This window comes from Martes martes (assembly GCF_963455335.1).
Source record: "Martes martes genome assembly, chromosome: 17".
In the NCBI taxonomy this organism is placed as follows: Eukaryota; Metazoa; Chordata; class Mammalia; order Carnivora; family Mustelidae; genus Martes; species Martes martes.
The window spans coordinates 51,696,712-51,945,952 of NC_137905.1; the positions used below are offsets into that span (position 1 = coordinate 51,696,712).

Consider the following 249,241-nt stretch of genomic DNA (forward strand, 5'->3'; position numbering starts at 1 on the left):
GTGCTGCCTGGTTCTGAGCCACAGGGGTCTTGACTTCAGCCTGGGCTTTTCTGTCTCTCCCCGACAGTGGAGGAGTGAAGCACGGAGGCCAGGCAGCTCCCCCCTCCAGCCCCAGGTCCCGCTGCCCCTTCCTGAGCAAGCACCGTACCCCTTTGCGGATGAGCAGACTCATCTGTCGGGACAGGTTCTCCCCTGGGTGAGCAGCTCAGCTCCAGGTCTCACTCAGGTTCTAGAAACTTCCTTTGCCTGAAAGTCCAAGGAAACTGTCTTTGAAGGCCCCTCTCCTAGTGAGGCAAGCTGGGGCCAGCCTGGGACCCACCTCAGCAGCACCCGCTTGCAGGCTGCTAGACGTGGCTTAGGAAGGCCCTGGAAGGGAGACTGACCAGGTCGGGGTGGCCTTGAGGGAGGAGAGAAATGGGGACAGGGTCAGGGAAAGAGCCTTCTGACATGGCCAGATGGTGATCCGGAGTGTCAGGAAAATGGGGGGGAAGGGGGAGAGGTTGACCCTAACAGTGGAAGGCAGTCTGTTAGGGAAATGCTGAGGAAAGAGGGACCTTGAGGATCAGTTAGAGACCCGGACAGGGGCTCAGCTGGGTTCTGAGCAAGGTCGGAGCCCACAGGTAGTGACAGACTCAGATTTCAGAACAAGACCAGGCAGACCTTGAGCAGGGAATCAGGTTCAAGATGATAGACCTTGGGGGGGCAGCAAGGTGGTGGGATTGAGGAGGGGGAGTGGCTTTTAGAAGCTGTAGAGAGACCCTCACCGGAGTTGAAGCTGGCAGCCAGGGGAGGAGGCACCTGATGGCTTCAGCCCTCGGGGCCTGGTGCTGCTGGGATCCCCAGGTCCCTGCCCCCCATGCCTGTACCAGGGACTGAGGCACAGCACTGGTACAAGGGTTGGGAGACAGGGCCAAGAGGAGAGAGGAGCTGCTACCTCCAGGGACACCGCCTCTGGACTGGCTCCGCGGCTCCTTTTTACCCAGACCCAGTGAGGGCGGGGGTTCCTGCTAGAGGAAGTGGGGCCGCATCAAAGGGGGCAGGAAGGGGCAGGGACAGGTCAGAAGGGGGCACCGCCCCGGAGTTGCAGCCTGCAAGCCTGCCCCACCCCACCCGTGCTGGAGGGCAGAGACCCTGCGGGAGGGGACTGGGACCCAGAAGGGCTCTGAGGTGGCCCCAGGAGCACCCCCCTCGCCACAGGTGTTTCCGTTTGGGGTGGGGCTGCGCTGTTGACAGCAGCAGCCCGGCTACCTTGTTCCCTCCCAGTGGTCTTGGGGTGTCTCCTTGGCACCCCACTGTGTTAGGGTACATAGTCACGGGTGGGGTGCCTGCCTGGTGTGTGCTGGGAGACACCTATGCTGGGTCTGGTGGGTCATGTGGCAAAAACCAAGGAGAGACGCCCTGGGGCCATGCCACTTGTGCCTGGAGGAAGGTGACCACCGTGTCTACCCTTTTTAGAGTCAGGTGACAGCCAGAGACCATTCCTGGGTCCGGACTGTCACAGCCTCTTGCCCTCTGCGCTCCGCACTGCTTAGCTGGGTAGCGCCCAGCAGACCGGCTCCCTCCTCTGAGCTTTCGCACTGGCTGTGCCCACTGCCTGGCAGCTCTCCGCCCGGGTGTCCGCCCGGCTCCCTCCTTCGTTGCCCCCGGCTGTAGTGCTCCCCAGCCTCTTGCCATCCCGCCAAACCGCCAAGCTGCCCAACCACCCTTCCCGGATTGATTGCCCTGCAGAGACGGATGAAGCCCATTTCTTGTGTATTTGTATGTTTATTGCACAAACCCCGTGTGACGGGGCATGTTTGTTTACCTGTTACCCGCTGGAACGTGAGCTCCGCATCCCCAGGACGCGGACAAGTTGGAAGCACCTGTACATGTCCAGGGGAGTAAACAGTTAAATCCCGCACCCCACAAGGCAGGCCTGTCCTTGGAGCTCAGCGGAAGCAGCGACCATGAAGAGATACCTCCAAGTGACAGCATGGTGATCACAGGCTCTGTTCTGATTTCCAGCTCTGCTGCTCATTAGCAGTTGACGATGAACACTCCCCCCACCCCCAGCAACCACAGAGCCTTGGGTTCCTAATCTGTAAAATGGGTTCTGGCCTCTCTGCTATGGGAGGATGAACTATGGTTACGTGTGTTAATGGAGTAGAACTAATCTAGTATATGATACTTCTGATGGAGTAATTTTTCCAGCCCCAGGCCCCAAGGTAGTTTGGTGTGGCAGGCCCTGAGTCCCCTCAGGAAGGCCCAAGGACAAGAGTCCTTGCCAGAGGGCCCCAGAGGTGACAGCAGCAGCCCGGCTACCTTGTTCCCTCCCAGTGGTCTTGGGGTGTCTCCTTGGCAATGAATACCCCAGAGGTATTCATTACATGGTTGTGGAACCTGTGTCTATTATAGAAAGCCCTGGTGGGACTGGCATGGGACCTTGAGTCTATTTTATCTTATTTTTTTTAATCTTTTTTTTTTTTAAGATTTTATTTATTTGACAGATCACAAGTAGGCAGAGAGGCAGGCAGAGAGAGAAGGGAGGAAGCAGGCTCCCCGCTGAGCAGAGAGCCCGATGCGGGGCTCGATCCCAGGACGCTGGGATCATGACCCGAACTGAAGGCAGTGGCTTTAACCCACTGAGCCACCCAGGTGCCCCTTGAGTCTATTTTAGCATGCTTCTAGAATCTTCTGTTGCATGCCTCTATAGGAGATCCCAGTGGCATTGCACTTTTCTCAGGGAAATTAGCTGCAGGCATAGTTTCATAGCAGGGTCCTAGATATACGATGTCAGCAGCGGTCAGGCCTATCACAGGAAAGCCGGGCAGGTCTGGGTGGTATCACAGTGTACCATGGCCCTGAACCTATCACAGTAGGCTTCTGGAATATTCTATGATCACTACCCTGGCAATCATTGTTGCAGCCTCCGTGGTATTCTACTGTAGCAGGACTTCTGGGAGCAGGCACCTGAAATCATTTGGCTGGTCCAGTCTGGTCCTGAGGTCTGTGAGTGGAGTCTGGGGAACTTGAAGTAGCTTCTGTATGTGTCTGAGCCATCCTGCTGCCCCATTTGGGGGCATTTTGCCCAACATCCTGGAGCCCATCATGGCAATCCCTACATTCTGGTAGGTCCCAGCTCTGTTATATGTTATCACAGGGGGCTACAGCAGAGATTCTGCTAGAATGTTCTAGCAGGACATCAAAGCCATTCTAGAAGAGTTTTAGGGGCTTATCAAACCAGCCCAAGGTCCTTCGTGGTTGCCATCATTCATTCTACCAATATTTACTGTGCTGGCCCCTGCGGATGCAAGAGGGAGCAAGACATCTGGGGCGTGGAGTCTCAGATCCCTGGGACCCTAACAGCAGCTGGGAGTCGGGGGTTGGGAGGGGTGCACATTAAAGGAAACAAATGTTACTGTTATGCCCTACATTTGCCCCATGCCCAACGCTTGACTCCCTGAAGCCTCTCTCCTGAGGTTGGCAGAATCGTTATCCCCACTTTATAGTTAAAAAACAGGGCTCAGAGATGGGGCACCTGGGTGGCTCAGTGGGTTAAGGCCTCTGCCTTCGGCTCAGGTCGTGATCCCAGGGTTCTGGCACCGAGCCCCATGTCGGGCTCTCTGCTCAGCGGGGAGCCTGCTTTCTCCCTTCTCTCTCTGCCTGCCTCTCTTCCTACTTGTGATCTCTGCCTGTCAAAATAATTAAATTAAAAAAAAAAATCTTAAAAAAAAAAAAAAAAAACAGGGCTCAGAGAAGCCCACGTGGAAGAGGGAGGATTTGGTTTTGAACTCAGGCGAGATTACCTCCCGGGGTCAGTAGGGGGCACTACTGGTGCAGGTGCAGAGGGCGCGATCACAGTGCACAGTCCCCAGGGCCAAGGCAGCTTCAGACGTCGTTCAGAAGGGACCCACCCTGGGTTCAATGGTTCAGTGCTCTGCTCGAACCGTCTTGAAGTTGGAACGAGGGGCCCCACATTTTCATTTGCCCCAAGTCCTGCAAATTACGTAACTGGTCCTGCCACGGGCCTCCTCTTCTTTATAGTGGGCCCCTGAGGAACAGCAGGAGCCCAGGGGCTCTGGAGGGCACAGTCAGGATCGTTAGAGACGGACTCTGGGAATATGAGAAGGGACACCCAGCAGTTGCTATAAATAAACAGGACCCCAGAACGCCTAGAAGGGACTCCCAGTGCGTCCTAAGCGACCCTGAAGGCTTTCTCTGTTGTGGCAGGAAGGAGGGATGTTATGGGGAATGTTCTGGCAGACTGAGAACCCTCACTGCCCAGCCCTGGCAGAGGATGTCAGAAGGGGGTTATTCTAAGAGGGGCAAAGAAGAGCGTCCTTCCTGACTGCGGTAGGCTGACATTCCCCCAAAGACGAATGCCGTAATCCCCTGAAACCTGGGAATCTGTTACTTCATATGATAAGCCGGACTTCGCAGATGCAATTAAATTCAGGGTTTTGAGATGAGGAGATGATCTGGGATTATCCAGGGGACCAATGTAATCCCTAGAGTACCTGTAAGAGGAAGGTGGGGGCCAAGTGGCTGGCTGGTTAGTTCAGCTGGGTAGAATATGACACTAACAACACCACCGTTGTGGGCTTGCTCCCCACACAGGCTGAGAAAAGTACCAGTTCTTATGTTTAATAAGAATTAATTTAGGGGTGCCTGGGTGGCTCAGTGGGTTAAAGCCTCTGCCTTCGGCTCAGGTCATGATCCCAGGGTCCTGGGATCGAGCCCCGCATCGGCCTCTCTGCTCAGCAGGGAGCCTGCTTCCTCCCTTCTCTCTCTGCCTGCCTCTCTGCCTACTTGTGATCTCTCTCTGTCTAATAAATGAATAAAATCTTTTAAAAAAATAATAAATTTAAAAAATTAAGAGGGAGGTGGGAAGATCAGAGTCAAAGAGAGATTTGAGGCTGGAGGGCCGCACGCACACAGAGGTCAGAACGGAGAGAAGCAGCTGTGTTGCTGCCTTTGAAGCCGGAGGAAGGGGCCATGACAATGCAGGCAGCTTCCAGAAGCCAGAAAAGGCAAGGGAACGGATTCTCCCCTCGAGCCTTAAGAAAGAACCAGAGCTGTGGACCATTTTAGATGTCTGTCTTCCAGGAGTGTAGGAACAAAAATCTGTGTGGTTTCGAGCTGCTGAGTTTGTGGTTGAATTACAGCAGCAGTGGGAAATGAATGAGTGATCCGGGGCCACGGGGGACGGCCGCCGAAGCAGGACCCCGGGACACGTGGGGAAAACCCTGCGGGAATTTTCCCAGAGCCCGGAGGACACAGACTAGCTGGCCTTGGAGTGTTTAAGCAGGACTACATGGTAGAGCTAGGAGACATTCTTATTTTTTCTTTTTTAAGATCTTATTCATTCATTAGAGAGAGAGAGAGTGAGAGCCAAAAGAGCACAGGCAGGGGGAGAGGGAGAGGGAGAAGCAGACTCCCCGATGAGCTGGGAGCCCAGTGTGGGTCTTGATCTCAAGACCCTGAGATCATGACCTGAGCTGAAGGCAGACGCTTAACCAAATGAGCCATCCAGCAACCCCCGCCCCAGCCTCCACCATCAAGGACTTTTTGGCAGGACCCAGTGAATATTAGAGCAGTGTCCTGACAGATGTGGCAGTGACAGTTGATGGGACATTGTATCAGGACCGAGGACACCCAGAGGAGACAGATACCCGGAGAGGGGTAAAGCAGGAGCTGAAGGACAGGCAGGCAAAACGTGAGTGTTATGGAAGCCCCAGGGACAATGCCCTAGCGTCCCGGGAGCACTGTGGCAGGAACCCAAGGGCTTGTCCCCAGGGTTATCATGGCATTATTTAGGGATCTAGACTATAGAGAAGATCCCTTTTGTGGGGGTGGTGGGGGGAGGTTTCTTAACCAGTAGAGTAGGACTCGGGGACCTAAAGAGGAGACACATAGCAAGACCTCAGGGCCCCTTTTCAGTGGGGTCCCCAGTCCCTTGAGGGTGGTTCCCTCTTGGGCGAGGGAACAACAGTCTAGCTGACGAGGAGGTATGGGAAAGGCCTGATGGCAAGAAATGTGGGAGGGTTGCTGCTGGTAGGAATGTTGTAGCAGGAGACAAGGGCCTGGGGCTGAGGCCCCTGTGGGGTGACACCAGGAGGAAGGTTCAGGACTGGCTTAGCAGGATCCCAGGGGTGGGGTGGCCGATTCCAAGAGTGAGATTAGCAGAAGCTGTTGCAGACGTTATGTCTGGGCCTCAGGATTCTATCAGGGGACCCAAAGGGCATGGGGGTGGAGATCTGAGATATCAGAGACCCGGGGCCAAGTAGAGGCCTCTGGCCAGGGTCCTACAGGCCACGTGGGCGATGGTTTCCAGGCTCCAAGGGAAAGTAAAGCAGGGTCCTGGGGCGCACTGTCACAAGACATTGGCCCTTTTATACCAGGGTCCAAGGAACATCACAAGAAGGACCTGGAGCCTTTATTTCATTATTCACTTTGCTTGTTTTTGGTCTTGAGGTCTCTAAAATGAGAGCCCCAGGGCTGCTGGAGACATAGCCAGATCCCTAGGGACGCAGGGGGACAGCTGGGCCTGGCAGGTTCCTCGGAGGCTTTGAGGAGAGAACAGAGGATCCTGTAACAGGATTTGTGGGGGGTGAACACAGGATCCTTCAGCACCATTAGAAGCCCCGAGGGTGGATCTTAGTGGATATTCTAACAGGACCAAGGAGAGGAACGGAAAGAAATCCAGCGCTTAGTCGAATACAGATGGACCACGTGTCACGGTTAATTTCATGTGTCAACTTGGCGGGGTCCAGGCCCCAGCTGTTGGATCAAACATTACTCTGGAGGTTTCTATGAGGATGTTTTGGGATGAGACTTCCACTAAAGTCCGGGCACTTGGAGGAAAGCAGACCGCCCTTCCAGAACATGGGTGGGCTGCAGCCCATCGGCTGGAGGCCTGAACAGAAGGACAAAACGGACCTCCCCCAGGCGGGGAGACTGCCCTCAGACTTTCCCGAGCAAGGTCCGCTCTCCCAGTTTCTCCAGCCTGCTGCTGTGGGACCTGACCCACAACTCCTTCCCGAGTCCCCAGGCTGCCAGCCACCCCCTATCATATTTTAGACTTGCTAAGCCGGCACCGTCACATGAGCCAATCCCTTAAAATAAGTCTCTTTCTATGTATGCACAACATTCCAGTGTAATGGAGGCATGGCGGCCGCGGTGTGGGCAGAGGGTGGGGGACTGGAGGGGCCCCCGACAGACGGCAATATATCTTGGGACTATGTTATTGAGGCCAAATCCAGAAGATACTAAAGAAGTGTAAAGGCATTTTAAGGGGACGCTTAGGGGACGGGTTCCAAGGAGGAAATGTAGAAGGGGTCTGGGGAACAGTCAGTAGCAAGAGCTGGTGAAGGGGTGGGAGGTGGGGGCGGTTGGACAAGGAGGTAAGAAGGGGACCCCCTGAAACTCCCAAGCCTGGACTCCGACAGCGTCGGGCTCTCGACTTTGTCATGAATTTGCTGGGTGGCTCACGCCACAAAATAACAAATAGGGAGCAACAGAGAAAGACCAAAAGAAAAAAAAAACAAAGAAAAAAGTTTTCAAGAGCGAGGCAGAGACAATACTCAGAGGCTGGGCGCCGGGCCTGGGGTGTGCCCTGCAGCTGGGGGGCGGGGTTGGATATTCCCGAAGTCAGGGAGCAGTCTCCGGACAGGATGTGAGAGAGGAACTGGGGTCTCCAGTCACGGGAGCCAGCTCGGGCCGCAGGCTGCTGGCTGGAAGGGAACTTCGCTGCTGTGAGCAGAGCTGGGGCCCAGCCGAGGGAGGACGGGCGGCGGTCGGGACTCATGGATCTGAGGGAGAAGTGGTTTGGGGTCCTGTACTCGGGGTCTGAGGGAGGAGGGGGCCAGGGGCTGGCGCGCGCGGTGGGAGGGGGCCTGAACTCCTCCGTCCCAGAGAGGAGAGGACTGGGGACTTGGACTTCCGGGTCTGGGGAAGCAGGGGCTGGGGGGCCTGGACTCCTGGGTCTGAGGGAGGAGGGGGCTGGGGGTGAGGACTCCTGGGTCTGGGGAAGGACGCGGCTGGGGGTCTGGACTCCCGGGTCTGAGGGAGGAGGGTCTGGAGGTCCTGGACTCCTTGGCCTGAAGGAGGAGGGGGCTGAGGGCTATGGACTCCTGGGTCTGGGGAACGAGGGGTTGAGGGGCCTAGACCCCTGGTTCTCAGAAAGGAGGGTGCTAGGGGTGGGGACTCCTGGGTCTGGGGAAGGAGGTGGCTGAGAGTCTGAACTCCTGGGTCTGAGGGAGGAGGGGGGCTGGAGGCCCTGGACTCCTTGGCCTGATGGAGGAGGGGGCTGGGGGTTTGGACTCCTGGGTCTGGGGAAGGAGAGGCCCTGGGACAGGGGCTCTCGGGTCTGAGGGAAGAGTGGTGCGGGAGTGGAGGCACCCTGGACCCCTGGGTCTGAGGGAGGAGGGGGCTGGGGACTCAGACTTCTGGGTCTGGGGAAGGAGAGGCTGGAAGCCGGGACCCCTGGGTCTCAGAAAGGAGGGATCTGGGGGTGAGGACTCCTGGGTCTGAGGGAGGAGGCGGCTGGAGGCCCTGGACCCCTGGGTCTGAGGGAGGAGGGGCTGGGGGCCCGGACCCCTGGGTCTCAGAAAAGAAGGAGCTGGGGGGCCTGAACTCCCAGGTCTGAGGGAGGAGGGGCCGAGGGCCCGCGCTCTCCGTCTGAGGAGGAGGAGCTGGGGCTCGGATTCCAGGGTCTGAGGGAGGAGGAAGAGGCGGGGCCGAGCTCTGAGACAGAACTCTCAGCCTATCCAAGCTCTGTAATTAATTAACCCAAAAAGATCAAATGAAGGGGTGAAAGTTCGCCGGGGTGGAGGGCAGGGTGGCCAGCCGCGGTCGCGGAGCCCCGGGGCCCCCAGGCGCGGGTGCGCGTGCTGGCCGAGCCCCTCGGGAGCTGGGGGAGGAGGGGGCGGGGCGGGGGTCGGAGCAGTCACGCGCCCCCTCCCGCCCCAGGTCTCCCGCTCAGGATGGGGGTCCCCCGGGCTCGGCCCTGGGGGCTCGGGTTCCTGCTGTTCCTGCTGCCGACGGTGCGCGCAGGTGAGGGGCGGCGGCCGCGGGGTTGGAGGGAGGCGCCGGCGGCCGGGAAGGGACTAGGGAAGCGAAGGGAAATGCGAGGTTTCCCTCGGACTGGCCCGACCTTCACCGAGAGTCACTTTATCGCTGTTCTTCCTCCGTGGCCGCGTCTGCGGGCCACCTGGTCGCTTCTCGCTGAGTCTGTCACCCCGTCTCTCTGGGTCTGTTCCCGTCCTTTTTGCGTCGTCCCCTTCCACTCTGTCCCCTCCGCCCCAAGTCTGTCCTCCACCTCCTGGATCTGTCCTTCTCCTCCGGGAGTCTGTCCCCCACCAAGCCTGTCCTCTCTCTCTGAATGTGGCCGCAGCCCCTCTCTCTGGGCCTGTCCCTTTCCTCTCTGCGTCTGTCCCATGTCCCCGTCGCCCCCAGGCTGTCTCCCACTATCTGGGCCTGTCCTTCCTCTTTGGGGTTGAGTCTTTTCTCTTTCAGGGTATCCGTCCTGCGCCCAGTCTAGGTCCTCCCCGCATCTGCTCTCTTGGCCTCTGTCTCCCTCCCGCAGAGAGCCATCTCTCGCTCCTGTACCACCTCACCGCCGTGTCCTCTCCTGCCCCTGGGGCCCCTGCCTTCTGGGTGTCCGGCTGGCTGGGTCCCCAGCAGTACCTGAGCTACAATAACCTGCGGGCTGAGGCCGAGCCGTGTGGGGCTTGGGTCTGGGAAAACCAGGTCTCCTGGTATTGGGAGAAAGAGACGACCGACCTGCGGAGCAAGCAGGAGCTGTTTCTTGAAGGTCTCAAAGCCTTGGGGAAAGGAGGTAAGAGCCGGATCCCCGGGGTCTGAGCGTGGAGGGGCCGGGCCCCCTGCTCCTGGGTCCTGCTTACCTGTATGTGGGCACCCCAGGACCCTACACCCTGCAGGGCCTGCTGGGCTGTGAGTTGGGCCCCGACAACGCCTCGGTGCCTGTGGCCAAGTTTGCTCTGAACGGCGAGGATTTCATGACTTTCGACCCTAAGCTGGGCACCTGGGATGGGGACTGGCCCGAGACTGAGACCATCCAGAAAACGTGGATGCAGCACGCCGGAGCGGTCAGCAAGGAGAAGACCTTCCTGCTCAACTCCTGCCCGCAGCGGCTGCTGGGCCATCTGGAGAGGGGCCGTGGGAACCTGGAGTGGAAGGGTGAGCAACCTCCAGAGGGGTCCCTGGTCCCCACGGAGCTCTCCGCCCCCGCACCCCCATCCTCAGCCTCCTCCTCTTCCCCCAGCCTCTTCCCTGGCCTCCTGGCCTCCACTCTTCCCCAGTGCAGCGCCTCCCCGACGTGTCCCAGTGGGTCTTTCCACACCCAGAGCTGCCCCCGTTGCTCTCCCACACACAGCCCTCCCCTGGAGCTCAGAGCCTTCTGGACAGAGCCAAATTCCTCAGCCTGGCCTGGAGGCCCCGAGGGGCGGTGGCCTCTGTCCCTCCCCTCAGCCTGCACCTGCTTGGCTCAGGCAGACAGGCTCCCCCAGAGTTTCTCGAGCCTACGTCAGCCCTCACCTCTGCCCTTCTCTATCCGTTCCTCTGGTGTCACAGCCGGGGAGGTTTTCCTGTGGCCCATGAGGCTTTCCGCTTGCCTCTTTTGGACCCCCACGATGCCTTGCCTGGCCCCCCCTTAAACACAGAAACAGCCCAGCTGTACTTCCGTGCATGGCCGGGGGATTCTCAGGGGCTCTTTTGTCCTCAGTGTCCCCATCTTGCAATCCCAGCTTCCATCCTGGCCCTCCGGACAGGCCATGCTCTGCCTAGCAGCCAGAGGAATGTTTTGAAACATAAATGAGCTCCTAGCCCACCACTGCTTAAAACTATTAGCTTTTCTCTAGCCTCACAGTATAATGCTGCCTCTACTCTGTGACCCACCAGTCCCCATCAGTGGCTGGGCCTGGCTGCTTTCAATCACTATAATTCCACAACACCCAGCCATGCTGGCTTTCTCTTTTCCCTTTCTCCAACTGGCAGGTTCTTGCCCTCCTCAGGCCCTTTGCACCTGCTGTCCTGTCTGCTTACAATTCTCTTCCTTGGGGTCCTGCCATGACTGGGTCCTCCCTGATCAGCCTGGTTAAAGTGTGTCCCCATACCACCCCCATTACTGTCTCCCGTGCCACTGTTTTGTCCATTCATTCACTATAGTGTCTTTGTTTTTTCTTTTTCATTGAGGTGTAATTCACCTACCTAAAGTACATTGCTTATGTTTTGTTTTGTTTTGTTTTGTTTTTACATTGCTTATGTTTAATGGACGCCTGTGTACCAAGATCTAGAACATTTTCAGCACCTTACAAGACTTCCTTGTGTCCCCTCCCATTCCATACCTCCCAAGGGGAACAGCTGACTCAATTTTTATCACCATGGCGTTGACTGATTTTGAACTTCAGATGACCGTAAGCGTGAGCCCGTTTGCGTGTGGTGGTGTAGGCCCCAGATTAGCTATAGCAGGTAGAGCTAAACACTTCGCTCAAAGGGGTTGAGCCCGTTTCAGAGTCCCACCGGCTGTGTTTGAGAAGTCGAGTTGCTCCACAGGCTTGTCAGAACTTGATATCGTCTGTCTTGAGTTTGAAGCATTCCAGTGGGTGTGTGGTGGTGTCTTACTGTGAAGCATTTTACATTTCTGTGATGATAAATGAGCATCGTATACATGATTTGGCAAAATCTGACAAAATCAGATCAGTGAGGAGGCGCCTGGGTGGCTCAGTTGGTGAAGCCTCTGGCTCTCAGTTTCAGCTCGGGTTGTGATCTCGGGGTCATGGGATCGAGCCCCGCACTGGGCTCCATGCTCAGCAGGGAGTCTGCTTGGGATTCTCTCTCTCTCTCTCTCTCTCCCTCTCCCTCTTCCCCCTTCAAATAAATAAATCTTTTAAAAAATTCAGGTCAGCAAGTTGATGACCAGTGACAGGGAACTTCTTCACGTTATTGACAGTTGAGTGTCCACTCTTTTGGAGTGGCTGTGTGAGAGTTTTTGCCCATTGTTAAATTGGAATTTTTATCTCTTTTTCTTATTAGAGTTCCTGATATATTCTGGATATGAATCTTTTGGCTAGGTCAGATGGTTCTATTGGAAATAACTTCTCCTGGTGTGCAGCTTATCTTTTCACCCTCTTGATGAAACATTTTTTTTTTAAGATTTTATTTATTGATTTGACAGGCAGAGATCACAAGTAGGCAGAGAGGCAGGCAGCGAGAGAGAGTGGGGGGAGGAGCAGTCTCCCCGCGGAGCAGAGAGCCCAATGTGGGGCTCGATCCCAGGACCCTGGGATCATGACCTGAGCTGAAGGCAGAGGCTTTAACCCACTGAGCCACCCAGGTGCCCTTGATGAAACATTTTAATGAACAAAAGTTCTTAATTTTTTTTTTAAAGATTTTGTTTTTATTTATTTGACACACACACACACAGAGATCACAAGTAGGCAGAGCAGTGGGCAGAGGGTGGGGGGGAAGCAGGCTCCCTGCTGAGTAGAGAGCCCGATGCAGGGCTTGATCCCAGGACCCTGAGATCATGACCCGAGCTGAAGGCAGAGGCTTTAACCCACTGAGCCACCCAGGCGCCCCAAAAGTTCTTAATTTTAATGAAGATCAACCCATCCATCTTTTCTCTGTAGCTTTTGTGTGTGTTCTCTTTAAGGAAATCTTTCCTCTCCCAAAACTATGAAGGTTTTCTTCTAGGTCTTCTAGAAGCTTGGTTGATAAGTAACTTTTTCATGTAACTGTGATCCGTCTTGAGGTAATTGCGTGTGATGGTGTGAGGTAAGGGGTCAAGGTTCATTTGTCCCTCGAGGATCTCCAGTTGACCCAGCATCATTTGTTGCAAGACCACCTTCCTGTCTCCTCCACGGAGTTATAGGGGAGCCTTTTTCCTAAATTAAGTGTAGATGTGCTACTTGTTTTTGTTCGTTTATTTGTTTGTTTGTTTTAAGAATTCACCAATGACGTCACCTGGGCCTGGACTTTTATTGTTGGAAAGTTTTTAAGTTATGGGTTAAAATTATTCAATCATTGTAGGACTACTCAAGTTTTTTATTTCTTCTTGTGTCAGTTTTGGAAGGTTGCATTTCCTAGGAATTTGTCCAGTTCATTTCAATTTCAAATGCACTGGTATGACGGTTTTCATAACATCTGCTTACTATCTTTTTTTTTTTTTAAGATTTTATTTATTTACTCGACAGACAGAGATCACAAGCAGGCAGAGAGGCAGGCAGAGAGAGAGAGGGGGAAGCAGTCTCCCTGCTGACAGAGATCCGGATGTGGGGCTCGATCCCAGAACCCTGAGATCATGACCTGAGCTGAAGGCAGAGGCTTAACCCACTGAGCCACGCAGGTGTCCCCCTTCTTACTATCTTTTAATGACAGTAGGGTCTGTTTTATTTTCTCTCATCACAACACTTTCACGGTCTGTTTCCTTTTCATTTATTTGCACACAAATATTTATCTCTCTTCCCTCATTAGAACATAAGCTCCACGAAGACAGGGACTTTTTTTTTTTTTTTTAAGATTTTATTTATTTATTTCACAGACAGAGATCACAACTAAGCAGAGAGGCAGGCAGAGAGATGAGGAAGCAGGCTCACCACTGAGCAGAGAGCCTGATGCAGGGCTCGATCCCTGGACCCTGAGATCATGACCTGAACTGAAGGCAGAGGCTTTAACCCACTGAACCACCCAGGCGCCCCAAGACACGGACTTTTGCTTAAAAAGATTTTATTTATTTTTTTGAGACTGACACAGAGAGAGAAAGAGAGAGAGCACTAATGGGGGAGAGAGAGAGAGGGAGAAGCAGATTCCCTGCCAAACAGGGAGCTGGACACAGGACTCAGTCCCAGGACCCTGGGATCATGACCTGAACTGAAGGCAGATGCTAAACCAACTGAGCCACCCAGGCGCCCCAAGACAGGGACCTTTGTCTTCATTGCTGTGTCCTGGGTGCGTAGAAGAGTGTCTGGCACATGGATGATGTTCAGTGTGTGTCTGTTGTAGGAAGGAATGGATGAGTGGTGGATATCCTTACTGTGGATAGGTGGGGGTCCCCAGCCCCTCAGGAATGTCCCTTTACCTTTGCCACTCTATCCTCCAGGCTCAGCACAGTGCAGGGGACAGGGCGGGGCCTGCTGGCTATGGTGGAAGGAATGGAGGCTTCTGTACGTCCTTCCCAGGCCCTCACCGGGTCTGGCCCTAGGGGTTCATGGGCTTGGGGCTTAGGTCTGTCTGCCTGTTTGTCCGCAGAGCCGCCCTCCATGCGCCTGAAGGCCCGACCTGGGAGCCCCGGCTTTTCTGTGCTCACCTGCAGTGCCTTCTCCTTCTATCCCCCGGAGCTACAACTGCGGTTCCTCCGGAACGGGCTGGCTGCGGGCTCCGGAGAAGGTGACTTTGGCCCCAATGGCGATGGCTCCTTCCATGCCTGGTCTTCATTGACGGTCAAAAGTGGCGATGAGCACCACTACCGCTGCGTGGTGCAGCACGCCGGGCTGCCGCAGCCCCTGACCGTGGAGCTGGGTAAGGTCCCGCGGAGGCATGGTACTCCCCGTCTCTGGCTGCCTTGCGACCGCCTTCCGCCCGGCGGCTGCCGGTCTGCCTTCCCTCCTGCTGCTGCTGCTGCTGCTGGCCTCACTGGGTCTGTCCACCCATTCACCGCTCTGGACAGCCGCCCGATGTTCTACTGCCTTCCCTCCTGCTGCTGCTAGTCTGACCATTCGTTGTCTGCTGCTGCCAGTCGTCCCTCAGCCACGGCCAGTCCTCTGTGAATCTGACGGGCTACTGCTCTGTGCCCACCCTTGCTCTCCGTGTCAGACTACCATGCACCCTGCTGCTACGGGTCGCTTGGCCAGTGGGACTGGGACTCATCTTGGCTCTTCTATGCGAAGCAGGGGCGTCCTGCACAGACCTAGAACATCAGCTGACCGGCGTTCCCTCTGTCCACACCCACTCCCCAAAACCTGATGCTGCGATCTCTGTGGTTGGGAGGGACTGAGAATCCCCAGGCTCTGGCCCTGGCTCAGATGGGCCGGAGGGTTCCCTTTGCATCTCACGTCATTCTCTGGCTGCAGAATCACCAGGCAGATCCTCGGTGCCCGTGGTCGGGATCGTCGTTGGCTTCTTACTGCTCATGGCAGTGGCTGTAGGAGGAGCTCTGCTGTGGAGGAGGATGAGAAACGGGCTTCCAGGTGGGGAGCGGGAAGAGGGAAAGAACTTGGAGAGGGACAGACCTGGAGTGGGGGCGGAAGGGCGGGGATCTAGACAGAAAGGAACAGAGACATGGGAGGTGGTGGGACAGGAGGGAGGAAACAGAGGCTCCGAGGGGGGACAGAAACCTGTGGAGGAGGACAGAGACTGGGAAAGACAGACAGACACACACGTGGGGGAGGGGCAGGCAGGAACCCCTGGGGGATTTCAGAGATTGTCTTGACCTCCCCCACCCACTTCCTCTTCCCTCAGCCCCTTGGATGTCTCTCCGTGGGGAGGACGATGTAGGAGCCCTCCTGCCTGCTCCTGGCGTGCCCAAGGATGCCGACTCGTAGCACCTAAATGCATTCTCAGCCGCTGATATCGCCCTCCATCCTGGCTACCACCAGCTAACGTAGTCAGGCCTCCTTCATGCTGTGAGACCTCCTGGAATCCTGGTATTTCTGAGCCTCCAGAAAGAGTCCTGGGCCCAATGATCTTCTGGATTTCTCCTCTTGTGTGATCTGCCTCAGTTTCCCCTCCTGATGATCATGGCTCTTTTCCACCTCCACATATAAACACGAGTTTGGGCCCGAATCATTGTGTTCTTATCATTTCGACTTTCAGGCCGGGGAGGTAGGAGAACACGTGTGTGTGTCGTAGGTGGGGTGCAGGGATAAAGAACATAAGCCCTGGGCTTCAGATCTCTCCGGAGGCAGTTCCCAGTTGTGGAATATGCCAATTTTATATACCAAGTCACGTCTCTTTCACTCATAAGTTTCACCGATATTTACCGAATGCCGACACTGCCACACATTTTGAGGAATTCTTGGCTGGAGTCGGACCTGTCTCCTTGGGTGGAGCGGAAGAGAAGCATTGTTCCCTCTTTGAGGGAAGGGGATGCCTCCTCTGGCCCCTTGGTTCCCTTCTTTCTTAAACCATGCTGACAAAGGGAAAGATAAAAATACACCTCCCGGGGCGCCGGGCCTCAGTCGGAAGAGGATGCGACTCTTGATCTTGGGGTGGTGACCTCCAGCTTTGCGTCGGTGTGGAGAGTACTTAAGTAAATAAATAAAACAAAACAACCCCAAACTCCAAAAAACCCCAAACCACCTCCCAAGAGGCTTGGGGAAATAGTTCGGCGGGACCTGGTCGGTGGTCTGGCAGGGCGCTGCGATGGCTGCCGGGAGTTGTAGTTCTGGGCATCCGCGTCTCTCCCGAGCCGCCCACCCGCCTGCCCAGGGAAGGGGGGCGGAACCTCTGGGGCCGCGCTCTTCTCTGTGGACGTGGCGTCGGGGCCCGCGGCCTTCACGGAGCTCACCGGCCCCGCCCCTTGGGGTCCTTCTGAGCGCTCATTGGTCGGGGGCGGGGCCTCTGCGCTGCTGGGGGCGGGGCCTGGCTGGAGAGCCGCTAAATTGGGCATCTTTTCAGAGAAAGCAGAGCCCACTGTGTAGAGCGAAGTGAAGCTGGCTAAACTGGTAAAGGGAGGTGAGGGAGGGGGGTGGCTTCCCAGGGAGGACGGTGCGGGTTCTTTCGAGCCGGGAAAGTGGGTCCGGGCTGCAAATAACGCCTGGGGGCCTGCATGATTGCTCTCTGGACACGACCCCGCCCCGCAGTGTGCGTGGGAAGTGCGCCACGTCTAGCGTTTGAAACCCCCACCAGCGGCTCTGGGACCGGTCTGGGACTCCCTCAGAAGATTCAGTCCCTACCTCTGCTTTTACCTCTGAGAACCCCGCCCCCTTTTTTCCCACCCCCGGCCCTTCTTGAGCCCTAAACTTTGTGGCCAGCTGCCATCTCTCTGTCTTGTCTTCGGTTTCTCCGCCCCCACCCCCATTCTCCTGTCCTATCTCTGTTGTTTTTCCTGTGACCCCTGACTTTTAGCCTCCACTGCTCCCTAGGGACTGATGATGTGGCGACCATCACTTCTGCTGCTGCTGCTGCTGCTGAGGCGCGGGGCCCAGGGCAAGCCATCCCCCGATGCAGGCCCTCATGGGCAGGGGAGGGTACACCAGGCGGCCCCCCTGAGCGAGGCCCCTCATGATGACGCCCACGGGAATTTCCAGTACGACCATGAGGCTTTCCTGGGACGGGAAGTGGCCAAGGAATTCGACCAGCTCAGCCCAGAGGAAAGCCGAGCGCGTCTTGGGTAGGAGAGAGACGGAGGGGAAGATTCAGGGTTGTAATTTTTAACAGGGAAGTGAAGGGAGGCTTCAGTGAGAAGGTAATATTTGAGCCGTGTGGATATATGGGGGAATAGCACTCCAAGCAGAGGGAACTGTAAGTGCAAAGGCCCTGAGGCAGGATCGGGCCTGATATTTGCAGAACGGTGAAGCCCATGTGGCTGGAACCCAGTGATGGAAGAGGAGAATGTGGAAGGTGATGGCAGAGGAGGGAAAAAGAGGTCAGGGCCTTCAGGCCACAGTGAAGATTTCAGCGTTTCTCTGAGGGAGATGAAAGCCATGGGAGGGCTCTAAGCAGAGGGAGGGTGTGAGCTGACTTAGGTTTCAACAGAATCCTTCTGGTTGCCTTTTGGGGAACAGACTATAGGTGAGGAAGCGTCTGCAGCAGTGCAGTTGGAAGACAGGAGGGGATGATGACTAGATCAGGATGGAGAGAGTGGTACTGACTGCTGGCTGGGAGACTGTGCATGGATGGGACTGGGTGAAGGAGGGAGGGAGGAAGAAAGGCAGCGTAATAGGCTTTACATTTGGCGTAGCATTACTGCAATTCCTGGCACTGTTCTAAGTGCTCTACAAGGGTTAACTTCTTTAATCCCCACAACCAGACTTCAGGGTAGGTTCTATCATTTTCCTCCATTTTATAGAGGGGTAAACTGAGGCACAGAGAGGTTTCAGTGGCTTGCCCACGGTCACACAGCCAGCAAGAGGAGGTGATAGGATTTGAACCTAAAATATCTTGCGGTGGAGCCCACGGTCTTGACAACAGCTTGAACCTCAGGGTAGCGTGGGAATCCCGGGACTCCAGCTCCAGACTGATCAGAGCAGACACAGCCTGACGCGCGGGGGTTGCAGGGGCCGGCGATCTGGGCACAGCCGTGTCGGAGTCGACCCTGGGAACTGGGTTGCGGGGTTTAAGGACGGTGACCAAGAGGAGCGCTCCTTGTGGGCTCTGTGAGCGGTTGGGTAAGGACCCAAACCGGTGGCGGGAGTGGCCGGGGGACGGGGGAGGAGGCCTGGGAGCAGATCCGAGCGGCCCGGGAGAAGGTGCGCGAGGAACGGCCTTCAGCGGCTTCATAGACCGCACGGTGCCCATGATCCGGCCGAAGCATGAGGAAGGAACTGATGGTGGCCAAGCCCGCGGGGTTGCGGGTGATGGTCCTCGGGCGAAGCCTGAGACGGTCTGGAGGAAGTAGGGGGAAGGGGCGGGGCGCAGCACCAGGTCGGGCGGGAGGGAGAGGGGCCTGAAATAGGCCCGCGCAGCCAGGCGGGCGGGGCAGCGGGCGGGGTTGGAAGGGATGACCTGAGGACCCGCCGCGCCTGAAAGGGCGAGGGGTCAGGTGCGTGCGTGGCCGTGGGCATCAAGAGTTCAGAGAGAGTCTTGGCCCAGGGGACCAGCGGACGGGGGGTGCGATGTGACACCTCCTCCTTGCCCCCACCCCAACTCGGACAAATGGGAGAGGGGAGCAAGTAGGGCCCAGGGGCAGAGTCGGAGTGACGGGTGTGGCCCTGGATTGCTTTAGGTCCCTTCCCCCAACCAGGGCGTGTGGAGGACCGCAGCGCCAGCGGTAGACCCGCAGCGCCTGGATTGAGGGGGCGGAGCTCTGCCCTGGGCGTGGCCCGGGATTGACCGGTTTCTCCCCTCGGTGCGCGGGGCGGCTCTGGGACCGTTTTATCAACCCTATATGGGGGTGGGGGGGGGTGGGGGGAGTGTTTCAAGTGGGGGCGTGGCTCCGTGTGAGGGGCGGAGCCTGGGCGAAGGCGGGTCTCCTGGTGGGCGGAGTCTGCGACTGATGTGTGCCCCGCCCCGACTCGCAGGCGCATCGTGGACCGCATGGACCGTGCAGGGGACGGGGACGGCTGGGTGTCGCTGGCCGAGCTCCGTGCTTGGATCGCGCACACGCAGCAGCGGCACATACGGGACTCGGTGACCGCGGCCTGGAACACGTACGACACGGACCGCGACGGGCGCGTGGGTTGGGAGGAGCTGCGCAACGCCACCTATGGCCACTACGAGCCGGGTACGCGGCGAGATCCCGACTCTTGCTCCCCCGAAAACACACACACTGTGACCTTGACCTTTTTGACAGCCTTATTCTGAGAACCTTTAGCCTAGGAAACAGAATCCCTAACCTTTGCTTCCAACCCTTGATCAAGTTCTACGCACTTCCAGTACTCCATCACCGGAAACTCCCAATCCCTGATCTCTGGCTTCTCACTCGTGATGGCATCCACGACCTCTGTTACCGTGACTGGGGGATCCTTGCCTAGGGACATCGACCTCCCATGTCCTGTCATCCTGACCGTTGATCTCTGACAGAACCCCAAATCTTGGGGCTCCTGGGTGGCTCAGTAGGTTAAGCATCTGCCTTCCGCTCAGGTCATGATCCTGGGGTCCTGGGATCAGTCCTGCATCAGGCTCATTGCTCAGCAGGGAGCCCGCTTCTCCTTTTTCATCTGCTGCTCCTCCTGCTTGTGCTTTCTTGCTCTCTATCAAATGAATAATATCTTAAAAACAAAAAACAAAAAACCTCAAATCCATTTACCCCGTCCCCTGACTGCGTTCCCTCTTGTCTGTCCCCATGCCCCAGCCCGGCGACCCCCACTGCTCTTGTTCTCTCCCTCCTGGACCCTCCCTCCACACTCCTCCTCCAGTCTGTCCCTCCTGTATCGCAGAGGGGTCTTCCCACCCCTGGAGTCGATCCTAATTCTCCCCTGCTCGCAGCCCTTCATGGCTCCTCAGGGTCTCCAGAAGAGACACCCAGCTCCTCAGCCCAGCCTGGCCCACCCCTCTGGCTGTGTTTTCCTGCATTTTCTGGCCAGCCAAGTGGACCCTCTGTAGTTTCCCTGAACTCAGGAGCTCTTCAAACCTCCACATTCCGCTCATACCCTTTCCTTTCTCGAAAACGCCCTTCTCCTATTCTCTGTCCTATAACCTGTGCCTGTATAACTTAAAGCAACAGTGGGTGACCTTGGGGCCCAAAGGGCCAGTGTCAACTCAGAGCTCCTTTCCTGGCTGCATGACTTCGGGCTGGTGATTTCCTCTCTGTGGAAATCCATTTTCTCCTTCATAAAGTGAGAATAGATGAAAAGACTCTCTTGACTTGCTTTTTGTGAGAATCAAATGCAATTTTGTAGGGAAAGAGCTTTGCATATAATAAGCTTTCATGACAACGTTGCTAATATAAGTAAACAATGAATATATATTCATTATTACAGGTTGGGGGGGGGTGTCTTCCTGCTCTGATTCTACTGAGCTGAATCCTTTGTCTTTTCCCTCAACCTGCCTGGCGTTCCTTCCAGTAAAACACAGCTGAGGGGCGCCTGGGTGGCTCAGTGGGTTAAGCCCCTGCCTTCGGCTCAGGTCATGATCTCAGGGTCCTGGGATTTAGCCCGGCATCGGGCTCTCTGCTCAGCGGGGAGCCTGCTTCCCTTCCTCTCTCTCTGCCTGCCTCTCTGCCTACTTGTGATTTCTCTCTCTGTCAAATAAATAAACAAAATCTTTAAAAAAAAAAAAAAAAGCTGAAAGAGATTGTCCCCTTCCCCAGGTGAGGAATTTCACGACGTGGAGGACGCCGAGACCTACAAGAAAATGCTGGCTCGGGACGAGCGGCGTTTCCGGGTGGCGGACCAGGACGGGGACTCGATGGCCACGCGGGAGGAGCTGACAGCCTTCTTGCACCCCGAAGAGTTCCCTCACATGCGGGACATCGTGATTGCTGTGAGTGGGGGCCCGAGGAGGCTGCTCGCCACTTCCCACCCACCTCCTGGGATCCGGGCTTCTGAGGTCAGGCCCCTCCCACCAGTGTTTCCCTGGGGGGAAACCTGGTTTTGCAGCACCTTCCCCAGGGAACCTAGCCTGCAAACAGACCCGCGGAGGGCGACCTCTTCCCTGCCCGTCGCCTGACCTCCGAGTGTCTGATCTCTCCTGGGTCTGCCTTCCCCTTCTTGTCCTCACCTTTGGAGTCCAGGCCCCCGGCCTGAAAACACATTCCCCAGAAGTGCCTCGGGGAGCCCCAATCCTGGCTGAACCCCTGAAAAACCCCAACCCCACACATGGAGTGTCTACTCTGAGGCCATTTCTGCTGACCCCTGTTGTTTTCTTATTCCTTTATAATTTTTTTTAAAAGATTTTATTTATTTATTTGACCGACAGAGATCACAAGTAGGCAGAGAGGCAGGCAGAGAGAGAGGAAGGGAAGCAGGATCCACGCTGAGCAGAGAGCCCTATGTGGGGCTCGATCCCAGGACCCTGGGATCATGACCTGAGCTGAAGGCAGAGGCTTAACCCACTGAGCCACCCAGGCGCCCCTCCTTTATAATTTTTGTGCCAATCCCAATTCCTTCTCCATTTTATAGTGGCAGGTTTTGTTTTTGTTTTTTTAGAGAGAAAGGGGGGAGGGGCAGAGAGAGAGGGAGAGAGAATCTTGAGCAGGCTCCATGCCCAATGTGGACCTTGACTTGGGGCTTGATCTCATGACTCGGAGATCATAACCTGAGCCAAAATCAAGAACTGGACACTTAGCTAACTGAGCCGCCCAGCTTCCCAAGTAGTGGAAGGATTTTTTTCTCCTTCATTTTTTCCCCCAACAGTTTTATTTTTATTTTATTTTAAAATATTTTATTTTATTTAAAGATTTTATTTACTTATTTGAGAGAGAGAGAGTGAGAGAGCACACACACAGGGAGAGGGAGAAGCAGGCTCCCCGCTGAGCCGGGGGGCCTGATGGGGGACTTGATCCCGGGACCCTGGGATCATGACCCGAGCTGAAGGCAGATGCTTAACTGAGCCATTCAGGCACCCTAAGATTTTATTTTTAAATAATCTCCAGATCCGATCTGAAGCTTAAAGCCACAACCCCAAGATCAAGAGTCACATTTTCTACCAACTGAGCCAGCCCCATGCCCCTGACCTTAATTTTTAGAGCAGGTTTAGTTTCAGGGCCATATTGAGCAAGGGGGGGGTCCACAGATTTCCCACACTGCCCCTGCCCCCACATGCACACCCTCCCCCCATCAACATCGTGCACCAGAGTGGGACACTCGATACAGTGGACAGACCAAAACCCACACGTCACCACCCAAAGTCCATAGTTCACATGAGGGTTCACTCTTTGTGGAAGGATTTACACCCATTTCTACCATGCCTAAATTTTCACTAATTGTTATTATTATTATTATTATTTTAAATTTTATTTATTTACTTGACAGAGAGCGAGAGAGCGCTTAAGCAGGGGGAATGGCAGGCAGAGGGAGAGGGAGAAGCAGGCTTCCCACTGAGCAGGGATTCCAAAGCATGACTCGATCCATGACCTGAGCTGAAGACAGACATTTAACCAACTGAGCCGCCCAGGCATCCCCACAAATTATTATTTTAAAAATTATTTTTAAAATGTAGTTTTGGGGCACCTGGGTGTCTCAGTTGGTTAAGCATCTGCCTTTGGCTTGGATCATGACCCCGGGGTCCTGGGATCAAGCCCCGTGTCAGGCTCCCTGCTCAGCAGGGAGTCTGCTTCTCCCTCTCCCTCTGCTCTCTCTCTCTCTCTCTCAAATAAATAAATAACATCTTTAAAAAAATAAAAAATGAAAAAATAATGTAGTTGAATGTCTAAAATAGCTAACATACTAATGTGTTTAAATGCCCAAAGGACCCCAGAAAACTGGATAACCCTCTACCTTTCCCATCTTCTCGACCCTATCCCCCAACCCCTCTCCTGTGGCTCCATTTCCACAGCTAGTGTGAGGGTCTGTGGCAAGCCTGTTAGGATCAAGGGCTCTGAGGCCAGGAGGCCTGGGTTCAAGTCCCAGCCCTGCAGCTTCCTGGCTGTGTGACCTTGGGCAAGTTACTTAACCTCTCTGGGCCCGTTCTTCATCTATAAAATTGTGGTACTGATAACTGTTCCTACATCAGGGCCGGTTGTAGGGACTAGATGAGTTAATACACGTAAACCTACAAAATTGGTGATAAATGCTCCTTACGTCACATTGCACGCACGCGTCAGTATAGCTACGGGAGAAAACTTCCAGCAGTAGAATCCCTGCTCCCACTGGGATGTGTGTTTGCAGTTGCTTCCGATATTTCTCAGGCATTTTACTGACCTGATGTGTGCACCGTTGAGGTGGGCCTTCCGGCCCATTCCAGAGGTGACTACGATCCGGAGAGGAGAGAGGTCATTAACCCAGCCTTCTCGAACCCACTAGACTCCCCACCCTCCAAGACCCAAAGTCCTTTTTTTATAGCAGATAATGTCGAAATACCTTTTACGCCCCTGAGTCGAGGTTTTTTTCTTTTAAGATTTTGTTTTTTAAGTAATCTCTACCTCCAACGTGGAACTTGAACTTACAACCCCAAGACCAAGAGCCACGCGCTCTACTGACTGAGTCAGCCGGGGGCCCCCTGAATTGAGATTATTTAACAGACCCTGACAGCGTGTGCTGTGTACCAGGAGGACTGTGGTAACACCTTGACCTAAATATTAGCCTGAGTGAATCCTCATGGCATGGGGGTGGGCTAACATCTTCATTTTATTATATTATTTTTTTAAGATCTCATTTATTAGAGAGAGAGAGAATATGAGTGGGGGAGGGGCAGAGGGAGACGAAGAAGCAGAATCCCCACTGAACAGGGACCCCAATGTGGGGTTCGATCCCAGCTCCCCAGGGTTATGACCCAAGCCAAAGGCAGACGCCTAACCAACTGAGCCACCCAGGCGCCCTACCATCTTCATTTTATAGATGAGGACACCTAGGCACAGAGAGATGGGGAGACTTGCCTGAGATCACCCAGACCAGAATTGCCCCAGCTCGGATTTGAACCCCGGCAGTTGAATCCATGATCCACACCAACGGTCAACAAACTGCCCAACCCGCAGCAGAATCCAGCCCACAACTTGTTTTCACAAATAAAGTTTTATTGGAACATAGCCACGATCCTAGGCTTCCATGTGCCACAACCAGAGAGCTGTGCTGTGTCATTTCGACAGAGACCATACAGCACAAAAACCCAGAACTATTTCCTCTCTGGCCCTTTTTGGGAAAAGTTTGCTGAGCCCTTGTCTAAACTCTTTTACATTCGTTTATATCGAGTGTCACTTAGAGGGCCCTCTGGCTGGCTCAGTCAGACTATGTGACTCCTGATCTCAGAGGCACGAGTTCAAGAGGCACACTGGGCATGGAGCCTACTTGAAAAAAAAAAATAATAACAAAAGTCACTTATAAGAAATAACAAGAATTTCAATATATAAGTGCTACAGAGTTACCACCTTTACCAAATAACAAAGGGCATTCAATTATACTTGAATTTGTAACAAGTCATATAAACCATTTTTTAAGTATAAGTATGTCCCACACAACATTTGGGATATACTTATGTTTTAAAAAAAATACCTGAAATTCAGATGTAACTGTGTCCGGTAGTATAAGTATGTTCCAGATATTGTGTGGGGCATCCTTATTCTAAAGAATTCTAAATTCTAAATTTAGAATTCTAAATTCTAAGGAATTCTAAATTCTAAAGAATCCTTATTCTAAAGAATTATTGGGGCGCCTGGGTGGCTCAGTGGGTTGAGCCTCTGCCTTCAGTTCAGGTCATGATCTTGGGGTCCTGGGATCAAGCCCCACATCAGGCTCTTTGCTCGGGGGGAGCCTGCTCCGCCCACCCCACACCGCCCGCCTCTGCCTACTTGTGATCTCTGTCAAATAAATAAATAAAATCTTTTAAAAAAATAAAGAATTATTATTTGTTCATAATTGACGTTGAAAGTTGGATGTAAGTGAGCATCCTGCATTTTTTTCTGGCAACCCTAAAATGTTGGAGCTTTCTTTGTGAGGAAGGCATAGTGGCGTGTCAGACCCTACCCCATCCTACCGTGAGTTTGAATATAAAAGTGGGAAACAGGGGCACCTGGGTGGCTCAGTCAGTTAAGTCTCTGACTCTTGATTGTGGCTCAGGTCAAGGTCACAGGGCTGTGAGATCGAGCCCCCCCCTCAGGCTCCCAGCTCAGTGGGGAGTCTGTTTCCCCTCTCCCTCTGTCCTTCACTGCCTCTCCCAAATAATAAACAAACACATCTTAAAAAGTGGGGAACAGAAGCTGTTTGCTCAAGAAGTGGAGAGAAAACCGAGAGCAGAGGTACTGAGCCTGGGTCACAGTGGGCCACCAAGTGTGTCTTGCTCTGTTGTAAAATGGAGCTGGGGTCTGGGCTCTGCTAAACAGGAAGGGGCTCCTGCCCTTGGAGAGCATTTGCTGTTGGGTGTGAGAAAAGCGTGAGGGAGGCAGGACAGGTCTTCTTGGGTGGAAGCAAGGATATCTAGGTTCTCTGACCCCCACCCACTAAAGGCAGGTAGAACCCGCGTCATTATACACCCCAGAAAGCCACCCAACCTCTACCCCTACCCGGGACAGGTTGACCCTATTGAGACTTCTCTGATGCCTGCCCATACAACCGAGCCCGAGCCAGATTCCCCGAGAAAACTTCACATCCCAGCCCCAGGGGCCCAGCCCTCCTCAGGAGCCAGCCCCAATGCCTCTCTTTCCCCCAGGAAACCCTGGAGGATCTGGACAAGAACAAGGATGGCTACGTCCAAGTGGATGAGTATATCGGTGAGTGGAAGCCGATCCCTCCCTGAGGACACCTGTCCTCCCCCAGGCAGCCCAGAGTATACCACCCATAGCAGAGCAGGGGCCCTCTGAAGTGGGGGCAGGGACGCTGCTTCAGTTCTGGTAGCCACCAAACATTAATTGAGCACCTACTGTGTGCTGGGCCCTAAAAGTATTTATTGATCACCCACTGTGTGTGGGGCCCAGCTAACATTGATTGAATACGTATATTTGTTGGGCCCAGCAAATCTTTACCAAGCACCTACTCTGTGTCAGGCCCAGGAAGCATTTATCCAGGACCTTCTGTGGGCCAGACCAAAAAAGCACCTATTAAGCACCCACTGTGTGCCAGAACCAGAAAACATTATTGAGCTCCTACTGCAGGTTTGTGGTTGAGGACACAGCAGAGAATGTCACAGACCGGCTTTCTTCCTTGAAGAGTCTGGATTATCTGCAGAATTAGGCCTCAGAGGCTACATTGGTTGGGGTTGGGGAGATTGTCTTGAGTCTGCATTTGCACAGCAAAGACTGTGTCTCCTGTAAACTCAGGATTGGAGGGCCCCTCGCGACACCCCCAGATTTCCCCTGGGCCCTGCCTCTACCCCCCTGCCCTCTGGGAGGCAAAGAATTTGGTTGAGGGGAAAGCTGTTAAACATGGATATTTGTACGAGCTGGAAAACACTTTTCTGTGGCCTGTTTTTATGGAACAAACCCTCAGGCAGAACATTTTTATTTAAGCATAATTTATCTTCCTTACATCTGTGAGAAAGATAGAAGTCTTTTTTTTTTTTTTTTTGGTCAGAAAAAATTCAGGGGTCATCACTGAGTCACACACCTTGTTGCCACAGGCGAGGCTCTGTTCTAAGTGGCGAGCAGCTTGAAAATGGGCTTCATCCCCGTGGCAACTGACAAGAGGGGTGTTATCGCCCCTTTTCACGGATGAGGAAGCTGAGGCCCGAGGGGTAGATACCTGGCTGACGTGGAGCCGGATGGCAGTCCCGGCAGACCGAGCTTGAGGTCCCACCCCTGCCCCCTAGGCCTCTCCTTTCCCTGTGGGGTTCTGGGGAGACAGACATGGGCTGCACCCCAGGACTCCCCAGGGGAATGTAATTTCTCAACTGTTGGATGGTAGAGGGAAGAATATGAGCCAGGAGGGTGGAGGGGGCGTCCCGGGCTCTGACCCAGGCTGGGAGGGCAGGTGGGTGGCATGTCTGGGAAGGTGGGAGAGGTGGGGGTGCACCGTGCTCAAGGGTGTAGGTTCTAGAACAAGTGTTCTGTGTCTCCCACCTGCCACCTGCCAGCCATGGGACCGGAAATGAGTTCCTCAACCTGTACTTACCTGTACTTACCTGTAGAGGCCGCAGTAGAGGGGGCACCCGGGTGGCTCAGTAGGTTAAGCGTCTGCTTTTGGCTCAGGTCATGATCCCACGGTCCAGGGATCGAGCCCTGCATCAGGCTCTCTGCTTGGTGGGGGAGTCTGCTGCTCCCCCTGCTTGTGCTCTTTCTCTCTCTCTGACAAATAAATAAATAAAAATTTTAAAAACGGTGGGAGTAGAGTACCCAGCTCCTACAATGACATCTGGTCAACCCAGACGCCCCTGGGGGATGAATGCAGAGTGGAAGGCGGGCGAGCTATACAATGGGATGTTGTTCAGCCATAAAAGGGGAGGAAGTGGGCGCCTGGGTGGCTCGGTGGGTTAAGCCACTGCGTTCAGCTCGCGTCGCGATCTCGGGGTCTTGGGATCGAGTCCCGCATCGGGCTCTCTGCTCGGCGGGGAGCCTGCTTCCCTCTCTCTCTCTCTCTGCCTGCCTCTCTGTCTACTGTGATCTCTCTCTGTCAAATAAAATAAAATAAAATAAAATAAAATAAAATAAAATAAAAAAGGGGGGGAGGAAGTACTCATCCGCTACAGTGTGGGTAAGTCTAGTCACCTAGGTCTCACACCCCAAACCTATGTCTGACACCCCAAACTAATGTAACACTGTGTGTCAGCTACACTTAAATACAAAATTAAAACACTGTGCCAAGTGAAAGAAGCCAGACACAGAGGGGCCACACTGTTATTGTATGGAGACAGGAATTAGATTATCCATGGCCTGGGGCTGGGGTGGGGGTGGCCGGTGTAGGGGGGGTCACTTCTTAATGGGAAAGGGGTCTCCTTTTGGGAGGATGAAAATGTTTTGGATGGATGTGCTCTCTCTGTCTCTCTGTCAAATAAATAAGTCTTTTTTTTTTAAATAAAGATTTTATTTATTTGAGAGAGGGCACAAGCAGGGGGAAGGGCAGAGGGAGAGGGACAGGGAGAGAGGGAAGCAGGCTTTTATAGAACAGGGAGCCGGTTGTGGGGCTCAATCCCAGGACTCTGGGATCATGACCTGAGCAGAAGGCCGCCGATTTTTTTTTTTTTTTAAGATTTTATTTATTTATTTGACAGGGAGAGAGAGCACAGGTAGGCAGAGCGGCAGGCAGAGGGTGAGGGAGAAGCATGTTCTGCGCAGAGCAGGGAGCCCAATGCAGAACTCGATCACAGGACCCTGAGATCATGACCCCGGCCGAAGGCAGCCGCTTAACTGACTGAGCCACCCAGGTGTCCCAAGGGAGCTTCTTAAAGTGGGGTGAGCGGTTCTAAAGGTGGCTTTTTAGTATCTCCTCACCAGGCGTGCGCCCCTGTCCCAGGCAAACAGATTGACAGCCGGTCAAGGAAATGATCAACCCGTCCAGTCCCTTTCCCCCTAGCAGGGGGAGCCCCGGCTGGTCCCGCGTCGCTGTTAGCCCCATTCCGGCAGAGGAGGAGCCCGAGGCGGGAGAGCAGGGGCACTGGGCTGCGGGGGGTGCCCGCGGTCCGGAGGCGGCGGACCGGGGACAGAGCCCTGGGGTGCCCGCCAGCCCCGAACCCGACCTGACACCGCCCTTGTCGCCCGGCGCAGCGGATCTGTACTCGGCGGAGCCCGGGGAGGAGGAGCCGGCCTGGGTGCAGACGGAGCGGGAGCAGTTCCGGGACTTCCGCGATCTGAACAAGGACGGGCGGCTGGACGGCAGCGAGGTGGGCCACTGGGTGCTGCCCCCCGCCCAGGACCAGCCGCTGGTGGAGGCCAACCACCTGCTGCACGAGAGCGACACGGACAAGGTGCGCGCAGGGGGCTGCTGTGCCGGCGAGGTGGGACCGGCCAGGAGCTGCCCCGGGGCCCTGCTGGGCCTGGGACAATGAGGAATGGGGGGCGGGAGGGGGTGGTGGAAAGGGGGGGACAGACTAAGGCTCAGAGAGGAGTCTCCCAGGCAGGGCCCCTCGTCACCCCGGCTGCCCTCTGACCCTCCCTCCAGGATGGGCGTTTGAGCAAGGCGGAGATCCTCAGTAACTGGAACATGTTCGTGGGCAGCCAGGCCACCAACTACGGCGAGGACCTGACACGTCACCACGATGAGCTCTGAGCCCGCCCCCCACGTGGGCGCTACAGCCTTGTAGCCCCAGGGGATGACCTGAGGAGGGCCCCCCCCCCCGTGACCAGGCCGCCCCTCCCCATCTGGACCTGCGGGGGTGTGGACACCCGCATCCAAGTCCCTCTGCCTCTGAGCTCTCAGGGACCCACCAGGTCAACTTCTCCGAGACACTGCAGCCCCTCCCAGCCCTTCCCATGCTGCCCCCGGGGGTCTCGTAGACCCCAAGGGCGAGTGAACAATCCATTTCTCGCTGGCAGAATCACCCAGCCCAGACCAGGGAGGGGCTCCCAAACCAAGCTCAGCCTCCAGGAGCCTCCACCGGCCACCCCAGTGCCCCATCCCAGCCTCACACCACACAGCAGAGAAACACCCGCCCCCCCCCCTTTGACTCGCCTGCGGGCACTGCCCCCAGAATGCCTCCTCTCTGCCACGGAGGCAATAAACTCCAGTGCTGGGGCCTTGTCTGTGTGTCTCTTAGAGGGGGACAGGGGCCTCAGGGAGGAATCGGGGGCTGTGGCTGGGCGTTGTGGGGACTGCAGTGCTGAAGGAGAGATCGGGCATTTGGAAAGGGGGCTCGGGGCGTTAGCAGGCTTTGAGGGCACTCCTGGAGACGGAAAGTAAAACTGGCAGGCTGGACCCAGCAGTGAGCAAGCCAGACAGAAGGTTCTGGATGGTGCAGGAAGGCAATGCTCTGTTGAGTGCCCTGGAGGGGCTGTGCTGGTGAACAGAGGTTGAAGCCCTGGGGAGATCCAGAGAGAGAGAGCCGGCAGGGCAGAGGGAACAGAAAGGGCCCTGAAGCCAGTGTGTGTGTGTGTGTGTGTGTGTGTGTGGACCAGCCAGCAGGCCAGTGTGGCTGGAATGGAGTCAGCAAGTGGAACCGGTGGGGAGGTGACTGAGAGCAGGTCATACAAGGTCTTGGGGACAGGTCCTCAGGTCCCTTTGTGGTGGGACAAGATCGCTAGAGGCAGAGACCCAGAGAGACAGAGACAGAGTTTACTCTCAGGGAGCTGGGAGTTCCTGGGGGGTCCTGGGGAGAGGAGTAGATGTGACCCATGAGCCGTCTTGGGTTATAGCAGAGTCTCTTTACTGCTGAGTTGAGGTGGGGACAGAAGGACGGATATTATTCCTCCTGCAGCCCCATGAGACCCACTTGTCAAATTCCCCTCTAGAGGGGCGTCCGATGGCTCGGTTGGTTTCATGTCTGACTCTTGATTTTGCGCAGGTCATGATCTCAGGGTTGTGAGATCGAGCCCAGAGTTGGGCTCCACGCTCAGTGGGGAGTCCGCTTGAGGTTCTCTCCCTCCCCCTGCCCCTCCCCCACTTGCATGTGCTTGCGTGTTCTCTCTCGCTCTCTCTTTTTCTCAAATAAATAAGGGGCATCTGGGTGGCTCAGTGGGTTAAGAGTATGACTCTTGATTTTGGCTCAGGTCATGATTTGGGGGTCATGAGCTGGAACCCCAGGTCCAGCTGTGTGCTGGGCATGGAGCCTGCTTGAGATTCTCTCCCTCTCCCTCTCCCCTGCCTCACCTCTCTCCCTCTCTCTAGAGGGAAAAAAAAGTATCAATGTTGGCTTACCAGTTATAACAAAGTACCACACTAAAGCACTATGCTAATAAGAAGGGAAACTGGGGGTAGGGGGTAGGGGGTACACCTGGGAAGTCTCTGTTCTTTTCTCTCATTTTCTGTAAACCCCAAACTGCTCTTAAAAATAAAGCCTGTTTGGGATGCCTGAGTGGCTCAGTTGGATAAGGATCTGCCTTCTGCTCAGGTCATGATCCTAGAGTCCTGGGATTGAGTCCCATTTCGGGCTCCCTGCTCAGTGAGGAGTCTGCTTCTCCCCCTGCCTGCCACTCCCCCTGCTTATGCTCTCTCTCTGACAAATAAATTAAAAATTAAAAAAATAAAGCCTATTGGTTAAAAAAAATCATAAGTAACTAAAATAGAAAAGAAAATATAAGTCAAATAATAAATCTCCCTTGTTTGATGTTTTTTATTTTCCTTCTTGGGGAAAGAGATGGGAACAAGCCAGGATGAGACTGTAAACATATAGATCAATGTGGGGAGAATTGGCATCTTAACAGTATTATATTTTCCAATCCATGAACATAGTATATTTTTTCTGGAGATACAAATGTTGGCATTCTCTCAGCAGTGTTTTGTAGTTGTCAGAGTAAAGGTGTTAAATCTTTTATTAAATTTATTCCTAAGTATTTTCTGGGTTTTAGGGTATGGCAAATGAAGTTATTTTTAAATTTCATGTTCCAATTTCTTGCCTCTACAATATACAATACCATTATTTTTTTTTTAAAGATTTATTTATTTATTTGTCAGAGAGAGAGAGGAGCGAGAGTGAGCACAAGCAGACAGAGTGGCAGGCAGAGGGAGAAGCAGGCTCCCTGCTGAGCAAGGAGCCCGATGCGGGACTCGATCCCAGGACGCTGGGATCATGACCCGAGCCGAAGGCAGCTGCTTAACCAACTGAGCCACCCAGGCGTCCCACAATACCATTATTTTTGTATAAAAACCTTGTAACCTGTGAACTTGCCAAAATCGTTCATTCATAACTTGTCATTATTCATTCTAGAATTTCTATTCTATTTTTTTAAAGATTTTATTTATTTATTTGACATAGAGAGAGCGCAAGCAGGGGGAGCAGCAGAGGGAGGGAGAGAATCAAGTTCCCTGCTTGGGGCTCGATCCTAGGACCCTGGGATCATGACCTGAGCTGAGGGCAGATGCTTAACCGACTGAGCCAGCCCGCTGCCCTTATTCTGTTATTTTTCATTGTTTTATTTCTATACCAAGATTTCTTCTTATTCAGTAGAAACATACTTTCTTTTAGGTTCTTGAGCATAGTTATAACAACTATTTTTTATATCTATTTTTTTTTCTTGTTCCAAATTATATGGGTCATTTTGGTGTTGGTCTCAGTTAACTGATTGCCTTTTCTCTTGAGAATGGGTCATATTTTCCTACTTTTTTTTTTATTGCAATGTTAGAGTGTATCCTGGATACACTGTAAAAAACTCTGGAGTCTGTTATGTTTCTCTGAAGAGCATCAATTATTTTTTTTCTTGAGCAACCCATTAACTTGGTAAATTCCAACTGTAATCTGCAAAACTCCCTCCTTTAAAATTTATTCCTCAAATGTTAGTTGACATTTTTTAAGCTTAGCTGGGCTGTTTGGAGGGTACCCCATGTGGGTGTGGCTCTGGAGGTCAGCTGGATATTTGAGCAGAGTTTATATAAAAATATTTGGAGTGTCCCCGTGCTGGATCTCTTTTCTAGATTTATACCTTTCCTGTTGCTCTGCTATTTCACGCCAGGAAGACTGGATCTTTCCCTGGTGTTTTAGTTTTAGCTGCCCCTCTCAGCAGGGGCTAGAACCTGCCCCCTCTTTCTTCTTAAGCAGGCTCCACTCCCAGCGGGGAGCCCGATGCCCTGCTAGATCTCAAGACCCTGAGATCTTGGCCTGAGCTGAAATCAAGAGTCGGGTGCTCAACTGACTGAGCCGCCCAAGCGACCCATTTCTTTTTTTATCGAGTGTCAGTTTCCCTCCAGTTTCTGGTTGCTTCCCCCTCCTCAACTTTCCAGGGCCTTTAGGTAATTGTTTTCTGTTTTATCCACAGTTTATAATTGCTATCTACGATAGGGTTGGAATGTGAATCCCTGTGTGTCTGAATCCAAGCTTTTAATTATGGTAATGTACTGCCCCCTAGTGGCTGGAGGTGGAGAACTGGTTTATGAAAGCCTGGGATAAATTTGTAGATCTCTGGGGCCGCGTGTTTGAAAACATTTCGGGTTTTAACTTTTTTTTCTCTTTTCAAATTTTCATTTAAATTCTAGTGAAAAACATTTTTCTAAATTCAAAATAATCAACAAATTACTTGTGCGGAACAGCTTATGACGGAAAGCCGAACAGCACCCTGTCACCCTTAGTGCCTCTCCCCAGTTTTTTGGTTGGGTTTTGGGGGTGTTTTTTTTGTGTTTTTTTTTGTCTTTTACACATTTTGCTTATTTTTAAGTTTTGGCAATAAACCTATAGGATACAAAATTCTAAATGTACAAGATGTTATATGCTAAACATGAGTTTCTTCCACCAAGTTCGCCTCCTCACAGGCAGCCTGTATTTCTTTCCAGGGAGAAATTTACATAGATTTAGGCAAATATGTACAAACTGTTTTTCTTTTTAATAGAAAGGATAGCAGATGACTAACAATATTTTTTTAACCTTTCTTGTTTCACATAACAATTTTTTTTTTTTAAAGATTTTATTTATTTATTTGACAGAGATCACAAGTAGGCAGAGAGGCAGGCAGAGAGAGGAGGGAAGCAGGCTCCCCGCCGAGCAGAGAGCCCAATGCGGGGCTCGATCCCAGGACCCTGAGATCATGACCCGAGCTAAAGGCAGAGGCTTAATCCACTGAGCCACCCAGGCGCCCCACACATAACAATTTTTTAAAAATCAGAATCCTCTGATTTTTAACTTTCATAATTTATTTTTTATTGAGATAATAAAGACTATATATTTAAATGTATTTATTTAAGTAATCTCTACACCCAATGTGGGACTCAAACTAATCGCCACGAGGTCAAGAGTCACATGCTTCCCAAACTGAACCAGTCGGCAGGGGGGAGGGTGCCCTGGGAATATATTTTGAAGACTATTTCAATTCAACCCATAAAGAACTCACTAGTTCTCCAATGACCACCACTGAGGCCGTTTCCAGTCTTTTTAATTTTGTTTAAAGATTTTACTTATTTATTTGACAGAGAGGGACACAGTGAGAGAGGGAACACAAGCAGGGGGAGTGGGAGAGGGAGAAGCAGGCTCCCCCCTGAGCAGGGAGCCTGATGCAGGACTTGATCCCAGGACCCCAGGATCATGACCTGAGCCAAAGGCAGACACCTAACTGAGCCACCCAGGCGCCCTGTTTCCAGTCTTTTCTAAACGATGTTGCACAGAAGACTCTAGCATATCTGGAATTTTCCATGAGTTTAATTGCAGATAAGTTCCTAGAAGTGGAATTTATGAATTTGGTGGACGTTGCCAAATTGCCAAGCACATCTCTTTGTTATTGCTGTGAATTTCAGTAAGTTTTTATGGGAGTATAATATACTTGATGTCCGCAACTCAAAGTGTTGGGTGAAATGAACTTTTACAAACCGTGCACACGCACTTGTAGCTAGTATTCGGTCAAGAAGCAGAATATCATCTCTCAGTCCCTAGCAGGGCCCAGACAGGGCTTCCGCAAAGATAACCACTATCTTGATGTCAAACAGCACAGTTTTGCTTACTTACTTTAGAGAAGCGGAATCACGCTGCCTGGACTCGTCCTAGGGAGATGATTCCTTCCTTTTCACTCCACTGTGTGTGGCCCACAATTCATCTAGTCTGTTCATAAGCTTTTCAGTTATTCCCAGATACAGGGATTGCAAACAGAGCTGCTGTGAACTTTCTTCCTTCCTTCCCTCCCTCCTTCCTCTTTCTTTTTCTTACTTTCTTTCTTCCTTCTTTTCTGTTCTCTCTTTCTCTCTCTCTTTTCTTTTCTTAGGAAAGTAAAGCTACCAAACCCAGGCTTTATATATATATATATATGTGTGTGTATATATATATATCATATATATGATATATATGATATATAATATATTATTATATTATATTATATATAATATATACAATATATAATATATATGATATATATTATATATATTATAAATTATAGATATATATAATTTTTTAAAGATTTTATTTATTGGGCGCCTGGGTGGCTCAGTGGGTTAAAGCCTCTGCCTTCAGCTCAGGTCATGATCCCAGGGTCCAGGGATCGGAGCCCCGCATCAGGCTCTCTGCTCAGCAGGGAGCCTGCTTCTCCCTCTCCCTCTGCCTGCCGCTCCCCCTGCTTGTACAGACACACTCTCTGTGTCAAATAAATAAATAAAATCTTAAAAAAAAAAAAAAGGATTTTACCTTTAAGTAATCTCTAAAACCCAACATGGGGCTCAAACTCAAGAGATCAAGAGTCACACGCTCTTCTAACTTGAGGCAGCCGGGCGCCCCATACTGTGAACATTCTAGTTCGTGTTTTCTTGGGCATGTGTGTGCGTCTGTTGAGTGCGTATGTCAGCAGAGTGAGATCGCGGGGCCACGGGATCCACGTATGTTAAGCTTTGGTGCGTTTGGCCAAATCCCTGCTCCAGTTTTCATGCCTGCCAGCGGGGTCAAAAAAAAGTCCTGTTTTCTCCAGAAGGAAATTCTGAACTGTTTCTGTTTTCGGTTCTTTCTTCGGTGGCCCCCACATGTCTAGATCAGGGTGGTTTGAATCCGCGTGATTTTGAAAGCAGCCAGGGAGAAGCAACTAGTGTTGGGCCTCTAATGGTGTCAGATCTTCCTTTTTTTTTTTTTTAAGGCTTTATGTATTTATTTGATAGAGAGATCACAAGTAGGCAGAGCACCATGCGGCAGAGGGAGAGGGAGAAGCAGGCTCCCCACAGAGTAGGCAGTGAGCCGGGGGGCTGGATCCCAAGACCCAGGATCATGACCTGACCTGAAGGCAGATGCTTAACCAACAGAGCTTCCCAGGCACCCCAGATCTTCTATTAAAAAAAAAAAAAATCGTAGCGGTGCCTGGGTGGTTCCCTCAGTTTAAGCGTCTGATTCTTAATTTCGGCTCAGGTCATGATCTCAGGGTTGTGAGATCGAGCCCCGCATGGTGCCCTGAGTTGGAACTTAAGATTCTCTCTCTCCCTTCCCCTCTGCTCTTTCCCCTGTCACCCGTCTCTTCCTCTCAAGAAAAAAAAAAAAAAAGAAAGAAAAAAGAAAAAGAAAAGAATTTCAGTTTTCTGTGCCCTCCGTGAGCCGGTTGAGGCTGGGGCCCCTGTAGGAACGCGCTGCCGGGGGTAAGCCCTGCCTCCCCTTTCTTGCTCTCAGCTTTAGACCAGTGTCTCTGGAGCCTCTGCTGAGAAGAGGCATCCTTTTTCCCCACTTCTCTCCCTCCTGCTGCTGTAGCTGAAGCTGTGGTCAGACTCTTGCTTCCTCTCCTTGTCACCTTCGAAACCTCAAAGGAAACTGCTTTCTTGGAGCGAGGACTTGGGCACATACCCCATCGCCTCCTCCCCACAGGGGGTGTCTCGAAGGGCCCGTGAATCAGTGGGATTTGGGTTCCTCGTGGAAACAAAGTTGCAAGACTGGGAATCCTTGAAGCTTTTATTTTTTTTTTTTAAGATTTTATTTATTTGACAGAGAGAGAGAGAGAGATCACAAGTAGGCAGAGAGGCAGGCAGAGAGAGGGGGGAAGCAGGCTCCCCACCGAGCAGAGAGCCTGACGTGGGGCTCTATCCCAGGACCCTGAGATCATGACCTGAGCCAAAGGCAGAGGCTTTAACCCACTGAGCCACCCAGGTGCCCCAATCACTCCTTGAAGCTTTTATCCGGGGTATGGTCTGAACACACATGAGCAAGATGGGAGTCCCTGAGGGGGCTGAGAGAACCAGAGGGACCCAGGGGTGGTTGTGGCTCTTGAGAAAGAGATTGAGGATTGGGGGCATTTAGGGACCAAGGGGATGACTTTATAAATACTCTGGGTAGAAACCGTTAGGTGGGAGTTTGTTAAGGGGGAGAGGTTTCTGGGGTACCAGTGTGGGATTACCTCGGGGAGGAAGGGCTGGGGTGGGGAGGTCTCTGCAGGTGGCTGACTTCTAACTGAACTTGGCTTCTGCTACAGCTTTGGGCAGTGTGACTTTGGGCAGACTGCTGACTCCGTGGGCTCTTCTGTGAAATGGGTACAAACGTCCCTCTTCCAGGACTGTGGCCAGGACTCAAGAGAACTGTAGTTTGACAGGCCCTTGAAGGAGCTCCTTGAACGGCAGCTGCAACCAGTTTCCAGGGATTGGGGTCCCAAGAGTAGGGTGTGAGGCCCCTTAGGGACAAAAGGAAGGTTCTAGAAGTGTTTGAGAGCAAATTCTGGGTGTGGGGGGGCTCCCCAGGGTGCAAGGACGACACCGCCCACCCTCCCGCTCCAGCCTTCCTCCACCGCCAGAGGGGCTTCAGCAAAGGGCAGTGAAGGATACTTCCTGGCCCCCTGAATTGGGTCTGGGCAATTAGATGAGACCTTTTACTTTTACAGAAGTGAAAAGGTCGAGCTTGCTCGCTGAACAGAATGGTATGTGCACTGAGAGGTCACGTTGGTTGAAAACACTGAGGTGTGTACCTACGTGGAGAAAGATCTGGAAGGATCTGCTCAGGGAGGCAGGAATGTGAAGGCTTGATCTTTCTGATCTCTGCCTGACTCTATGCTCTGCCTCGCACACTGCCCGGGGTTGCTTTTGGGAGCCAAGGGTCACTAAAAGCAAAGCTCTGAGCGCCGCCCCTGTGCTCCCAGCCAAGCCCACTGCAGCTTCCTCGCCCTTGCAGGCTGTGCTCCTCACCCCTGCCAGGTCCCGTGCCCCCTGCAGCCTATGCAAGGCTCGGGAGGAGGGCTTTCTTCTTGCTCTTGGCCTCTGCAGTCGTGTCAGAGAGGTGGGCTCCCGACTGCCTTCTCTAGACTGGGTCCCAGGTGCTTGCTCTCAGCGCACGGCTTTCAGAGAGGCTATCCGGGAGGTCTCACCGGCTTCCAGTGTGGCATAACGCAGAGAGATGCAAGGGAATTTCTACTTAGCCTGTTCAAGTGACGCCCTCGTGCGCTCGCGCTGAAGACTGGGACTTCGGGCCACTCTTACTCGATGTTGATGCTGCACGTGTGCATTCACTCCAGGTTTTACTCCTAACATCAGACCACCTTTAACATAATTAGCCCGCACCTTCAGATTCCGGTCCCTGCAGCAGGCACAGGCCGGAGGGCTGCCCAGGGCGGGCCCTAGGGCTCCAGCGCGGCCAAGGAAGGCACCACGAGGCCAATGAGTCCCAGCCCGTTTATTTGGTCTCCCGTGCACTCAGGCCTGCATCACCGGCCTCGACTTCTCAGCCTGCAGCTTCACTCCGGAGCCCGCGAAGCCTGTACCGCCCTGGGGAGGTGGGGACAAGGCCAAGTTGGGGGCAGGTCGGGCTGCAGGGGGGTGGGAGAGTCCTAAACCCTATAAGGTAAGGCAGAACCCGGGTGGAAGGGCGCGGGCGGGGCTGTGGAGGAGGCTGGCCTCCCGGGAGGGGCGTGGTCCCGGGGAGGTGGGGGCGGGGGGCGGGGCCTCGGCGAGCGCGGCCGGGGAGGTGGGTCGCGGCTCACCCGCTGCAGCACGATAATGTCGCGGTCCGTCAGCTTCTCCCCATTCACGGGGTCTACCATGTCTTTCCGAATCAGCTTCTCCACGCACTCCAGGGTGACCACAGCCCCACTACGGTGAGCGTGAGGGTCGGGGACACCGGTCAGAGGCCCCGCCCCGACGGAGTGCCACACCCCCGAGCCCCGCCCCGCCCCCGCCCCGCCAGTCCCAGGATCCTCCCCCGGGTGACTCGCGGGACTCACGAGGGCCGCAGCACGGCGCAAGGCGTGGCGTTGCTCAGGCTATCGCGGGTCACAGCGCACACGTAGCGCTCACTGCGTGTGATGAGCCCCACGCGGTCCACGGAGCTGTCGAGCGGCGTGAAGCGCACGGGGGTCAGGTCCGACATGCGCAGCGGCTTCCCGGACATAGGGCAGGTTACGATGCGCGACTGCGCAGGACAGAAGGGAGGCAGGGTCAGCGGGCAGGGCTGGGGCCAGGTGTAGTGAAGGACTGCGGGGTGGGGGGAGATGCCAGGCAGGGAAGGGACCCTGGGGGCTTCTGGCCCTCTGGGCCCAAGTGGGCACAGGGCGCTGGGGATGCTCACAGGCTTCTCCAGCTTGGTGGCCTTGGCCTCGGGGGTCAGCGAGGGGATCCAGAAGCTGGGCAGCGCTTTGTCCTTGTCCTTGCTTGTGGGGCCTGCACTGGACCCAGGTCGGGCATCATCTGCAGGGGGAAACGGGTTGACCTGCCACACCTGGGGAGGCACCCGGCCCCGCGGGACCCCCACTCACTTGCAAGTCTCCACCTCACCTGGGCTGTTCCCAGAGGCTGCCTTGGGCGTGAAGGGGTTGAGGGGCCGGCTCACGATGGCTGCCTCCTTCTCCAGGAAGCCCCGCACCTGGTCCTGGGCCGCAGCCCGCTGCAGCTCTTTCTGCTCTTCCCGCCGGGCCCCCCGCTGCTTCTCGTAGGCCTGTGGACAGCCAGAAAAAAGTGGACTGTGCGTCTCCCTGTGGGTTGTGAGTCTGACGGTGGCTCTTCCCATTTCACAGGTGGGTAAACTGAGGCCAACAAAGGGGACAATCCTGGTGCTGTTCCCAGAGGCTGGTGACTGCCAGGGTGTGAACCTTTATTATGCTGTGATCTACGGTGTGGCTCTGCTGCCCTTGCTCGTCCTTTCCCCTCCTGCTGGGCACAGAGGTCATCTCCCATTTAGCTGGTTTTGGGACTCAGTGGCTTCTCTGTTCCTGGGCAGCAGAGCAGTCAGCTGCTTGGCAGGAGACAGATGGCCAGACTTAAACCTCGCCTCTGTCACTGATGAGCTCTGTGACTTCCAGTAAGCGCTGTGACTTCTCCTGGTCTCAGTTTCATCTGTCAAACAGTCTAACAACCGCGACCTACCTCGCAGGCTCACCGGGTTATGCAGGATGATTTTTGGAAACGCTTAAAACCTTGCCTGACACATAGCAAGCGCTCCATAAATGTACCTGTGGGCCACATTCTACTTTAGAGTGTAGGTACCACAGACCCCGTCCTGCCCTGGAGATGAGTTCCAGGAGAGTGAGGAGCAATTAACATTGGCGGAGCCTGGGCTGTGCAGATGGTGTGGGTGTGCGCGTGCGCCGACGCAGGGACACGGGGCTGAGATCTGAGACTGGCCTGCGTCCGCAACCCCGGGGGAGGGGGGGGGAGGAGAACACCGCAGGTGACTGCTGCTGGCGGGGGAGGGGTGTCTGGCGTGGTCACCGTGATGAGGGAGCACCCAGGCAGCCACTAGACCATGCGGGGGCTCACGGGCGCCGGGGAAGCCACTCGCTCAAGACAGATGGCTCAACAAAAATCAGCCCTCGGTGTTTCCGGAGGTCCGGGAAGCCTGGCCGGGAAAGGAGGGCGGCAGGCCAGCTGTGCCTCAAACACGGTGATAAACGGGGTCCTTCCTATCCACGAAAATAGTTCACCCATGGGAAGTGGGCGTGGCTCCAAGTAAAGGCCCTTTAAATTCTGATCTGTGCGCGCATCTCCCGCCTGCCCTGCGCTGCCCGATTTGGCCCCATCGGCCCATTTTGGAGCCACTGAAATGAAGGCCCAGAGAGATGAGGTGACATCAATTCTCTCAACAAGCATCCCGGAGAACCTAGGGCCAGGGCGCGGGCAAGAGATCTGTGGGGAAATGGGCACGTGTTGGCCCACAACCCAACACGTGTCAAGAGAAGCGGCGGCAAGGGCAGACCCTGGGGGGCTCTGCACTAGCAGGTCAGAGGAGGCAACTCCTGGGCTGACACCTGCGGTAGAAGGATTTAAGCGGAAGTGGGAGGGGGTGGTGCACGGGGCAGCAGGAAGAGCGAGGGAAGGCTCAGAGGGAAAAGGAACTCAGAAAGGAAGCCCAGGGTGGTTCTGCTTGTGAGCTCAGCATCAGATCCGCCTGCCCCTCCCCCGTCCTTCCCCCACCCCCATCACCTTCATCTGCCTGGCGATCTCCTTCTTCTGGTGCAAGATGTACTCCAGGATTGCCTCCCGCTCATACAGGTAGCCATCCGGGCTGTGAGGACAGGACAGGGTGAGAAGTGTCGGCTCCCTGCCCTGGGCACCCATTAACACCTCTTACAGGGAGCAGGTCACTGGGTGCTTGGCGCGGCTCCCTAACCCTAACCCTAAGGTATTCTTTTTTTTTTAAGATTTTATTTATTTATTTGTCAGAGAGAGTGAGCACAGGCAGACAGAGTGGCAGGCAGAGGCAGAGGGAGAAGCAGGCTCTGCACTGAGCAAGGAGCCCGATGTGGGACTCGATCCCAGGACGCTGGGATCATGACCTGAGCCGAAGGCAGCTGCTTAACCAACTGAGCCACCCAGGTGTCCCACCCTAAGGTATTCTTTTCCACACCCCGTGGAACACATTAGGATCACGCCTGGGTCTCGGATGAGCACACTGAGGCTCTGAGAGGTGAAGGGGCTTGCCCAGGGTGCCCCGGCTATGCAGACCCACGCATGCGGCCCCCTCCATGCAGGTCCCCAGCTCACGTGACAACAGGGTCATGGCAGGGCTGCAGAGACAGGCAGCAGCAGTCAAAGTCCTTGACGGCATCCCGGCTCAGTCGAATGTTCTGGGTCCCGTAGCCCGAGGCCGCTGGGGACAGAGACAGAGAGGATGGGGTGCCAAGAAAGGGGGAGGTGGGAGGGGGAACCTCTGAGAAACAGGCAGTCTGTGTGTCTCTGTGTTGGGACAGGGGCACAACCCACAGGAAGGTGTTCATCGGGAGGGTAAGTGACAGACAGGCAGGCTCTGTCACTGAGGTAGCCTGGTAGAGAGGCTCACCGCTGACTCCCCTCGCCCCTCTGCCCCTCTTAGGTGAGGTCACGTACAGAAGTGCCCATTACAGGGGTGGGGGGAAGGGCGTACAGGATCACACGCAGGCTCTTCCTCCTAAGTCATGACCATCCGTGGAGGGCAGGGGCAGACGTGCCCCGAAAGGTACAACCAGAGAGGTAGAGCGGGGATGGTGACTTCAAGAGACGTTTGTCCCCCTCCCAAACCCCATACCTGTGTCCTTCTTCTTCTCGTGGTAGGTGTAGACGGCTCCTGCTGTGCAGTTCTTGCCATGCCGTGTCATCCTGAGGGACGGAGGGGACAGTTGCGAGGCTGTGGTGGAGGGAGGAGGGGGCCCTCATAGCTCATCTGCCCCTGCCCCCGCCAGATGGGAAAACAGGGCATGGGTCAGGGGAGGACGTTATTTATTTATTTGTTTTAAACAAACTGCCGGACGGGTCGCAGAACAAGACTTAATGGGCTGTTTCTTCTCTGATCTGCATTTTATTTCTTTAATTATTTTTAAGATTTTATTTACTTATTTGATGGAGAGCACGCGCACGAGTAGGGGTAGGAGCAGAGGGAGAAGCGGGCTCCCTGCCTGCCGCAGGGCTCGATCCCAGCTCCCTGCCTGCCGCAGGGCTCAATCCCAGCACCCTGAGATCATGAGTCAGGCACCCCCAGGGGAGGACAGTGCTTACAAGGCATCTTTACACCCCAGAAAGGAAGACGGCATTTGACTTTGAAAAAGACCCATACTCTGCTTGCGGAAGCAGGCATTAGAGGGGGTGCGCGTGTGAGTTACTCCGAGGAGGTAGAAGGAGGATGATCTGAAATCCAAAAAAGTTCTAGCGGCAGATGAGGCTGAGTGTGTCTCCTGACACACATGGGGGAAGCGAGGGGCCTCAGAGAAGCTCCGGGCCTCAGAGAAGCTCCGTTCAGGGGTGGGGAGTATGTGTGTGCGTGCGCTTTGTGGATGCCCACAGGCTCACACAACTGAGTGCTGTCCTCTTTCTCCGGGGTGGGCGAGAGCCTCTGTAAGCAGAGGTGAAATCCACATTCTGCTCAAACAGTTGCCTAACGTTACCAATTGCACCGGAAAAAATTCACATCACTGAAACGACCCTCCTAGCAGGGCTGACTGCACACTGTGGCGGGGACAGTGGACAGGGTCAGCCGCCCAGAACACAGGCTGGTGTTTGGAACATTAGCAAAGGAAGCACGGGCGACTCTGCACTTGGGTGACGTGCCCCCAAAGACATCGTCAGAGACATCTGCACAGGAGCATGCCCACAGACGTCCACAGCGGTGTCATTTACATCGGAGGGGACTCAAAGGCAAATGGGCCTCCCTCCCTGGGAGAATGGGTGCTGACGGGCCCTGCCTGGAGCCCACCGAGCTGGTAGGATGCAACCCGCTGGACGTGTGCGAGGCATCGTGGGTGGATGTTAGGGCAATATTGGGTATGAAAAGTAAGGGGAAAAAGTAAGAAATGAAACAGGATCGCTGCCTTTTTTTTTTTTTTTTAATTCATTTGACACAGAGAGAATGAGAGAGAGCACAAGCGGGGGAAACTGCAGGAGAGGGAGAAGCAGAGTCCCTGCTGAGCATGGAGCCCAACAAGGGGCTCGATCCCAGGACCCTGGGATCATGACCTGAGCTGAAGGCAGATGTTAACCGACTGGGCCACCCAGGCGCCCCAAGACAGTACATTTTAAAGAAGACCATACAAAGGAGGGTACACACTGTGCAGATGGGGTAGGGACCGACCAGGGGCTTCAGGTTATAGGGATCAAGGACTGGGCAAGATGACCTTGAGTCCAGGGTTGGCCACCTGGCTTAAGCCTTGGCTTAATTTGGCAAAAAGTGGGAATAACTGCGGGATCTAGCTGACGGGACCGGACTGCTGTGAGAACTGCATGAGTTGCTCGGAACCCGGCACACAGCGGGTGTTGGGGAAATATTTTCTCCAGCTCTCTGGCTGCCAAGAAAGATCCAGAAGGCCGGCGTGGGGGTGGGGGTGGGGGTGGGGGCGGAACCGAGGGCTCCCAGAATGCAAAAAGCAGTTCTGTCTTTATGCCCCTCTTCTGGTTGCCTTCGGAAACTTGGCTTCCACATTCAGAACTTGAACCGCAAACCTCTCTCTGAGCCGTGGATCTCGCTCTCCCCCTACCGGCTGGCGTCTGCCCTCAGGAGCTAATTTCTGGTCTTCGGTATAGGGACAGAATAGACGCACTGACCTTAAGGATGCAGTCTGATGCGTTCTGACAAATGCATCTGTCCTCGTGGCCACCACCCCAGCGGCGGTCACAGTGCTGCCTGCAGGAGTTAACCTTGGTGAAACACGCCAACGTGACCCACAGAACCTCCTCTGACTTTCCCTCTTCCCCCAAGCTTTTGAGCAAGTGTCCAGCACCTGCTGTCTCCCCTGGCTCACCTGCCACCCGCTCCTCCCCGGGGCCCTCCTGCTTCCGCCCCAGCCCCCCACCCCCCACTGCCACTCCCGAAGGTCGCGCTGACCTCCTCCTGGACAAATTCTCCGCTCTATTCTTAGTTGTCAACTGCCTTGACCCTCTGCAGTATTTGGCACCGGGATGCTTGTCTTGTGGCCAAACAACTGGGGTTTCTACGCTCTTCGGCTTCATGGTCAGGGACACTTCCCCTCCAAAAGTGAGAGGAGCAGTTACGGGGGGAGCATCTTTTTTTTTTTTTTTTTTTAATTCGCCAGGCAATGATGGCAACAGTCTCCGACTGTTGGTCCGGGGACCCTGGTGGGGGGTTCCCTAGGATGGTTTCAGGGCATCCACAAACTATTTCCGTAATAATACTAAAATGTGTTTGTCTTTGTTTCTCTTATTCTCTCACAAGGGTACCGTGGAGTTTTCTGGAGACTGTGTGACATGAGGATGTCACTGCTGTGACCACTAACTGAATGTATGCTTTCGTGTCCTTGGGTTTTAAATTTTTTTAAAAAAGATTTTATTTATTTATTTGACAGAGAGACAGAGAGAGAGGGAACACAAGCAGGGGGAGTGGGAGAGGGAGAAGCAGGCTTCCCACAGAGCAGGGAGCCTGACGCGGGGCTGGATCCCAGGACCCTGGGATCATGAGCAGAGCTGAAGGCAGAGGCTTAACTGACTGAGCCACCCAGGCGCCCCCTAAAAGATTTTTATTTTTAAGGACTCTCAGTGTGGGGCTTAGACCCACAACCCCGAGATCAAGAGTCATATGCTCTACCATCTGAGCAAGCCAGGTGCCCCATGAATATACTACTTTCAATGGATGAATTTTGTGTTACGGGAATTGTAACTCAATAATGAAAAAAATTTTAGCATCAGTTTTAATTTCTGACACAGCAAATATTGATAGGTAGAGCTCACAAAAACGGAAGTTCTTGGGAGTCCTCAATGACTTTTAAGACATTGAGACCAAAGAGTTTAAGAACCGCTGGCCAAGGGTTGAAAGGTTGCCAGGCGGCAGGGCCAGGATTTCTCTGGAAGTTGAGCTCTCCACCCACCGCTCTGTACTGTCTCCTCATTAAGGCCAATTCCAAAATAGAAAATGGAACTACTGCCATCTGCTGTCGCTGGTGTTTCAGAGAGGAACTATCCAAAACGACAGCCACTCATCAGCGTGCCCGCTTTCCTGGGCAGAAGACAGGCTCCCGGGATCCCCCAGCTAGGAACCCACAGAGCCAGGATTCGAACCCAGGCAAGCAGGCTGTGGGGCCGCCTTCTTGACCACGTGGCAGCTGTCAGTCCTCCCAGGAAGGGAGTACAGGCCAACCCGTTCCCTTTCTGTACGGAGGCTTCACACTCCAGAGTGCATTTCTGTCTTTCAGGCCGTTTCAATTCAGACATGAATTTTCACCGGAAACCTGTGACCTCCATTTAGGCTTTGGGATTTCCCGCTGCAAAGGTACATTTGTATACCCCTTTGTTCCAAGCACACTTAAAAGCTTTCCAATAACTGAACCAAATGTTGGTGCTACGATTTAAATTAATGAACATGAGGGGCCCCTGGGTGGCTCAGTCGGTTGGGCAGCTGCCTTCGGCTCTGGTCACGATCCCATGGATCCTGGGATGGATGCCCGTGTCAGGCTTCCGAATGCTCAGCGGGGAGTCTGCTTCTCCTTCTTCCTGCCCCACCCCCAGTCCTCAGATGAATAAATAAAATCTTAAAAAACTTTAACTGAAATAAAAGAACTAGAAAATCCAGTCCCTCAGTCAAACTAGCCACTGATCCAAGTACTTTCCAGGCTCCCGCTCGAACAGCACCGTGCTGAGATGGGACTTTAAAAAAACCGTGGCCACAGTACCACTGACCCACTGACGATTCCATAATATCATCTACTATCTGTCTGGTGTTCAAATCACTGCTTCTCTCCCAGCTATCTTTTTCTGCAGTTGGTTTGCTTGAATTCTGAGCCAGGGGTCCTTAACCTTTTTGGTGGGGCCAGTGATCCCTTTGAGAACCTAGAGAATGCTTCACATCCGCTCCCGAAAATGGCATGTGTCTGGCCATTCCAGAGGTATGGAGGCTTCTGTGTTAAAGGAAAACCAAGGGTGCCTGGGTGGCTCAGTGGGTTAAGCCTCTGCCTTCTTCGGCTCGGGTCATGATCTCAGGGTCCTGGGATCGAGTCCTGCATCGGGTTCTCTGCTCAGCCGGGAGCCCGCTTCCCCTTCTCTCTCTACCTGCCTCTCTGCCTATTTGTGATCTCTGTCAGTGTCAAATAAAGAAATAAAATCTTTATTTAAAAAAAAATAAATAAATAAAGGAAAACCAAGAGGCTAATTACACTCAAGGAAATTGAAGACAGAAATAGGACACGACGTAAGCAGTACAGAGAGAGTTCCCTAAGGGCAAAAGTGAGCATGTGAGACTCTCTATTAATAATGGCTAATGTTTAGGGGCGCCTGGGGGGGCTCAGTCGGTTAAGCATCTGCCTTGGGCTCGGGTCTTGATCCTAGGGTCCTGGAATCAAGCCCCACATCGGACCCCCCTGCTCAGCGAGGAGCCTACTTCTCCCTCTCCCCACTGCTCGTGCTCTGTCTCTCTCTCTCTAACAAATAAAATCTTTTTAAAAAATAATGGCTGATGTTTAAAAAAACAAACAAGGTTGATGTTTATTTAAGAGGTTCGGTGAACCTGGCCCTGTTCTAAGCATCTTACGCATATTAACCTCACCGAATCCCACAACCACACAAACGGCTGCTGCCAGCAAGGACAAGGCTCAGAGAAGGTGTTCAACCCGCACCTGATGTTTGACCCAGGCAGCTGAGTCTGTGGCCTTGACCATCAGCCTGAGGCACTGGGCCTGACTCTCAGTGTGGAGTGGGACAGCTAGCTTATGCCTCGTTGCTCCCCTGGAAATTCTGTCCCCTTTTTCCTCCTAGACTCCACTGAGCAGCCCGCTCCTATGGGAAGCTTGTCTCTCCGGGCTGAACTAGGTGATCCTTGTGCTCTGATAATGCCCGGAGTTACCTCCAATAGAGCGGCTATCTCTTGGTATTTCTTCCTCCAGACTAGGAGCCCCTGGGAAGGATGGGCCCGGAAAGGACTCTCGTCTGGGTCCCAGCACTGTCTGGCACCTGGGAGGGCTCACACAGGTTGTGATAGGATCCGTTAGCTGCTGCCAACTCTTGATCTCAGGGTCATGGGTTTGGGCCCTGTGTTGGGCTCTGTGCTGGGCATGAAGCCTACTTAAAAAAAAAAAAAAAAAACAAAAACAGAGGGGCGACGGTGGCTCAGTCGGTTAAGCGTCTGCCTTTGGCTCAGGTCATGATCCCAGGATTCCCTGCTCAGTGGGGAGCCTGCTTCTCCCTCCCCCTCTGCCATTCCCCCTGCTTGTGCTCGCTTTCTCTCCCTCTCTATCTGTCAAATAAATAAATAAAATCTTTTTTAAAAAATTATTTATTTGAGAGAGAGAGAGAGGAGGAGGAGGAGGAGTAGAGGGAGAGGGAGAAGCAGACTTCCTGCTGAGCAGGGAGCCCAACGTAGGCGGGGCTCGATCCCAGGACCCTGGGATCATGACCTGAGCCAAAGGCAGACACTCAACCGACTGACTGAGCCACCCAGGCGTCCCTAAAAAGAAAATCTTTAAAAACAAATAAATAAGGGACGTCTGGGTGGCTCAGTCAGTAAGTGGCTGCCTTCGGCTCAGGTCACGATCCCAGCGCCCTGGGATGGAGCCCCGCATCGGGCTCCTTGCTCTGGGGGAGCCTGCTTCTCCCTCTGCCTCTGCCTGCCTCTCTGCCTGCCTGTGCTCTTGCGCTCTCTCTCTCTCTGACAAATAAATAAAGAAAATATTTTTAAAAAATAAAATAAAAACAAATAAGTAAATAAAATAAAACTGGGTAAAGGACCAGAATAAACATTTTCTCCAATGAAGACAGACAAATGGCCAATAAGCACATGAAAAAAAACACATTCCATCTCATTACTTATTAAGGGAACGCAACAGAAAAACCATAATGAGACACCAGTTCATGCCCAGTAGCGGAATTTCAAACAAAAGGTCAGAGAACCACAAGTGTAGAGAGACTGGAACCCTCATGCACCAACAGTGGGAATGGAAGCTGGGGCAGCCACTCTGGAAAAGTCTGGAGGTTCCTCGAAAGCTGAAACATATACCGTTTCATGCAGCATTTCCACTTCCAAGGGAAATGAAAACATGTCCACCCAAAAACTTGGACACAGATGTTTGTAGTATTCAGAGGAGCCAAAAAGTGGAAACAACGCAAGTGTCCATCAACTGACGAATGAATGAACTATGGTATACCTTAGACTAAGGAACAGTATTCCGCCATAAAAAGAAAGTATTGGTACATGCTACAGAATTAACCTTGAATTTAACCTTGAACCCGCATTAACCTTGAAAACATGATGCTGAATGCAGTAAAAACAAAAACAAACAAACAAAAAAAGAAGTAAAAAAAAATCCATTTATGTAACCTGTCCAGATTGGGTATATCCACAGAGAGAGGAAATAGAGTAGGAGATATTAGTGCTGGGTGGAGGGGAGAGTCGGGGGGGGGGGGGATGACAGATCATGGGTACTGGGTTTCTTTTTGGAGTGATGAAAATGTTCTAGAACTGACTGTGGTGATGGCTGTACAGCTCTCTGTATACACTAAAGACCACTGAGGGGCATCTGGCTGGCTTAGTCAGTAGAGCATGGCGACTCTTGATGCCTGCATCATGAGTTCAAACCCTACCTCGGATGTGGAATTTACTTAAAAAGCAAATGACCAAACAAACAAAACCACCAAAAAACCCCCACCACCCCACTGAATTGTATAGTTTGTTTGTTTATTTAAAGATTTTATTTGTTTATTTGACAGAGATCACAAGTAGGCAGAGAGACAGGCAGAGAGAGAGGAGGAAGCAGGCTCCCCGCAGAGCAGAGAGCCTGATGCGGGGCTCGATGCCATGACCCTGGGACCATGACCTGAGCCGAAGGCAGAGGCCTTAACCCACTGAGCCACCCAGGCACCCCTACTTTTTTTTTTTAAGATTTTATTTTAAAGTAATCTCTACACCCAAGGTGGGGCTAGAACTTACGGCCTCGAGATCGAGTTGCACACTCCTCCAACTGAGCCAGCCAGGAACCCATGAATTGTAGACTTTAAACGGGTGAACTATATAAATAAATCTGATTTTTGTTTAAAAAAAAAAAAAAGTCAGCAGAATTTGGGTTTAGCCTGTTGACCCCTGGCATGGAGATCATAAGTAAAATGAGATTACAAGGAAAAAGACAAATTCATATCCGGAAGGGGTGATCAAGAGAGTAAGTGATCCAGTTTCTTTTATAAATCAATTATGCCAAGAAGAAAAAAGGTTGGGATGGAGGGGACTGTTCTAAATTAAGAGGAATCTGAGAAACATAACAGCAATAACTTGACTAGATTTTGATTCAAACAAATGAAACTTTTTTAAAAGGCATTTTTGGCCCATGAAATTTGATTATCGACCAAGTAATAGGTCATATTCTAGAATTTTTGCTTTTGGAAAGTGTGATGATGGTATCGCGGTCATGTCAATGTCCCCTGTTTTTACACATGCATCCTTAAAGTTTTAAGGATGATATGTCACGATGGGTAGGATTTGACTTACATATTTAATTAAAACAGTATGTCAAGCCAGTATGGCAAAAAGATTACTAATCGGTAAATCCGGTGGTACGGATACTTATCATATCATACTTACCATACTTATCATTCCTTCACTTTTATGTAAGTTTGAGCAGTTTCTTTTTTAAAAATTTATTTAACAGAAAGGGGGGGGCGCACAAGCAGGTGCAGTGGCAGGCAGAGGGAGGGGGAGACGCAGACTCCCCGCTAAGCGGGGAGCACTACCCGGAGCTGGATCTCAGGACCCTGAGATCATGACCTGGGCCGAAGACAGAGGTTTAAACGACTGAGCCACTCAGGCGCCCCAAGTTTGAACATTTTCATAACAGAACGTTAAAGTAAAACGCTTTGAGGTCCAAGTTCACACCGACTCAACAGCACCGTCGGGTGAGAGCCCAGCTCGGCCGGACCCCAGAACTCCACGGACGAAGAGGTTTAAATCCTACACTAAGTAAGAGAAGGCACAGGCTGTCGAAAAGGTGCAAAGGCGGCGGCCCGCGGGGGCACAATCTTCTCGCCCTCCCTGTCACAGTCTGGGAAACTGAGGCAGGTAAGGGGTCCGTCTTCCTCAACTCCCACTCCTTAGGAACCCCCCCCCCTCCATACAACCAAGAGTCCCAGTCTCCCCTTCCTCTGGGACCCCCGGCCCACCGCCGTCTACCGTGGAATACCGACTCTCAGCAGAACTGGCGGATGGAGGCTTGGCTACCTCCAGGGGTTCCTGGGAGATGTAGTTCAGTTTCAAACTTGGAGGCCTGGAGGGCTCTATTCATGATTGACAGGGAGTCCGGAATTCGAAATCCTATCCCTGTCTCCCTCAGGACCTCAGAAGTCCAGCCCGCGGGACGGCGATCGCAGCAACACTATCCCGCCACCGCCTGAAACTCACCTTACAAATGACTCCTCGTTCCTTCGTTGCTTCTTCAACCGTGCCCCTACACCGGAAAGGAGGGCTGTTTTCCCCGCTCCGCTTCGCCCACTTCCTCCCGGCAAAAAAGACCGGAAGTACAGCTGCCCCGAGTTACCTCGTCTGACTTGGTAAATCCTCCGTTCTTCTTTCCCTCCCTCCGGAAACGGGAGTAGCAACCTGAAGGTTCCGGTTAGTGCAACTGGCGTGAATATGGGGCGCGCTTAGTATACACTAGGCATTTCCCCGGGCGGGCGGTTATCCTGCTTAGGCCCAGGCTTTGCGTCTCTCCAAGTCCGAATTTAAGGATTAACCACTTCGTCCAGAGATCGGGAAGTTTATTCCCCCAACCGTATCAATCACTTGCGACATGTTGAGAGACAATTGAGAAGGGACAATTCCTCTGTTCCCCGTTTATAAGCAGAGCAGTTGAGAAATCAGAAGTCAAACCCTTCAAATCACCTCAGGAAATAGGAACTGACTACAGCATCGCCCACCTACCCCCCAGGAACCATTTCCCGCCAGTTTTTAGCTATCTAGCTATCTGGGGACCTCGATATTTATTTCCCTAGCTCACCCAGGGAAACTTCCATCTCAGAGAGACCGAAAAGGGAAGAGGTACATATCCAATCCCCTAAGTGCCTGTACGGCGTCAGAGACCCTGGCTTCCCTCAGGACTCTCTGGACCTTGGGCCCTTCCTCCCAAGGTCCCTTTAAATACTTTGTCCCTTACCTGAGTCCCGCCCAGGGCAGGTAATCACAAACCCCGCCCCTCTGCCAGAAACCGGGATCTTGTGGATTCCCGGGAGAGGGGCACCCCTCCTGCCTCTCCCCTTCCCTCTCCCCTTTCCCCCATTCACAGCTGGCCGCAGCTGGCAGGGGAAGCCCCGATTAAAAAGGAAGGGAAAGCGCTCACAAGTCTGGGCAGGTAAGTGAATGTCCCCTGGAGGCAGAGCCTGGCTTGGGGACTCTGGCCTCTTGGCTCCCTGCCCGGCTGGGACTCAGAAGTTCCCGTCCCCCAGCCCCAGGAGTCCAGGACCTCCACTCCCTTCTCCCCCTGGACCCAAGAATATAGGCTCTTTGCCTCTCCTGCTCTTGTCTCTCCTGTAATCTTTCACCTTTTTGGGGTGGATGTGGCAATGGGCACAGGGAGAGGCAAGTGTAGGTGGAAATTACTAGGAAGAAAGGAATCCTGATCACCGATGGACGTGTTTATGGGCACCTACTATGTGCCAAGATTCATGCTGGGTGCTGCAGACATGGTAGAGGAAAAATACGAGCTCCCTGCCCCAGTCTCGGGAGGCACCCTTCTTTCGCTCAAATCCTGCTTCTGAATCTGGCAAAATCATATGACCTTGGGCAATTCTTTTACCCCTCTGTGCCTCATGTTCCTCATCTGTAAAATGGGGATAATAATAGCATGGCTGTGAAAATTAAACTGAGTTGCTACAGGGAGGCCACCTTGAACAGTAGCTCAGTGACCTGGCCCAGAATACAGGCTACATGAATGTCTGCTATGACTTTTATCACGGACCATAGCGTCCAGTCGGGGAGACCTTGCCTCATTCCCCAGGGGCTGAGGCACTTGATACTAGCTCCTGGTTTCAGGTGTTCATAAAATATGAGGGGCTACCCCTCTCTGCTACTGCTGTACCTGGGACTGACCACCTGCTCGGACACCTCACCCGGTGGGGAGCAAGACCAAGGTGAGTGTTTGTGGGATGAGCTGGTGTCCAGGCACAGACCCCCCATCCACCTTCCCCGGGCTCAGGAACCCTTGCCTCTAGTCCTCTCCCCTCCCAGGACTCCACAGTTCTCAGTCCCCTTAGGCCCGGGTTCCTCCATGTCCCCAGTCTTAGGAACACTCCATTTTTCTGTCCTTCGTGTCCTTTGGGCCCAGGAGTCTTCCTGGACTCCCCAGAGGCCCAGAGCTTTCTAGGAAGCCGTAGACGGATTCCACGAGCCAATCACTGGGACCTGGAGCTGCTCACGCCAGGGAACCTGGAACGGGAGTGTTATGAGGAGCGATGTTCCTGGGAGGAGGCGAGGGAGTGTTTTGAGGACAATACTCTGACGGTGAGAGCCTCTCCAAGCCCTGGGATGTTCTGGCCCACAATTCCCTCTACCTGGGGTCTCAGAAATCAGGGTGGGCTGGTGTCGGGGGTACGGAAGCTCCCATTGACATGCTGTCTTTCCATCTGCTCGACTTCCATCCTTTCAAGGAGCGCTTTTGGGAGAGCTACATCTACAATGGCAAAGGAGGTGAGTGGAAGGGAGGGAGGGGTGGGGGGGGGCGGCTCTCGTTCTGGGCAGCTAAGGCAGCCCTTTCTCCTGGAGGTTGATCCAACATCCCTTACCCCAAATTTGCCTCCTCCAAATCCCATGCTCCCTGAGTATGCTGGAGGTGGTTATTAGAAGAGTCCCCTCCTTTGAGACTAGAGTCCCTGCCCGAGGAGCCCACCACACCTCATTTGGAGGGAGTCTCCTGTCTCTAGGAAGAAGGAAGTACAGGTGGAGAGGGGTTACAGCTCTGGGGCCTGTGAGGCCTTGGGCTCAGAGGCGCTGACCCACCTGAGCCCAGCTTTGGGATCCAGAGCCCCAGCCCCTTCCGCAGCTTGGTTGCTAGGGGGACTGCTCCCTAGCAACGGGGCCTGGCCAGGCCAGGCCAGGTGGTGGAAGCCTGTGCTTCCTCACCTGCCCAGGCTGCCCACCCCCACCCCTTCCTGTGAGTTCTAAGGCCCCACCATGGCCGCAGTCTTGTTGCTAAGGGGGGACTGCTCCTTAGCAACCAGGCCTGGCCAGGCCGGACCAAGGAAGCCCGAAGCACTCACTACCTGGCTGGCTTCCCCTCCCCCACAGCCCCATCCCAGCCTTGGCCTGGTTACCAAAGAGGCCTCCCTAGCAACCACACCTAGCCAGGCTCAGGACCCAAGACCCACTGTCCAGGGAGGAACCCCCTGCCTGTAGCAGACGCACGCCCCCCACTTCTGGCGGCCTGGTTGCTAGGGGTGGATGCCCCTTAGCAACAAGCCCTAGGTCTGGGCGGGAGTCCTCACGCTGGAGCCTGGTTGCTAGGGGAGGTGACTACCTCACTGCAGGCCTAGCGAGGCCTGGTGGCTCCTTGAATCCACCTGGAACGTGTCAGAATCTGGAGGGCCTGCCTTCTCAGTGTAGCTCTTTGCTAAGGGGGCTAAAATCCTGGGGTTTACCATTTGACCAAAGCTCCCGACCCAGTGCTAAAGGAAGTGTCCCCAGCTGCAGACCCCGGAGGGCCTCACCAAGCTGGAGTTCTCCCTGTGTCTGCTTCCCCTCAGACAAGTGGCCTGGGATGGCCAAAGCCTCGGGTCCTAGCAAACGGTTCATCTGACTTCTAGACACCCCCAAATCTATTATTGGGGTGGGGGAAGGTCCCGAAATTCCTCCACTGATAAATGAATTTTTCATAGCTTCTGGTCAGTTCAGAAACCTTCTGTGATTCCGCCCTTTCTTCGGTGTTGAGGTCTTGGCCCTCTGTGGCCTGGGTGTGGTAAAGGGAGTATGTTCCTGAGGGAGGAGGGGTGCCAGATAAAACACAGCCCCCTACCCCCCACCCCCGCCATCGGTTAAATTTGAATTTCAAATACACACAAATGAATTATTTTAGTATAAGTATATTCTAAATACTCCAAGGGACATACACTAAAAAAAAAAATTCATTTTATATCTAAAATGAATGTTTAATTGGGTATCGTATATTATTATTTGCTAAATCTGGTGATGCTCAGAGTGGGCATTTGCTAAATCTGGTAATCTCCAGTTGCCTGCCTGAGCTGCCCACCCCCACCTTCAGTGTGTCCATTGCCCTCTTAGCAGATGGATTTTGTTTGGGGGGACTTGAGCCACGCTGTGTCCAGGGAGGGGCCTCTGTCACCATGGGGATCCTGCTGCCATATTTTTTTAGCTGTAGATGGAGTTATCCTAGATCCTTTATGTGTTTGAGCTCAATGAATTTCCACAACGCATGGGGGAGGAGTTATTGTTCCCATTTTACAGAGCAGCAAACCGAGGCTTAGAGAACCAAAAGCATTGAGTTGCTTGGAGTCACACACCTAGGAAGTGGCCCCGGTTCTGCGTTGCTTCTTGGTCTGTACTCCTCCCTCAGGGGAAAGTATTGGGTTATCGCGGTAAGTGATAGCCCCTGACACAGTGTCCCCCCCCTCCCCACTGCAGGGCGTGGACGAGTGGACGTAGCAGGCCTGGTGGTCGGGCTGACGTCTGGGATCCTGCTCATTGTCCTGGCCAGCTTGGGAGCCTTTTGGTATCTGCATTGCCGTCCGGGAAGAGGCCAGCAGACCTGTCCCCAAGAGTAAGGGGAATTCAGAGAGAAGGGGCCCAAGGGCTGGAAAGCAGGGTGAACAGAGGAAGGAGGAAGGGTGGACCTCAGGAGACAAGTCAGGGATTGGGACAGGTGGGCGCTGAGGAAGGATCTGAGGAGACCATCAGGTGGAGAGTCAGACCGTGAGACTGTGCGTGGACGGGTATTGCCGTTTGTCTGTCTGACTATATCCTCAGTACCTGGTACACAGTAGGAGCTCAATCAGTATTTGCTGCCTGGATCCATGGTACTGGGTTTTGTGTGATTATAACTGTGTGTATTGTATCTGGGGAGGCTGCAGCGTGGGGTCTCTGGGTGTCCGTGACATGTCAGTTTCTGTGGTGACAGGCTGTAGCACACGTGTGTGTGTGTGTGTGTGTGCACCTTATGAGTTGTCTAGGTATGGTTCTCAGTGGCAGGGTCCAAGAAAGTGCTCGAGTGTCAGTCTGGAAAGTATGGCCGGTCTGGGGTTTTTTCAGAAGAGTTTATTGTTAAGAGTGGCACTGGGAAATTTGTGAGCGGGTGTCTCTGTGTTGTGTGGGCTTCTGTGTGTGTCTGCCTGTCTCTCTGAGGGGCTGTCTTTTTCTGCATTGCTCTCCCTGTAGCTGCAACGCATGTGTGTCTGTGAATGAGAGTGTGTCTCAGCAGTTGATTTCTGTCTCTGCCTGTCTCTGTTCGTCTGCCTGTCATTCTGAGTGGAGGGTCAGGCTGAAGGTGACCCTCTTTCTCCCTGCTCTTTCTCCCTTCCACTTGTGTCCCCCTGCCACCCTCAGAGTCTCTATGTCCCTAGGTCTTCCCACCTGCCCTCTCCCAAGTCCATCCTGTAGGTTTCCCCTGCTAACGGTGTACTTTCTGTCCGCAGAGCTGAGCTCATTAATCCCCTGAGCCCCCTGGGCGACCTAGGCCCGCCGACGCCCCTGCCTCCACCCCCTCCCCCAGGCCTCCCCACCTACGAGCAGGCGCTGGCGGCCTCTGGGGTGCATGATGCACCTCCGCCCCCCTACACCAGGTACTGGGCTGGGCTTCTACCCGGGGGTGGGGCGCGGAGGGGAGGATGCTGCGGGAGGAGGGGCGTGGGCTCAGGGGCGGGACTTGGAATTTTGAGCTTATTATCCGGGGCGAGGCTTGGAGCGTGGGGGCGGGGTCCTAGGCGATTGTCTGGGGGCGTGGTCCAGTGTTGTCTGTGTGGAGCTTTACGGGAGGGTGGGTCTTGTGCCCAGAGGGTCTGCGATTGGTTGAGACGCCCGCGGGCGGGTCGGAGTGGTCTTGGTTCAGGGGGGAAAAAACAGCCGGGTCTTTGACTCCCTGTTGTGCCCCTCCCCTTGCAGCCTCCGGAGGCCGCGGTGAGGAGCTGCTTCGGAGCCGAGGTTCCCCAGATTCACAGCGGATTTCAGAGCCCCCAGGCCTCTTAAACTACGTAGCTGAGATCGGGGAGTGGTGGGAGTAGGGGTCGTCCGGCCCCAGGCCTACCCTGGCACACGTGTTTCCGCCGAGTACGGATACGCGCATATCCCCGGCCAACGTGTTCCCTCGTCCCGGCTACTCGCGGGCCCCCAGGCTTTTCTGACTGGGAGGGGGGGTACCGCCAGTCCTACCCCCAGGGTAGGCGTGCGTGGAAACTCGGACCCCGGCGCGTAGGCCGGGTATACCCACTCGCGTGAGTGAGCAGGTGTGACAAGGCCATCGCATTACAGTGTTATGGGCCACGCACGCGCAGGGCCCTGCTTATGCACATGCATGTTTTCGTGTGCTCCCCGTGCACGCTCGCGGGCGCTCTACAACCCAGGGAAAGGGTGGGGGGCAAATATGCAAGAGTGCTTTTGGGGGGAGGGCTCGCATTGCACCGGGAGACTGGAATTGAGCTCCTCTCTTAAATGAAGAACCTTTGTAAAAGACAAAAAGTGAAACAAGGCAAAAAAAAATAAAAACTAAATAAACTGAATCGCATTCCCGGGCGCGTCTGCGCGCGGCGGAGTTGGCTTTCTGTACAAACGCTGCGCCCTACACCCCCAGGCCCTGCTAGCGCTTAGTATCTAGCTCGCTCGCTCGCTCTCTCTCTCTCTTTTTTTTTTTTGCATTTGCACGGGATTGTGGGAGGAAGCGGAGCGCAGCCAGACACCCCGCCGCCCGCCCCCCCTTCCCCTCCCCCCTCCCCCAGCCGCCTTGTGCAAAGATGGCTGCACCGTGAGCGCAGAGGAGGAGGAGGCGGCGGCGGCGGCGGCGAGAGAGCGAGCACCCAGCGCCCGCACCCACCCCGGGGCCGCCCGGGACGCCCCCTCCTGAGCGCGCGCCCTCCCTTCTCTCTTGCAAGCGCCGGGGCAAAGGCGGAGACAGCGGGGTCCCTCCTACCCCCCTTTCCCTCCAGGGGGAACCCCCCTTCCCCCCTCCTTGGCTCGGCGGCTGCACCCCCTCCCTTGCCCGCCCCTCCGCCCCTGCCCCCTCCCTCCCCAGCCCGGGGCCTTCCCGGGCCTTCGGCGGCTGCAAAGAAAAAGAGAGAGAGAGAGAGAGAGAGAGGAAAAAAAAAAGCAGCAGCGGAGGGAGCGGCGGCGGAGGAGAGCGCGCGCGCGCCCCCTCCCTCCCTCCCTCCCTCCCCCTCCCCCCAATTTCCACCGCGGCCAATTCATGGACAGGAACTACCCCAGCGCCGGCTTCGGGGACCCGCTCGGCGCCGGGGCGGGATGGAGTTACGAGAGGTCAGCGAAAGCTAGGTAAGGAGCCGAGGGTGGCCTGGAGGAAGGGGCCAAGGGGTGGGGGCCCAGCCGGGCCGGGCCTGGCCCGCCTGGCGACGCGTGCATCGCAAACTCCCCTCCGGCTTGCAAGGGAGCGGCCTTCCTCGGTTTGCAACAACGCCGCCGCCCCAGTTTGCAAATTGCAAACTCCGCCAAAGCCAGCTCCGGCATGCAAAGGGAGAGATGCAGCGGGAAAATGGGGGTGCAAAACAATTTCGGACGGAAAGGCCCCGGGAAGGTGGGAGGGACTGGCGAAGCAAGGCCTGGATTTCCCCCCATCCTTGGATTCCCGGCTTGCTGATTCCTACCCCCTGCGCCCCAGGCTCTGCTCTTGCTAAGGTGGGATGGAAAGGAGAATTAGAACGCAGACCTGGGGGGCGCCCCCCCTCCCGTCCTATTGTTCCGGGACTGCGCGAGGCCGCGCCACTCGGCCTCCCCCCACCGAAATTCCGCGCGCAGAGTGGGCACAGGGCCCCGCCCCCTTTCCAAGCTGGGGTTCTGTGTGTGTAAGGGGGGGTCCTGGAATCTGAGACACGCCCCCTTTAGCTCCCCCACCCCCAAAGGCAGAGATTCCTAGTTGATGGCGAGTAGAGTATTTGACCTCTCGAGTCCGAGCCATGAATCGGGGCCGTTGCATGGGAAGATTCAGATGTTTCCGTGGTGTGTGGTTGTGTGTGTGAGCGTGGGCCCTGTTCGTGCTTAGTTGGTAGCCTGCTCACCTGCGAATCAACCCCTTTCCTGATGTGTATGATCTGCCCTCACTCTTCACCTGTCCCCAGCCCCCCGCCCCCTGGGTTACCCAGCGTGGTTGGGCATGATCCCACATGTGTTAGGATTTTCCATTTGGGACTTAGCGCTCTGTATGTTTCCTTTCCCACGAGTGAGCTGGATCGTCGTTTGCACACATACCTGGGTTTGCAAGGGGCCATACATTTGAACCTCAACCCCAGGGGATGGACGTTGTTCTTGTTCGCACTTGTACCTGGTACTTTCCCCTAGTCCTATCCCTTCCCCACCCCGCACCCCAGCCGTTTGGGGAACAATCTGCCTTCTCCCAACTCTGTTTGCATCACCCCATGAAGTTCAGGGCCATGTGTTCCCACGTGTGTGCAATAGAGTGGGCGTCCTTAAGCACCTCTCAGGTTGGCCCCAGGGCCTTGTGTCATTCAGGGGGTGGTGGGCTCGGTAGGAGGTCCATGCCTTTCACATTCTCAACTTGAGGTGCTTCCTCTGACTCTTCACCCTCTTCTGTTTGTCTCGTCTCTGTGCATGGCTGTGTTTGTAAACGTGAGACTATCTGGGCTGTATTTATTGGGGAATGTTTCATGGCTCTTTTCGTTGGGTACCCCGATTCCCTAGTCTTCTTTCCTTTAGGGCCCAAGGTTCCTTAGGATAACCCCCAGTCAGCTGGAAGATTTCCCCCCCTCACCTCGGGGGATTTGCTGAGTTCCCTTCTAGGGCAGCTTTGGAGGACACCCTAACATCTCTCCCTTCCTCCCAGCTTGGTCTATGGCAGCTCCAGGACCTCGCACCCCGAGACCGACATCTTACACCGTCAGGCCTACGCGGCCCCCCACCCACTGCAAAGCTATGCCACCAACCACCACCCGGCAGGTACGGCCCCCGTCCTGCCCCGCCTGGGCTGGCCCTCCCTCCGAGGCAGCTGGTTGGCTGCTGAAAGTTCCACCCCTCCTAATTGGCCGTGCCCTGTGTCCCGGCCCGCCCCTTGCTACCTCTTCTCTGATTGGTTGCCTCTGAGGCTGCTGGTCCCTGCTCAATTTCACGCTGGATTCGTCCACCCTTGTCTCTGGCCCCGCCTCTTTCGCTCCAATTGGCCCCGTCCCCTCAGCCCCCAAATCCCACCTTCTCTTCCAGGCTTTTCCTCCTCTCTATCCCACCCCAGTCCTTTCCCTCTGGGTTTGCCCATCCTTTTGGCTCCTTGGTCCCATGAATTCGTTCTTCCTGATTCCTTTTCTTCCTGAATGGCTCTAAGTCTTTGGACCTTCCCTTTTTTTCCTGGGTTTGCCCACCACCTTATTCTTCCCTGTGTAGACCAACCTCTAGGGCTTCTGATTGGTTCCCTCCTTCCTGGCTGAACCAACAAGGAGGTTATATTGTCCGATTTGATCCTTAACTTTCCTGGTTGGTTCCTTCCCTTTATTCTTGCCCCCCCCCCCTTTTTCTGGGATCCTTCCACTTTTGGCCTGTCCTCCCAGTGCTTCTAAGTGGCCTTGGTTACCCCATACCTTCCCTTTCCTTGCTAGAATTGCCCAAATCCTTTTGTGTCTCCCCTGCCCCCCTCCTTTGCCTACCTTTCCTCTCCTGGGCTCCCTGCCCTAATGACTGGGGTATACTTCATCCTGCTGATCGGCTCCCTTTTCCCCTTCGTTGTCCTCAGCCCTGTCTCCTTAGTTTGGCTGTGTTCACTTGATCCTCTTTGAATCTCCCTCTTTGCTTTCTCCAGCCCGTTTCCCTGACCCAACTTGCTTTTGGCCTTTTGCTTTTCCCTTTCAACTCTGCCACTTAGCTGACTTTGCCTCCTTGTCCTTGGCCAGGCCTCTCTGGACTCTTTGACACTGGCCTCCACCACGCGGGCTCAGCAGGGCCCGACGCCTCCGTCATGAACCTCATCTCGGCCCTGGAGTCCCGGGGCCCCCAGCCTGGCCCCTCTGCCTCCTCTCTCCTCTCCCAGTTCCGCAGTCCTTCCTGGCAAACAGGTAAGCCTAGCGCCGGCCCAGGAGTGCCAGGGTGGGGCTGGCATGTGGTCTGCCCTGACCTGTGGTCTTCTCCATCGTCCCTAGCCATGCACACGCCGGGCCCCACGGAGCTCTTCATTTCAGGCGCCCTGCCGGGTTCCAGCACCTTTCCATCCTCCTCTGCCCTGTCGGCCTACCAGCACCCAGCTTCCTTCGGCAGCCGCCCCTTCCCAGTGCCCTCATCCCTCAGCCTCCAGGACCCCCCATTCAGCCCCCCAGCTAATGGGCTCCTGTCCCCTCATGACGTGTTGCACCTGAAGCCCTCGCAGGCACCCACAGTGCCATCCTCGCTGGGCTTCGAGCGCCTGGCGGGGGGTGGTGTCCTGGGGCCTGCTGGTCTCGGCCCGGCCCAGACCCCTCCGTACCGCCCCGGCCCCCCAGACCCCCCGCCACCTCCCCGCCACCTCCCGACTCAGTTCAACCTGCTGGCTTCCTCTTCTGCTGCCGCCGCCGCCGCCGCTGAGCAGTCCTCCCCACAGCTGTACAACTTCTCGGGTGCTGCCCCAGGCCCCCCACCACCGGAGCGGGCCCTGCCCCGCCAGGACACCGTCATCAAGCACTACCAGCGGCCAGCCAGTGCCCAGCCCCCGCCGCCCCCGCCCCCAGCCCACGCCCTCCAGCACTATCTGAGCTGTGGAGGCAGCTATCCCTCCATGGGCCACAGGGCTAACCTGGCCTGCAGCCCCCTGGGCGGTGGGGAGCCCTCCCCTGGTGCTGGCGAGCCTAGCAAGGCTGGGCCCAGTGGAGCGGCAGCTGGGGCATCGGGCCGGGCTGCGGGCCCCGAGACCGCTGGGGGAGGTGGGGCAGGGGGTGGCGGTGGAGGTTACCGCCCCATCATTCAGTCGCCCGGTTACAAGACAGGCAAAGGCGGCTATGGAGCGGCTGCGGGCGGTGCCAACAGACCCCCACCACCCCGTTCGACGGCCACACCCAAATGCCAGAGTCTGGGTGGGCCAGCAGCGGCCTATGCCACCGGGAAGGCCTCTGGGGCTGGTGGGGCAGGTGGCCAAGCCTATTCCCCTGGTCAGCCTCAAGGGCTTCTAGGACCCCAGGCCTATGGGCAGGGGTTTGGAGGGGGTCAAGCCCAGGACTTGAGCAAAGGCCCGAGCTACTCAGGGGGGCCCCCGCAGCCTCCCAGTGGCCCCCCACCTCCCGGCCTAGCCACGTGCCAGAGCTACTCCCCAGATCAGCTGCAGGGGCAGCTCTATGGGGTTCAGGGTGAGCCATACCCAGGGCCAGCTGCCCACTCCCAGGGGCTGCCCACGGCCAGCCCCTCGCTCAGTTACAGCACTGGCCATTCCCCCGCGCTCTCGGGTCACGGAGGTGGCTGGGGGCCCAGCTCTCTGGGGGGTGGTGGGGAGGCCAGCCCTTCTCACATCATCCGCCCGCTGCAGTCGCCACCCGCCCCCGGCCGCCCACCTGGAGTCGGCTCTCCAGGGGCCCCCGGCAAATACCTGAGTTCCGTCCTGGCGTCAGCCCCGTTCCTGGCACCCCCAGGAGCCGGCAGCTATGCAGCCGGAGCAGGGGGCTACAAAGGCAAGGGGGATGGCTCAGAGCTGCTGGCGGGGCCTGGCGGCCCTCCTGCCGAGCGCACGGAAGATGAGGAATTCCTCATCCAGCATCTCCTGCAGGCTCCTAGCCCCCCGCGGACCTCAGGGGCAGACGGCTTGGTGGGGGAAGATGGGGCGGCAGATGCCTCCAAGGGACTTGGGGGTAGTGGTGGGGCCGGGGGCCCACCAGGCACACCCTACGAGCTGGCTAAGGAAGACCCCCAGAGGTATCATCTACAGAGCGTTATCCGCAGCAGTGGCAGCCTTGATGAGGGTACCACGGCAGCCCTGGAGCTGGGCCTGGGGAGGCTGAAGGAGAAGAAGAAAGGGCCGGAACGGGGCGGCGAGACCCCGGAGGGGCTGGCCACCTCAGTTGTCCACTATGGGGCAGGTGCCAAGGAGCTGGGGGCCTTCCTCCAAAAGAGCCCACCACCCCCACCTCCCACAGCTCAGCCTGCCCAGCCCACACCCCACGGCCTTCTCCTGGAGGCCGGGGGCCCTGACCTCCCACTGGTGCTGCCCCCACCTCCACCCCCACAGCTGCTCCCCTCAGTCCTCAGCCATGCCCCCAGCCCCTCTCCCAGCGCCCCCAAAGTTGGTGTTCATCTCCTGGAGTCAGCCACCCGCGACGGAGCACCCCAGCCGCCGCCGCCACCGCCCCCGCCTCCACCACCCATGCCCCTCCAGCTCGAGGCCCACCTCCGCAGCCACGGCCTGGAGCCCGGTGCCCCCAGCCCTCGCCTGCGACCCGAGGAGAGTCTGGAGCCGCCGGGCACCATGCAGGAATTGCTGGGGGCCCTGGAGCCACTGCCCCCGGGGCCCGGTGACACTGGCGTGGGCCCACCTAATACCGAGGGCAAGGATCCCTCCGGTGCCTACCGCAGCCCCAGCCCGCAGGGCACCAAGGCCCCCCGCTTTGTGCCACTCACGTCCATCTGTTTTCCTGACTCCTTGCTCCAAGATGAGGAGCGCAGCTTCTTCCCCACCATGGAGGAGATGTTCGGTGGAGGGGCAGCGGACGACTATGGCAAGGCCGGGCCGCCCGAGGACGAGGGTGATCCCAAGGCGGGGACTGGGCCGCCTCCAGGCCCCCCAGCCTATGATCCTTATGGGCCCTACTGCCCTGGTCGGGCATCTGGAGCCGGGCCCGAGACGCCAGGCCTGGGCCTGGACCCCAGCAAGCCGCCTGAGCTGCCCTCCACGGTCAACGCCGAGCCTCTGGGCCTGATCCAGAGCGGGCCCCACCAGGCGGCCCCGCCGCCGCCGCCGCCACCACCACCACCGCCGCCGCCTGCCTCAGAGCCCAAGGGAGGCCTCACCTCGCCCATCTTCTGCTCTACCAAGCCAAAGAAGCTGCTCAAGACGTCCTCCTTCCACCTGCTGCGGCGCCGTGACCCGCCCTTCCAGACGCCCAAGAAGCTGTACGCCCAGGAGTACGAGTTTGAGGCGGATGAGGACAAGGCCGATGTGCCCGCTGACATCCGTCTGAACCCTCGGCGCTTGCCCGACCTGGTGTCCAGCTGCCGCTCCCGCCCAGCCCTCTCACCCCTGGGCGACATCGACTTCTGTCCACCCAACCCAGGCCCGGATGGCCCCAGGCGCCGTGGCCGCAAGCCCACAAAGGCTAAGCGCGATGGCCCACCCCGGCCCCGGGGGAGGCCCCGGATCCGCCCGCTGGAGGTCCCCGCCACTGCTGGGCCGGCCTCAGCCTCCACGCCCACTGATGGGGCCAAGAAACCTCGGGGCCGGGGCCGCGGTCGGGGCAGGAAGGCCGAGGAGGTGGGGGGCACGCGGCTGGAGCCCCTGAAGCCACTTAAGGTGAGAAGGACTGGGGTCCAGATGGCTAAGGTTGGGAGAAGGCAAAGGCTTGGGACCACAGTTGTGGGGCGTGGTAGGGGCTGTGGTTTATATTCCTGGGCCTCGGAGGCAATGAACCTGAGGGTTGGGATTCTAGGCTTCCACCATCAGAGAAATCTGAGAATTGAGACTTCAGGGTCTAAAGGGAAACATAGGGGATTAAAGCTTGGGTTCTTAGGTTCTGGGTCTTGAAGGAGCCATGATTGGGGGTTTCTGGATTCCTGGGTCTCGTGGGAGGAGGGTCTCGAGGCTGGATTCCTGGGCTGAAGGCTAAGAGGGGTCAGTGAATGCTGAGGGAGGAACGCCAGTCCTGTCATTCTGGAACCTGAGAGAAGGTGTCTGGGGGCTTTGATTCTAGGGTTCTACAGGCTGAAAGTGGGAAAGTGATCTAGGCCTTAAGGAAGTGTTGGGGGCCTGCACCTTGGCCTCTGAGCAGGGAGGGGACTTGGGGCCCCAGACTTGTGGACCCTGACTCCCCACTGCCCTGATACCTAGATCAAGCTGTCTGTGCCCAAGGCCGGCGAGGGTCTGGGAGCCTCCTCAGGCGACGCTGTATCCGCCGCTGACCACAACAGCCTGGATTCCAGCCTGACCCGGGAGAAGATTGAGGCCAAGATCAAGGAGGTGGAGGAGAAGCAGCCAGAAATGAAGTCCGGATTCATGGCCTCCTTCCTGGACTTCCTCAAGTCCGGCAAGCGTCATCCGCCGCTCTACCAGGCCGGCCTGACACCCCCGCTCAGCCCCCCCAAGAGCGTGCCGCCCTCCGTGCCCGCCCGTGGCCTGCAGCCTCAGCCTCCTACCGCCCCCACTGTGCCACACCCCCCGCCCGCCAGTGCCTTCGGGCTGGGGGGCGCACTGGAGGCAGCCGAGAGTGAGGGGCTGGGGCTGGGCTGCCCTTCACCCTGTAAGCGGCTAGACGAGGAGCTGAAGCGGAACCTGGAGACGCTGCCCTCCTTCTCCTCCGATGAAGAAGACTCGGTGGCCAAGAACAGGGACCTGCAGGAGAGCATCTCCTCGGCCATCTCTGCGCTCGACGACCCACCCCTCGCTGGGCCTAAGGACACTTCCACCCCAGATGTGCCCTCCTTGGCAGCTGAGGCTGCGGTGCCAGGACCCCCCCCACTCCCGGGGCTCCCCAGTGCCAGCAGCAATGGCACACCCGGTGAGCTCTGGGAAGATGGTTTGGGGGTGGGTTGTGCAGGTCGCGCACTGTGTAAGAGGCATCAGTCACGCTGTAGATGAAGTAGATTTGAGAGTTCACAAATTGAGGGCAAACAGCTGGTGCGAGAAAGGATTCTTTCTGACCTGTCCGCAGATGCTAAGTGGGCTTTAGGCGCCCCAAGGTGGGCACTGGAGTATGCTGGGAAACAGCAGGTTTTAAGTGATGGGGACAGGGAGGTGAAAAGGTACTGAGAGAGTTCTGAAGACTGCCAGGGCATTTGGGGCCTGAGAAGGAGCTAGGATTTAGAGACGTATGGTAAAAGACAGACGAACGTCCGTGGGAGCGGTAGGGAGAGACTGGAACATGGATTAATTGGGTCTTAGGGGGTGGTGAGAGGAAAACGCTGGGGGTGTGCTAGGTCTGGATGGTGGTCTGTCCTGAGAGAGGCTTTGGACAAATTTTAAGGTGCTTTGGTTGGGGGGAAATGGAGGCATTGATTTGGAGAAAGACATTTGGGAAGGTTAATGAGGCTTGAGGGCCCAGAGGCATCCTAGGGAGCGGGGGGGACTTCTCAGGGGTTGTAGGAAGGTGGGAAACGGGGAGCAAGGGAACGAGACGATGCGAGGCTGAAGCAGAGATGAGAAATACTGGGGCCTTCTGAACAGTGTCAGAATTTGCTGAAATGGCAGCGAGCCCTGGGGGGTGAGAACCTTGGAAGGGTCAGAAAGGCTCCTAGCTAAGGACACAGCGATAGAAAAGAAGCAGTTTCAGGGAGGGATTTTAAGGTGTCAGAGGGTGACGTTCGAAAAACCCATGGGGAGTCAGGGCAGTAATGATCCGGAGTAGAGAGCAGTCCGAGGAAAGGGCAGGGAAGATGGTGGAGGAGGGGACAAGACTCCTGAGCAGGAAATGAGGAGGTAGAGGCACAGAAGGAATGATTGGGAAAGGTAAAAAAATGGGAGGTGAGAGCCAGCAAGGGCTTTGAGGCACCTAAGAGGTGTTTCAGGACTAAAACGGGCAACAGGATGAAAATTCAGGGACCCCGAATTAGCGCTGGAGCTGCGAAGGGAGTCTCAGGGAGGGACAGAGTGGAAATGCTTTTGGGGAGTTGAGGAGCTGTTGGCTTAGGAAGGGACATTCAGGGACAAGAGGAGAGGTGCTAGGGATGGTGAATGGCATTCAGGAACTAGGAGCAGTGTGCAGGGCAAGGAGCTTTGTAGGGACTCGGGGAGACAAGGGGGAGATGGATTGGGGTGGGAGACAGTTGAGGGGTGAGGAAGGGTTGGTGGTCAGACAAAGGACGACTGATTTTGATGGAGGGATATTGGGTAATGGTATTAACTACCCAAAGGGACAGAAGCGGGGAGTATGTGGAAGCCAGGAAAAGATGGGGAGGGACAGAGCCCCATTTACAGGTGGGAAGGCTTAGTAGGATGTTGGAGAAAGAAGGGAACTGGGCTTCCTGTGTCTATCTGGGGGCAGAAGTGGGTATGAAAAGTCGGGGAGGGGAGGGCTATGGTGCCTGGCTGGCTCAGTCGGTGGAACATGCTGTTCTTGATCTTGGGGTCGTGGGTTCGAGTCCATGTTGGGTGTACAGATTACTTAAAAGCAAAATCTTTAAAAAAAAAAATAAAAGGGAGGGACAGATACAATCTTTGACCAGGCAAAGGGCAACAGCAGAAGAGTAAGAAGTGGAGATGAGTGGGATTTGGGGTGTCAGGTGAAGAACTCGGGTTGATCAGAAGGGGTATGGGAGCGCACAGCAGGAAGAGGGCTGCTGGGACCCTGGGGAAGAGAGGAGCCTGAAAGGGCTGAGCGCAGATACTGATTGACATTGACCGGCACTGACCTCAGACCTGAGGGACCCGTGCATGCAATGGGGGTGGCGGGGGCATCCCCGCGCCCGGGGGTTTGCCCTGATGCCCCTCTCGCCCACAGAGCCCCCGCTGCTGGAGGAGAAGCCCCCGCCCTCGCCGCCTCCTGCCCCGACGCCGCAGCCGCCTCCACCGCCCCCGCCGCCCCCGCCGCCAGCCCTGCCCTCGCCGCCCCCCCTGGTGGCCCCCGTGCCCAGCTCCCCGCCCCTGCCGCCCCTGCCATCGCCGCCCGCCCCACCGCCGCCCCCGCCGGCCGTCGCGCCCGAGGAGCCTGCCGCCCCGTCCCCCGAGGAGCCGGAGCCACCGGACGCACGGCCTCTGCACTTGGCCAAGAAGCAGGAGACGGCGGCCGTGTGCGGGGAGACGGACGAGGAGGCCGGCGAGAGCGGCGGGGAGGGCATCTTCCGGGAGCGCGACGAGTTTGTCATCCGCGCGGAGGACATCCCTTCTCTCAAGGTGAGTGTGTCTGAAAGCTGGGCCCGCGGGATTTGGCCCCAGAGCGGTGACAGAGCGCCTGCTGGATGACAGGCTCAGCGGGGGGCCGTCCTGAATTCCCAGGCTGATAGGGTCTGGAACATGCAGCAGCTGCGCGGGGCTGAGATTGGGGAGGGGAGGCTTGGAAATGGGAGAAAGCGACTGTTAACGTTTATTGCAGACATTCTGGGCGCTGGGGTTCCAATAAGGAGCAAGGCGGCAGGTGCTGGTCCCAGTGAAGGTTCTAATTTAATTGCACAAGCCAAGAGAGCCAGTGTGCTTTGCAGCGCGTAGCATAATGGTGGAAACGTGAGGCAGTAACAAAATGTTCCTACGATTACACACATACATAGCCAACGATTTGGGACGGTGAGGCCACATCTTAAGACACTCTTTGCAGATCGGCCCATTTCCTGCTTGCATTGACTCTGCTTCAGGGTTTGGCCAACTGTGGCCTCCAGGAGCGGAATCCAAGCCCCTGCCTGTTATGAATAAAGTTTTATTGGCGTACAACCCACGCCCATGCATTTAAAATCCCCTAAGGCTGCTTTCCCCATACAATGGCAGAATGAGGTAGTTGAGGCAGAGCTTAGCTGACCCACCAAGCCAAAAATCTTTATCTGCTCCATTATGGAAAAAGTTTGCTGACCGCTGCTGTACTCGGTTCATTGGACAGGGAGATTTTGGATCAGAGGATTCATAGCATGGGTGCTTGACAAGGGTGGGTGACATGAGATGCTCATGTAAGGCTTCTCCTGGGACATGAGGCTGAACAAGTCCTTGGTGGGTCAACAAGCTGTCATCACCTTAATGGTGACACCAGAGACGACGGTCTTTCTTCTTGTTAGTGTCACAGACAGTATTGACAACGGGGACCAGGAACATGTTTGGCCCTTGATGTACATTATCAAGTTTAATTTATTCTCTGGTGTGGCTTCTTTTTTTTTTTTTTTTTAAAGATTTTATTTATTTATTTGACAGAGATCACAAGTAGGCAGAGAGGCAGGCAGAGAGAGAGAGAAAGCAGGCTCCTTGCTGAGCAGAGAGCCCAATGCGGGGCTCGATCCCAGGACCCTGGGATCATGACCTGAGCCGAAGGCAGAGGCTTTAACCCACTGAGCCACCCAGGGTCCCTGGTGTGGCTTCTTAAGACGGAGGTATTGTGGGACGAATTCATTATCAGGTTAACAGTTGAGATGCTTTGCTGCTTCGTATGTTCTGTGAGGTGAACTTAATATGTCTTCTGCTGTATGATTTTTATGCCGTCTTCTTGTAGAAGAAGTAGAGCCACTAGAGTAACGGGACTGTATGTACCCATCCCTCAGCTTCCAGCATCGTCCCCTCCTGGCTAGTCCTTCTCTCTCTCTGTTCTGGCACATTCTGCCCCTTGGCCTACCCCACCAATTCCAGATGTCATGTTCTGTTTTCCATACCTTGTCTTTTTTTTTTTTTTTTTTTTTTAGCATGGTAGTTGCTTCACCCAAAAGAGCATTGATGAAAGGTATATTAGGGAATTACAAAGCAAAATGCCAGAGTGATTGGTCACGTTTCCCAAACCAGCCAGCAATCCCAGAATTCCCTGCTCCTTCCTCTTGCATCCCTCGTGGTCCTTCTCACAATGCCGTTATGTCTTGTGTACATTATTTCATTTTGGGGGGAAACAATGTATTTATTAGTTTTTTTTAAATTTTTATTTATTTGTTTGACAGACAGAGATCACAAGTAGGCAGAGAGGCAGGCAGAGAGAGAGAGGGAAGCAGGCTCCCTCCTGAGTAGAGAGCCTGATGTGGGACTTGATCCCAGGACCCTGAGATCATGACCCAAGCTAAAGGCAGAGACTTAACCCACTGAGCCACCCAGGTGCCCCTATTTATTTGTTTTAGAGAGAGAAGGAGACAGAGTGCACAGAGGGAGAGGTAGACGGAGAAAGAGAATCTCAAGCAGACTCTGTTCTGAGTGTGGAGCCCTACGCCGGCCTCGTGCTTTCCACCCTGAGATTGTCTTGACCTGAGACAAAACCAAGAGTCAGACGCTCAACCAGCTGAGCCCCCCAGGTGCCACCCATTGCTTCATGTTAACTTCATGACTTCTGAAGCTGACTTGACCTTCAGCTGGGACAAGCGAGGGAGATAATGAACAGCAGGGAGAGGGACAGCGGCCAACTCCTTAGGACAGGGTTTGAGACAGATCACAGTCAGAACTAGGAATTTAGTGTGTTTTTTTTTTCTTTTTTTGTTCTTAATTTTCTTTTAAGACATTTTATGTACTTATTTGACAGAGTGCACAAGCAGAGGGAGAGGGAGAGGCAGGCTCCCCACTGAGCAGGGCGCCTGAGGCTGGGCTCAATCCCAGGACTCCAGGACCATGACCTGAGCTGAAGGCAGAGGCTTAACCCACTGAGCCTCCCAGGCTCCCCTTGTTCTTCATATTTTTAACTTAGTTAAAAAAATTTTTTTTAAAGATTTTATTTATTTGACACAGAGAGAGAGATCACAAGTAGGCAGAGAGGCAGGCAGAGAGAGAGCAGGAAGCAGGCTCTCTGCTGTGCAGAGAGCCCGATGTGGGGCTCGATCCCAGAACCGTGAGATCATGACCCGAGCCGAAGGCAGAGGCTTAACCCACTGAGCCATCTAGGTGCCCCAACTTAGTTAAAATTTTTTAAAAAACCAAGCTTAATGCCCAACGTGGGGCTAGAACTCATGACCCTTAGTCAAGAGTCACGTGCCCTGGGGCGCCTGGGTGGCTCAGTGGGTTAATGCCTCTGCCTTCAGCTCAGGTCATGATCCCAAGGTCCTGGGATCGAGCCCCGTGTTGGGCTCTCCGCTTGGTGGGGAGCCTGCTTCCCTCTCTCTCTGCCTGCCTCTCTGCCTACTTGTGATCTGTCTGTCAAATAAATAAATAAAATCTTAAAAAAAAAAAGAGTCATGTGCCGTAAGGACTGAGCCAGCCAGGTACCCCTCCTTTTTTTTTTCTTTAATTGTGGTAACCTTTACATATCATGAAACTTATCATTCTAACCATGTTTAAGCGGTACCATTCAGTGCCATTAAGTGTATTCACATTGTTGCGCGATGTTCACTGCTGTCTCCAGGTTTTTTCTTTCTTTCTTTCTTATTATTATTATTTTTAAAGATTTTATTTATTTATTTGTCAGAGAGAGTAAGCACAGGCAGACAGAGAGGCAGGCAGAGGCAGAGGGAGAAGCAGGCTCCCTGCCGAGCAAGGAGCCCGATGCGGGACTCGATCCCAGGACCCCGGGATCATGACCTGAGCCAAAGGCAGCCGCTTAACCAACTGAGCCACCCAGGCGTCCCTATTTATTATTATTTTTTAAGATTTTATTTATTTATTTGGGAGAGAGGGCGCAAGCATGAGCAGGGGGAGGGGCTGAGTGAGAGGGAGAAGCAGACTTCCCACTGAGCAGGGAGCCTGATGTGGGGCTCGATCCCAGGACTCTGGGATCACGACCTGGGCGGAAGGCAGATGCCTAATCACCAAGGCACCCCCAAGTTTTATCTTTATAATCACCTCCCATGATAGGGATTACTCTTGCCATTTTACAGGGAAGGAAACTGAGGCGCAGAGTGCCACAGTAGCCTTCCTAGTCTTCTTTCCTTTCATGGCCTGGGATCCACACTGGTTCTGTTGGCCCCAGGAGCCTGGGCTCTCAGCACCAGACTCAACCTTTTTCTGTGTACATTCTGGCCAACATTAACAATGGCAGTGGCACATGCGACAGGGAGCCCAGCACTGGGCCAAAAGAACAGGGCTTTTACAGATGAGGAAGTTCACGTTCAGAGAGGGATTCAGTCGGCTGGTGGGTGCCGAGCTGGGATTGGAGCCACAGCCATCCGACACCACCTCCCAGCTGGCATGAGGCCGGGCAAGGACTCAGATGCTTAAAATACAACACGAGTGTGCATTACAATGGGGGGACACACAGCCCCAGGACTGAATCACTTCTGTAGACATCGGAGACCCGTTGGTGTGCTTGGAGTCAGGGCAGGCTGGCGGCATCGTTGCTGAGAGCCCAGCTTTGGCCTTAACCTGACTGGTTCATTCTCTGCCACTTTTGGGCTGGGCTGGTGTCGACCCTCCCTGAGTATGGATTTGGTGATAGAGGTGATCTCGTTAGTACCTCCCTCAGGTAACTGGAGAATCCAGGCCTTAAAGCTCCATGGAACCGTGGGTGGCACCCAGTAGGTGTCCCTTTGCTTACTTCTCTCTGTAAAGCTGGGCACATTTTTTCTGTAAAGGGCCAGCTAGTAAATATTTTAGGCTTTGCAGGGAGCAGGATCTCTGCTACGTCTTCTTGTTCTGTTTTTATGATCCTTTATTTTTTTTCTTAAGATTTTTTATTTATTTATTTGAGAGAGAGAGAGCATGAGAGGAGAGAGGTCAGTTGGAGAAGCAGATTCCCTGCGGAGCTGGGAGCCTGATGTGGGACTCGATCCCAGGACTCCAGGATCATGACCTGAGCTAAGGCAGTTGCTTAACCAACTCAGCCACCCAGGCGCCCCTGATCCATCAAAAATTAGGAACCATTCTTATTTTATAGATCTCTGAAAATGAGCAACGGGCCGAAGTTTTTTCCAGAACGGTGGTAGTCTAATAGAAATGTCATGGGCTGTATACATCGTTTTATTTTTATTTTTTTAAAAGATTTTCTTTATTTATTTGAAAGAGAGCACAAGCAGGGTAAGGAGCAGAGGGAGAAGCAGGTGCCCCACCGAGCAGGGAGCCCAACTCGGGGCTCGATCCTGGGACTGACTCCAGGATCGTGACCTGAGCTGAAGGCAGACGCCCAACTGACTGAGTCGCCCAGGCGCCCGTGAATACGTCATTTTAAACTTTTTGTCTCATGCTTTAAAAAAAGTGAGGGATGCCTGGCTGGCTCAGTCGGTAGAGCACGTGACTCTTGATCTCAGGGTCCTGCGTTCAAGCCCCACATTGGGCGTGGAGCCTTCCTTTTTTTTTTTTTTTTTTTTTTTAAAGATTTTAGTTATTTATTTGACAGACAGATCACAAGTAGGCAGAGAGGCAGGCAGAGAGAGAAGGGAGGAAGCAGGCTCCCCGCTGAGCAGAGAGCCCGATGCGGGGCTCGATCCCAGGACGCTGGGATCATGACCTGAGCCGAAGGCAGCGGCTTTAACCCACTGAGCCACCCAGGCGCCCGGGCGTGGAGCCTTCCTAAAAGAAAAAGAATTAAAAAGTTTAAAAATCGGTGAGATTAGCCACAGGAGTGTATTTTCTCTAACACAGCTTATTTAGAACAATCATTTTAGCATGTAATCAACGTAGAAAAAGCTAACGAGATGTTTTACATTTTCTGCATATCAACCCTTTGAAATCTTGGGTATATTTTTTACTCATGGAACATAATATGGGCCAGCCAAATTAGCACAAGGCTGGCCCTCTTCTCTGCTTCAGCTTCCCCAGCTATAAAGTGGGACTGATAACATTAACTTCCAGTTCTTGGAGATGTTGAAGATTTAAGAGGGTGAAAACGCTGAGCTTGTAAGAGTTTGTTGGATGGAGAAAAGTAGGGGACAGGCAGTCCTGATGGAGGGAGCAGAGTGCAAAGGTTGTGTTGTGAGCAAAAACATGGTGTTCAAGGGGTTGAGTGACTGCGTTGTGAGTGCTGAACCCGGGAAGGTGAGCAGCTACCCAGGTCATGCCGGAGTGAGATCAATGGGCACCTGCTGGAGAGTCCACTTTTGGGTTTTCCAGCAGCTGCTAGGGCCCCTGGCTAGCAGGGCGGTGGCTGGGGAGGTGTCTAGGCCTGATGGCAGTCTGTCTGCCACCTCAGTCCTGTGACACCGATTCCCCTGTTAATGGAGCATGAAGCTTTTCTTTCTTTCTTTCTTTCTTTTTCTTTTAAGTAGGCTCCACACCCGGCGTGGAGCCCCCTGTAAGGCTTGAACTCATAACCCTGAGATCAAGACCTTAGCTGAGATGAAGAGTCAGATGCTTAATGACTGAGCCACCCAGGCGCCCCAAAGCTTTTTTACTATCATCCTGCTGGGTGCTTCTGGCTCATTCCAGTTCTGCTGCTTACTGCCCTTGTCTTTTGCTTCTCAAGAGTTCACATTCCCAGAAGAGAATCTGATTGGTCCAGCTCAGCATTTGGGGCCAAGATAGGATTCGTGATTTGCCTGTTGATTGGCTGCCTGGTCAGGTCTCTTCCAATCAGCTGTGGCTTCCGTGGGGGCAGGGGCAGGAGAAGTGGGTGTGGTCAGTGATAGGCTTGATACCAGGAGAGGTGGGAAGGACGGCCTGAGGGCTGACTGGCTCTGATTGGGGTACAGCAGATGCCAGGGGTTGAGTGTGATGACCACAGAGAGGAAGAGTGGTTCTGGGAAAGCCACCAAGCTCAGTTGAGGTGTGGTGAGCCCAGGGGCCTGAATCCAGGTAGAGAATCAGTCAGTGCCTTTGAGGAGGCCAATTGGGGAGTGGGAAGAGACAGGGTGGTCTTCCCTGGCTGGGAGGGATGCTCTGATGCCTTTCTCGCCGGCTTCTGAGAACTAGAATGGGGACGATCATGTTAACACTGAGAGGCAAAAGGCACCCGTTTGTGGGGGTGGGAAAGCACTGCATATGCAAAAACCTGGAGAATCCAAAAGTCTGGGGTTCATCTGCTGAATTTGGAGAATCTGGATGGCCTGTGGGGCAGGGGCAAGAGAAGAGAAAGAAAACTGAGGCAAAGCCTCACTGTGCCAGACTGTGGAGCCTGCACTAGGGGCCCTAGAAGGCTTTGGAGCACAGCAGCCTGTGGCCCAACCCTTGGGCCTCTGACCTGACTACCCAAGGTGACCAGGAGGGAGGACTGAGAACCATAGGGTAGCTGGAGGAAAGGACTTGGGGCCAGGGCACCTGCATTCCTGTCTCATCCTGCCTCTTGTGACTTAAGCCAAGAGCCCTCCTATCTGTCTATCTATCTACCTATCTGTTTGTTTATTTGAGAAGTTTTGGTGTATTTTTTTCTTTAAGACTTTATTTATTTGACAGAGAGAGACACAGCGAGAGAGGGAACATAAGCAGGGGGAGTGGGAGAGGGAGAAGCAGGCTTCCTGCCAAGCAGGGAGCCTGATGTGGGGTTCGATCCCAGGAGCCTGGAATCATGACCTAAGCTGAAGGCAGATGCTTAACGACTGAGCCACCCAGGCGCCCCCAAGAGCCCTTTTAGACCTCATTCTCATCAGGTTATTGTCATCTCTTCTTGTCATTCCCCAAGTTGATCTGAGGGACACACAAAATCACGGACACACACACAAAAATGGATGTGAAAACCACTGACCCAAACTAGGAGGAGGCAGTGGATAGCTGACAAACAGACCTCAGTGTTACGGCTCCTGCCAGGGGCAGACATCATCAGTTCATCGCAGCACTTATGCTGGGACTGGTTCTCAGCCATGACCAATCAATTGAAATTGTCATCTGAATCCTGGTATCACTTGGGTGTGATTTCTTTGAATACAGGGACTAACTTCTGTTCATCTGTGGGTTATCACAATACCCAGTGTGCATTTCCTGCTGCATCTTTTTTTTTTTTTTAAAGGTTGTATTTATTTAGGAGAGAGAGAAAGTGAGCAGGGGGAGGAGCGGAGGGAGAAGGAGAAGCAGACCTGCACTAAGTGGATTCCCCGCTCGGGGCTGGATCCCGCAACCCTGAGATCACGACCTGAGCTGAAACCCAGAGTCAGACACTCAACAGACTGAGCTATCCAGGCGTCCCGTCCCACAGTTTCCCACGCTGTGCCATGTCGTTGCTCAGCCTGCTCACAGAAGACATTGTCCTTCCAGGACTCACTTAGGTGTCACCTTTTCCAGGAAGCATTATTGGAGTCAGATTGCATTTGAGGTCCTTCCTTTAGGCTTCCACAGTGTTGGGCGGGGGGGGGAGGGGGGGGAGCAGGGGCGTCTGCCATTCATGTGCTTATTACTTGTGCTGTCATTTTTTGGTGCCGTGTGTGGCTCTCCTGCTACACCCCTTGCTCTCCCCAGATTATACACGTTGGGTCTGACCCATAGCCTTCGGTTTCCAGCGTCCAGCTGGGGGGTCACACAAGTCTCGGGGTGGGGAATTCATCTGAGTGTAGGTGGAGTGGAGATGGGGGAGCCTCATATCACTGTGTCTTGCCCTGTCGTGGAGAGGGGGATGAATTAAGTGGCCACAGGTCACCTGTCACCTGTCCGTTCTTGGCACAAGCCGCAACCTTACCCTGTTTTATTTGCTTGTCTGCCTTGTTGTCTCTGTGGCGAAGACCCCATCAAAGGCGCAGTCAGTCTCATTCCTCACTGTACCCCAGGGCCAGCTCGGCGTCTAGAAGGTGGTGGCTGGGTGCACAGGCATTGACATTACTTTAAGTCACTTTATAAAGGCCATCTTCCTGTAACATTGTAACAGTTAAAACTTTGTAGCACAGGAAGGAATACCTTGTTTGAGAGTCTTGGGTAAGCCGCAGCTTGGGGTGGTGGGGAGGACGTGGCCAGCCTCGAGCTGCCTCCCCAGGGCTGAGACCATCCTAGGGCCAAGATACCTTCCGGCCAGTGTGCGGTGATACCTGTTGACGACAGTGCTGTTTCTCGAAGGGGTTATCGAGGGAGAATGTAGGGCCCAGGAATTGGGGGCAGGGAGGGCAGGAACGAGGGCTGACCTAGCTGGCCTCTTGGCACCCCTCCTCAGCTGGCATTGCAGACGGGGCGGGAGCCCCCCCCAATCTGGCGAGTGCAGAAGGCCCTGCTGCAGAAATTCACTCCAGAGATCAAGGACGGGCAGCGGCAGTTTTGTGCCACCAGTAATGTAAGCCTGGAGGGGTCAATGAGGACTCAGGGAGGCCCGGGAGGTGGGGGGGGGACAGCCCCCCCATGCATGGCTGGGATTCACCACTTCTCTAGGGGGTGGCCCAAAGGGAGGCCCCACCTCGGAGGCTGAGAGGCTGTTGTGGGGGGGCAGGAGGGGTGGGAGTCTCGGAGATCAGGTTGCCAGGCTGCCTGGCTGCTGTGGATTTAAGGATTTCCTCACGTGCCTCTTTCCCTCCATAGTATTTGGGATATTTTGGGGACGCGAAAAACCGGTATCAGCGCCTTTACGTCAAGTTCCTGGAAAATGTCAACAAGAAGGACTATGTGAGGGTCTGTGCCCGAAAACCCTGGCACCGGCCCCCGGTGCCCGTCAGGTACCCTGGTGGGCGGTGGTGATGGGCATGGGGATGGAACGTTCAAGAAAAGAGGTAGAGGCAGGGAGAGTGGACACAGGCCCAGAGAGAGAAAGAGAGAAAGGCACCCAGGTCTGGGGTTGGGGAACAGACAGAGGCGGGGGGGAGCTGGTTCTGTGCTGGTTCTGTGGGCTAGACGGGGATCTCAAGAGAAGCATTGGGGTCTCTTAGGGTCTGCCGACTGCATCTAGTCCCTTCCGCGTTCCCTTCCAGACGCTCCGGGCAGGCCAAGGGCCCCGGGTCTGCTGGGGGCAGCTCGGCACCGCCTCCCAAGGCCCCGGCACCACCTCCTAAGCCTGAGACCGCTGATAAGACGGCATGTGAGAAGCCCCCAGAGCAGACGCCTGAGACACCCGTGCCCGAGCCCCCTGCTCCTGAGAAGCCGTCCCCGCCGCGGCCCCTCGAGAAGGAAAAGGAGAAGGAGCGGGTGACACGCGGGGAGCGGCCGGTCCGGGGAGAGCGGAGCGCAGGCGGGCGGCAGACTCGGCCCGAGCGGAGCCTCACGGCGGGACAGCCCGCCACCTCCCGGCTGCCCAAGGCCCGGCCCACCAAGGTGAAGGCCGAGCCGCCCCCCAAGAAGAGGAAGAAGTGGCTGAAGGAGGCGGCGGGCAACGCCTCTGCGGGCGGGGGTCCCCCAGGCAGCTCCTCGGACTCCGAGTCATCCCCGGGAGCACCCAGCGAGGACGGTGAGGCCCTCGGGAGCCACGAGGCGGGTCGGGAGGCCTGAGGAAGTGAATCCCCGGCATTGGGAGGAGGCGTGCGCCAGTGCGGGCCACAGGGTTCCAGCAGCGAGAATTCGTAAATTAAAATAATAGTGGTATTTGTCAGTCCTGTGACACCTAACTGGGATGGCAGTCTTCTCTAAATTCTGTACCCGGATTAACTTGTGCGATGTTCATAGCAGGGCTACAAAGTAGATACTGTTATTTTTAAACCTTTTAACTTTTTTTTTTTAGATTTTGTTTATTCATTTGAGGGGGGAGAGAGCAGGAACAGGGGGAGGGGCAGAGGGAAGAGGGAGAAGCAGGCCCCCCGCTGAGCTGGGGCTTAATCTCACGCCCTGAGATCGCCACCCCAGCCAAACCGCGCCCAACCGACTGAGCCACCCAGGTGCTCCAAGGGTAGCTGTTGTAACAGAGACTAAAGCGTGCAGGCAGTCAAATGAGTGAGGTTTCTTTCCATCAAAGCCCGACTTAGGTGTTGGTTTCTTGGAAAATAAGAGGCTCTTAAGTTGTCCAGGGTCTGTGTTTCTTTTCCTCTTGTTGCTCTGCCTTGCGCCTGTCTCCTGTCCTCAAGCACGGGATCAGAGGCACCCCAGCAGCCCCAAAGCCGCAGGCCTGTCAGTGTGAAGGGAGTCGGGGTCAGGGAATGGGGGCAGGGGCGGGACCTTTCTTTTAAGTTGCCAGATCTGGGCGTGGCACATATGCTGTCTCTCCTGTCCCGTTGGGCAGAACTGGGTCACATGGCCACACCTAGCTGCAAGGGAGCCTGGGAAATGTAGTCTTTTAATTGGGCATGGCGATGCCAGATCATGCCAGGTGGAAGCAGTTAAAGGGGATGTCATGAGGGTGCCATAAGGGAGGACATTTAGCAAAGGCCCAGATTTGCAGGTCTGGGCCTGCAAATTTCCCTTCCCTTTCCTTCTCTGGCCTTCAATTTCCCTTTCCTTTTTCTTCAACGATTTACAAATTTAAGTTGAATTAACACACCATATAGTTCACCTACTTAAAAACATAAAATGCGGTGTTTTTTAGCACAATCCTAGGCATCCATCTTGGCAGTCGATTTTAGAACACTTTCAATACCCCAAAAAGAACCCCTGTATCGATTGGTTATCACTCCCTTCCTGGACATTATGCATAAGGAAGTCCTGTAACGTGTAGGTTTTTGTGATTGGCGTCTTTCACTTGGCGTTAATATTTGGGGTTCCTCCGCGTGGTAGCTGTGTCAGGACCTTATTCTTTTTTGCGACTGAGTACGATCCCACTGCGTGGATGGATAGACCACCCTGTATCGCCAGGCACTAGTTGATGGACTTCCAGGTTGTTTCTACTCCTTAGTGGTTGTGAGTAATCCCAGTATGGAGATGCATGGACAGCTCTGAGTTTCCTGAGTGCTCGAAAGGGGAGGAGCTGAACTCCACCCTCTTATGGGAGCGGCTCCCCTGCCAAGGGTCACTGTGGGTCTGGGTCTGGGTCTGCCTCGCCTCAGCCTATTGGACCAGGAGCAAGTGAGTGTGACTCATGCTTCATTCAGCCCAGAAGCCCGCAGAACTAACCTCCTTGCTTGTCTGAGAGCAGGGATCCTCCGTGCACCCCAAGCTGATACTCTTTCCTACCTTAAACTAATCATAGATGTTCTAGAAGGACAGTGCAGTGACTGTCTTCTCTCACCTCCTCTAGTCCACTCCCGTTTGGCTTCCTGAGCCCTGTTCTACATTTCTTTATCGAGTACCTACTTCATGCCATGGAGGAGGTTCTAGCAGTGAACAGAATAAGCAAAAACATGTATCCTCATGGGAGCTTGCAGTCTTAGCTGGGGGAGTCCATCAGATAAACACGTTATGTAACAGAGCACAAAACAATGAGAAAAATGGTCAGGGTAAGACTGGCCAGGCTTAAAGGCAGTTCAGAAAAGCGTTTCCAGTCCAGAAGATCCAGGTGGTATAGAGGGGGCTGTTTTCAGGGGATGAGGGAGTTGGGGAAGGCTTCTGGAAATGACATTGGAGCAGAGATCCGAGTGCAACAGGGTTGGGGTTGGGTGACTGGGAGAGCGAACATTCCAGGCTGGGTGTGTCTGGGGATCAGGAAGGAGGCCAGTGGCTGGAGCGAGTGAGTAAGAGGAGGGGGTGAGAAGTGAGGGCAGAGAAGGGACAGGACCAGATCTTGGATGGACAGGAGTCCTGGAGCTTTGTGGTCCCACTGGAAGGACTTTACCCTGAGCGACACAAGAGCCATGGGAGGATTTAGGCCATGGCCTGGTGGAGTTTGACAACCACTGCCAGGGTTTCACTCTGGCCCCTGAAACGGCTGTCACCAAGGACCCTCCACGTGGATGAGTCAAATGGACACTTCTCACGCCTCTTCCTGAGGGACATTTTAGGGCTGTTCAGGGCCATCTGCTTCACTTTTCTCCCCGATGTTCCTTCTTGGGTTTCATGTGAGTGTCCCTCACTCCTGACCGTGGCCTTGTTGCTTTACCTCTCACTTGGCAGGCTCAGCTTCCCAGTGAGCCTTGCTAGTTTCTTCCCCCTGGCCCCCCTCCAGGCCTCCCCCAAACCCCCTCCCTCCGGATCCCACTGAGTTCCTTGTCCCAATTTCTCTATCTCAGGGACAGCCCCACTGGCTACTCAGTCAGCAGGCCAGATCTCCTGGCACACAAGCCTTTGCTCCCTCACCTCCACAGCTGGGAAGTCCCCAGCTGTGGCCCTCCTGTCCTCCTGTCCTCCATCTCTGGATTTTGTCCTTACAGCCCTTCTACGTCTTCATCCTTTCTTATGTGGTCCATTATCCTGGCCTCTGGTCTCTGGTCTCATCCCTTTGATCCCGTCCCCTACATGGCCTCCAGGGGTCTTTCTACACTTAACCCTTGCCTCTCCCCTGCTCACAGCTTTCCCATAGCTCCCTAGCACCCACCACGAAAAGCCCCTATTCACTTCCCACCTCCTCCCACAGCCTTGCCCTTTGTGATCTGATCTCTGAGTGGCTTCGCTGGTTTGGAAACCGATTATGCTGCTTCTTTAGACTTTATTGAAGCCACACGGAACTAGCCACACATGAAGTTCACTGGCCTGGAATGCTTCTTTCCCCATCAGTCAAGATTTAGCTTCTGGCTGACCTTGAACCGACCTTCCCTGGCTGACCAGGCCGAACTGGTTACCATCCATGCCTATGACTCCCACCCTTAGAGCATGTTGCACTGGGACTCAGGGCTTCCTGAAAACAGGGGTTTCTCTCTGGCCCTGGTACGTAGAACATTGCCACCCAGGTGGCCTCAGATGAAGGCTGAATCGTGAGCTCAGGTCCCATTCTCACCCCCCTCTCCCCCAGAGCGGGCAGTCCCTGGGCGTCTGCTGAAGACGCGGGCAATGCGGGAGATGTACCGCAGCTACGTGGAGATGTTGGTGAGCACAGCCCTCGACCCAGACATGATCCAGGCCCTGGAGGACACGCACGGTGAGCCGAGGCCTCGGGAAGAAGGTTCCGGCACTCCCGCTCTGCCCCACCCCCTCAGATCCCCTGATGCCACCTCCTGATCTTGCAGACGAGCTGTACTTGCCGCCCATGCGGAAGATCGATGGTCTCCTCAATGAGCACAAGAAGAAAGTCCTGAAGCGGCTGTCACTGAGCCCAGCGCTGCAGGTGCCTGTGGGGCCTGGGTGGGAGGGGTCTGGAGCCCAGCGGTGGGGATCGTGGGGATCGGGAGAGATGGGTATGAGTGAGCCACGGCGTCCCCAGAGCGTCAGGCCCTGGAGGGAATAGTCACTAGAAGGTTCTGGCTTGGCCAGGGGCAGAGCTGAGGGCGGGGCTCCAGCTGGAGGTGGTCTCTGCCCCCCCCCCCATGGAGGGGGCTTGGTCGGTGGGGAGAGATCTAGAGACTTGCGAAGGTTGGGGGTGCGCAGCTGGGAAAGCCCAGCAGAGTTTATGGAGGGAAGGTTTGGGGACAACAGGTGGGCGAGGCCTTGCTGGGGGACAGTGGTAAGTGGATTCCGATGGCTTCTCTTGTCATGTGGGATTCTTAGCGTCTCAGGCCTCACTGTTAAGTCACCTGTATGATTTTCTTTCTGGAACGGCCTCAGATTCAGGGTACAATATACAGGCCGCTCTGAAAATTCTGATGGGGGAAGTATTATGTGGGGCTGAGAACTTGGAGGTACAATGTTAGCGCAACAGAATTCTGGGATGGAGTGTTAGTCTGGCCTTAAAATGTCCGGATGGGTCCCGGTCTGGATCCGGGAATTCTGGTGTGGAGTTTCGGTTGGCTTAGAAAATTCTTGGTGGGATGTTAGTCTCCCAGATGATATGGGATAAAAATAATGAATCTGATTCTGGCAGTCCGGGTGGGATGTCAGGGTGACTGAGGGTTCTGGGATGGAGAGTGAGTCCGGCTCTGACAGGTCTGGGTAGGGTGTTATCCCAGGGTTAACATTTCTGTGGTGGAATATTAGGATAAGTCTGGGATTGGTGGGATGGACTCTTCGTCTGGTTTTAACATTCTGGGATGGAGTGTCCGCTTGGCACTGGGGATTCTGGATTTTAGGCCATGTCTCAAAATTCTGAGTAGGATGTTAGGCTGGGGCTGAGAATTCTGAGTAGAATTTTTTTTTTTTTTTAAGATTTTATTTATTTACTTGACAGAGATCATAAGTAGGCAGAGAGGCAGGCAGAGCAGAGAGCCCGACACGGGGCTCGATCCCAGAACCCTGAGATTATGACCTGAGTCAAAGGCAGAGGCCTTAACCCACTGAGCCACCCAGGCGCCCCCCTGAGTGGGATATTAGCGGTCTCCGAGAAGCTGGGCTCGGCCCCAAAGCGCAGTACAAGGGTCACCAGACAGGCCTAAGCTCCCTCTGTCCTTTGAGACACCCAGGATTCCCGAGGGTCCCCTGATCTGCGGCCCGAGGGAAACGGAGGCAGCTGAGAACTGAGCGGTGCATTTGGAGAGTATGGGTCCAGGGGGACGTCCCACTGACCGCTCGGCTTCCCACAGGACGCCCTGCACACGTTCCCCCAGCTGCAAGTGGAGCAGAGCGGGGAGGGCTCCCCGGAGGAGGGGGCCGTGCGGCTGCGGCCGGCGGGGGAGCCGTACAACCGCAAGACGCTCAGCAAACTCAAGAGGAGCGTGGTCCGAGCCCAGGTGCGGCCGGGGGTGGGTGGGTGGGCGGGTGGCGCGGGCGCCTGGGGTCAGGAGCTGCCCCGCACTGGGCAGTGGCGTGAGGCTTCTCCGCTCCGTCTGTCCAGGAGTTCAAGGTGGAGTTGGACAAGTCGGGATACTACACGCTCTACCACTCCCTCCACCACTATAAGTACCATACTTTCCTGCGCTGCCGGGACCAGGTAAGCCCACCTGCTGCACACAGTGCCCTGGGGATCTGCCCCACAGGCTCTGCTCTGGATCCAGGGGTCCAGACCCCAGCCCGCTCCTCCCTCAGACCCAGGAGTCCAGGCCCCCAGCCCCTCCTCCACCCCCAGACCCAGGAGTCCAGGCCCCAGCCCCCTCCTCCCTCAGACCCAGGAGTCCAGGCCCCCAGCCCCTCCTCCACCCCCAGACCCAGGAGTCCAGACCCCAGCCCCCTCCTCCCTCAGACCCAGGAGTCCAGGCCCCCAGCCCCTCCTCCACCCCCAGACCCAGGAGTCCAGGCCCCCAGCCCCTCCTCCTTCAGACCCAGCCAGAGGTCTCGCTCCCAGCCCCCGTTTCCCTGGAACATTGATCGCTAGACCTCCAGGCCCCGGTGGCCACCCGCTGCAGCTCCCTGTCTAACCCCCTGCAGACCCTGGCCATCGAGGGCGGCGCTGAGGACCTGGGCCAGGAGGAGGTGGTCCAGCAGTGCATGCGGAACCAGCCGTGGCTGGAACAGCTCTTCGACTCCTTCAGCGACCTGCTGGCCCAAGCACAGGCGCACAGCCGCTGTGGGTGACCCCCGCCCAACCTGGGGGAGCCACCTCTTCCACGAACGGAGAATTGGGACAGAACTGTGTCCTCAGGAGCTAACCCCCTGGGCCCTGTCGCCAGGGAAGGGGGGGGGTCATTGGTCAGGGTGTGTCCATGCTGCCCCCACAGGGCAGGGTTCAAAGTTCGACTCCTCCCCTCTCCCACACCCCCTCCATTCCCCCCCCCAGCCCTCCCACTGTCCGGTGTACAGAGAAATTATTTATATATATGTATAAATGTCTATTTAGTAACGGTTTCCCTCCCCACCTTGCCCCAATCCTCTCTCCATGGCCATAGCCCCGCCCCCTCCACCTTGTACATAATGTATAGGAAAAGTCTATGTATGGTTGAGGGGGGCGGGGTGGCTTCAGAGAGCTGGGGGACCCCCCTCCCCCCCACCCCCCCCCATAGGCCAAGATCTTTGCTAAAGGCCATTCCCTCCCCAGGGCATTCGGCATTGGGTGGGAGGGGGAAAACGCATCTTGTTAATTATTTTTAATCTTATTTATTGTACATACCTGGGGTGGGGGGGCTGGGGAGGTGGAGGGGGGAGAAGGGTCCCCTCCCTTTGGCCCTCCTGCTCCTTTTCTACTGCGATTGTCTGTGTCTGCCCCTCCCCCACCGCCCCATCCCCTTGTTGTCTGGATGTGGTTCTATTTTTTATCCGTCTCCTCTCCCCTCCCGCCCCCCCCCCCCGCAACCCCTCTGCTCCTACCTCCCGACCACCCTTTGTCTCTTGCTCTTTCTTGGGCTTCTGTACAACTCAACTTGTATACACTGTGTACACACAACCAGCCAAACGAAAACCCAACAGCAAACACTTTATCAGCCGGCTGGAGTGCCTCTGTCCTGCGGCGTCTGGGCGGGCCCGGGGGTGGCAGAGGCAGAAAGGGTCTGGAGCTGCAACGTGGCTTCTCTGGAAGCCCCCGGACGTGGCCAGGCCGGGGTCGTTGTGTGCCTTACATCTCGCTGTGTAAAATCAGCCCCCACCGCCCCACCCCGAAATTTAGTGACCCAAAACAAGAAATGTGCAGGTCCACTGGGTGGTCCCCTCCCAGGGTCTGCTGTGAGGGTCCAGTCAAGTCAGCTGGGACAGCGGCCCTCCGGGAAGTGACTGGGGTCATGGGATCTGCTTTCAAGGTAGCTCACGTTGACTTTCCTAAATACTCATTTGAGAGCGAGCGAGCAAGAGAGGGGGGTGAGGGGCAGAGGGAGAAGCAGACTCCAGAGCAGGGAACCCGATGCAGGACTCGATCCCAGGACTCGAGGATCGTGACTCTAGCTGAAGGCAGAGGCTCAACCGCTCAACTGACAGCCACCCCGGTGCCTCGAGGCGGCTCCTTTTTAAGGTGTGTGGATCCACTGCGGGCTGGAGGCTGCATTTCTGTGCCGTGGGGACCTCGCCATGGGCACCTTGAGTGTCCCCACAACATGGCAGCTGGCTTCCCCCAGAGCAGGGCATCCCAGAGAGAGAGCAGGAAAGAAGCCAGCAGAGTTTTCTGTCCTAACACAGCATTGGCTCCTGCATACTGCTCATGGACGGGGGGGTCCTTGAACCCAGTACCCACTTGAAGGGGGTTTCAGCTGTGCTTTGAGAAGGGAAAAGCGTAGGTACTTTTGGATGTGTTTTCAGACCAGTGTAGGCTGTGGCAGGTGTCGGGAGTTGACCAGCTTTTTTCTTGGCTGCCTAGTGTGTGGATCTCTTGGATTCTTGAACCCCGGAACTGCAGGGTCACGAGCAGGCCGGCAGTTGAGATGTGGATGGATTCCTGTGTTCTGGAGACTTGCTGCTCGAAGTGTGATTGGCCGCCCTTGGGAGTTCTGTCCATCCGTCCCCACCCTCAGTAGCCCCCCACCCCCTGCAAGAGCTTGTAGAAATGTAGACTCTGGGGCTGATTCTCAGATCAGCTGAGTCAGAACCCACTTTTCAGTAATATCCCGGGAGGATTCTAATACTCAAGTTTGAGGAGCAGCGTTCTAGAATAAGAGTTAACAATCTGGAGGTCAGCTGGAACCCAGCGTGGAGCAGTGAGTAAGCCGTTGGCATTTGAGAGCCGGGACCATTGTCAAGAAGGGACTCTAGGTATTGTAGAACTCTGGCTTCAGCACCAATGATGGCTGGTCAGTGGGTACTGACCCGGTGTAAGATTTAAGGGTAGACCATCTGTGTTCTAGATAGATTCCCTTCTTGGTGAAATTGAGAAGGAGCCCTGAGTGTTCTATGACCTTGGATATTGTCTAGACTATCACCAAGGTGAATGACTCCAGAGCCCTGGTTTTACAGTAACATTTAAGGGTCTTAATGGGAGAGTCAGTGATGGACCATGGTCTTTTTAGAATTAATGGGGTTGGGAGAGGTGAGGATGGACCTTGGTGTCCTTGAACCATGGCCTGTAGCACAAGGCTCTGGGCTAGTACCTCCGATTGGAGCCAAAATTTCCACGATCAGCGTTGCCTTGGATCAGAGCTCTGCTATCAAAAGTGGGTGGGTCGTTCAGAAGGCAGACAGCAGGGCCCTATCATCCCCTTGGTGGCAGGATAACCTTGTGGTTGGATTTTGGAATCCGGCTGCCCAGACTCGAATCTCAGCTCCAGCACTAACCAGGTGAGTTGGATACCGGCCTGTTTCCCCAGCTTTGTCATTTGTAGAATGGGCTTTTGTCAAGGTGAAGGAAACCCAAATGTTTGAAGCACTTAGTGCCCATTAAACTGTAACAAGAGGCCCCAAGAGGTTTGTTGGAGGTCCAAGAGATGGCAGCAGGGGGAGAGGGTGGCAAAGATGTTTGAAGAGGGACATCAGAACCATGAGAGGCTTTGAATCATGGGCAGGGCCTGCCGGAGCATTGGGGAGGACAGGAACGGGAGAGGCACGCGCACACCTAGGGAGATGCCAACTAGGGCCACACCAGCCTCTTCACTGCTCCCTGAGGAGCTCGGGATAGCTGGCGCTCGCGAGCCATCCAGAAATGGCCTGCCAGTTGTGTGGGTTTGTATGTGTGCCTTTTTCTGGGGGTGAGCAGTAGCTTCCGTCACCTCTGCAAAGCTCATTGTCGTCTTTAAAGAAGCAGGGTGTCCCAGGCAAGAACTTGGCACCGATGGACGGTGCAAAAAAAGACTAAGGCCCTCTGCCAAGGTGGCGGTGATGGGGGGGGGGTGTGGCCGGGGAGGGAGACCTTGGCATAGGACTCCCCTGACTCCCCAGAGTGCCTCACCTCTCTGGCTGGGGTTAGGGGGAGAGGTCAGAGCTCATCTGGAAAGTGATAGAACCCGTTCCCCCACCCCCATCCCTGTTCTGCAGGGGTTGGGCCCCTGGCAAGCAGAGGTCCTGGGGCTAGAGGGAGTGAACGTGCAACACAATACGTGGGAGCCACGCTTATTCCCAGGGCGGAAGGTTGAACACAGGCCAAGGATTCTGTGATAATGAAACCCGGAAGGGGATATTGAGCTAATCATTGTTCTGATCTGGAGTACAGAGGGACATTCATGGTTCTGGGGCAGGAGGAGAACAGTGGGGCCTCCGTCGCTGATACAGAGCACTTAGTATACTCCAAACGCTGTTCGTCTTCTCGGTCCAGATGGGTTCCTAAAGGCCTCCCGGAAGTAGTTCTGTGATCTCCCCTGTTCGACAGCTGAGAAGTCAGAGGGGCTGCCCAGGCCATCCTCTACCCTTGAACCAGGAAGTGGGTTCTGGGGTGGGTGTGAGGGTTGCTGTTTGGAACCAAGGATCCAGGGATTGTGTCCAAGCATGGCAGACGTGGGGGTAGGAGGAGTAGATCGTGGATTGGTGACAGTTACGAGTGGCGATCAAAGTTCCAAGGCATGGGGACTAAGGGTGAGGTTTCTGGCCTGCAGTGTTGACTCGGTGTTGGAGTTTAGGGACACGTGTCACACTTGGGAGGTGGGTGAGGGGTGGTCTCCCTGTGGTACCAGCCTTCCAGGTTAGCAAATAGACTGTAGAATTAGGGGTCCTGGGTGGAATTTGGAGGAATCCAAGGGTTCCCAGACAAGCTCGTTAGCAACTTTGGGGGAGGCCTGAAGATGACCCACACTTAAGCCCTTTCCAGGAGAGAGGCTCAGATGGAATGTGTGTCTACACCGGCCACAAGTTGGATTAAGGGTATGGACTCAGATGTCAGCCCAATTGGGGACTTTCTGGAAATGAGAACTTGCCAGCCAGCTGCTTGGACACCATTCTGCCCACCTGTCCCTGCTCCCTCCTGTAGCCAAAAGGTCTTTCTCAATATATATTGGAGGTGGGAGGGGACAGGCAGGGATTAGAGCAGAGGCCAGTTTCCAAGATCCTGGAGCCTTCTGGGACACCACTACCCAGTAAATTTATATAGCCACGTGTAGTTTCTGGCTAGCTTACCGAACAGTGCAGTTCTAGAACTTTCCAGGAAAGAAAAAAAAATTTTTTTTGAGATGTTAATCCCCATCCCAGCAAAATGCCCACCCAAACACCAAAGGGCAGAATGGCCTTCACTGAAGGCGATGCAGAGGTCCAGCCACCTGGCTTGCCTTGGCTCGTTCTCTGTCCCCGCCCCCCACTAGCCAAGCAAAGGGTTCTAGATCCGATGGTGGTAGGTGGAGTGAGACTTTCACCTTTGTGCGCCATGAGTTCACTCACCACCCCTTTTCCCTTTCCAAAAAGCACTTTCCGACATTGGCAGTGAAGTTTATTTCCCTGGGGGTGGAGAGGGGAGTTATATACAGCAGTGACCCGGATGCCCGGGAGCCCCTCACCCCAACAAGGGGCTTGGGTGGGGAAGGGAGGCATTGGCAGAAGGCACACAGTGGCGATGTCCCGGAGGAGGCCAGGAATTCCGGGTGAGGGTGTAGTGTATCCTGGGAAACCCAGATGGGGAAACAGGCTCGGTGAAGGCAGCTGGTCCCAAGTGTTGGTCGCTCCTCTCACACCCCTGGGGCTACAGAAGGACGCAGGGACAGCCTCCATCTTTCTTCCTGGGGGCGCTGGGTGGGCTGGGCGGGAGCTCTTGTTCCTGGTACTTCCTGTGGGAAGAAGCTGGTGAGTCTGGGTCGCAGGGACTGGGGACAGGGACAACAGGAAAGGCGCTCTGCTCACCGGACAGCCCGCACCAGCTGCTCGAAGGCTTCGTCCACATTGAGGCGCAGCTTGGCGGAGGCCTCGAAGTAGGCCACGTGGTGGGAGGCACCAAAGGCAGAGGCTTCAGATCGGGGGACCTGGGAGGGGGACAGCAGGAGGAGTCAGGTGTCTGCACTCAGGGTGGGGCCCAACTGTGGGAGGGAGGCAGAAAGACACACTACATGCTCTAAGGGGGCCCCAGAGTGTGGGGGTCAAGGGAAGAGGAAAAGTTTCAAGGAGATCATGGGGAACGTGCTGAGAGGGCTCGGGTCCATTAAGTAAGGAGTCCGGGAAGGCTCCATAGACGTTTGCCCTTCTGAACATCAGGTGACAGAGTTCCTCCTGCGGAGAAGTCAGGGTGTCCCCTGCAGAGGCCGAGCAAAGCTCGGAAGCCTGGAAACCCCCCAAGGCTTAATCGGAAAGTTGAGTTCGGTGTGGAAATCACAGTCTCTGTGTGTAGGAAGTGGTGAGAGCAGAGAAAGGAAGGGACAAGACATGGTGGGAATCAACTGCCAAGTCCAAGAGTTGGAGTTCTCTCTGGGGGGAGCAGGGGGTGCCAAGGGAGGGCTATGAGCAGGGAAGGGGCAGGGGCAGTGGGGGGCCTGGAGGGAGGCTGACTGAGGTGGGGACGGAGCAGAGTTGGGGCAGGTCGACCTGGGGGTCGGTGCAGGTGCCCTTGGTCCCATCCAGAAGTCTTCTGGGAAGTCTTACGTGCAACACTGGGAATGCAGAAGGTCCAATTTGGGGGCAACTCATGTAGTGATGTGTGTGACACCAGAGGGAGTGGGATCAGGGGAGCCAGAGGAGGATGCCCAAAGGAGCCTCCCCGGGTGAGATGGGGGACGGGGGTTGGAGGCGGTGGGGAGTGTCCCAGACCTGGCGCTGTGTCTCCAGATCTGCCTTGTTCCCAACCAACACGATGGGGAAATCGTCTCGGTCCTTGACTCGGAGGATCTGCGTGAAAAGCTTGCCCACCTCGTTGAAACTGCAGATGAAGCCAGAGGCGTGAGGTCTGGCCAGCTGCTGGGCCCCCGGCCCGCCTTGCTCCGCCACCCGCAACTCCCCTCACCTCTGCCGGTCGTTAATGGCAAACACCAGCAGGAAGCCGTGTCCGGCGCGCATGTACTGCTCCCGCATGGCACCAAACTCCTCCTGGCCCGCTGTGTCCAGGACTGCAGACAGAGGGAGAGGGGCCGCCGTGGAGATGAGGCTCCCGGGAGACCTCAGCCCCACCACCAGCCCCCCGACCCACTCCCCGCCGCCCTCACTGTCCAGCCGGGCTGGAACACCATCCACAGCGCAGATCTTCGTATAGGAGTCTTCGATGGTTGGGTCATAGTCAGACACAAAGTAGGACTGGGGGGACAGGGAGAAGACATCATTACTCCGGTTCCTGCAGTACCCCAGGAGAGATGACTTAACCCTATCGCTGGGTTCTGCCTCCCCCGCCCCTTCTTGTTGGATCCCTGCTCCCCTCTCTGTGGGTCTCTGTCCCTTCCTCCCACCCTACCTAGTCTCCTTTCTCCGAGTCTCTCCCGGTCCTCTCTCTCTGGTATAAAGTACATCTCCCACATGGTGATTACGTCCTGGCTGTGCGGTATTGATCAAATCACTTCCCCTCTCTGAACCTCATTTGGAAAATAAGGATAAAAATAAGACTACACTTAATCCAGCATTTGTGAGATTCGGGGGAAATCCCTGCTAAGCATTTCACGTATGGCTTGGATCTAGTAGGTGCTCAGTTATTGGGAGCTATTATTGCCCAGAATGTCTGCCTGTTTCTATCTCTCCCTCCTCCTCCTCTTCCCTCTTTTTTTTCTCCTTCTTCCTCCTCCTCCCTCTCCCCCTCCTTCTCAGGCAGCTTCTAGTGTCTCCTCCCAGGGGAAGGTCCCAGTTCCAATCCAGCAGCGGAGAAGCTGCCCCGCCCGGAGGCTGGGCCCCTCCCTTCCTGCCTGGGTCAGGCCAGTCTCCAGCCAGGCCTTTGGCCAGCTTTGGGTCCGCCCCTGGGTGCAAGGGGCTGGGGCCTTCTTCTATATAGGCAGGGGCTCCCATGCAGGGCCTGGCTGGGGTCTCTTGAGGAGTCTGAGGTCCAGGACCCTCTGCAGTAGCATCTCAGAAAGGAGACACCTTTCTAAGGTTTCTCTAAGGTGGGAGGGTTTCCCTTGGGAATGGGCTGGAGGTTTCCTGGGCAGTGGTGGGTTTTCAGGAGAGAGGGGGTGATCTGGTAGCTGGGGGTCTGGTAGCTGCCTCCTGTCTGTTAGGGGAGGGGTGCTTGGTGAGGGCTTGGCCTGAAGGGCGGGTGCAGGGACCATGCCATGGGGGGATTACGAGTGTGTCCTCAGAACACATCTGGAGAAGTCTGGGATGAGAGCTGGGGAGAGCCCCAAGGTGCAAATACATTTGGGAGGTTTGTCACAGAATACAGGTACACGTCTAGAGAATCTGAGACATCCCAAAATGCATTTACAGGGTCAGAGAAACTCCTAAGAAGTGAGTCTCTCTGGGGGTGTCAAAAATCTGGAGGTTTCTTCAAGGAGGTGATTTGGGGGCTAGCCAAGGTTTCTGAGAGATGCTCAAGGAGTTAGAGTGGAAGAAAACTCAACATGGAGGAATGGGTGGTTTTCCCTGGGGGAGGGTGGAGGTCTGGGTCTGGAGGGGTGGGGGATCCCCAGAACAGGACGTGTAGTCTTAAGAATTCTCTGGAATGGCCCAGGGGCAGGATCTTTCTGAAATCTCTTGGGTCTGAGGGTGCCTCTTCTCAGGACAAGATGGTACCGGATGGGCCCCAGGCAAAGTCTGGGCACAATTTCTAGATTCTGGGGGAGCTTAGTAGCTAGAGGAAGGTAATCTCCCAGTTAGGCTTTGGGTGGCTCAGACGGGAAGCTGGGACCTGGGATCTGGGGGAGATGGAGCTCAGGGTAGGGGGAAGTGACACCCAGGGGTGGGGGCCTATGGGAATGCTTAGGGTCTATATGGGGTGAGTTTTGGATTTAGGATGCTCCCAGGTGCTCAGGGTCAAGTCATCAGGGAAGCGGGGTCTTGGGTGTTGGAAGGAGGGATGAGGGGGAGTCTCAGGATGTGAGTATAAGCCCCTTGTGTAGAGGGTGGAGGCCCTGGAGCTGGGGGGCTCAGGGTCACCATCTGAGGGGATTTTTTAAGATTAGAAGGTCTCATAGGAGGGTCTCAGTGATGGATCGAGGGGAAATCGGGGTGTCAGGGATCTCCCAAAGGGCTCAGTTCTAGGTCCCGGGGGCACCCCCCCGGGTGAGGGCCCACTACCTGGATGAACTGGATGGTCAGCGCGCTCTTGCCCACGCCGCCGCCGCCCACGACCACCAGCTTGTGTGTCTCGCTGGGTGGGGGGTCCCCGGGCCCCGGCCCCCCGCCCCGGGGCCGCCCCCGCCCTGTCCCGGACGCCGCCCCGCTGCTCATGTCGCCACCGCTGCTGCCGCCGCCGCTACCGCCTTGGGGGGAGCCGGGCGGGGCCTAGGGGCGGGCCCCGCTAATAAGGCTACTGCATAATCATGAGCTCCGGAGAGAAGGACTGGAGCCTCGGGACACTTAGGAGGTAAGGCCAGGGAAAAGGAGGAGCTATGCTAATAAGGGAGGGGGAAAAGGCTTTCCTTGTGAAGGGGAATTCCGAATGGGGCGGGGATATGCTAACGTTAGGGCTAAACTCACACGGAGCAGCGCCACGCGCTCTCTGCGGGCGGGCCGTCTATGGGCGGGGCTATGCTAATACGAGCCCTCACACTTTCGGCGGACGGGTCGGGAAAATCATTCGGGGAGGTGCTATGCAAATGAGGATCCCGGAGGCATCGCTTTTCAGGGCACCGTCCCCGAGGCCTCGCTTTTAGTAGGCGGGGCTCGTCGGCTCGCGCGCGGCCGTATATAGGCGCGCTCGAAGGAAGGAGCCGGTCTTGAAGGGAAGCTCCACCTCCGTCCTGGGATCCTAGCCAAACTTCCGACCCGGGCGTCTAAGCTGGACGCCGGAGTCTCCGCCCGCTAAGGGACCCAGGCTTCCGGTTCCCGGAGTCCCAGCCAAGCGGAAGACAGACTGGGAGGGGAGATGGGGCCCTGGAGGGGGACAGCGGGGTAACGGGACAGGGAGGGGCCGTGAGATCACTGCATTCCTAATCCCTGAGCCAGCTCTCCCAAACTGGGGTGGCTGGGTCATTGAAGGGCCTAGGGCCAGGATTTCTGAGTCCTGAAGGAGGAAGATGAGGGCCCAGACTCCGGGGTCTCTCGGGGAGAATGAGACTGGAGTTCTGGACTCCTGGGTCCTGGGGAGAAGGGGATCAGGGAGTCTTTACTACTAGGTTCCGCAAAGGAGAGAGCTGGGGGCGTGGACTCTTGGGTCCAGGGGTTGGTGGGGCCGGGTATTCAGATATCTGGATCTGAGGGAATCCGGATTGGGAACCCGAATACCTGTGTCTGTGTGAAGTACGAGTTTGAGACCAGGAATGGAAGGACGGAGGAAGGATAGGCATGAGGACCCGACTTCTGGTTGTGAGGAAGGAGAGGTCGAACTCCCCAGTCCCAGGAAGGAGGAAAATGGGAGTCCGGACTCCTGATGAGTGAGAGGAAATCGGAATTTGGACTTTTCCATCTTGAATGAGGAGGAGGTTGTAGGGTCGGGCTCCTCGGCTCTAAATTTAGAGGGGACTTAGGAGACCGGGATATTCTGGGATCCCCAGAAGGTGGGCGGTGCAACTCCCAGCCAGCACCGCTTTTTTTCTACCGTCCACTTTTCGGAACTACAATTCCCTTGCAGCAACCCGGCTCAGGGCTCCACGTCACTTCCTGTTCCGCAGCTCTTTCCGCGCGCGCGCAGGGCACCGTGGGGCCTTGTCGCGGGCTACCGCAACCCCGCCCCCTTCACCTCTCACTTCCTTGCTGTCCCCGCGCGACGGGGGCGACGCGCGGACTACGCCTCCCGGCGTCCGTCGCGCGCGCCCCTGCCTGTGTGCCCCATTGACTTCTGGGAAACTGAGTCCGGAGTCTTCCCACCAGCCTTCACGGCACCGTGCTCGGTACTTGAAGTCCCGGCAAGCTCGGCGGCGTTTTAGCTCCGCCCCTCTCCTCCCTCTGCTCGCGAGCCCCCCCAGCCCGCCCCGCCCCGCGCCGGGGCCGGAGCCGCAGCCCGAGCGGCGGGGTAAGATGGCGGCGGCAGTCTGGGCCGCGGGGCTCGGGCCTATCGGGGTGGGCGGGGCGGAGTCGGGTCGCTAGTTGTCCTGGGGTCCTCCCCACACGCCGCGGGGCCTGGAGGACTTAGCGGGGCGGCCTCGGGCCCGGCAGCGGCGGCGGAACCTGGTGCCGAGCGGGGGGCCTTCTCAAGGCCCCGGGACGCGTCTGTGGGTTCCGGGGGGCATCTACGGGGCGTCCCCGTGAGGACTGGGGACGTCCACCGGGCTGGACCGGGACTGAAGCCTGCTCTCCATCACCTAGCTGGCGTGGGTCATTTCTGTAGGCACTGCTGATCGTCTTTATGGGCTGACCAGAGGTTAGGGTCTGTTTATAGGGTTCTGGGGCCATCTTGAGATCTTGAGATATGTCCCAGGGTGAAGGAGGGCTGCAAGAGCTGAGGAGTATCTGCAGAGCCATCTATAGCGCCCGGGGTATGTCTGTTAGGGCTGGGAGTGTCTGCATGAGCTGACTTGAGGATGCGGCTCACCTACATGGGTCTGGGGCCATTTAGCGGGCCTGAGAGAACTGTTGGAGGGCCAGGAAGTCTTTTAGGGCCACCCAGATGGGTGGGGTATGCCCACCAAGGGAGGGAGGCAAATACTGAGGTGTGCTGTGAGGCCTGGATGGGTCTCTAACCTCTGAAGAGTGTCTAATCTGGGTGACAGGAGGCTGGGGGCAGTTAGAAGGACCTGGAACCATCTAGTTGGCTTTCAGTGTGACTGCAAGAGTGCAGTCTTTATGCCTGGAGCAAATTCGAATGCCTTTTGAGGCTGTATAATCGCGTGGAGAACAAGACAAAGGAGAGTATTGGAAAATTTGCCCAGCTCAAATGTACTTGCACTTTATAATGTAATTCAAATGAAAAAATGTTTTTAAATTCTGCATTGCCCTGGAGCTATAGAGATTAGAATTAGTCCACATTAGTGTGGGGAAATCTGTAGGATCACCTAGATTCATTCAGTGCAATGCTTTTCAAACTCTTTTGACCTTGATCTACAGTAAGAAGTACATTTTTTGTTGAGACCCATTGCATATTTCCCTATGTATTGAATACCAAAGTCCCATTAATTCATATTTCCACTTACGCCCTGCGATGTACTGTGAAGATTTTTCTCCTGCGTTCAATTTATTTATTTTTTTATAACAATCGATTTGTGAACCACTATACTCCTATCATACTGTTTGGGAAACACTGACCTAGAGGGACTTAGCAATGTCTGCAGAATGTGTTTTCATGTTGAAAAGATCTAAAGAGCCCTGGGTGTGTCTGCAAAGCCCAGGGCACGTCCACATGGGCAAGGGATCATCTTCATACGCCGCAGAGGCCTTGGAGATCTGTGTGTCTGTACTCAGCAGGTCTCAATTAGGCTTCTGTTATGTGACAGTCACTGTTCGGCGTAGCAGGTGCTTCCCCCAGAGGTGCTGGAGAGCAGCTCCAGGGCTGGGAACCGTCCATAGGGGTTTATAGGCAGGACATGTTAGTGGGAGTTAGGGAAGGAGCTCCAGGCTCATTGCTGGGAGCTTTGGCTTAGCTTGGAAATCTGTGGTAGGAGAGAGACCTGGACCTGGGTGTTTGCTTGGCAGGTATGCGGCTGGGAGAGTGGTGGAGATAAACCTGGGCCTCTGGAGGCTAATAATGCTAATTATTGTTACTTTGTATTGAACGCTTGGGCTGTGCTGACTCTGTGGCAGAAGTCAGTCCACTTTGAATTCTCACAGCCCTTCTTGGACGTAGATACTCCTGTTGTGCCCATTTCCAGATAAGCACAATGAGTTGGGGTGGGGGGCAGATTACGGGTTTCAAAGCTTTCTGGGAACTCAGAGTGGGTATTGTTTTCAAAGTAGCAGATGTGATGGTTACAGGGAAGCCAGCAGCTGAAATAGTCATGCTTTCTGAAGTCCTAATCCAGACACCCACCAGTGCGAGGGATCATCTCTCTGCTTTAGTATAATCTAAGAATTTCTGTGACGTCACGAAAGCTTGAGCCATGGTTTCAGTCAGTGGGCACATAGACCTTAGGTGGATGCCCTCTGTGGGGTCAGGTGGACAGCCTGCCTTTCTGAAAGCAGTGTTTTCAGTTCAGTACCGGTTTTGTACATTGCTCTATTGCAGTTCCATCTTTTGCATATAAATACAATTTTTTGGTTCTGCGCCATCGAGGAGAGTTGATGCTGTAGGAAGTGGTGTGGTATTTGAGGTATACCCAGCCCACTGGTGCATGTCTCAGTTTGGGAAAGGAGGGTTTAGGAGACTATGGGACATGGTATTTGAAATCACAACTCAACCAAAAAAAAAGCTTGGCGTTGGGTTGGGTCTTAGGAGGGTGGGCAGTGAGGTCTTAAAGCTTGGCCATGGGGGGAAGCTGTGGGCACTTGGGAGTGCCGTGTTGAAACGGGAGGCTGGGAAGGCCTCCCTTCCACGAAGTGGGGCAGCTGGGATCCAAGGCAAGGGAAGAGAGCCCGCTCTGGTCCCTCCGATGGCTGCACTGGGTGTGGTGCTCGCCCAAGGACTGGGGTACAGCGGTAGAGGGGAGGGATGCCAGAGAGGTTGCTGAGCAAAGCAACGTTGGAGGCCCTTGAGGTCCTTGCATCCATTTCCTGCTTCTCCCGGAAGACCCCCCCTGCGCCCTGGTCTCCACTCCAAACTGTCACCCTCTCAACCACCAGGTGACCATGGAGGAAGAAGATGAGTCCCGAGGGAAGACAGAGGAGTCGGGCGAGGATCGGGGCGATAGTCCACCGGACAGAGACCCCACACTTTCTCCTTCTGCCTTTATCCTGGTAAGGCTGTTAGACACCCGGGGCCAAGGCAGGCAGGGATGGGCTGCAAGTTCAGATTTCGGGGCCCAACACCTGGGCCCTGGTGGGGAGGAGGGGCTGGGGGCCTGGACTCTTGGCTCCTCTGAAGGGTTCGGATTTGGTTATAGGGGTGTCTGGAATGGCTGTCTCCCAGGAGCAGAGCTTGTGATCATTTGCACGAGTCCCCTGACTGCCCTTTCTTTCCATCCCCTTCACCCTCCACCTTTTCTCTAGCGGGCCATTCAGCAGGCTGTGGGAAGTTCCCTGCAGGGGGATCTGCCAAATGATAAAGGTATGATGGGCTCTGGTTCCTCTTAGCCTCCTGTCCCATCTCTGTGTTCTTTACCCTAATTTCATTCATAACCACTCTTCTGAGGCCTCCTGGGTACCACTCTCATGCTGGCACAGGGAGCCAAAAGATGGGTCAGACTCCACGGCTGCCTCGGAGGGGCTGCCAGTCTGATGGAGGGGAGACACCATCACGGCGCAGAAGTAGCCCGAGGCACTGTGGGAGGGCAGGAGGAGGCCCGGTTCAGGGAGTGTGTGGGGGAGGAGATGGGGTCTGGGAAGGCTTCCTAGAGGGGGGAAACAGGGGAATTGGGTCTCTAAGAATGTATTAGAGTGGTCCAGTAAAGAGGAAAGCCTGGTAGGCAGAGGCAGCCAGCAGGCGCACAGCACTGGGCCACCTTGCAGGACTGCGTCGTCGTTTTCTGGGGCTGGTGGGCGCGGGGGTGTGAGCAGGAGGCAAGGCAGGGGAGCTCCTTGGGGACTGGGCCCTAGCAAGGCTCTAAAGGCACGGTGCCTTGTCTGGACATCATCCTGAGGGCAGCCAGGAGGACAGAAGGGTGAGAGTATTGGCGCCTCAGAATGGTGTTGGGGATGTCCTTCCGGGACCTGAGCTGGGGCGTGGTGGAAGGAGGCAGGGAGAGCCGGCAGGTCCTTGGTTCCCTTGGCGAGAGCTAGGGCAGGCTCCCCTTTCCTCTGCCCCACAGAGTCTCTGTATCTAGTCCCGTTTCCAATCCCCCATGCAAATCTCTCTCCAGATGGCTCCCGGTGTCATGGCCTTCGATGGAGGCGCTGCCGGAGCCCACGGTCAGAGCCCCGTTCCCAGGAGTCAGGAGGGACTGACACGGCTACTGTGAGTAAGAACAGGGGGCTGGGGGCCCAGACTTGGGGACGGTTGTGGGGGCTAGGTCACTGGGGTCTGGATCCTGGCATTGGGTTTGGGGACCCAGACTCCTAGGACTGGAGTCGATCGGTGGTGTTGGAGGGGCTGGGGACGTCATCTGTGGGGGTGAGCCTTGGGTCCCGGAGGCAAGTCAGGGTGAGGGAATTGGTTGGATGCCAGCATTTTCTTGGAGTTTCAGATGTTTGGGTTCCTGAGAATTTAGGGGCTGGGGAAAGGGGGTTTGTGGGTCCTCACATGAGCAGATACAGGACGGAGCCCCTCCTGGCCTATTCCAGGTGTTGGACATGGCCGCAGACAGCTTCCTCGCGGGGCTGGTGAGTGTTCTGGATCCCCCAGATACCTGGGTTCCCAGCCACCTGGACCTGCGGCCTGGCGAGTGAGTAGTTGGGCAGCTGGAGTGGGAGAGGCCTTTGGCGTGGGAGCTGGAAGCTTCGCTTGGGCTCACTCACCCCCTTCTGCCCTGCAGAAGCGAGGACATGCTGGAGCTGGTGGCCGAGGTCCGAATCGGGGACAGGGATCCGATCCCTCTGCCCGTGCCTAGCCTGCTGCCCCGTCTCAGGGCCTGGAGGACAGGCAAAACGGGTATGTGGGGCCAGGGCGGAGCTGAGGAGGAGGCCTCAGAGTTGTGCGGGAGTCTGCTGTCATTGGTAGTAATAGTAGTGATCGTGTCACTTGGACAAAACCTTTAAGCCTTTGCCTGTTAGACCAAAATAAAGGTTGTGCGTGCGGACAGACACACAGAAAGCAATCGCTGATGTGATCCCTAGCATGTAGGAGTCGTTAGCACGTGTGAGGTGCTCAGCGTCCCAGGCTCCACGAGGCAGTGGAGCTGCAGTGAGAATTCATCTCCCTGGGAGCGGGAGGCCCTTCGCTCTTAGTTTCTGATTCAGTGGTTTTGGGGTGGGGCCTGGGAGTTTGCATTTCTAACTAGTTCTTCAGGGATGCTGCTGTGCTACTGCTGCTGGCCCCCGGGGCCCTGGTGGGAAGCCCAGGTTTAGACTTCCCTTCTGCATGGATGTCCGTAGTTGGGAGGGGTGGAGAAGAGAGGAAGGCTCGGTCAGCTCAGGTGCAGCACGAGGGCAGCTCGGGCTGCTGTTCGGCAGCTGACCCTGGGCCCCCACCCTGGCCCAGTTTACGTTTCCTTTCATCTTTTTTTTACAGCTGTGGGTTGACTTGTCTATTAGGCTCAGGGAACATGATACCTAGGGCCCACCACACTCTTGGGGGCCCACAAGAATATGTTCATTTCTTTTCAAATTAGAAACCATAGAGGATAAACAAAGGGGCATGGCAGTGTCCTAATAAAACTTTATTGACAAAAGCAGATGGCCTTGGGATTTGGCCCCAGGCGTTCAGTGATGTAGATGTATCTGGAACCTGAGAGCTGTTTTGCCGGGGGGTGGGGATGCTGGGGTTATGATTTATTTTCTTGTTAGGGGTGGTTTTCTTCCTCCATTTGGAAACTATTAAGAATTTAGGGGGGAAAAAACTCGCCCTTAATCCTGCGTCATATAAAAATTATATAAAGAAGCGGCTGTCTTGCAGTTCCAGACTGCTCCAGCCTGTGGATTCCTCTATACCTCTGGGGGTGATAATAATTCGTAAGCAGGGTAGCAAGAGCTCATGCTCACCGGGTCCTCGCGGGCCAGGCACAGTCTGGTTCGGTCCCCATAGCTGCTCGTCTGGTCCCCTCGTCCTCGTGAGGTGTGAATGCTATCATCACCATCTTCTGCTTTCGTTTCTTTCCTTTTTTCCTTTTTCTCTTTCTTTCTTAGATTTATTTATGTATTTTAGATGGTTGGGGAGGGCAGAGGGAGAGAGAGAATCTCAAGCAGGCTCCCCGCCAAGCGCGTAGCCTGACAAGGGGCTTGATCTCATGATCCTGAGATCATGACCTGAGCCGAAATCAAGAGTTGGAGGCTGAACTGCGCCACCCGGGCGTCCGCTCTTGCTTTATCTTCTTCCTCAGCCCTCAGCAGCTGGCGGGCTTTCTCCGTGGCTCCTTGAGATTTCTCTCCCTGCTCGATGTGAGCTCCTTGAAGTCAGGACCTTTGTCTCTTGTGCTCACTCTTCTATTCCTAGTACCCCAGACCGCCCTGGGCACAAGATAGGCGATCAGTAAAAGTGTCCTGAGTGAGTGAACCCCAGTGTAGAGATGAGGAAACCGAGGTAGGCAGCAGTTGAGGTCCTTGTCCTTGGTCATGTCATGGGTGAGGGCTTAGAGCCTGGGATCAGGTTGAGAGGCGGCTCTGGGACTGCCCTCTCGAGCCCTGCCTGTCCTGGCACTGTCCACCTGACCATGCTGGCATCCTGGCCGTTGCAGCGTCCCCGTAGTATGTGGTTGAGAGGGGAGCCTCGGCACCCCAGTATGTGTGTCCGGAGGTGCAGCCCTGGTCCATTGTCTCCATGTGGGATTTATGGCCCCGAGACCCTGTCCTCAGAAAGCACGGCCTCTGGAGGCAGTGAGGGTGGCTCCGGAAAGCACGATGCCGGTCGGTAGGAGGGGCGGACACTGGTTGTTCCTGTCGCTTGTCAGCCCCTTGGATGGGGCTCGTCACAGAGTGACATGCATGGGGCGAGGACTCCAGCGGCCAGGGCTCCCCAGCTCTGCCCTTTCCTGGCTCTTGAGAGGGAGTTATCACCTTTGCAGCTGCAGGCGATTCCCTCCATGAAGCAGGATAAATTTCCCCCCGAGGCAGCCGGAGTGGCGGGCCAGAGCTCGGCTCGCAGGTGGTTTTAGGTTCAAATCCCGGCTGCCCCGCTCTGGCCCTTGTCTTCTGTGGTAACACTGGTCACGGGCTTCTTGGGCTGCAGACCAGGGGACATCTCAGGATATGGGAGTGCAGGCTCGGTGGCCTCACTGACCGAGTCCACACCCAGCTTCTCCCCACTGTGGGCCCTTCGGGAAGATACTGCAGCTCCCTGAGCCTCAGTGTCCTCCAGTAAGGACATAGTCCCCGTGGCGTGGAGTTGTGGGAACGTGCTGTGAGTCAGGCCGAGTAAAGCGCTGAGAGCTGAGTCTGCTGGCGCCCTGAGGGCCGCTGGAGGAGGGCAGTGGCTGGGGTGCCGTCCTGCCCATGGGCGCTGTGCAGGACACCGGGAGGAGGGTGTGCACCTGACCGTGGTTCTCCGTCTCCACCGTTTCTTTGCAGTTTCTCCACAGCCCCACTCTTCTCGACCCTCCTGTGCCCGCCACCTCCTCACCTTGGGCACCGGAGATGGGGGCCCGGCCCCTCCCCCTGCCCCCTCCTCTGCGTCCTCCTCACCCTCCCCTTCCCCTTCATCTTCCTCCCCCTCCCCTCCCCCACCTCCCCCACCCCCAGCACCCCCGGCCCCACCTGCCCCCCGATTTGACATCTATGACCCCTTCCACCCCACCGATGAGGCCTATTCCCCACCGCCTGCTCCGGAGCAGAAGTATGACCCCTTTGAGCCCACTGGCTCCAACCCCAGCTCATCCGCGGGGACCCCCTCGCCTGAGGAAGAGGAGGAGGAGGAGGAGGAAGAGGAGGAGGAAGAGGAAGAAGAGGAAGAGGAGGAGGAGGAAGGCTTGTCTCAGAGCATCAGCCGCATCTCGGAGACCCTGGCGGGCATCTATGATGACAACAGCCTGAGCCAGGACTTCCCAGGTGACGAGAGCCCCCGCCCGGACCCCCAGCCCCCACAGCCAACGCCGGCCCCCGGAACGCCGCCCCAGGTAGACTCCACCCGGGTGGACGGAGCCAGCCGCCGGCGCGTCTTTGTGGTGGGGACCGAGGCAGAGGCCTGTCGGGAAGGCAAGGTCTCCGTGGAGGTGGTGACAGCCGGTGGAGCCGTCATCCCGCCAACCCTGCTGCCACCCGGCGACTCAGAGATTGAGGAGGGCGAGATCGTCCAGCCTGAGGAGGAGCCCCGGGTGGCGGTGTCCCTGTTTCGGCCCAGCGGCGGCCGGGCAGCACGCCCCACTCCCGCGGCCGCGGCACCCCCCGCGGCCCAGCCCCCGCCCCCGCCCCCCGCTCCTCGGGCCCCGGAGGGGGACGACTTCTTGTCTCTGCACGCCGAGTCGGACGGCGAGGGCGCCCTGCAGGTGGACCTAGGGGAGCCCGCCCCCGCCCCGCCGGCCGCCGACACGCGCTGGGGCGGCCTGGACCTGCGCCGCAAGATCCTGACGCAGCGGCGGGAGCGCTACCGCCAGCGCTCGCCCTCCCCCGCCGCCGCCACTGCGGCCGCCGCCGCCCCCGCGGGGCCCCCCACCCGCAAGAAGTCGCGGCGGGAGCGAAAGCGGAGCGGCGGCGAGGCCAAGGAGGCCGCCTCGTCCTCGTCGGGCGCGCCGCCCGCCCCACCGGCCCCGGCCTCCCCCTGGGACTCCAAGAAGCACCGCTCCCGGGACCGCAAGCCGGGCTCGCACGCCTCGTCGTCCGCCCGCCGCCGCTCCCGTTCCCGCTCCGCCCGCCGCCGCTCGCGCAGCACCGATCGCCGCCGCGGGGGCAGCCGCAGGTCTCGGTCCCGGGAAAAGCGGCGGCGGCGGCGGCGCTCGGCCTCCCCGCCCCCGGCCACCTCCTCCTCCTCGTCGTCCAGGCGCGAGCGGCACCGCGGCAAGCACCGAGACGGCGGCGGCAGCAAGAAGAAGAAGAAGCGCTCGCGGTCCCGGGGCGAGAAGCGCTCTGGGGACAGCGAGAAGGCCCCGGTGCCCACCCAGCCGACCTCCGGCTCCAGCTCCTTGGGCGGAGAGCGCGACAGCCGCCGCCGGGGGGCCGTGCCACCCTCCATCCAGGACCTCACGGACCACGATCTCTTCGCCATCAAGCGGACCATCACCGTGGGCCGGCCTGACAAGCCCGACCCCCGCGGCCCCTCACCAGCCCCGGCCTTGTCGCCCAAGCGAGAGGTCCTGTACGACTCCGAGGGACTGAGCGCCGAGGAGCGGGGTGGCAAGAGCAGCGAGAAGGACCGGCGCCGCTCCGGGGCTGCCTCCTCCTCCTCTTCCTCCCGGGAGAAGGGATCACGGCGGAAGGCGCTGGATGGGGGGGATCGGGACCGGGACAGGGACAGAGATAGGGACAGGGACAGGTCATCCAAGAAGGTTCGGCCTCCCAAGGAGTCAGCACCCTCCTCGGGGCCCCCACCAAAGCCACCGGTCAGCAGTGGCTCGGGCTCATCCTCCTCCTCGTGCTCCTCTTCCTCCCGGAAGGTGAAGCTACAGTCCAAGGTGGCAGTGCTGATCCGAGAAGGCGTCAGCAGTACCACGCCTGCCAAGGAGGCCGCGTCAGCCGGCCTGGGCTCCATCGGGGTCAAGTTCAGCCGAGACCGGGAGAGCCGCTCCCCCTTCCTCAAGCCCGATGAGCGGGCCCCCGCCGAGGTGGCCAAAGCAGCTCCGGGCAGCACCAAGCCCAAAAAGACCAAGGTCAAGGCCAAGGCTGGGGCCAAGAAAGCCAAGGGGACCAAGGGAAAGACCAAGCCATCCAAGACCAGGAAAAAGATCCGCAGCGGGGGCAGCAGCGGGGGCAGCGGTGGCCCTGTGATGCTAAAGAAGTCCAAGGCGGACAGCTGCAGCCAGGCAGCGGGGGCCAAGGGGGTGGAGGAGACCTCCTGGTCCGGGGAAGAACGGGCAGCCAAGGCCCCCAGCACCCCGCCCCCTAAGGCAGCCCCTCCGCCCCCCGCGCTCACACCGGACTCGCAGACCGTGGATAGCAGCTGCAAGACGCCCGAGGTCTCCTTCCTTCCCGAAGAGGCCGCCGAGGAGGCTGGAGTCCGAGGTGGGGCTGAGGAGGAGGAGGAGGAGGAAGAGGAGGAGGAGGAAGAGGAGGAGGAGGAGGAGCAGCAGCCTGCCACCACCACAGCCACCAGCACGGCTGCAGCTGCCCCAAGCACTGCCCCTAGCGCGGGGTCCACGGCCGGTGACTCGGGGGCGGAGGACGGGCCAGCCACCCGTGTCTCCCAGCTGCCCACGCTGCCCCCGCCCATGCCCTGGAACCTGCCTGCTGGTGTGGACTGCACCACCAGCGGCGTCCTGGCCTGTGAGTGTGCCCTGGGGCTGGGGGGTGCAGACAGGACTGAGAGGTGGAGGTTCTAGGGGGTCAGACTTGGAGGCAGTGGGGATGCCCTGGGAGGGGTCGGTGTGCAGTGTCCCAGACAGTGAGGGGCTGGGGTGGGTGAGGGCTCGATCAGGTCTGTTTGGGAGGCTCACTGATGTCTGGGTATGCCGGAAGAGAGCAGGCGGGTGATCGCGGGGCGGCCAGCCTGGCGCAGACTGGGGGCCACCTGCAGGCGGACTGGGATAGGTGTGGAGGGACCAGAGAGAAGACGGTGGGGGGGCAGGCAGCAGTGTCCCTTGGGGGAGGGCGATAGGCCACAGGGGGCTTGAGACGGAATCTCGCCTCTGCCACCACCTTGTCCCCAAGTAACCTGGCCATATTGCCCCGACCACACGCATACCTTAAGTCCTAAGTAAGAACGGGGTGGGGGGGTGCGGAGTGGCTCTCTTAGGGGCCGAGGCCCCCTTTTCCCAGCTCTGAGCCTGAGACCCATGGCCTCTCTAGGGGTCCGGGTGGGAGGGGGCAGCAGGTGGCCAGGTGTCACTCACCGGCCCCTCTTGTGTCAACTCCTGATGTCCTTGTCCTCGACTGTCTGCCTCTTGCAGTGACTGCACTTCTCTTCAAGATGGAAGAAGCCAATCTGGCGAGCCGAGCAAAGGCCCAGGAACTGATCCAGGCCACCAACCAGGTGGGCTCCCCTGGGGAAGAGTCCCCACAGTCCCTTCTCTTGTGCCCTGACTCTGGTCAGGAGAGGAACTGCACTTCCCAGCGGGCATTTGGACAAGGAAGGGATTGGTCAGAGGAGGAGCCTCTGGCCCCTGGGACTATTGGGAAACCAGGGTGGGAATGATGGGGGTGCGTGGTCCCTCTTCCCCTCCCCCTCCCTTTGTTCATGTTCTCTCCAACCTCTTTCCACAGATCCTCAGCCACCGAAAGCCGCCCTCTAGTCTGGGGGTGACCCCAGCTCCTGTGCCCACCTCTCTGGGGCTGCCCCCTGGTCCCTCTAGCTACCTGCTCCCTGGCAGCCTCCCCCTGGGGGGCTGCGGCTCGACCCCTCCCACCCCCACCGGGCTGGCTGCAGCGTCTGACAAGCGAGAGGGCAGCAGCAGCTCCGAGGGACGGGGAGACACAGACAAGGTGAGCTGGGCTTGGAGGCGGTGGGTGGCTGGTGGCAGCTTTGCAGAGCACGGGAACGGATGCTGAGACACAGGGGCCCAAGGAGGACGGGAGACTGATGCCCACAGGCGGGAACTTAGATCAAACCAAAGTCATTAAAATGTAAGGAGCTCAGCTTTCTCTCACGTTGATGACTGGGAGATGGGCGCTGGGTAGATTTTTCCCCCATTACGTGCGCACAAGAGAGGGTGAGGGAGGTACAAAAGCACGACGACGTAAACACACCCACGTGCCGACACGCGTCCGGACGACTCTGTACTTTGTGGTCACTCGTGTTCCTCCTTCCCTCCCCATCCTTTAGTGTGAGAGGGAGGATGGTTTAAGAAAGGAAAGTCAGGCATCTGTTGGAGGGCAGGAGTGGGTGCCGGGCAGATTTGGACAGGTTTTTCCTCAGCTGCACTTGGCTCCTGCTCGGAGGCCTCAGGGCGGTTTTCCTTTCGGTCATGTCTGCATGTTTTCCGTCCTGGTCCGACAGCCCGTGGCCCACCTCTCATTTCATGTACATTTTGTGCGGGCAGTGGACGTGTGGGTCCTGGTCCAGGGCCACCGGGAGGGCCGGGCTCCGGCGTGGCGGAGGCCCAGCCTGGCCTGCGGTCGGGGGTGACGGCAACGAGGGGAGTGCAGGGCTGAGGCTGAGCCGGCAGGCAGGGGAGGGGAGGCCGGGGCTTCCGCAGGAACTCATCTGGCCTCTGCTGTCCCTTCTTCCTGCTCTGTCCCCGCCTCTGCCAGTATTTGAAGAAGCTGCACACGCAGGAGCGGGCGGTGGAGGAGGTGAAGCTGGCCATCAAGCCGTACTATCAGAAGAAGGACATCACCAAGGAGGAGTACAAGGACATCCTGCGGAAGGCTGTCCACAAGGTGGGGCCCGGAGGCGAACAGGTACACCGAGGTGGGGAGAGGAGGAGAAGGAGAGGTGGACACGCGCAGACAGATGTTACCCAGACGGGGAGCTGGGAGGGGTGCGTCTGTCTGGAAGGTGAGGAGCGGGATGGGATTTGCTCAAGCCCGCCGGGGCCTGGCCTGCTGGTGGCAGGGCTACAGGTAGGGGTGTTAGCCTGGAACTGGGGGGAGCAGCTCCCATCCTAGTTGCCAGCTGTGCTCAGCAGTCCAGGTGGCAGGGACCCCGGGGGTCTGGCAGTGACCGCAGCTGCCCCTTACTGCCTAGATCTGCCACAGCAAAAGCGGGGAGATCAACCCGGTGAAGGTGAGCAACTTGGTGCGGGCCTACGTCCAGCGCTACCGCTACTTTCGCAAGCACGGCCGCAAGCCAGGCGACCCCCCCGGGCCCCCGCGGCCGCCCAAGGAGCCCGGGCCCCCTGACAAGGGTGGCCCAGGCCTGCCCTTGCCCCCTCTCTGAGACCCTCAGCCACCCCTTCCCTCCTTCGCCTCTTTGGAATTCTGGACGTATTTATGGCTCCACCTCCCCACTTCCCTCCCCCCATCAGTGGGATGACTGGGGGAGGGTTGCTGCAGGGAAGAGGAGAGCCCCCTGCCCTGCCCTGCCCTGTGCCCCTTGCCCCCAAGCCTGTCCCCATCGCCCCTCCCTTCTGTTTGTGTCCCTCCCCCCAATTTCATTAAAGATTTCATGAAATGTTAGCCCCGAGCCCCATGATTTCAGCCCTTTCTTTTCAGAGACCAGTCTGGGAAAGGGCTGGGAAAAGATACACAGGTGGTCTGGCCTGTGCCCGAGGGTGGCTAGACGGGTGCGACTCGGGTGGAGTGCATTCGCCTCTCTGGGCCTCAGTGTCCTGATCTTTGACGTGGGTGTTGGAAGGATGAAGACCCAGGCAAATGAAGCACTTCTCGCACCCCTGGTACATAGTCAGCCGCTGCTCTTTTTTTTCTTTTTTTTTTTTTTAATTTTATTTATTTGACAGAAAGAGATATCACAAGTAGGCAGAGAGGCAGGCAGGGAGGGAAGCAGGCTCCCTGCTGAGCAGAGAGCCCGATGCAGGGCTGATCCCAGGACCCCGAGATCATGACCTGAGCCGAAGGTAGAAGCTTGACCACTGAGCCACCCAGGCGCCCCTCAGCCGCTGCTCTTGACAGAAAGTGGCAGTGGGTGGGAGGTTGGGGTCCCAGGTCCCACCTGCTCGGTGTCTTCCAAGCTTGGGGTACCTGGGTGCTATCGGTCTGCCCTGGAATTGCCCCAGCAACAGGACCTTTGTCCCCCATTGAGTTGGATTCTCTTTTTACCAGTTCTCCAAGGCTGAAGTGATCTTATCCATTCTCCTGCAGTAGAGAGGGAAACTGAGGCACAGAGCAGCAGGGGCCACACAGTGAGTCAGGGCCACACTGGCCTCCATCAGTCCCCGCTGGGGTGGGCAGGCTTTAAGGCTGGAGCCCAGGACTTCCCTACAACTGCCTGTTCCAGCCCAGTGCAGAGCGGGACTCAGGGCCTAGAAGGGAGGACTTGCCTGAGGTCGCCCAGGATGAGCTGCGAGGGGACCTCAGGCCCCCGCCCCCAACTGACAGGCTGATCCAGGTGAAAGGTTCTTTGCTAACTGGACAGTGACCTGAACTGTTCATAGACAAGACAGGGCTTCTCGATTCTGCCCCAGGGCCCCCCCTTGGAGAGCAGCACCCCTGGAGTCAGACCGGATTCTAACCCATCTTGTGTTTCCTGCTTTGTGACCCTTGCTTTTCTCCAAGCATCAGTGTCTTGGTCTGTAAAATGGGGGTGACTGCCCCTCCTCACCAGGTCCAGGGAAGAGGTAAGGAGGTGACAGGTATCAGCTGCCCCCTGCACAGTGTCTGTCCTCATGCAGGGAGCACCTGGGGTGGGAGTTGCTTGCACAGATGGGTACGCTGAGGCCCTAAGAAGGAATAACGCCCAGTCTAGGTCAGGGCTACCCTGGACCTAGCTGACATCCAACACCAGGTACACAAGTGGTGACAGTGGCAAGAAATAGTTTATTGGCCGAGGTGAAGGCACGAGGGGGCAGCACCCGTGAGGAGTGAGGGATCAGACCTCCCCCGTGGCCTAGAAATCCATGTCTTCGACCAGGTCCTGGAGGTAGGCCTTGTACTGCTCTGATGTGAGAGAGAGTGGGTAGCTGTTGGAAATGTGCAGGTCCACAGTGTTCTCCAGTGAGGAAGCGCCCTCTGATCGTGCCATGTCCAGCAGGGCCCTCAGGCATGTGGGAACAACCTGCAGGAGGTGGGGGGAGAAATAGGAGTCAGGGGAAACACTCGTTTACTGTCAAGGGTGGGGTTGGAAAACTACAACTCCCAGCAGCACCCACTGTCATCCAGGATGACTCAATAGGCCCAGGGCTGCTGGGAGTTGTAGTTTCCCCCCATAACCACAACCACCAGTGGTCTGAGAAGTTTCCTAGGGCGGAAATGCTGGAGGGGTTCCCAGAAGCTAGGGCGGGGCAGCTTGTGGTCAGGACTCCTAGGCACTGTAGTTCTTCACAGAGGCTGCTAGGACCGACTTCCACATGGTTTTCAGAGTTCAAAACAGGTTCTGGGGGTGAGGCCAGGAGAGGGACACCCAGAAGCTCCTGAGGATGAGGAACTGGTGGTTGCAGGGACTCTTGGAAGTTGTAGTTCCTCAGAGGGCTTCTGGGAGTTGTAGTTCCTCCTCCCTTCATTAAGATCCACCCCTTAGCTCCAGAAGCCCGGGACTGCAGCACCTTGACCATCACGAGCTTCTTGGTCCACGGCTGGTCCTGGGGCCATGGCTCCCCCATGCAGAACCAGAGGGCGTAGCGTGGTGAGTGTCGGCTTCCTTCGAGGAAGGCAATCAGATCTGGGGGCCCGAGATCCTAGTCAGGCATGGGAGGAGGACCCTCCACCAACTGCCCCTCCCTGCCCCTCCCCCAGACCTATCAGCCTCACCTTCTCCCCTGACCCAAAGCCTGACATACCTACAGCATGACCAGGCGGCTGCTAATCTAGGAAAAATTCCAGTACAATCTTAAGTTTTTTTTTTCCTCCCATCGGGGTGGGGCTGGAAGCTCTGCACTGACCCCCCACCCCTGCCCTCATCTGGGATAGGAAGGAGTACACTCTCCGCAAGGACTTCCCTGATTCTGGAGTACAAGGAGGCTGGCAGTTTCTGCTCTTTAACCCCCTAACGCCACATTCTCCTGGTAGTAGCCACTAGCCACTGTGGCTATTTCCGTTTAAGTAGTAACTAATTAAAAGCAAACAGAGGAGGAGCTGGGTGGCTCAGTCATTAAGCAGCTGCCTTCAGCTCAGGTCATGATCCTGGGGTCCTGGGATCGAGCCCTGCATCAGGCTGTCTGCTCTGTGGCAAGCCTGCTTCCCCCTCCCACTCCCCCTACTTGTGTTCCCTCTCTCGCTGTTTCCCTGTCAAATGAATGAATAAAATCTTTAAAATAAAACTCCCTTCCTCAGTTGCACTGGCCTAAGTACTCAACAGGCACCCATGGCTGGTGGATACCAGATGGGACAGTGCAAATCCAGACCATTTCCTTCACTGCACACATATCTACCTGGTAACAAAGCCCTAAAGATTTGTCTCTCCTGCGTCTGTCTATGTCTGGGAACAATGAGGACTATGGCAGCTAATTCCTCGAGCACCTTCTGCACACTGGGCCCTGTGCCTCCAGCAGCAGAGACAGTCCTCAGGCAGACGCAGAGCAGCCCCATAGTTTGCCCCAGGTTATAGCAGAAGCAAAGCAGCTGGGCCTGAACTGGAACTTGGAAGTCTGGAGATTTGAAATCTATTTTTTTTTTTTTTTTAAAGAGAGGGACAGAGTGTGGTGGGGAAAGGCAGAGAGAGAGGAAGAGAGAGAGAATCTTCAACAGGCCCCAAGCTGAGTGCAGAGCCCGACTCAGTGGCTTGATCTCACAACCGTGAGATCACGACCTGAGCCGAAATCAAGAGTCACTTAACTGACGGAGCCATCCAGGCACCCCCAGAACCCAGAGTTCTTAACCATCGTGACCTAGTCTTTCCACAGCAGAGTCAGAAGGCCTTGCCTCACTCACCTGACACGAAAGGCCGTAGGTCGAACACGTCTCCTTCCTCATCCTTGGGGACCTCACCACTGGGCCCGTGACTGCTGTCAGGGAGGAGCTCCTCGCCCAAGGCCCAGTACGTGTGGCAGTGGCCCAGCCTCCGGGCCCAGAGCCGCTGTCCTGCCCTGCACAGAGCTAGTCCCCCGCCCAGGCAGCTCAGCACACGCCTCACGTAGCCCAACACACCCCTGTCTGTCAGCCACACCCCAGGGTCTGGCAGTATGATGGGCTGTCCAGGCAGCGTCCCGTCCCCTGCTTCTGACGCCACCAGCCGCAGGCCCCTCGGGCAGAAGACAGTCTGCTGGAAGACTTGGCGGCCCCGGTAGAAGGCAGTCACCTCGAACTCCCACTCTGAGTGGTGGCAGAAGTGACATGAAGGGGAAGTGAGACAGAGAGAATATAAGGGGGCGTGGCGCCCTAGCCCCTTCCACCCCATACTTGGTACTCACCTTCCTCAGGCACCAAGAGCCGCCTCAGTGGGTTTTCCGGGGGCTCTGGGTTTGGGCAGGGAGGAGGGACGTCTACGGTGGGGCTCAGCAAGAATGGGGGGGTCTGCTCAGGTACCACAGCCAAGCTCGAGGGCCCCCCATCTGGGAATGGGGCCAAGACCATGTCATTGAGTAATTCCTCTAGTATGTCTTCCTGGAGAGAAGAAAAAAGAAAAGGGTCTGGCATTTCCATAGCCCTTTCAAGAGACTTCATATGGACCAGGCTTTGGGATCAGGAGAGAAGTCAGACCTGAGCTTTGCCCTCGAGGGGCTTCCTGTGAGGAGGGTTGGGGGGAGGCAGGGAGACAACCATGAGCACACAGCAAAATATATGCTCTGGTATATGCTGGGTGCTACTGGGGCCCAAGGGGAGCAGCTAATTCCAGCCCAAGGTTCTGGCCCTGTGCAAGCAAAACCTGGGCAGAGAAGGCTGGACAGAATTTCAGAGGGAACTTGCCCTGGCACAGACATCAGCAAGGTCAAGGGTAGGGTGGTTCTGGGTTCCTAGGAGGCTGAGGGTACTCTAGCAACAGAAGCTATGAAATTCCGGGTAGGTGTCTGAGGGCCCTAGATGCCTGGGGAAAGCTCTGAACTTTGTCCTGAGGGTGCTGGAAGCCATGGAAGGGCTCTGGGCAGGGGGACAGGGTCAGCTCGGGATCAGACTCGGGACAGCCCACAGGGCAGAGGATGGATGCTCAGGAGGAAGACTGGGGTGATGGTCTGGGGGAGAAGAGGACGCCTGAACAAGGCCGTGGGGAGACAGACAGTAGACGGGTCAGACGGGGCGGGAGGGCTGGGGTGCATTCTCACCTGGGTAGTCAAGGTACCGAATCCGCCATTGGTCCCTGGTAAAGTGTCCGACTTAGGAAAGTTCCCAGCTCCTGACGAGGAAGGTGGTGAGTAGAGCAGAGTGTTGGGGACACTCAAAATCCCACCCTCTCCATGTGAAACCCCACTTCTGGCACACCTGAGATCTCAAACTCATAGACCTTGTGCGGGTCGTGGGGGTCCTTGCTCCGATCCTCGGCTAAACGCAGCCCCTCCTTCCGGTTCAGGGCGGATCTGAAATTCCTCTTCCAGGTGGGCAGATCAGGTTTATCCTTTCCGGGAGTGTAGGCACCGCTGGCCTCGGCCCACGCCTGTGGAGGATAGTGAGGGGGATGACCAAGACCCCGCCCCAAGGGTTCTCTCCCCTGGCACGTTCTAACTCGGCAAGGATCCAACCCCAAATTCTCGGATTCTCTGCATCCTAAGGCCCCCTATCTTCACCTTTTGAAAAGCTTTGCTTTCTAAGCCAGCCTTCCAGGTCCTACTGGGTGTCTAAACTCTGCCACCAACCTGCCCTAGAACACCTTCTGTAATAACCCCGCCCCCTCGCACTCCAACTCGGGTTACCACCACTGGTGTATCCTAATTTGGTGAGAAATCACCTCATCTTCCGGGCCAAGTCTTGCCTCTAAGGTTCCGAGACCCGTCCCCAGAATTCTACAACCAAGAGCCCCGCCCTCTGCGAGCCCTGAATGCTCCGTTTGCATTCCTTTCGAGTTCTAACCCTGTTTTTCTGGTTCTTTTTCCGGAACCCGGCCCCTCCAACCTTGCCAGTCCGCTGATCCTACTAACCCTGCCCAGTCTCGTCCTAACTCCACCCACCTCCACCTGCCCGCGTCAGCGCCTGCCAGCTGCAAGCGTGCTAACCCCACTTCCTCGGCTCCGCCCCCTGCGAGTCCCCCCTCCTCCCCGCGGTTAGCTCAGGGTTCCAGGTGTCCGGGAAGCTCACGCACCTGGAAGATGCCGAAGTCTTCTTGCTGGGCATCCTGCCGCAAGCCGTGCTTCCAAGGGATGCGGAAGCGTGTGCGGCTCTCGTCCAGCCAGGCCACCCCCTCCAGCTGCCCCAGGTCCAGCTGCGACACCAGCCAGGGCAGGATCCGCGGCTTTGGGGTTCCCATGGTCCGGCCTGCGCTTAGAGGGCAGTTCGTGGGCGCGGACGGCCCCCCTCTTCTTTCCCCACCTTCTTCTGTGCAGGCCCCCTACCTCCCCAATTCCGCCAGTGCAGATCCCTCCCTCTTCCGCGGTAAACCCTTTTCTCCTTTCCCCTCCCCCACATCACCCAATGCAGTTACCCCCACTTCCAAGTTAGAGAACCTCCCCTAGTTATTCCAGGGCAGACGTTATTCACTTGTAGATCTCTACCTCCTGCACTTAACCGTGTTGTAGACCCCTTCTACAAACTGCCCCACAGAAGAGCCGCTCACCCATTTCCACCCTAGACCCTCCATCCACCCCACCCCAAACAGCCTGACTCCTCTAGGGCGCGCGCGCGCGCACACACACACACACACACACACACTTTATAGAGTGGACTGCCTCCTATTTTCAGGGTCCACTCTTCTCTCCCTTAGATTCCCCCAGTGCGGACGCCTGCCCTTCCCACCCTCGCCTTCACTTTTTCCTGTTGTTGTTACGTTGTTTTTACAGCCGACCTCCAGCACCGGCCATTGTTTCACTTTCTCCCCTGGCTGCTTCACTTTCCCGAGTACACAGTGCCTCCTCTAGACTCTCAGGGCAGACCCGTTTTTTCTCGCGCTTCTCGGTCCGGACGCCACCGATTTCCCAGATCCGCCGTTACCTACGTAAAAAGTCGGGGGCGCAAAGCGCTAGGACCCGGCCCTGCTTTTGGGAGTCCGATAGCGCTCGAACTTGTGGCTGCACACCCTCCTTTCTGTCAGCTGAGCTTCAGAGCAATGCGGTTTTCTTTCTATCGATTTCACGAAATAAAAACTTCAAGGGCGGTGGGTCGACAGACTCCAGAACCAAAGAGGCGGCACCAAGAGCGGGGACGGCCCCCCTGCCCCCCCGTCAATGCCCTTTTTTAGGCCTTTTGGCCAACTGCATGCTGGGAACGTCACATGCAAATGAGATGGGCCCCAGCGCTCCGCCTCTCCTACAATAGGGCCGTCGCCAACCCGGCCCAGTGCGCAGGCGCGGGAAAGTTGAACTAAGAGAAGTTTATGCAAGTTCGGTGAAGGAGGAGGGGGCGGCGGCTCCCGCCCCAGGTAAGCCGGGCTTTTGGGAGGGCTGGGGTGAGAAGGGAAGAGGCCGGGATCTCGAAGCCGGCACCTCAGTCGCCCTTCTCCGACATCCATGCGCCCCGAGACCCCGAGATTCCAGCCTGGGTCGGATAAGGGAACTACACCTCCCAAGGAGGCTGCGCGGCGAGTCAAGTGCGGACGGAGGGGAAGGTTTGTCATGAAGCCTGCTGGGATTCGTAGTTCCGGATTCTCTAAGAGCTCGAGCCCCTTGGCATATACCTTCAGAATCCAGAAGTCGGAGTCCCGAGTCCCCTTTCCCATCAGACTCAAGAATTCAGATCCCCCAGCCCCCTTTTCCGAAAACTCGAGTCCAGCCCCCGTCCCTTTCTCCCTTAGACCCAAGAATCCGGGTCCCCAGCCTCTTCCTCTCCAAGGATCAAGAAGTCTTCGTCCTCCTCCCTCTTCTCCCTCCGAGGACTCTAGAGTCTCGGTCCCCAGACTCTAACTCCCCTAAAGGACTTAGGAGTTAAAGCTCTCAGCCCTTTCTTCCCTTGGGGACTCACGGGTCCCGGCCTCCTCCTTATTCAGGGACGAGGCATTTGGGCCCCAATCCTCCACCTCAGGTCAACCCTGGAGACCATCCCCCAGCTCCCTCTTTCACAGGTGCCCCCATGGCAGGCTCAGAAGAGCTGGGCCTCCGGGAGGACACGGTGAGAGTCCTAGCTGCCTTCTTTAGGCGAGGTGAGGCTGCCGGGTCCCCCATTCCAACCCCACCCAGGTAAGAGGAGTTGCCCTCCTCCCTCAGGGGCCTGCATCTGGGGTGGGGCCCTCTTGACTCTTGTGCCTTGTCTCTGTGGTCCCCTCTATATCTGGCTCTTTTCCTTGTCCCTGGGGTTGCAGCGAGAGGCCCTCAGTGGGAGGAAAAAGGGACTGCTTGCAAAGGGGCCTCTGGGGTCACTCTCTGAGGTCCCCTTTCCCAGGAGTCCTGCCCAGGAGGAGCCAACAGATTTCCTGAGCCGCCTTCGACGATGTCTTCCCTGTCCCCTGGGTCGAGGAGCAGTTCCCCCTGAATCCCCTCGGCCTTGCTCCCTGCCCCTCCGCCCATGCTATGTTTCAGAGCCTGGTAAGAGATTTCCCTAGATCACCCATGAACTGGCAGGGCCAGAAGCTTTGATTTTTTTTTTTTTTTTTTTAAAGAAGCTTTGATTCTTTTAAGCATAGAAAGGATAAGGAACTAGCCCAAAATCACTCAGCTAAGAGGGGAGCTGAGTGGGAACTACTCTCACATTCTCTGCTCCCCCACCCACTGTTACATTCTGTGAACTGGCTTCCCAAGGGGGCTTTTGGTCCCTTTCTGTTTGTCATCTCTCTCCTCCCATGCATCCTTCCCTACCCCTGGGACTTTGTAGCTTCCAGTACCCGCAGTAGGGAGGAAGGAGACCTGGTTTTCAGTCACAACTCCCTGGCTGTTTGGCTACATGACTCTGGGAAATTCCTTTTGTTTCTTGCTCCTGTATTTCTCCAGAAGCAAAGTAGGAATGTGTGCATGTGTGTGGAGGGGTGTCCTTGGTCATGGTCAAGAGTAACCATGTGGGTTACTCATGTGGGAGCCTTGATAGACTGGTAATGTCTACCAGCAGTGCTTACTTGAAAGGGATTTCACAGCTAGGGAAGAAGAGTTCTGTGATCAGTTGATGGCGCCTGAAACCAGCAAGGGGTAGGTAGGGTGGTGATCGCTGGAGTGCCCTGCGTTTGCCTGTCTTGGATAGGATCATCTTCAAGGTCTAGTTCGGCCGTAACATTCTAAGTCTAGTTTGGGGGACACAGTAAAATGGGAAGTACCAAGGCCTTTTACCAAATGTGCTCAGTGGGCCTCAGTTTACCCCACTAGGAAATGGAAATCATTGCAGCCTGGCAAGATGGTTGGGACAAGGAGAGAATCCATAACTTCTCGATGTCCCAGAGACCCATCATTGGCTCTTTTGACGCCAGGCCCAGCAACTCCAGATTTCTATGCTCTGGTGGCCCAGCGGCTGGAACAACTGGTTCAAGAGCAACTGAGATCCCCACCTAGCCCAGGTGAGGGGCCAAGGGGCCCCGGAGAAGGATGAGGGCAGAAGGGTGGGCAGGGTTCTGCCCCCAGCTGATTCTCTTTTGCCCTCCACACACCCCCCCACAGAGTTACAGGGAGCCCCACCCACAGAGAAGGAAGCCCTACTGCGGAAGCTGGTGGCCTTGCTGGAGGAAGAGGCCGAAGTCATCAATCAGAAGGTGACAAGGCTGACTGTTCCATCCCTTAGCTGGGATGGGGATTGCGGGATGGCTGGGCACTGGGATCAGAACCTGGATCTGCATTCTCATTAGATGGTCAGGTGAGGAGAGGGTGGGTCTCGGCTTCTACGAAGGGCTTGTAATGGGGTCCAAGCCCATTCTGCTCCCAGGACCACAAGCCAGTGAGCCGAGAGCTAAGATGTTAGGGTAAGGAAAGAGACTTTATTTGGAAAGGCAGCACACCGAGGAGATGGCATACAACCGTCTCAAAGAACTGTCTCCCCCAGCCTGAGATCTGAGCTGCTTTTATGTTAGGAAGGGGAAGGGGTTGGGGATTGGAGTCAAAAAGTGGCTGCCGTCTGTAGACAACAGAGGAGGGTTGTGGAACTTCTTTTGTCCTTGGTCAGTTTTTTCTTTCAAGAGGTTTTGTTTATTAGAGATTTTATTTCTTTATTTGAGAGAGAGAGAGCATGAGCAGGGTGGGGGTGGGGAGGGCAGAGGGAGAGTGAGAAGCCGACTCCCGGCTCAGCGGGGAGCCCGACATGGGGCTGCATTCCAGGACCCTGGGATCATGACCTGAGCGGAAGGCAGACCCTTAACCGACTGAGCCACCCCGGCGCCCTGTCCTTGGTCAGTTGATCTTTGTGTACAGGTCATGTCGTTCCTATAAATCTTACATAGAGCGTCGTCATTTCTGTAAGGACTTCCTTATCTCCTCCGGTGAGGTAGATTTCCGGTAAAAGAGACGTTTTTGTGAATCTTAGCTGTAACATGCCTACGTGCAGGGCTAAGCAGAAGTTTCTAAACTATAGGTCCCAGCAGTAAGGGAAATAGAAGCATTATGGGGTCAGACGTGCTAAGCTTCTCCGTTACTGGTTGAATAAGGTCAGGGTAGTAGTACCTTACGCTGCAAAGTTTTGGATTCACAGTGAGAGGGATGTGGCCTTTAGACAAGGGTTGTGGCCACCTGAAACGTGATCTGGGAAACTGGGACCAGTTGAGGAATTAGGGACTATATGGTGGTGGGAGGGGAGTTGGTTCGGAGAGGGCTGCCTAAAATATGAAACCCTGGTTAGCTGCATAGGGGTATGCCTTAGAATGTGGGGGGAAATAGCAGCCAGAGGAGGTCTGGCTTATGATTCGCTCCTGGAACTTGATTGGCTCAGGAGCTTGGGGAAAGTGTATGATCCTATAATATTAATTGTACGGTGGAAGGCAGGGTTGTCGTAGGGACCGGCGTGGTCCCGGGGACTCTCAGGGAACCTCTAGGGGGCGTGGCTATAAGATCTGTATTCTAGAACTCAGCTAATTAGGGCTTTGGTCCTTATTGGCTGTCGGCCACGAGACCTCAGATTCTAGTTTATGATTGGCTGGTGTGAGGGATGGGGCGTGGCTTTGAGCTTCAGTGTCGGGACTGTTTTAACCAGGAAGTCACGCCTCGTAGCCTCCTATTGGCTGGCTACGGAGGCGCGGCGGAGGCCGACCCAGTCTCTTCTCTTCCCCGCCCCACAGCTGGCCTCGGACCCGGCCCTGCGTGGAAAGCTGGCCCGCCTCTCCTCGGGCTCCTTCGCCCGCCTAGTGGAGCTGTTCTCCAACCGGGAGGACAGCCCTCTGCCTAACCGCCCACGCCCCAACTTGCCCTGCCCTGGGCCTCCGCCGCCTTCCCCGGAGCCCCTGGCCCGTCTGGCCCTGGCCATGGAGCTGAGCCGCCGCGTGGCCCGGCTTGGGGGCACCCTGGCCGGACTCAGTGTGGAGCACGTGCACAGCTTCGGGCCCTGGATCCAGGCACACGGGGGCTGGGTGAGCTGCCAGAGCTTCTCTGGCCCCCCTTTACCCAACTGTAACTTGTGTCTGTGTGGTGGGGTGGGGGGGTGGCTTCTTTTCAGACATGACAGGTGTTCTCCCAGCCAAATCATTCAATTGTTTTGTGTTTATTTGAGCACCAGCTGTACACCAGTAGGTAATCAGTGCGGACCCTGTGCCCAGCTGAAACCATTCTGATACACACTGACAGTTATGAGTGGGAAACATGGGAGACCCCTTCCTGGGCCTCGGTTTCCTTATCCGTCAGGTAGGGCAAGTAGAAGTACCCATCTCAAAGGGTTATTGTAAAGATTAAAATGGAACGATTGTAAGATCTTGGCACCCTGTGAGCATTTGCGTGATTATCTGGTGACTGTCTGCTCTGACACTGCCTGCCAGAATGCGCTTGCCCAGGTATCCCCCTGTGTCACTTCCTCTGCTCCATTCGGGTGTCACCCTTCCGTGAGGCCTCCCCTGGTCCCCGTTTGAAACCAGAGCCACCTCCATCCCCTCTTACCCGCTCCCTTTGCCTCTTCATTGCTTTACTTCCTTCATAACACCCTGCACCTTCTAAAGCACAGCTTCTACCAGATGGTAGGATTGACTTGCTTTACGTATTATTTCTTCCTGCTTTTTGTTTTCTCTTGCCCCCGACCTATCAGCTTGAGAAGACCGGGGAGTCCTACCTAGCTTGCTCACTGCTTTACATTCAAGGCCAGGCTCAGAGCTGGATCGGGCTCCAGGGTACTGATGAAACTATTGCTTCACAGAGTGGCAGGAGCTGGCCAGGGGTGTTTGAGGAGCAGAGAGGCCGGTAGGGCTGAAGCAGGGTGAGCGAAAGGGAGAGGGCGAGAGATGAGAGCAGGAGGGGGCGAGGCTTGTGAAGGTAAGAACTTGGGCACCGAGTGAGCTCTCTGAGCGGAGGGCGACGTGAGCTGATTTAGGTGTTAACTTGCGCCCTCTAGCGGCCGCACGGGGCAACCCTGTAGAGGGCGAGGCGGAAGTAGGGAGTTGGGAGGTGTTTGCGGGTTCAGGGAGGAGACGAGGTTGCCTCGGACCGCAGTGGGGACAGTGGAGGAGTCTCCCAGTTAATTCAGAGGTAGAACTGACAGATTTTGCTTATGAGTGGATTACGAGTGCTATTTAGGAGTGCTAATGAGTGGAAAACGGAAATCAAGGATGCCGGCCTGATGCAGTAGGGCTGCTTCGGATGCTCCCTGAGACAGGGAGGAGCAGGGGGGAGGAGCAGGTTGGAAGAAGAGTCAGAGATGATTGGAAGTGGTCCAGGTAGGGGAGAGACGTCCTTCAGACCTCAAAGGGAGATGAGAGGACAGTAGATATACGTGTCTGGAGCTCAGTGCAGAAGCTTATTTGTGAAATTGTTCTTTTGTTTTGTTTTGTTTTGGGGTTTTTTGGGGGGTGATTGTTTTGTTTTTTGTTTCTGTTTTTGTTTGGCCACGTGCACAGCCAAGGACTTTTAGTGGAATGATTCCGTTTAAACCCCACGACCACCTTCTGGGATTGGATGTTATCCCGATTTTATGGAGATTGTCCCTCATGCAGAGGAATGGACTCAGGACTTTGACGCAAAGCCAGCGCTCTTGATCGTTACAGTCCCAGGACCCTGCTCCCCCTCTCTGAGTCTCTGGTCCCTGTCTCTCTGTCTCCACAACACTGGTGCTCTGCCCTCCGCCCTGGGGCTTTGTCTCTCCTCCCTTTTTCCAGGACTCTGTCCCTATCCACCCCTGGGTCTCTGATTCTTCGGATCTTCCTCCTCCCACCCATGTCCCTGTCTCTGCTGTCATTGGGCTGGCAGGGATGCCACTGTGAATGGAGGACAGACTCTACCTGTGAATGCTCACGAGCTGTTCCACTTCTCCCCTCCAGGAGGGCATCCTCGCCATTTCACCCGTGGACTTGAACTTACCCCTGGACTGAGATCTTCCTCAGAAGCTGCTACAAGATTAGACCTCCTGTCTCTGTGCTCTCTGTGTGCTTGTCCAAGCCTTCCTAGTCCACTCAGGGTTGTGGGGTGGTGGCTGCCCCCCCTGTTTTTGCCAAAAGGAAATTAAGATTTTTTTCGTATTAAAAACTTTGTCAGGTATTGAACTGTTTGTCCTTTCTCTCAAAAACTTAAGTTCTAAGTAGGAGATTTGGGTAAGAGATCTGTCTCTCTCTCTGGTTTATGAATTGAGGAAAGAGCCAGTTCGTTCATTCTAGAAATACTTATTTGGAGCACCTTCAAGTGCCTGTCACTTGAACGTACAGCCTGCTTGAAGATATCTGTGGATATAGTTCCAGCTAATTCCATTTTTTTTTTCTTATCCTGTGTTGATGGTCATGCAGTCTTTCTAGCTAGTTCCAGAAGAAAGCTATGGCCTTCCTACACAGGACCTCCAGAACACCACCCTCTTCTCATTTTTCTCCTCCCACTGCTCCTTCTGAACATTTTTGGCTGGTTACTCCCCATCTGTATTTAGACCAGGGGTATCACCTTTTCAGGGCTGTCACCCCCCCCTTCACAAAATTATGTCTATAAGTGCATAAAATGAGATGCACGTAATCACAAAGGAAACCACTTAGCCATGGATCCTCATTATTCACGGATTCCATATTTGCGAATTTGCCTACTCGCTAAAATTTATTTGTAGCCCCCAAGTTAACACTCACTGAGTTTTTGTGGTTGTTGGTTGGCATGCAAATGCCCAGAGCAGCAAGATTTGACTCACCCAGCGTGGACCTTTTTGGCTAAGGTTGAGCAGGAGGACACCCTGCCTTCCTCCTTCCACTCTCACTCTGCAAATAAGCATCCTTTCCTCGAACTATGTGGTGCCACGTTTCTTGGCATATTTGTACTTTTAGGGGTGATTTCTTGTATTTTAGAGAGCACGTGAGTTGGGGGGAGGAGCAGAGGGTGAGGGAAAAAATCCTCCCCCGTCACCATGCAGGGTTAGATCCCAAGAGCCTGCGATCCTGACCCGAGTGGAGACCAGGAGTCAGATGTTTAACCAACTGAGCCACCCAGACATGCCCCATTTCATTGTTTAAAATGAACCCAGGAGGCATCCTAAGGGCGAGAAGGCTGGGATGTGCCTTGTTAGGATAAGCTTGGCCCAGGCGTGCATCCTAGCGCTGTGGGCTATGACTTCAGTGTGAACGAATCACTATATATTCAATAAGGTGTATTTGAACAGAAAGCACATAAAATAAGGTTATGTATTGATGGGTTGGCGCAAGTTGTAACGAGAGGCCGGCAGGAAGCTGCCCCTGTATTTCCTCCAGGAACAAAGGGTCTGCATCCACTCAGTGTCCACAGTGACTTTATAGAACAAAACTCCTGCAACTTGGAATTGGCTGTATTTTGAACTAAAGATTTCCTTTTTCTTTTTTTAAAGATTTTATTTATTTGACAGAGAGATCACAAGTAGGCAGAGCAGCAGGCAGAGAGAGAGGGGGAAGCAGGCTCTCCGCTGAGCAGAGAGCCTGATGTGGGGCTTGATCCCAGGATCCTGAGATCATGACCTGAGCCGAAGGCAGAGGCTTTAACCCACTGGCTACCCAGTGGGTACCCAGGCACCCCCAGAAATAAAGATTTCAATATTCACATAAAAGTTCCTGGTATTGTAACACGGGTGCTGCTTCATTAACATACTAATTTAAAAGGGGGGGTAGGGGTGGGGGCTGCAGCTGGGTGTCTCAGTGGCTCAGTCCTTGAGTGTCTTTGGCTCAGGTCGTGATCTCAGGGTCCTGGGATCAAGGCCCCCATGGGGCTCTCTGCTCAGCAGGAGGCCTGCTTCTCCCTCTCCCACTCCCCCTGCTTGTGTTCCCTTTCTCGCTCTCTGTCAAATAAATAAATGAAAATCTTAAAACAAACAAACAAACAAAAACTATGGTGGTCCCATAACTGTGTTTTCTAAGTAGAGCAGGAATGACACTTTAAAAAAAAAAAATTATTTATTTGACAGATCACAAGTAGGCAGAGAGGGTGGGGGAGGGGGGAGGGGGAAGCAGGCTCCCTGCTGAGCAGAGAGACCCACTTGGGGCTCAATTCCAGGACCCTGGGATCAGGACCCGAGCAGAAGGCAGAGGCTTTAACCCACTGAGCCACCCAGGCGCCCCTGGAGTTTACTTTAAAAAAATAATAAACTATGGGATGCCTGGGTGGCTCAGTTGCTTAAGGGACTGCCTTCGGTTCAGGTTGTAATCCGGGGGTCCCGGGATCGAGTCCTGCATCGGGCCCCCTGCTCGGTGGGGAGCCTGCTTCTCCCTCTGATCTCTCCCCTTCATGCTCTTTCTCTCTCTCTCAGATAAATAAATAAAATCATAAAAAAATAAACAAGTAAATAAATAAATAAAGTGCTTCCAACTGATTAAGTTGACCCTTTTTAATTAAGATTAATGGATATGGGGTCTTTATTACGTCTGCAAAATCTCTTCACCCTTGCCATTAAGGTAGCCTAGTCAGAGTGACATCCGTCTCTTTTGTCATATAGGTCAAGCCTACTCCTTGGTAAATCACGCTAGGGGCAGAGATCCTGGAGGCTGTCTTATGCTTCTGCCCATCGGGGCGCCTGGCAGGCTCAGTCAGTTAAGCGTCTGCCTTCAGCTCAGGTCATGATCCCAGGGTCCTGGGATGGAGCCCCACATCGGGCTCCCTGCTCAGCGGGGAGTTGGCTTCTCTCTCTCCCTCTGCTGCTCTCCCGCTTGTGCTCTCTCTCTCTGTCTGACAAATAAGTAAATAAGATCTTAAAAAAAAAAAAAAAAGAATTCACATGAATATCGGCGACAATTCATGTGACATGCAAGCATCTGTGATTGATGTCGGGGACCAGGCCACAGCAACTAATTCTACTTTGATGTGTTGTCCACATTTGTAATCATAGAAAGGCCTGAGTTCAAGTTTAGGGAGAGGTGTCAGTTTGTCCCATCCCAGTTCATGACCCCTTGAATTTTCTTTTCTCTTTTCTTTTGTTTCTTAAAGATTTTATTTATTTATTTGACAGAGAGAGACACAGCGAGAGAGGGAACACAAGCAGGGGGCGTGGGAGAGGAAGAAGCAGGCTTCCTGCTGAGTAGGAGCCCAACATGGGGCTCGATCCCAGGGCAGATGTTTAACCAACTGAGCCAGCCAGATGCCCCTACAAGTCTTCACCACTTGGAGCCCATCTCATTCCGACTTGCCACAGTCCAATGTTCATTAGCCCCACATGGGGAGTGGCCACCACCTTGGAAGATGCATAATTCCACAGGGACACCTCCCCCATCTCTGACTTCAGCTCAGACCACTTTCCTGGACTCTGTACCTGTGTATCCCCCTGCCCAATGCAACCTCCTTTTCAATGACATTAGGTTATTTCCTAGTGTTAAAAAGCTAGATTGTTCGGCACCTAGGTGGCTCAGTCGGAAGAAAATAGGACCCTTGATCTCAGGATTGTGAGTTTGAGCCCCACTTGGGGTGCAGAGACGACTAAAAAAAAATAATAATAAGGGGCGCCTGGGTGGCTCAGTGGGTTAAGCCTCTGCCTTCAGCTCAGGTCATGATCTCAGGGTCCTGGGATTGAGCCCCGCTCTGGGGTTTCTGCTCAGCAGGGAGCCTGCTTCCCTTCCTCTCTCTGCCTGCCCCTCTGCCTACTTGTGATCTCTGTCTGTCAAGTAAATAAATAAAATCCTTAAAAATAATAATAATAATAATAAACTTAAAAAAAAAAAAACACCTTAACATGCCTGCTCTTCAAAAGACAACATTTGAAAACCGAAACTGAAAAGACAGGTCACAGATTGGGAGAAAATATTCAAAGTAGGTATGCCTGACAGACACCTGCATCTCTGTCTCTATAAAAAATGTTTACAATTCATCAGAAAGAAAACAACACCATGTGTAAAACTAGGCAAAAGACTTGAATGGATTTAATAAAAGAAGATCTACAGAGCTCCTGAATGGGTCAGTTAAACATCTGCCTTCAGCTCAGGTCGTGATCCTGGGGTGCTGGGATTGAGTCCCACATCAGGCCCCCAGGGAGCCCGCTTCTCTCTCTGCCTCTGCCTCTCTCTGTCTCTGTCTCTCATGAATAAATAAAATAAAATCTTAAAAAAAAAAAGATATAACGATGGCCAATAAGCACATGAGAAAACGCTCAACGTTAGGATCAGGACAGTGCCAATGACAACCGTAACGAGATGCCTTTTCACTCCCACCAGAATCGTTAACATTAAAGCCTGCTCATGACAAGTGCTGGAGAGGATGTGGAGCATGTGGGGTCATGCATCGCTGAGGGGGTGCAAAATGGTAGAATGTACTGGAAAACCTTTTGGGAGTTTCTCATAAAATTTAACATACACCTAGCGTCCAACTCAGCCCTCTTCTCCTAGGTTTACCTGAAACAAAAAAGTACATCCACAGAAAGATTCCCACATGAGCATGGGATACCCACTTTATTCATAATAACCCCCCAAAAGCCCAGAGTGTCCGTCAACAGGGAAATGGATAAACTGTGACTACATCCCTACAATGGAATTCTCAGGAATAAAAAGAATCACACGGGGGGTGCCTCGGTGGCTCGGTGGGTTAAGCCTCTGCCTTTGGCTCAGGTCATGATCTCAGGGTCCTGGGATTCAGTCCCGGATCAGGCTCTCTGCTCAGTGGGGAGCCTGCTTCCCTTCCTCTCTCTCTGCCTGCTTGTGATCTCTGTCTGTCAAATAATAAATAAAATCTTAAAAAAAAAAAAAGATCACACCAACATTATATGCAACAACTTGGAATGAATCTCAAAAGCATTATATTGAGTGAAAGAAGAAAGGCACAAAAGAGAACATACTGTAGAATTTTTCATGAAATTTTATTTATTTATTTGTTTATTTATTTATTTACTTATTTGAGATGGGGGGAGAGAGAGAATCTCAAGCAGGCTCCATGCCCAGCACGGAGCTCTCAAGACAGAGGCTCAGTCTCAGGACCCTGAGACGGTACCCTGACCCAATATGAAGAGTTAGACGCTTAACTGACTGAGCCACCCAGGTGCCCCCCTGTGAAATCTTAGAAAAGAAAAAGCAGGAGCCCTTGGGTGGCTCAGTCCTTTAAGTGTCTGATTCTTGACCTCAGCTCAGGTCTTGATCTTGAGGTGGTGAGTTTACCCCACGCTGGGCTTCGTGCTGAAAAAAAAGAAAAAGCTACATCGGAGAGACAGAAAACAAAGTGATTGCTTCTGGGGTAGGTGAGAGAGGTACTGCCTGGGAAGAGTCATGAAGGGTGATGGATATAGTCTACCAGTTGCGTTCATCCTCATTTAATGACACATGTCCTCGACTCCAGATGCTTCATCTTGCAATTTTTGGTGTGAAGCTCTACACTTTCTGTAGAAATCATACTTTGAATTCGAATTTGGATATTTTCCTGGGCTCCTGATATGCTGTATGATACTCTCTCTTGATGTTAGGCCACAGCTCACAGCCAAGCAATTACAAGGGCAAACAACGGATACACCTACATCCGTTCCGTACCCATACGACCATGCCACGGTATTCATGAGTTACACGAGCTGCTCAGCACTTGTGTTGGCCCCAAGTGTTCCAAGCATGGCCAAGCTCTGCTTCTCGGCTGGCTAAGTGGATTAAATTTTCAATTTATGATATTTTCAACTTAGGGCGGGTTTATCGGGGGCCGGAGGTAACCCCATCATAACTCAGGAAGATCCGTAGCGACTTTTTCTGCAAGAGAAGGAAAGCTACCCGGTGGAGGCGACATCTAAGGCTGATACATAGGAGTCTGCAGGCAAAGGGAGATGAGTGTTCCCAGCAGGGGCAGGACCTGGCAAAGGCCAAGTGGCTTGAGTGGGGTTGTTGGATTTTAAAAACTCGGAACAGTTAGGTAGAGGGCAAGATAGTTATATGTCTTGAGGCCTGAGGCCTGTTTCTGACTTGTGTCGGACCCCAGACAAGCCCTCTTTTCTTTGGGGCTCTCACTTCTCCAGTCCGTCCCTCAGGTAAACGGGTACAAGCTCCCTCATTCCTTCAGAACTCCCCTCCGGCTGGGAGAATCCACCGAATGGCTGAGGAGTGACAGTTCTTTGAGCCAGTCGCTGGAGCCTAGAGGCCGGCCTTCCTCCCTCCTCGTGGGCCAATCACCGCATTCTCCTTGAGACAAGCCGCTAGACGAGGGCGGTCTAAAGGCTTCGTGACGTCACATCCAGGCTAAACCAATAACAGCTACTAAGAGGCGGGTTGTTTTGGTGATGGACAGCTCTTTTTCAAGATGTCCGCTTAGCGCGGGGCCCGTCGGGAAGCTTTGAGGCGGTGCTTGGGGGATGGGGGCGGGAACTTCTGGTAGATTTTGCCCAATCATCAGTCGCGGTTCTTGCGATAGACGGGCAGTCTTTCCCATCCCCGTCGACTTAAGGGGGCGGGGCTCTGCACAGCAGACTGGGCGGGGCCCTCAACTTTGATGGGCGTCTTCTTTGCCCAATTGGTAAACGACATTCTCAGACGGGCCGCCTCCATTGCCAATGAAATCTCCTGGCGGGGTCGTTGTGGGCGGGCCGTGGACCCTCCGGTATAAGGCGGTCCCGGGGGAGTGCGGAGAAAGGGGGGGGTCTCGGCGGCAGGAGGAGGAGTAGGTGCGGGTGAAGATGGCGGCAGCCGAGGCCGCGAACTGCATCATGGAGGTGAGCGCCTGGAGCGCCGTCGGGGGTGGGGGGCAGCTTGGTGGTCGGTGTTTTATGCCTCCGTCGTGGGGAAGGGGCTCCGAATGGGCGGATTGGGGCTGAGGGCTCTCAGCCGTGCGGAGGGGACGCCGCATGCTCCGGATCCCGGAGGTGCGGGTTTCCTGGCTTTCGAGGTCGAGCAGCGGGTCGAGCCGAGGGTGTCGTGCCCCCTCCCACGTGGAGGAGGGCTGGGGGCGCTTCCGGCCTGGCCCCCACGTGGCCGAGGCACGGTGGGTGGGGAGGGGGTGTGCCGTGCCCGGTGGCCCGGCGGGCTCCACGTGCGGGACAAAGGCCCCGCCCCCGGCCGGGGGAGGGGCGCCCCGGGGGGGGGGCGGAGAGGAGCCTCCGACCCTGCCTAGGAGGCCCCCTGCCCTCTCCCCCGGGACCGCGATGTACCCTTCGGGGAGGGCTTGCTTCGGTCCCTACGAGAAGTAAAGAGTCTTTCGGGAGGCGCAGTGTATCTCGATTCTCCAAAACCCCGTTTCTGATACCGAGGCATCTGCTTAGGCTTCGGTCCAGGTTTCGTGCACTCCTGGGTTGGGATTGGAGGAAGAGGGAAAATTGGTTCCCTCCGGGCCCCCGTTTTCCTGTCCCTGGATTCTCCCCTGCTCGGGGCTTTGGGAGCTGGGGGGGATGGGGCATGCCCCTGTGACCTCCCCCTGGGTGGTGGGGGGGCCTCTAGTTGAAGGAGATCCTTCCCGATAAGGTGTCGTGCACCCCCTTGTGGCCATTTCTGGGTGTGTGGGAGGGACATCTTTTTCATGGGGCGTGTCCCAAAGCCCATCTCCCCTTTGGAGCCCTCCCGGGCGAGGGGAGGGAGAGTCTCTGCTGGGAAGAGGATGTGGGGAATATGAGCTACTAGCTTTACCACCTATTGGAGATCTGTCTCTCCTGGGCGCATATGCGAAGGTGGGAGGTGACCTCCCCCTTCCTGAAGCTCTGTTTGAGGGTCCTGAGCCTGGAGGCTTGAAATGGTTTCCTGAGCGGTTTGGTTCTTGTGCAGCCATGTGGGGTTGGCTCTGGTGCTCTTTCAAGACCTCTTGGGACTTGCCTTGTCGTGGTATTAGTGGTATTGAGAAATGTGTCCCAGTGGGAAATCCCCTTACCAGTCATCCTTTTTTATAGGTGTCCTCGCTGGCTTGAGAGAATAGGGGCGGGGCTTGGAGCTCTGTGGGCCGTGTCTGTGACTTTGTGCTTCTTGGGGCCTGGAGGGTGGGCACATCTGGAAGAGATGTAATCTGATGGGGCCTGCGGACTCCCTCCTTTGCCTTGTAGTGTTGTGGGGCAGGCAGCTCCTAGGGGTCACTCCAATGACTCCCACCCACCTTGACTCTCTCCTGGACCAGGGTCCCTATGGGTGGAGGAAATATCTTTCTTAGAGGTTGTCTCAGGACTTGGCCCCACACCCCAAGGTGTCGAGGGGTTTGAGGGTCCAGAGTCTGGCCTCCTCCTCCGTGTGATTCTACCTTCCTGGGAAGAGGGTGCTAAGCTAGGAGAGTGGCTCCAGGTGGTTTTGTTTGGGGCTTGGTGAGTCCAAGGCAGGAGCTAGGGCTCAGGGTGCCAACTCTGGTGCGGGTGCCTGAGTGCCACACCTCCTTTCTGGAATCCTCTCAGACAAGAGACTTGTTTGCAGAGGTGGCAGATGCCCAGTGGGCACATCCTGCCAGTGCCCCCCTCCCCCAGCTACTCATGGCACCCCAGGATGGGGGGTGTGTGTCAGGAAATGTCACCTAATCTGGGGGGATTAGATGATGAGGGGGAGCGACAGCTGGCAGTGCCTGTGTGCCTGCCGGGTGCCAGTTCCTCTGGCCTGGTTGGGGGAGGTGTGTATGGTCAGGTGTCTGGCCAGAGAGGGACAGCGTGGGGGCGGGCCACCATCTCTCCAGCCATAGCTGGGACAGAACCCCATCTCTTCTCCCCCCACTTCTCCCATCCCTTTTAAAAACGTCCCTGCCTCTTTACTTGCTCCCTCTGCTGCCTCTTCCTGCCATGCCAAGGAAAAGGAAACTTGCAGGAAGCACCCCCTCCCCTGTGAGCTGGGGTCCCCTGGCCTGGCCCTCCCCTAGCCGCTCCCAGTAGCTAATCCTGTCTCCCTGTTACTCTCTCCTAGAATTTTGTAGCCACCTTGGCTAATGGGATGAGCCTCCAGCCGCCTCTTGAAGAAGTAAATATCCTTTTGTGAGACCCTTCCCCACATAAATATATCTTGCCACATCCCAGGCCCTTTCAGGCAGTCTAACCATGATTCCTCTTGCTTCAAATCAGTTGACCCTGTGCCCCCAAACTGTTAGTACAAACCCCCTCCAGGTTTGTGGCTCCCATCTGGCCTCCCCAAATACTGTGGCTACTTCCTTAACTCCATTTCCAGCCCCCCCTTTCCCCTTCCCGTGTCTGCCCCAATTCTGCCTTCCCCTCCCCTCCCCAGCTGTGGGCTGAGCTAGAGACGGGGGCAGAGAGACTGGAGAGATGGTAGGCGTGGCTGAGGTATCGGGGTACTCCCCTGGATGGTGCTCTGGGGGGGGGAGGTCCTGGAAGAGGAGAGTGGGGTTGTAGGGTTTGGGGTTTGGGGGAGGCAAGATGGCAGACGGGGGCCGTAGGATTGCCATGGTATGATTTGGGGGGGGGTGTCTGTTCTCCAGAGAGAAGTAGGGACCTGGAGGTTTAAGAGGCCTTAGAGAGCCTTCAGATTTGACCCATGCTCCTGTCCACCCCCTCCCAGGTCTCCTGCGGCCAGGCAGAAAGCAGCGAGAAGCCCAATGCTGAGGACATGACGTCCAAAGATTACTACTTCGATTCCTATGCTCACTTCGGCATTCACGAGGTGAGTGTGAGCAGCTTCTAAAGCTGCTGGATCTTGAGGGGGTTAATGTTTGGGAGGGCTGGAACTCAGTTCCTCACGCATGCGCACTGCCTCCCCTGGCAGCGGGCCCGGCCGCCCCTCTGGGTGTGAGGCACACACCCCGGGGTCGCCTCTCCCAGCCGTTGCCTTGGAGACGGAGCTTCGCCAGGAGCTCTCTGGAGGCCGGGGTGGGAGCGCGGGCGAGCCTGCCTGCGACTTCAGCAGGAGGTCAGGGCCTGCCGGTCTCCGCCGCCCTCTAGTGGCTCGCGGTGGGACTGTCCCCCCCCGCGGCCCCCGCCTGCTGTACCCCCTGCTTCTGGACCCTGTCTCACGGAGGTCCCGTCCCAGAAAGCGGTGGGAATGGGATTCTGAACATTTTTTTCTTTCTCTTTCTCTTTTTCTTTTTTTCCTTCTGCTGAAACTTCTTCTTTTCTACGTAACAAAATTTTCCGTAATGCGTACAGTTGAGTGGCACTAAATGCTGGGAAAAGCCAATGACCACTGGAACTTGGGAGGCAGTGGTAGAATCAGGCCAAGGCAGTAGGGAGTTTAGCCTATCCAGTCTGGTTTTACAAATAGGGAAACTGAGGCACGTGGGAAGGAAACGATTTGTTTTCCAAGGGGACTGAGGAAGTGGGAGGACTGAGCTCTGGCTTTCCAAACTGCCAGTGTGTCAGAGGCCAGCGCACCCCGTTTTCCAGCTGGGAACGCGGGCCCCCTCATGGCATGTTTGTACCTTGTGCCCCCACGTCCCCGTCCAGGAGATGCTGAAAGATGAGGTACGCACCCTCACGTACCGGAACTCCATGTTTCACAACCGGCACCTCTTCAAGGACAAGGTGGTGCTGGACGTGGGCTCCGGCACGGGGATCCTCTGTATGTTTGCTGCCAAGGCTGGAGCCCGCAAAGTCATTGGGGTGAGTGTCGCATGTAGGCGGGTGGGTCAGGGCCTGGGGACGGAGAGGGGCCCCTCAGGGCTCAGGGATTGGATGGAGGGGACTGGGGGTGGAGGGTGGGAGTGGGGGGGGTCTCACCCTCCCTTCTTCCTGGGCCCCCAGATCGAGTGTTCCAGTATCTCTGATTATGCGGTGAAGATCGTCAAAGCCAACAAGTTAGACCATGGTGAGCCCAGGAAGAGAATGGGTTTGTGGGGATGGAGTGGGTGATTTCCCGCTTCCCTGGGACCCTTGGCAGTGGGGTAGGGATCGTCACTGAACAGATTCAGCTGTTCTCCCGCCACGGGCTCTAAGAATCCCCCCTTCTCAGTACCCACAACAACGGGTAGTGACAAGGAGCGGGCTCTGCCGGTTTAGAAACTGAGTGGCAAGGTCGCGAGCTAGGTGCCTGGCCCTGGGGCAGGGAGCACTCTGTAGCTCACAGAGGCGTGGGGGGTCCGTGGTGAGGAGTCTCTTGGCCGCCCCTCTAAGTTCAGCCCACATTCCCTTCCAGAGAAGTCTGCACCCACAGGCTTGTACACGCGTAAATGTTTTCACGCCCACGTGCTCGTCTTGTACATAAGTAGCATTTCACGCGAGGCTTTTGCCCTCACTTCCTCCACCTGCTCACCGTGTAGTTGCACACGTTGCCAGACGGGAGAGGCTCTTGCTCTTTCCGATGACCGCTGTGGCCCGCGCGTCCCGCAGCTCCCTTCCTCAGGCCCCTCCCCTGGGGCCGGGCATTCCAGCAGCCCCTGCGACGCTCATCCCCTCGCCCACAGTGTCCACTCAAGCAGGAACTCGTGCATCTGGGAGACCGGGTTATTAAAGGAGGGTAGCTCGGGCCAGAAAGGCCGGTGGCGCGGATGTTGCCACGTGGCCTTTGAGTTCCCACCTGCCAGGTTCCTGGGGCAGCGCACATGGGAAGATGGTGGGTTTTCTGCGTGTGGAGGCGCCTAGCATTCTCGAAACTGAAGTTTTTTTTTGTTTTTGTTTTAAGATTTTATTGACTGATTGAGTGAGTGCAGGGAGGGGGAGAGGGAGAGAATCTCAAGCAGACTCCACACCAAGCACAGAGTCCAACACAGGGTCACATCCTCCGACCCTGAGATCGTGACCTGAGTCAAAACCGAGAGTGGAATGCTTACCCGACTGAGCCACCCAGGGGCCCCTGCAGTGACTTTTTTTTTCTTTTAAGATTTTATTTATTTATTTGACAGAGATCACAAGTAGGCAGAGAGGCAGGCAGAGGGAGAGGGAGAAGCAGGCTCCCCGCCGAGCAGAGAGCCCGATGCGGGGCTCCATCCCAGGACTCTAGGATCATGACCTGAGCCGAAGGCAGAGGCTTAACCCACTTAACCAACTGAGCCACCCAGGCGCCCTGTGAAGTGATTTTTTTTAAAGAGATTATATATATTTATATATGTACATATATAGAGAGAGAGATTAGTATAGTGAGCCCCCAGATATGTACCACTGAGCTTTAAATATCTCCTCTTGAAGCAAGTTTCAACCATGATGTCATTTCTCCTATAAATCCTGTCGTGTGTGTGTGTGCGTCCTTCCCTGATAGACCCTTTTAAAGAACATGACCGTGCTCTTAACGACGCAATCTTACCATCCCGTGCCTAATCCGTGCATTTCTGCTTCTGCCTTGAAAACATCTAGAGATGGGGCGCCTGGGTGGCTCAGTGGGTTAGAGCCAACGAAACATCTAGAGAGATGAATGAATTTTATTTATTTATTTATTTTTAAAAGATTTTATTTATTTATTTGACAGACAGAGATCACAAGTAGGCAGAGAGGCAGGCAGAGAGAGAGGAGGAAGCAGGCTCCCCACGGAGCAGAGAGCCCGATGCGGGTCTCGATCCCAGGACCCTGGGATCATGACCTGAGCTGAAGGCAGAGGCTTTAACCCACTGAGCCACCCAGGCGCCCCAAGATGAATGAATTTTAAAACTGAGTTAACAGGGAGGCACCTGCCTGGCTCGGTCCATAGAGTGTGTGATTCTTGATCTTGGGGTGGTGAGTTCGAGCCCCACGTTGGGCATAGAGATTACTTAGAAAAAAAAAAAACCCAAACCAGAAAACGCTGAGTTCAGAGAGTATGGCTTCAGCCGGCAGAGTTCTTTGAAGATGTCCACCTGCAGCTCCCATCCTTTCCTTGAGGAGACGGGGGCGGCTCCAGTGTGGTCCCCAGGCCCCGGCCCCGCAGGGGAGGCGAGCGAATGGGTCTCCTTGGGGCCGGCTGCATGTGGCTGTCTCTGCCCCCGCAGTGGTGACCATCATCAAGGGGAAGGTGGAGGAGGTGGAGCTTCCGGTGGAGAAGGTGGACATCATTATCAGCGAGTGGATGGGCTACTGCCTCTTCTACGAGTCAATGCTCAACACCGTGCTCTATGCCCGAGACAAGTGGCTGGTGAGGCCCATGCTGGGGTGGGAGCAGCTCACACAGGTTGAGCGCCTATCATTTGGGGTCTGGGCAGAAAACCAAAAGCTGGGCTAGATATTTCCCCCAGCGGGGACTTCATCTAGGGGATATACGGCCAGATGTTGCAGGGCCCAGAGCCAGAATGGGAGGTCACAGGCACCAGAGCTAGACAGTAACAGGCAGACAGTGTCAGAGGTGGGTGGTGCTGGGAAGACCACAGCAGGGCAGAAGGATGGGGGAGAGGCTGGAGGGCCATGGTGCCAGGTGCTCAGATCCGAGCAGGCCTCCCAGGGAGAGGTGACTAAGACCTGAACAGGGGGTAGGAGCTACAGGAGATCTGCGGCGAAGAACGTCTGGGCAGAAGAACTGGTGCAAAGGTCCTGGGGCAGGAGTGTTCTTATTGGGTGTTGAGGAACAGCAGGGAGTGGGCTGGGGGGTCAGGAAGAACAGTAGAAGGGAAGGGGGTGGAGGGGCCTGCGCACCCCCGTGAGACTTGAGTTTTCCTCTCAGAGGAGCCGGGGAGGGTGCTGCAGATCTTTTACAACCTGTGAAGGACAGGTCTGAGACTTAGGTGCTCCTGGATGCCTCCCGGCAGCCATGTGGGGAGTAGAGGCGGGTGTGAGGGCAGAAGCCAGGAACCAGTGAGGAGGCCATTGTAGGAGTCCGGGTGGCTCAGACCAGGGTGGAGATAGTGTGTGTGGATAGAGACCCAAACTGTTAAGATTTGGGGGCAGGGTTCCAAGGCCCCCCACATCCTTCACACCGCCTCCCCCTTGGCAGGCCCCCGATGGCCTCATCTTCCCGGACCGAGCCACGCTGTATGTGACAGCCATCGAAGACCGGCAGTACAAAGACTACAAGATTCACTGTGAGCTCGGGGGAGGCCCCCTGGGAACTCGGGGGGGCAGGGCAGGCTCAGGCTGGGCGCCCCTGGTGGACTCACCCCTCCTCCTGCCTGCCTGCCTGCCTCCCCAGGGTGGGAGAACGTATATGGCTTTGACATGTCCTGCATCAAAGACGTGGCCATCAAGGAGCCCCTGGTGGATGTGGTGGACCCCAAGCAGCTGGTCACCAACGCGTGCCTCATAAAGGTGAGGGCGGGGTATGGCCGGTGTCCCCAGGGGCGGAACCAAGGAAGGGCCACCAGCTGATGCTAAGCCTGAGCAAGACAGGAGGTCTCCCAGTGTTTGCCCGAGGCCTGGGAGTCTGGCCAGTAAGCCAGAGGTGGCGGTAGAGGCCCAGAGAAGCCACTAGATCCCTTTAAAAAGCTTATGAGCCAAGCCGGGGTGGGGTTCCAGGCGCCAGGGTGAGCAGGACCCAACCGGCATAGACTGCTCTGGGGGGCGCGGTCCACAGGGGCACCCCTGAGCCAGGCGGCTAAGCCCCTTGGCTGTGCCCCAGATGCAAGAAGCCCAAGGCCCCGAGTGAGCTGATGAGCGCCTGAGCTGATGAGGTCTGCCGGGCCAGTGATCGGTTCTGAGCCCCGCAGTGTGCGCACGCCGAGCCGGACACCGGGGTGAACCCTAGAATTGGTGCTGGGCCGCGAGAGGTGGCCCAAAGCTGGTAGAGGAGGACGAAGTCTGGAGCGAGTGAAGACGGCAGCTGGGAGGGTGGGCGCTGGGGAGCTGGTGGAGGGATTTGGAGCAGGAGTTTGACGTGATCTGATGGACAGTGTTCAGAATCATCACATTGCCTGATGGGTCGAGTAAGGGGCTGTGGGGGGGGGCGGGGGGCAGAAGTAGGGAGCCCCGTGAAGAGGCCCCTGGCAGCGGTCAGGTGCTGGTGGTGGCCCCGGACAGGGCAGAGGCCGTGGGGAAGGGACAACGGGCGATTCTCCAAAGCGGCTGTAGTGGCTCCGGGAAGCGGACCCGTCTGGTGTGGGCTCTGGCCGCGGGAGAGAAGGGGACAGGATGGCAGTGTGGCGGCCTAGGCTTTCCTGCCACCTGCTGGGCCAGGTGCTGGGGCGCGGGGCTCACGGGGCCTGTCCCGCAGGAGGTGGACATCTACACCGTCAAGGTGGAGGACCTGACCTTCACGTCCCCCTTCTGCCTGCAAGTGAAGCGCAACGACTACGTGCACGCGCTCGTGGCCTACTTCAACATCGAGTTCACGCGCTGCCACAAGAGGACGGGCTTCTCCACCAGTGAGCGTGGGGCGGGGCCGGGGTGTGGGACAGGGGCAGCCGAGGGAGCCAGGGGGCCTGTCGTGCCTCAGTTTCCCCACCCCTTAAACCATACCCAACAGTCCCTTTCCAGGGCTTGATGAGGGTGAAGGGACTCGGGTCGTGGAGGGGCCTGACAGAGGGAAGGGCCAGGCCGAGGCCTAGGGTGGGGGCCAGGCAGGAGGCCCCGGGGACTGGCCGCAGCCCGGCTGACCCGACTGCTCCCCCAGGCCCCGAGTCCCCCTACACGCACTGGAAGCAGACCGTGTTCTACATGGAGGACTACCTGACTGTGAAGACGGGCGAGGAGATTTTTGGCACCATCGGCATGCGGCCCAATGCCAAGAATAATGTGAGACGCTGCCGGGGTGGGGGCAGTGCTCGGGAGGGGCTCCGCTGCCTGCTCCGGGGTCCCAGCAGCCCTCCGCTCGGTTGAGTCTGCGACCCCTGGGGAGACCCCGAGTGGATGGGAGGACAGAGGGTCTGGAGCCTGGAGTCCGGGGCCTGGGCTAGATGTGTGGATCTGTGGGTACGGGGCTGGGTAATGCTCAGGGGTTGTGGCCAGAGGGGGTGTCCCAAGGGCACACCCTTTTCAGAGGACATTTGTTCCTGTCTGGAGACATTTTGAGCTCTCATACCTGGAGAAAGATGCTGGTGGCCTCTAGCACAGGACTGTGGAGAAGGCTCGTTTCCAGCCCCAGATGTCAGTAGTACAGAGCTTGGGACGGCCCGGCTAAAGAGACCAAAGGAGAGGCAGAGAAGCCAGGAGGAAGCCCGAAGCCTGGAGCCTGGGCCAAGGTGGTGGGACTAAGGGCAGAAGTCTTCACGGTTACTGGCGACCTTGGCCCAAGCTTTTCCAGAGAGTACTGGGGGGTGGGGAGCACAGATGGAGGCCTGGCTTTCGGGAAGCCAGGGAGCCGAGAACTTGCAGACAGTCGGGTTGGGACCAGTGAGTGGGGAAGCATGCTGGAAGAGAGCTTTGCTTCTTAGAAAAGAAGGAAGGAGTAACTGCTTTACTGGTGGGAATGGTTCTGATGCGGGAACAATCGTTATGCAAGAGACAGCCTCCGAGCTCTGGCCTGGAGGGGAGGGCTTGGCTGGGATCCCAGAGCCTCTGAGGGTGTCATGGGAGCCGAGGCCCGAGTCAGGGTTGTGGGCAGATGCTGAGGGTGCGACCAGCAAAGAGGCGTCTCCCAGCCAGGACGTGGGGTCTCTGGGGAGCGTGGGAGGAGGCTGGGGGCACACCCCCTGCCGCAGCCTCCCGACTCAGACCATTCCAGACCTCTGCCTGTCCCATGTCCAGTCCCCCTCACATCTGCCCTCTCCCCACAGCGCGACCTGGACTTCACCATTGACCTGGACTTCAAGGGCCAGCTGTGCGAGCTGTCCTGCTCTACTGACTACCGGATGCGCTGAGGCGGCACCCGGCTTCTCCCACCCCGGCCGGGCCGGCCCTGCACGGGCCCAGGGGCTGCGGCGTTCTTAGGCAGTTTGGGGGCTCCCCCTTCCTCTCCTTCCCTCCCTCAGAAGGGGGTTTTAGGGGTCTGGGCTGGGGCGGGGCACATCGTGACTGTGTTTTTCATAACTTATGTTTTTATATGGTTGCATTTACGCCAATAAATCCTCAGCTGGGACGGCTCGGCTTCCTGGGGAGCGGAGTGGGGTTGGGGTTCCGCATGCAGGTTGTGCTATGACGGCCTGAGCAGCCGGCGGTCCTGGGATGGGCGCCTGATGGTCACTGTAGGTCTCTGTCCCCCCTGCCATGTCTCCAGGTCTCGATCCCTGGCTCTGGCCTCTTGTGGTCTCTGTCATCCATGGCCCCCTGCCAGGGTCTGCTCCCCTGTCCCCCTCCTCGGGTCCATGTCTCTCCCCCGCTCCCCCAGTCCCCCTCATACCCCCTGAGGCCCTGTTCCCTCTTGTCCCCATTGGGCAGGGCTCCTGCCCTTGGTTGCCCCTGGTTGCCCGGCCGGGCTGGGGGAGGGTTGGGGTGTGGGTTCCCAGCATAGCTGGGCCCTTAAGTTTCCCAGAAAGCCATCTTCCCCCCCCCTCCTCCCCCAGCGCACACATTGTTCCAGTGTCTGGCTGTTTTTTCCTGTCCAGGACCCTCCAAGGCCAGGCCAGGGCTGACTGGCAGTGACTACTGTCCTGCCCTCTGCAGCTGGGGAAACTGAGTCATGGGGGGGTTATGTTAAGGGGAGAGAATTCCTTGTGTGTCGGCTTCCTTCCCTAGCCTAGCTGGAGACTTAGAGGTGGGGGATGGGGGGGTGTCCCACGTCAGGGCAGCAGGGCCTCCCTGTTTCCCTTCTTTAGAGATGGACTCAGGCCCCACTGACAGCTCCCCAGGGACTGTGTTCACCCTCTACTGCAGGCGTGGCATCTACACTTGACCCTTGCCCATGGCCTTGTGCAGAGTCCTTGGTCCCCCAGGATGCTGTCCACAGGATCCAGGTCACCTAAGCCACCATGACTTTCCTGTCCGCGGTCCTGGCTACACCTGCTTCAGTGCAGCTGGAGCCCTAGGCCCGGTGGCTTTTTATACCCGTCTACACCAAGTCCTCTTATGGGATGACATCTGCTGACTGTGCTAGGCCCCAGACTCCCTTTGTCCACCGCTCAAGAGGGCTCCGCATGTGCCCGGCATCGCCCAACCCACAAAGGAGCCTGGCCCAGGAGACCTCATGGTCCCCGATGGGTTGGGTTGAGGTTGAGGTCGCAAGAGCCCAGCGCCTCCCTTTCCTGGAAGCCCTAAGCTGTGTCACCACTAGCAGGTGTCAGCTGCCCCGCCCCTCTCCCTCCGCCTTAAAGGGGTCCCTCTACCGAGGCCTCCTAGGGTTATAGCTCCGCTGTGTAACCGCGCCCGCCGGGGCTCGGAGGCCGAGTAGGACGTGGGAATCCGGGTTCTAAGCTTGCCCTTCTGGTGTGGTGTGGCCTCCTCGACTCGGCCTCATTTTTTCCCGCGTGGGCAGTGGGGACTGGCCGTGATTCCTGGAGCCCAAGGGGGCCTCCAGGGAACTCTCCGACTCGGGAAGAGGGCGGAGCCGCACCCCGGAGGGGCCGCTTCGCGCTTGGGTTTCAAGGACCACTCCCGGCCCCACCCCACGATGACCCCCCACATCCTCCTGTTGCTTCTCGCCTCCTCGGTCCTGGGGGACCGGGACCCCGTGGGCAGGTGAGCAAGGCGGGCCGGCCGCGGGGACAGGGCGGGAAGGAGACTGCGATGAGCGTGCGCCCCCTTCAGGCCACTGCTTTCTGCGTGGGGGGAATGATGAGCTGTAAGCACGCCTCTGCGGTCGCGGAGTTCTGGGGGCCCGGACCCCACCGACACCCCTTCCTCGAGAAGATTCTGTTTGAACGCGGCCTTCTCTCCTGCTCCCTCCCCAGGCAGCCCCAGCAGCAGGTCGCCCAGCACCGCAGGCGCTTCTGTTCCCTGGGCACATGCCAGACCCACCGCCTGCCAGAGATGATCTACTGGCTCAGCTCCGCCTCCACCAAGGAGCTCTCAGGGAAGGCCGGCCGCGAGCCCCAGGACCCCCACAGCTACGGGCGCCGCCGTCGGCGCGAGGCCAGAGCCTTGCTCCGTCTCCGGGACCCTGGCCTGGAGAAAAGAGGCCAGCGCAGTGCCCAGCTTGCTGCGTGACGTTGGGCACGTCCCTGGCCCTCCCTTGGCCTCGGCTTACCCATCTCGGTATTGGGGCCACGACCCCAGGTTTCTTTTTCCCCTAACTCCATCTCCTGGCCTCACTCAAAAACTCTCCCCGCGCTGTGACTGGGCTGGACCCAGGGACACACCGGGACTAGCATGTACAAAGAATACCTATAGAGTCCGGAGCCTAATAAAACGAGTTTCCTCGTTCCGCCTCTGCTTGTCTGTGCCCATTCCGGCCTCCCAGTCAGAGCCCAGTCTCTAACATATTCTTTCCCTTTATCCATGCACCTTTTCCCACACGGAAGTCCCTCTGTCTGTCTAACTTGAATCCAGCCCGCTGTAGCTTCTCCTTCGCACCACTAAGTCCGCGCAGCTGCATTTTCTGTGGGCGGTCTCGGTGGGCTGACCCAACCCACAAAACAGCCCTCCCTCCTCGGGTTGGTAGAACTTTGATTCGTTCTGGCTCGATACCCACGCGCGTGACTTTACGTGTGCCCAAATGTGGGCTGTGAGTCCCAAGCTGAGCCTCGTTTTGCAGAGAGGATAGGAGAGTGAGACAAGGCGAAGTGGGAAGCCCCAGAACCTGGGGTTTGGAGGAGAAGAGCTTAGAACCCGGGAAGCAACGGTGGAGAAATCCGGCGGAGTAGAAAACGACTGAGGACTAGGGCTCGAACGGAGCGAGAGGATTGGACGCTGGGATTCGAGGGGGCGGGGATAGAACGCAGAGGGTTAGAAGGGGGCGGGGATAAAGCCAGAGACTGGAATACCCGGCAAGGCACACGCGAGGCAGAAACCCGGGTTCCTGGATGTTGGATAATTGGGGGCGACCAGAAGCTCCGGAGGCCCGACGACCAAGTCGTGGACTAGTCGCACTGGGATTGGACATATGCAAGTGGGAGACTGGGGTCTGGCACTCTAAATCGAGGGTGGGGGGGCTGTGCTCGGGCTGGGTCTCCGGGATCGGATCGGCGGACCTCTGACTCAGCGTGGTAAGTGTCGGAGGGGCCCGAGCTCCTGCGGGGCCTGGAGGCCTGTGGCTTGTGTTGGGCGTGCGGGCGTCTCCATCACCCGTGCTCGAAGCTCGCTTAGCCGCTCACAGCCTCAGCATCCCTGGCTGTGAGGCATGCGCAGTAGGGTGCTCCCTACCCCATCCCCTCCGGTCCCCAGCGCGGGGGGAGGGGGACGCCCTAGAGCGGAAGAGTTTATAGTCATTCCCCACCCGCCACCCGCCCCCGCTCCTCCCCCGTCACTCCCCACCCGCCCCATCCCCCCTTCCTCGCCCGGGCATGGGAAGCGGAAATGGGGCGGACGGTGCCAACGTCTGGCAGGTGTTTATTTCAAATGGGTCTCGGACTGATGTTTTTCTCTAGACCCAGCAACTCAACCCTGGACCGGTTTCCCGCCCCCAACCCTGAATCTTGAAAGTCCTTCATGGGGAGGGGCGCTCTGCCTTGCACCTCGTTCTCAGCAGAACCGCAAAAAGGATTAACGCGAGTTGTTCCTCCTGCCTCTCTATGCGTTCACAGAGGTCCCCAGTTGACGTCCCTCCAACACCGGAGGTGTCTGGCCAAGTCCTTCAAGACCCCTTAGGTGGTTAGGGAAGGGTGAGCCGCTGTCCTGTATTCCTGGGTCTGTAAGGAGGAGGGGGTTGGGGACCCGGACTCCTGGGTCTGAGGCGGGGGACATGGAGAATGACCCTCTGTCCACCTCCCAGGGCTCTAGCAGGACATGGCTGAAGCGCACCAGGCTGTGGGCTTCCGACCCTCGATGACCTCGGACGGGGCCGAAGTGGAGCTCAGTGCCCCGGTGTTGCAGGAGATCTACCTCTCCGGACTGCGCTCCTGGAAAAGGCACCTCGCCCGTTTCTGGGTGAGGAGGGCCACGGCTTGGTTTCCTTCCAGGAATCCAGTTAGGTTCTGGGGTGGGCGAGGCCCACCTCCAGCATCTTGGTGGTTCCCCTAATGGGATCCTATCTCACCCTTCTGGGAATTCTGCTCTCGACCTTTAGAACCCCTTAAATAGCCATTTCTGGGTTCTCTAAGGCTCACTTGGGAACCCTCAAACTCACCTACTGGGAACCTCTCTTCACCTCTTAACACCACTTCCTGGACCACTTCCCTTTTTCCTCACACCCCCCAACTCAACTTCCACCCAATTTCTAGAATTCATACCCCATGGTGCTCCCCTCAGCTTCCCCTCATCTCCAGGTTCTAAACTGGGTGCTCATTTCTGAACACTGTGACCTGATCAAGGTCTTGGTCAGCCCACAGCCCAGCCCAGAAGGGCATTTCTTCCCCCTAACTCATGCCCGTGGGTCTGGGGGCCACCTCCTTGCCCTTGCTTCTGAATCCCCAGTACACGTCTCCAGTATGCGGTGCATCTTCCCTATGGTTCTGAGACGTGAACCTCCAAATGTCTATATCCACACTTCTCCATCACTACAGACCCTGCTGTCCTGGTCTGGGCTCGTTGCCCTTGCTTTAGAATGCCCATGCCCAACATCTAACCAGAGCCCCTGCCTGCCCCCAGGGTCCCCAGTTCTAGAGCATCCAGAGTCCCCCTGGTGGTCATGTTCTATCTGTGAACACGAGTCTTAAACACCTGTGGGGTTGGCCAAGCCTGACTTTGCATCACGGCTCAGCTACTTACCAGCTGTGTGACCTTGGGCAAGGGTACCGCTCCAAGCCTCAGTTTCCCCACGTGTCAAAAGGGGGCGATGATAACACCCCCCCCACCCAGGACAGTCGCAAGATTTAAGTGAATTCTTACACATAAGCACCTGGCCTGTGTCAAGTGTTAGCTTTTGATAATATTGTTCTCAATTCATTAATCAGATATCTATGGAGCATTTATTAACGGTCTGCCACTGCTTGGGACACTGGGGACATGACAGGGAGCAAGACAGAATCCTGCCCTCGTGGAACTCTAGAGTTAGTTGGAGGAGAAGGCAATAAGGGGACAAATAAGCAAGATGGGGTGTATGTCAGATCACGTGACCTGTGCGCCGGAAGAACAGTAGAGCCAGGCTGGAAGAGGGAGGCTGGGGGCGTTGTCACTAAATGAGGGGGTGGCCGGGGCCTGGAGGATCTCCTGAAGCAGAGACGTTTGGGCAGGCTGGATGGGACCTCTATAGCCTTATGAGTTGTTAAAATAGAGAGATATATGTTCCAGTGGATTAAAAAGCCCCTACCCCAGAACTCCAAAGAGCTTTTGTTGTTGTTGTTAAGATTTTATTTAAGATTTTATTTATTTATTTGACAGACAGAGATCACAAGTAGGCAGAGAGGCAGGCAGAGAGAGAGGGGGAAGCAGGCTCCCTGCTGAGCAGAGAGCCCCGATGCAGGGCTCAATCCCAGGACACTGGGATCACAACCCAAGCTGAAGGCAGAGGCATAACCCACTGAGCCACCCAGGCACCCCACAGCCCTTGAATTTTGACAACAGCTGTGTAACCAACTTCCTAGCAAGACAGGCCATTCTAGAATGTTCCTTTGAGCCCTTTCTCGGTGCGCGCCCCCCACTCAAGGCAAACACTGTTCCGATTTCTAGGCTTGTGGGTGGATTTTGACTGGTGCTGCATTGTTGACTATTCAGACCCTTAGTTTTGTGTCCCCCCAGACTCTCTCATTAGTATTAATTGATAATTGTAATAATGACCTGTGCCACAGGGCTGTCGTGCATTATGTGCAGTGGGTCATTTGGGCCAAGCATGTGGGACAGCATCCGTGTGGGTTGTTCATCAGCAGGAGATCAGAGTGACTCCCGAGATGGTTTCCCAAAGCACGTGGGACGTGACACCTTGCTTTATATCTGTTGCATTAGGCTCCCGAGACCCTCTGGATGATTTGAGGGGATTCACAGTGGCCCCTCCATGGCTTTGGACAAGTTCTTCAAACCTCTTGTCTTCTCAGTTTTTTTCCTTTTTTTTTTTTTTTAAGATTTTATTTATTTATTTATTTGACAGACACAAGTAGGCAGAGAGGCAGGCAGAGAGAGAGGAGGAAGCAGGCTCCCTGCCGAGCAGAGAGCCGGATGATGCAGGGCTTGATCCCAGGACCATGGGATCATGACCTGAGCCAAAGGCAGAGGCTTTAACCCACTGAGCCACCCAGGCTCCCCTTCTCAGTTTTTTTTCACCTGTGCAATGGGCATAGTGATATTTACTGCTACCTTACTGAGCAGCGGGGCAATGAGATGATTTATTGATGCCCCTGGTCCTTGGGAAGTGCTCGGGAGACATTTCCCATTATTACGACGCCCCTGTCCTACCACAATTCAGAGCAGCAGATAAAGGAAACTATAGCTGCTCTTAAAAAGGAATCATAGGGGCACCTTTGTGGCTCAGTAGGTTAAAGCCTCTGCCTTTGGCTCAGGTCATGATCCCAGGCTCCTGGGATCGAGCCCCATATCGGGCTCTCTGCTCAGCAGGGAGCCTGCTTCTCCCTCTCTGCCTACTTGTGATCTCTGTCTGTCAAATAAATAAATTAAAATAAGAAATCTTAAAAAAAAAAAAAGAATCATAAACAATGAAATCACCACATTTGCCTATAAGCTTTTCTGGCCGAACCAAAGAAAGATCGTCAAGTGAATAAATCCCCTATGAGAGGCAGAGTAGCAACAGAACGGGTCATGGTAATCATGTTTATTGAGTACCTACTGTGTGCCTGGCTCTGAGCTATGCAGTTTCCCCCCGCCCCCCGCAGCCCCCTTGGCTTTATTTTTCTCCATATTCTCTACTGCCTTTTGTCACACTACCCTAAATCCTTTTCTTGGGTAGCTGTTGTCTCTGTCCCCCAGGACAGCAGGACTCTTTTTTTTTTTTTTTTTAAAGATTTTATTTATTTATTTGACAGACAAGAGATTACAAGTAGACAGAGAGGCAGGCAGAGAGAGAGGGGGGAAGCAGGCTCCCTGCTGAGCAGAGAGCCTGATGCGGGGCTCAATCCCAGGACCCTGAGATCATGACCTGAGCCAAAGGCAGTGGCTTAACCCACTGAGCCACCCAGGCGCCCCAGCAGGACTCTTGCTGTCTCATCACTGCTGTAGGACTGCGATCAGCATTTGCCGAAGGACGTTTTCTCATTCCACGCTCGTGACAGCCCTGTGAGCCCCCTACTGGGATTGTTCCCATTCTAGAGATGAGAAAACTGAGACAGAGAGGGAAAGCCACTTGCTTGTGGTCACTTGGCTTGTTAGTGACAGAGCCCAAGCTCTCATCCATGAACACTGAGGCTTTTCTGTTAGCTAAATGTGGGGAAAAGAGAGAACTCGGTTTCTTGAGCCCTGATGCCGGTACCCCCACTAACAGTAGCTCTTATCATACTCTCTGTGTGCCCTTGGACCTAAGTGTTTTCTTTTGTAAAATGAGGTCACTTAAGTACCACCTCATAGGGTTGCTGGGGGGATTTTCAGAGTTCATTCTTTTTTTTTTTTTTTAAGATTTTATTTATTTATTTGACAGACAGAGATCACAAGTAGGCAGAGAGGCAGGCAGAGAGAGAGAGAGGAGGAAGCAGGCTCCCCGCCGAGCAGAGAGCCCGATGTGGGGCTCGGTCCCAGGACTCTGGGACCATGACCTGAGCTGAAGGCAGAGGCTTAACCCACTGAGCTACCCAGGCGCCCCCAGAGTTCATTCTTGTAGGTGGTGCTTAGAACAATGATGGTGCTTGGTCGTCAGACTTGGTTAAGTGTTAGTTATCTCCATGACACTTCCCTGGGAGTCTGGTTAGTACCCCAGGACTTTCATTCATCCCATGGTCATGTAGTTCTAGAAGGCCTACCGAGCTCCAGACCCTGTGGCATATGGGGGATCATTTTGGCTGAGAGTAACCTCCTCCAGGGAGCCCTCCCTGATTTCTTCAATTTGAGCAACTCGCCTCCTCAGGGCTCCTGTGCCTTATGTCCATTAGCACTCGCTTCATTCCTGACTCACTTCCCTGAGGGCAGGACCCAGATCTGTCTGGTCTCCCCTGGGTCTTGAACACCCAGCTCGGGGCTCAGCACACGCTGGGTGCTCTGACAGTATCTAAGAATGGTGCTCAGAGGAGGGATCATTGAATGGGTGCCCTTTCCTTCCCACAGAATGACTTTCTCACGGGTGTGTTCCCTGCCAGCCCCCTCAGCTGGCTCTTCCTCTTCAGTGCAATCCAGCTCGCCTGGTTCCTCCAGCTGGATCCTTCTCTAGGACTGATGGAAAAGATCAAAGAGTTGCTGCCAGATTGGTAAGCTCCCCCATCTGAGCCTAGTATCCCTAATTCTTCTCCCTCCACCCAGTGAGTTTCTCTCTCAGCGTGGAATGCCTGCTAAAGAAAAGTAACCTCAAAAGCAAATAAACAAATACATAAATAAAAAGAAAAGTAACCTCTGAGATTTACTTTGGGTCAGATTAATAAAGGTACGGCACGAGTAAAATGGAGGTGATTTCCTCCCTTTCTTGCTAAGAGGGACACTGACAAGCTAGAAAATGTCCAGATATGGTTATTTATGTACTGACAAAAGTAGGAGCTCTGCGGTGCTCCAGTTTTGTAGTCTTAGGCATTTTGTCAGTCTTCATTTATAAAATGCAGGTAATAATAACTGGTTCCCATGGTGGTGGGAGAATGAAACAAAAGCATGCCCATTTTGAGGGGGCACCCGGCTGGCTCAATCAGTGGAGCATGAGACACTTGATCTGAGGGTCGTGAGTTCAAGCCCCACGTTGAGCATGGAGCCTACATACATAAATAAACAAATAAATTCCTTTAAAAAAAAGCATGCACGTGATCCATTCAGTACAGTGCCAGGAGGTTACTAAATGGGAATGGTTGTGTTATTGTAATTGTCATTTTGGGGAAAGATTTGGAACCCAGGTGCAGGGAAAGTGACAGGTTCTAATGGTTCTAATTCTTGGCTTAGTCCTATTGGGGAAGAAGGTTCCGGTTTTGTACAGACAGTCCCAAAGGGCAGACCCAGGATCAGTAGGAATTTCCAGGAAGTCTAGATTTACCCAGTCCACAGAGGGGAAGTAAGGGCCCCAAGTTCTCCAGGTGGGCCTTTCACACGCGTCTGATGCCACTTCGCAAACTTGCTGATCTACGATAGTTTCTGATCCGCGGATCAGCATTTCCTGAGTGTGCGTTGGAACCACCTGGGAGGCTTGTTCAAACACTGATGGCGGGGGCACCCCCAGAGAGTCTGTCCTAGTAGGTCTGGGTGGGGTCCGGGGATTTGCATTTCCAACCATCTTCCAGGCCCTGCAGATGCTGCTTGGCCAAGGGCCACACTTTGAGAACCATTGCTTTAGCGTATAATTTGATGCTGGGAGAGAGAAGTGTGTCCCTTTTTCTTCTTCTCCTCCTCCTCTCCTCTCCCTCTTCTTCCCCCCTCTTCCTCTCCCTCCCCCTCCTCCTCCTCCTCCTTCTTCTTCTCCTTCTTCTTTGAAGATTTTATTTATTTGAGAGAGGGGGGAAAGAGAGAGCATGTAAGTGGGAGGCAGACCAGAGGGAGAGGGAGAAGCAGACTTCCCACTGAGCAGGGAGCCTGAGGTGGGGCTCCATCCCAAGACCCTGGGATCATGGCGGGAGCTGAAGGCAGCCGCTTAACTGACTGAGCCACCCAGGCACCCCAAGTGTGTGTCCCTCCAAAAAACAAAAAAACCCAGCTCCCACTTATTAAGTACCTATCAGTTTCCATGGGAAGTGATTTTAAGAGCTTTGGTGTCATTGTTCGGGAAAGCACGGGCTGGTGGGGGGGGGGGGTTGGAGGGGAGGAGCAGTCTGAGGCCGAGGCTGGGAAACCCAGGCCCCTTCTCTCTCTCACTCCCCCAGGGGTGGGCAGCACCACAGGCTTCGGGGAGTCCTGGCAGCTGCGCTGTTTGCTTCGTGTCTGTGGGGAGCCCTGATCTTTACGCTTCACGTGGCCCTGAGGCTGCTTCTGTCCTACCATGGCTGGCTCCTTGAACCCCATGGAGCCATGTCCTCACCCACTAAGACCTGGCTGGTATGTGAGGGGCAGAGCCCTCCCTGCTTAGGCCCTCTGGGGACCCACTTCTCTGTCTCCTTCTCTGTGGTCTCTGTCCCCACCTTTCTGGGACCCTGTCCACCTCTCTCTGGTCTCTATTCCTCCTCCTGAGCTTCTGTCCCCCCACTTCCTCTGGGTCTCTATCCGATTCTCTCTGTAGGTTGCCACACCACCCCCAAACCTAGTCCCCCCCCCTAGTGAGGGGTGTAATGACCCACTAATTCCCGTTTCCCTCCAGGCCCTGGTCCGCATCTTCTCTGGCCGCAAAACAATGCTCTTCAGTTACCAGCGCTCCCTGCCACGCCAGCCCGTGCCCTCCGTGCAGGACACTGTACGCAAGGTGGGTCTGCCTGGGGGACCTCCACCTGGGATGGGCTGGGGCGGGCGGGGGCGGGCGGGGGCTTGACCTACCCTCTCCTTGCCGCTCAGTACCTGGAATCGGTCCGGCCCATCCTCTCCGACGAGGATTTCGACTGGACGTCCGTCCTTGCGCAGGAATTCTTGCGGCTGCAGGCGTCGCTGCTGCAGTGGTACCTGCAGCTCAAGTCCTGGTGGGCGTCTAATTACGTGAGTCCCACACTCGGATCCGCAGGGTTCTGAGGGCTCTTTAAGCGCCTGTAGGTCTAGGCCCCTCCCCTCCAACGCCCCGCCCACTCCCCCCGCCCACACCCCCGCCCCATGCTCTATACTCTGAGCCCCGCCCCCCTACTCCTATAGTTTAAACCCAGCCCCAGATGCTCCACCAGGCTGCTCTTACTCTCCAAAATTCTGAACCCCATCCGTCATGGGCCAGCATTTTTTTTTTTTTAAGATTTTTATTTATTTATTTATTTGACAGACAGAGATCACAAGTAGGCAGAAAGGCAGGCAGAGAGAGGAGGAAGCAGGCTCCCCGAGGAGCAGAGAGCCCGATGCGGGGCTCGATCCCAGGACCCTGGGATCATGACCTGAGCCGAAGGCAGAGGCTTAACCCACTGAGCCACCCAGGCGCCCCATGGGCCAGCATTTTGAGCCTCCCCACCCCATGCTCCGACGTTCTGAGTCTGACTTCAATAATCTCAGCCCCGCCTCCAGAGCCTGCCCACATCCACAGCCCCGCCCCCAACCCTCCAGGACTGGAACCACAATTCCAGGACTTACCCAACATTTCAGCTCTCCCTTGGCAGGAGGCAAAAACCATTTTGAGCCCCCGCCCCCAGAGATGTTCTTGTTTTACCCGCTCCTTCTGCGCGAGGGCACCTCCCCCAGATGGGTTTCTATTCTGAGTTGAGGAGCTAGTAGGCTTTTGGTAGTACTCTGACTTGAGTTTCTTGGGAAACTGAGGCACGGAACAAGACAGCAGTTCACCCAAATCAGGGGTTATGGGCCTCCTTTTCTGTAGGAAGTCATAAAGAGCCGCGGGCAGCGTAGGATGAGGTGGAGGTAGCAGTGAAGGGACACACTGGGTGGTGTGAGTGTCTGAGGGATGGGGTGGTCTGGGGACACCACCGCTGGAAGAGAGGATCAGGGTTCCAGGAGGAGAAGTTCTTAGGGCTGAGCCCTGAGGACTGGACAGAACTTGAATCTGTCGAGTTGGTCGGTAGGAGGGAAAGGGCTGAGCAGAGAGAGGTGAGGAAGTAAGGAGATTGCAGGGCAAGGGCTGGGAACCAGGAGAGCTTTCCTCTGGTTGGAACAAAGGGTTGAAGGATGATCCTCACCAGAGGCGACGGCGGGGTGGTGGGGAGAGGCCTGAACTCCAGCTGAGGACCTGGGACTTTTTCTAGGGGGTGCCAAGGAGCCATGGGAGGGTTCTGCACAGGAGTGGGTCGGGATCACCTCTGCTGTCGGGGAAGGACTGGAGGGAAGACACTGGAACATGGGAGGCTGGAGAGGGTGTTAGGGGGAGAGGACAAGGCCTGAGAGGGGGATGAGGCAGAGTCGAAGGCAGGAGGGTGGGGCCCTGGGACTGCCAGGCTGGGGGTGGGGAGATGGCGAGGATGGCACCCACGGGCCTCCCCTGGGGGGCTCTCCCTGAGATGGGGAGAAGGGGAGCAGCTTTGGGGTGAAGCCACTGAAGCCATTCCATGGGAGTGCCTGGGGGGTGGTGGGGAGATGCCCTGGGGCAGCCCGACCCCTGAGTGAGGGCTCGGGAAAGAGGCCTGGGTGACAGCAAACGGAACCTTCATGGGCGGAAGGAAATTGAAACATTGTCCCCCAAGGGGCAGCGGCTTGGAAAGGTCAGTCAGACAAGCTCCATGGAGGGGACTGAGTCGTGTCTGGAGGGCTAGGAGGAAAGCCAGACCTTAATTTTTATACTTTTTTCCCTTCAAGCTGTTTGGGCCAGGTTCTGTGCCAGTGCATATGCTCATGTGTGTTCAGATGGACACACACACATACACACACACAGACGCTGTATATATTTCATTGTATCTCTAAGGCACGGCCCATTATAACATACCCCATTATTTTAAATACAACAAAGAAAACAAAAAAAAAACAAGGCCAACTAAAGTCTGACACAGTGCTATCTTATCAGACTTTTATCTATTTTTTAACTTATGTTTTATAAATTTTATTTATATAATATGTGTATTGTATATATAATGTGTATTTATATATAGTATAAATTTTATTTCTATAATTATGTATAATTATTTGTTTATTTATTTATTTTTTAAAAAGATTTTATTCATTTTTTTTTGACAGAGAGAGAGATCACAAGTAGGCAGAGAGGCAGGCAGAGAGAGAGGGGGAAGCAGGCTACCCACTGAGCAGAGCCCGATGTGGGGCTCGATCCCAGGACCCTGAGATCATGACCTGAGCTGAAGGCAGAGGCTTAACCCACTGAGCCACCCAGGCGCCCCAATTATGTATAATTTTTTATTTTTATTTTTATTTATTTTTTTTAAAGATTTTATTTATTTATTTGACAGATAGAGATCACAGGAGGCAGAGAGGCAGGCAGAGAAAGAGGAGGAAGCAGACTCCCTGCTGAGCAGAGAGCCCGATGTGGGGCTCGATCCCAGGACCCTGGGATCATGACCTGAGCCGAAGGCAGAGGCTTTAACCCACTGAGCCATCCAGGCGCCCCTATGTATAATTTTTTAAAAGATTTTATGTATTTATTTGACAGACATAGATCACAAGGAGGCAGAGAGGCAGGCAGAGAGAGAGGAGGAAGCAGTCTCCCTGCTGAGCAGAGAGCCCAATGCGGGGCTCGATCCCAGGACCCTGAGATCATGACCTGAACCAATGGCAGAGGCTTAACCCACTGAGCCACCCAGGTGCCCCTAATTATGTGTAATTTTAAGTTATATAATATATAAGTTATATAATATATAATGTAGTTATATAATATATAATCACATATACAATGTGATTATATATTATATAACTTACAGAAACATATTTAATATATGATATAAAATATATGTAATGTATATAATTTTTATTGTGGTAAAATGGACAAAATACAAAATTTACCATTTTAACCATTTTTAAGTATGCAGTTCGGTGGTATTAAGTACATCTGCAATGTCGTGGAAACATCACGACAATCTATTTCCAGAACATTTTCAACATCCGAAGGAGAAACCCTGTATACATCCCCATTCCCACTTCCCCGGAGTGCCAGGTAAACTCTAGTCTACTTACTACCTCTAGGAATCTGTCTGTTTTAGAGTTTTTGTGTAAGTAGGATCATACATGATTTGTCCTTTTGTGTCTGATTCATTTCACCTGGACTGATGTTTTCAGGGTCCACCCATGTCATAGTGCACATCAGGTTTCCATTCCTTTTTATTTATTTTTATTTAAGATTGTTATTTATTTATTTGAGAGAGAGAGAGAGAACAAGTGGGTAGGAGAAGTGGGTGGGAGCGTCAGAGGGAGAAGCAGACTTTCCGCTGAGCAGGGAGCCCGACGTGGGACTCGATTCAAGGACCCTGAGATCATGGCCTGAGGCACAGGCAGACACATAACCATCTGAGCCACCCAGGAGCCCCATTGTCATTCCTTTTTTTTTTTTTTTTTTAAGATTTTATTTATTTATTTGACAGAGAGAGATCACAAGTAGGCAGAGAGGCAGGCAGAGAGAGAGGAGGAAGCAGGCTCCCTGCCGAGCAGAGAGCCCGATGCGGGACTCGATCCTAGGACCCTGAGATCATGACCTGAGCTGATGGCAGAGGCTTAACCCACTGAGCCACCCAGGCGCCCCTGTCATTCCTTTTTATATGAACATTCCATCGCAGGGGTGCCTGGCTGGCTCAGTCGGTGGACCATATGACTCTTGATCTCAGGGTTGTGAGTTTGGGTCCCAGATTGGGTGTAGAAAGGACTTTAAAAAAAAACCCATTCTAGGGCACCTGGGTGGCTCAGTGGGTTAAGCCTCTGCCTTTGGCTCAGGTCATGATCTCAGGGATGGAGGCCCACATCGGGCTCTCCACTCAGCAGGGAGCCTGCTTCCGCTGTCTCTGTCTGCCTACTTGTAACCTCTCTCTCTGTCAAATAAATAAATAAAATATTTTTAAAAAACCCAAACAACCCATTCTATGTATGGATTGACCACACTCGTTATCCATTCATCTGTTGATGGATACTTCGGTCTCGGTGGTATTTTTTAAAAATCTCATATGTGGGGCGTCTGGCTGGCTCAGTCAGTTAAGTATCTGCCTTTGGCTCAGGTCATGATCCTGGGGTCCTGGAATCGAGCCCTGGGTCATACTCTCTGCCCAGTGGGGAGCCTGCTTCTTCCTCGCCCTCTGCCTGCCGGCTGCCACTGCTTGTGCACACTCTTTCTCTGTCAAATAACTAAATTTTTAAAATCTTTTTTAAAAAAAGTAAAATCTTTTTTTTTTTTTAAGATTATTTATTTATGTATTTGACAGAGAGAGAGATCACAAGTAGCAGAGAGGCAGGCAGAGAGAGACGGAGAAGCAGGCTCCCCGCTGAGCAGAGAGCCCCATGTGGGACTCGATCCCAGGACCCTGGGATCATGACCTGAGCCGAAGGCAGAGGCTTTAACCCATTGAGCCAATCAGGCGCCCAAAAAAAGTAAAATCTTATATGAGATCATTTCACATATCTTATTGTGCACCTAGCTTTTTTTAGTCGGCAGCTATTTCAGTGCTCGCTCATTCCGTGGCGGTCAGATAGGTGCACCTTGATCTGTTTGAAGAGCTTGATGATATTCTAGGACGTGAGTGTAGCACGGCTTAGCTAACAGATTCCCCAACTGTTGGACTGATAGGTTACTGCTAGTTACAGATCATGATGGCCTCCTTCATTGAGCTCTACCCCCCTGTTTGACAAGGCAAAGTCTGGGGCATCTTGCCACTCCCACTGACCCCCCCCCCCCCCCCGATCTTGGCCACAGCTGCCCCAGCCTTGCCTCTCTCTGCCCCACTCCTAGGTCAGTGACTGGTGGGAAGAATTCGTGTACCTGCGCTCCCGGCATTCGCTGATGGTGAACAGTAACTATTATATGATGGTGAGAGGGGGAGAACAGGATTAGGAGCCGGGAAGGGGCTGGGTTCTTAGCTCCCCAGGTCTAGGGTTGGGATGTCTCTGTAAAAAGTGGGGTTTAGGGTCAGTGACCCCAATCAGAGTCTAATTCACCATCTTGCCACCTGTTGGGGTCGGCATCTGTGTTTGGGGTCCGTGTCCCGAGCAGGGGCCCGACCTGATCCCAGGTGTTTTGCCGTCCCCTCGGCTGGCCCCCAGGACTTCCTGTACGTCACTCCCACACCAGTGCAGGCCGCTCGTGCTGGGAACGCCGTCCATGCCCTCCTCCTCTACCGCCACCGGCTGAACCGCCAGGAGATCCTGCCTGTGAGAGCCCCCTCTCCCCGACCCATGGGCTGGGGTCAGAGGCTGTGGTCCTGTAGCTGTGTGGCCATGTGGGTCCTGGCAGGCCGCATCCTCCTGAGCCCATGGTCTCTTACAGACTCTACTGATGGGAATGCGGCCCTTGTGCTCCGCCCAGTACGAGAAGATATTCAATACCACGCGCATTCCCGGCCTCCAAAAAGGTGAGTTTCCTCTGGCGTTCTCGCTGACCGAGGCATCACAGTATAGGGTTGAGCACATGTTCTCCTGGGTTCGAATCCCAGCTCCGTTGCTCCCTAGCTGTGTGATCTCGGGTAGGTTATAGCCCTCTCTGAGACTCAGTTTTCTTATCTTTAAAATGGGATGATAAGGGTACATAGGATCGGGAGGATTCAATGAGTGTTTAGAACAGTACGAGCCATACAGGACGTGCTTAATAAATGGTTCTTATTCTTTTTTAAAATTTATTTTAGAGAGAGTGTGTGCATGTGCGGGGTGGCACGGGGAAGAGCAGAGGAGGAGGGGGAGGGGCGGGGAACGGATCCCAAGCAGACTCCCTGCTGAACGGGGAGCCTGGAACAGCTGGATCCCGCCACCCCGAGATCATGCCCGGAGCCAAAACCAAGAGTCAGACACTCAACCGCCTGAGCCACCCAGGCACCCTAAATGGTTCTTATTCTTGCAATGTATCTGACCTTCCTGCCCTCCGCCCTTCTGTCCCCCCCACGCCCCCCAGATCATATCCGCCACCTCCGGGACAGCCGACATGTGGCTGTCTTCCACCGTGGCCGGTTCTTCCGCGTGGGGACCCACTCCCCAAGTGGCCTGCTCTCCCCACGGGCCTTGGAGCAGCAGTTCCAGCGCATCCTGGACGACCCCTCCCCCGCCTGCCCCCAGGAGGAGCATCTGGCGGCCTTGACCGCCGCACCCAGGTGAGAGTAAGAGGTCAGAGGACCTGGAGGCCCAGGCAGCCTCTGGAGGTTGGGGAAAGGCAAGGTGGGGGGGCTGGGCGGAAGCTGGGCGGGCTGCAGGGGTGGCCGGGGCTCAGGCACATGTCTCCCCCCCCCCCCTCCAGGGATATGTGGGCCCAGGTTCGGAGTTCCCTGAAGATCCAGGCCGAGGACGCGTTGGAGGCCGTGGAAGGAGCTGCCTTCTTTGTATCACTGGACTCGGAGCCTGCGGGGCTCACCAGGGAGGACCCCGCAGCCTCACTGGACGCCTATGCCCGTGCCCTCTTGGCTGGCAGGGGCCATGACCGGTGAGTCAGCCCCTGGACTTGAACCTCACCCCAACCAGTGACCCCAGAACCTGATATCCGGACCTAGGATTCTGGACACTAGACAAGCAAACCCTGGACCCCAGATCTGAGGACCACTGAACCCCAGACCTGGACCTGCAGACCTAGAGACCCCCAAAGCCAGAACCCCGAGCCCGGGGACCTCAGGCTCAGAACCACAGAATCCTTCGATTTTCCTCCATGCATCCCAGACCCAGGACCTCAGTCGTGGGACTTCCTACCTAGAGATCCTCAGACAACAACCTAGACGCACCCCAGGCATCACTCTGATTTCTGAGGTCCCCAGAAGAGGCCCCCTAACCTCTCAGCAGCTCGGGAGCCTTGACCCTTTCTTGGCACGTTTGCCCCAAATCTTCCAATTTAACAACCCTTAGACATGCCCAGAAACCATCTAGACCCCCTGGTGGAGACCCCACACTCTCCGAGAGCCCCGCATCAGCCCTGGTTCCAGAAAAATCCATCCACCCTCACACTCCTACGTCCCACAGATCTCGAGCACCTGAGCTCCCTCTTGGGTCCCTGGTGACCACTTTGAGTTCTCCCCCTGCAGCTGGTTTGACAAATCCTTCACTCTCATTGTCTTCTCCAATGGGAAGCTGGGCCTCAGCGTGGAGCACTCGTGGGCAGACTGCCCCATCTCGGGACACATGTGGGAGGTAGGAGAGCCAGCCCCCTGCCCCGGGGACCATCGGCCCCACTTCCAAAGACCTTCCTCTCCAGGGCTTTACACTCAGAGGGAAGACAGAGGCTCAGACGGGACTAGGAGCCTCGGCTCTTCCTTCATCAGGTTGAAAGGGTTGGATTTTCTTTGATCTATAAGTTCCCATCCAATCCTGAGAACCTTAGCATCTCTATTTTATGTACTCCCTAAATCTTAGGGGGTGGTGTCTGTGCCCTATCAGGTTCCTGCTGTTCCGTAGTGTTACACGGGGTATTGGATGGGGCCCAGGTTGGGATCTGGCATGTATGAGGGGAAGGGAGGCCCTTTTCAGCTTGTAAGAGCAGCCCCCAGTAAGCACTGTTTTTCACAAATGAGAATTTCCCCCTTTGGTGGTACTGGTAAATGAAACTGCCAATTCAGTTGAACCTCAGATGCCTCAGACCCTTCCTTTTTTTTTTTTTTTAAAGATTTTATTTATTTACTTGACAGACAGAGATCACAAGTAGGCAGAGAGGCAGGCAGAGAGAGAGAGGAGGAAGCAGGCTCCCTGCTAAGCAGAGAGCCCGACACGAGGCTCGATCCCAGGACCCTGGGATCATGACCTGAGCCGAAGGCAGAGGCTTTAACCCACTGAGCCACCCAGGCGCCCCTCCTCAGACCCTTCTTGTCAACATTATGGTCTCAGCCCATCGACTCTGAAAGAAGAGATGTCACATAGAATATGGTATAGATCATTGGAAACTCCAAGGCCCCAAGTGAGCTGTTCTTCTCCTGATATTTCTAACGTTGCAATGGGGATGTGAATCCTTTCTTCCTAAGTTACCGTGAGAATTAAGTGGAAGGCTGGCGGGTGGTGGGTGCTCCTGGTTTATAATATTGAAACAAGGGGGGGCCCCTGGGTGGCTCAGTTGGTTAAGCATCTGCATTCAGTTCAGGTCATGATCTCAGGATTCTGGGATCGAGCCCTGCATCGGCTCCCTACTCTGAGGGGAGTCTGCTTCTCCCTCTGCCCCTGCTCATGCTCTCTCTCTCTGTCTCAAATAAATAAATAAAACCTTAAATATATATATATATATGTGTGTGTGTGTGTGTGTGTATATATATATATATATATATATATATATATATTTAACAATCAGAATGGAGGCGGACCCCTCTGGAGGTCCATGCTGCGCTGGGCTCTCCCTCTCCTGTTTCAGGATCCTGGTGGGATTAGTGGGGGTGGTGGGGGTGGGGTGTCTTGGGAGGTCTGGGGCAGCTGTTGATGGCTCTTTGTCTACCAGTCAGAAGCAAAGGGTCAGTAAGCCCCCTCTGAGTGTTAGTATCAGTCCTGCTCTCAATGAACTTGACGCTGAGAACCCACCTGTGAACATCGGAGGTTTCTGATTCCCAAGGACTGCCTCCCGCCCCCCCAACCCCCAGAGCGACTTATGAAAAGAAGTCCCTGGTTAGATGGCCCTCAGTCCAGAGGGAGGAAGGGACTCTGACAGCCTCTGTTTGTACACAGTTCACTCTGGCCACGGAATGTTTTCAGCTGGGCTACTCAGCAGACGGCCACTGCAAGGGCCATCCTGAGCCCTCACTGCCCCAGCCCCAGCGGCTGCACTGGGACCTTCCAGAAAAGGTGAGACCGGGCTTCGGGGGCTCTCCTCCAAGTCCCCTAGCCCCCCTGGCTTTGACTCAAAGCTCATCCCCACCCCCAAACTCAACCCCAACCCCGACCCCAGTCCCACCCTGACCCCCATCCTTAATCCAGCCCTTCAGTGACATGTTCGTCTCTGTCCTCATTTCTGCGTTCCACCCCTACTCTGACTCCATTCCCACCTCCACTTCCAGCCCCACTCCCAGCTCTAACCCTACCCCATCTGTAACCCCAGCCATCCCTCCCTCCCTCCTCCTCTGGCAGATCCGTCTGTCCATCTCTCTAGCCCTGAGGGGAGCCAAGACCTTGTCTGGAAACATTGACTGCCACGTCTTCCCCTTCTCCCACTTTGGCAAGAGCTTCATCAAACGCTGCCATCTCTCTTCAGACAGCTTCACCCAGGTGGCCTTGCAGCTGGCCCACTTCCGGGTCAGTTGGGGCCCTCGACCTCAGCCCCTTGCCAGGACTTTGGTTCCCCTGGGCCTGCCTTGTCAGTCCCTTTAATGACTCTTCTCGGTCATTGCCCTTGGGGGTCCGCCATCTTGATTTCTCTCTCTCAACCACATATTCCCTGAGTGGGAGGAGGCGGGAGGCCTACACAGAGGCGGGTCAAGTCTGTGAAGATTTCCAGAGACCAGCTGACAGGCTCCTCCCTTGTCCCCCAGGACAGGGGTGAATTCTGCCTGACTTATGAGTCGACTATGACTCGCTTGTTCCTGGAAGGTCGGACAGAGACGGTGCGGTCTTGTACGAGGGAGGCCTGCAACTTCGTGAGAGCCATGGAGGACAAAGAGAAAACAGTGGGTGAAGGCCTCGTTTGAGGCTTTGGTCATTTCCATACACTCATTCCTACATTTACAAATATTTCTGGGGTACCTTTGGAGGACCAGACCCCATGATGGGCATTAAGGACAAAAGAGGAACCAGACCTGGTCTCTGACCTCCAAAAACTCACTGGTGGGGAGAGACAGAGATATTTCAGCAGAGTGTGATATATGCTTTCATGGGGGTCACACAGGGCACTGGAGGTGTACCCAACAGGATTCTGGGTTCCACGATGTAGCTCTCTTTGATTATTTAACCTCTAGGTGACTTGTGGCTTCCGTCGGTACCCTTCCATGTAGTCCGTATGTAACCTTTTTACTCAGAACCCCCCTGGGTACCTCTGTTCCCTCTCCCCCTACCTATTTTGGATCAGTGGAAGGAGTTGGGGCCCTAGATCAGACAGACCTGGGAACCTACCTGATTCTGCTTTGCTGTGTGACCCTGGGCAAGTGACGTCCCCTCTCTGGGGTAAAGTAGAATTGATATCTCTGCCTTGCAGGGATTTTGCAGGCTGGGTTGAGGCCAGGGGTATGTGACAAGCCCCAGCAGTAAGCCCACTATCTGTCTTTCCATGGCCTGTCACCTCCCCCCCCCCCGGGGACCCCAGGAACCCCAGCGCCGTGCTCTGTTCCGCCTGGCGGTGGAAAAGCACCAGGCTCTGCTGAAGGCAGCGATGAGCGGACAGGGAGTTGACCGCCACCTCTTCGCGCTCTACATCGTGTCCCAATTTCTCCACTTGCGCTCGCCCTTTCTGGACCAGGTTGGGGTGCAGGGAAAGGGTTAGAGATGGAAGAGGGGAACCGTGGGAGGAGAAGGGTACTTCAGGACAAGGAGGGTGAGGCGGGGAAAGGGGGGTATTAGAGGAGAGAGTCGGTAGGGGGCGCGGGGCGCAGAGAGGGAAAAGGGGAAAAGAGAAGGGGAGGGGACGGGGTCAGGGAGAGGAAGAGGCGTGGCCAGCGGGGGCGGGGCGGGGTGAAAGGAGGTGTGGTCCAGAAGACCTGAGAAAAGGGCGGGATCAGGCCGAAGCCGAGAGGTGTGGTCCTAAAGGAGTGGAAGGGCAGGTGTCAGGGAGGGGAAGGGCGGAGAAACTTGATTTAGAGGTGAGAAAGGGCCAGAGCGGCGTGGAGCTGAGCCAAGGGGGCGTGGACTGGTGGGTCTGTCCGTCTTTATCGCAGGCTTGCCCATCTTCTGTCCCTCAGGTTCACTCGGAGCAGTGGCAGCTGGCCACCAGCCAGATCCCTGTTCAGCAAATCCACCTGTTTGACGTCCACAATTACCCTGACTACGTTTCCTCTGGTGGTGGATTCGGGCCTGTGAGTGGAACTGGGCCTGATCCCACCTCCCTGGACCCTAGGCCCTGAAGGAGAAGGGCACTGGGGGTCTGCACTCCGGCCTAGTGGGGGAGGAGGAGTTCGGAGGCTAGTTGGTTCCCCTCCCTCTGTCCCTCTCCAGGCCGATGACCACGGTTATGGCGTTTCGTACATCTTCATGGGGGATGACACCATCACCTTCCACATCTCCAGCAAAAAATCTAGCACAAAAACGGTGAGACAGACTTGAACACACACCCCTGGACCCTCCTCCCTCAGGACCCAGGGGTCTGGACTCCTAACTTCCTCCGCTCTTACAACCAACCGGTCTAGAATCCCAGCTCCCTGCCGCCCCTATGATCCAGGAAGCCCAGCCCTCTCCTCTGTCCGACCGGGGCATGGGGGATACCAGCCCTCCTGTTTTCCATCACCGAGGAGCCCCTCTCCCAACTTCTCCTGGACATGATGTATTTCTCCTTCCAGGACTCCCACCGACTGGGACAGCACATTGAGGATGCCTTGTTGGACGTAGCCTCCCTCTTCCAGGAGGGACAGCGTCCTAAGCCCAGATGCAGAGGGTTACCGGAGGAGGACTCGGGGCACGGGGGTAGCTCTCTCCCCTGCCACAGGAAGGGCTCCAAGGCAACCACAAAGTCCACCAACTTTTGACCCCTCCCTGCAGGGAGCTGGTCTCCCCAAGAACTAGGGAGAGGGTCTCTACAACTGGGCTGGTGCAGGACAGAGGTGGCCTGTTTGGGTTTGGAAAATCCCACATCTGGTCCAATAAAGATCCATAAGCTGGGCTTGTGGTGTTTGCCGTGCTGTTGGGCTGGGCAGGGGTGGGGGAGGTGAGGATCAGAGTGGAGAAGAAGAGTTCCCCTCCATCCCCAGGCCCAACCTGAATTCTCAGTTACAATCAGTTTCAGCTACAGCCCCCACCCTGCCCATTCCACTGCACACCAAAGCCAAGCATCCAAGGCCCACCCCAGCCAAACAATCCCCCAAACTCTCATTAGTCCAGTTCCTGCAGCCCCAGTACCACTGCCTGCCCCAAACATAAAAATCGACACCATTCCACTCACTCTAGTTGACACCCCTCAAATGAACCCCTCAAGATTCTTTTTTTTTTTTTAAGATTTTATTTATTTATTTGACAGACAGAGACCACAAGTAGGCAGAGAGGCAGGCAGAGAAGCGGGGGGGGAAGCAGACTCCCCACCGAGCAGAGATCCCGAGGCAGGACTCGATCCCAGGACCCTGAGATCATGACCTGAGCCAAAGGCTGAGGCTTAACCCACTGAGCCACCCAGGCACCCCAACCACTCAAGATTCTTATTCCTCAACCCCAACCCCAGCCATTTCAACCTCTACCTTGATGAGGGATTCAGCTCCCATAACCAGGAAATGCACTACCTAATGTTCCCCCCGCACTACTGTCAATTCCAACAACCAACAACTCCAAAACACCACACCCCACTACATCCAAAAACTCAACCACAATTCAGAGCATACGACCAACATGAAAATGTCCAACCCCAAACTCCCATCACCCCACTAAAACTCCCATCCCATCCCCATCATAACCCAAACTTGAACCTGACCCATAGTTATGACTTTAAACAGCACACTCCTTGATCGCACCTCCACTCTACCCCCCATTACCCCTATAACCCCCACCAGCTCAGCCACAGTCATATCAGCACCAACCCCATCTAACCACACCAAATCCCCAATGATCCAACCCACCACTGCCATAATTCCCATACTCTATGATCCCAAGCCCCATTTTTTCCGTTAAGTCGAGCATAATAACCCAAGCCCCACAACACATTAAAATCCTGAACACCTTAACTGCCACCATCCCAACCTCCACATCTAACCCACTAACTCTAGTGATTCTGAAAAATGTCGACAAGTAGGGCGCCTGGCCCGCTCAGTCGTAGAGTTTGCAACTCTTGATCTGAGGGGCGTGATTTCAAGCCCTGTGCTGGAGATCAAGTTTACTTAATTAAAAAAGTTTTTTTGACAAGTGCTGTGACCCTCTTCCCTTCACAAGGTGGACCTTCATCCTCCCCCCCGCACCCTTGGGTGTGCGCTGGAACTAGTGACTCTTTTCCCCCAAGTAAAAGAATATGGTAGAAGTAACTGTGACATGAAAGACTTCTGGTTCCTTCTCACTCTTTCTCGGAATCACTTGCTCTGTTGGAAGCCATCTGCCGTGTCGTGGGAACACTCAAGCAGCCTGTGGGGAGGCCCACGTGGTGAGGCACTGAGGCCTCCTGCCAACCACCAGTGAGGGAACCATCCTGAAAGCAGATCTCGCACCCCAGTCAACCCTGCAGATGACAGCAACCCAACTGACTTCTTTGCTGTAACTTCATGTAAGATCCTGAGCCAGACTCCTGACTTGCAGAAACTGTGAGATAATTAATGTTTGTTGTTTTCAGTTGTTATGTCTTGGGTTTTCTTTGTATGCAACAGGAGAAAAAGTAATGCAGACTTCTAATACACCAGCTTCAACGCCTTTCCAAATCCCCTTTCCAAATTCATCCCCTTTCCAAATCCCATTTCCAAATCCATCCCTGTGGGAGACAGACCCTTAGGTGACCCCCAACGATCTCCTACCTCTTCATGTCCACACCTTTGTGTCAGCCCCTTGAGTGTGGGCAGATCCATGGCTTACTTCCAACCAACAGTATATGGCAAAAGGAATGGCATGTCACCCCCTTAATCTCTCCATGGGGTGAGAGATTCTCTTTGCTGGCTTGCAACCATGTTGAGAAAGCTTCTTTTCCAAAGAACTGTGGGTGGCCTCTACTTGAGGCCGCCACCAGCCAATACCCGGGAAGGCTCTGGAGGCCTCAGCTATACAGTCAAAAGAAAACGGATTCCACCAACAATCTAAGAAAGCTTGGAAGTGGCTCTCCTCCCAGTAGAGTCTCTGATGAGACCACAGCCCTGGACAGCACGTGAATTCTACCCTGGGGAGACCCTGAAATGGAGAATCTTTTTTTTTTTTAATTTATTTAAGATTTTATTTTTAAGTAATCTCTATACCCAAAGACAGGCTCAAACTCATAATCCTGAGGTCAAGAGTCACACGCTCCACCGACTGAGCCAGTCAGGTGCCCCCTAAGTGGAGAAGCAAACTGAACTCCGTCTGCACTTCTGATCTATGGAAATTGTGAGATAATCAATGTGTGTTTTAAGCCTCTAAGTTTGGGCTAATTTGTCATGCAGCAACAGACAACACAATCCCGTTTCATCTCCCACCAAGCCATACCCACTTCCTGTGAGAGAATTCATTCTGTTGTCTAAGCCACTGTGTTTATGGTACTTTGTGATGGCCACCCAAGAAACTGATATAAAGGTCATTATTCAGCCCACTGTACCGAGTTTTGATCACTGTACCATGGTTAGGCAAGAGGTTAACATTAGAAGGTGAGTAAAGGGTGTGCAGGAACCATCTGTATTTTTTTTTTTCTTTTGAAGTAGGCTCCACATGCGAGATGGAACTGAACCCATGACCCCAAGATCACAAGTCCCACGTTCTACTGACTGAGACAGCCAGGTGTCCCTGTACTACTTTTTAAAAATAGACTTTATTGGGGTGCCTGGGTGCCTCAGTCGGTTGAACATCTGACTCTTGGTTTTGACTGGGGTCATGATCTCAGGTTTGTGAGACTGAGCCCTGCACTGAGCCCCGCACCAGAGTCGGTGGCTCAGCACAGAGTCAGCTTGAGATTCTCTCCCTCTCCTTCTCCCTCCCTCTCTGCCCCTCCCCCCACTTGGGCTCATGCTCTCTCTAATCTACACTAAAAATAATAATAAAGTAGACTTCACTTTTTAGAGCAGTTTTAGGTTCACAGAAAAATTGATGAAAGGCACAGAGAGTTCCCATATACCCCCTCCCCCCTTGCTCCCCTCCCCCATTATCTCCACCCACCCACCCCCACCCCCAGAGGGGGACATTTGGTACAATTCAGGAACCAACACTGACACGTCATCATCACTTTTGCGACTTTCTCTAATCCAAATTTATTTCAATGTTTTCTTAAGAGAAGGCTGTGCCTTTATTGGCCAAACAGGCTACTTGGGAGGGATGAAGCGGCAGGAATGGGTGGCCCGATACCAGGCCTGCTGGGTTTCACAGGCTTGTAGGTGATGGAGAACTTGCCCAGGTGGTGGCCAGTCATCTTGGGCTTGATTCCCACCCGGGGAAGGTCTTGCCCTGGGAGACACCCGCCAGGCTGCCCACCACCTCGGGCAGGTTGATCACATCCCACAGGTACGACTCAACCATCCGGGGTTTCTCCAAGGCACAGCCCCGCTCTTGGCCCTGCGCAGGCGCTTTAGCAGTGAGCGCCACTTCCCGCGCAAACGTGGGGCGCTGGGCAGGTGCGTCAGGTGCGTCTGGTGCGTCGTATGCGTCAGGAGCGTCAGACGCTCGTGGGCGGCACCAGCCGCTGGTGGAGGACCGCGCTCCTCTAGGTGGATTCACATAAGGCCGCGCTTTCACTGCTCTGCTTCCTCCGTGTTTTCAGCTCTTTGGAAAGGTGAAGTGACCATTTATTCTTTGTATTTTAATTTTTTACAAGTTTATTTGAGGGGGGAGGGGGAGAATCCTCAAGCAGACTCCCCGCTGGGGGCAGAGCCCAAGGAGGGCTTGTCCCAGGACCCTGAGGTCATGACCTGAGTGGAAACCAAGAGTCCTCTGCTCAACCGACTGAGCCACCCGGGGGCTCCTAAAATAACCATTTTTAAGGTTATTGGACATATGTGCTAAGGGCGTCTCAAGACGAGGCTAACAAGTGTGGACAAGAGACTCGTGCGACTAGCTTAAATTTTGTCAAAGACCAGGTCGTTCGTGTATTCATTCAACAAACAGTATTAAGAGTCAAATATAGGGGCGCCTGGGTGGCTCAGTGGGTTAAAGCCTCTGCCTTTGGCTCAGGTCATGATCTCAGGGTCCTGGGATGGAGCCCCACATCGGCTCTCTGCTCAGCGGGGAACTTGCTTCCCTTCCTCTCTCTCTGCCTGACTCTCTGCCTACTTGTGATCTCTCTGTCAAATAAATAAATAAAATCTTTCAAAAAAAAAAAAAAGGCTGGGTTTAAAAAAAAAAAGAGTCAAATATATTTATATAATTGTTTTTAAAGTTCCATCCTTGACTGGGTATTTGCTATTAGGAAATTACATTAATTCTTTATGGGTGATAGTGGTCTTGTGGTCATGTTAAAAAGAACCCTTATCTTGAAGGAAATGCACACTGAAGTATTTAGGGATGGAATAAGACTGTATGGGTGAGCTTCCCAGGGATCCCGTGGAGAGGCATTACATTGCTGTCTATTTGTGGCTGTAACTAGTTGCCTCAAATTCAGCACTTTAAGTAACGCTAACTTACTATCTTACACTCTGGAGCCCAGAAGTACATAATGGGTCTCACTGGGCTGAAAGCAGGGCGTCAGCAGGGTTGAGTTCCTTCCTGCAGGCTCCAGGGAAGAATCCACTTCGTTGTCCTTTAGAAAGTCTCTAGAAGCCACCCACACTCTTGGGGTCTGGGCTGCTTCTTCCCTCTTCCTTGCCAGCATTGCTGTCCCCGCTGAGCTTTTCTTTTCTATATCTTCCTGTGACTGATGCCTTGCCATCATCTTGCACTTATAAGGACCCTTGTGACTATTGTGGGACCACTTGGAAAATCCAGGAATAGCTCCCTATCCTAAAACCAGGTGTTGAGAAACCTTAATTCCTTCTGCAACCTAATTCCCTTTTGCCGTGTAGCAGAACATGGTCACAGGTTCCAGGAATCAGGACATGGACATCTTTGGGGGGGCCATTCTTCTGCCCACCACAGGGGCATGAGTGAAACAAGCTTGGACACAAGTTGATAAGTAGTAAAGCTAGGGGATGGTCATGGGGGGTGGGGACTTCATTATCATCATATTATTTTTAAAGTATGTATCCATTTTTGTTCCTTTTTTTAAAAGATTTTGTTTGTTAGAGCATGCGCATGAGAGCACAAGCAGGGGGAGCAGGAGAGGCAAAGGAAGAAGCAGATTCTGCTGAGCAGGGAGCCCAATATGGGGCTTAACCCCAGGAATCTGGGATTATTTTTTTTTAAGAGATTTTATTTATTTATTTGACAGAGAGAGAGAGAGAGAGAGATCACAAGCAGGCAGAGAGGCAGGCAGAGAGAGGGAGGGGGAAGCAGGCTCCCTGCTCAGCCCAGAGCCTAATGCGGGGCTCAATCCCAGGACCCTGACATCATGACCGGACCCGAAAGCAGAGGCTTAACCCACTGAGCCACCCAGGCGCCCCAACCCTGGGATTATGACCCAAGCTGAAGGCAGATGCTTAATGACTGAACCACCCAGGTGTCCCGACTTCATCATATTATTTTACTTTTGTATATGCTTCGAATTTCTGTAACAAAGAGTTAAATGAATAAAAATATTGCCCAGACTTTGTCTACCTCTGTCAGCTGATTTTAGGGAACTCCTCCTCACTTCAGCCCTGCTCAGTGTAGTCTTAAGTGTCGACTCAAGGACCGGGGCTCGTGCAACAGGGGTCTAGCCCACCTGCTTATGCAGTTTATTTGTGTCCACAGGCTCTGCGTGTCTGACCACAGGTCCATCTGCTGATCTACCCAACCTAAAATGCTTGAGGGGGTCCAGCAGAAGGAGCTCGTGATTACAAAGCTCAGTAATCGTAGTAGCATGGTACTGGCATAAAGGAAGGTATGGGAACCAATGGAAAAGAAGAGAGAAGTCAGAAATAAACCTTCTTACAGGTAGTCAAATGATCTTTGACAAGTGTGTGCCAAGACCACTCAATGGGAAAAGGACAGTCTTTTCTTTTTTTTAAAAAACATTTTATTTATTTATTTATATTTATGATTTTATTTATTTGACAGACAGATCACAAGTAGGCAGAGAGGCAGGCCGAGAGAGAGGAGGAAGCAGGCTCCCTGCTGAGCAGAGAGCCGGATGCGGGGCTCGATCCCAGGACCTTAGGATCATAACCCGAGCTGAAGGCAGAGGCTTAACCCACTGAGCCACCCAGGTGCCCCAAGAACAGTCTTTTCAAAATGGTATTAGGAGAAAGGGATATCCATATGCAAAAGAACAAAATTAGACCTTTACCTTATGCCATGTACAAAAATTAACTAAAAATGGACCAAAGGCCAAAAATGTAAGAAATAAAACTATTAAAACTCTTTTTAAAAAATATTTATTTATTTTTTGAAGTTATCTCCACACCCAACACAGGGCTTGAACTCACAACCCCAAGATCAAGAGTCTCATTCTCCACCCATGGAGGCAGCCAGGTGTCCCTATTAAATTCTTTTTTTTTAATTTTAATAAACATATAATGTATTTTTATCCCCAGGGGTACAGGTCTGTGAATCGCCAGGTTTACCCATTTCACAGCACTCATCATAGCACATACCCTCCCCAATGTCCATTTCCCCACCCCTATTAAATTCTTAAAACACAGGGCAACAGCTTCATGACGTTGGATTTGGCAGTGACTTCCTGGATGTGACAGCAAAAGCACAGACAACAAAATTAAACATAAAGTTAAAAAATAAATAAAATAAATGCATTTAAAAAAGAACACAAAGAAACTTCAATGCATTCAAGGACACAGCCAACAGAGTGGAAAAGCAGCCCACATACTAGAAGGCTATATTTGCATGTCATCTATCTGATAAGGAGTTAATATCCAGAACTCCTCCAACTCCATAAAAACAAAAAACAAATGACCCCATTCAAAAATGGGCCAAGGACTTGAATAGACATTTCTCCAGAGAAGATACACAAACGGCCAATAAGCACATGAAAAGATGTTCCTGGTGGTTGCCAGGAGCTGGGAGGAGGGAGCAATGGGGAATGAGGCGGTTTTGTTTAATGGGCACAGAGTTTCTGTTGGAGATAATGAAAAGTTCTGGCAATAGAATAGACAGTGGCGATGGTTAGACAACATTGGGAGAGTAATTAATGCCACTAAATTGTAAACGTAAAGATGGTTAAAATGGGAACTTTTATGCTATGCTTGTTTTAGCCACAATTTGAAAAGCCGACAGTTCCATTTGGTCACGTTCCTGCGACCTTGTTTGGGTTGGTCTCGTCTGTCTTGCAGCGGTCCCCAGAGTAGCTGCATAGCTCCGCTGGGACGTGGCCAGGACCCTCCCCCTTCATGGGATCTCTTCAAGAGATCTCCCCAGCCAGGCAGCCTGACCTATTTTATGGTAGCCCAGGGCTGCCCAGGGGTGCAAAAACAGACCTGCTGGCCCTCTAATGCTTTAATCTAGAATAGGCAGAACCTCACTTCTGTCTTGTCCAACTGGTGAAAGGAAGTCACGGGGCCAGATTGAAGGGGCGGGGCCTACACAGGGTGTGACCCCTGGGATTTAGGGCTAGCTGGGCCTCTGATGAGACGGACTACCATAGCGGCGAACTGTGTGTGTTCCTGCAGCGGCCTGCTCCCTAGTTACCACCTTCAGGATAGTCGGGGTACCAGCTCCCCTGGAGGGGATGCTTCAGCAGTGTCCTTCTGGGAGGCTTTCCTGAACGTGTAGCCCACTCCTCCAACCCTTCCTGACATTTCCCGTGTTTATTTTCTTATATTAAATCCTTCCTGTTTATGGGGCGCCTGGGTGGCGCAGTTGGTTAAGCCTCTGATTCCTGGTTTCGGCTCAGGTAATGATCTCGTGGTAGTGAGATCGAGCCCCGAGTCGGGCTTCACACTCAGTGCAGTCTGCTTGAGATCCTCTCTCCCTCTGCCCCTCCAGCTCACTTGAACACTCTCTCTCAAGTAAATAAATCTTTCAAACGATTGGGGCTTAAAACAAGGAAAGCAGCCTCTCTTACCTTCAGCTGAATTTTGACTAGTAGGCAAACATTGCCACGAGGGCTTATCCTGGTGGCGAGGGATATATTAGTGTTCTGGGGGTTTTGTAACAAAGTACCACTGCTGGGTGACTTCAGTAACAAACCTTGTCTGACGGGTGGTGAGACTAGAAGTCTCAGGTCGGAGTGTCTGAAGGGGTGGGTTCCTTCCGAGGCTGGGAGGGTGGCTCTATTCCCTGCCTCTCTGAGCTGAAGGCAGACACTTAACTGATGGAGCCAGCCAGGGGTGTCCCCCCAACACTTCTATACCTTTTAACAAGGAATGATAAACTCTGAAGAAGCCACGGGACCAAAGAAAAAGGGTTTTAGGCTGGGGGTGGTTAAGTTGTGGGGAAGTGACTGAGAAATATGCAGAGGGAACTAGCGGGAGATATGGATTATCTTAGAAACGCTCGTTTGAAGAACCCTCTGGGTGCCAACTTCGCCTCTTCTCCACAGCCTTAATCTCCCCCCTGGGGTATTTACAGAAGTCCTCATTTCTTAGGAATTTCTGCCTGTGGTCAGATAGAAGAAACTCTGAGAAGGCTTCTTTCTGCCTCTGTTGATACTCATTTGCCTCCAGCTCAAAAAAGTCCTTATGCCCAAGTAGTGTATTTTGGGGTGGCATATTCTGATCCCCTTCATTGATGCAGAACTCCTAAAAATCCCTTTAAGAGCGAGGGATGCGGGGCACCTGGGTGGCTCAGTGGGTTAAAGCCTCTGCCTTCGGCTCAGGTCATGATCCCAGGGTCCTGGGATCGAGCCCCGCACGCATCAGGCTCTCCGTTCAGCAGGGAGCCTGCTTCCTCCTCTCTCTGCCTGCATGCCTCTCTGCATAGTTGTGATCTCTTTCTGTCGAATAAATAAATAAAACCTTTAAAAAAAAAAAAAAGAACGAGGGATGCTTGGGTGGCTCAGTCGGTTGGGCGTCTGCCTTTGACTCCGCTCATGATCCCAGGGGGCTGGGATCGAGTCCCACATCCGGCTCCTGCTCAACGAGAGCCTGCTTCTCCCTCTGCCTGCCATTCTTCCTGCTTGTGCGCATGCTCTCTCTCTCCCTGACAAATAAAATCTTAAAAAGAAAGGGAAGGAAGGAAGAAAAAGAAGGAGATTACTTGGAATCTTCTGAATGACAAAAACGTTTGGGCAGGGCGCCTGGGTGGCTCAGTTGGTTAAGAGTCTGCGTTTGGCTCAGGTCATGATCCCAGGGTCCTGGGATCGAGCCCCACCTTGGGCTCCCTGCTCAGCGGAGAGTCTGCTTGAAGATTCTCTTCCTCTGTCCCTCCCCTTACTTGGGCCACACACACTCTCTCAAATAAATTTTTAAAATCTTAAAAAAAAAAAAAAAGGCCTAAACATCAGGTCCAGTGATTTTCCTAGTTGACAAAAACATCAAGGTGCTGTCGGGGGGGGGGGGGGGTGTGCCTGGAGAGGGCGCAGAAGCTCCAAACCTCTTCCCCACCCTTAGCCTCACACCTCTTTTCGTTTGGGAGTTCCTGAGCTGTATCCTTTATAATAAACCAGTAATAGTAACTAAAGTGCTTTCCTGAGTTTTGTGAGTTGTTCTGGTAAATGGATTTAACCCTGAGAGGCAGGTGTCATGGGATCCCCTGAATTTGCCGTTGGCTGGGCAGAGATGTGTGTGGCCTGGGCACGCTATTTGCCGCCAGCATCCGAAGCGGGCGGTCTTGTGGGACTGAGCCCTTAACCTTCGGGGTCTGGGTTAACTCTGGATCACTAGTGTGGACATTGAACTGACCTGTCGGACATTTAGTTGGTGGCAGAGAATCCGAGAATTAGTTGGTGTGGAAAAACACGATGTGTTTGATGTCACGGGAGGAAAAGAAACCTTTCAACCCTCAAAATAAGATTTTGAAGAATTTCGCTATTCTCGATTGCTTTTTGATAACATATTTGTCAACTTCTATTATTTATGAAGTTTCAATGTTTCTCATTCTTCTAATCTTTGAGGACCATGCTGATAAGTGTTACAGTATAGTTTAATATATTGGTTTTAGACCCATCTTATTACTCTTCTGTAGAAAATAGAATCTTTGCTTCTCTCATCTGTTTCTTCAGGAGACCTTAAGAGGAATTGGGTCAGATCCTTTAAAAAATAATCTCACTGGAATTTTGATTGAACTTGTACTAAAACCATGATATAATTTGGATAGAATTCACATCACTATAGCGTTCAGACTAGCTCTCCAGGAAAACAATTAGTCCGTCGTGCACTCAAGTACTCTTTTGAAAGTATATTTGGGCCTTAGGGGTATAGACAGGATTACTCATAGTCACTGGCCCTTGGCACACACTGCTGTTTGGTGTGCCAGTTACTAAGCTATTACCTCTTGGCTCCAGATCCATTCCTGGGTTCTGAGCTTCCTGTACCTGGGATAGACGCCCTGCTAACCCCGCAGCCACTTTGCCCACGGGCTGCTTTGGACTCTGCCAACAGGGGGCGCCAGAGAGACTGTGGAAGCCTGGAGGAAGCAGTAGGGACCGTGCTCCTTCCTGTTTGCTCTCTGCTTCTTTCCTGTCCCTTGCTTTTTCCCATCAGCATCAGCATTACCCAGCACAGCTATTTTGCCCCGGGGTGAGGCAGTTCCTTCCTGTAGCAGCTGCTGGATAGAATTTGCAGTTTTCCCAAATCTTGGACGCCCCCAGAGACCAACACCATTTCACAGCGTGCTTCCAGAGAGGGCCCCAACTGCTAGTGGTCCCCTGAGCTCGGACGCGCTTGCATCAGCTGAGCAGTGTCCCCTCCTGTTACCTGAGCTTCGTCCGCTGCGGACCCCTCATCCAAATCTTTAGTTTCAGTAATTCTAAATTTTCTCCTTTGATTTTTCTGTCGCAGGGGTAGTAGCTACTTCCTGTACTTACCACTACCCCGATACCATTGGGTTCTCTTTTTGCCTTTCTGTTACCTGCTTCACCAATCCTTTATACCTAAGTAACATTTATTTGTATGCAGTCAGCTCTGTGATGATCACTGGTGTGATTTCTGTCTCCCGATACGCCTTGACTGGCACCAGTATTCGCAACAGAAAGCCGATTCTCAAAGGCAGCGTTTGAGGGCTGGACCCAGTGATGAGCTCCTTGCCAAATGAGAAATGAGATGCTGGTGATCCGTGGTGTGCGGTGGCATCAAGGTTAATCATATATTATCCCCTGGGTTGACTTTGATGAAGTTCCAACTGGAGCGAGTGACTTGGGAGATCAAATGGCTGCTTCAGTTGATCATTACATCATGATGATGGCCACAGGCTATCAGTACTCGGTGGCTTCTGAGTGCCCGACATGCTTATTGAACAAACATTTTAAGCTCAGCTCTTTAGACTCTCAGCTCCAATCACACTCGGAGAACCAGCTAGCTTCTCTGGAAGCCCCAATAAAATTTTATATTTCTTATAAATACAAGGTTAGCAGTACCGAAAATCCAACAGAAATTGTGGCTGTGTGGGTTGCAGAATGACGTAGCCCATTGAACTTAAAGCCTCTCCAGGTCTCTAATATAAAGGTTTGGGCACTGAATGGGAAAGAGTGGGATCCTGAGACTTACAGTGGGGGTGTCTAGTGGGACACAGATAAACCTAAGAATCTTGAACTTTCTCTGTCCTACTTTTCCACACTGGCTACCAGTTCATTTCTGCACTCCCCTTTGTGACCAAGGTCATCAAAAGAGTGATCTAGACCTACCATCTCTAATTCATTGCCCCTCCATCCTTTTTTTTTTTTTTTAAGACTTTATTTATTTATTTGACAGAGAGAGAGCACAAGCAGGGGAAGCAGCAGGCAGAGGGAGAGGGAGAAGCGGGCTCTATGCAGAGCAGGGAGCCCCAGGTGGGGCTCGATCCCAGGACTCCAGGATCATGACCTGAGCTGAAGGCAGCTGCCTAACCCACTGAGCCACCCAGGAGGCCCCCCCCTTTTAAAGATTTTATGCCACCCATCCTTTCTTAAGCACAGATTTCCTGGGACACCTGACTGGCTCAGTTGGTAGAGTGTGCAATTCTTGATCTCAGAGTCGTGAGTTTGAACCCCACATTGGGTGTACAGGTTACTTAAAAATAAAATCTTCAAAACAAAACAAAACAAAAACACAGCCCCACCCCCACTATCCAAAATTTCATTTTACACAACTTCATTTTTACCAAGGACCCACATTGGCACCTATTGACGCGAATCAAAAGACATCCAAAGAGGGTTTTCGCTCTTACGAATTGCAGACTGCTTCTCTGCTTTATGCCATTTCTGCTCATGAAAGCTTTCACGTGAACGCTCTACTTTCAGATACCGGGGGGAATCTGTACACTCCTCCAGGCTTTCCCCTCCACCACTCCACTGAAACTACTTTTTAAAAAAAATTTTTTTAAGATCTTATTTATTTGAGAGAGAGAGAGAGAGATCACGAGCATGGGGGAAGGGTAGAGGGAGAAACAGACTCTCCACCAAGCAGGGAGCCTGATGCAGGACTTGATCCCAGGACCCGGAGATCATGACCTGAGTCGAAGGCAGACACTTAACAACTGAGCCACCTAGACAACCCTGTTGTCTTTCTTAAAAAAAAAAAAAAAAAAAGTAGGTTGCTTTTTTTTTTCAATAATTTTCTTTAACTACTACCTCTATGTCAATGGTTTCCAGATTTATATATCCCAGCCTCTCTCCTTAACTCAAGATCCAACACAGGGTACCTGGGGTGGCTCAGTCAGTTAAGTGTCTGCCTTTGGCTTGGGTCGTGATCCCGGGTTCCTGGTTGGTCTCCCTGCTTAGTGGGGAGCCTGCTTCTCTCTCCCCCTTTGCCTCTGCCCCTTCTCCGTTTATGCTCTCTCTCTCAAGTAAATAAATAAAATCTTCAAAAAAAAAAAAAAAGACACAGTAGCCCACTCAGTATCTCCTTTTGGGCGTCTAGTAAGCATCTCCAACAACATTCACACACCAGGTCTTGTCTGACATCCGATCTGTTTCTTTACGGTTTTCAGTACCTGCCCTGTACCTTGGAGGGGGCCCTCAGAGGCTCTGTTCCCCAGCCCTCCACACCGTCCAGCCCCTGCAGGAGAGAGAGGCCCTGGCAGGAGACAGACTGATGTGATGGAGAGATGACAGGACCTTTCTTCTACCCCCTCCCTGCCTCAGGGAGCTTCTCTGGCCGTGGCTGCAGCTCTCGCTAGACAGACCCGCTGTGGTTCCTCTTCCATCAGGTGACCGCAGTCCCTGGACATCACCACTTCCTCCGTTTGTCCTTCAAGCCCAGGAGCGCTTGTGGCTTCCTCCTGATGCTGATCTCTGGCTTCCCTCACCGTCCCCTTTTGGCCTCTCAGGTCTCCCATCACCCAGGCAACCACACGTTCAACCCTACCTCACCCCTACCTCACCCGTTCCAAGTAGTGGCTGTTTGTTGGTTCGGTCTTGATTGCTACAGTTGTTCTCGGTGTCAAGAGTGGCTTCAGGCGACAGATCCCCCAGCTGGGGTTCTGGGGTTAGCGGGTTCACCCGTGTGCGCTTTAACGAGATGATATCTTCGCAGGTGGAAAAGGGGAGTCGAGTTCTCTCTAGAATCCGTTGTCTCTCGGAGGAATGTAGAGGAGGCTTGGGGGTCGACAAATGTGTCGCAATGAGAATAGTTCTTGGACTCTTAACGACCACGTCCTTATGTATATAACATCCCCTCTGGACTCTCTTCTTTATAATATTATTGAAAGATTTTACTTTTAAGTAATCTCTACCCACACAACGTAGGGCTCACACATACAACCAAGAGATCAAAAGTCACATGCTCCAGTGACTGCACCAGCCAGGAACCCCTTTGGCCTTATTTCTTCCTCTGTATCTCAGTCAGTTCTGGTTGAGATAACAAAATGCCGGAGGCCAGGCGGCTTAAATAACAAACATTTATTTCTCACAGTTCTGGGGGCTGGGAAGTCCAAGATCAAACTGCTGGCAGATTTGGTGTCGCTTCCTGGTTTGCAGATGGTTGCCTTCTTACTGTGTCCTCACACGCTACAGGGGGAGGGAGGGAGAGAGAGAGGGAGGGAGAGAGAGGGAGAGAGGAGAGATTGTGTCTCTTCTGGAAATGGCAGTAATCCCCGGGCACCTGGCTGTCTCATTTGGAGGAACATGTGACTCTTGATCTCAGGGTTGTGGGTTTGAGCCCCAACTTGGGTATAGAGATTGCTTAAAATTAGAATCTTTAACAAATAAAAAAAAATAAATTTAAAAATAATAAATAAATAAATAAGTAAAGGTACTAATCCCGTCATGGGGTTTCACCTTTAGGGCCTCATCTAAATCTCCCAGTGGGCCCATCTCCAAAGGTCATCACAGTGAGGATTAGGGCATAAACATATGAATTTTGGTGGATACAAACATATAGTCTGTAGCACTCTGTAAAATAAGGATAATTATTCACTTTCTGAAGGTTTCAGAACCCCCAGTTCCCATCATGTTGTGGGTACAAATGAAGCCACATTAATAAACCTCAAACTTTCGAGCATTTAATCTATAAATCAACTGGGAAGAAGTAACGTCTTCATAGTAATATCTTTTTTTTTTTTAAAGAATTTGACAGGGAGAATGCACATAAGCAGGAGGAGCAGCAGCCAGAGGGAAAAGCAGTCTCCCTGCTGAGCAAGGAGCCTGATGCAGGATTCGATCCCAAGATCCTGGGATCATGATCTGAGGGGAAGGCAGACACTTAACAACGCCACCCAGGCTCCCCTTTATAGTAATATCTTATAAGCCATGAATATAATGCCCCATCTATTGAGGTTAACCTTTTTCAGTTACGTGTTTTCTGTAGAGATCATGACATATCTTTTGTTAGATTCCTAGAATTTTTTTAGCTTTATGTTACCTAGAAAGAGTACCTTTAAAAAAAAATTTTTTCGGGGCAACTGGGTGGCTCAGTGGGTTAAGCCCCTGCCTTCGGCTTAGGTCATGATCCTAGGGTCCTGGGGTTGAGCCCCACATCGGGCTCTCTGCTCAGCGGGGAGCCTGCTTCCTCCTCTCTCTCTGCCTGCTTCTCTACTTGTGATCTCTGTCTGTCAAATAAATAAATAAAATCTTAAAAAATTTTTTTTTTCATTTTCTAACTTTTTATCACTGGCATACAGAAATAAGTTGATTTTTTTATGTTCGCCTTTAAAAAAAACATTTTATTTATTTATGACAGAGACAGTGAGAGATGGAACACAAACATGGGGGAGCTGGAGAGGGAGAAGCAGGCTCCCCACTGAGCAGGGAGCCTGATGCGGGGCTCGATCTCAGGACCCGGGGATCATGACCTGAGCTGAAGGCAGGTACTTAACAACTGAGCCACCCAGGCATCCCGTTATGTTGGCCTTAAAAAAAAAAAAAAAAAGATTTATTTTAGAGAGAGAGTGGGAGAAGGGTAGAGGAAATGGGAGAGAATCTCAAGCAGACTCCCCACTGAGTGTGGAGCCAGGCACAGGGCTCAATCCCATGACCCTGAGATCCTAACCTGAGCTGAAGGCAGATTTCACCCCACCACCCAGGGAGCCACCCAGGCACCCTATTTCATTATAATTCATTATGCACTTTTAATTTGTGAACTTTTCTGTTTATGTTATACTTCAACTACAAGTTTAAAAATAGTATTACTGAGTGGGGTGCCTGGGTGGCTCCGTGGGTTAAGCTGCTGCTTTCGGCTCAGGTCATGCTCTCAGGGTCCTGGAATCAAGCCCCGCATCCGGCTCCCTGCTCAGCAGGGAGTCTGCTTCCCTCTCTCTCTGCCTGCCTCTCTGCCTACTTGTGATCTCTGTCAGATAAATAAATAAAATCTTAAAAAAAATCTTAAAAAAAATAGTATTACTGTGGTGGTTTAAACAATGTCCACAAACTGACATGCTCTCCAGAATATGTCTGCAGGGGCACCTGGCTGGCTCAGTCTGTGGAGGGTGGGATTCTTGATCTTGGGGTTGTAAGTTTGAGCCCCACATTGGTGAGGGTTTGCTTTAAAAAATAAAATAAAATCTTTAAAAAAAAATATTTGAGGGACGCCTGGGTGGCTCAGTGGGTAAAGCCTCTGCCTTCAGCTCAGGTCATGATCTCAGGGTCCTGGGATCGAGCCCTGCATTGGGCTCTCTGCTCAGCAGGGAGCCTGCTTCCCCCCTCTCTCTTTCTGCCTGCCTCTCTGCCCACTTGTGATCTTTGTCAGATAAATAAATAAAAATCTTTTAAAAAATAAAAATAAAAAATATTTATTTGAGAGAGAGTGCTTGAGGGAGAGCGCACGGGTGGGGGGAGGGGCAGAGGGAGAGGGAGGAGCAGACTCCCACTGAGCAGGAAGCCCAGTGCAGGGCTTGATCCCGGGACGCCATGATCCACCTGAGCCAAATGCAGGTGCTTAACTGACTGAGCCACGCAGGCGCCCCATACAATAAAATCTTTTAAGTGTCTGCGGATTCTTTGACAAGTTCCTTGAGTATGATGAGGACTTAGTGACTCAATTCTAATGAATATGAATAGGGGAAATGGTAGTACGCAACTACAGAAACTAGGTCATCAAAGGCAATGTAGCTTCCTGCTTGTTCTCTGACTGCTTGCTCTCGGGGCATTAGCTGCCGTGAGAAACTGAGGCCTCCAGGCAAGAGCCCCATGAGGTACCATCTTGAAAGTACCACTTCCAGCCACAGTCAAGTCTCCACATGACTGCAGCCCCAGCTGAGCTACTGCCTGCCTTGTAAGGAGCCTGGGCCCAAACCGTCCAGCTAAGCTGCTCCCAGATTCCTGACCCTCAGAAATTGTGTGAGATAATATGTTTATTGTCTTTGCCGCTAAGTTTGGGGAGGGATAATTTTTTACGCAGCAATAGACAATATAATCATCTGGTTAAAAAAAAAATCACTCTAGGGGCATCTGACTGGCTCAGTCAGTAGAGCATGTGACTTTTTAAAAAAAAAAAGATTTATTTTAGAGAGAGAGAGAGAGAGCATGAGTAGGAGGGGCAGCGGGAGAGGGAGAGAGGATCTCAAGCAGACTGTGCTGAGCGTGAAGCCTGGCATGGGCCTCGATCCCATGACCCTGAGATCATGAACTGAGCTGAAACCAAGAGTTGGACGCTTAACTGAGTGCACCACCCAGGGGTCCCGAAAGCATGTGCCTCTTGATCTTGGGGTCGTGAGTTTAAGCCCCATGTTGGGTATAGAGGTTACTTAAATATTAAACTTAATGGGACACCTGGGTGGCTCAGTTGGTTAAGCAGCTGCCTTCAGTTCAGGTCATGATCCCGGTGTCCCGGGATCGAGTCCCACATCCAGCTCCTTGCTCGGCGGGGAGCCTGCTTCTCCCTCTGCCTCTGCCTGCCTCTCTGTCTGCCTGTGTTCTCTCTCTCTCTCTCACACAAAAAAAAAACTTAATATATATCACTTATAAATTTAATAATTTATAACTTAACACATAATATATATGAATAGTATATATGTAATAATGTATTTATAGATTTATAAATGTATATAATTATACAATTATATAAATTTATATTTATAAAATTATAAATATAAAAAATCACTCTAAAAACATTTAGATTGACGGACCCAAACTCTACCGTAGAACTTTATTTCTTCCCCCGTCTTGACTCGTCAAAGAACTGTACCGCCACCAGCTCCTCTGTAGAAACGAGGACACCCCACTGGCCGAGGATCAAGTCATAGTGAGCAGAGGCCAGTGCTTGGGGTGTGCACACTTTCCCAGCCCCCTTCTGGTGCCAAAAACGAGACAGAATTCATGCCGGCATGAGAGGCCATTTATTGTTCTGGGGTTGGGCCCCCACGTTTTGGGGGGGTTGTCCCCCCACTTCCTCCCCCCATTGTCCCCGTGGACCCCTCAAGTGGCAGGTTGCTGAGTTGATCGTGGAGGGAGCACATCTTCAAGTGTAGATAGTCTAGAGTGGCCACCTTCTCCCTGTAATGACAGAGGGTGGGGAGCTGGTGCTGTCAAGGCCAGATGCCACAGGACTGCAGTGAGGAGGGTGATTCAGGCCCGTTCCCCAAGACCTCACCCTCCTCCCATGCCCTCAGCCTCCTTCCTCACTCCGGCTTCATCTTGTCCGTCAGCAGCAGGTTCTTGGCCCGCAAGGCTTCGTCTTGGGCCAGCCGAAGGGTGGAGCTCAGGGCCTCTGCCCTGACGTGTTTGGCCAAGGCCTGGCGCTCCAGCTCCTGGGGAGAGGAGTGTAGGCGCGGCTGGGCTTGCCGGACTGGGCTGGGGGTGGAGGGGGAGCTGGATCGTGGAGGGCAGGGGGCATGGGGCCCAGGGGCCCATGTTCCTCCCGCAGGGCATCCCATCATACTCCGGCCCTGAGACTGACCCGAGCATCCCACAGTGTGCTGGGCTTTCCAAATTCCCATTGCGTGCTAAGCCAACTGTCTGTGCCTTAGTGTACTGGCTCCCCATGTCCTGGCAAGCACTAACTGAGCACCTAACATACTGTCCCCTAATGCCCAGGAACTGTAATGCACTGGATATGTGTCTGGGCCCCAGTATCCCATCATGTGGCAAACTTCTGCATCCCCTAATTCAGAAGACCCCACCTCTCTTTATCTATTTGACCAGCATTTCAGTTACACTCATAATCCTCAGAGCCCTGGTTCCTTATATTCCCCAATGTCCCAGGTGCCATGTCCCATCGTGGATCAGTCCTACAGCTCTGCCACATCGATGTCTGTCTCACTCACTGCAGACCTGTACCCCATCAGACATGAGGCCAGTATCCCATAATTCATTAGATATCTAGATTTCAGAATGTACACAGGCCTCAAGTCCCATCAGTTCCTGGGTGCGAGCTCTAGTTCCACTTCTCATAATGCATTCGCTTCCAGTAACCTCTGTTCGCTGGGTCCCCTGTCTACCTAACCTCAGTGAGCCCGTATTGCCTCTCTTAAGGTCTGTAGAAAATCAGGCTTGTATTTTATGAAGCCACAGTCTGGTGTCTGTCTCCTGCACCCCACATCCAGCATGTCATCGTGCTTTGGGTTCCATAGTGACTGACCTATGACTTACCACCAGACTGCCTCCCCCTCCCCCGACCCCATGCATCAGAGCCAAGTGTTTCCCCAACACCTACTGCCCATAGCTTACTGCTTCCTGTCCTGCCACACACCAACAGTATCCTTGTGTCCAGGGCTCCCCTCCCGCTCCCCTGACAGAAAAGTGGGCCATGATGGCCTATGGTTCCTGGTACCAGAATCTTCTTGTGTAGCCTCTGGCAGCTGGGGCAGGCGGGAGCCAGGCCCCTCTGCTTCACCTCATCCACTAGTGGTGTCAGTGCTCGCTCCAGCAGCTGCTGCAGGGACTCTGACGACAGCTGCGACCCCTGGCTGAGGGAGGGCCAGTCACCAGGTGTAAGAAGCCTAGTACCAGCTCCGGTCCCAGATGCCCCCTGCCCAGCCACCCTGCCTCCACCCAGATCCTGCCAACACTAGGCACCCATGCGACCTTCCCACCATGCACTGGAGCCAACCTACAGTGCATCAGGTCTCCTTTGTTTTCACAGTATGAGTAGTTCCTACAATGCCTGGGGATTCCCACTCCCAAAGGGTACCAGACAGCCCTTGGTTCATGAAAACAAAAAACAAAACAAAACCACCACATTTCCCACAATGCACTAGTTACATGTGATCCCACATTGTGCAGGAAGTCCATCACTTCACAATACCGACCAAGCAGGGTATCCTTGGTACTGCAGTACACCAAGGTCTCACCTTTCCCACAATGCTCGAGAAACCCTGCCTCCCACCAAGTAACACATCCCAACCTTCCCACAATGCACTGGAAATCCAGGATCCTCGAAAGGTATCAAAACTTGTGTTCCACAAGACACTGACTTCACTTTGTAGGGAGGGGGAAAAAGTCTGGCTGCCGCAACGCAGCAGGACTACCTGTCCTAAAATGCATGGGATATCCTATCTCCTAAAGTGAACTCCGCCCCCCTCTCCCTTGGCCAGAGCCCCATCTCCTTCAATGTTCCGCCCTCAGCATGACCCAGAATGTACCAGGCCCCGCCAGGCCCCATCCCCTTACCTGGCACAGCGGGCACAGGAGCCTTGGGGCGGCCGATCCAGGCTCATGGAGAGGTCAGACCCTCTTCGAGAGCTCTGAAATTGCCGCCCCAGCTCCTCCAGAATAGGTTTCACTGGGCCCAGCCCCTCCAGGTCGCTCCTCAGCGAAGCCACAGACACTGCTGATCGCTCCACCCTGAGGTGTGAGAGTAACCAGCGCTGCGAGGTCGAGGTCGCCTCTCCAACAGCCCTGTCCTCTCCGCCGTCCACCCATTATCAGCCCGGCTCCTCTGTTCCGGTCTAGTCTGCAGTACCCCTGCCGCGCCAGCCCTTCTTGGCTCTGATTGGCCCTTCCTTTGTGTTTTAAGTTCTGGAATGTCCCTCCCTGTTCTCTAATTGGCTTTCCCCTTTCAGGCGTAGCTCCTCCCCTCATCCTTTTTAGGTATGGAACTGGACCCTCCTCTAATTAGCCCCGCCCTTCTGTCCTTATTGGGTATAACACGCCCCACCCCCCTATCTTCTAATTAGAACTTCCTCCTGCCAGTCCACGGTCTCTACCGCTAGGCCCCAGCTGATTGGCTCATCCCTTTCAGTTAAGGCCGGGTCCCTAACCTCTACCGCCCGGGGCCCGGACGCTCACTCGCCTTGGTTCTTACATGGTGCACAGTTCGTCCGCCCTGCCTCGCAGCTCCTGCAGGCCCCGCGCAGCCTGCGCCTGCTCGCGCTGCGCCCGTTCCCACTGGCCCAGGAAGCCGTCGAGCCTGCCGCCCAGGCCCCCAAGCAACCGCAGGGCCTCCTGCACCGCCCCCTCCTCCTGATGCCAGCGGGCAGTCAGTGAGGACACCTCCCTCCTGCAGAGGCAGAGGTAAGGATCAGGTCAAGGCTCAGGTTTAGACGCGTGCCCAGCAGCGCTGCCCCGCCCCAGGCTCTGAACCCATCCAGCCCCCAAATTCTCCTGTCCTGTTCCTTTCTTGTAATCCTCCCATGTCCTACAGGACCCTGCCTCTATCACCCCATCCGGCACCCTGGCCCTTCCCTGGTCTTGCCCCCTACCCCACATCAGTTCCAGCAGACATTGCTTCGTTAAGGCACCGCTCACCCCAACTTCGTCCGGTTGAAGTTGGAGCCTCCGAGGACTTGTCCCCTACCCAAACCCGCCCACCCTAGCTTCACCAGACGCGGACCTCGCTTCTGCCAACTCTAGGCTCAAACTCAGCTCTTTGAAGTCCGGCCTTTCCAGGTCACCGTTCCCAATGCACTCCCTCCTGCCCGGGCCCTGTCCCCTAAGATCTTCGAGGTTCCACCCTCGGGCCCACCCATTTTAGCTCCTTGAGGATTCACACCAACCCCCCTTTCCCACTCGCCTCAGCTCCTCAAGGCCGGCAGAAACCTTCTGCAGCTCCTGCTCGCTTATGATGGGGCCCTCCCCTGCCCGGGGCCCCATACCCCAGCCGCCTGGGGCCATGCTGCGCGGTCGTGGGGGTTCATCGGGGCTCCCTGGGGGGCCAGAGCAGCCAGGGGACGGGGCGACGGGGCCCAGGCCGTGCCGAGAGAGGCCGGCGTCCAGCTTCTGCTCCAGCGCCTGCAGCTCGGCCTCCTGCCTCCGCGGTGTCTCATCCTGCAGCTGCTGCTGGAGGAAGCGCAGCTTCTCCTGGGCGGGGAAGGCGGGCAGGGTTACCGCGTCCCGCCGCTTGCCTCCCACGGCCACCTCCACCCGCAAAGCAGCCCACGGAACCCCCGAGATTGGAAAGTAAATGCATGTGGAATAGAATATCCAGAAGTCCCGCTTCAAGTCTAAGTGGACTTTCCACCAGGGAGGCTTGTGCCATGTGCAGCCTAGCCGGAGTCCAGCTCCCTTTAACCCCCGACTGCCTGCCTCCCTGTCTCCATCCAGCCCTCCACCCCCACTCCGGGTCTCGGTGGTGTCAAATTCCAGTCCCTCTTGTTTAGGAAGGACAGTTGAAGCTTTTCCAACATTTTGCTGGGAAGGGAGTGGGAATCTGGGCCGGACAGGCATTCCTCCTCTCTAGAGTCCCACACGAATCCCTGCGGAATGTGACTGTGCATGGACGAATATGACCGTGAACATGAAGGAGCGAGTGTGGTGGGACTGGCGGGAGTGGGGGGAAGTCCCACCTGAAGTCTACCTCAAGTACCTCACGCATCTGCTCCTCTTCCCCATGGCCCCCTCACCTCCAGCAGGGCAGAGTTCTGCTTCAGGACGTTGGTTTTTATTTCAGCATCTTCCACCGACCGGGTCACCTTCCGGCAGTTCTCCTGGGTCAGGACACCAGGGCGGGAGCCCTGCCTTCCCATTCCAGTTCCGCCTCCCAACCCCTACCCTCGCTAGTCTCATATAGGCTCCAGCCCCTCCGACAAGACACACCTGCTTCTTCCCAGAGGCCTGCTTTCTGCTCCTTGGTCTGTCCCTTACCCCTGGTGCCCTTGACCTAAGGGATGGCTTCCTCCTTAGACCTCCCTCCCAGGCTACTTGTCCACTTCCACCTCGCTCCTGGCCATGGCTCCACATCTCCTTACATTTCTTCCCGCCCTCACTCTTCCTACTTCCCCTCCCTCCTCCCCACCCTGCGCTGGCCCCCCAGCCGCTCACCTTGAGTTGACTACAGTACCCTTCCAGTTCTTCGGCTTCTTGCCGCCTTCTTTCTAGATTCTCACTCAGCACAGAACACTCACTCTGGCACACAGAAGGGAGCAGAGGTTAGCCAGGGCCACAGGGATATCTCCTGGGGAGGAGAGGCTGGGCCCCGCGGAAGGTCCCTTTCCCTTCTGAGCCTCAACCATCCCAACCCGGGCAGTGGGTACACTGGGTTGGAGGAGAGCAGTAAGAGGGGAACGTGGCTGTGGAGGAAGAAGAGGTGTTGGGGGGGTCCCCCCACCTGCAGCGTCTGCACATGCTGGTTGACCCTGGTGGTCTTTTCCTTCAAGCTGGTAATGGAGTCTTTGGCACGGACCAACCCGCTGTTGACCCCACTCTGGGGAAAGAAGTCAAGAAGACAGCTCAGTGGGTGTGTTGGAGCAAACCACAACCCCAAGAAAAAGGTCCAGAACTGGGAGGAGGCTGGGTTTACACCTCGATTCTGCCCTGGAGTGGCTGTGTGATCTTGGGCCAGGGCTGCCCCTCTTTGATTCTTGGTATTCCTGCTCTGTAAAACCAGGGGGTGGACTCGTTTTCTGCTTGGTGGGATGGAAGGGAAATAAGTAGAATCCAGGAGGGAGTGGGGGGTAGGGGGTGCGCTCGGAAGTTGTTGAGAAGGATGGTCTCAACCAGAGACAAATGCCCCTGGGATCCACAGACATATATAAGACAAACTGTTTAAAGACATGCGCTTTCTCTCCGGGCACTGGAAAAACATTTTAAGAGAACCCACTTTCCAGATATACGCACTCACTGTGCACCAGACCACACACACACACTTTCCCCTTTTATCCCTCAAAGCCACACATCTTGAGGTTATTTGGTCCATTTCGCAAGTGAGGAAAATGAGGCTTAGAGAAGCAATGCCCCTTTGGAATTTAAACCCCGAGCCTTTGTTTTAAACCATGACACCACGCAGCCTCTGATCATTGCCACCTTATATCACCAGAAAGTGCTTTGTGACTCATGCCAAGCAAAACTTGGCTCAAGACTGCTGCATGTGGCAGGATCCACTCTGCTCTTTCACGTTTACAGAGGAGTTAGCCGTGCTTGGGTCTGTCCAGCCAAAGACTACATGTCCCAGACTGCCTTGCAAGTAGGTGTGGCCATATGACAAAGTTTCGGCCAATGGGATGTGAGTAGCAATGATGAGGGCAATTTCTAAGTCAGGCCTTTATTAAAAGAGACGAGGGGAAACGTCCTCCTTTCTCTCTTCTTACTGGCTGGAATGCAAAGTTGATGGCTAAAGGCTGAGCAACCATCTTGGACCAGTAGGAGGACACACAAGATAGAAGCCTGAATCCCCAGCACTGTGGAGCCCGTGTACTCAACTTATACATGAGAGATGACATTTTCCATCTTGTTTAACCGCTGATATTTAAATCACAAGCCAAACTTGTGATTTAATTTGTGAACCACCAGAACACAGGAGCCTGTAACTTGCTGCGTTTGAAGAGCAAAACTGCTATGCTTGTTGAGACTTTCATATGAGAAATAAACTATCTTACTTTAGCCAGTTACTTTGGTTTCCTTCACGGTTGCTGAATTAATAATACACGAAGAGAAAAGAGAGGACAATTTCCTCCATTGTAAGATAGGGACAACATCACGTTTCTGGAATGATTGCTCTGGAGAACAGGTGTGAAAAGAAATATGGTATTAAGGTGATGTAAGGAAAATAGTGGAACCCCAAAATTCCACTCCTCCATAAAAACAATGAAAATACTGCCCAACTCTGTAAGAGTCAAGTAATTGAGAAGATACAACCGTTATAAATTCATATGCACTGAACAGAGCTTTGAAAGGCGTGAAAAAGTGGCACCTGGGGGGCTTAAGTCAGTTAAGTGTCCAACTCTTGGTTTGGTGTCAGATCATGATCTCATGAGGGGTGAGATGGAACCCTGTTGTCAGGCTCCACACTCAATGGGGAGTCCACTTGAAGATTCTCTCCCTCTGCCTCCCTGCCAATGTGCATGCACACACACGTTCTCGTTCTCTCTCTCTCTCTCAGATAAATCTTAAAAAAAAAAAGATTCTCTCTCTCTCTCTCCCTCTTCTTCTGCTCCCCCCCCAAACAAAAGCTTAAAAAAAAAAGTCAATACATAGGAAATTTGGGGAACTAACAAATCTATAGAAACTAAACACACTCCTAAAGAACTGATGAGTAGAAAAATCAAAGAAAAAATAGAAAACACTTTGGGATGAAAGAAAGTGAAAACACAACAGCCAAAAACATATGGGATGCAGTGAAAGCAGTACTCTGAGGGAAATTTAGAGGTCCAAACACCTTCCAAAAAGAAGAACTCAGAGTCAGTAACCTAGCTTTCCTCCTTAAGAAACTAGAAAGAGAAGAGGAAGACAAACCCAAAACCAGCAGAAGGAAACAATAAACTGAAGTGAGAATCTTTGAAATCGAGAAAGATGGAATCAGCAAAACTGGAAGTTGGTTTTTTGAAAAGATCAACACAATTGACAGATCTGTTGTAGCAAGACTGACCATGGAAGAGAAGACTCAAATTACTAAAATCAGGAAGGAAAGAGGGGACATTGCTACCAAGATTAGGGAAAGAAAAAGGACTCTAAGAGAATACTATGAGCAGGACCCCCGGCTGGCTTGCTCAGTGGAGTGTGAAACTCTTGATCTCGGGGTTGTGAGTTCAAGCCCCACATTGCATGTAGATATTGCTTAAAAATGAAATATTTTATCTTTCTTTGTTGTATTTCAGAGAAAGAGCACACACGTGGGAGGAGGAGAAGAGAGAGGGGGACAAGCAGACTCTGTGTTGAGCATGGACCCCGATGTGGGGCTTGCTCCCACGACCCTGAGATCATGACCTGAGCCAAAATCAACAGTTGGATTAACTCTTAACTGACTGAGCCAGCCAGGTACCCCAAAATATTTTGTGTAGTTTTATTTAAGATTATTTATTTACTTGAGAGAGAATGAGAGAGAGCAAGCATGAGAGGGGGAAGGTCAGAGGGAGAAGCAGAGCCTCCACAGAGCAGGGAGCCCGATGCAGAACTCAATCCCGGGACTCCAGGATCGTGACCTGAGCTGAAGGCAGTCGCTCAAGCAACTGAGCCACCCAGGCGCCCCCAAAATATTTTTTAAAAAAGGAAACACTATGAACACTTGTGTGCCATCAAATTTGATTATTTTGATGAAATAGGGAAATTCCTCGAAACACAGAAACTATCAAAAGTGATTCAAAAAAGGGCACCTGGGTGGCTCAGCCTTCAGCTCAGGTCATGATCTCAGGGTCCTGGGATCAAGCCCCACATCGGGCTCTCTGCTCAGCAGGGAGCCTGCTTCCTCCTCTCTCTCTGCCTGCCTCTCTGCCTACTTGTGATTTCTCTCTGTGTCAAATAAATAAATAAAAAAAATCTTTTAAAAAAACTTTAAAAAAAGTGGTTCAAAAAGAAATAGGACATCTGAATAGACCCTTAAGAAGTAAAGAAATTGAGTTAGTTCCAACAAAGAAAAGCCCAGTATCAGATGACTTCACCAGTGAATTCTACCAGTCATTTAGGAAATAATTGCCACTAGTGGGACTCCAACTCTTCAAAAACAAAAATAGAAGAGGAGTGACCAGTTCCTAACTCATTCTGTGTCCAATGTTACCCTAGTACCAGGACAAAAGACGTTCCAAGGAAATAGAACTAGAACCCAATATCCCTTCTGAATACAGCCACAAATCCATAACAAAAGACTAGCAAATCAAATCCAGCAGCATAAAAACAAGAATTTACACCACGACCAAGTAGGATTTTTCCTATGAATGCAAGTTTGGTTAACATACGAAAATAAATTTTTAAATCCATATGAAAATCAGTGTAATAGATACTGTTAATAGAATAGAAGGAGAAAACACACACAGTTGTGTCAATAGGAAAAGGATTTGACCAAATCTGACCTTCTTCCATAATAAAAACACTCATCAACTAGAAATAGAAGGGAACTTCCTCATCCTGATGAGTGGCTTGTACAAATAACCCCCGACAAAATATCTTGTCCTGAAATATGTCCCTTTAAAATGAGAAGCCTTATCCCCCCCGCCACTTGAGTGTGAGCTAGACTTGGTGACTCTCACACCTAGTAAACAGAATCAGAAGTGATGGTGTGTGATTTAAGAGACAAGTTCATGAAAGGGATCATGGCTTCCTGCTTGCCCTCTCTTGCTCTGGGGAGTAGCTGCCATGTCCTAGGCAGCCACTTGTGGGGAGGCCCATGGGGCCAGGAAGTGAGTCTCCCACTAAGAGCCGTGTGAACGTGGATGTGCAACCTCCAGCCCCAGTCAAGCCTTCGGATGACTGCTGCCCCTGCTGAAAGTTTGACTCCAGCCTCCTGAGGGATCCTGAGCCAAAACCCACCCAGCTAAGCCATTCCAGTTGGTTGGTTGAAGTTTGGGGATGACTTGTTTCATGGTGATAGCTAACAGATACACAAAGTGATATTTTTAACCAAAGACCCAAAAGGTCTTGGGCTTCCTGTAGCCATTCTGGGAAACAAGAAAAGCAGGTCCTGGGGTCAACTCAGTTCTCCCACTTAGTAGTTGTAGGACCTTAGGGAGGGGGCTTCACGTCACTGTGCCTGTTACCCTCCCTGTCGCATGGAGATCCGGCTAATAGCTACCCTCCCAGGGCTGCTGTTGGGAGGAACACAGGCTGGCTTAGAAAGGCTCATGGTCAATACTTCTTGACAAGGGTCAGTTTGGGTCCCTGGAGGTGAGTCGCAGCTTCACTGAGAGCAGATTGGGGGGCGGTGAAGGCAGAGTCTGTCGGCCCTGGCTGAGAAGGGAGTGGCATGATGATGGCGGGGGGAGCCAGAGATGGGGATAGATCCCTCCATGGCCACCTATAGGCTGTAAGTCAGCGATTTAAGCTCCACTCGGAGCCTGCTTCAGTTTCCTTTCTCATAAAGTGGGAATGATGTTACTTTGGTTCAGTGAGGTTTGGCAGTGAGGAAGGGTCAACAAGATGGTATGATCGAGGGGCGCCTGGGTGGCTCAGTGGGTTAAAGCCTCTACCTTTGGCTTGGGTCATGATCCCAGGGTCCTGGGATCAAGACCCGCGTCGAGTCGGGCTCTCTGCTCAGCAGGGAGCCTCCTCCCACCCCACCTCCTGCCTGCCTCTCTGCCTACTTGTGATCTCTGTCTGTCAAATAAATAAAATCTTTTTTAAAAAGATGGTATGATCGATAAGGCAAGCTCAGTGATTAGTGCCAGAGTTGTTAAAAATAATGACAGCAGGGCAGGAATTACCAGGAAGGGGCTTAGCACCGAGATCTCCCAGCAGCCTCCGGGGATTCTGCAGGCAGCAAGACAAGTCCCAAGCAGAGGTCACAAGCCCTCCCCTGTGCATCTTTGCTTTGATTCACTGACCTTCTCAAAAAGCAATACCACCATCTCAGTTCGTCCTCTGTCCTCATAAAGCTGTCAAAGCTTAAGGCAGGAGCCAAAGCTGCCTGCTTCGTGTTCTCCTGCTGTTCTCTGTCCAGTCTCGGATTTGTCATCTCAACCATGGTCCCCAGGCATCCAATTATCTTCCTTCTCTCTAGTTCCCTGTCCCATGTCTTTCTGGATCTCTGTTCCCCCTCCCCCACCGCTGTCTCTCTGAGTCTTTGTCCCTGCTCTCTGGATCACTGGGTCCCCTTCTCTGGATCTCTGTCCCCCTCCCTCTGGTCTCTGGCCCCTTCCCGGGTCTCTGTCCCCCTCTTGCTGGTTTTCCACCCCCTCCTCTCTGCCTGTCTCCAGCATTCTCTCCTGATGTGGTCCAGATGCCGAGTGCCAGGATGTGCTCTTGCTGTCCACACTCCCCCACTGCTCTGCACATACCCCTGGGTGTTGGCCATCATTACTTTTCCATTTCACAGAGAAGGAACCTCAACCCCCTCGGAGGCTGAGGCATCCCTGCAGCCCCACGGCGAGCTCCCCCCTGGGTGTCACGATGCACTGGGGGACATGACTCAAACCGCTCTGGTGGGAGGCAGACCTCGGCAGATGCAGTCTGAGCAATGCTCGCACGGAGGGAGGACACTGTTCTGGCCGGGGGAGATGTCTCTCTGCCCAGTTCTCTTCTCTCCATCTGGCCCTTCTCTCCTGGACCCTAGCCCAGCCTCCTGTCCCGCCTCCCCGCCTCCAGCCTCCGCCTTCCTAACATCCCCACACCAGCTGCAGAAGAGTCTTCTAGGGAAAGAAAGGACCTTTGCTCTCACATCACCTGGCTTCTAGTCCTGGCCCTGTCTCTTACAGGCTCTCCTACCTTGCAAAGGTCACTCCACTCTCTGTATCTGCTGTTTTTGTTTTCTTCTTTGAACTGGTAATTAACCAGTCCCCTGGCAGAACTTCTAAGTGAAGAAAAGGAGACCCCCACCACAGTGCCTGGCACATAGTGGGTGCTCAGTAAATGGGACTGGAGTCCAAACTCCCGAACTGTTCCTCTCCCCCTATCCAGGAACCTTCAATGGCTCCCTATTGCCCTCAGGCATGCACCCACATTTCTCAGCCTGTGTGGCCTCTGTCTTCCCCACTCCAGCCTCGTCTCTCCCACACACCACACTCCAGCCCCAAAGACCAGTTTGTAGTTTCTCCTCTTCTCTGGGCTCTTTCAAACCCCTGTCCTTTTTGCACTTAACTGTGCCAGCCAGCTAGAACACCATTCCGTCTTCGGCTTTGGGAAGGCCCAAGATCGAGCTTATGTATTGCCTTTTCGGGAAAAGCCTCCCTTGGTCATGGCCAACTGGGCCAAGGCCACCCTCTTTAGGGCTCCCACAGTGACCTCTGCTGCCCCATCAATGCATGCAGGGTGCCCCCCCCCCAACTCCTCGGACTGCCTCCACTCCTTACAAGCTGCGTGACCTTGGCTGTGCTATTTAACCTTTCCTTCTTCAATATCTTCATCTGGGAAATGGGGACAAATAATCATGAGCAACACTTCTAGGCTCACAGCCAGCTACTGTGCTAAATAAACACTCTCCATGAAGGAGCCCTGCTTCATTGTCATGACGAGCTCATGAAGTGGGTGTGGTTACGTCCAGAACTCCATCTTGCTCAACTTCCTACGCCAGGGCCTGGCACATCGTAGGTGGTCAAGACATATTTGGAAGAACCAACAAATGCATTTCTACATTGCGGATAGGGAAACCGGGGCTCCTGGGACATGGAAAGTGCTCAGAAAGTGCTGCTGAATCTTATTGGCATCATTACGACCATGGTTGTCATTCGTGTAATTCTCAGAGTCAGTGTCACGTCCAGTTCTGGGGCTGGCCCAATGGAAGCCTGGCCAGGATAGAGGTTGGCAGGAAAGTTAAAGGGTCAAACTCCATAGCACTCCACGCTCTAGCCAGGAATTGTCTAAATTCCCCCTGGCTCTTCTTCACCTCCCAGTTTTGCCTCAGGTGCTTAGGTGATCCCCTCAGAGAACTCCTACTACACCGTGAAAGCCCAGGTCCAGCACTGCCTCCTCCAGGAAGCACTCTCTGATTTCCCCAGCCTGGTTTGAGTGGCCCTTCTCTGGGATACCCAGTGTTACCTCCATTATGGAAAATTTTCACCCCAGTCTGTCTCTGTCCCTGCCCCCACCAGACCAGGAGCTCCCCAAGTTCGGGAACCTGGCCTAACTCCCATCTCTGACTCCAGCCTCACCCAGGACATATGTGGAGATGAGTGGATGAACTAAAGTCCGATTCCTAGGCAACAAGCATCATTCCACCCAGGAAGGAACTGAGTCATGGCTGGCCATTCCGGGAGGAGAAGGGAGTTTCTCTGGGCCTCGAGGGTCATCAGAACCTTCTCATTCCAAGTCGAGAAGACCCCCCACCCCCCACCCTCAGTATTTGCCTGTCCCCCGGGTGAAGACCCTCGTTGTGCCCAGCCAGGGCCCCTCACCAGTATTTCCGTGATGTCTGGGTCATCTGAAGCCCAGGGTTGGGTGGGGGAGGCGGGTGGCACCGGCAGCGCAAGCGGGCCACTGTCATCCGTGGTTGAGTCTGTCCCCGAGGAGTCCGTGGGCTCCATGGCAGCCAGGTTGAGCAGTGACACATTGGTGCAGGCCGAGGACCGTTTGAGGTTCAGGCACCAGTGCATTGGCTCGTGGGACATCCGAGGCTCCACCCTGGGGAGGAGAAGCCAGCAGGGGGCTCTCGGTGCAGCCCCAGTGGGTTGGGCCCCTCCCGCCTCCCTGTCTCCACACCCCCTGCTCTCTCTGACTCCCACCTCACCACCCACTTTCTCCTTCCTCCTCTGCCCCCGCTGTCTAATGTCCTCTTCCTTTTCCATCCTTTAGTCCTCCCTCCTTCTCCTGAGTTTTTCCTTCCCCACTGACCTTTTCCTCCCTCCCTCCATCCCCACTCCCTTCTTCCTCTCTGCCTCCCAAACCCTGCCCCCATCCTCTTGTCTGCCCCTCCTCTGCCCCCTCCTCTGCTCCCCCTCCCCTTCTTCCAGCACCCACGGTGGGACTCGTGCTCTGTTGGAGGCAGCACTGGGCGCTAGGACCGTCCCCGACAGGGTGCGACAAACCCACCCGTGGAACGACACGGCCTTCTTTTTCTTTGTGATCCCCTTGGCCGGGGTGGTCACCCCCCCAGGAGCCTCGGGGACCACCTGGGAGCGGCTCTCGACCCCCGCAGGGGGGTCCCCAGCCTCATGGATCTCTTTGGACTGCCAGATTGTCTTCACCACCACGCTCGCCATGGCGTGTGGGGGGCCCTGCTCCCAGGGGCTCCTTCCTCTGAGACTCTCCACCTACTCTGAGCAGGGCCCCTCAGAGTCCCTGTCCCCACAGCCTGCCTCATAAAGGACCCAACCATTGGGCCCCAGTAAGGGGGGGGGCATAGGAGTAGAGAAAGGTACTAGCTAGCGTGTTCCCCAGGGGGTTTCTGTGAACCATTCCTTGTCTTCTTGTAGCTTTTTTTTTTTTTTTTTAAGGTTTTATTTATGGAGCGCCTGGGTGGCTCAGTGGGTTAAGCCTCTGCCTTTGGCTCAGGTCATGATCTCAGGGTCCTGGGATCAAGCCCTGCGTGGGGCTCTCTACTCAGCAGGGAGCCTGATTCCCCCTGCCTCTTTCTGCCTGCCTCTCTGCCTACTTGTGATCTCTCTCTCTGTCAAATAAATAAAATCTTAAAAAAATTTTTTTTATATATTTGACAGAGATCACAAGGGGGGGAAGCAGGCTCCCTGCTGAGTAGAGAGCCCCACGCAGGGCTTGATCCCAGGACCCTGAGATCATGACCTGAGCTGAAGGCAGAGGCTTAACCCACTGAGCCACCCAGGCAGCCCCCTTTTTAAAAGTATATATATTTTATTTAATTATTTGACAGAGAGAGAGCCTGCAAGCAGGGGGAGTGCCAGGCAGAGGGAGAGGGAGAAGCAGGCTCCCCACTGAGCAGGGAGCCCGACATGGGGCTCCATCCCAGGACTCTGGGATCATGACTTGAGCCGAAGGCAGACACTTAACTTACTGAGCCACCCAGGCGCCCCGAACACCTTCTAGTTCTACCAAATAAGTCCCTTCCATTAGAATGGCAATGGATTTATTCATTCTTGTTTGGAACTTACAATGGATGGGCCCACTGGTTCTTGGGAGGGGTTTATCTTCCCTTCCCCTGAGACCGTGGAGTCACCCAACCCCCAGCCCACCATTCCTACTTGATTCTTCATGCAATTTCCTGGACTTGGCACTTTCTGGGATCTGGGAGACCGTGGTGAATGAGGACTGAGCCCCAGTGCTGGAGGAGTCAACATTTCGGGGTGGGGGTGGGGTGGAGCAGGCAGGCAACAGGCCAAAACAGACCAAACTACCAGATGTCTGTAAGTGATATGAGGAGAATCAGCGTGAGGGGATGGTGGTGCCTGTGCTCGTGGAGGCCCGTCTATCTGCGAACTTGGGATGTGAGCCTTTTGTGGCTTGTGGCTCTTGCCTGTTAAAAAAAGAAACTCAACAGACATTGAACTATAGTCAATGGCAGGCATTTTGAAGGATTTGGGGTTGTAGCTGTTTCCTGGAGCTGCCGTAACAAAGACCCACAGACCGAGGAGGCTTCAACAGCAGACATTTATTGTCTCCCGGTTCTGAAGGCCGGGAGTCCAAGATCAAGGTGTCCGCAGGCTGGCTTCCTTCGGAGGCTGCAGGGAGGGTCTGTCCAAGCCTCTCTCCTCGCTTCTGGTAGCTCAGGTATGACTGGGCTTGTAGATGTTCATCTCCTAGGTCTTCACATTATCTGTCTCTGCATCTAAGCCTCCCCCATTTTATTTTATTTTAAGATTTTATTTATTTATTTGTTAGAGAGAGAGAGAGAGCACAGGCAGACAGAGTGGCAGGCAGAGGCAGAGGGAGAAGCAGGCTTCCCGCCGAGCAAGGAGCCGGATGTGGGACTCGATCCCAGGACACTGGGATCATGACCTGAGCCGAAGGCAGCCGCTTAACCAACTGAGCCACCCAGGCGTCCCAACCCTCCCCCATTTTAAATACGTGGTCGTGGGGGCACCTGGGTCAGTGAAACGTTTGACTTTGACCCCGGTCATGATTTCAGGGTCCTGGGACTGAGTTCCGTGTCGGGCTCTACGTTCGGCAGGGAGTCTGCTTCTCCCTGTGCCCCTCCCCCTGCTCGTGCGGTCTCACTCTCTCAAATAAACAAATAAAATCTTTGAAAAACAGATTTTATTTATTTGACAGAAAGACAGCGAGAGAGGGACACACAAGCACGGGGAGTGGGACAGGGAGAAGCAGGCTTCCTGCGGAGCAGGGAGCCTGATGCGGGGCTCCATCCCAAGACTGTGGGCTGATGACCCAAGCGGAAGGCAGACGGTTAACCCTCTGAGCCACCCAGGTGTCCCTAAATAAATAAAATCTTAAAAAAAAAAAAAAGGCATGATTGTGGTGCCTGGATGGGTCAGTCAGAGGAGCATGCAACTTTTTTTTTTTTTTAAAGATTTTATTTATTTATTTGACAGAGAGATCACAAGTAGGCAGAGAGACAGGCAGAGAGAGAGGGGGAAGCAGGCTCCCTGCTGAGCAGAGAGCCCGATGCGGGGCTTGATCCCAGGACCCTGAGACCATGATCTGAGCCGAAGGCAGAGGCTTAGCCCACTGAGCCACCCAGGTTCCCGGAGCATGCAACTTTTGATGTCAGGGTCGTGAGTTTGATTCCCATGTTGAGTGTAGAGATTACTTAAATGCATGAATAAATAAACTTAAGAAAAAAAAATAAGGGTACGGTCATCTTGGATTAGGCCCCACTCAAATCCCCTCAACTTAAACTTGATCATCTGCAAGAACCTTATGTCCAAATAGTCAAATTCACAGGTCCTGTGGGTTAGGACTTCAACATGGAGACAGGATGATGTTAGGACACAGCTCAACAGAGATGAACTGCGTTGATGTCTGAAACTCATATTTTGTATGGATCAAAACACAAAATGGACTGATGGAAGGAGGGAGGGAAAGCCAGGTGGAGAGATACGAGCTAGATCAGGTGGAGTACAACGTTAAGAACAGAAGGAGGTCAAGATGCATGCTCGCTGTACAGTTGTTTCAACTCTCTGAATATTTAGAAATTTTCATAATAAAATGCTGGGGTAGAAACTTGGTGATGGTCTGATAGGGACAGCTTGCTTTAAAATAATCCAGTGGGGGGGTTGGAGGGGGCCTGGCTGCCTCAGTCGGCAGAATGTGTGACTCTTGATCTTGGGGTTGTGAGTTCAAGCCCCACTTTGGGTGTAGAGAGTACTTAAAAATAAAATCTTTAAAAGTAATCCAGTGGGGGGTGAGGAAGTGAAGTGGAGGGGTTACAGATGAGAGGCAAGTTCATACATTGATATCAATAAAGATATTGTTGGAACTGGCTCTATGGGGGTGCATTATTCCCTCCCAATTTGGGGTATATTTGAAATTTTCTGTAATAAGCTTTTTTTTCTGAGAGTGTGAGAGAGCATGCACATGAGGGTGGGGGCAGAGGGAGAATGAGAGAGAGAAAGTCTTTTTATTTTTTTCAAAGATTTTATTTATTTATTTATTTATTTATTTTTTTAAAAGATTTTATTCATTCATTTGACAGACAGAGATCACAAGTAGGCGGAGAGGCAGGCAGAGAGAGAGGAGGAAGCAGGTTCCCTGCTGAGCAGAGAGCCCGATGCGGGGCTTGATCCCAGGACCCTGGGATCATGACCTGAGCTGAAGGCAGAGGCTTTAACCCACCGAGCCAGGTGCCCCGAGAGAGAAAATCCTTTTTTTTTTTTTTTAAAGATTTTATTTATTTGACAGAGAGAGATCACAAGTAAGCAGAGAGAGAGAGAGAGAGGGAAGCAGGCTCTCTGCTCAACAGGGAGCCAGATGCGGGACTCGATCCCAGAACCCTGAGATCATGACCTGAGCCAAAGGCAGCAGCTTAACCCACTGAGCCACCCAGGTGCCCCCGAGAGAGAAAATCTTAAGCAGACCCTGTTCATCGCGTGGAGCCCAAGTTGGGGCTCGATCTTATGACCATGAGATCATACCCTGAGCCGAAATCAAGAGTTGGATGCTTAACCAACTGAGCCACCCAGGTGCCCCTGTAACAGACTTCTTCAAATGCTGCACAATGTGTTAAAAAAAAATGACAGGGAGTGCTAATTTAATTCCCCCACATCCAGCAGTTCTCTCTTGAGCTGAGATCTGAGGCTGGGGGAGGCATGGGTTGGGGTGTAGGAACGGGGTGTAGGAAAGTCTGAATGGTCAAGAGGAGGCCAGTGTGACTGGAGCGTTTATGCTGGGGAAGGACATGGCTGATTGATGCTGTAAAAAGTGTCCTGGTGTGTGTGGGAGACAGACTGTGGGGTGGCCAGGATGGAAGCAGGGAGAGCCGTGAGAGGCATCACTGCAAGATTCCAGGTAAGAGATGACGGTGGTGGTGGTCTGCTTGGGTGAGACAGTGCCCACAGAGGGAGGTGGCCGGTTTCAGATGTGTTCTGCCCTTAGTTTGGGGTGAGGGACAGGGAGGGGTTCTGGCAAGAGCGCCCAAGAGATTGATGGAGGGCCCATTGGCCCAAATGGGAAGGCTGGGGATGAATCCCAGTTTTTCTGGAGAAAATAAAGAGTTGGTTTGCTGGGGCCAGATTCTTAGAAGCTATTGCTGGTTCAATCCACGAGATCCTTGATGGCCCCTGGGGTTTCCTCTTAATGCTCCCTCCTAAAGGCAAAAAGGTTCTGCTTAAAGCTCATTAGATGCCCCCACATGTGGACTTATTCATAGTCTGGTCTTAAAACCTAACAGTGGGTAAGCCCATGAGCCCCTGAGCCCCCATCATGATCTTGCTCAAATCAGCCCTGTAATTATTTTTTTTATGGTCTTATAATTCTATACTGTTCAAGTTCACAGCCACTATCAATGGCTTGTAGCTGCTGAGTGCCTACAGTGTGGTTAGTCTCAGCCAAGACGTGCTGTAAGTAGAAAATACAGATTTCGGAGACTTAGGAAAATTAGGGATGCCTAGGAGTCTCTCTGTTAAGGGTCTGCCTTTGGCTCTGGTCCTGGGATGGAGTCCCACATCAAGCTCCTTGCTCAGCAGGAAGCCTACTTCTCCCTCTGTGTGCTGCTCCCCCTGCTTGTGCTCCCTCTCTCTCTGACAAATAAATAAAATCTAAAGGAAAAAAAAAGACTTAGGAAAATTAGAATGGCAAATATGTTGCAGTGACAATATTTGGGTATATTAAGTTAAATACAATATATTTTTAAAAGATATTATTTATTTATTTGACAGACAGAGATCACAAGTAGGCAGAGAGAGAGAGGAGAGAGGAGGAAGCAGGCTACCCGTGGAGCAGAGAGCCTGATGCGGGGCTGATCCCAGGAGGCTGGGATCATGACCTGAGCTGAAGGCAGAGGCTTTAACCCACTAAGCCACCCAGGGGCCCCTTGTCTGTTGTTTTTAACAGGGCTGCTGTCTGTTCTTTAGAGGCATATTAGGAGTGGGCTCTAAAACAGCTGAGCATGTCCTTTCTCCTAGAACCCAGAATAATTTTCCCAAGACCCATTCCCAGAAACCCAAATGGATAGATCCATTAAACCTGGAAGGCACACCCTGGCTCTTGTCCTGGTCCCCATGCCCCCGACTGTGTCCCCAACCCCCCCACTCCTGGAGTCAGCGTGGAAGTTCACAGGATCCAGGACACTCCCTCAAGCCTAGTTCCAAGAATACTGGAGTACTGAGATTAGAAAAGTGATGTGGGGTTTAGTTCCTCTAAATGACAGAAATGTACTCTTTAAGTTCCCTTTGCCCCAAATTTCTCAATAGCCTGGGGCATCGCAGTTCCTGAGGCTTTGCCTTCCCCAAAATCAAAGAGGGTCTTGGGGTGCCAAGAGGTGGCTCTTGGGCCAAACCAAGCAAATTCATCTATTCCTTCCTTTTAACCAGCGTTCTTCAATACCAGGTCCCACTTTTGCTCAGGAGGAACTCCAGGTTTGGTGGAAGAGAGATTCACGATTTGATATGGTATCTGTAGTATGGCGTTATGGTTGCCCCCCCCCAAAAAAAGCATTGTATAGTGGAAAGTGGTTAAAAAACAAAATATAGTTTAAATCCCCGCTCTGTCATGCTGAGCTGTGTGACCTTGGGCAAGTCATGCAACCTCTCTGGACCTCAGGTTTAAGGTCCGCCTAATGGGGCTAGATTTAAATTGCTGTTTCCTGGGTTCTGAGTACTAGGTTTCGACATCTCTGCCGAGAGATACTGGAGGGGGAGGGGTAAGGGAAGACTTCCTGTTAGAAGATTTTAGGAGTCGGGGGTGGAAAAGAGGAGGGAGAAAGGGAAACAAGGGGACGCTTGCGCAGTAAACACCTCACATTTTCTCGCCCCTCCCAACCACTTCTCTGCAGCAGGGAATTGCAGGCGACGCTCCACCTATCCTAGCCCAGCTGAGTGACAACCCCCGTTCCCCTTCCTTCTCTACCTATGGTAGCCCTTCTCCCTCCCCCACAACCGCCCAGTCGGGGGTGGGAATAGGACAGATCTGACGAATCCGCGGCGCCTGCGTGGGCGATCTACCCGCTCATTGGTCATGATCAACACAAGTCCCGCCTCCTCGGGCCCACTCCCCCGCCTTCTTTCATGTCAATCCCTCCCTTCGCTGGATCCAATCAGCATCGGACCCGGCCGCACGGAGGGGGCGGTCCCACCGCACGTAACCGAACTCCTCCCGTCTCTCGGGCAACGCCCCTTCCCCCTCCCTTCCTGCGAACGGAAATAGGGGGCCACTGGGCCAATCGTAGCAACGTGCCTTTGTCCAGCAACCAATGAGAGAGGAAGCGGAGGGGAGGGGTGAGCCCGAGTCTGAGCGGCAGTAATCCAAGCCAATGGAAGGCTGATAGCTCAGGACGGCGGACGGGAGGGGCGGGACCGGGGGCGGAGCCGCGGCCTGCCGCCCGCCCGCCCGCCAGCCCGCCCTCCCCCCCGCGGCCGGCTAGGCTCCTCGGCGCTGCTTGGGGTCTTTTCCTCCCGGTCCCCGCCTGCCAGCCCCCGCCGCGCTGTTCCCTGCCCGGCCAGGCCTGGAGCCGACACCACCGCCATCATGCCGGCCGTCTCCAAGGGCGATGGGATGCGGGGGCTCGCGGTGTTCATCTCCGACATCCGGAACTGTGAGAGCGCGGCCGGGGGACCCTGGAGGGAGGGGGAGCGTGGAATTGAGGGGCTCGGGGATTACAGAGGGGCCCGGGGCATAGAAAGCCATTTCGGTCGTAGAGGGAGAGGATAGAGAGGCCTCGGGGGGAACTTTAGGGTGGGGGGAATGGAGGGACTTAGGGTGTCATAGAGTGCCTCTTGAGGTGACGACACGGAGTGGCTAGAGGCGTCCGCGAGGGTCTTAAAGCAGAGGAGGCTAGTACAGTCCCATGGCTGGGGACATAGAAGTGTCCCCCGGGAATGATAGAAAGGCTTGGGGAACGTATTAGCGACGGGGTTAGAGAAACCCCAATGTCGGTAGAAAGGGAAGGAGGTATATGGGGGGGGGTACCCTGTGGAGCGATAGAGTGGGAGAGGGCCAGAGGGGACCGGGAGAACGTAAAACACGGGAAGCATATGGGGCCGGGCCTGGAGGGCCTGGCTGAGGGGGTGTCATAGAGGGGAAGGGACTAGGTAGGTCACTGAGGCTCCTGGCTAGTACACAGAGAGGGCCTGGGAGTAATAGAAAGTCCTAGGGGGTTGGGGAGGAGAGATGCGAAGGTGGGGTACTATAGTGGGACCCTGATGAAGGATAGAGGGGCTCCAGGCTGGAGGGCAGTGGAGAGTGGGCTAGAAGGGTCACTAAGGGGGGAGAGTGGATCAAAGAATACAGAGGAGAGGTGCTGCAGGTGGAGGGTCTTAGGAAAACCTGAGACAGGAAGTTGGGAGCCTGGAAAGGAAGACATTATAAAGTGGGGGTTTGGGGAATGTGCCAGAATGGGGAGAGCCCAGAGATCAAAGAAGGGGCCTTAGGAATTTTCGGGGACAAGATCTGGAATCTGAGGGTTGGGGGAGGCCTGGTCCCAGAGAGAGGTCAAAGGTCAGGGAGCAGGCCAGTCCTGAATCTGGAGCCCTCTCGTATCTGACCACATCAATCTGGGCACAGCGATCAGCAGCAGGAGGGGTTGTCGTGACGAGGAGAGACCTGGCGCCAAGTTAGCTCCCAATTCCTGGGAGTGGGTGTTGGTGTTTGGCGCTGCCAAGAGCTTCAGAGGCTGTATCCGCATGGGCTCTAGGGTCAGCCAGACCTGGGTTTGGGCACTGTCACTCCCCAGCCATGTGACCTTGAATGGGGTACTTCATCTCTTGATTTCCTCATCTGTCAGGGGGACTGCTGACTGCACCTTCCTGATGGGGTGGTTGTGATAATGTGTGTGACTGAGGCCTTTTGCACATTCTAGGCCCTGGATGGTTTTGGGTGTTGTTTTTGTCATTCGGTGGATCTGACGCCTGGCCTCTCTGTTAGATGCCCAGAGATTATTTTAGAATTTAGTAGGTATGAAAGGACCTGGCACGTAGTAGGTGCTCAGTGAACGACGGGGGTGGAAGCCATTGGGTGTCAGGTGGAGGAGAGATGTTATGGTTGTTATGGAAAGAGGTGAGTAAGGAGGGGCTGTGGACCAGGTAGGGGGGCCAGCTGTCAGGAGTGGGTGTGCATTGCCAGCCATGTGAAGCTGTGTGACTCTGGGCAAGTCACTTAACCTCTCTGAGGCTCAGTTTTCTCTCTTTTTTAAAGATTTGCTTATCTTAGAGAGAGAGAGAGAGAGAGATCATGAGTGGGAGGGGCAGAGGGAGAAGGAGAGAATCTCAAGCAGATTCTGCACTGAGCTCCCAGCCCAACACTGGGGTCAGTCTTACAACTGTGAGGTCATGACATGAGCGGAAATCAGGAATCAGGAGTTGGCCGATCAACCGACTGTGTCACCCAGGCACCCCTAAGGCTCAGTTTTCTTGTCTGCAAACTCCCCCGATAATAGCATCTTATCTCTGAAGGCTCATTCATTTGTTCATCCAGCAAATAGTTTTTGATCACTACTTTTTTTTTTTAAGATTTTATTTATTTATTTGACAGATAGGGATCACAAGTAGGCAGAGAGGCAGGCAGAGAGAGAGAGGAGGAAGCAGGCTCCCTGCTGAGCAGAAAGCCCAATGTGGGGCTTGATCCCAGGACCCTGGGATCGTGACTGGAGCTGAAGGCAGAGGCTTTAACCCACTGAGCCTCTCAGGCGCCCCTGATCACTACGTTTTGACACTGTACCTGGGCCCGGGCGACAACAGTGAACAAGAATCCCTGGGTTGGGAGCACCCAGGCCGTGAGGGACATAGAAAATAAACACAGAACTACAATAAATGATACCATGCCAGAGGGTGACTGGTAGTGGGAAGGAAAGGTGAGGAGGGACCAGGATTGAGATGGTGCTTGGGTAGGCCTCACCAAGGAGCTGACACATGAGTAGACTTTTGATTTAAGTGAGGGAACAGGCCCTGCAGATTTTGGAGGGCAGGGAGGGTCCAGACAGAGGGATGGTGCGTCCAAAGGTCCTGGGGCTGCAGCATGCTTGGCGGCGTGTGTTCCGGTAAAAGCGAGGGGACCCGTGTGGCTGAAGCTGACCGGGAGAGGGCAGGAGATGAGAGCAGAGAGGGGACAGGGAATGTGGAAGGCCATGTGGGCCTTTATCTGGGTGAAACGAGAGCGGCGGGAAGGTTTAGAGCACAGAAGGGACGTGAGCTGATTGATGTTTTAAAATAATTCCTCCGCTGCCATGAAGAGGATAGACTCGGGAGGCGGTGGTGAAAGCAGGCAGGTAATTAGGGGCTGCTGCAGGCATCCAGGTGAGGGATGGTGTTGGCTTGACTGGGGTGAGAAGGGAATGGTGAGAAGTGGTTGGTTTGGGGACAAATTTTGAAGGATTTGCAAGGGGATTGGATGATGGGGCGGGGAAGGAAAGAGAAAACGGGTCAGTGTTAGTGCAGGACCCCAGAGGGGAAGACTCTGACTTGGGGCCGGTAGAGGTATTTTGGCCAAATGAGCGGGGGCTAGAGAACCAGGGTTTCCTCTCGTTCTTCGTCTTCTCATCAGTAAATGTCGAGTGGCTGATGTGTTTCAAACCTTATGGAGGGTACTGGGGACACAGTGGTGAAGAGGACAGATCTGTCTGCGTCCCTGTGAAGCTCCCAGCCCCATGAAGGAGACAGGTACTGCCCAGACACCGTAGCCGTCCTTCTCACAAACACGTATACAGATGTTCATAGTAGGGTTAGTCACTGTAGCTGCAAAATGGGAGCAAACCACCCAAATGTCCGTCATCGGATGAATGGGTGTAAAGATGGGGTCCGTCACGCAGTGACGTATCAAACCATCAAAAGGAATGATCACATGGGGCACCTGGGTGGCTCAGTCGGTGAAGCGTCTGCCTTCCGATCCGGTTATGATCCCAGGGTCCTGGGATCGAGCCCCATGTTGGGCTCTGCGCTCAGTGTGGGGTCTGCTTCTCCCTCTCCTTCAGCTCCTCCCCGCTGCTTGTGCGCTCGCTAGCACACGCTCTCTCTCTCTCTCTCAAATTAAAAATAAATAAATAAACAAACAAACTTAGGAAAAAAAAAAAAAGAATGACGCACACTACAACATGGATGAACCGTGGTGAAAACCTCATTGTAAATGAAAGAAGCCAGACACAAAAGGCCACATACATGATTTCCTCTGTGTGAGATGCCCGGAACAGGCAAGTCCATAGAGATAGAAAGTAGGTTAGTGGCCACCCAGGCCTGAGTAGGGGGTGATGGAAGGCGGAGTGATTGCCAGTGAATGTAGGGTTTCTTTTCGGGGGTGATGAGAATATTCTGGAAATAGATCATGGTGATTATTGCGTGAGACTGTGGATACACCAAAGACCGCCGAATTGCACGCTTTAGAATGGTGAACTTTGTGGTATGTGAATCGTATCTCAATTTTTTGTTTTAAGTGGAAAAACCTTGAGCTGTCCTAAGTCCAGTGAGAGGGAAGGCCACGGCGTTGAGAGAGTGAAGACTCTGTCTGGTTGCATTGGCCAGACAATGTGGCGGGGTTTGCCAGGCCAAGGGAGGTGGGGAAGAGCTGTGAAGACAGAGGGACAGCCACGCAAAGGTCCTGAGGCCCAGAGGAGACTGAGCTGAGGCCTATGTGCCTGGTGCACAGGAGGGTGGGATGGGATCTGACGTCAGGCAGGTGGGCAGAGGCCATGTTGGTGTTTGTCCTGAGAGCACTAGGGAGGGTTTCAAGCAGGAGTGGGGAAAGAAGCCCTGCAGGTTGTGGGTGAGCCGCGCTCGGAAGTGAGCAGGGGGAGGAAGGGGAGGGGTATGGAGTCCTCCTGCTGGAGAGAATCTGAAGACATCGTGGAGTTCAGTGGGAAGACTGTAGAAGGAGGTAAAAGGGTTTGAAAACGAGGGCAAGAGAGGGCAAACTGCAGATAAGAACGGGAAAGGTTTGGGCTGGGCTCAGCCCGAGGGCATGGTCCTGTGCTGTCTTGAGCGGGAATCTGCCTCTCAACCACTTAATCTGGGAGCTTCCAGGGCCCAAGCTAGGGCTGTCTGGGTGTCTCCTCTCTAGCCGCCCCCCCCCCAACAGGCCTGGGGGAAGTTTGCGAGGGAGTGAACCGGAGAGGGGTCCTGGGTTGCCACAGTCCCCTGAGCTCCTCCATTAGGGTAACATCCTGCTCCAAATTGTGACCCATTCCTTTTGGGACTTCTCCCCAAGTCCCTCGAGCACAGGCCCTGCTCTGATCCCTCCCTGGATCCCCCGGAGACTGGGTCCTCAGGAGACATTTGCTAGTTGAAAGAATAAGTGAACAAATGGATGAATGAATGAGCAAACAAAACAGTCTTTACTGAGCACTGATTGAGTGCAAGACATGGCTCTGAGTAAGGGGATTGCAACAGTGAACAGAAGTCCCTCTCCGTGGTGCTCGTATTCTAGAGGAAATGGATCAGTACACAAGTAAATATATAGTATTCAGGTGTATAGACAGGTGGTGGGGGCGGGGGGTTGAGAGGAAATAAAGCAGGAAAGGGGTATGGGGACAAAGTTAGGGACAGTGCTCTTCTGTAAGCTGTTCAGAGAGTTTCTTGCTGAAAAGGTGACATTGGAGCAAAGCATCAAATTTGGTGGGTGAATTAGGCCTGCACAAATCTGGAGGAGGACATTCTTGGCAGCCTGTGCAAAGGCCCTGAGGCAGGACTGTACTAGGAGGAATTTGAGGAGGAGGAGCAGCAGGAAGAGGAGGCCGCTGATGGCCGGGAGGGTAGGAGTTGTGGTCAGAGAGGGAAGTAGTGAATCTGTAGGGCCCCGGGGATGACAATGAGGGCTTCACCTTTAGTCTGAGCCACCTGGGAGCCATGGAGGGATTCGGAGCCCAGAAGGGACAGGATCCCTCTGGCCTCTGTGGAGAGACCAGAAAGAATGAGTCTCACTTTGGTGTGCCATTGGGGGCCCCCCACCCTACCCCAGGCCCTGCACTTTAAGGAACCAGCGTCCTTGAGATGCTGATGACAGACAGCCCCAGGCCTGGCCTCACCCCCTTCTGTGTGTCCTCTAGTGAGCTGGGTCCACAATCTGCATTCAACACCTTTCCTGTGCCAGGACTATTCTGAACGTGGGGATGCCCCCTGGGAATGAAGCAGCCACTCTTCCCAGCTCTGGGGGGCTGCATTCTGACCGGAGGCCAGACCCAGGGGCTGACTACACCCTTCCCTTAACCCTTAACGTGCCAGGCTGCCGCTTAGGGATGGTCTTTGCAGCTGTGTTCAGTTTGCAGCTGGTTGTTCCAGGAGACTATTTTCTCCCTCAGGGGTGGTGATGACTTTGCTAGCATGAGCACCACATAACCCAGCCGGCCAGATATAGAAGCTGAAATTTTCCAGTAGCCGCATTTCCAGAGTACAGCCAGTAAAATCAGCTTTAATGCATTTTATTTACACCAGCACGTTCACCGGATTATTTGAACGTGTCATCCGTATTTTCACAATTATTCCTGAGACGGTTTATGTGCCTTTCTCAATGAGGCCACGTTTTTCACTGGAAAACACTTGCTCCGTATTTCAGAGTTCGCGAAACTTCGAGAGTTGAGAAAACAGATTTGCAAAGTGCCCGGCTTGTTCCAAACCTAACCTTTTGCGGTGACTGAGCTGAGAATTGGTTTTTAATTTTGGATGTATGGAAAATACGAATTTCATCCCTCTGTAGCACCAACCGTGGGTCGGGTGCCAAGTGGCCCTTTGTGGCCCGTGGCTCCCGCATTGGGCAGCGCAGGGCCAACGTGTTCTGGATTCTGTAGTGGTCCAGAGTTAACAGGCATCAGCTTCCAGAACTCTCTTTGGGACTCTGGGCTGTTGGGACTCCTGTGGGAGACACAGCACAGGGGGTCCTAGTAGAGAGGAACATCTGTTACCCTGTATTGTAAGCAGGAGGTGTCTCCCACTGAGGTACTAGACCCCAGGGCCTGCTACCTCCCTAAAAGTATCCCAGTCCCGCCAGGGCGGAGGAGCCGGGGTTTTTAGGATGCCTTCGGTGGTGGGACAGGCCTACCTGATGCTGTAGCTTAGCGCCCGCACACGAAGACTTGACCTCCCGTCACTAGCGGAAGCCCCAAGGTAGGCAGGCAGGTCCTCGCTCAGTCTTTCCTTGCCCTGGCCTGCACGCTGCTCACAACCACAGCTACCAGCGGACAAGGGGCCCCGCAGCCTCCCAAGGCTCCCCAGCGCTCTGAGAAGACCCGGAAGAGTCTGGGAGGTCTGGGCCCAGCTGCTGTGCTAGCCTCCAGGCCTTTATACGGCCTGGAGCACATTTCCCCTTATTTCTGCTTGGTCCAGTGCCACTCCAAATTTGGATCCTCAAATCCCAGGAGCTGTGTACCAGGAAGACTTCCTCCCCTGGTCTGAGTCCCGCCTCCCAGCCCCCATCGCGTTTGTCCGTGTCAAAGTACTCACTTGTCCCCATCAGCCAGCCTCCTTTCCAATCCAGGAGCTCCCCCAGCGCAGGGCTCGTGTGACTCATCCCTGAGCCTGGCCCAGGGACTGTTTGAGGATAAGAAATCCCTTTAAAATGCCCAGACACACTTGCATGCCTCCTGTGATGGTGAGCTCATCTCCCTGTCGCTGGCTGGCCCTGAGTGCTAGAAAGTCGTTCCTTCCATTAGCTCAGCTGCCCTCATCCCCTCTCTTCCACGTGTTACCCTCAGTAGCACCCATGTGCTATCTCTGGGCACTCAGGCTACTACTTGCCTCAAGATCTCTGCAGAGACCTGCCCCCTGCCAGGATGCCCTCCCTCCAAGGCCACAGCCCCTTCTCTTCTGGAAACCTGATGCTTTTTTCTCTCTCTGAATTTTTTTTTTTTTAAAGATTATTTATTATTTGAGAGAGAGAGCCCAGCAGGGGAATGGTGGGGGGCTGGTGGGAGCACGAAAGGGAGAGGGGAAGCAGATTCCCTGTTGAGCAGGGAACCCGACGTGGGGCTCGATCCCAGGACCCCGGGATCACGATCTGAGACGAAGGCAGATGCTTCACCAGCAGAGCCACCCAGGTGCCCCTGTGAATTCTTTTTTTTTTTTTTCCCCTGTGAATTCTTTTTTATAGTAAAGTGTATCAGTTGTGCAGGAAGCAGTATCGAACAGGTGTGGACCATTAAAGACTCTTTAAAGACAAAATCCACACACACAAATGTGTATTCTCTAAATATCCCTTAAATTGTCCCTATCTGCTTGATGTGGTCTTTTGCATAGCTGATTGCTCGTCTGTGAACGTATATTTATATGTAATTTAATATACAAGTATAATAACTTGTGTCTGTATATGTATATATGGAGATAGTACATGTACGGAAAAGCCCACAGATCATGCATGTCAGGCTTGATGAACTCCTCCTGACTGAACACAGTTGCAGAATCAGCCCCTGGAGGCCGAAACGGCATCCCCGACTCCCCAGCCCGGTCCTTGTCCCCTGTCCTCCCCCCGCCAGAGATAACCGTGGCTCCACCATCCAACACCATAGGTTACTTTGCCTGCATCTTGAAGCTTTTAATAGTGGTTTAAATGAAGCCCAGGGAATGCTCTGGCCTCAAATTCAATTGCTGCTTAAATGTCTCTCTCTCTGCGATGAAGTTTAAGCAGGTGCTTTGTAATATATGGTCCATTTATAAAAGAGGATTTTTTTCCCCCTGGTCCCTCCAGAATAGTTTCCAGGCGAGCACTTGAACAAGCAGCTGTGGTCATTGTCAGGAATAGCCTAGAACCTGCATGCTGGTTCCCAGGGCTTCCCCCTTGCCCCGCCCCGCCCCCAGGCCTGTCCTCAGCAGTGTGGCTTCCTTCTGGCCACACTCACCGGGTGAACTGCTCCTGAACCCTCCTCACCTTTCAGAGCCTCCTCAAATGTCCCCTCCTCCTGGCAGCCGCCACCGAGGCCCTGGCAGCCTCTGTCTCTGTGCGGTTCCCTCAGTGTGGGGATAGGGCTGGTTGCCTTCGCCCTCTCGGGCCGGGAACCCCCGGGAGCAGATCAGAAGTGTGGGGTCCGTGTGGGTCCTGGGTGGTTGCCCAGCATCACCCCCAAGCGGGGCCCCCACGCCTCGGGAAATGTGTCATTAATAAATGAAGGGTCAGGTGGCCCCTGGGGCCACAGAGGCAGATTCAAGCTCATCCCTGAGGAAGTGGCCCTTTCTCACCTGGGTCCCAGAGACCCTCTCCCACCCTCATCCCTGGGCCCTCCACCCCCTTCCTGAGGACGGAGAGCTGCCACTCTACACCACTTAAGGCCCTTATTCACGTCTTCGTGCCTTTCCTGAGCTTGGCACTTGGTAAGCCCTTGGAACATGGAGTGGCCACCCAGAAAAGTGGCAGGTGGTGGCCCTGCCCTCTAGGGGCTCCTTGTGTGGTCTGGGGGACAGGGACAGACCCCTGACACCCACAGCAGGTGCTCTGCTGGAGGTGACCCAGGCCGCGTGAGAGCCACATGTGTGGTTTTAACTTTTAACAGCAGCCACATTATTCGTAAAAGGAGAAAGAAACTGGCAAATTTCATTTTACTAACATGTTTACATCATCTAATACACCAGAATGTGGTCATTTCAACACGCCATCAGGATTTTTAAGTTTTCGATGAGATATTTTGCGTTCTTTTTCTTGCCCCCACTCGATCTTCCAAACCCAGGGTGTCTTGGCCGCCTAAACCCCCTCTCAGGCCGGCGCAGCCGTATTTCAGGCGCTCAGAAGCTGCCTGGCTGGCGGCTGCCGTATTAGACAGAGCCACTCAGGAGCCGCTCGGCACCGGTCAGAAAGTACTAGGCCGGGGGGCTTCCTGGAGTAGGCGGTAGCTGCAGTGAAGCTTGTGGAAGCTTCCCTGGAAGTTGGGAATTGGAGGTGAGGCGGGATCTGTAAAGACAAGGAGAGCTCACACCCTCGCCTGTTGGCTCGTTCGCTCGTTGCACATGGCCTCCCAGGTGCCCGGTCACATGCTCGGGGACACGGATGACACGGCCGTGGGTCTGAGCAGGCCTCTTGCCCTTCAGATGAGTGCACACTTATTAAGCACTTGCTGTATGCCAGGCACTGTGCTAGAAGCTCCTCCGTGGTGCTCATAATCTGGAGCGGGAGCCGAGGTTGGACAGTAAATGTAAAGAAAATAGGTACATGGTCTGAAATGTGCCGGGGAGGGGTTTTTGGTTTTTTTGTTTTTTTTTTTAATGATGGAAACAAGTATAAGGCCTTGGCTTGAAAGAACGGGTCAGAAAAGCCTCTCGGAGGAGGCGACCAAAGCTGAGACCCAAGTGACAAGGAGAGAACCTGAGAGATGGGTCCAGGCGGAGTCTCCCTGAGATAGGAAGGAACGTGGTGTGTCCGCGGTGGAGGTCAGTGGGGCAGAACACACAGTAACTAACGTAGGGAGGGGTGACGGTGGTGGGTGGCCAGGGCAGGGCCAGAGGGCTCGGTAGCCATGGGCGGGGTTCCCCCAAGCAGGGAGGCAGGGAGGTCAGAAAGGAGGCCGCTGCCGTGATCTGGGTGGGGAGGTCGTGGTGGCGGTCCCATGTCCTGAAGGTCAAGCCGAGTGGACACGGCAATGGCCTGAATGAAGGGGCAGAGCACCCGGGGTTCTGTCTGGATGAGCTGAGTGAGCCGGTCAAGGACAAGATGGTGAAGTCTGGCTCCAGGGGAACTGGGGGACATGGGGAGGGACACGGCAAGCAGTGGGGGTGCCCAAGACCTGGTCACCGTCCTGTTAGGTTGCCCTGATGGAGGTGCTGGGCATCAGGGGGCACAGGACCCAACCTGTGGGGTCAGGGAAAGCCCTCTAGACTCTCCCAGAAGTGGATCTTGTCGGAAGTGTCGCCGACCAGCTGGGGAGAGGTTGGTAGCCAGGAGGTGGAAGAAGTGGGTCTGTGGGGCTGGCGGCCCAGGGCCGAAGGATGTGAGGAGAAATAGGGAGGGAGGGGGCGAGCTCAGCACCCAAGGGTCTGGCCTGGCGACTGGGAGGCGGTGGGACCTTCATAACACCAGAGCAGCTTTTCAGGAGATGCTGAATTCGGGGATGTCGTGGGGGTGAGATCCCTGGGGATAGCTAGAAGGTAGCTGAGCCCTTCCTTCCTTCCTTCCTTCCTTCCTTCCTTCCTTCCTTCCCTGATCACATATTTCTTGCCAGACCAGTTCTAGGGGCTGGCGGTGGAGGCATAAGCGGCGCTGTGGGCGGACACAGGAGCCCTGAGGGCCAGTACAGTTCGGGGACCGCAGTGAGAGGAAGAAGGAGGGAGCAAGTCAGAGATCACCCCGTAGTGTGTGCCAGTCTTCTCCTCTGCAGTGAGACCAGTGAGCCATGGTTCTCACCTCTGTGAGGCTCCCAGCTAGTGATAGGGCCCACCCAGGCTTGGCCCCAGCCCCAGGGCCCGGGGCCCCAGGGTGGAGGGAGTGTGCCCTTCCAGCTGAGAGGGGCCTTGCGAGGGCAAGAGAGCATTGATGGTTTAGCTGTCTGGGACCCTCGTCATCTGGCCTGCCCTCTCCTCCCCAGGTAAGAGCAAGGAGGCAGAGATTAAGAGAATCAACAAGGAACTGGCCAACATCCGCTCCAAGTTCAAAGGTAGGCTGGAGGCCTGGAGTCCCAGGTCTGAGGGAGGAGGGGCTGGGAACTGGGATACTTGGGACTTACAGGTATGATCCTTCCTTATTCTCTCCCCTCTTTCCCCCTTCCTCTGGCCCTAGGGGACAAAGCCTTGGATGGCTACAGTAAGAAGAAATATGTGTGTAAACTGCTGTTCATCTTCCTGCTTGGCCACGACATTGACTTTGGGCACATGGAGGCCGTGAACCTGCTCAGCTCCAACAAGTACACGGAGAAGCAGATAGTGAGTCTGGGGAGGAAGGACTGGGGGCCTCAATTCCTGGGTCTGAAGGAGGAGGGGGCTGGAAGTACAGACTCCGGGGAGGAAGGATCGGGGCCTACGACCCATTAACCGCAAGGCTCCCAGCACCCCCCACCTTCTTCCTCACCCAGGGTTACCTCTTCATCTCGGTTCTGGTGAACTCCAACTCCGAGCTGATCCGGCTCATCAACAACGCCATCAAGAACGACCTGGCCAGCCGCAACCCGACCTTCATGTGCCTGGCCCTGCACTGCATCGCCAACGTGGGCAGCCGCGAGATGGGCGAGGCCTTTGCCGCCGACATCCCACGAATCCTGGTGGCTGGGTGAGGCACTGGGGACCCGGGTGGGCTGGGGTCTGGAACGGAGTAGACGAGGCCCAACAAGGACAAGGCCAAGGTCGAGGGTCAGAGAGATTGCGTCACCTGCCCAAGGTGTCCTGGCCAGGATGTGGGGGTATTGCGGGGCTGAGAGTCTGGTGGCGGCCCCACGGTTCTCTTGTCACCTCACCAAGCCAACTCAGCAGTGTGATGCAGCCTCCCGGCAGATCTGATGGGGTGTCTGTCTGATTAACTGATCTTTAAGACGTACTATAGAAGAGGGGATAACCGTAAGTTCTGCTGGCGACAGCCCTCCAGAACTGCTGCATTTTGATTCATTCATTCAGCAAACATCTGTTGGGCATCTGTTTTAGGCACAGTGTTGTGCTGATTGCTGGGAATATAGTCATGACCAGAAGTGGACATGGTCGTCGTCTTCCCAAGCATTGGTGGTTTAGAGTGGGAAACAAACACTGATTGATACTTGCAGGGTGGAACGTACAATTCCTCGTGGAACCATGCCGTTGGGGCACAGGAGCCCTTTAGGACATTTAGCTGGATGCCTGACCTAGTCTCGGGGATCAGGGAGGGCTTCCTGGAGGAAGTGACATCATGCTGAGACCTGGGTGAGGAGGAGTTGTTGGCTGTAGAGAGGGGAAAGGCGTCAAAGGCACTGGGGTCAGCCTTTGTGATTATCCTGAGGCAGGAGGTCATTCGTCACATATTTTTTGAGTCCCTGCGATGTGTTGGGCCCTCTCATGGGTTTGGGGAGGCGGGAGGGAGAAGCAAGGACTGTTGTGCCCACCCTCGGAAGCTTATATCTCACAGGAAGCTTACATGAGAGGATACCCAAAGAGCAAACATATACATAAAAAAGTAAGGTGAGTTCAGATAGTAATCAATGCTATGAAGGAAATAGAACTGGGTAGTGGGGGCAGTGGGGTGGGGGGGGGTGTGGTGAAGCTACTTAAATATACTCGTCAGGGGGGAATCTCTCCAAGAAGGTGGCTTGCAATTGAGACTGGAATGATGAGAAGATAGTTATTTTAGAATGTTGGAGAGTGTCCCAAGCGAAAGGGGCAACAAGTGCAAAGGCCCTGAGGCATGAGCCTTCTCTATTCAAGGAACCAAGAGATAGTCTCTGTGGCTGGAGGGCAGTGAACAAGCGACAGAGTAAGGGGAGTTTGGATTTTATTTTCGTTGAAATGGAAGAAGTTGGCGTGTGTTAAGTGGGCACGTGACATGATGGGCTTTGTATTTTTAGAAGATCACTCAGCTTGGTATGGGAGAAGGTATGACTTATATTTCTGGCAATATGGTGGATTAGATTCCTGACTAATGCTCTCGCTGAAACCTAACAATGTGGGATAAAAGAGGAAAGGAAGTACTCTTCAATGTATTCATGAGTTCGTGAGAGAATAAGGAGCGTGCAGGCCGCAAGCTAAGAGGGGCCTGGCACCCGGGGAGATGGGGAGAGGGCCAAAGCCAGAGTTTGCCTAGAGGGTGAACCTAGATATTGGTTTGGGGGCCCTGCAGCCTCTGGGAACAGGATACAAAGCTTGTCTGAGGAGAAGCTCCAGAGACCACACTTCAAAGTGGGGGTGACCTAGAAATAAATCCCCTTGGGGACTATAAGCAAAATTACCTGTTTCAAACCTTGGCACAGAGCAGCCCACACACTGGTTTTCAGCCTGATTTTCCCCTACCTGGGTTGTCTGCAAATTCTTAAGCCAAACTTTAAAGTGATTTAAGCTAGTAGTAGCCCAGTGCCCGACAGAGGCCAACAAGCCTTTTCAGGAGAAACCCGCCTTCACCACAGAAGCCCTAAGTTACGTGAGTAATGCACGGTCAAAAGTCACCAAACACAGGCCACACAACACCATGAGGGAGAACCAGCAGAAGGGAAACGGAAAGTAATAGTAGAATTGGAATATTCATATAGGATGTAAAATAAATGTTTAATATGTTTCAATAAAAAAGAAAACAATTTAAAATTAGATGCGCAAGCAGATTTCGAAAAAGGAATGGAGACATTTTTTTAGCCGTCTGGCTTAGCGGCAAGATGGACAGAGCCAAAGCAGAGCGAATGAACAGGAGGTAGAACTGAAGAAATGATTCCGAACGCAGCCCAGAGAAACAGAGGTGGAAGATTCCAAGAGAGGTTAAGAATCACAGAAGATGGAAAGGTCTAACCTGACACTGTTTAGAGCTCTAGAGGGACACCTGGCTGGCTTAGTCGGTAGAACGTGTGACTCTTGATCTGGGGGTTGTGAGTTCCAGTCCCATGTTGGATTTAGAGGTTATTTAAAAACCTTTAGAGGGACGCCTTGGTGGCTCAGTTGGTTAAGCGGCTGCCCTTGGCTCAGGTCATGATCCCAGCGTCCTGCGATCGAGTCCCGCATCGGGCACCTTGCTCAGCAGGGAGCCTGCTTCTCCCTCTGCTTCTGCCTTCCACTCTGCCTGCCTGTGCTCGTTCTCTCTCTCTCTCTCTGACAAATAAATAAATAAAATCTTAAAAAAAAAACAAAACAAAACTTATAGAGCTCTAGGAAGAGAAGGGAGAGAATATGACAGAGGTGGTGTTTGAACGGATAACGCCTAAGAATATAGCCTCGAACGAATGAAAGAGGCTGATCCTCTGAGTCAAGTAGCTCAAGAACCCAGCAGCAGAACTAGAGACTGGGGTGGGGGTGGCGGCAGGGAGAGCACTGAGACTGTTGCTGTCCAGGTCTGAGCTGACGGTGGCTGGGACCCCGGTAGTAGCCGTAGAGGACGTCACTGGGTACATTCCGGGAGTGAAGCCGACAGGATGGGTTACATGGGGTGGGAAAGCAAGAGAGGGGGAGCTCGAACAGGTGGGTGGATGACGAAGCCTGGGGAGAAGCAGGGGAGCGAGAGGCAGGCCCCAAGCCAGGTTTGGCCCCGCTGGATGCGAGGTGCCTGGTGGACACCTGGGCAGAGATGTCCCATAGGCGACTGGACGGCAGGGAGTTGGGGCCAGGGAGGGAACATGGGAGAGAGGGCTAAAAATAGAACTCGAGCCACACACCCCCTCCGTGGTTCTGGTCGCCACACAAAATGAAAACAAACAGGCGAAACTTCTTTTAATATTTTAATTTAACCCAGTCCATCTAAAATATGTTCATTTTGACACTGGATCTACCTGAAAGTTTCCGGATAATTATTCATGATATCACCACATGTGAGTGTGATGTACACAGACGTTGTCTCTCAGTTTGGATGGGCCCTCGCGGGGTCCAATAGCCACGCGTGGCTGGGGCCACCGTACGGGATAGCGCAGGATGGATGGTAATTAAAGCCGCATCCTTTCAGGGGAGACATGAGAAGGGATGAGAAGTGACCTAAGGCTAAGCCCCGGCGTGGCCCAGTGTGTCCAGGTCTGGCCAGGGAGATGGGAGGGAAATGCAGAGTGGGCTGTGGCTCAGAACGTGAAGAAACTTTCAAGGAGGACAGAGTGGTCAGTCGTGGCAAAATTGGCGGCCACCCCGAGCGGGGAGAACTTGGTGCTTGTGAGGACCAAGAAAGCGGCCAGTGTGACAGACTCGTACGAGCTGAGGTGACGCCCAGTTTCACACCAGGGAGTGGATGCTGAGGGGTTGTGCCCTGTCATTGTCGGGGACCAGGCTGGGGTTGTCTGAGTGCTCGGCTGGCCTCTCTCGACACCCAAAACTTGGCCTTGACAGTGACAGGGGCAGAGAGCAATGTATTTTTTTAGGTAGATTTTTTTTTTAATTATGATAAAATTCACAGAACATCAAGTTCACTGTTTCAACAGTTTACAGCGTACAATTCAGCGGTCTCTAGTATATTCACAGTGCTTTGCGGCCACCACCACTAATTCCAGAACATTCCCCTCACCCCAAAAAGAAGCCCCATACTCAGTAGCAGCTCACTCCCCATCGCCTTTCCCTCTAGCTCCGGACAGTCACTCGTCTGCTTTGTGTTTCTCTGGATTTGCTCTTCTAGACATTTCAGATAAACGGAAGTGTGTGCTCCATGGCCTTTTGTGTCTGGCTTTTTCCCACCTGGTGGAACGTTTTCGAGGTTCTTCCGTGTCGTAGGCTGCTTTGCTTCTTTCCTTTTTATGGCCCAGTAATACCGTTCTGCTGTCTGGAGGGACCACGTTTTCGTTACCCATTCATCAAAAAGATTCCGTTTGACTCTTAGAAGTATTGTACAAATACATTGTGTGAGCCTGGTTTTTAGCTCTTGCGGGCAGACATTGCTGGGTCATGTGGTACCACGGCTTTTTTTTTTTTTTTTTTAAGAAAGGGAACAGTTGAATTCCCCCTTCACATCCCCCGCAGCATCTCCATCCCCCCCCCCCCGCCCTCCACGGCCTGTATTCGATGGTGGTTATTCCCATGTACCTCCCTGTCCTTCTGTACCTGCGCATATGTCCCTGCGTGCCGTAGCCATAAGCTTTACCTTCGTGGTGCAGAGTCTCCGGTTAAGCAAGGCGATAAACAGCTCTTACTCCCCCGTTCGGGGTACGGTGGGCATTCGCTCCCCCATAGCTGGAGGGAACAGTAGAGGTCATCTCCTTCGAGGGCTAGAGAAACATCTCGAACAGAGCCTGGCCTGGGGTCGAGGCTCGTGCTGTGAGCTGGGACGATGGTGGAAAGGCCGTGAATGGGGCACCGTTCTGCTGGTCTTGGACAGACCTTCTACTGGTTTTGGCTTTGAGTTGATGATGGTCAGACATCCTCGCGCCGTCACCTTGAACACGCACGCGTGCCCACCCCCAGGGTGGGTGTCCAGGAGCAGCCTCGCTGGGCTGGGTCCGCGTCACTCCCAGTGCCATGCTGACCCGGGGCGGCCCCGCTCCTCTCCTGAGGGCCTGTCCCCACGTCTCCTCGAGGGCTGCTGTGTCCGAGGCCCGGCCAGCGTGCGCATGTCCGCCTGGCTGGCGGGAGGAAATGGTACTGCCTCATCGCTACTGTCCGTGTTTCGCCTGCAAATCCAGCGAAACCCCCTTTCACCTGGCCTTTGACTTGTGCAGTCACCCCTCCTGGGACTTCCCTCTGCGTCCTTTGCCGAGGCTTCGGATGGGTCCTCTCCTGGAGGCCGCAGCCTAGACGGTCAGGACAGCTCCCCACGCCCCCTTTGTGCCCGAGGATGTGCCAGCTTCCGGTCCACGGTGTCCTTTTCTCACCCCCCAAGTCCTCTTGCAAAGGAAACTGCCCGTCGGAGAGTCAGTGGCCTCCCGCAGGCGCATGCTTCACCGGTCAGGACCTCAAGCTCATGTGTCTGGCCCCAGTTCCTCGGTTTGTCGTGGAGAGATAAACGAGTTAGTCCCAGACTGTGCCTGGCTCAGTGCTGGGAGGAGCGGAAGGGCCCTGGCTGGTGCTTTTCCTGCTGTCACCCCAGTATTGGTGCTTCCCTGCTCGCCACCTGCAGCGGCTCCGTCTCCCCCTGGGTAAAAAGCAGGGTCGGCGCCATGGCCCTTGATGCCTGGCATGGTCTGGCCCCTTGTCCCCTGGTCCCCCTGTCCCATCTCCCGGCCTTTCCCCCTCCACTGCTCGCTCGCTGACAGCAGCGACACACAGGCCTGCGGCCACCTCGGGGCCTCCACACAGGCTGTGGCCTCTCTCCGGGATGGGCTGTGCAGAGATTTTCGGGGTTTTCTCACTAAGCTCAGCTTTCCATTCACCTGCCACCTCATCAGAGAGCCCTTCTTGCAAAATAGCATAAGTGGCGCTCCTTGCGCCTGTGCTCATTGGCGCCGTAGCACTGACACCGGACAGTGTCTGGTGCGTGTGCTGGGATCCGGGCTTTGGCTGGGAGGTAAGCTCTGTGAGGACAGACGTTTGGACCAGTCTGTCCACCTCCCTGTCCACAGCGCCTCCAGCAGAGCCTGCTGCCGGAGGTGCTCCAGAAGCATTCAGTAAGCGAGTGAAGGTGCACGGGCAGGCCTGGCGGTTGGCGGAGTTCTGCCAGTGACCCCAAGACTACCGAGATGGAGCCCATCTTGCAGATAAAAAAACTGAGGCTTGGTGCATGATGAGGCCAGCACCAGAGTGGATCCCTGGTCCCCCGGCTCTCTCCACCTGCTGCTGGCCGCCCTTCCTGGGAGGAGCGGAAGAGGAGGGAAGGTCTGTGTGGGGCTGGGGAAGCGCTGACCTCCCCCACCCAATTGTGTCCCCACAGGGACAGCATGGACAGCGTGAAACAGAGCGCGGCCCTGTGCCTGCTGCGGCTGTACAAGGCCTCGCCCGACTTGGTACCCATGGGCGAGTGGACGGCCCGGGTGGTGCACCTGCTGAATGACCAGCACATGGTGAGCCCTGGGCCTGGCGCCCGGACACCCTGGGCGGTCGCCTTCCAGAGCCATCCCTACACACCCAGAACCCCTTCTGCCTTAGATGCTTATGTGGAAACCGGGGGGATGCCCCACTCCTGCCCCGATTCCCACCTGGATGCCCAGGGCCCCCCACCTCTGTCCCTGCCTTTACTCAGGTACCTAGAGATCTTGGTCCGGCATCCTGAGTACCTATCACCCACCCAAGTATCCAGAAACCCCCATGCCCATCCCTGATACCCTCCCCCACCCCGACTGCCCAGGGATCCTGTCCAGTGTCCCCAGTACCCATCACCCACCCAGCCCTTGAGTCTCTGCTTTCAGATCCACAAGCTGGACACTTGTCCCCAGGCTGACCTTCCCCCTGCGGCCCTGACCCGCCACTTGTCTGCCTCTGCAGGGTGTGGTCACGGCGGCTGTCAGTCTCATCACCTGTCTGTGCAAGAAGAACCCGGACGACTTCAAGACCTGCATATCCCTGGCTGTGTCTCGCCTGAGCCGGGTGGGTATGGTCTCATCGTGGGGTGCGGGAGGGGGCCCTGGCGCCTGTGTCCTCTGGAGCAACTCCCTGGTCCCCCCTCACTGTCCCCGAGGAGCAGCCCGGCACAGTGGTTATGAACTCAGCCTCTGAGCTGGGCTCATCCGGGCCCACACAGCTGATTCCTGCTGTGGGGCCCGGACAAGCGGTTTCACCTCTGGTCCTCACTGACCCTGTCTGTTCACTGGGAACAATACCAGGCCCGGTTCACAGTGTAGCTACTGTCAGTCAGTGTGTATAATGTCAGTATGGGATTGGGCATCATGAGCACCCAGGGGGTGTGAGTGTCTCTCCTGATTTCCTCCCCCTTACCCCACTGTCTCTTGCTTCCTCCCGCATTCCCTGCTCTGCCTCCTGTTCCTTTTTCTCGAACCTCTCCGTTCCCCTCCTTCCTTCTGCTCCTCTCACCACCTTCGCCCCTTTCCTGGGAACATGCCTGAGGCTGCCTGTGTGTACCAGGCTCTGGGGACACAGATGAGTCAGAGCCGAGGCCTCCAGGAGCTCCCTGTCCTGTTGGTGGGGAGAGATGGGGCAGGGCAGGCCGGACAGCACAGATTTTCATAAAAAGGGTGATCTGGACTGTCATGGAGGTAGTACGGGACATTGTAGACCCCAAAGGAGGCACTTACCCCAGCCTGGAAGTCTAGGAAGGCTTCCTGGGAGAGGTGATCCCTGAATGAAGACTTGGAGTGAATTTAACATTCCCTGGGCCAGTCAGAGGAGGCCGAGATTCACAAGCAGAGAGAACAGACACACCAGGTCATTCAGTCGCTTTGTCATCGATTCACCATACGCCCGAATACTCCTGTGCGCCGGGCTGGCCGAGGAGACACGGACGGGGACACTGGGGGCCGGGCACGCGCCATCATGGCCATGGCACAGCGCATGGTGGGGATTGCTTCCTAGAGGAGGGATTTCCCAGGTTGAGCAGGCACTTGCCATGAGGGGAAAACGTCACGCACTCTCCTAATTCCCCATCTCTTCCCAGAGCCTTTCTTATGTCTGATCTTGTATTAGGCCTGGGAACCCAGGAAAGGGTCAGGGCTAGTTCCTAACCCCTGAGCTGCTTCCAGCCATGGGGGACAGCGACAGGGACACAAGTCCCCAGTGAGCTGTTTTGATCTATGCTTCAGGGAGGAGCCCAGGGCACCACAAGGCTCCTGTTTGGAGTAAGCGGCTCGCAGAAGGGAGCGCGGGTTGGCAGCGACTTCCTGCCCCCTGACAGCAGCGTTACATGAAGAGTCGGGAGCCCTGGCTGAGGTCTAAGCTCACTGCGTGCTCCAGGCTTCCGTACTCCCCTCCCCGGGCCTCAGATGCTTGGGAAGTCGGTGTGGCTCTGCCCTGCCCCTGCCCCGTGCCCTTCCCTGTCCATGCCTCACCCCCTCTTCTGCCCTCCAGATTGTCTCTTCGGCCTCCACCGACCTCCAGGACTACACTTACTACTTCGTGCCGGCGCCCTGGCTCTCGGTGAAACTCCTGCGGCTGCTGCAGTGCTACCCACCACCAGGTACTGCCGCCGACCCCGCCCGCGCCCGGCCCCGGCGCCTCGGGTCTGCGCCCTGTCAGGGTTTCTGTGAGGCTGTGGGTGCTGGGGCGCCGCCTAAAGGATCGGACAGATCACTCACGTCTTGTGGATCTCCTGTTGTGGGCCAGGGTCCCTGGGACACTGTGCTGGGTTTGCTCAGCCCTGGAGTGTAGGGGCTGTTGTCACACCTGTCTTGGGACCAAACCAAGGCTGCGGGAGGGGAGGCCCTTGCCCACGGTCCCCGCAGCCGATCTGGGGGTGATCCCGGGCTGTGTTGTTTGGGTGACCATAGCTCTGTGAGAGGTTCTCATGGCCTTGTTGCTCAAGGTCACAGCCATGGTGTGGATGAGGAGCCTAGCGTGAGCCAGGCAGTGCACCGGGGGTGTCTGTGACCTCCCGACAGAGCTGGTGAAGGGGAGCCCTCCCTGCAGCATGCAGACAGGGAGACTGAGGCTTGGAGATGAGACGTCACATATCGCGGCCTGTGCAGCGACTAAGGGGCGGAGCCTGATGCGAGCATCTGGCTCCAAGTCCCTCCCTCTACCCCATAGGCCCTGGGTCCATAGGGCCGAGTGCCCCATTTCCTCTGCTGCCTGACCTCGTAGAGCAGGTTTGAGGGAGCCCGTGCTGAGCTGCTCAGCACACAGGAGGGGATTGACAAACCAGCTCCCTTCCGTTCGGCCAGGGGTACTGCGCACCTGCTGTGGCCAGGGACTGACGTGCAGCCCTGAGTCTGCATGGGCAGCTGTGCACGAGTGTGCGCGTGAACGCATGACCATGTGTTCAAGTCTGGGCATGTCCACACGTCTGTGTGCACCCGCGTGGCAGTGTGTGTGTGTGTGTGCGCGCGCACAGGCAGAGGCCGCTTCCGGCCTGTGAAGGCCACTGGTGAATTTTTCCCATGGCCTTGGGAAAGCCTTGTTCGTTCCCCTCCTGGGCCTCTTTCTCATCCTGCAAGGAAGCACTCAGGCAGATCTCGGACCTCACTTCCGTCCCAGGAGCCCCGCCTCATCATTTCGGGGTGTCCCTGGAGCAGGTGCCTCGCCTCCTGTCACCCCCTGTGTCATAGGAATTGCAGCCGTGGCCCCAAGCAGGTAGTGCTGGGCCAGAGAGGCCACCTCCTGATTTATCTACGGAAAGTGTTTCTGATACCGTATTATGGAAAATCTTCCAATGTCCAGATAGCTAGAGCTCACCCATCGTCTAGACTTTGCGTTTGGTGGTGCGTGTGTGTTCTAAGTTTGCTCTTTTTATTTCTGAAGTATTTAAGACTGGCGTAGAGACATCATGTTTTTATCTTTGGATATCTTGTTGCACGTTTCTAAAAACTATGGGCGTTCTCATTCATGGCAGCGACTCTGCGGTCACGCTTGAAGCTCCAAAATACAGTGTGTTCAGACTGGGATCCGACCAAGATACAAGTTTTGTTTTTTTTTTTTTTTAAGACTTATTTACTTATTTTAGAGAGAGTAGGGAGAGGGCCAGAGGGAGAGAGAGAGAAGCAGACTCCCTGCTGAGCAGGGAGCCTGACATGGGGCTCGACCTCATGGCCCCAAGACCACGACCTGAGCTGAAAATAAGAGTCGAATACGGACCAGCTGAGCCATCCAGGTGTGCCTCGAGATCCAAGTATCAAGGGAGGCCTGGCTCGTTCAGTCAGTGGAGCAGGCAGCTCTTAATCTTAGGGTCATGAGTTCAAGCCCCACACTGGGCATAGAGATGACTGAAACATAAAAAGTAAGGGAAAAAAAGAAGAAAAAGAAAGATGACAAGTATAGAATTTAATTACTGCTCATAATCTAGAGGAATTGCCCCTTTATTCTGGGCCATTGACTTTCACCCCACCTTTTTTTTTTTTTTTAAGATTTTATTTATTTATTTGACAGATCACAAGTAGGCAGAGAGGCAGGCAGAGAGAGAGAGGGGGAAGCAGGCTCCCCACTGAGCAGAGAGCTCGATGCGGGACTTGATCCCAGGACCCTGAGATCACGACCTGAGCAGAAGGCAGAGGCTTTAACCCACTCAGCCACCTGGGCGCCCTCACCCTACCTTTTTATTATGAAACATTTCAAACAGAAAGATCACCTGCGCAAAGGGTGTCATGAACACGTGAGGCCCCGAGACCCAGCAGAGACCCTGAACGCTACTCTTGGCGCCCTGGCTGGCTTGCCATCTCGCCGTCTCACATACTCATTGGCTCACTTACGACACTTGTGACATAAGTCGCAGACGTCCTCATGCTTCCCCCGTGCCCAAAATACACCCATCCACATTTCATGAGACCCAAGAACACTGCGCAAAACCACGGTGCCCTTGTCACACCTGAGGAGCTTCAAGGTCATGGTGTTGTCCGCTGTCCAGGTACCCTTCACCCCCCCCTCGCTGTCCACAGCCTTATTTGTACGGCTGAAACAAAATACAGTTCAGTCGAGGGCCGCGACTTGTATTTCCTTATGTCTTTGCCCCTTTTGGGGGGGATTCCAGAATAGCCCTCCCACCAGTTTTTGAAGAAACTACCGGTTTTGTGAGGAAACCGGGAGAGTTGGCGTTGCAGGGGTGTCCCGCCTTCTAGATTTGGCCCAGAGTTGCCTCGTGTCCTGCAGTTCATCCCTCTACCCCATGAGCCGCCTGATACATCCGGGTGTGACATTTTCCCCTAGAAGGCTTGACAGCCCATCTGTGCACAGGATGTCACCTCACACCCCGCGGAATGGCAGTTATTGGTGTTGGTGGGAGCTCCTGGTTGGCGTGTGTCTGTCTCGGGCGCTCAGACCATTTCTTGGGGCGATCCTGGTTTCACAGCGTCTCTGGGAAGGTTTCTCTTTCCTGTGAGAAACCTAAAGGGTATCAGTGCTGCAGGAGGGGAAACTGACGCTCACAGGGGTGGGAGTCAGCACCGGTCTCTTCTGTTGGCCCTCTGGTCACCTGGAGACCAAGGATGAGCTAGAAGGAGCAGAGACCCCAGCCCACAGCTGCAGGGACCCTTCCTGCGGGAGATGAGAGCCCTGGGGGTGGGAGCGGCTCTGCCCTGCATGTGGGCGGGGCTGGCAGAGAGCTCATCCCGGGACATGCCCTCGATGTCCCCAGAGGACGCTGCCGTGAAGGGGCGGCTGGTGGAGTGTCTGGAGACCGTGCTCAACAAGGCCCAGGAGCCCCCCAAGTCCAAGAAGGTCCAGCACTCCAACGCCAAGAATGCCATCCTCTTCGAGACCATCAGCCTCATCATCCACTACGACAGGTGCCCGCCTGGGGGGCAGGAGGGCTGGGGGCCCAGACTCCTGCGTCCTAGGAGATTGGGGCTGGGAATCGGGACTGCTAGCTAGGAGGACGATGAAGCTGCGAACTGTCACCTCCCCGGAGTGGTGCTGGACCCCTCCTGGGAACAGCAGAATTCCTGACTGTCTTCATTTGAGCCCAGCGGCCCAGGCGGCCGCCAGGAGTGGTCATGACGGGGACAGAGGGCAGGAGTTAAGACCCAGGTCCAGAAGGGGATGTGAGATGGCTCAGCTGGGCCCGAGTCCTCCACCTTCTCACGTCCTCCCGTCTCTGCCTCTTGCCGCCAGCGAGCCCAACCTCCTGGTGCGGGCCTGTAACCAGCTGGGCCAGTTCCTGCAGCATCGGGAGACCAACCTGCGCTACCTGGCGCTGGAGAGCATGTGCACGCTGGCCAGCTCCGAGTTCTCCCACGAGGCGGTCAAGACGCACATCGACACTGTCATCAACGCCCTCAAGGTACACCACCGCGGAGCCTGCCCCGGGCCAGGCCCTGTACGCTGGCCTCTGCTCCCTCGGAGAGGCGCAGGGCTCAGAGGCCACCGCAGAGCCTAGAACATTCCGCCCCGGCTCTCCTCCCTCAGACGGAGCGGGACGTCAGCGTGCGACAGCGGGCGGCGGACCTCCTCTACGCCATGTGCGACCGGAGCAACGCCAAGCAGATCGTGTCAGAAATGCTCCGGTACCTGGAGACGGCGGACTACGCCATCCGCGAGGAGATTGTAAGTCCCGGGAGGAGCTGGGCGCCTGGACTCCCGGCTCTGAGGGAGGAGGGGGCTGGGGGCCTGGACCTCTGGGGTCTCCGGTTGGGGACAGTGGTGAGCCCAGATCTGGTTCTTCCACGCTTGGACTGCGTGCACACGCACACCTGCCCTCCCCGGCTGGCAGGTCCTGAAGGTGGCCATCCTGGCCGAGAAGTACGCAGTGGACTACAGCTGGTACGTGGACACCATCCTCAACCTCATCCGCATCGCGGGCGACTACGTCAGTGAGGAGGTGTGGTACCGCGTGCTGCAGATCGTCACCAACCGCGACGACGTCCAGGGCTACGCTGCCAAGACCGTCTTTGAGGTCAGCGCCCCCACAGTGGGACAGTGAGGCAGAGCAGGGACAGCTGGGGCTGTGGGGCCCACCCGCTGTGACCACCATCTTGCTCCCTCCTCCTCAGAACACTGCCTTGGCCTCCCTGGGGGCCGGGTCCTCACAGGCCAGCATGAGGGTCTATGGGCCACGGGTGCGGGCCACCCAGCACAGAGTCACCGACCCACACATCCTGCCGGTTTCCCCAGCCTTCTGCCCCAGGAAGGGGGGCATGGTGCCACTGGTTTTACCGCCTGTGTGAACGTGGGCCTGTCACGTAACTGGCCTGTGCCTCAGTTTCCCCACCTATCGTCCCACCCACAGCGTAGCGTTTGTGAAAGTTCTACGAGTTAACAGGCATTCCGGGCTTAGCCCTGCGCCTGGCACCCCTGAGCAGTCCTGAGTCAGAGCACATGGCTCCCTGCTGCGCTCACCCGCCCTGTCCCCACCTCCAGGCACTCCAGGCCCCCGCCTGCCATGAGAACATGGTGAAGGTCGGCGGCTACATCCTCGGGGAGTTTGGGAATCTGATTGCTGGGGACCCCCGCTCCAGGTGAGGTGGTGAACACGTGCATCCTGGAGGGGTCCGGGGCTGGTGGTGTTGGGGCCCCCAGGGACCCTCTTGGCCGCTCACACAACCATCTGGTGCTTGCAAGATAGCCCAGCTCCCAGGAGCCTCTGGGACAGAGAGCTGCGGTGGCCGCCGCACGGGGTGGCCTCAGGGGGGCTCCGGGAGGAGGCCGGGCAGCCGCGTGCTGACGCCCCCCGCCCTCCCCAGCCCCCCGGTGCAGTTCTCTCTGCTGCACTCCAAGTTCCACCTGTGCAGCGTGGCCACCCGGGCCCTGCTGCTGTCCACCTACATCAAGTTTATCAACCTCTTCCCGGAGACCAAGGCCACCATCCAGGGCGTGCTGCGGGCCGGCTCCCAGCTGCGCAACGCGGACGTGGAGCTGCAGCAGCGCGCCGTCGAGTACCTCACGCTCAGCTCGGTGGCCAGCACGGATGTCCTGGTCAGCGCCGCGGCCCCCGCGCGCCCCTCCTCCACCCCTGCGCCTCGGCCGCCGAGCTGTCCCTGACCCGCTCTCGCCCTCTGGCCCCACAGGCCACGGTGCTGGAAGAGATGCCGCCCTTCCCGGAGCGAGAGTCGTCCATCCTGGCCAAGCTGAAACGCAAGAAGGGGCCTGGGGCCGGCAGCGCCCTGGATGACGGCCGGAGGGACCCCAGCAGCAATGACATCAATGGGGGCGTGGAGCCCACCCCTAGCACTGTGGTGAGTCCCAGGGGCTGGGCTGTCAGGGCCGGGGCCACCGGGCGCTACCCCGGCTCACCTCTACCTGCACCTTCCTGCAGTCGACGCCCTCACCCTCCGCCGACCTCCTGGGGCTGCGGGCAGCCCCTCCCCCAGCGGCAGCCCCAGCGACCTCGGGCGCAGGGAACCTCCTGGTGGACGTTTTCTCCGACGGCCCAGCGGCCCAGCCCAGCCTGGGGCCCACCCCGGAGGAGGCCTTCCTCAGGTACAGCTGCCTGCCGGGGCCCCAGGCTGCCCCTTTTCCGTCTGCCCCCTCACGGTCCCCTCCTCCCTCCCTGTCCCTGTGCCTCTGTCGCCGTGGCTGCCACTTCCCCTGGCCTCCTCTCTCCCTCTGGCCACTCTGGACTCTTGGCTGACCCTGGCCGCCCTGTGTAGTCCTTCCCCCATCGCCATGTCTCAGCCTGCTCTTCCTTCTCTCTTTCCCTCCTCCCTCTTTCTCTCTCTCCCCGGCCCTCTGCTGCCTCTCTGGGATTGGCTGCCTGCCACGCCTGTCTTCTCTTGTCTGCTCTGGGATTGGATGGCCCAGCGAGCTGGAGCCGCCTGCCCCTGAGAGCCCCATGGCTTTGCTGGCTGACCCAGCTCCAGCTGCTGAGTAAGGGGTGTCCCCAGGGAGGGTTAGGGGACTTCAAGCTCTTATCAAGGGGTTCCTGATGAGCTGCAGAGGCAAGGATTTGGAGGGGAGTGAAAGTCGGGGTCCTCTGACATGGGGCAGGGGTGGCAGCACACACCAGGGTCCTAGTCCCATTAGAGGCAATCACCAGTCTGATTCTGGGGTTCTTTGGGGGAATCTGGGTATGTGGATTCTGGGGTTCTGTCCTTTGAGGGGTTACAGTCTCCCACCTCTAGCTCGGGTCTTCTCTAGCCCCCCAACCTCTTCCCATCTCACTGCTTTCCCCGCCTGCAGCCCAGGTCCTGAGGACATCGGACCGCCCATCCCTGAAGCCGATGAGCTGCTGAATAAGTGAGTCACGGAGAGGATCAGGGAGGGAATGGGGACAGGTGGGGAGCACCGAGCAGGGCCTAGACAGGCGCCCCTGGCATCCTGAGCTCCCCGCTGCCCCCACCCAGGTTCGTGTGCAAGAACAACGGGGTCCTGTTTGAGAACCAGCTGTTGCAGATTGGAGTGAAGTCGGAGTTCCGGCAGAACTTGGGTGCGTCCGGAGCTGGGCGGTGTGGGGATGGGGTTTTGGGGACACCTGGGTTTTGGGTGGCATCTGGAGAGGAGGTTAAGGAAGTCAGATGGAGCCCTGCCCCTCCCCACCCTCCGCAGGCCGCATGTATCTCTTCTATGGCAACAAGACATCCGTGCAATTCCAGAACTTCTCGCCCACTGTCGTCCACCCTGGAGACCTCCAGACTCATATCCTCCCGGCCTGGCCCAGCCCTCTCCCCCTCCCCCTGACCCTCCCGGTCTGCCTTCCTGGCTTCGGGAAAGCAGACGAACCCCGGTCCAGAACCCTGTTCGGTACTCTTCAGAGCCTCAGCATGTGGTTACGTGTTCGAGGCTTAGTGTCGTCTGTGAGACGGGGGTGGGCCTCTTCTCCCCGGGACAGCCTGAGGACAGTGAAGTGATGGGAGAGGGGTGCCTCCGTTTGTCCCTGTCAGGCTGCTTCCAGGTCCTGAGCTCGTCCTCCAAGGGCTGCACACCCACGATTCCAGTGTCTCCTGCATTCAAGAGCCAGGCCTGCGGGTCTGGATCCCCGAGCAGGGCTGTCTGTGTGATCTGAGCCAGTCGCTTGGCCTCTCTGTGCCTTCCTGTCCCGTGTCTGAAGTGTAGATCCTCTTCCTCCTCATAGCGTTGTTCTGAAGGGCAGTGTGGTTGGAAAACTCTGGAAGGGTGGCTGGCATAAAGGAAGGTGTCAGTCCTCCCTCCTTTCTCTGATAGTGGTTTTCATGCCCATGAAATGACAGCGGTTAGGCCTAAAACCTTTGAGGACCTTTTCAGTCCTTTGCGTCATTTAGCCCTCAAATAATAGCACCTCCAGAGTGCCCGGCGGGCTCAGCTCTATGCTAGGCATGGGTAGGGGGCAGGGGCGGGAGACGCCTAAGATGCCATCCTTGCCAACTTGAAGGTAGATGTGATCACACTGCAGCCACTTTCGGTGCCCTGACCGTGTGCCAGACACACGGACAAGTACGCATACTGGATTATTTCTCTGAATGCTGAGGACGCCATGTCCATTTTGTAGCTGAGGCTAAGAGGTAAAGTAGCTTGCCCAGAGTCCCCAAGGTGGTAAGATCCCAGGATTCAAACTCGAGTCCGCCATCCCAGCCCCAGGAGAGCTTCTGCCCTAGTGCGGTGTGACTTGTGCCATAATGGAGGTCCCTGAGCCCCTCGTGGGAGGCCAGAGGGCTCACTGAGGAAGGGCTTCGGAGTTGGGGCCTCCTACCATGTGCCGGGGTTGGCAGGCCCGGCCCCTTGGAGGCCTGCAGGCAGGGGTTCAGAACCATCAGGGTTCAGTGGCGAAGACCACAGGGTGGGGGGTCAGTGGAAGGGGGTTGCCGCCTCTTTCTGGCTTCCTTGACCCCCAGCGGGCACAGCTGGCGGTGCAGACCAAGCGCGTGGCCGCGCAGGTGGACGGCGGGGCGCAGGTGCAGCAGGTGCTCAACATCGAATGTCTGCGGGACTTCCTGACGCCCCCGCTCCTGTCCGTGCGCTTCCGGTGAGTCGGGCGGGGGCCCTGCCAAGCGGCTGTAGTCTTCTGGATTGGGGCGGTGGTGGGGGGGTGGGGTCTGATGGAGCCTCCTTGCCGCCCCTCCCCGCCTCGCCGTTAGGTACGGGGGCGCCCCCCAGTCCCTCACTCTGAAGCTCCCGGTGACCATCAACAAGTTCTTCCAGCCGACGGAGATGGCGGCCCAGGACTTCTTCCAGCGTTGGAAGCAGCTGAGCCTGTGAGCAGCGAGGGGGGCCGAGGTGCAGCTGCTGGGGGGTGCGGGACGGGGCCTTCCAAGCACCTGACCGGAACCTTTCCCCCTGCTCCCAGCCCCCAACAGGAGGCCCAGAAAATTTTCAAAGCCAACCACCCTATGGATGCGGAAGTCACTAAGGCAAAAGTGAGTGACCACTGCGCAAACAGGAGAGGGGCCCCTGGACCCACAGCCCAGACCTGCCTCTCCCTAACTGGGGTTTGGGGAGCAGTTCGCATTTTTCCATGCCTCTGTTTTCCCATCTGTAAAATGGGGCCAGGTCCCACTCACAAGGATTTTGGGGGAAATGGTTTGCTACTGCCTGGTGGCTCCCAGACGTGGCCCCCTCCGACAGCTACCCTTCTTTCTCAGCTCCTGGGGTTTGGCTCTGCTCTCCTGGACAATGTGGACCCCAACCCTGAGAACTTCGTGGGGGCTGGAATCATCCAGACTAAAGCCCTGCAGGTGGGCTGTCTGCTCCGGCTGGAGCCCAACGCCCAGGCTCAGGTGAGCAGTGGTCTGGGAGGCGCCCCTGAGACTGACACATTACCCCCCCCCCCCCCCGCCTCAGTGTGTTCGTTTTTTTTTTTTTTTAGTGTGTTCATTTTTAATCACGCCCCTCTGTGCTGTGTCCCTGTGTCCTCTGTCTACTGTCTTCCTTGCCACATCCTTTGTCCCTTCTGGGTCTCACCTTCACCCTTCACCCTTTCCCTCCTGTGTTGTTTTTATTTCCGCCTCCTGTCCCTTCTGTCATCTTTCTAATCCCTTTGTCCTTTTCCTCTCTTATCTCCCTGTATCCCCCCCACCCCACCCCCCGGGCTCTCTGTCCCCTCTTCCTCCTCCCTGAGTCTGTGCTGCCATGTCCCCCACCCAGATGTACCGGCTGACCCTGCGCACCAGCAAGGAACCCGTCTCCCGCCACCTGTGCGAGCTGCTGGCCCAGCAGTTCTGAGCCCTGGACTCTGCCCCCGGGGATGTGGCCGGCGCCGGGCAGCCCCTAGGACTGAGGCAGCTGTGGATGGGGCAGCGAGGGGACCTCCACTGGTGACAGGGAAGACCCCAGGGGTGGGGGGATGCCTGGAACCTTCCTCCGGCCTTTTGTATTTTTATTTTTGTTCATCTGCTGCTGTTTACATTCTGGGGGGTAAGGGGGAGCCCCCTCCCTCCCTTTCCCCCTTAAGCACAGAGGGGAGAGGGGCCAGGGAAGTGGGCGCCTCCTCCCCTCCCACCCCACCCCATCGTAGCCCCTCCTGCCCCCTCCCCGTCCAGGGGCTGTGTATTATTGTGAGCGAATAAACCGAGAGACGCTAACAGCCGTGTCTGTGTGAATGGCTCAGGCGCAGGGGTCAGAGGAGCGGGCTGAGGGCCTGCAGAGTGTGGGTGGCCAAGCCCCGCAGCGCGTGGGTGGGACTCTGGGCCGACAGCAGCAGCAGCAGCCGCCGCGGGCCCGCCTGCACAGCCACCAGCCGCCAGCCCGTGCCCGGCTCCTCCGGCCCAGACACCAGGTAGCAGGCTCTTGGCACCTGGCTCCTCTGGGCCGCTTCCTCCGCCTTGTCCTCTGCTGACCCCGGCTCTGGAGGAACGACAGGAAGGGCCGAGGTGACCGGGGGGCCCCAGACACCTAGTAGGCGAACCTGCAGGAGCAACACACATCCCGGGCCTGACAGGTGAGGGCCTCGCGCCCTCCAGCGGGCTGTCGGTCGCCTGAAGGACGTGGACCTTCTCCCCCATCTTCCTAGCCAGCCTCCAGCCCCCTCTCTCCTGGGGACGCCGTGTGCAGCCCTGGACCGTCCGCCTAGCAGTACAGATCACGAACACGCAGGTATGCTGAGCAGATACCAGGCACTGGACTCCAGGCCCAGCCCTTGGAACCCTCCCCGCCACCCCCCCCCCACATTAGGTGGGGAAGCAGGTGGGGGAGGTGGAGTCACACAGCTAGGAGGGGCCAGTCCTCTGTCCCTTCCTTTGTCTCCCTAGGGCCTCGTGGGTTCTAAGACTTTTCCTTCCTAACCTAGGCTCTGACACCCCGCACCCCGAGGGGCAAAGACAGTGGCAAAGTGTGTGCTTGCAGCAGTACAGTGGAGTGCGGCTCTGGGAACCTATGTGTGACTCATGGCTCTCCACTGCTTACTAACCAAGCCTCAGTTTCTTCGTCTGCAGCAGCAGAGTGATGTGACGGGAGCTCCCTCTCACCTGCGAGGGTGAAGTCAGTCATGGCATCCATGACATTGGGCCAGAGAGGAAGTCTCAGCGTTACCTGTTAGGGCTGCCCAGTGGATTCTGAGGTCTCCAGGCTGCGACCCCCCTGCCCCTCCCCGCCGGTGTGGATGCCCCATCCTCCCTTGTGTGATCGGAGATTCCGTGTCCTCGCGTGTGCAAAGGGGGCACACCTGGTGGGAAGTGCGTGGCGGTGACCAAGGTGTAGAAGGAGCGCAGGAGGCGACGACGATGCTCAGGAGAAGGCTCTGGGGGGGGGGGGGGGCGGGGGAAGAGAGGGTGACAGAGAGTCCCCCCCTGGGCCCAAGCCCCTCCCGGCCTGGCCCTCCTGTCAGTCACCTTGAACCCCAGAGGGCTCCACCGTGAAAAGGCAACGTTTCAGTTCCAGGTGGAGCAGCAGCAGCCTGTGAGAAAGGGGGTGTTGTGGCCAGGGCAGAGGGGGTGAGGACCCCCCAGCCCACACCCCTGTCCAAGCCCTACCCGAGGATGTCCGTGTGCAGGGGGAAGCCAGCGGGCAGCGCTCGGGATCCCAGCGGCACGCAGGCCCGCAGCGGGTCCAGCACGGGCTGCCACCAGCGGTCCAAAAGCTGAGGCGAGGCCCGTGGGTGAGGTCAGGGGCGGGTACCGGGGAGGGGGCGTGGCCAGGGTGGGGAGGCGGGGCCCACGAGGGCGGGGGACCCAGGGGACCAGGGAAAGGGTGACGCCTGCAAGGAGGGGATGGGAGCGATAGAGGTACCGGGCTGGCGGGAGGGTGTAGGGGCGAGTGCGGAGTAGAGGACGCTGGCCGGTAGGGGTGGTGAGCCAGGGACGGGGCGGGCGGGCAGAGGGTGTTACAGGGGGGAAAAGCGGGGACATGGCCCGGATTCACCTGTGGATCCAGCTGGCTGAGGGGAGGGCGCGGCCCGCAGAGCAGACACAGCTCCAAACCCGGCAGCAGCGTCAGGGTCAGAAGCCGGTGCGGGACCTGCAGCGGGGCGCAGCAGGGGCTGGCCGGAGCTCCGCCCCTTGCCGCCGAAGCCCCGCCTCCTCGCGTTCGGGCCTCTTGGTCCCTTCGCGGCTCCCTGTCCCCGGCGCCCCGACTCCCCCAGCTCACCGTGGGACTCCCGTGCGGTAGGTACACCGGGTAGTCGCGAGCGGCCTGAGGCGGCAAGGACCCCACCAGCCAGGGGAGCAGCACGGCTTCCGGCGTCCCCAGCCGCCACCAGCTCTCTGTTGCTGCCACCACCCGGCCCGACACGACCAGGCTGCCAAAGGCCGTCCCCGCCGCTTCAGCGAACCCAGAGAGGGCTTCCTGGGTCAGGAGACATGAGCAGGGGTGGCAGTGACTTCCCAGGTGGGCCAGGAGTGGGAAGAGACAGGCATACAATTCAAAGTCGGCCTGTTGGCATGCTCACGTGCCTCACTCTCCCTGGGCCTGGGTTCCTTCACCTTCACAAGCAAGTACCATCCCCAAGTCACACTGTAATTTAAACAGCTAGTGTGGCTGCTCCCTAGACTGACACGTGTTACTGAAGTTAATAATTTCAACAGCATGAGCCAAGTGGGCACAATCAACCACCTACTCCTGCTGGGAGAGGTCATGTCACCTGCCCCTAGTCATGTCACAGGAGGCGCCCATGCCAGGGACTCGACAAGAGCAGTATTTAAGGAAGGATAGATGGAAATTCACCAGCGAAAGGAACAGCGTGTGCCAAGCAAAGAAGTTGGGAAGTTGTTGGGGTCCGGGGAACCCCCGAGGCAGCTGGGTGAAGGTGGATTGTGGAGTTAGCAGAGGTCAGGGTGAGCACATTGGAGGGTTTCAGATTCCACAGGTCCTCGAACAACGGGCTGGGGGGACAGGAGCTTGTCCTGGGGGCGATGGAAGCCATGGAAGGGCTGTGAGCTGGGCAGGCGTAGGGTAGCTCTCGGTGAAGAAAGACCCTTCTGGGGCCAAGTTGGGGTTGGGATGGAAGCCCAAAGGATGAGAAGAGGTTGAGGCAATGATCCAGGGGTAAGAGGATGAAGGCTGAGCCAGGGCTAGTGACAGGCTGAAGGGTTCCCAATGCATTCTCAGTACCTGCAGGAGAGACCCCTCTGGAGGAACCACACAGTCCACACACTGGGTCAGGTCCCCGATGAGCTCAGAGTCCCCCAGGAAGCTGTCAATGAGGCGGTAACTGGCCTAGCAAAGGGAGGAAGGCAGAGTTTAGGACCCAGGTGGGCCCCAGATCTGCTGCCTCCCCTTCAGAAAACTAGCCCTGCTGGGCCTGGCTCTAGGGTCAGTAGACCAGGCTGCCCCAGGGGCAGCTGGGAACTGTAGTTTCTGAATATCCGTGACCTGGGATTCTAACTTCTGTGCTCGCGTACTGCAGCCTCACCCTTAACTCCTTCTTCAGTCTCTCCACGTTGCGGATATTGGTCAGTTCTTCGAGTCCTACAAGAAGAACCTAGAAGAACCAAATAAGAGAGCAGGAGCTGGGGATCTGGACTCCTCACCTGGTGTGAGGGAGGAGGATGCTGAGAGCTCAGATTTCTGGGTTTGGGGAAGAGGGCTGGGGAGTCTCACCATGGCCCCAAACACCATCTGGAGTAGCCTCTCCAGCCTCAGCTCCGAGGTCCCCTCCTCAGATGACAGCACAATGAGGGTGATGCTGTGAGAAAGGAAGGTGAGAAGAAAGAATGAGTCCAGGCCAGGGAGGCAGGACCGTGAGGAGAGGGTCTGCCCTTGACCCTGGATGCAAGCTACATCTTTTGCCAGCCAGCACAACCTGCTTCTCATACAGAGAAACTCAGGGATCAGACAGGGTAATTAGCTTGCCAAAGATTCCACAGCCAAGTAAACAGCTGGCCTTGGAGACCTGGTAGGCCTCAGGGTCATCTTCAACAGGGGCCATCACCCAGCCCCCGGCCCTGCCCCAAAAGCTACAGCTTGGAGACCTGTCATGGAAGCTTTTCCACACCACGGTCGTGTCCTCCGTCCTTGCAGAGCTCAGCTGCACCTCGAGATTCTGCCCAAACATGTGTACTCCATTGAGGGAACCGATGACAGAGAACGGAAGCTGGGGAAAAGTTGGGAACATTAGACAGGAGCCCCTCCCCTCCACCTTGGGACCTGTCCAGGGTCCCAGCCCCCTCCTCTTTCTACATTCCCTGGCCTTCCTCTTATGGGAACCAGGATTATTAGACCAGTCATTGCACACTTGGCCCTCTAAATTCGACTCTGAAACTTCCCCAGACCCTACTCCCCTACGACCCAGAGTCCAAGTGCCTAGTCCCCTTCTATTTGGAAGATCCAGGGGTCCAGGGCCCCACCTGCTGGCGGGCGGGGGCACCGCCGCGGCTGCTTCTGCAGAACAGGGGGACTCCGCTGGAGGCCGCAAGGCAAAGCAGATGTACGGTGCCCTCTGTCCCCTCCTCGCCCATCTGGAACCCTCTCCAGTCCCCTCGTGGGGGCAGTCAGCGACCACCTTAGAACATGCCCGTGGTCACACTAAGTTGGGCTGTCGGCAGGCGGTCCGAAGCCGCCGGAGGGCGAGATGGCGAGCTGATTGGAAGAGAAGTAGATTTCCCGCCTTCTTCACCCAACTCAAACCCATCCTCAGTCTCTATTCCAGTACCTCCCCCGAGCCCTTTAGGTGCTCTTCCGCCTCGACCGGAAGTCATATGCCCCTAAGAAAGATGGCACCCATCGTACTCGTAAAGCTTCGTAGTTTCTCCCTAATTGTTTGATTCCATTTATTTAAAGAAGAGTATGAAGAGCCCGGATTGAAGGTAAGGACCGCGCCAAGGCGTTGTCTGGCGAACGTCAGGTAAACTAAGATGTTTTTATATTTTAAATTGATAAAGAGCTGTGCCCCACTCAAAGATGGTGGCTGTGCCGAGGCGTTGCCTGGCAACCGCATTCCGTCTACTTTACAGTCCAAGGTACGGAGAGCTGTGCCCCACTCAAAGATGGCCGCATGACGAATCTCGAGCAAAACCGAGAGAAATACCATCTCCCCCTTCACCCTCGCGGGATGGTTTGGTCCTGCCGACGTTGCCTAGTAACCACCAAATGAGATGGTTGTTTTTGTTATTAGAAAAAGAAGGATGAAATCCTTTATTACCCAGAATCATAAAAATATGATTCTTTGGGTAATAAATTTATGCATTTTAGTGCAGCATGCCAAACGTGAAAATACTCCTTCCCAAGCCCTTTCCCGAAATAAAAAGTTGACAGTTTAACCCAGAATATTAACACATTTTGACAAATATGATCACAATGTTAATGTTGCCTTCAAACTTTTCCTCATTAGACCAAATAAATATATGTCGTTTTTAAAAAATGTCTTTTTATGATCAACATTATGGATCTAACAAAATCAATTTAGCCAATTCCGGATTGACATACATTAGTTTCCTTCTTCCGTGTGTTTAAACTGATAAAGTAAAATTTCATTCGGTTCTGAATATAATGAGCTAGAACTTTTCTCTTTTGTGAGAACAGGGGCCTTCGTTCAACCAAATGTATTTACAAAAATATAGTAATGTTTAAAAAAAATTGCTTCCTTTCAGACATATTTTGCCTGCATTCTAGATTTGATTTCTTTCTTTCTTAAGATTCACTTATTTATTTTACAGAGAGAGCATGAACAGGAGGGGCAGAGGGAAAGAATATCCTGCACACTCCCGGCTGAGCCCAGAGCCCAACAAGGGGCTCAATCTCTCAACCCTGAGAACAGGACCTGAGCCGAAATCCAGAGTCAGACAAGGCTTAACCTACTGAGCAATCCAGGTGTCTCTCTAGATTTGATTTCTCTTTTTAAATTTATTTTTATTTTTGTTATTTATTTGAGAAACAGAATTAGAGAAAGAGAGCCTGGGGGGAGGGGTGGCCAAAGGGAGAAGCAGACTCCCTGCTGAGCAGGGAGCCCAGTGCCGGACTCCAGGATCATGATCTGAGCCGAAGGCAGTCACTTAACCAACTGAGCCACCCAGGCGCCCCTAGATTTGATTTCTAATAGCTAATAATATTAGGATGTTTATCCATGCACTAAATTGCATCAAACTTTTAGAGGAAAAAATGTACATAGAATAGTATATGAGTCCAGTGTCAGTCCAAGGAGCGTGCAACCCTTGATTTTGGAGTCATGAGTTTGAGCCCCATGCTGGGCATAGAGATGACTTTTTAAAAAATGAGTTACGTTGGGGGGCCTGGGTAGCTCGGTGGGTTAAGCCTCTGCTTTTGGCTCAGGTCATGATCTCAGGGTTCTGGGATCCCAGCATCAGGCTCTCTGCTCAGCAGGGAGCCTGCTTCCTCCCCCTCTCTCTGCTTGCCTCTCTGCCTGCTTGTGGTCTTTCTCTCTTTCTGTCAAATAAATAAATAAAATCTTTTTTAAAAATGAGTTAGGAGCACCTGGGTGGCTCAGGCAGCTAGGCATCCAACTCTTGATTTCATTCATGATCTCGGGGTCATGGGATGGAGTCCCGTGGCGGGCTCAGTTTCAGTGGTTTCAGTGTCGAGCCTGCTTGGGATTCTAACTTACAGCCCTTGCCTCTGTGCTGGTGGTCTTTGACTCTGAACTCATTACTTGATGTTGACTTGAGTCCTGTCAGGAGTATGTACTTCTACTTCCACAGATTTTCAGGAGTGTTAGCAACCTGGAACCACTTCAGCTGTCCCGGGAGACCCTGGTTTACCTGGAGAAAAAGTGTACCGTTTTCCAGTTCGCAAGCTACGTTCGGGCTTTTGGTGATGCCAATGCAGCCGCTGGGCAGGTGGTTCTATTCCAATGTTCTTTTTTTGGTTAATTATTGGCTCTCTGTTTTTTGGGGGGAAGTAGGGGAGGGATTCTTGAAGACCTTTCATGGGGTATACCTTTTTAAAAAATATATAAAATATATAAAATATGTGTGTGTGTATATATATATATACATATATATATATATATGAGAGAGCACAAGCAGGTGGAGGGGTCAAGGGAGAGGGAAAAGCAGGCTCCCCACTGAGCAGGGAGCCCAATGTGGGGCTCGATCCCAGGACCCTGGGATCATGACCTGAGCCAAAGGCAGATGCCCAACCAACTGAGCCACCCAGTTGCCCCATGAAGTCTATCTTTTAAGAAACCACCAGTGTTGGAAAAACATTGTTATTACATCTAATCCATCATAATGCCAGAAGCTGAAGTCCAGGCTAAAATATCTACTTGTTCATTTTTATCATTTGTAATACGTTAAAATAAACGTATTAAAAGAAATGTACATTAAATACATTAAAAGAAATGTATTAAAAATCAGTTAGGGGTGTCTGGGTGGCTGAGTCAATTAAATGTTTGTCTTTGGCTCAGGTCATGATCTTGGAGGCCTGGGATCTAGCCCTGGTAGGGCTCCCTGCTCAGTAGGGAGTCTGCTTCCCCCTCTGCTTTTGCCCCTCTCCCCTCAGCTCTGCACGCCTCAAATAAAGAAATAAAATCTTTAAAAAAAATCAGTTAATACAACCAATCATATACTCAGCTTACCTAAAGAAAGGTTTCCTTTTAGTTAAGAGGGCAGATTTTAATTTTAGATAGCATTTTATTTTTTTTTAAAAGATTTTATTTATTATTTGACAGATAGAGATCACAAGCAGACAGAGAGGCAGGCGGGGCGGGGGTGGGGAACAGGCTCCCTGACAAGCAGAGAGCCCGATGCGGGGCTTGATCCCAGGACCCTGGGATCATGACCCGAGCTGAAGGCAGAGGCTTTAACCCACTGAGCCACCCAGGCACCCCAATTTTAGGAGGCCTTTTAATCTTCTTACCTGTTGATCATTTTTTCTTTCTCCAATTTAATCTTATAATTTTATTATTTTTTAAAAGATTTTATTTATTTATTTGACAGAGACAGCCAGAGAACACAAGCAGGGGGAGCAGCAGAGGGAGAAGCAGGCTCCCCGATGAGCAGGCAGGCCATGCTGCATGGATCCCAGGACTCGCGGGTCATGATCTGAGCTGAAGACAGATGCCTAACCAACTGAGCCACCTAAGCGCCCCTTCCTTATAATTTTATTAAAATTGAATTACACTGGCATAAAAAATATGGGAGCTGCTGTAGATTAAAAGAAATTTAAGAGGGGCACCTGGGTGGCTCAGTTGGTTGAGCGACTGCCTTCAGCTCAGGTCATGATCCTGGAGTCCCCAAATCGAGTCCCGCATAGGGCTCCTTGCTTGGCGGGAAGTCGCTTCTCCCTCTGACCCCTCCCCTCTCATGCTCTCTTTCTCTCAAATAAAGAAATAAACTCTTTTTTTTTTTAAAAAGAGTTTATTTATTTATTTGACAGAGATCACAAGTAGGCAGAGAGGGAAGCAGGCTCCCTGCTGATCGGAGAGCCCAACGTGGGGCTCAATCCCAGGACCCCGCGATCATGATCTGAGCTGAAGGCAGAGGCTTTAACCCACTGAGCCACCCAGATTCCCCAGAAATAAAATTAAAAAAAGAAAAGAAAAGAAAAGAAATTTAAGAGATATAATGTCTAAATATGTGTTTGGTCTTTGGGTTCTGGTGCAAATAAAACAATGGGGAAAAAGCCATTTTGAGAGAATTGGGGAAATCTGATTGTGGATTTAGTGTTAGATGACACCAAGAAATAATTTTGTTCGGGGTGATAAAGGTATGATGGTTGTATGCGAAAATGTCTGTAACTTTTTTTATAAAGATTTTATTTATTTATTTGGCAGAGAGAGACACATGGAGAGAGGGAACAGAAGCAGGGGGACTGGGAGAGGGAGAAGCAGGCTTCCTGCTGAGCAGGAAGCCTGATGTGGGGCTGGATCCCAGGACCCTGGGATCATGACCTGAGCTCAAGGAAGACGCTTAAGGATTAAGCCACCCAGGCGCCCATGTCTGTAACTTTTTAGAGAGGTCTGCCAAGGATGTAGAAGTAAAATGATAGGATGTTGGGGCTCTACTTTAAAAGGCTTCAGCAAGGAAAATAAAAAGCAAAAAGGGTTGGAAAGGGTAAACGTGACAAAATGGTGATACGACTGTATGTGAGAGGAGGGCACCCTTTTATCTTAAAGTACATTGCCAAAAGACACTGGGCCAAGTGGTGCTGATTCACAGCCCCTCTAGACTGTGTCTGAGCCCAAATTCTCCCGCCCTCACGGACATTATTCTTTCCAATATTAATTAACGTGACAAAGGTAAAATGCTTTTTAATTGGTGAAGATAAGCAGTTTTCAGATTTTTACTTGCCATTTTAAATGGTTTTGTGTGGGGGGAGAGTCTCCCTACCACTGAAAATATATATATTTCTATTTTCCTAAGTTTTTATTGATGAGTAAAATGTATTTGTGTAGTAAATTTCAGTGAACATATATGTTACAAATGACTTTCCCAGTTTATCATATTTTTTCCAACTCAGTTTATAGTCTTTTGGACAAATTGATCAATATTTTACGTTTTCTGGCTTTGCTGTGATGATAAACTTTTTTCCAGGCTTCAGGATTGTACAGTGTTTCTTTATTCCTTCGGCTATTTTTAAGGTTTCATTTGTTGCATTTACATTTTTAATCCACCTGGAATGTATTTATGTTCTAGGCCAGTTTCTGGCCGCTCTCCCAGAAAACAACAATCAGGTGTTGCCTAGCAACCGCCACTTGGGTTGGAATTAGGCTTCTTTGAGGGGGGAAAACAGCTGCACTCCCCCCCCGAGTGGAAGGCAACCTCGAGCGTTGCCTAGTAACCCTTTTCAGAGGACGTGATTGGACCCTTCACACGACCCTCCCCCTCCAATCTCCCCGCGCCAGAAAAAATTTAACTAGAAACCTAATCTCTCCGATAGAAAACTAGGGCAGCGTGTGCGTTGCTTAGCAACCAGGTCTCCTGACCCTCCCACTGAGACCTGAGTCGGAACTGGCGCCTCGCTCAAACATGGCGGCCGACTGCTCCTCTCTCAATATATGTCACTCCACAGTCCTGACAATGATTCAGTCTTCTCCGTCAGGCCCCCGAAGGGGTTCGCTGTGCTCTTAATCTTGCACGCGGTGCGTACCAAGGGACGATGGACACAGAACGAGCGCGCCCTGAGTGCCCAGCACAAACATGGCCGCAGGCGCGCCGAGCGGCGGCGCTAAGACGTCCGGCGCCGGTGCACGCGCAGCGCAGGCGCACTTCCGCCCATCCCGCAGCGGCTGCGGCGGCGGCGGCGGTGGCAGCGGTGGCGGCGGTGGCGGCTGCGGCGAGGGGCATGGTCCCCGGGTCGGAGGGCCCGGCCCGCGCCGGGGGCCTCGTGGCTGACGTGGTGTTTGTGATTGAGGGCACGGCCAACCTGGGGCCTTACTTTGAAGGGCTGCGCAAGCACTACCTGCTTCCGGCCATCGAGTGAGTCCCGTTTCCGCGACTTCCAGTCCGGCCCTCCGACTTTAGTTTTCCACGGTTTCTTGCCTGACCCCGACCTTTTGCCTCCGATCCTCACAGGTATTTTAATGGTGGTCCTCCTGCCGAGACGGACTTCGGGGGAGACGTGAGTCTCGGGACTCCTGGGTCTGAGGGTGGAGGAGCTGGGGACCGACTCCCGGGTCTGAGGGAGGAGGAGCTGGGTGGGGGTCTGGACTCCAGGCTCTGAGGGAGGAGGAGCTGGGGACCGAACTCCTGGATCTGAGGGAGGAGGGAGCTGGGGACGGGACTCTCGAGTCTGAGGGAGGGGGGAGCCGGGACCGGACTCCTGGATCTGAGGGAGGAGGGAGCTGGGGACGGGACTCTCGAGTCTGAGGGAGGGGGGAGCCGGGACCGGACTCCTGGGTCCGAGGGAGGAGAGAGGACGGAGCCGGGGGATCGGACTCCTGGGTTTGAGGGAGGAGGGAGCTGGGGGTGGACTTCTGGGTCTGAGGGAGGAGGGAGGTGGACTGGGGTCCCAAGTGAAAAGTTCCTCTGTCCTCTCCCCCCAGTATGGGGGGACCCAGTACAGCCTCGTGGTGTTCAACACGGTGGACTGCGCTCCCGAGTCCTACGTACAGTGTCATGCTCCCACCAGCAGCGCCTATGAGTTTGTCACCTGGCTCGATGGCATTAAGTGAGCTTTTTCTTGTGCTTGCGGTGGGTTGGGGGACCCTGCGAGGGACCATGAATGGATGGTGGCTTGGTTTGAGCTTCAGGAACCGTCCCTCACACTGGGTGGCTGAAAGGGCTGAGAGGGATTGTTTTAGTCAGTAAGTCACTTCCTTGGTGGGTTCTGTGTGCTCAGCGGTTTTGCCATCCTGTGTGGAAGTAGAAAAATCTTCCCAGTTTGGGAGGCCTGTTGAGCTCCAGCGCCCATCGGGTACTGTGGGGTCCTCCACATTCTCCGTGATTCTTCACGTTCTTTGGCTGTTTCTCATCTGTACTCCAGTCTTCCTTTCTCAGCTGGGCCCTTTGAAGCCTGAGTGCACGCGGGGTGGGGCCTAGGCCAGGACAGATCCCTCGTGCTTCGGATGGGATGTGGAATGTTCCCTTTGCCGGCCCAGTGCGGGTGCAGACAGCCTGCGGTCAGATCACAGCTAAACCACGACAGAACTCCCGGACTCATAGGAGTCCCTGTTCCCTTTGTGTCTAACCCTTTAAGGAGGGGGGAGGCTAGTACTTACTTAATTTGTTGTATTATTCTCAATTGTGTAATAGATTGTGCTAAAATTTAGTGGGTCCAGACCGTAAATGTTAATTATTCTGTGCCAGCTCTGTAAGTGAGGAATTCAGGACTGGCTCAGCAGATAGTTCTGGCTCAGGGTCCCCTGAGGTGGCTGTCATCCAGGGGCCTGGCCCATCCGTTGTCAAGGTGGCTCACTCTGTGGCTGCAGAGTGGCCTCCTAACGTGGCAGCAGGCTTCCCTCAGCAGCACAACAGAAGGAGCAAAGAGGAGGCTACGCGGGTTTTTATGATCAAGTTTTGGAAGTCACACAGCATTACCTCCGCTGCATTCTGTTTGGTACAGAAGGCAGCCCTGTTCAGTGCGAGGAGTGTGTGCGGAGATGAATGCCAAGGGCGTGAATTCCACAAGGTGGGGGTCATTGGGGGACACTGGCTACCAGGACTTCATAGGCATTCTTTGGGAATTAAATGAGTTGGTGACCCCTTCAGACAGCCCCTGGGATGTATTAAGTGCTGTGTTCATGTTCGCTGTTGGTTCACATCTCAGTTTCTTGGTTCGTGTGTGGATGATGGCAGTCTGGATCTCTGTGGTCTTAGAGGATCAGAGGAACTCATCTTCCTGCGGTGCCTTCATCCTGCCCGGCTCGGTGTCTGGTCAGTGGTTTGAGTTCACTAAACGGCGCCGGTTCGTGGCTGCTGTTCTCTTCCTACATTTGTTCAGCATGTGCTTGCTGAGTGCCTGCTTGGTTCCAGACTACGTGTGCTGGACTGGGGGCTGCCCGTTCCCTGGGAAGTTGACACCCAAGTTTGACCCCTCATGGTCATTTGAGCTGGTAGGACAGAGTGGCATTTCCTGATCTCAGGACTGTTGACACTTCGGGCTAAGTGATTCACTGTTGCAGAGGCTGTCCAGCACACTCCCAGGTGTTCAGTATTCTCCCTCGCCTCTAGCTACCAGGTGCCAGGAGCCACCTCCAAGTTGTGACACACAAAAATGTCTCCAGACATGGTCAGATGTCCTCTGGGTGGCGAGTTGGGGAGACAAAACCCACCCCAGCTGAGAAGTACTGAAATAGATTGTTGTGAGACTTGAATAATGGTAATTGGGGGGCTCTTGGAGGCCCAAGTTCAAGTGTGATGTCCCTTAGGTGCCTAATACCGAGCACAGGGTCTGGCCTCCAGGAGGTGTAAGGAGAACGGTGTGGAGTGGGAGAGTACGTGAACGAACGCCCTTATAAGAGTGCACTTATACTCTGATTCTTCCTGGTGACCCTCGAAGCTGCAAGACCCAGCTCCGGTGTCCCTTCCCGGATGCCGGCAGGCACCCAGTCACTCCCTCCGCTGTGCCTGCCACTCCTGGCTGTTGCCCTGTCGCACTCCCATGCCTCTGAACCGTGAACGTCTAGGTCCCTGGTGTCCCTTCTGCTTTTTTGTTGCCAGCTGGGGCCTGGCACCCAAAAGGTCTCAAGAGACCTTGACAGTAAATAAGTGAGTGAAAGCCATGGAGAAGATAATCACCAAGAAACCAAACATTCTGGTGGTGGTGACTTGTCAGGACGCGCAGTTAAACCTCCTTATTTCCAGCTCTCCGGGGCGCCCGGCCAGCTCGGAAGAGCATGCTAGCCTTGACCTCGGGGTTGAGTTTGAGCCCCGTGATGGGCGTAGAGAGGACTTAAATAAGTAAATAAAAACTTTAAAAAAATCTTTAAAATATTTAAGTAAATAAATCTTTCCAAAGCGTGTGGAAGAGAAGAGGGAAATGCTTTCTGAGCACATTTGGCACGTATCCACGCCTCCTCCTTAATCAACTTAGAATCAGCTTTATCCAAATGAAGGAGCTCTGTAGGCTGTGTGCTCACCTCGGAATCCTCCCAGTCAGCTGATGAACGTTGGCAGTGCTCATTGTTTCAGCAAGTCCTGTGTAACCATCCAAATTCACTTTCTGTGACTTCGCCGGCTGGTCTGGCACGGACATCACAAAGAAAGTCTGTGGGCTTTGTTCACACACAGAGAAGAAATCTTATCTTCCCCCGGAACGTCCGTAACTTAAGGAACAAAGCATACAGTGTGATTTTTGAAACGTCCTTGCTTTGGGAAGATTTATTTCTGCTGTTCCATTTCCTTTCTTTCAAGAGGGGCGGGTTGGTTTTTTTTTTTTTTTTTTTTAAATCTCCTCCCCTATAGCAAATGACCCAGAATCAGAAAGAATAGGATAGAAGGAAAAGGAGCCCTGAGTGTTTTCTCCCTAGCACTGTGACCGTCTGTTCGTTCATTCATTCATTCCTTCAACAGGTGTTTGTGGAGCAAACTGTCCTGGGCGCTGAGGCCTTGGGGATATAAGGCAGGCCAGGTCCTGGCCCTCTTGGAGCTGGTGGTGTTCACAGCAGTGTGACTGGCCAGGCGGGTCGAGCCTGGTGGCTGTTCAGTCACTCATTTTGACCAGTACCTTGGGGGGCCTCCAAAGGCTCATTACCCGTGAGGGTGGGCAGTGAAGACTGGGGCGGGGGGGTGGGGGTCGGCAAGAGGCGTGGGAAGCAATAAGAGGCTGAGCCCACCCGTGGCACCAGGCGCTGCCGTCTTAACTTCGCGTGTGCGCCAGTGAGGGCTTCGTTTGGAATTAAGGCTTATCGTAAACTCGTTGGTATTCAAAACGTGTTTTGGAACAGACCAGGTTTTATTTCTGCTCCCCATTTTTCCACCGTTCTCATTTCTTGAACAAAATACGTGTTCCGTAGCTCTCTGAGTGGATAACAGACAGCCTAGCTCTGGAGGAGAAAAGCACGTTCCAGGATTTCAAAGTGATGGGCCGATCACACGTTTCCCTCATACGTTGCTTTTTTTAATTGTGGTAAAATTCGCATAACAGAGCTGGTTATTTTGAAGTGAGCAGTTCCGTGGCATTTAGTGTGTGTGTACACGGGGCAATCACATGGTCCCAAAACATTTTCATGCCCCTAAAGGGAGACCTGCACACGTGAAGCAGCGGCTCCGTATCTGTGTGTGTCGCGCCCCACCCCCCCGCCCCACCGCCACCGCCTTCTGGCCAGGCCCCGCCAGGACACTTTTGGGTCCAAAAGCCTCGTGAAAATAGCGGTTTGATTTATTTGGGAACAGGAAGCTGCGGCAGGGCGGGTGCGGGGTCCGTTCCGGCACTGGGGCTGCCTGCCAACCTGGCCTTCCCGTCCTCGCAGAACAGTCTCGGTGGTAGGAGGAGTAGGACCGGGAGCAGGGGTCGGGGTAAGGAGCAGCAGTGGGGCCTGCGTGCAGGGGCCAGAGCGAGAAGGGGGCAGAAGCCTGCAGCTCGTAAGAATTTGGCGTGAGAACGTGGGAAGGGAGCAGAGGGTCGAGCTGCTGTGGCTCGCGCATCCAGGAGGCCCCGTGTGTCCTCGAGCACCTTGCACACAAGCTGGAGACGCCTCGGACTGACTGCTTGGTCCCCCCTCACTGCAGGCTACCCTGGCTCTGGGCGTCAGGTGCGCTGTGGAGGGAAGCCTGACAGTCTCGGCCTCCAGTGACATGGGATATGATTGAGGGTGGGCCCTAAAATCAGGTGGTAGCTGAGGCAGGCTTCCCGGAGGAGGGGCTGTCGTGCTGGGGAGGTCATAGGATAGATAAGCAGGGATTCCTCCTGGGCCAGAAGAGAGGTGTGTGTGGTCACGGCAAACAGCACAGGCAGAAGACTGGATATGTGGCAGAGCACGGAGACCAGGGACAGGGGAGGCCTTCTGGACGGCTTGTACCAGAGGAAGATGGGGCAGGAAGGAGGGCGGATCCCGGCGCGTGGAGGGCCGCAGAGGCCCAGCTGAGAGCTTGGCTTTATTCTGATGTTAATGGACACGGTTGGGTTGGCAGCTCTTTGTTAGGTACATGCATGTGTACGTACACATACGTAGGTAAATTCCGTGCCGCGCACGGGGCTCGAACTCTGACCCGGAGATCAAGAGCTGTGTGCTCTACCGACTGAGCCAGCCCCACCCTCTCCTTTAGCCATTTTTTTTTTTTTTAAAGATTTACTTATTTATTTATTTACTTGTTTATTTATTTGACAGAGATCACAAGTAGACAGGCAGGCAGAGGGTGGGGGAAGCAGGCTCCCTGCTGAGCAGAGAGCCCGATGCGGGGCTCGATCCTTGGACCCTGAGACCGTGACCTGAGCCGAAGACAGAGGCTTTAACCCACTGAGTCCCCCAGGCGCCCCTTTTCACTGTCTTTTCTCCTGCTCTGCTAGCTTGCGATCACTGTGCACACATGCACCTGTGGCGAGAGTCGGCCTCACAGTCACGTGACAGGAAGAATCCCGGCGGCAGCAGCTGCACCGCTCAGAGGCTGTCCCCCCGCCACGCCCCACGTGGGCTGGTCACTGGTGACCTGTCTGCGCATCCGATGGAAGGGAACCCCTAGTCTGTGTAGGAGTTTCCTGGGGCTGCCAAAATGAAGTAGTAAGAACTGATCAGTTTAGGGGCGCCTGGGGGGCTCAGTCAGTTAAGCGTCTGACTTGGGCTCAGGGCATGACCCCAGGGTCCTGGGATCGAGCATGGCTCGTCTTGGGCTCCGCGCTCAGTGGGGAACCTGCTTCTCCCTCTCCCTCTGCCCTTCCCCCTGCTCGTGTGCAGGAGTGCATGGGTGCGCTCACTCTCTCAAATAGATAAATAAAATCTTAAGTTAAAAAAGAAAGAAAAAACTGGTTGTCTTAGGACCACAGAAAGGTAATGACTCACAGTTTAGCATCCAGGAGCCCAGGATCAGGGTGTGGGCAGGGCCACGCTCCCTCTGGAGCCCGTAGGGGAAGATCCTTATCTCTTGCAGCTTCCGGTGTCCCCACACAATCCTTGGCTGGCGGTAGCGTCACTCTAATCTCCGTATGGTTTTCTCTACACTGTCTTCCTCCTGAGCATGTCTGCGTCTGTATCCATGTGTCCCCGTTTTGACCCTAAGGACATGGGCCACCCTGTGACCTCAGTGTAGTCTCCTTACCTCTGTAAATACCTGTTTCCAAATAAGGTCACATTCTGGGATTATTCGGGGTTAGAACCTTCAACATCTCTTGGGGAGGGGCACACAATTCAACCCTTGACACTGGGAGGACAGAGGAGGCCCCCATATTGGCCTGGGAGGGCGGGCTAAGGCCAGGGCTGGCTTCAGAGGTGGAACACACAGCCCCGAGGGGAGGTGCACGGGGCGAACTCATAGGCCAGGTGTCCGGGCCGCCTTCTCCTGTCTGTGCTCTGGCAGGACCTCTGGCCGGAGGGACTCCGTCAGAGGAGATGACGAACAGCTCTTGTCCACGTTTGGTAGGCCTGGCGCCACGTCAGCGCTGGGGGTGGAGCAGGAAACTCCGCAGTGGCCCCGTGCCCAGGTGCAGGGTGGAGGGTGGGGAGGAGGGTGACGTGAACTCAGGCTCTTTAGGTGTGGCGGGGTGGGGGGCTGGGAGGTGGCAGCCCTGGGTGCCACAGGGGACCCCAGGGCTGACAGCCTCACCGCCTGCAGGTTCATGGGCGGGGGCGGCGAGAGCTGCAGCCTCATTGCAGAAGGCCTCAGCACGGCCCTGCAGCTCTTCGATGACTTCAAGAAGATGCGGGAACAGATGTGAGTGTGCCCGGCCTGTGGGGGGCCCCCAGTGCTGCTTCCCATCCGGCTTTGTCTGCTGCGGGACTCCACCCACTGCCTCCTGCCCTGGAAAGCACTCTGGGCGGGAGCCAGGCCGTGTCCCCTGGCCAGTGCCTGGTCTTGGTGTTCTCACTGGGAAGAGGAACCTGCTCTGGGTCTGCCTCCTGCTTTCCTTACCTGCTGGGCAACTCAGAGGGAGTCAGGAACGTCTTTGGGCCTCACTGTTCTCACCTATGAAGTGGGGCCATTACTCCTGACTTCCTGTAGGCTGGAGTACTTGCCCTTGGCTGGGGCTGGTCTGTCCCCTTCCGGGGCCTCTGTTGTCACCTGCTCCAAGTCTTTCCTTCTCCCTGGCAGCGGCCAGACACATCGCGTCTGCCTCCTTATCTGCAACTCGCCCCCATACCTGCTCCCGGCCGTCGAGAGCACCACGTACTCAGGGTACACGACGGAGAGTCTCGTGCAGAAGATAGGGGAGGTGAGGACTCTTGAGTCAGGGAGGAGCTCCGGGAGGAGGGGCCTGGGGTCTGCGGAGCTGCGAGCCCCTCTGCTACTCCTTTGGAAGATCTATAACCCAGAGGCCCACGGGGCAGCTGATACAGGCCCAGGGTCCCTTGGCTCAAAGCCTGATGGGAGTTTTGCTTCAGAGCCCAGCGCGTGTGGTAGCCCGGGGTCTCCTGACGGCCCTGCCCTGACTGCGCCTCTCTCCTCCTGCAGCAAGGGATCCACTTCTCCATAGTGTCTCCCCGGAAGCTGCCTGCCCTGCGGCTGCTGTTCGAGAAGGCAGCTCCCCCCGCCTTGCTGGAGCCGCTGCAGCCACCAACAGACGTGAGCCAGGATCCCCGGCACATGGTGCTGGTGCGGGGGCTCGTGCTGCCGGGTGAGGCCCGAGTGCCAGCAGTGGAGCGACTGGGGGAGTGTCTCCCCCACCCCGCTCCCTCTGACTTAGATTTCTCTCCCCTCTCTAATCCCTTCGCATGGGGCTCGGTCGTCCATCCTTCGCTCTCAGTTGGGGGTGGTTCGGCCCCAGGCCCCCTCCAGCCAAAGCAGCCTGTCCCCCTGCCTCCAGCTGCACCCTCAGGCGCCTCGCTCTCAGCAGCCCCCCAGCAGCCTCTTCCCCCTGTCCCCCAGCAGTACCAGGTATGGACGTGGCCAGGGAGGGGACGTGCTCCTGGGGCCTTGTGGGAGAGACCTAGCTGGATGTCGGGGCTTATGGGGTGATGGGGAGTCTCCACTGGGACCCCAGGGTGGGTGGGACTCTTGGGGCCAGAGAATCACATCCCTCTGCAGGGATGGGAGTCACCCTGCGTGATGTGATGGCCAGGATAGCTGTCCCTTGGGTGGGCGCAGTGGTGTGACCCCATGGGACACTCGGACTGGAGTGCGTGGTCCTCATCACCTTCCACCCCCAGGTCCCTGGGAACCTGAGTGCAGCTCAGGTGGCGGCGCAGAATGCAGTGGAAGCCGCCAAGAACCAGAAGGCGGGGCTGGGCCCACGCTGTGAGTCCCAAGGAGGGGACGTGGGGGGGGCTCGGGTCAGCCGGGCCTCTCTGCACATCTGTCCCCACCTTTTCTCTTGGTCTCTTCTGCAGTCTCACCCATTAACCCTCTCCAGCAAGCTGCTCCAGGAGTGGGTCCCCCCTTCAGCCAGGCCCCGGCCCCACCTCTACCACCAGGGCCCCCTGGTGCCCCCAAGCCACCCCCTGCTTCCCAGCCCAGCCTGGTCTCCACCGTGGCTCCTGGCCCGGGCCTGCCCCCTCCTGCACAACCTGGGGCACCGTCCATGGTAGGCACTTGCACACCCGCCCCGCTGCCCTACTCCCCCCAGCTGCTTACAGAGACGAGGCTGAGCAGTTTGCCTTCCCGAGGAGCGTGTGAGGGCACGTGGGTCTCGCCCTGGGTCCTCAGGGCCTCAGGGGGCTTGTGCCACAGACAGCTGAGGCAGGAGGGTCTGGGGACGGAATGATGGGGCTTTGGCTCCCAGCGGGTGAGGACTGTTCAGAGGACCCCGGGAGATTCTGGGAGTCAGGGCGTCACGGGTCCTTAGAGTCCTCAGATCTTCCGGAGTCAGAGCATTTGTGGTCCCGGGCACTGTCGGGTGGTGTCGAGAATGAGCCTGAGTTCCAGGCTTCCTGCTGGTCTCTCGGGCCGCCCCTCCCAGGAGACGGCCTGACCCGGCTCCACTACCCTCCTTGCTCCCCTCCGGCAGGCAGGCTCGGTGGCCCCTGGCGGGGTGAGTGGCCCTTCCCCGGCCCAGCTGGGGGCCCCAGCCCTTGGGGGGCAGCAGTCGGTCTCCAACAAACTCCTGGCCTGGAGCGGGGTCCTCGAGTGGCAGGAGGTGAGTAGCTCAAAGAGCCGCGGGGACCTCACGGCCTGTTTGGATGCAGGGCTGGGCCAGGGTCCCTGTGGGGCTGTGGCAGTTGGGGTCCTGAGGAGAGTCTCAAGGAAGCCTTGAGTTCAGGATGAAGGAGGTAGTAAGGATTGTGTTGTAGGTTCAGAACCTAAAAGGCTCAGATTCAGGGCGTGATGGGGCTTGAGGGGATCAGGGCAGGGAGGAGACAGAGGTTGCAGGACCGCTGGTCTGGAGGAGGGGCCCAGGGCTCGTGGGACTTGAGCTGGGGCAGGTCCTGAGCTCCGGGGCCCCCAGGGTAGGAGGACAGGAGAGGTTGAGGGGCCCAGGCTTTGGGGCCCTTCTCGCCGTGACATGTGCTGCTTTTCCACTCAGAAGCCCAAACCTGCCTCCGTGGACGCCAACACCAAGCTGACCCGGTCACTGCCGTGCCAGGTCTACGTGAATCACGGCGAGAACTTGTAGGTGACGGACGGTAGGGCCGGGGCCGGGTGGGGCTTGCAGCCTCCTGACGCCTCTCCCCCCTTGGCCCCCAGGAAGACGGAGCAGTGGCCCCAGAAGCTGATCATGCAGCTTATCCCGCAGCAGCTGCTGGTGAGTGGCCCGAGGGGGCACTGCCCGCCCCTCCCGTCAGCCGGCCGCGTTCTCTTCCCTCCTCCCCTCCGGGCCCCGCACCTGCCTCCATCCCTGCTCCTCCCTTCCCCACTCCGCACGCCGGCCCGCGTGTCTCCCACAGACCACCCTGGGCCCTTTGTTCCGGAACTCGAGGATGGTGCAGTTCCACTTCACCAACAAGGATCTCGAGTCCCTGAAAGGCCTCTACCGCATCATGGGCAACGGCTTTGTGAGTCCGGCACGGGGCGGGCCGCGGGCGCCTGGGGAGCTTCTAGAACCAGCCGGGCTGGGGTGCCCCTCCCCCTCCTCCTGAGGGGTGACTGGGGCGCGTCCTCCGCCAGGCCGGCTGCGTGCACTTCCCCCACACGGCCCCCTGCGAGGTGCGCGTGCTCATGCTGCTGTACTCGTCCAAGAAGAAGATCTTCATGGGCCTCATCCCCTACGACCAGAGCGGCTTCGTCAACGGCATCCGGCAGGTCATCACCAACCACAAGCAAGTCCAGCAGCAGAAGCTGGAGCAGCAGCGCGGGGTGAGTGACGGGGCCCTCTCCCTCCGGGCCCCGCCCCTGCCCCGCCCCGGGCCCCGCCCCGGGCCCCGCCCCTGCCCCGCCCCGGGTCCCTGAGCCCCAGCGTCCCTCCAGTGGCCACCTGGGTTCAGTTCCTTCCCCACATGTTTTTGCGATCTTGGTACGCCTTTCACTGTCTGCAGCGAATCTCTGAGGCCCAGCCCCCTTCTTGGGGGCTTGGGAGAGTTAGGTGTACCTCCCAGACCACCCCCTCCCGAAGAACATCACTAGCTCCTGACGGGTTCCCTTTCAGGGTTCAGGAGGCTCCCCCTGCCCAAACACAGGGTCCCCACTCCCAACGCCACCCCCAGTCACTGACCTGCTCCCTGTCCCACACAGATGGGGGCACAGCAGGCACCCCCTGGGCTGGGCCCCATTCTGGAGGACCAGGCGAGACCCTCACAGAATCTGGTGAGGAGAGGGCTGGTGGGGTCAGGGCCAGGGTGGGGGAGACCCCCAAGGAACACTGTCATTTTGACCTGACCTCGGAGGCCAAGAAGTCTGGGGAGTCTGCCTCGTCCCTCACCCCCGTCTCTCCCCACCAGCTCCAGCTCCGTCCCCCACAGCCCCAGCCTCAGGGCACTGTGGGGGCCTCTGCAGCCTCAGGACAGCCCCAGCCCCAAGGTGCTGCCCAGGCCCCCCCAGGCGCCCCCCAAGGTCCTCCTGGAGCAGCCCCCGGCCCTCCCCCTCCTGGACCCATCCTCCGGCCTCAGAACCCCGGGGCCAACCCCCAGCTGCGGAGTCTCCTCCTCAATCCACCTCCGGTGAGACTTGGGGGTGGGGGGCAGATGGGAGCCATGGGGCTGCGCCCTGGGCCCTGATGGTTCTGGTCCTTTTGTTTGGGAGGAGGGAGGTTGCCTTTGATCAGAGGGTGTGAATAGAGCCCTGCCAAGGGGTCCAGGCAGTCTGGCTCTTCTTTCTGTCTGACTTGGGCTTCTGCTAAGATTCCTTTGAAGAAAGACCCCTTCCGCCCCCCTCCCACAGCCACCGGGAGAGATGTTCTCTGAGCAGCTTCTGTGCGAGAGGTTGCTCCGTGGGGTGGGGGCTCTGAGCCACTTTCTTTGTTCTTGCAGCCCCAGACCGGGGTGCCTGCACCCCAAGCCTCCCTCCACCACCTCCAGCCACCGGGGGCTCCTGCACTGTTGCCCCCACCGCACCAGGGTCTGGGGCAACCCCAGCTGGGCCCCCCCCTCCTGCACCCACCGCCTGCCCAGTCCTGGCCCACACAGCTTCCCCCGAGAGCTCCACTGCCAGGTAAGGAGGTCCCCGGGGAGGGCAGGGGTCTGGACCGACTGTCCCAGCAGCCCCTGGGCTAGAGCCTCAAGACCAAGGGCTCCTGGGAACTGAAGGCTGGGATTTAAGAGTGGTAGCTGGTTCCCCCCGCCCCAGGGTTCTTGGGAGGCTCTGAGGGCTCCTGGAAAATACAGCCCAGGGGGTCAAGATCTAATGGGACAAGATCTCTTTTTGTGATTTCTTTCCTGTGTGTCCCAGGGTTGATGGGAAACATAGTCTTAGGGTCAGAGAAGTAGTTTGGGGGATGGGCTCCTAGGGGCTCATGGGAATCAGCGCATTTGTGACCAGGCGGGGCCAGAAGGTCCCTCTGATGGGTCTCCCTGGGGCTTCCTAGGAAAGGTATTACCTTGGGTTCCCAGAGGAAGAGGGAGGAAGCAGGTCCAGGGCCCTCTAGGGCCCCAGGGACTACTGGGAGATGCAGTCCCTTCCCCACTGCCCCCCAGGTCAGATGCTGCTGAGCGGGGGTCCCCGGGGCCCGGTTCCCCAGCCGGGCCTGCAG

The 249,241-nt window shown here is 54.9% G+C and overlaps 16 protein-coding genes across 40 annotated transcripts in view; 11 read left to right on the plus strand and 5 right to left on the minus strand.

The window, feature by feature from the left end:
• The first annotated feature begins 7,631 nt into the window (after positions 1-7,631).
• On the plus strand, positions 7,632-15,780 carry FCGRT (Fc gamma receptor and transporter). 3 transcript variants are annotated; one of them, XM_080828419.1, is made up of 7 exons: positions 7,632-7,733; positions 8,950-9,033; positions 9,566-9,817; positions 9,904-10,179; positions 14,248-14,517; positions 15,069-15,185; positions 15,457-15,780. In XM_080828419.1, the coding sequence occupies exons 2-7, from the start codon at positions 8,964-8,966 to the stop codon at positions 15,537-15,539; spliced, it is 1,068 nt and encodes a 355-aa protein (XP_080684545.1). In that variant the 5' UTR covers positions 7,632-7,733; positions 8,950-8,963; the 3' UTR covers positions 15,540-15,780. The 3 variants fall into 3 exon arrangements, with proteins under 3 accessions (XP_080684545.1, XP_080684547.1, XP_080684546.1); XM_080828421.1 differs by lacking the exon at positions 7,632-7,733 and adding an exon at positions 8,708-8,756; XM_080828420.1 differs by lacking the exon at positions 7,632-7,733 and adding an exon at positions 8,803-8,861.
• An 827-nt stretch (positions 15,781-16,607) lies between these two features.
• On the plus strand, positions 16,608-29,854 carry RCN3 (reticulocalbin 3). Of its 2 annotated transcripts, none has more exons than XM_080828744.1 (7): positions 16,608-16,661; positions 17,082-17,329; positions 19,179-19,381; positions 20,909-21,081; positions 25,900-25,960; positions 28,886-29,085; positions 29,280-29,854. In XM_080828744.1, exons 2-7 carry the CDS (start codon positions 17,088-17,090, stop codon positions 29,385-29,387), a joined length of 987 nt encoding a protein of 328 aa, XP_080684870.1. In that variant the 5' UTR covers positions 16,608-16,661; positions 17,082-17,087; the 3' UTR covers positions 29,388-29,854. The 2 variants fall into 2 exon arrangements, with proteins under 2 accessions (XP_080684870.1, XP_080684871.1); XM_080828745.1 differs by having other exon boundaries at positions 17,082-17,245.
• Positions 29,855-36,586: 6,732 nt separating this feature from the next.
• On the minus strand, positions 36,587-51,075 carry NOSIP (nitric oxide synthase interacting protein). Of its 3 annotated transcripts, none has more exons than XM_080828391.1 (10): positions 51,053-51,075; positions 50,917-50,962; positions 42,130-42,200; positions 41,610-41,715; positions 41,049-41,130; positions 39,405-39,564; positions 39,199-39,317; positions 38,855-39,042; positions 38,615-38,723; positions 36,587-38,399 (listed from the first exon to the last, which is right to left on the minus strand). In XM_080828391.1, exons 3-10 carry the CDS (start codon positions 42,197-42,199, stop codon positions 38,328-38,330), a joined length of 906 nt encoding a protein of 301 aa, XP_080684517.1. In that variant the 5' UTR covers position 42,200; positions 50,917-50,962; positions 51,053-51,075; the 3' UTR covers positions 36,587-38,327. The 3 variants fall into 3 exon arrangements, with proteins under 3 accessions (XP_080684517.1, XP_080684518.1, XP_080684519.1); XM_080828392.1 differs by lacking the exon at positions 51,053-51,075 and adding an exon at positions 44,136-44,214 and having other exon boundaries at positions 50,917-50,972; XM_080828393.1 differs by lacking the exons at positions 50,917-50,962; positions 51,053-51,075 and adding exons at positions 44,136-44,214; positions 44,416-44,470.
• A 641-nt stretch (positions 51,076-51,716) lies between these two features.
• PRRG2 (proline rich and Gla domain 2) lies at positions 51,717-57,201 on the plus strand. The gene is made up of 7 exons (XM_080828395.1): positions 51,717-51,862; positions 52,543-52,640; positions 52,835-53,010; positions 53,157-53,196; positions 55,144-55,279; positions 56,151-56,297; positions 56,617-57,201. The coding sequence occupies exons 2-7, from the start codon at positions 52,556-52,558 to the stop codon at positions 56,633-56,635; spliced, it is 603 nt and encodes a 200-aa protein (XP_080684521.1). The 5' UTR covers positions 51,717-51,862; positions 52,543-52,555; the 3' UTR covers positions 56,636-57,201.
• Positions 57,202-57,619: 418 nt separating this feature from the next.
• PRR12 (proline rich 12) lies at positions 57,620-84,384 on the plus strand. The gene is made up of 14 exons (XM_080828394.1): positions 57,620-57,996; positions 59,519-59,631; positions 60,573-60,734; positions 60,819-64,141; positions 64,676-65,342; positions 67,281-67,672; positions 76,377-76,493; positions 76,736-76,869; positions 77,122-77,594; positions 80,958-81,083; positions 81,172-81,269; positions 82,618-82,764; positions 82,869-82,964; positions 83,399-84,384. The coding sequence occupies exons 1-14, from the start codon at positions 57,911-57,913 to the stop codon at positions 83,543-83,545; spliced, it is 6,081 nt and encodes a 2,026-aa protein (XP_080684520.1). The 5' UTR covers positions 57,620-57,910; the 3' UTR covers positions 83,546-84,384.
• A 3,829-nt stretch (positions 84,385-88,213) lies between these two features.
• Positions 88,214-92,119, minus strand: RRAS (RAS related). The gene is made up of 6 exons (XM_080829559.1): positions 91,943-92,119; positions 89,932-90,019; positions 89,733-89,835; positions 89,540-89,648; positions 88,643-88,761; positions 88,214-88,569 (listed from the first exon to the last, which is right to left on the minus strand). The coding sequence occupies exons 1-6, from the start codon at positions 92,093-92,095 to the stop codon at positions 88,485-88,487; spliced, it is 657 nt and encodes a 218-aa protein (XP_080685685.1). The 5' UTR covers positions 92,096-92,119; the 3' UTR covers positions 88,214-88,484.
• A 1,675-nt stretch (positions 92,120-93,794) lies between these two features.
• On the plus strand, positions 93,795-106,842 carry SCAF1 (SR-related CTD associated factor 1). Of its 4 annotated transcripts, none has more exons than XM_080828698.1 (11): positions 93,795-93,818; positions 96,518-96,631; positions 96,884-96,941; positions 97,693-97,787; positions 98,114-98,214; positions 98,305-98,420; positions 100,991-103,834; positions 104,458-104,540; positions 104,771-104,989; positions 105,758-105,886; positions 106,194-106,842. In XM_080828698.1, the coding sequence occupies exons 2-11, from the start codon at positions 96,524-96,526 to the stop codon at positions 106,383-106,385; spliced, it is 3,945 nt and encodes a 1,314-aa protein (XP_080684824.1). In that variant the 5' UTR covers positions 93,795-93,818; positions 96,518-96,523; the 3' UTR covers positions 106,386-106,842. The 4 variants fall into 4 exon arrangements, with proteins under 4 accessions (XP_080684824.1, XP_080684827.1, XP_080684825.1 ...); XM_080828699.1 differs by lacking the exon at positions 93,795-93,818 and adding an exon at positions 94,227-94,281; XM_080828701.1 differs by lacking the exon at positions 100,991-103,834 and having other exon boundaries at positions 106,194-106,630.
• Positions 106,843-106,900: 58 nt separating this feature from the next.
• On the minus strand, positions 106,901-113,363 carry IRF3 (interferon regulatory factor 3). 5 transcript variants are annotated; one of them, XM_080829012.1, is made up of 8 exons: positions 112,971-113,363; positions 112,290-112,462; positions 111,476-111,647; positions 111,319-111,389; positions 110,470-110,662; positions 109,991-110,371; positions 108,667-108,782; positions 106,901-108,179 (listed from the first exon to the last, which is right to left on the minus strand). In XM_080829012.1, the coding sequence occupies exons 2-8, from the start codon at positions 112,452-112,454 to the stop codon at positions 108,012-108,014; spliced, it is 1,266 nt and encodes a 421-aa protein (XP_080685138.1). In that variant the 5' UTR covers positions 112,455-112,462; positions 112,971-113,363; the 3' UTR covers positions 106,901-108,011. The 5 variants fall into 5 exon arrangements, with proteins under 5 accessions (XP_080685138.1, XP_080685136.1, XP_080685137.1 ...); XM_080829010.1 differs by having other exon boundaries at positions 112,989-113,355; XM_080829011.1 differs by having other exon boundaries at positions 113,135-113,350.
• A 114-nt stretch (positions 113,364-113,477) lies between these two features.
• BCL2L12 (BCL2 like 12) lies at positions 113,478-119,720 on the plus strand. Of its 4 annotated transcripts, none has more exons than XM_080829017.1 (8): positions 113,482-113,561; positions 113,662-113,747; positions 114,201-114,315; positions 114,518-114,660; positions 115,530-115,616; positions 115,717-115,808; positions 117,321-117,608; positions 119,499-119,720. In XM_080829017.1, exons 3-8 carry the CDS (start codon positions 114,209-114,211, stop codon positions 119,547-119,549), a joined length of 768 nt encoding a protein of 255 aa, XP_080685143.1. In that variant the 5' UTR covers positions 113,482-113,561; positions 113,662-113,747; positions 114,201-114,208; the 3' UTR covers positions 119,550-119,720. The 4 variants fall into 4 exon arrangements, with proteins under 4 accessions (XP_080685141.1, XP_080685143.1, XP_080685144.1 ...); XM_080829016.1 differs by having other exon boundaries at positions 113,486-113,561; positions 113,631-113,747; XM_080829015.1 differs by lacking the exon at positions 113,662-113,747 and having other exon boundaries at positions 113,478-113,561.
• Positions 119,721-126,181: 6,461 nt separating this feature from the next.
• Positions 126,182-136,451, plus strand: PRMT1 (protein arginine methyltransferase 1). 3 transcript variants are annotated; one of them, XM_080828507.1, is made up of 11 exons: positions 126,211-126,268; positions 128,418-128,471; positions 129,027-129,128; positions 129,908-130,063; positions 130,205-130,268; positions 132,358-132,500; positions 133,293-133,380; positions 133,488-133,603; positions 134,505-134,655; positions 134,904-135,025; positions 136,006-136,324. In XM_080828507.1, the coding sequence occupies exons 1-11, from the start codon at positions 126,233-126,235 to the stop codon at positions 136,087-136,089; spliced, it is 1,116 nt and encodes a 371-aa protein (XP_080684633.1). In that variant the 5' UTR covers positions 126,211-126,232; the 3' UTR covers positions 136,090-136,324. The 3 variants fall into 3 exon arrangements, with proteins under 3 accessions (XP_080684634.1, XP_080684633.1, XP_080684635.1); XM_080828508.1 differs by lacking the exon at positions 128,418-128,471 and having other exon boundaries at positions 126,182-126,268; positions 136,006-136,451; XM_080828509.1 differs by lacking the exons at positions 126,211-126,268; positions 128,418-128,471 and adding an exon at positions 128,688-128,791.
• Positions 136,452-137,501: 1,050 nt separating this feature from the next.
• On the plus strand, positions 137,502-138,531 carry ADM5 (adrenomedullin 5 (putative)). Its single transcript, XM_080828746.1, has 2 exons — positions 137,502-137,842; positions 138,055-138,531. The coding sequence occupies exons 1-2, from the start codon at positions 137,775-137,777 to the stop codon at positions 138,308-138,310; spliced, it is 324 nt and encodes a 107-aa protein (XP_080684872.1). The 5' UTR covers positions 137,502-137,774; the 3' UTR covers positions 138,311-138,531.
• A 1,516-nt stretch (positions 138,532-140,047) lies between these two features.
• On the plus strand, positions 140,048-158,660 carry CPT1C (carnitine palmitoyltransferase 1C; the record flags this gene model as incomplete). The annotated part of the gene is made up of 18 exons (XM_080828856.1): positions 140,048-140,188; positions 144,401-144,540; positions 146,125-146,296; positions 146,556-146,657; positions 146,747-146,884; positions 151,707-151,784; positions 152,018-152,125; positions 152,241-152,325; positions 152,859-153,054; positions 153,198-153,380; positions 153,970-154,075; positions 155,588-155,704; positions 155,987-156,151; positions 156,388-156,522; positions 157,155-157,307; positions 157,747-157,860; positions 158,000-158,092; positions 158,341-158,660. 18 exons carry the CDS (start codon positions 140,048-140,050, stop codon positions 158,524-158,526), a joined length of 2,412 nt encoding a protein of 803 aa, XP_080684982.1. The 3' UTR covers positions 158,527-158,660.
• A 17,831-nt stretch (positions 158,661-176,491) lies between these two features.
• Positions 176,492-190,108, minus strand: TSKS (testis specific serine kinase substrate; the record flags this gene model as incomplete). 3 transcript variants are annotated; one of them, XM_080829260.1, is made up of 11 exons in its annotated part: positions 176,492-176,669; positions 176,799-176,923; positions 177,946-178,081; positions 178,785-178,958; positions 179,419-179,613; positions 180,127-180,413; positions 180,956-181,039; positions 181,374-181,457; positions 181,660-181,755; positions 189,305-189,530; positions 189,939-190,108. In XM_080829260.1, the coding sequence occupies 11 exons, from the start codon at positions 190,106-190,108 to the stop codon at positions 176,513-176,515; spliced, it is 1,734 nt and encodes a 577-aa protein (XP_080685386.1). In that variant the 3' UTR covers positions 176,492-176,512. The 3 variants fall into 3 exon arrangements, with proteins under 3 accessions (XP_080685386.1, XP_080685387.1, XP_080685385.1); XM_080829261.1 differs by having other exon boundaries at positions 176,799-176,966; XM_080829259.1 differs by having other exon boundaries at positions 180,956-181,066.
• Positions 190,109-196,839: 6,731 nt separating this feature from the next.
• On the plus strand, positions 196,840-226,845 carry AP2A1 (adaptor related protein complex 2 subunit alpha 1). The gene is made up of 23 exons (XM_080828183.1): positions 196,840-197,025; positions 207,910-207,978; positions 208,101-208,243; positions 208,393-208,586; positions 214,752-214,881; positions 215,303-215,404; positions 216,839-216,947; positions 220,053-220,203; positions 220,529-220,697; positions 220,823-220,960; positions 221,127-221,309; positions 221,774-221,871; positions 222,097-222,328; positions 222,421-222,588; positions 222,669-222,832; positions 223,532-223,588; positions 223,696-223,778; positions 223,898-223,986; positions 225,166-225,290; positions 225,403-225,519; positions 225,612-225,681; positions 225,907-226,041; positions 226,409-226,845. The coding sequence occupies exons 1-23, from the start codon at positions 196,959-196,961 to the stop codon at positions 226,484-226,486; spliced, it is 2,871 nt and encodes a 956-aa protein (XP_080684309.1). The 5' UTR covers positions 196,840-196,958; the 3' UTR covers positions 226,487-226,845.
• FUZ (fuzzy planar cell polarity protein) lies at positions 226,602-231,354 on the minus strand (the record flags this gene model as incomplete). Of its 3 annotated transcripts, none has more annotated exons than XM_080828186.1 (11): positions 231,043-231,345; positions 230,668-230,789; positions 230,297-230,381; positions 230,109-230,177; positions 229,808-229,912; positions 228,845-229,042; positions 228,620-228,715; positions 228,232-228,338; positions 228,091-228,155; positions 227,925-227,999; positions 226,602-227,107 (listed from the first exon to the last, which is right to left on the minus strand). In XM_080828186.1, exons 1-11 carry the CDS (start codon positions 231,151-231,153, stop codon positions 226,881-226,883), a joined length of 1,260 nt encoding a protein of 419 aa, XP_080684312.1. In that variant the 5' UTR covers positions 231,154-231,345. The 3 variants fall into 3 exon arrangements, with proteins under 3 accessions (XP_080684312.1, XP_080684311.1, XP_080684310.1); XM_080828185.1 differs by lacking the exon at positions 227,925-227,999 and adding an exon at positions 227,792-227,924 and having other exon boundaries at positions 226,652-227,107; positions 231,043-231,354; XM_080828184.1 differs by having other exon boundaries at positions 226,711-227,107; positions 227,792-227,999.
• Positions 231,355-236,872: 5,518 nt separating this feature from the next.
• MED25 (mediator complex subunit 25) overlaps positions 236,873-249,241 on the plus strand; it is a 15,956-nt gene continuing 3,587 nt past the window's right edge. Inside the window, exons 1-18 of one of the 4 annotated variants that reach the window (XM_080829200.1) lie at positions 236,873-237,069; positions 237,166-237,211; positions 237,636-237,760; positions 243,799-243,897; positions 244,276-244,396; positions 244,636-244,798; positions 244,928-245,058; positions 245,331-245,418; positions 245,511-245,704; positions 246,128-246,256; positions 246,644-246,729; positions 246,805-246,862; positions 247,005-247,112; positions 247,225-247,413; positions 247,789-247,860; positions 247,995-248,213; positions 248,523-248,703; positions 249,186-249,241. The exon at positions 249,186-249,241 is cut by the window's right edge and continues 76 nt beyond it. In XM_080829200.1, coding sequence (XP_080685326.1) covers positions 236,936-237,069; positions 237,166-237,211; positions 237,636-237,760; positions 243,799-243,897; positions 244,276-244,396; positions 244,636-244,798; positions 244,928-245,058; positions 245,331-245,418; positions 245,511-245,704; positions 246,128-246,256; positions 246,644-246,729; positions 246,805-246,862; positions 247,005-247,112; positions 247,225-247,413; positions 247,789-247,860; positions 247,995-248,213; positions 248,523-248,703; positions 249,186-249,241 — 2,199 coding nt within the window. In that variant the 5' untranslated portion in view covers positions 236,873-236,935. Of the gene's footprint in view, positions 237,070-237,165; positions 237,212-237,613; positions 237,761-243,798; positions 243,898-244,275; positions 244,397-244,635; positions 244,799-244,927; positions 245,059-245,330; positions 245,419-245,510; positions 245,705-246,127; positions 246,257-246,643; positions 246,730-246,804; positions 246,863-247,004; positions 247,113-247,224; positions 247,414-247,788; positions 247,861-247,994; positions 248,214-248,522; positions 248,704-249,185 lie in introns of all 4 variants that reach the window. The other 3 variants (XM_080829197.1, XM_080829198.1, XM_080829199.1) reach the window with 3 other exon arrangements.

Bases quoted from the DNA above. Each gene is read 5' to 3' on its own strand.
- FCGRT (XM_080828419.1), top strand. From the start codon at position 8,964: ATGGGGGTCCCCCGGGCTCGGCCCTGGGGGCTCGGGTTCCTGCTGTTC. The intron at 9,818-9,903 runs GTAAGAGCCGGA...TGGGCACCCCAG, and splicing joins CAAAGCCTTGGGGAAAGGAG to GACCCTACACCCTGCAGGGC. The intron at 10,180-14,247 runs GTGAGCAACCTC...GTTTGTCCGCAG, and splicing joins TGGGAACCTGGAGTGGAAGG to AGCCGCCCTCCATGCGCCTG.
- RCN3 (XM_080828744.1), top strand. From the start codon at position 17,088: ATGATGTGGCGACCATCACTTCTGCTGCTGCTGCTGCTGCTGAGGCGC. The intron at 21,082-25,899 runs GTGAGTGGGGGC...TCTTTCCCCCAG, and splicing joins TGCGGGACATCGTGATTGCT to GAAACCCTGGAGGATCTGGA. The intron at 25,961-28,885 runs GTGAGTGGAAGC...CGCCCGGCGCAG, and splicing joins CCAAGTGGATGAGTATATCG to CGGATCTGTACTCGGCGGAG.
- NOSIP (XM_080828391.1), bottom strand. From the start codon at position 42,199: ATGACACGGCATGGCAAGAACTGCACAGCAGGAGCCGTCTACACCTAC. The intron at 41,131-41,609 runs GTGAGCTGGGGA...CTGTCCTCACAG, and splicing joins TGCCATGACCCTGTTGTCAC to CCCGGATGGCTACCTGTATG. The intron at 39,565-41,048 runs GTGATGGGGGTG...GGCTGTCCACAG, and splicing joins AGATCGCCAGGCAGATGAAG to GCCTACGAGAAGCAGCGGGG.
- PRRG2 (XM_080828395.1), top strand. From the start codon at position 52,556: ATGAGGGGCTACCCCTCTCTGCTACTGCTGTACCTGGGACTGACCACC. The intron at 52,641-52,834 runs GTGAGTGTTTGT...CTTTGGGCCCAG, and splicing joins CGGTGGGGAGCAAGACCAAG to GAGTCTTCCTGGACTCCCCA. The intron at 55,280-56,150 runs GTAAGGGGAATT...TTCTGTCCGCAG, and splicing joins CAGCAGACCTGTCCCCAAGA to AGCTGAGCTCATTAATCCCC.
- PRR12 (XM_080828394.1), top strand. From the start codon at position 57,911: ATGGACAGGAACTACCCCAGCGCCGGCTTCGGGGACCCGCTCGGCGCC. The intron at 57,997-59,518 runs GTAAGGAGCCGA...CCTTCCTCCCAG, and splicing joins GAGAGGTCAGCGAAAGCTAG to CTTGGTCTATGGCAGCTCCA. The intron at 76,870-77,121 runs GTACCCTGGTGG...GTTCCCTTCCAG, and splicing joins CGGCCCCCGGTGCCCGTCAG to ACGCTCCGGGCAGGCCAAGG.
- RRAS (XM_080829559.1), bottom strand. From the start codon at position 92,095: ATGAGCAGCGGGGCGGCGTCCGGGACAGGGCGGGGGCGGCCCCGGGGC. The intron at 90,020-91,942 runs GTAGTGGGCCCT...CTGTCCCCCCAG, and splicing joins TGACCATCCAGTTCATCCAG to TCCTACTTTGTGTCTGACTA. The intron at 88,762-89,539 runs GTCTGGGACACT...TCCCCCTCCCAG, and splicing joins ATCTGGAGACACAGCGCCAG to GTCCCCCGATCTGAAGCCTC.
- SCAF1 (XM_080828698.1), top strand. From the start codon at position 96,524: ATGGAGGAAGAAGATGAGTCCCGAGGGAAGACAGAGGAGTCGGGCGAG. The intron at 96,942-97,692 runs GTATGATGGGCT...ATCTCTCTCCAG, and splicing joins GGATCTGCCAAATGATAAAG to ATGGCTCCCGGTGTCATGGC. The intron at 103,835-104,457 runs GTGAGTGTGCCC...TGCCTCTTGCAG, and splicing joins CACCAGCGGCGTCCTGGCCT to TGACTGCACTTCTCTTCAAG.
- IRF3 (XM_080829010.1), bottom strand. The intron at 108,783-109,990 runs GTGAGTGAGGCA...TCGGGCCCCCAG, and splicing joins CCTACGGCCTTTCGTGTCAG to ATCTGATTGCCTTCCTCGAA. The intron at 108,180-108,666 runs GTGCTGCAGTCC...CACCTCCTGCAG, and splicing joins AGAAGCTCGTGATGGTCAAG to GTTGTTCCCACATGCCTGAG.
- BCL2L12 (XM_080829015.1), top strand. From the start codon at position 114,209: ATGGCAGGCTCAGAAGAGCTGGGCCTCCGGGAGGACACGGTGAGAGTC. The intron at 114,661-115,529 runs GTAAGAGATTTC...TTTTGACGCCAG, and splicing joins ATGCTATGTTTCAGAGCCTG to GCCCAGCAACTCCAGATTTC. The intron at 115,617-115,716 runs GTGAGGGGCCAA...ACCCCCCCACAG, and splicing joins GAGATCCCCACCTAGCCCAG to AGTTACAGGGAGCCCCACCC.
- PRMT1 (XM_080828507.1), top strand. From the start codon at position 126,233: ATGGCGGCAGCCGAGGCCGCGAACTGCATCATGGAG. The intron at 130,269-132,357 runs GTGAGCCCAGGA...CTGCCCCCGCAG, and splicing joins AGCCAACAAGTTAGACCATG to TGGTGACCATCATCAAGGGG. The intron at 135,026-136,005 runs GTGAGACGCTGC...CTCTCCCCACAG, and splicing joins GGCCCAATGCCAAGAATAAT to CGCGACCTGGACTTCACCAT.
- ADM5 (XM_080828746.1), top strand. From the start codon at position 137,775: ATGACCCCCCACATCCTCCTGTTGCTTCTCGCCTCCTCGGTCCTGGGG. The intron at 137,843-138,054 runs GTGAGCAAGGCG...CTCCCTCCCCAG, and splicing joins GACCGGGACCCCGTGGGCAG to GCAGCCCCAGCAGCAGGTCG.
- AP2A1 (XM_080828183.1), top strand. From the start codon at position 196,959: ATGCCGGCCGTCTCCAAGGGCGATGGGATGCGGGGGCTCGCGGTGTTC. The intron at 220,698-220,822 runs GTACACCACCGC...CTCCTCCCTCAG, and splicing joins CTGTCATCAACGCCCTCAAG to ACGGAGCGGGACGTCAGCGT. The intron at 225,682-225,906 runs GTGAGTGACCAC...CTTCTTTCTCAG, and splicing joins CGGAAGTCACTAAGGCAAAA to CTCCTGGGGTTTGGCTCTGC.